The sequence below is a fragment of the Camelus bactrianus genome, chromosome 21, assembly GCF_048773025.1.
Source record: "Camelus bactrianus isolate YW-2024 breed Bactrian camel chromosome 21, ASM4877302v1, whole genome shotgun sequence".
NCBI lineage: Eukaryota > Metazoa > Chordata > Mammalia > Artiodactyla > Camelidae > Camelus > Camelus bactrianus.
Genome location: NC_133559.1, coordinates 30614022 through 30902379, shown reverse-complemented (window position 1 = coordinate 30902379; position 288358 = coordinate 30614022). Strand labels below are relative to the sequence as shown.

Sequence of the window (288358 nt, the reverse complement as noted above, 5' to 3'; positions counted from 1 at the left end):
TTCTTGTTTTGCTTAAAAGTTTATTTGTTATCCAATGCTTCAGGCACTATTTAAAGAAAACAATTTCTGACATACACCAGTGGATAGGTAAAGGATTTTTACACTTGAATATTCCTAGTTGATAACTTTTGAAAGAGTAACTGTTATGAAACATTCATTTTGTTAAAAGAAATTTATTTTACCTCATTTACCAAGTAAAAATGTGTACAACATTTATCACAATGTCAAGGTGATGATAAGATCAAATATATTCCACCTTGGGGAATCCAATGGAAAAGCAAGATATAGGTAAAAAGTTTTTAATTGATGACTGGAAGAGAGTAGGTATGCGGATACTTAGAACATAGAATGTGAGGATTGAGCATAAAATAGTGGATTGATACATGACAAAAATGTGCAGTGTATGTATACAATATATCATTATATACTTAGGATAATTTATTACATATTATTATTGAAATTTGGATAAATGTGTATCTGTATATTAATATACAAATTAAGATAAAATTACAGCAATGTAAACATTAAAAATGTACATTCAAAAACACCAGCTTTGCCTTAAGAAATAAAGAATGCTGTATTCCACTTATGATTGTGACTGCACTTAACTGTCTTTTTAAGCATGAAGAAAATTTATTACAATCAGTTATTTATCATTATAACAGGAAAATACAAATTCTTTATACAGAACATACAGAACAACTGATTTTCAATAGTCAATTAAAAGTAAAATATCTTCTAATAGTGGCATTTATCAGTATATTGTGTCTAATTCAAAGAAAAAATCGAACATAAAGTAATAAAATGAAATAGAGATATGTATGTAATTTCAAATATTTTAGCTAATACTACTATTTTTACAGATATTTGCTTTTTAGTTGTTTTTGAAGAAGGAAAAGAATAGCTTCTATACATATTCAAATAATAGAAATCATACCAAAACAAAAAATACTTAAAATTTTGGAACCAGTTGAGAAACTACAAGTTTTCAAAAACAGGAAATCAGGATTATATAACATTTTAATGTGATCTACTCTTGGAAAACATAGTTAAACAAACCGTATATCTGTACAGGAAATACTCCAGCATAAAGTTGTAATACATTGCGGTGAAGGCTTACATCTGCAGAATTTTTCCCGCAATGCCTCACTGTTACTGTGGCTTACTGCATTGCATCAAGACTGCCTTTCAGTTTGGAAGACCCTCTCAGTACAAACAAGACTCTAACTTCAGATTTCATTTTCCCTTGGTATTAGAATATGGGAATTTAAGAGTCCTGGGAAATACTGTTTTAGCCTTTAAAAGTAAATGTATCACATTCTTTAATTAGGATCTATGTTTGAGTATGTTTTTCAAAATCTTAACATATGACCCAGTTATCTTACAAATTTCTCGAGCTACAAATTTTCAGGAAAATCCAGGTGTGTAATATGATGTCTTTCAAGATACTATTTCACAAAAAGACAAATAATATATCAATATTAAGAACTTCTTAGTCAAAAAACACCTAAAGCAGGGGCAAATGGTCTAATTTATGGTTTCTTTTAAAGAGAATACAAACTCGAATTCAAAAGTGTGCTCTAGTCTCAGCCCTTCCTAGTCAGTATTTACTCATCTGTATGGAATAGTCAGATGTAGACTGTACACTGTAAAGAACGCTAACTAGGAATCAGGGAAGCTTAAATCTAATGTCAAATTACTTGCACACTAATTTTTAACATGAGTGGATTCAAAGACTCAATGTGTGCCTCACTCTTCTTACCAAAAAAACATATCAGATGATGGAATAAGAAAAATCAAGCTCTTTATAACATTAAAGTGATAAAGATAGATAGATATATATATATTAAACATATAATACATACACACTCACAAACACATATATATATATTATACACACACACACACACACACAGACACACACACACACACAGATATATTAGCTATGGAAAACACAGATCGACTCTCTCTACAAACAAAGTGGCAGGCATGTTTTCCTCCTTTTCAAAAGATTCAGGTTGCCAAATTTGGGGTTCTTTTCTTAGAGTGTATCTCACTGTGTGTTTAAGTGTCACCTGGCTCTGTTTCTGTTACTCGAAGGGAACCGAGGCTTGGGGAAATGGCACATGTGCAGACACTCTGTTGTCGGTAATACTCTGTCTTTCTTCTCTGATCCAGCATTCCCCTATTTTCTACCACTGTCCATGACACTGTAGCAGGCTAAGCTGTTCACTTGCAAATTGGGTAAACACTTCACAATTTTTGACACCTACACTTTATTTAGCATATATTTTACTATGTATCACATATATACAACACATACATCAGTGTATATGTAAAAGTGAGATTAATTAGCCCAGCAACTATACTTTATTTGTTCACCAAATATTTTATTGTTTCTAGGGTAAGGGCAAGGTCAGGATACAGCAGTCAACAAGGGAGAAACACGTGGTTCGTGACTTAATGGAACTGACAAATAACGAACACAGAGTTAAGTTACTGACGTTGCCAGACACGACTAAAATTGTGATAAAACAATTGTTTAACACAACTATTCCGCATACTTCTAGTAAATATGAATCCATCTTTAGAGTCCAAATTAATGTGGTTTAACTACTTACAAGTGGGAGGATTTATTTTCTCAATGTCTAGTAAATATAAATAAGAGGTGAAAAATCTCTCCTTGGAAAACGGTAAGTAACTGATTAAAGAAACTGAAGATGATGGAAACAGATGAAGAGATATACCATATTCATGGACTGTAAGAATTAATATTTTTAAATGACCATCATATGCAAGAATACCTGCAGATTTAGTGTAATATCTATCAAATTACCAAGAGCAATATTCAGAACAAATAATTCTTAAATTTATATGGAAACAAAAGTCCCTAAATAGCCAAAACAGTCTTGAGAAAGAAGAAAAAATATGACGGTATCATGCACTCTGATTTCAAACTAAATCACAAAGCTATAGTTAACAAAACAGTATGGCACTGGCACAAACACCAATGCAGAGATCAATAGAACAGTACCCAAAGCCCAGAAATATGTACAGACTTTCGTGGGCAATAAATCTACAACAAAGTAGGCAAGAATATACAATGAGGAAAGAATAGCCTCTTCAATCAATGGTGCTGGGAACTTTGAGAAAACTGGACAGCTACATGCAAAAGAACCAAATTGGATTTTCTCACTCCGTTAAGAAAAATAAATTAAAACTGGATCAAAAACTGAAATGTAAGACCTGAAACCATACAACTTCTAGAAGTAAACATAGGCGGTGAGCTCTTTTAGTTTGTTCTTAGTAATATTTTTGAGATATGTTTACTTAGGCAAGGGAAAAAAATTAAAAAATAAAAATGGGATTGCATCAATGTTTCTGCACTGCAAAGGAAATGATCAGCCAAAAATTCCAGTTTCAGTTTCTTTAAATTGGATTCTTAGAAAAAACTCTGAATGCAGACAGTATTTTAATTCTTACCATTTACCAAGTTACATAATTTGGCAAATTACTTCTCATTGGCAGCCCATTCCTTTCAGCACTTTGAATATGTTATCTCTCTGCCTTGGGTCTCCACCACTGCTGATGAGAAACCACCTGTTCATCTCATTGAGCATCCCTTATGTATGATGAGTCGCTACTCTCTAGTTTCAGTCAAGACTGTTTCTTGACTATTTCATGCAGAAATTTGATATTTGCATATGTGGAGTTCACTGAACTCCTTGGATGTGTAGACTAATACTTTTTAGTAAATTTGAGAATTGTTCAGCCATTAGTTTTTCAAATTATTCTCCTTTCTTTAAAGGCCTGGTATCAGTAAGCACCCACACTCTTGCAGAGGTGCTCTATGTGGCCGTTGAGGCATACCCTCATCTCTGCCTTAGCCTTCCTCTCCTGCCTGTGCAGAGTCTTAAGGTCAACCAGTGGTGAGAGCATAAGCCCTTCTTACATCATTCTAAGCACACGCAGAGCCTGGAGTGAATGCTCAGACCTAAGAATTTGCGTATCTCACAATCTCCCCAGGAAGCTGCTGGAGCTTTCCACACTGTCTGTGGATACCTCATTACCCTGCTTTTCCTTCGAAGCTTCTTGTTTTGCTTAAAAGTTTATTTGTTATCCAATGCTTCAGGCACTATTTAAAGAAAACAATTTCTGACATACACCAGTGGATAGGTAAAGGATTTTTACACTTGAATATTCCTAGTTGATAACTTTTGAAAGAGTAACTGTTATGAAACATTCATTTTGTTAAAAGAAATTTATTTTACCTCATTTACCAAGTAAAAATGTGTACAACATTTATCACAATGTCAAGGTGATGATAAGATCAAATATATTCCACCTTGGGGAATCCAATGGAAAAGCAAGATATAGGTAAAAAGTTTTTAATTGATGACTGGAAGAGAGTAGGTATGCGGATACTTAGAACATAGAATGTGAGGATTGAGCATAAAATAGTGGATTGATACATGACAAAAATGTGCAGTGTATGTATACAATATATCATTATATACTTAGGATAATTTATTACATATTATTATTGAAATTTGGATAAATGTGTATCTGTATATTAATATACAAATTAAGATAAAATTACAGCAATGTAAACATTAAAAATGTACATTCAAAAACACCAGCTTTGCCTTAAGAAATAAAGAATGCTGTATTCCACTTATGATTGTGACTGCACTTAACTGTCTTTTTAAGCATGAAGAAAATTTATTACAATCAGTTATTTATCATTATAACAGGAAAATACAAATTCTTTATACAGAACATACAGAACAACTGATTTTCAATAGTCAATTAAAAGTAAAATATCTTCTAATAGTGGCATTTATCAGTATATTGTGTCTAATTCAAAGAAAAAATCGAACATAAAGTAATAAAATGAAATAGAGATATGTATGTAATTTCAAATATTTTAGCTAATACTACTATTTTTACAGATATTTGCTTTTTAGTTGTTTTTGAAGAAGGAAAAGAATAGCTTCTATACATATTCAAATAATAGAAATCATACCAAAACAAAAAATACTTAAAATTTTGGAACCAGTTGAGAAACTACAAGTTTTCAAAAACAGGAAATCAGGATTATATAACATTTTAATGTGATCTACTCTTGGAAAACATAGTTAAACAAACCGTATATCTGTACAGGAAATACTCCAGCATAAAGTTGTAATACATTGCGGTGAAGGCTTACATCTGCAGAATTTTTCCCGCAATGCCTCACTGTTACTGTGGCTTACTGCATTGCATCAAGACTGCCTTTCAGTTTGGAAGACCCTCTCAGTACAAACAAGACTCTAACTTCAGATTTCATTTTCCCTTGGTATTAGAATATGGGAATTTAAGAGTCCTGGGAAATACTGTTTTAGCCTTTAAAAGTAAATGTATCACATTCTTTAATTAGGATCTATGTTTGAGTATGTTTTTCAAAATCTTAACATATGACCCAGTTATCTTACAAATTTCTCGAGCTACAAATTTTCAGGAAAATCCAGGTGTGTAATATGATGTCTTTCAAGATACTATTTCACAAAAAGACAAATAATATATCAATATTAAGAACTTCTTAGTCAAAAAACACCTAAAGCAGGGGCAAATGGTCTAATTTATGGTTTCTTTTAAAGAGAATACAAACTCGAATTCAAAAGTGTGCTCTAGTCTCAGCCCTTCCTAGTCAGTATTTACTCATCTGTATGGAATAGTCAGATGTAGACTGTACACTGTAAAGAACGCTAACTAGGAATCAGGGAAGCTTAAATCTAATGTCAAATTACTTGCACACTAATTTTTAACATGAGTGGATTCAAAGACTCAATGTGTGCCTCACTCTTCTTACCAAAAAAACATATCAGATGATGGAATAAGAAAAATCAAGCTCTTTATAACATTAAAGTGATAAAGATAGATAGATATATATATATTAAACATATAATACATACACACTCACAAACACATATATATATATTATACACACACACACACACACACAGACACACACACACACACAGATATATTAGCTATGGAAAACACAGATCGACTCTCTCTACAAACAAAGTGGCAGGCATGTTTTCCTCCTTTTCAAAAGATTCAGGTTGCCAAATTTGGGGTTCTTTTCTTAGAGTGTATCTCACTGTGTGTTTAAGTGTCACCTGGCTCTGTTTCTGTTACTCGAAGGGAACCGAGGCTTGGGGAAATGGCACATGTGCAGACACTCTGTTGTCGGTAATACTCTGTCTTTCTTCTCTGATCCAGCATTCCCCTATTTTCTACCACTGTCCATGACACTGTAGCAGGCTAAGCTGTTCACTTGCAAATTGGGTAAACACTTCACAATTTTTGACACCTACACTTTATTTAGCATATATTTTACTATGTATCACATATATACAACACATACATCAGTGTATATGTAAAAGTGAGATTAATTAGCCCAGCAACTATACTTTATTTGTTCACCAAATATTTTATTGTTTCTAGGGTAAGGGCAAGGTCAGGATACAGCAGTCAACAAGGGAGAAACACGTGGTTCGTGACTTAATGGAACTGACAAATAACGAACACAGAGTTAAGTTACTGACGTTGCCAGACACGACTAAAATTGTGATAAAACAATTGTTTAACACAACTATTCCGCATACTTCTAGTAAATATGAATCCATCTTTAGAGTCCAAATTAATGTGGTTTAACTACTTACAAGTGGGAGGATTTATTTTCTCAATGTCTAGTAAATATAAATAAGAGGTGAAAAATCTCTCCTTGGAAAACGGTAAGTAACTGATTAAAGAAACTGAAGATGATGGAAACAGATGAAGAGATATACCATATTCATGGACTGTAAGAATTAATATTTTTAAATGACCATCATATGCAAGAATACCTGCAGATTTAGTGTAATATCTATCAAATTACCAAGAGCAATATTCAGAACAAATAATTCTTAAATTTATATGGAAACAAAAGTCCCTAAATAGCCAAAACAGTCTTGAGAAAGAAGAAAAAATATGACGGTATCATGCACTCTGATTTCAAACTAAATCACAAAGCTATAGTTAACAAAACAGTATGGCACTGGCACAAACACCAATGCAGAGATCAATAGAACAGTACCCAAAGCCCAGAAATATGTACAGACTTTCGTGGGCAATAAATCTACAACAAAGTAGGCAAGAATATACAATGAGGAAAGAATAGCCTCTTCAATCAATGGTGCTGGGAACTTTGAGAAAACTGGACAGCTACATGCAAAAGAACCAAATTGGATTTTCTCACTCCGTTAAGAAAAATAAATTAAAACTGGATCAAAAACTGAAATGTAAGACCTGAAACCATACAACTTCTAGAAGTAAACATAGGCGGTGAGCTCTTTTAGTTTGTTCTTAGTAATATTTTTGAGATATGTTTACTTAGGCAAGGGAAAAAAATTAAAAAATAAAAATGGGATTGCATCAATGTTTCTGCACTGCAAAGGAAATGATCAGCCAAAAATTCCAGTTTCAGTTTCTTTAAATTGGATTCTTAGAAAAAACTCTGAATGCAGACAGTATTTTAATTCTTACCATTTACCAAGTTACATAATTTGGCAAATTACTTCTCATTGGCAGCCCATTCCTTTCAGCACTTTGAATATGTTATCTCTCTGCCTTGGGTCTCCACCACTGCTGATGAGAAACCACCTGTTCATCTCATTGAGCATCCCTTATGTATGATGAGTCGCTACTCTCTAGTTTCAGTCAAGACTGTTTCTTGACTATTTCATGCAGAAATTTGATATTTGCATATGTGGAGTTCACTGAACTCCTTGGATGTGTAGACTAATACTTTTTAGTAAATTTGAGAATTGTTCAGCCATTAGTTTTTCAAATTATTCTCCTTTCTTTAAAGGCCTGGTATCAGTAAGCACCCACACTCTTGCAGAGGTGCTCTATGTGGCCGTTGAGGCATACCCTCATCTCTGCCTTAGCCTTCCTCTCCTGCCTGTGCAGAGTCTTAAGGTCAACCAGTGGTGAGAGCATAAGCCCTTCTTACATCATTCTAAGCACACGCAGAGCCTGGAGTGAATGCTCAGACCTAAGAATTTGCGTATCTCACAATCTCCCCAGGAAGCTGCTGGAGCTTTCCACACTGTCTGTGGATACCTCATTACCCTGCTTTTCCTTCGAAGCTTCTTGTTTTGCTTAAAAGTTTATTTGTTATCCAATGCTTCAGGCACTATTTAAAGAAAACAATTTCTGACATACACCAGTGGATAGGTAAAGGATTTTTACACTTGAATATTCCTAGTTGATAACTTTTGAAAGAGTAACTGTTATGAAACATTCATTTTGTTAAAAGAAATTTATTTTACCTCATTTACCAAGTAAAAATGTGTACAACATTTATCACAATGTCAAGGTGATGATAAGATCAAATATATTCCACCTTGGGGAATCCAATGGAAAAGCAAGATATAGGTAAAAAGTTTTTAATTGATGACTGGAAGAGAGTAGGTATGCGGATACTTAGAATATAGAATGTGAGGATTGAGCATAAAATAGTGGATTGATACATGACAAAAATGTGCAGTGTATGTATACAATATATCATTATATACTTAGGATAATTTATTACATATTATTATTGAAATTTGGATAAATGTGTATCTGTATATTAATATACAAATTAAGATAAAATTACAGCAATGTAAACATTAAAAATGTACATTCAAAAACACCAGCTTTGCCTTAAGAAATAAAGAATGCTGTATTCCACTTATGATTGTGACTGCACTTAACTGTCTTTTTAAGCATGAAGAAAATTTATTACAATCAGTTATTTATCATTATAACAGGAAAATGCAAATTCTTTATACAGAACATACAGAACAACTGATTTTCAATAGTCAATTAAAAGTAAAATATCTTCTAATAGTGGCATTTATCACTATATTGTGTCTAATTCAAAGAAAAAATCGAACATAAAGTAATAAAATGAAATAGAGATATGTATGTAATTTCAAATATTTTAGCTAATACTACTATTTTTACAGATATTTGCTTTTTAGTTGTTTTTGAAGAAGGAAAAGAATAGCTTCTATACATATTCAAATAATAGAAATCATACCAAAACAAAAAATACTTAAAATTTTGGAACCAGTTGAGAAACTACAAGTTTTCAAAAACAGGAAATCAGGATTATATAACATTTTAATGTGATCTACTCTTGGAAAACATAGTTAAACAAACCGTATATCTGTACAGGAAATACTCCAGCATAAAGTTGTAATACATTGTGGTGAAGGCTTACATCTGCAAATTTTTCTCCTGCAATGCCCCACTGTTACTGTGGCTTACTGCATTGCATTAAGACTGCCTTTCTGTTTGGAAGACCCTCTCAGTACAAACAAGACTCTAAGTTCAGAATTTATTTTCCCTTGTTATTAGAATATGGGAATTTAAGAGTCCTGGGAAATACTGTTTTAGCCATTAAAAGTAAATGTATCACATTCTTTAATTAGGATCTATGTTTGAGTATGTTTTTCAAAATCTTAACATAAGACCCAGTTATCTTACAAATTTCTCGAACTACAGATTTTCAGGAAAATCCAGGTGTGTATTATGATGTCTTTCAAGATATTATTTCACAAAAAGACAAATAATATATCAATATTAAGAACTTCTTAGTCAAAAAACACTTACAGCAGGGGCAAATGGTCTAATTTATGGTTTCTTTTAAAGAGAATACAAACTCGAATTCAAAAGTGTGCTCTAATCTCAGCCCTTCCTAGTCAGTATTTTACTCATTTGTATGGAATAGTCAGATGTAGACTGTACACTGTAAAGAACGCTAACTAGGAATCAGGGAAGCTTAAATCTAATGTCAAAATAATTGCACACTAATTTTTAACTTGAGTGGATTCAAAGACTCAATGTGTGCCTCACTCTTCTTACCTAAAAAAAAATCAGATGATGGAATAAGAAAACTGAAGCTCTTTAAAACTTTAAAGTGATAAAGATAGATAGATATATATATGTATAATACATATAATAAATACACACTCACAAACACATATATATATATTATACACACACACACACACACACACACAGATATATTAGCTATGGAAAACGCAGATCGACTCTCTCTACAAACAAAGTGGCAGGCATATTTACCTCATTTTCAAACGAATCAGGTTCCCCAAATTTGGGGTTCTTTTCTTAGAGTGTATCTCACTGTGTGTTTAAGTGTCACCTGGCTCTGTTCCTGTTACTCGAAGGGAACCGAGGTCTGGGGAAATGGCACATGTGCAGACACTCTGTTGTCGGTAATACTCTGTCTTTCTTCTCTGATCCAGCATTCCCCTATTTTCTACCAGTGTCCATGACACTGTAGCAGGCTAAGTTGTTCACTTGCAAATTGGGAAACACTTCACAATTTTTGACACCTACACTTTATTTAGCATATATTTTACTTTGTATCACATATATACAACACATACATCAGTGTATATGTAAAAGTGAGATTAATTAGCCCAGCAACTATACTTTATTTGTTCACAAAATATTTATTGTTTCTAGGGTAAGAGGAAGTTCAGGATACAGCAGTCAACAAGGGAGAAACACGTGGTTTGGGACTTAATGGAACTGACAAATAACGAACACAGAGTTAAGTACCTGACGTTGCCAGACACGACTTAAATTGTGTTAAAACAATTGTCTAACACAACTATTCCGCATATTTCTAGTAAATTTGAATCCATCTTTAGAGTCCAAATTAATGTGGTTTAACTACTTAAAGTGGGAGGATTTATTTTCTCAATGTCTAGTAAATATAAATAAGAGGTGAAAAATCTCTCCTTGGAAAACGGTAAGTAACTGATTAAAGAAACTGAAGATGATGGAAACAGATGAAGAGATATACCATATTCATGGACTGTAAGAATTAATATTTTTAAATGACCATCATATGCAAGAATACCTACAGATTTAGTGTAATATCTATCAAATTACCAAGAGCAATATTCAGAACAAATAATTCTAAACTTTATATGGAAACAAAAGACCCTCAATAGACAAAACATTCTTGAGAAATAAGAAAAAATATGACGGTATCATGCACTCTTATTTCAAACTAAATCACAAAGCTATAGTTAACAAAACATTATGGCACTGGCACAAACACCAATGCAGAGATCAATAGAACAGTACCCAAAGCCCAGAAAAGGTACAGACTTTCGTGGGCAATAAATCTACAACAAAGTAGGCAAGAATATACAATGAGGAAAGAATAGCCTCTTCAATCAATGGTGCTGGGAACTTTGAGAAAACTGGACAGCTACATGCAAAAGAACCAAATTGGATTTTCTCACTCCGTTAAGAAAAATAAATTAAAAATGGATCAAAAACTGAAATGTAAGACCTGAAACCATACAACTTCTAGAAGTAAATATAGGCTGTGAGCTCTTTTAGTTTGTTCTTAGTAATATTTTTGAGATATGTTTACTTAGGCAAGGGAAACAAATTGAAAATTAAAAAATGGGACTGCATCAATGTTTCTGCACTGCAAAGGAAATGTTCAGCCAAAAATTCCAGTTTCAGTTTCTTTAAAGTGGATTCTTAGAAAGAACACTGAATGCAGACAGTGTTTTGATTCTTACTATATACCAAGTTACATAATTTGGCAAATTACTTCTCGTTGGCAGCCCATTCCTTTCAGCACTTTGAATATGTTATCTCTCTGCCTTGGGTCTCCACCACTGCTGATGAGAAACCACCTGTTCATCTTATTGAGCATCCCTTATGTATGATGAGTCGCTACTCTCTAGTTTCAGTCAAGACTCTTTCTTGACTATTTCATTCAGAAATTTGAGATTTGCATATGTGGAGTTCACTGAAATCCTTGGATGTGTAGACTAATACTTTTTAGTAAATTTGAGAATTGTTCAGCCATTAGTTTTTCAAATTATTCTCCTTTATTTAAAGGCCTGGAATCAGTAAGCACCCACAGTCTTGCAGAGTTGCTCTATGTGGCCGTTGAGGCATACCCTCATCTCTGCCTTAGCCTTCCTCTCCTACCTGTGCAGAGTCTTAAAGTCAACCAGTGGTGAGAGCATAAGCCCTCCTTACATCATTCTAAGCACACGCGGAGCCTGGGGAGAATGCTAAGACCTAAGAATTTGCGTATCCCACAAGCTCCACAGGAAGCTGCTGGAGCTTTTCACACTGTCTGTGGATACCTCATTACCCTGCTTTTCCTCCGAAGCTTCTTGTTTTGCTTAAAAGTTTATTTGTTATCCAATGCTTAAGGGACCATTAAAAGAAAACAATTTCTGACATACACCAGTGGATAGGTAAAGGGATTTTTACACTTGAATATCCAAAGTTGATAACTTTTGAAAGAGTAACTGTTATGAAACCTTCATTTTGTTAAAAGAAATTTATTTTACCTCATTTACCAATAAAAATGTGTACAAAATTTATCACAATGTCAAGGTGATGATAAGATCAAATATATTCCACCTTGGGGAATCCAATGGAAAAGCAAGTTATAGGTAAAAAGTTTTTAATTTATGACTGGAAGAGAGTAGGTATGCGGATACTTAGAACATAGAATGTGAGGATTGAGCATAAAATAGTGGATTGACACATGACAAAATTGTGCAGTGTATGTATACAATATACCATTATATATTTTGGATAATTTATTACATATTATTATTGAAATTTGGATAAAAGTGTATCTGTATATGAATATAAAAATTAAGAAAAAATTACAGCAATGTAAACATTAAAAATGTACATTCAAAAACACCAGCTTTGCCTTAAGAAATAAAGAATGCTGTATTCCACTTATGATTGTGACTGCACTTAACTGTCCTTTTAAGCATGAAGAAAATTTATTACAATCAGATATTTATCATTATAACAGGAAAAAACAAATTCTTTATACAGAACATACAGAACAACTGATATTCAATAGTCAGTTAAAAGTAAATTATCTTCTAATAATGGCATTTATCAGTATTTTGTGTCTAATTCAAAGAAAAAATCGAACATTAAGTAATAACATGAAATAGAGATATGTATGTAATTTCAAATATTTTAGCTAATAATACTATTTTTAGAGGTATTTGCTTTTTCGTTGTTTTTGAAGAAGGAAAAGAGTAGCTTCTATACATATTCAACTAATAGAAATCATACCAAAACCAAAAATACTTAAAATTTTGGAACCAGTTGAGAAACTACAAGTTTTCAAAAACATGAAATCAGGATTATATAACATTTTAATGTGATCTACTCTTGGAAAACATAGTTAAACAAACCGTATATCTGTACAGGAAATACTCCAGCATAAAGTTGTAATACATTGCGGTGAAGGCTTACATCTGCAGAATTTTTCCCGCAATGCCTCACTGTTACTGTGGCTTACTGCATTGCATCAAGACTGCCTTTCAGTTTGGAAGACCCTCTCAGTACAAACAAGTCTCTAACTTCAGATTTCATTTTCCCTTGGTATTAGAATATGGGAATTTAAGAGTCCTGGGAAATACTGTTTTAGCCTTTAAAAGTAAATGTATCACATTCTTTAATTAGGATCTATGTTTGAGTATGTTTTTCAAAATCTTAACATATGACCCAGTTATCTTAAAAATTTCTCGAGCTACAAATTTTCAGGAAAATCCAGGTGTGTAATATGATGTCTTTCAAGATACTATTTCACAAAAAGACAAATAATATATCAATATTAAGAACTTCTTAGTCAAAAAACACCTAAAGCAGGGGCAAATGGTCTAATTTATGGTTTCTTTTAAAGAGAATACAAACTCGAATTCAAAAGTGTGCTCTAGTCTCAGCCCTTCCTAGTCAGTATTTACTCATCTGTATGGAATAGTCAGATGTAGACTGTACACTGTAAAGAACGCTAACTAGGAATCAGGGAAGCTTAAATCTAATGTCAAATTACTTGCACACTAATTTTTAACATGAGTGGATTCAAAGACTCAATGTGTGCCTCACTCTTCTTACCAAAAAAACATATCAGATGATGGAATAAGAAAAATCAAGCTCTTTATAACATTAAAGTGATAAAGATAGATAGATATATATATATTAAACATATAATACATACACACTCACAAACACATATATATATATTATACACACACACACACACACACAGACACACACACACACACAGATATATTAGCTATGGAAAACACAGATCGACTCTCTCTACAAACAAAGTGGCAGGCATGTTTTCCTCCTTTTCAAAAGATTCAGGTTGCCAAATTTGGGGTTCTTTTCTTAGAGTGTATCTCACTGTGTGTTTAAGTGTCACCTGGCTCTGTTTCTGTTACTCGAAGGGAACCGAGGCTTGGGGAAATGGCACATGTGCAGACACTCTGTTGTCGGTAATACTCTGTCTTTCTTCTCTGATCCAGCATTCCCCTATTTTCTACCACTGTCCATGACACTGTAGCAGGCTAAGCTGTTCACTTGCAAATTGGGTAAACACTTCACAATTTTTGACACCTACACTTTATTTAGCATATATTTTACTATGTATCACATATATACAACACATACATCAGTGTATATGTAAAAGTGAGATTAATTAGCCCAGCAACTATACTTTATTTGTTCACCAAATATTTTATTGTTTCTAGGGTAAGGGCAAGGTCAGGATACAGCAGTCAACAAGGGAGAAACACGTGGTTCGTGACTTAATGGAACTGACAAATAACGAACACAGAGTTAAGTTACTGACGTTGCCAGACACGACTAAAATTGTGATAAAACAATTGTTTAACACAACTATTCCGCATACTCCTAGTAAATATGAATCCATCTTTAGAGTCCAAATTAATGTGGTTTAACTACTTACAAGTGGGAGGATTTATTTTCTCAATGTCTAGTAAATATAAATAAGAGGTGAAAAATCTCTCCTTGGAAAACGGTAAGTAACTGATTAAAGAAACTGAAGATGATGGAAACAGATGAAGAGATATACCATATTCATGGACTGTAAGAATTAATATTTTTAAATGACCATCATATGCAAGAATACCTGCAGATTTAGTGTAATATCTATCAAATTACCAAGAGCAATATTCAGAACAAATAATTCTTAAATTTATATGGAAACAAAAGTCCCTAAATAGCCAAAACAGTCTTGAGAAAGAAGAAAAAATATGACGGTATCATGCACTCTGATTTCAAACTAAATCACAAAGCTATAGTTAACAAAACAGTATGGCACTGGCACAAACACCAATGCAGAGATCAATAGAACAGTACCCAAAGCCCAGAAATATGTACAGACTTTCGTGGGCAATAAATCTACAACAAAGTAGGCAAGAATATACAATGAGGAAAGAATAGCCTCTTCAATCAATGGTGCTGGGAACTTTGAGAAAACTGGACAGCTACATGCAAAAGAACCAAATTGGATTTTCTCACTCCGTTAAGAAAAATAAATTAAAACTGGATCAAAAACTGAAATGTAAGACCTGAAACCATACAACTTCTAGAAGTAAACATAGGCGGTGAGCTCTTTTAGTTTGTTCTTAGTAATATTTTTGAGATATGTTTACTTAGGCAAGGGAAAAAATTAAAAAATAAAAATGGGATTGCATCAATGTTTCTGCACTGCAAAGGAAATGATCAGCCAAAAATTCCAGTTTCAGTTTCTTTAAATTGGATTCTTAGAAAAAACTCTGAATGCAGACAGTATTTTAATTTTTACCATTTACCAAGTTACATAATTTGGCAAATTACTTCTCATTGGCAGCCCATTCCTTTCAGCACTTTGAATATGTTATTTCTCTGCCTTGGGTCTCCACCACTGCTGATGAGAAACCACCTGTTCATCTCATTGAGCATCCCTTATGTATGATGAGTCGCTACTCTCTAGTTTCAGTCAAGACTGTTTCTTGACTATTTCATGCAGAAATTTGATATTTGCATATGTGGAGTTCACTGAACTCCTTGGATGTGTAGACTAATACTTTTTAGTAAATTTGAGAATTGTTCAGCCATTAGTTTTTCAAATTATTCTCCTTTCTTTAAAGGCCTGGTATCAGTAAGCACCCACACTCTTGCAGAGGTGCTCTATGTGGCCGTTGAGGCATACCCTCATCTCTGCCTTAGCCTTCCTCTCCTGCCTGTGCAGAGTCTTAAGGTCAACCAGTGGTGAGAGCATAAGCCCTTCTTACATCATTCTAAGCACACGCAGAGCCTGGAGTGAATGCTCAGACCTAAGAATTTGCGTATCTCACAATCTCCCAAGGAAGCCGCTGGAGCTTTCCACACTGTCTGTGGATACCTCATTACCCTGCTTTTCCTTCGAAGCTTCTTGTTTTGCTTAAAAGTTTATTTGTTATCCAATGCTTCAGGCACTATTTAAAGAAAACAATTTCTGACATACACCAGTGGATAGGTAAAGGATTTTTACACTTGAATATTCCTAGTTGATAACTTTTGAAAGAGTAACTGTTATGAAACATTCATTTTGTTAAAAGAAATTTATTTTACCTCATTTACCAAGTAAAAATGTGTACAACATTTATCACAAAGTCAAGGTGATGATAAGATCAAATATATTCCACCTTGGGGAATCCAATGGAAAAGCAAGATATAGGTAAAAAGTTTTTAATTGATGACTGGAAGAGAGTAGGTATGCGGATACTTAGAACATAGAATGTGAGGATTGAGCATAAAATAGTGGATTGATACATGACAAAAATGTGCAGTGTATGTATACAATATATCATTATATACTTAGGATAATTTATTACATATTATTATTGAAATTTGGATAAATGTGTATCTGTATATTAATATACAAATTAAGATAAAATTACAGCAATGTAAACATTAAAAATGTACATTCAAAAACACCAGCTTTGCCTTAAGAAATAAAGAATGCTGTATTCCACTTATGATTGTGACTGCACTTAACTGTCCTTTTGAGCATGAAGAAAATTTATTACAATCAGATATTTATCATTATAACAGGAAAAAACAAATTCTTTATACAGAACATACAGAACAACTGATTTTCAATAGTCAATTAAAAGTAAAATATCTTCTAATAATGGCATTTATCAGTATTTTGTGTCTAATTCAAAGAAAAAATCGAACATTAAGTAATAACATGAAATAGAGATATGTATGTAATTTCAAATATTTTAGCTAATAATACTATTTTTACAGGTATTTGCTTTTTAGTTGTTTTTGAAGAAGGAAAAGAATAGCTTCTATACATATTGAAATAATAGAAATCATACCAAAACAAAAAATACTTAAAATTTTGGAACCAGTTGAGAAACTACAAGTTTTCAAAAACATGAAATCACGATTATATAACATTTTAATGTGATCTACTCCTGGAAAACATAGTTAAACAAACCGTATATCTGTACAGGAAATACTCCAGCATAAAGTTGTAATACATTGTGGTGAAGGCTTACATCTGCAGATTTTTCTCCTGCAATGCCCCACTGTTACTGTGGCTTACTGCATTGCATCAAGACTGCCTTTCTGTTTGGAAGACCCTCTCAGTACAAACAAGACTATAACTTCAGATTTTATTTTCCCTTGGTATTAGAATATGGGAATTTAAGAGTCCTGGGAAATACTGTTTTAGCCTTTAAAAGTAAATGTATCACATTCTTTAATTAGGATCTATGTTTGAGTATGTTTTTCAAAATCTTAACATATGACCCAGTTATCTAACAAATTTCTCGAGCTACAAATTTTCAGGAAAATCCAGGTGTGTAATATGATGTCTTTAAAGATACTATTTCACAAAAAGACAAATAATATATCAATATTAAGAACTTCTTAGTCAAAAAACACTTACAGCAGGGGCAAATGGTCTAATTTATGGTTTCTTTTAAAGAGAATACAAACTCGAATTCAAAAGTGTGCTCTAGTCTCAGCCCATCCTAATCAGTATTTTACTCATCTGTATGGAATAGTCAGATGTAGACTGTACACTGTAAAGAACGCTAACTAGGAATCAGGGAAGCTTAAATCTAATGTCAAATTACTTGCACACTAACATTTAAGTTGAGTGGATTCAAAGACTCAATGTGTGCCTCACTCTTCTTACCAAAAAAACAAATCAGATGATGGAATAAGAAAACTCAAGCTCTTTAAAACTTTAAAGTGATAAAGATAGATAGATATATATATATTATACATATAATACATACACACTCACAAACACATATATATATAATATACACACACACACACACACACACACACAGATATATTAGCTATGGAAAACACAGATCGACTCTCTCTACAAACAAAGTGGCAGGCATGTTTACCTCCTTTTCAAAAGATTCAGGTTCCACAAATTTGGGGTTCTTTCCTTAGAGTGTATCTCACTGTGTGTTTAAGTGTCACATGGCTCTGTTCCTGTTACTCGAAGGGAACCGAGGCTTGGGGAAATGGCACATGTGCAGACACTCTGTTGTCGGTAATACTCTGTCTTTCTTCTCTGATCCAGCATTCCCCTATTTTCTACCAGTGTCCATGACACTGTAGCAGGCTAAGCTGTTCACTTGCAAATTGGGTAAACACTTCACAATTTTTGACACCTACACTTTATTTAGCATATATTTTACTATGTATCACATATATACAACACATACAAAAGTGTATATGTAAAAGTGAGATTAATTAGCCCAGCAACTATACTTTATTTGTTCACCAAATATTTTATTGTTTCAAGGGTAAGGGCAAGGTCAGGATACAGCAGTCAACAAGGGAGAAACACGTGGTTCGTGACTTAATGGAACTGACAAATAACGAACACAGAGTTAAGTACCTGACGTTGCCAGACACGACTTAAATTGTGTTAAAACAATTGTTTAACACAACTATTCCGCATATTTCTAGTAAATTTGAATCCATCTTTAGAGTCCAAATTAATGTGGTTTAACTACTTACAAGTGGGAGGATTTATTTTCTCAATGTCTAGTAAATATAAATAAGAGGTGAAAAATCTCTCCTTGGAAAACGGTAAGTAACAGATTAAAGAAACTGAAGATGATGGAAACAGATGAAGAGATATACCATATTCATGAACTGTAAGAATTAATATTTTTAAATGACAATCATATGCAAGAATACCTACAGATTTAGTGTAATATCTTTCAAATTACCAAGAGCAATATTCAGAGCAAATAATTCTAAAATTTATATGGAAACAAAAGACCCTCAATAGCCAAAACAGTCTTGAGAATGAAGAAAAATATGACGGTATCATGCACTCTGATTTCAAACTAAATCACAAAGCTATAGTTAACAAAACAGTATGGCACTGGCACAAACACCAATGCAGAGATCAATAGAACAGTACCCAAAGCCCAGAAATAGGTACAGACTTTCGTGGGCAATAAATCTACAACAAAGTAGGCAAGAATATACAATGAGGAAAGAATAGCCTCTTCAATCAATGGTGCTGGGAACTTTGAGAAAACTGGACAGCTACATGCAAAAGAACCAAATTGGATTTTCTCACTCCGTTAAGAAAAATAAATTAAAAATGGATCAAAAACTGAAATGTAAGACCTGAAACCATACAACTTCTAGAAGTAAACATAGGCGGTGAGCTCTTTTAGATTGTTCTTAGTAATATTTTTGAGATATGTTTACTTAGGCAAGGGAAAAAAAATAAAAATTAAAAAATGGGACTGCATCAATGTTTCTGCACTGCAAAGGAAATGTTCAGCCGAAAATTCCAGTTTCAGTTTCTTTAAAGTGGATTCCTAGAAAGAACTCTGAATGCAGACAGTATTTTGATTCTTACCATTTACCAAGTTACATAATTTGGCAAATTACTTCTCGTTGGCAGCCCATTCCTTTCAGCACTTTGAATATGTTATCTCTCTGCCTTGGGTCTCCACCACTGCTGATGAGAAACCACCTGTTCATCTTATTGAGCATCCCTTATGTATGATGAGTCGCTACTCTCTAGTTTCAGTCAAGACTGTTTCTTGACTATTTCATGCAGAACTTTGAGATTTGCATATGTGGAGTTCACTGAACTTCTTCGATGTGTAGACTAATAGTTTTTAGTAAATTTGAGAATTGTTCAGCCATTAGTTTTTCAAATTATTCTCCTTCCTTGAAAGGCCTGGTATCAGTAAGCACACACAGACTTGCAGAGGTGCTCTATGTGGCCATTGAGGCATACCCTCATCTCTGCCTTAGCCTTCCTCTCCTACCTGTGCTGAGTCTTAAGGTCAACCAGCGGTGAGAGCATAAGCCCTTCTTACATCATTCTAAGCAAAAGCAGAGCCTGGGGAGAATGCTAAGACCTAAGAATTTGCGTATCCCACAAGCTCCCCAGGAAGCTGCTGGAGCTTTTCACACTGTCTGTGGATACCTCATTACCCTGCTTTTCCTTCGAAGCTTCTTGTTTTGCTTAAAAGTTTATTTGTTATCCAATGCTTCAGGCACCATTAAAAGAAAACAATTTCTGACATACACCAGTGGATAGGTAAAGGGATTTTTACACATGAATATTCCTAGTTGATAACTTTTGAAAGAGTAACTGTTATGAAACCTTCATTTTGTTAAAAGAAATTTATTTTACCTCGTTTACCAAGTAAAAATGTGTACAACTTTTATCACAATGTCAAGGTGATGATAAGATCAAATATATTCCACCTTGGGGAATCCAATGGAAAAGCAAGATATAGGTAAAAAGTTTTTAATTGATGACTGGAAGAGAGTAGGTATGCGGATAATTAGAACATAGAATGTGAGGATTGAGCATAAAATAGTGGATTGATACATGACAAAAATGTGCAGTGTATGTATACAATATATCATTATATAGTTAGGATAATTTATTACATATTATTATTGAAATTTGGATAAATGTGTATCTGTATATTAATATACAAATTAAGATAAAATTACAGCAATGTAAACATTAAAAATGTACATTCAAAAACACCAGCTTTGCCTTAAGAAATAAAGAATGCTGTATTCCACTTATGATTGTGACTGCATTTAACTGTCCTTTTAAGCATGAAGAAAATATATTACAATCAGTTATTTATCATTATAACAGGAAAAAACAAATTCTTTATACAGAACATACAGAACAACTGATTTTCAATAGTCAATTAAAAGTAAAATATCTTCTAATAATGGCATTTATCAGTATTTTGTGTCTAATTCAAAGAAAAAATCGAACATTAAGTAATAACATGAAATAGAGATATGTATGTAATTTCAGATATTTTAGCTAATAATACTATTTTTTCAGGTATTTGCTTTTTAGTTGTTTTTGAATTAGGAAAGAATAGCTTCTATACATATTCAACTAATAGAAATCATACCAAAACCAAAAATACTTAAAATTTTGGAACCAGTTGAGAAACTACAAGTTTTCAAAAACAGGAAATCAGGATTATATAACATTTTAATGTGATCTACTCTTGGAAAACATAGTTAAACAAACCGTATATCTGTACAGGAAATACTCCAGCATAAAGTTGTAATACATTGTGGTGAAGGCTTACATCTGCAGATTTTTCTCCTGCAATGCCCCACTGTTACTGTGGCTTACTGCATTGCATCAAGACTGCCTTTCTGTTTGGAAGACCCTCTCAGTACAAACAAGACTCTAAGTTCAGATTTTATTTTCCCTTGGTATTAGAATATGGGAATTTAAGAGTCCTGGGAAATACAGTTTTAGCCATTAAAAGTAAATGTATCACATTCTTTAATTAGGATCTATGTTTGAGTATGTTTTTCAAAATCTTAACATAAGACCCAGTTATCTTACAAATTTCTCAAGCTACAAATTTTCAGGAAAATCCAGGTGTGTATTATGATGTCTTTCAAGATACTATTTCACAAAAATGACAAATAATATATCAATATTAAGAACTTCTTAGTCAAAAAACACTTACAGCAGGGGCAAATGGTCTAATTTATGGTTTCTTTTAAAGAGAATACAAACTCGAATTCAAAAGTGTGCTCTAGTCTCAGCCTTTGCTAGTCAGTATTTTACTCATCTGTATGGAATAGTCAGATGTAGACTGTACACTGTAAAGAACGCTAACTAGGAATCAGGGAAGCTTAAATCTAATGTCAAATTAATTGCACACTAATTTTTAACTTGAGTGGATTCAAAGACTCAATGTGTGCCTCACTCTTCTTACCAAAAAAACAAATCAGATGATGGAATAAGAAAACTCAAGCTCTTTAAAACTTTAAAGTGATAAAGATAGATAGATAGATATATATTATACATATAATAAATACACACTCACAAACACATATATATATATTATACACACACACACACACACACACACAGGTATATTAGCTATGGAAAACACAGATCGACTCTCTCTACAAACAAAGTGGCAGGCATGTTTACCTCCTTTTCAAAAGATTCAGGTTCCCCAAATTTGGGGTTCTTTTCTTAGAGTGTATCTCACTGTGTGTTTAAGTGTCACCTGGCTCTGTTCCTGTTACTCGAAGGGAACCGAGGTCTGGGGAAATGGCACATGTGCAGACACTCTGTTGTCGGTAATACTCTGTGTATTTTCTCTGATTCACCATTCCCCTATTTTCTATCTGTGTTCATGACACTGTAGCAGGCTAAGTTGTTCACTTGCAAATTGGGTAAACACTTCACAATTTTTGACACCTACACTTTATTTAGCATATATTTTACTATGTATCACATATATACAACACATACATCAGTGTATATGTAAAAGTGAGATTAATTAGCCCAGCAACTATACTTTATTTCTTCACCAAATATTTATTGTTTCTAGGTTAAGGGCAAGGTCAGGATACAGCAGTCAACAAGAGAGAAACACGTGGTTTGGGACTTAATGGAACTGACAAATAACGAACACAGAGTTAAATACCTGACGTTGCCAGACACGACTTAAATTGTGTTAAAACAATTGTTTAACACAACTATTCCGCATATTTCTAGTAAATTTGAATCCATCTTTAGAGTCCAAATTAATGTGGTTTAACTACTTACAAGTGGGAGGATTTATTTTCTCAATGTCTAGTAAATATAAATAAGAGGTGAAAAATCTCTCCTTGGAAAACGGTAAATAACTGATTAAAGAAACCTAAGATGATGGAAACACATGAAGATTTATACCATATTCATGGACTGTAAGAATTAATATTTTTAAATGACCATCATATGCAAGAATACCTACAGATTTAGTGTAATATCTATCAAATTACCAAGAGCAATATTCAGAACAAATAATTCTAAAATTTATATGGAAACAAAAGACCCTCAATAGCCAAAACAGTCTTGAGAATGAAGAAAAATATGACGGTATCATGCACTCTGATTTCAAACTAAATCACAAAGCTATAGTTAACAAAACAGTATGGCACTGGCACAAACACCAATGCAGAGATCAATAGAACAGTACCCAAAGCCCAGAAATAGGTACAGACTTTCGTGGGCAATAAATCTACAACAAAGTAGGCAAGAATATACAATGAGGAAAGAATAGCCTCTTCAATCAATGGTGCTGGGAACTTTGAGAAAACTGGACAGCTACATGCAAAAGAACCAAATTGGATTTTCTCACTCCGTTAAGAAAAATAAATTAAAAATGGATCAAAAACTGAAATGTAAGACCTGAAACCATACAACTTCTAGAAGTAAACATACGCGGTGAGCTCTTTTAGTTTGTTCTTAGTAATATTTTTGAGATATGTTTACTTAGGCAAGGGAAACAAATTGAAAATTAAAAAATGGGACTGCATCAATGTTTCTGCACTGCAAAGGAAATGATCAGCCAAAAATTCCAGTTTCAGTTTCTTTAAAGTGGATTCTTAGAAAGAACTCTGAATGCAGACAGTGTTTTGATTCTTACCATTTACCAAGTTACATAATTTGGCAAATTACTTCTCGTTGGCAGCCCATTCCTTTCAGCACTTTGAATATGTTATCTCTCTGCCTTGGGTCTCCACCACTGCTGATGAGAAACCACCTGTTCATCTTATTGAGCATCCCTTATGTATGATGAGTCGCTACTCTCTAGTTTCAGTCAAGACTGTTTCTTGACTATTTCATGCAGAAATTTGATATTTGCATATGTGGAGTTCACTGAACTTCTTGGATGTGTAGACTAATAATTTTTAGTAAATTTGAGAATTGTTCAGCCATTAGTTTTGCAAATTATTCTCCTTTCTTTAAAGGCCTGGAATCAGTAAGCACCCACAGTCTTGCAGAGGTGCTCTATGTGGCCGTTGAGGCATACCCTCATCTCTGCCTTAGCCTTCCTCTCCTGCCTGTGCAGAGTCTTAAAGTCAACCAGTGGTGAGAGCATAAGCCCTTCTTACATCATTCTAAGCACACGCAGATCCTGGGGAGAATGCTCAGACCTAAGAATTTGCGTATCCCACAAGCTCCCCAGGAAGCTGCTGGAGCTTTTCACACTGTCTGTGGATACCTCATTACCCTGCTTTTCCTTCGAAGCTTCTTGTTTTGCTTAAAAGTTTATTTGTTATCCAATGCTTCAGGCACCATTTAAAGGAAACAAATTCTGACATACACCAGTGGATAGGTAAAGGGGTTTTTACACTTGAATTTTCCTAGTTGATAACTTTTGAAAGAGTAACTCTTATGAAACCTTCATTTTGTTAAAAGAAATTTATTTTACCTCGTTTACCAAGTAAAAATGTGTACAACATTTATCACAATGTCAAGGTGATGATAAGATCAAATATATTCCACCTTGGGGAATCCAAAGGAAAAGCAAGAGATAGGTAAAAAGTTTTTAATTGATGACTGGAAGAGAGTAGGTATGCGGATACTTAGAACATAGAATGTGAGGACTGAGCATAAAATAGTGGATTGATACATGACAAAAATGTGCAGTGTATGTATACAATATATCATTATATATTTAGGATAATTTATTACATAGTATTATTGAAATTTGGATAAATGTGTATCTGTATATTAATATAAAAATTAAGATAAAATTACAGCAATGTAAACATTAAAAATGTACATTCAAAAACACCAGCTTTGCCTTAAGAAATAAAGAATGCTGTATTCCACTTATGATTGTGACTGCACTTAACTGTCTTTTTAAGCATGAAGAAAATTTATTACAATCAGTTATTTATCATTATAACAGGAAAAATCAAATTCTTTTTACAGAACATACAGAACAACTGATTTTCAATAGTCAATTAAAAGTAAAATATCTCAAATAGTGGCATTTATCAGTATATTGTGTCTAATTCAAAGAAAAAATCGAACATAAAGTAATAACATGAAATAGAGATATGTATGTAATTTCAAATATTTTAGCTAATACTACTATTTTTACAGGTATTTGCTTTTTAGTTGTTTTTGAAGAAGGAAAAGAGTAGCTTCTATACATATTCAACTAATAGAAATCATACCAAAACCAAAAATACTTAAAATTTTGGAACCAGTTGAGAAACTACAAGTTTTCAAAAACAGGAAATCAGGATTATATAACATTTTAATGTGATCTACTCTTGGAAAACATAGTTAAACAAACCGTATATCTGTACAGGAAATACTCCAGCATAAAGTTGTAATACATTGTGGTGAAGTCTTACATCTGCAGATTTTTCTCCTGCAATGCCCCACTGTTACTGTGGCTTACTGCATTGCATCAAGACTGCCTTTCTGTTTGGAAGACCCTCTCAGTACAAACGAGACTCTAAGTTCAGAATTTATTTTCCCTTGTTATTAGAATATGGGAATTTAAGAGTCCTGGGAAATACAGTTTTAGCCATTAAAAGTAAATGTATCACATTCTTTAATTAGGATCTATGTTTGAGTATGTTTTTCAAAATCTTAACATAAGACCCAGTTATCTTACAAATTTCTCGAACTACAAATTTTCAGGAAAATCCAGGTGTGTAATATGATGTCTTTCAAGATACTATTTCACAAAAAGACAAATAATATATCAATATTAAGAACTTCTTAGTCAAAAAACACTTACAGCCGGTGCAAATGGTCTAATTTATGGTTTCTTTAAAAGAGAATACAAACTCGAATTCAAAAGTGTGCTCTAGTCTCAGCCCATCCTAATCAGTATTTTACTCATCTGTATGGAATAGTCAGATGTAGACTGTACACTGTAAAGAACGCTAACTAGGAATCAGGGAAGCTTAAATCTAATGTCAAATTACTTGCACACTAACATTTAACTTGAGTGGATTCAAAGACTCAATGTGTGCCTCACTCTTCTTACCAAAAAAACAAATCAGATGATGGAATAAGAAAACTCAAGCTCTTTAAAACTTTAAAGTGATAAAGATAGATATATATATATATATTATACATATAATACATACACACTCACAAACACATATATATATAATATACACACACACACACACACACACACACACACAGATATATTAGCTATGGAAAACACAGATCGACTCTCTCTACAAATAAAGTGGCAGGCATGTTTACCTCCTTTTCAAAAGATTCAGGTTCCACAAATTTGGGGTTCATTCCTTAGAGTGTATCTCACTGTGTGTTTAAGTGTCACATGGCTCTGTTCCTGTTACTTGAAGGGAACCGAGGCTTGGGGAAATGGCACATGTGCTGACACTCTGTTGTCGGTAATACTCTGTCTTTCTTCTCTGATCCAGCATTCCCCTATTTTCTACCAGTGTCCATGACACTGTAGCAGGCTAAGCTGTTCACTTGCAAATTGGGTAAACACTTCACAATTTTTGACACCTACACTTTATTTAGCATATATTTTACTATGTATCACATATATACAACACATACATCAGTGTATATGTAAAAGTGAGATTAATTAGCCCAGCAACTATACTTTATTTGTTCACCAAATATTTTATTGTTTCTAGGGTAAGGGCAAGGTCAGGATACAGCAGTCAACAAGGGAGAAACACGTGGTTCGTGACTTAATGGAACTGACAAATAACGAACACAGAGTTAAGTACCTGACGTTGCCAGACACGACTTAAATTGTGTTAAAACAATTGTTTAACACAACTATTCCGCATATTTCTAGTAAATTTGAATCCATCTTTAGAGTCCAAATTAATGTGGTTTAACTACTTACAAGTGGGAGGATTTATTTTCTCAATGTCTAGTAAATATAAATAAGAGGTGAAAAATCTCTCCTTGGAAAACGGTAAGTAACAGATTAAAGAAACTGAAGATGATGGAAACAGATGAAGAGATATACCATATTCATGAACTGTAAGAATTAATATTTTTAAATAACCATCATATGCAAGAATACCTACAGATTTAGTGTAATATCTTTCAAATTACCAAGAGCAATATTCAGAACAAATAATTCTAAAATTTATATGGAAACAAAAGACCCTCAATAGCCAAAACAGTCTTGAGAATGAAGAAAAATATGACGGTATCATGCACTCTGATTTCAAACTAAATCACAAAGCTATAGTTAACAAAACAGTATGGCACTGGCACAAACACCAATGCAGAGATCAATAGAACAGTACCCAAAGCCCAGAAATAGGTACAGACTTTCGTGGGCAATAAATCTACAACAAAGTAGGCAAGAATATACAATGAGGAAAGAATAGCCTCTTCAATCAATGGTGCTGGGAACTTTGAGAAAACTGGACAGCTACATGCAAAAGAACCAAATTGGATTTTCTCACTCCGTTAAGATAAATAAATTAAAAATGGATCAAAAACTGAAATGTAAGACCTGAAACCATACAACTTCTAGAAGTAAACATAGGCGGTGAGCTCTTTTAGATTGTTCTTAGTAATATTTTTGAGATATGTTTACTTAGGCAAGGGAAACAAAATAAAAATTAAAAAATGGGACTGCATCAATGTTTCTGCACTGCAAAGGAAATGTTCAGCCGAAAATTCCAGTTTCAGTTTCTTTAAAGTGGATTCTTAGAAAGAACTCTGAATGCAGACAGTATTTTGATTCTTACCATTTACCAAGTTACATAATTTGGCAAATTACTTCTCATTGGCAGCCCATTCCTTTCAGCACTTTGAATATGTTATCTCTCTGCCTTGGGTCTCCACCACTGCTGATGAGAAACCACCTGTTCATCTTATTGAGCATCCCTTATGTATGATGAGTCGCTACTCTCTAGTTTCAGTCAAGACTGTTTCTTGACTATTTCATGCAGAACTTTGATATTTGCATATGTGGAGTTCACTGAAATTCTTGGATCTGTAGACTAATAGTTTTTAGTAAATTTGAGAATTGTTCAGCCATTAGTTTTTCAAATTATTCTCCTTCCTTGAAAGGCCTGGTATCAGTAAGCATACACAGACTTGCAGAGGTGCTCTATGTGGCAATTGAGGCATACCATCATCTCTGCCTTAGCCTTCCTCTCCTACCTGTGCAGAGTCTTAAGGTCAACCAGCGGTGAGAGCATAAGCCCTTCTTACATCATTCTAAGCAAAAGCAGAGCCTGGGGAGAATGCTCAGACCTAAGAATTTGCGTATCCCACAAGCTCCCCAGGAAGCTGCTGGAGCTTTTCACACTGTCTGTGGATACCTCATTACCCTGCTTTTCCTTCGAAGCTTCTTGTTTTGCTTAAAAGTTTATTTGTTATCCAATGCTTCAGGCACCATTAAAAGAAAACAATTTCTGACATACACCAGTGGATAGGTAAAGGGATTTTTACACATGAATATTCCTAGTTGATAACTTTTGAAAGAGTAACTGTTATGAAACCTTCATTTTGTTAAAAGAAATTTATTTTACCTCGTTTACCAAGTAAAAATGTGTACAACATTTATCACAATGTCAAGGTGATGATAAGATCAAATATATTCCACCTTGGGGAATCCAATGGAAAAGCAAGATATAGGTAAAAAGTTTTTAATTGATGACTGGAAGAGAGTAGGTATGCGGATACTTAGAACATAGAATGTGAGGATTGAGCATAAAATAGTGGATTGATACATGACAAAAATGTGCAGTGTATGTATACAATATATCATTATATAGTTAGGATAATTTATTACATATTATTATTGAAATTTGGATAAATGTGTATCTGTATATTAATATACAAATTAAGATAAAATTACAGCAATGTAAACATTAAAAATGTACATTCAAAAACACCAGCTTTGCCTTAAGAAATAAAGAATGCTGTATTCCACTTATGATTGTGACTGCATTTAACTGTCCTTTTAAGCATGAAGAAAATATATTACAATCAGTTATTTATCATTATAACAGGAAAAAACAAATTCTTTATGCAGAACATACAGAACAACTGATTTTCAATAGTCAATTAAAAGTAAAATATCTTCTAATAATGGCATTTATCAGTATTTTGTGTCTAATTCAAAGAAAAAATCGAACATTAAGTAATAACATGAAATAGAGATATGTATGTAATTTCAGATATTTTAGCTAATAATACTATTTTTTCAGGTATTTGCTTTTTAGTTGTTTTTGAATTAGGAAAGAATAGCTTCTATACATATTCAACTAATAGAAATCATACCAAAACCAAAAATACTTAAAATTTTGGAACCAGTTGAGAAACTACAAGTTTTCAAAAACAGGAAATCAGGATTATATAACATTTTAATGTGATCTACTCTTGGAAAACATAGTTAAACAAACCGTATATCTGTACAGGAAATACTCCAGCATAAAGTTGTAATACATTGTGGTGAAGGCTTACATCTGCAGATTTTTCTCCTGCAATGCCCCACTGTTACTGTGGCTTACTGCATTGCATCAAGACTGCCTTTCTGTTTGGAAGACCCTCTCAGTACAAACAAGACTCTAAGTTCAGATTTTATATTCCCTTGGTATTAGAATATGGGAATTTAAGAGTCCTGGGAAATACAGTTTTAGCCATTAAAAGTAAATGTATCACATTCTTTAATTAGGATCTATGTTTGAGTATGTTTTTCAAAATCTTACCATAAGACCCAGTTATATTACAAATTTCTCAAGCTACAAATTTTCAGGAAAATCCAGGTGTGTATTATGATGTCTTTCAAGATACTATTTCACAAAAATGACAAATAAAATATCAATATTAAGAACTTCTTAGTCAAAAAACACTTACAGCAGGGGCAAATGGTCTAATTTATGGTTTCTTTTAAAGAGAATACAAACTCGAATTCAAAAGTGTGCTCTAGTCTCAGCCTTTCCTAGTCAGTATTTTACTCATCTGTATGGAATAGTCAGATGTAGACTGTACACTGTAAAGAACGCTAACTAGGAATCAGGGAAGCTTAAATCTAATGTCAAATTAATTGCACACTAATTTTTAACTTGAGTGGATTCAAAGACTCAATGTGTGCCTCACTCTTCTTACCAAAAAAACATATCAGATGATGGAATAAGAAAACTCAAGCTCTTTAAAACTTTAAAGTGATAAAGATAGATAGATAGATATATATTATACATATAATAAATACACACTCACAAACACATATATATATATTATACACACACACACACACACACACACAGGTATATTAGCTATGGAAAACACAGATCGACTCTCTCTACAAACAAAGTGGCAGGCATGTTTTCCTCCTTTTCAAAAGATTCAGGTTGCCAAATTTGGGGTTCTTTTCTTAGAGTGTATCTCACTGTGTGTTTAAGTGTCACCTGGCTCTGTTCCTGTTACCTGAAGGGAACCGAGGCTTGGGGAAATGGCACATGTGCAGAAAATCTGTTGTCGGTAATTCTCTGTCTTTTTTCTCTGATCCAGCATTCCCCTATTTTCTACCACTGTCCATGACACTGTAGCAGGCTAAGCTTTTCACTTGCAAATTGGGTAAACGCTTCACAATTTTTGACACCTACACTTTATTTAGCATATATTTTACTATGTATCACATATATACAACACATACATCAGTGTATATGTAAAAGTGAGATTAATTAGCCCAGCAACTATACTTTATTTGTTCACCAAATATTTTATTGTTTCTAGGGTAAGGGCAAGGTCAGGATACAGCAGTCAACAAGGGAGAAACACGTGGTTCGTGACTTAATGGAACTGACAAATAACGAACACAGAGTTAAGTACCTGACGTTGCCAGACACGACTTAAATTGTGATAAAACAATTGTTTAACACAACTATTCCGCATACTTCTAGTAAATATGAATCCATCTTTAGAGTCCAAATTAATGTGGTTTAACTACTTACAAGTGGGAGGATTTATTTTCTCAATGTCTAGTAAATATAAATAAGAGGTGAAAAATCTCTCCTTGGAAAACGGTAAGTAACTGATTAAAGAAACTGAAGATGATGGAAACAGATGAAGAGATATACCATATTCATGGACTGTAAGAATTAATATTTTTAAATGACCATCATATGCAAGAATACCTGCAGATTTAGTGTAATATCTATCAAATTACCAAGAGCAATATTCAGAACAAATAATTCTTAAATTTATATGGAAACAAAAGTCCCTCAATAGCCAAAGCAGTCTTGAGAAAGAAGAAAAAATATGACGGTATCATGCACTCTGATTTCAAACTAAATCACAAAGCTATAGTTAACAAAACAGTATGGCACTGGCACAAACACCAATGCAGAGATCAATAGAACAGTACCCAAAGCCCAGAAATAGGTACAGACTTTCGTGGGCAATAAATCTACAACAAAGTAGGCAAGAATATACAATGAGGAAAGAATAGCCTCTTCAATCAATGGTGCTGGGAACTTTGAGAAAACTGGACAGCTACATGCAAAAGAACCAAATTGGATTTTCTCACTCCGTTAAGAAAAATAAATTAAAAATGGATCAAAAACTGAAATGTAAGACCTGAAACCATACAACTTCTAGAAGTAAACATAGGCGGTGAGCTCTTTTAGTTTGTTCTTAGTAATATTTTTGAGATATGTTTACTTAGGCAAGGGAAACAAATTAAAAAATAAAAATGGGATTGCATCAATGTTTCTGCACTGCAAAGGAAATGATCAGCCAAAAATTCCAGTTTCAGTTTCTTTAAATTGGATTCTTAGAAAAAAGCTGAATGCAGACAGTATTTTAATTCTTACCATTTACCAAGTTACATAATTTGGCAAATTACTTCTCGTTGGCAGCCCATTGCTTTCAGCACTTTAAATATGTTATCTCTCTGCCTTGGGTCTCCACCACTGCTATTGAGAAACCACCTGTTCATCTTATTGAGCATTCATTTTGTATGATGAGTCGCTACTCTCTAGTTTCAGTCAAGACTGTTTCTTGACTATTTCATGCAGAAATTTGAGATTTGCATATGTGGAGTTCACTGAACTCCTTGGATGTGTAGACTAATACTTTTTAGTAAATTTGAGAATTGTTCAGCCATTAGTTTTTCAAATTATTCTCCTTTCTTTAAAGACCTGGAATCAGTAAGCACCCACACTCTTGCAGAGTTGCTCTATGTGGCCGTTGAGGCATACCCTCATCTCTGCCTTAGCCTTCCTCCCCTGCCTGTGCAGAGTCTTAAGGTCAACCAGTGGTGAGAGCATAAGCCCTTCTTACATCATTCTAAGCACACGCAGAGCCTGGAGTGAATGCTCAGACCTAAGAATTTGCGTATCCCACAATCTCCACAGGAAGATGCTGGAGCTTTCCACACTGTCTGTGGATACCTCATTACCCTGCTTTTCCTTCGAAGCTCCTTGTTTTGCTTAAAAGTTTATTTGTTATCCAATGCTTCAGGCACTATTTAAAGAAAACAATTTCTGACATACACCAGTGGATAGGTAAAGGATTTTTACACTTGAATATTCCTAGTTGATAACTTTTGTAAGAGTAACTGTTATGAAACCTTCATTTTGTTAAAAGAAATTTATTTTACCTCGTTTACCAAGTAAAAATGTGTACAACATTTATCACAATGTCAAGGTGATGATAAGATCAAATATATTCCACCTTGGGGAATCCAATGGAAAAGCAAGATATAGGTAAAAAGTTTTTAATTGATGACTGGAAGAGAGTAGGTATGCGGATACTTAGAACATAAATTGTGAGGATTGAGCATAAAATAGTGGATTGATACATGACAAAAATGTGCAGTGTATGTATACAATATATCATTATATAGTTAGGATAATTTATTACATATTATTATTGAAATTTGGATAAATGTGTATCTGTATATTAATATACAAATTAAGATAAAATTACAGCAATGTAAACATTAAAAATGTACATTCAAAAACACCAGCTTTGCCTTAAAAATAAAGAATGCTGTATTCCACTTATGATTGTTACTGCACTTAACTGTCATTTTGAGCATGAAGAAAATTTATTACAATCAGATATTTATCATTATAACAGGAAAAAACAAATTCTTTATACAGAACATACAGAACAACTGATTTTCAATAGTCAATTAAAAGTAAAATATCTTCTAATAATGGCATTTATCAGTATTTTGTGTCTAATTCAAAGAAAAAATCGAACATTAAGTAATAACATGAAATAGAGATATGTATGTAATTTCAAATATTTTAGCTAATAATACTATTTTTACAGGTAATTGCTTTTTAGTTGTTTTTGAAGAAGGAAAAGAATAGATTCTATACATATTCAACTAATAGAAATCATACCAAAACAAAAAATACTTAAAATTTTGGAACCAGTTGAGACACTACAAGTTTTCAAAAACAGGAAATCAAGATTATATAACATTTTAATGTGATCTACTCTTGGAAAACATAGTTAAACAAACCGTATATCTGTACAGGAAATACTCCAGCATAAAGTTGTAATACATTCTGGTGAAGGCTTACATCTGCAGATTTTTCTCCTGCAATGCCCCACTGTTACTGTGGCTTACTGCATTGCATCAAGACTGTCTTTCTGTTTGGAAGACCCTCTCAGTACAAACAAGACTCTAAGTTCAGATTTTATTTTCCCTTGGTATTAGAATATGGGAATTTAAGAGTCCTGGGAAATACTGTTTTAGACTTTAAAAGTAAATGTATCACATACTTTAATTAGGATCTATGTTTGAGTATGTTTTTCAAAATCATAACTTATGACCCAGTTATCTTACAAATTTCTCGAGCTACAAATTTTCAGGAAAGTCCAGGTGTGTAATATGATGTCTTTCAAGATACTATTTCACAAAAAGACAAATAATATATCAATATTAAGAACTTCTTAGTCAAAAAACACTTACAGCCGGTGCAAATGGTCTAATTTATGGTTTCTTTTAAAGAGAATACAAACTCGAATTCAAAGTGTGCTATAGTCTCAGCCCTTCCTAGTCAGTATTTTACTCATCTGTATGGAATAGACAGATGTAGACTGTACACTGTAAAGAACGCTAACTAGGAATCAGGGAAGCTTAAATCTAATGTCAAATTACTTGCACACTAATTTTTAACTTGAGTGGATTCAAAGACTCAATGTGTGCCTCACTCTTCTTACCAAAAAACAAATAAGATGATGGAATAAGAAAACTCAAGCTCTTTATAACTTTAAAGTGATAAAGATAGATATATATATATATATATAATACATATAATACGTACACACTCACAAACACATATATATATATTATACACACACACACACACACACACACACACACAGATATATTAGCTATGGAAAACACAGATCGACTCTCTCTACAAACAAATTGGTAGGCATGTTTTCCTCCTTTTCAAAAGATTCAGGTTGCCAAATTTGGGGTTCTTTTCTTAGAGTGTATCTCACTGTGTGTTTAAGTGTCACCTGGCTCTGTTCCTGTTACCTGAAGGGAACCGAGGCTTGGGGAAATGGCACATGTGCAGACACTCTGTTGTCGGTAATACTCTGACTTTATTCTCTGATCCAGCATTCCCCTATTTTCTACCAGTGTCCATGACACTGTAGCAGGCTAAGCTTTTCACTTGCAAATTGGGTAAACACTTCACAATTTTTGACACCTACACTTTATTTAGCATATATTTTACTATGTATCACATATATACAACACATACATCAGTGTATATGTAAAAGTGAGATTAATTAGCCCAGCAACTATACTTTATTTGTTCACCAAATATTTTATTGATTCTAGGGTAAGGGCAAGGTCAGGATACAGCAGTCAACAAGGGAGAAACACGTGGTTCGTGACTTAATGGAACTGACAAATAACGAACACAGAGTTAAGTTCCTGACGTTGCCAGACACGACTTAAATTGTGATAAAACAATTGTTTAACACAACTATTCCGCATACTTCTAGTAAATATGAATCCATCTTTAGAGTCCAAATTAATGTGGTTTAACTACTTACAAGTGGGAGGATTTATTTTCTCAATGTCTAGTAAATATAAATAAGAGGTGAAAAATCTCTCCTTGGAAAACGGTAAGTAACTGATTAAAGAAACTGAAGATGATGGAAACAGATGAAGAGATATACCATATTCATGGACTGTAAGAATTAATATTTTTAAATGACCATCATATGCAAGAATACCTGCAGATTTAGTGTAATATCTATCAAATTACCAAGAGCAATATTCAGAACAAATAATTCTTAAATTTATATGGAAACAAAAGTCCCTCAATAGCCAAAGCAGTCTTGAGAAAGAAGAAAAAATATGACGGTATCATGCACTCTGATTTCAAACTAAATCACAAAGCTATAGTTAACAAAACAGTATGGCACTGGCACAAACACCAATGCAGAGATCAATAGAACAGTACCCAAAGCCCAGAAATAGGTACAGACTTTCGTGGGCAATAAATCTACAACAAAGTAGGCAAGAATATACAATGAGGAAAGAATAGCCTCTTCAATCAATGGTGCTGGGAACTTTGAGAAAACTGGACAGCTACATGCAAAAGAACCAAATTGGATTTTCTCACTCCGTTAAGAAAAATAAATTAAAAATGGATCAAAAACTGAAATGTAAGACCTGAAACCATACAACTTCTAGAAGTAAACATAGGCGGTGAGCTCTTTTAGTTTGTTCTTAGTAATATTTTTGAGATATGTTTACTTAGGCAAGGGAAACAAATTAAAAAATAAAAATGGGATTGCATCAATGTTTCTGCACTGCAAAGGAAATGATCAGCCAAAAATTCCAGTTTCAGTTTCTTTAAATTGGATTCTTAGAAAAAACTCTGAATGCAGACAGTATTTTAATTCTTACCATTTACCAAGTTACATAATTTGGCAAATTACTTCTCGTTGGCAGCCCATTGCTTTCAGCACTTTGAATATGTTATCTCTCTGCCTTGGGTCTCCACCACTGCTATTGAGAAACCACCTGTTCATCTTATTGAGCATTCATTTTGTATGATGAGTCGCTACTCTCTAGTTTCAGTCAAGACTGTTTCTTGTCTATTTCATGCAGAAATTTGAGATTTGCATATGTGGAGTTCACTGAACTCCTTGGATGTGTAGACTAATACTTTTTAGTAAATTTGAGAATTGTTCAGCCACTAGTTTTTCAAATTATTCTCCTTTCTTGAAAGGCCTGGAATCAGTAAGCACCCACAGTCTTGCAGAGGTGCTCTATGTGGCCGTTGAGGCATACCCTCATCTCTGCCTTAGCCTTCCTCTCCTACCTGTGCAGACCCTTAAGTTCAACCAGTGGTGAGAGCATAAGCCCTTCTTACATCATTCTAAGCACACACAGAGCCTGGAGTGAATGCTCAGACCTAAGAATTTGCGTATCCCGCAAGCTCCCCAGGAAGCTGCTGGAGCTTTTCACACTGTCTGTGGATACCTCATTACCCTGCTTTTCCTTCGAAGCTTCTTGTTTTGCTTAAAAGTTTATTTGTTATCCAAAGCTTCAGGCACCATTTAAAGAAAACAATTTCTGACATACACCAGTGGATAGGTAAAGGGATTTTTACACTTGAATATCCCTAGTTGATAACTTTTGAAAGAGTATCTGTTATGAAACCTTCATTTTGTTAAAAGAAATTTATTTTACCTCGTTTACCAAGTAAAAATGTGTACAACATTTATCACAATGTCAAGGTGATGATAAGATCAAATATATTCCATCTTGGGGAATCCAATGGAAAAGCAAGATACAGGTAAACCTTTTTAATTGATGACTGGAAGAGAGTAGGTATGCGGATACTTAGAACATAGAATGTGAGGATTGAGCACAAAATAGTGGATTGATACATGAGAAAAATGTGCAGTGTAGGTATACAATATATCATTATATAGTTAGGATAATTTATTACATATTATTATTGAAATTTGGATAAATGTGTATCTGTATATTAATATACAAATTAAGATAAAATTACAGCAATGTAAACATTAAAAATGTACATTCAAAAACACCAGCTTTGCCTTAAGAAATAAACAATGCTATATTCCACTTATGATTGTGACTGCACTTAACTGTCCTTTTAAGCATGAAGAAAATTTATTACAATCAGTTATTTATCATTATAACAGGAAAAAAAAATTCTTTATACAGAACATACAGAACAACTGATTTTCAATAGTCAATTAAAAGTAAAATATCTTCTAATAATGGCATTTAGTATTTTGGGTCTAATTCAAAGAAAAAATTGAACATTAAGTAATAACATGAAATAGAGATATGTATGTAATTTCAAATATTTTAGCTAATAATACCATTTTTACAGGTATTTGCTTTTTAGTTGTTTTTGAAGAAGGAAAATAATAGCTTCTATACATATTCAACTAATAGAAATCATACCAAAACAAAAATTACTTAAAATTTTGGAACCAGTTGAGAAACTACAAGCTTTCAAAAACAGGAAATCAATATTATATAACATTTTAATGTGATCTACTCTAAGAAAACATAGCTAAACAAACCGTATATCTGTACAGGAAATACTCCAACATAAAGGTGTAATACATTGTGGTGAAGGCTTACATCTGCAGATTTTTCTCCTGCAATGCCCCACTGTTACTGTGGCTTACTGCATTGCATCAAGATTGTCTTTCTGTTTGGAAGACCCTCTCAGTACAAACAAGACTCTAAGTTCAGATTTTATTTTCCCTTGGTATTAGAATATGGGAATTTAAGAGTCCTGGGAAATACTGTTTTAGCCTTTAAAAGTAAATGTATCTCATTCTTTAATTAGGATCTATGTTTGAGTATGTTTTTCAAAATCATAACATATGACCCAGTTATCTTACAAATTTCTCAAGCTACAAATTTTCAAGAAAATCCAGGTGTGTAATAAGATGTCTTTCAAGATACTATTTCACAAAATGACAAATAATATATCAATATTAAGAACTTCTTAGTCAAAAAACACTTACAGCAGGGGCAAATGGACTAATTTATGGTTTCTTTTAAATAGAATACAAACTCGAATTCAAAAGTGTGCTCTAGTCTCAGCCCTACCTAGTCAGTATTTTACTCATCTGTATGGAATAGTCAGATGTAGACTGTACACTGTAAAGAACGCTAACTAGGAATCAGGGAAGCTTAAATCTAATGTCAAATTAGTTGCACACTAATTTTTAACTTGAGTGGATTCAAAGAGTCAATGTGTGCCTCACTCTTCTTACCAAAAAAAAAAATCAGATGATGGAATAAGAAAGCTCAAGCTCTTTAAAACTTTAAAGTGATAAAGATAGATAGATAGATATACATTATACATATAATACATACACACTCACAAACACATATATATATATTATACACACACACACACACACACACACACTCACACAGATATATTAGCTATGGAAAACACAGATCGACTCTCTCTACAAACAAAGTGGCAGGCATATTTACCTCCTTTTAAAAAGATTCAGGTTCCTCAAATTTGGGGTTCATTTCTTAGAGTGTATCTCACTGTGTGTTCCTGTTACTCGAAGGGAACCGAGGATTGGGGAAATGGCACATGTGCAGAAACTCTGTTGTCGGTAATACTCTGTCTTTCTTCTCTGATCCAGCATTCACCTATTTTCTACCAGTGTCCATGACACTGTAGCAGGCTAAGCTGTTCACTTGCAAATTGGTTAAACACTTCACAATTTTTGACACCTACACTTTATTTAGCATATATTTTACTATGTATCACATATATACAACACATACATCAGTGTATATGTAAAAGAGAGATTAATTAGCCCAGCAACTATACTTTATTTTTTCACCAAATATTTATTGTTTCTAGGGTAAGGGTAAGGTCAGGATACAGCAGTCAACAAGGGAGAAACACGTGGTTCGTGACTTAATGGAACTGACAAATAACGAACACAGAGTTAAGTACCTGACGTTGCCAGACACGACTTAAATTTTGTTAAAACTATTGTTTAACACAACTATTCCGCATATTTCTAGTAAATATGAATCCATCTTTAGAGTCCAAATTAATGTGGTTTAACTACTTACAAGTGGGAGGATTTATTTTCTCAATGTCTAGTAAATATAAATAAGAGGTGAAAAATCTCTCCTTGGAAAACGGTAAGTAACTGATTAAAGAAACTGAAGATGATGGAAACAGATGAAGAGATATACCATATTCATGGACTGTAAGAATTAATATTTTTAAATGACCATCTTATGCAAGAATACCTACAGATTTAGTGTAATATCTATCAAATTACCAAGAGCAATATTCAGAACAAATAATTCTAAAATTTATATGGAAAAAAAAGTCCCTCAATAGCCAAAGCAGTCTTGAGAAAGAAGAAAAAATATGACGGTATCATGCACTCTGATTTCAAACTAAATCACAAAGCTATAGTTAACAAAACAGTATGGCACTGGCACAAACACCAATGCAGAGATCAATAGAACAGTACCCAAAGCCCAGAAATAGGTACAGACTTTCGTGGGCAATAAATCTACAACAAAGTAGGCAAGAATATACAATGAGGAAAGAATAGCCTCTTCAATCAATGGTGCTGGGAACTTTGAGAAAACTGGACAGCTACATGCAAAAGAACCAAATTGGATTTTCTCACTCCGTTAAGAAAAATAAATTAAAAATGGATCAAAAACTGAAATGTAAGACCTGAAACCATACAACTTCTAGAAGTAAACATAGGCGGTGAGCTCTTTTAGTTTGTTCTTAGTAATATTTTTGAGATATGTTTACTTAGGCAAGGGAAACAAATTAAAAAATAAAAATGGGATTGCATCAATGTTTCTGCACTGCAAAGGAAATGATCAGCCAAAAATTCCAGTTTCAGTTTCTTTAAATTGGATTCTTAGAAAAAACTCTGAATGCAGACAGTATTTTAATTCTTACCATTTACCAAGTTACATAATTTGGCAAATTACTTCTCGTTGGCAGCCCATTGCTTTCAGCACTTTGAATATGTTATCTCTCTGCCTTGGGTCTCCACCACTGCTATTGAGAAACCACCTGTTCATCTTATTGAGCATTCATTTTGTATGATGAGTCGCTACTCTCTAGTTTCAGTCAAGACTGTTTCTTGTCTATTTCATGCAGAAATTTGAGATTTGCATATGTGGAGTTCACTGAACTCCTTGGATGTGTAGACTAATACTTTTTAGTAAATTTGAGAATTGTTCAGCCATTAGTTTTTCAAATTATTCTCCTTTCTTTAAAGACCTGGAATCAGTAAGCACCCACACTCTTGCAGAGTTGCTCTATGTGGCCGTTGAGGCATACCCTCATCTCTGCCTTAGCCTTCCTCCCCTGCCTGTGCAGAGTCTTAAGCTCAACCAGTGGTGAGAGCATAAGCCCTTCTTACATCATTCTAAGCACACGCAGAGCCTGGAGTGAATGCTCAGACCTAAGAATTTGCGTATCCCACAATCTCCACAGGAAGCTGCTGGAGCTTTCCACACTGTCTGTGGATACCTCATTACCCTGCTTTTCCTTCGAAGCTCCTTGTTTTGCTTAAAAGTTTATTTGTTATCCAATGCTTCAGGCACTATTTAAAGAAAACAATTTCTGACATACACCAGTGGATAGGTAAAGGATTTTTACACTTGAATATTCCTAGTTGATAACTTTTGTAAGAGTAACTGTTATGAAACCTTCATTTTGTTAAAAGAAATTTATTTTACCTCATTTACCAAGTAAAAATGTGTACAACATTTATCACAATGTCAAGGTGATGATAAGATCAAATATATTCCACCTTGGGGAATCCAATGGAAAAGCAAGATATAGGTAAAAAGTTTTTAATTGATGACTGGAAGAGAGTAGGTATGCGGATACTTAGAACATAAATTGTAAGGATTGAGCTTAAAATAGTGGATTGATACATGACAAAAATGTGCAGTGTATGTATACAATATATCATTATATAGTTATGATAATTTATTACATATTATTATTGAAATTTGGATAAATGTGTATCTGTATATTAATATACAAATTAAGATAAAATTACAGCAATGTAAACATTAAAAATGTACATTCAAAATCACCAGCTTTGCCTTAAAAATAAAGAATGCTGTATTCCACTTATGATTGTTACTGCACTTAACTGTCATTTTGAGCATGAAGAAAATTTATTACAATCAGATATTTATCATTATAACAGGAAAAAACAAATTCTTTATACAGAACATACAGAACAACTGATTTTCAATAGTCAATTAAAAGTAAAATATCTTCTAATAATGGCATTTATCAGTATTTTGTGTCTAATTCAAAGAAAAAATCGAACATTAAGTAATAACATGAAATAGAGATATGTATGTAATTTCAAATATTTTAGCTAATAATACTATTTTTACAGGTAATTGCTTTTTAGTTGTTTTTGAAGAAGGAAAAGAATAGATTCTATACATATTCAACTAATAGAAATCATACCAAAACAAAAAATACTTAAAATTTTGGAACCAGTTGAGACACTACAAGTTTTCAAAAACAGGAAATCAAGATTATATAACATTTTAATGTGATCTACTCTTGGAAAACATAGTTAAACAAACCGTATATCTGTACAGGAAATACTCCAGCATAAAGTTGTAATACATTCTGGTGAAGGCTTACATCTGCAGATTTTTCTCCTGCAATGCCCCACTGTTACTGTGGCTTACTGCATTGCATCAAGACTGTCTTTCTGTTTGGAAGACCCTCTCAGTACAAACAAGACTCTAAGTTCAGATTTTATTTTCCCTTGGTATTAGAATATGGGAATTTAAGAGTCCTGGGAAATACTGTTTTAGACTTTAAAAGTAAATGTATCACATACTTTAATTAGGATCTATGTTTGAGTATGTTTTTCAAAATCATAACTTATGACCCAGTTATCTTACAAATTTCTCGAGCTACAAATTTTCAGGAAAGTCCAGGTGTGTAATATGATGTCTTTCAAGATACTATTTCACAAAAAGACAAATAATATATCAATATTAAGAACTTCTTAGTCAAAAAACACTTACAGCCGGTGCAAATGGTCTAATTTATGGTTTCTTTTAAAGAGAATACAAACTCGAATTCAAAGTGTGCTATAGTCTCAGCCCTTCCTAGTCAGTATTTTACTCATCTGTATGGAATAGACAGATGTAGACTGTACACTGTAAAGAACGCTAACTAGGAATCAGGGAAGCTTAAATCTAATGTCAAATTACTTGCACACTAATTTTTAACTTGAGTGGATTCAAAGACTCAATGTGTGCCTCACTCTTCTTACCAAAAAACAAATAAGATGATGGAATAAGAAAACTCAAGCTCTTTATAACTTTAAAGTGATAAAGATAGATATATATATATATATATAATACATATAATACGTACACACTCACAAACACATATATATATATTATACACACACACACACACACACACACACACACAGATATATTAGCTATGGAAAACACAGATCGACTCTCTCTACAAACAAATTGGTAGGCATGTTTTCCTCCTTTTCAAAAGATTCAGGTTGCCAAATTTGGGGTTCTTTTCTTAGAGTGTATCTCACTGTGTGTTTAAGTGTCACCTGGCTCTGTTCCTGTTACCTGAAGGGAACCGAGGCTTGGGGAAATGGCACATGTGCAGACACTCTGTTGTCGGTAATACTCTGACTTTATTCTCTGATCCAGCATTCCCCTATTTTCTACCAGTGTCCATGACACTGTAGCAGGCTAAGCTTTTCACTTGCAAATTGGGTAAACACTTCACAATTTTTGACACCTACACTTTATTTAGCATATATTTTACTATGTATCACATATATACAACACATACATCAGTGTATATGTAAAAGTGAGATTAATTAGCCCAGCAACTATACTTTATTTGTTCACCAAATATTTTATTGATTCTAGGGTAAGGGCAAGGTCAGGATACAGCAGTCAACAAGGGAGAAACACGTGGTTCGTGACTTAATGGAACTGACAAATAATGAACACAGAGTTAAGTTCCTGACGTTGCCAGACACGACTTAAATTGTGATAAAACAATTGTTTAACACAACTATTCCGCATACTTCTAGTAAATATGAATCCATCTTTAGAGTCCAAATTAATGTGGTTTAACTACTTACAAGTGGGAGGATTTATTTTCTCAATGTCTAGTAAATATAAATAAGAGGTGAAAAATCTCTCCTTGGAAAACGGTAAGTAACTGATTAAAGAAACTGAAGATGATGGAAACAGATGAAGAGATATACCATATTCATGGACTGTAAGAATTAATATTTTTAAATGACCATCATATGCAAGAATACCTGCAGATTTAGTGTAATATCTATCAAATTACCAAGAGCAATATTCAGAACAAATAATTCTTAAATTTATATGGAAACAAAAGTCCCTCAATAGCCAAAGCAGTCTTGAGAAAGAAGAAAAAATATGACGGTATCATGCACTCTGATTTCAAACTAAATCACAAAGCTATAGTTAACAAAACAGTATGGCACTGGCACAAACACCAATGCAGAGATCAATAGAACAGTACCCAAAGCCCAGAAATAGGTACAGACTTTCGTGGGCAATAAATCTACAACAAAGTAGGCAAGAATATACAATGAGGAAAGAATAGCCTCTTCAATCAATGGTGCTGGGAACTTTGAGAAAACTGGACAGCTACATGCAAAAGAACCAAATTGGATTTTCTCACTCCGTTAAGAAAAATAAATTAAAAATGGATCAAAAACTGAAATGTAAGACCTGAAACCATACAACTTCTAGAAGTAAACATAGGCGGTGAGCTCTTTTAGTTTGTTCTTAGTAATATTTTTGAGATATGTTTACTTAGGCAAGGGAAACAAATTAAAAAATAAAAATGGGATTGCATCAATGTTTCTGCACTGCAAAGGAAATGATCAGCCAAAAATTCCAGTTTCAGTTTCTTTAAATTGGATTCTTAGAAAAAACTCTGAATGCAGACAGTATTTTAATTCTTACCATTTACCAAGTTACATAATTTGGCAAATTACTTCTCGTTGGCAGCCCATTGCTTTCAGCACTTTGAATATGTTATCTCTCTGCCTTGGGTCTCCACCACTGCTATTGAGAAACCACCTGTTCATCTTATTGAGCATTCATTTTGTATGATGAGTCGCTACTCTCTAGTTTCAGTCAAGACTGTTTCTTGTCTATTTCATGCAGAAATTTGAGATTTGCATATGTGGAGTTCACTGAACTCCTTGGATGTGTAGACTAATACTTTTTAGTAAATTTGAGAATTGTTCAGCCACTAGTTTTTCAAATTATTCTCCTTTCTTGAAAGGCCTGGAATCAGTAAGCACCCACAGTCTTGCAGAGGTGCTCTATGTGGCCGTTGAGGCATACCCTCATCTCTGCCTTAGCCTTCCTCTCCTACCTGTGCAGACCCTTAAGTTCAACCAGTGGTGAGAGCATAAGCCCTTCTTACATCATTCTAAGCACACACAGAGCCTGGAGTGAATGCTCAGACCTAAGAATTTGCGTATCCCGCAAGCTCCCCAGGAAGCTGCTGGAGCTTTTCACACTGTCTGTGGATACCTCATTACCCTGCTTTTCCTTCGAAGCTTCTTGTTTTGCTTAAAAGTTTATTTGTTATCCAAAGCTTCAGGCACCATTTAAAGAAAACAATTTCTGACATACACCAGTGGATAGGTAAAGGGATTTTTACACTTGAATATCCCTAGTTGATAACTTTTGAAAGAGTATCTGTTATGAAACCTTCATTTTGTTAAAAGAAATTTATTTTACCTCGTTTACCAAGTAAAAATGTGTACAACATTTATCACAATGTCAAGGTGATGATAAGATCAAATATATTCCATCTTGGGGAATCCAGTGGAAAAGCAAGATACAGGTAAACCTTTTTAATTGATGACTGGAAGAGAGTAGGTATGCGGATACTTAGAACATAGAATGTGAGGATTGAGCACAAAATAGTGGATTGATACATGACAAAAATGTGCAGTGTAGGTATACAATATATCATTATATAGTTAGGATAATTTATTACATATTATTATTGAAATTTGGATAAATGTGTATCTGTATATTAATATACAAATTAAGATAAAATTACAGCAATGTAAACATTAAAAATGTACATTCAAAATCACCAGCTTTGCCTTAAGAAATAAACAATGCTATATTCCACTTATGATTGTGACTGCACTTAACTGTCCTTTTAAGCATGAAGAAAATTTATTACAATCAGTTATTTATCATTATAACAGGAAAAAAAAATTCTTTATACAGAACATACAGAACAACTGATTTTCAATAGTCAATTAAAAGTAAAATATCTTCTAATAATGGCATTTAGTATTTTGGGTCTAATTCAAAGAAAAAATCGAACATTAAGTAATAACATGAAATAGAGATATGTATGTAATTTCAAATATTTTAGCTAATAATACCATTTTTACAGGTATTTGCTTTTTAGTTGTTTTTGAAGAAGGAAAATAATAGCTTCTATACATATTCAACTAATAGAAATCATACCAAAACAAAAATTACTTAAAATTTTGGAACCAGTTGAGAAACTACAAGCTTTCAAAAACAGGAAATCAATATTATATAACATTTTAATGTGATCTACTCTAAGAAAACATAGCTAAACAAACCGTATATCTGTACAGGAAATACTCCAACATAAAGGTGTAATACATTGTGGTGAAGGCTTACATCTGCAGATTTTTCTCCTGCAATGCCCCACTGTTACTGTGGCTTACTGCATTGCATCAAGATTGTCTTTCTGTTTGGAAGACCCTCTCAGTACAAACAAGACTCTAAGTTCAGATTTTATTTTCCCTTGGTATTAGAATATGGGAATTTAAGAGTCCTGGGAAATACTGTTTTAGCCTTTAAAAGTAAATGTATCTCATTCTTTAATTAGGATCTATGTTTGAGTATGTTTTTCAAAATCATAACATATGACCCAGTTATCTTACAAATTTCTCAAGCTACAAATTTTCAAGAAAATCCAGGTGTGTAATAAGATGTCTTTCAAGATACTATTTCACAAAATGACAAATAATATATCAATATTAAGAACTTCTTAGTCAAAAAACACTTACAGCAGGGGCAAATGGACTAATTTATGGTTTCTTTTAAATAGAATACAAACTCGAATTCAAAAGTGTGCTCTAGTCTCAGCCCTACCTAGTCAGTATTTTACTCATCTGTATGGAATAGTCAGATGTAGACTGTACACTGTAAAGAACGCTAACTAGGAATCAGGGAAGCTTAAATCTAATGTCAAATTAGTTGCACACTAATTTTTAACTTGAGTGGATTCAAAGAGTCAATGTGTGCCTCACTCTTCTTACCAAAAAAAAAAATCAGATGATGGAATAAGAAAGCTCAAGCTCTTTAAAACTTTAAAGTGATAAAGATAGATAGATAGATATATATTATACATATAATACATACACACTCACAAACACATATATATATATTATACACACACACACACACACACACACACTCACACAGATATATTAGCTATGGAAAACACAGATCGACTCTCTCTACAAACAAAGTGGCAGGCATATTTACCTCCTTTTAAAAAGATTCAGGTTCCTCAAATTTGGGGTTCATTTCTTAGAGTGTATCTCACTGTGTGTTCCTGTTACTCGAAGGGAACCGAGGATTGGGGAAATGGCACATGTGCAGAAACTCTGTTGTCGGTAATACTCTGTCTTTATTCTCTGATCCAGCATTCATCTATTTTCTACCAGTGTCCATGACACTGTAGCAGGCTAAGCTGTTCACTTGCAAATTGGTTAAACACTTCACAATTTTTGACACCTACACTTTATTTAGCATATATTTTACTATGTATCACATATATACAACACATACATCAGTGTATATGTAAAAGTGAGATTAATTAGCCCAGCAACTATACTTTATTTGTTCACCAAATATTTATTGTTTCTAGGGTAAGGGTAAGGTCAGGATACAGCAGTCAACAAGGGAGAAACACGTGGTTCGTGACTTAATGGAACTGACAAATAACGAACACAGAGTTAAGTACCTGACGTTGCCAGACACGACTTAAATTTTGTTAAAACTATTGTTTAACACAACTATTCCGCATATTTCTAGTAAATTTGAATCCATCTTTAGAGTCCAAATTAATGTGGTTTAACTACTTACAAGTGGGAGGATTTATTTTCTCAATGTCTAGTAAATATAAATAAGAGGTGAAAAATCTCTCCTTGGAAAACGGTAAGTAACTGATTAAAGAAACTGAAGATGATGGAAACAGATGAAGAGATATACCATATTCATGGACTGTAAGAATTAATATTTTTAAATGACCATCTTATGCAAGAATACCTACAGATTTAGTGTAATATCTATCAAATTACCAAGAGCAATATTCAGAACAAATAATTCTAAAATTTATATGGAAAAAAAAGTCCCTCAATAGCCAAAGCAGTCTTGAGAAAGAAGAAAAAATATGACGGTATCATGCACTCTGATTTCAAACTAAATCACAAAGCTAGAGTTAACAAAACAGTATGGCACTGGCACAAACACCAATGCAGAGATCAATAGAACAGTACCCAAAGCCCAGAAATAGGTACAGACTTTCGTGGGCAATAAATCTACAACAAAGTAGGCAAGAATATACAATGAGGAAAGAATAGCCTCTTCAATCAATGGTGCTGGGAACTTTGAGAAAACTGGACAGCTACATGCAAAAGAACCAAATTGGATTTTCTCACTCCGTTAAGAAAAATAAATTAAAAATGGATCAAAAACTGAAATGTAAGACCTGAAACCATACAACTTCTAGAAGTAAACATAGGTGGTGAGCTCTTTTAGTTTGTTCTTAGTAATATTTTTGAGATATGTTTACTTAGGCAAGGGAAACAAATTAAAAAATAAAAATGGGACTGCATCAATGTTTCTGCACTGCAAAGGAAATGATCAGCCAAAAATTCCAGTTTCAGTTTCTTTAAAGTGGATTCTTAGAAAGAACTCTGAATGCAGACAGTATTTTGATTCTTACCATTTACCAAGTTACATAATTTGGCAAATTACTTCTCCTTGGCAGGCCATTCCTTTCAGCACTCTGAATATGTTATCTCTCTGCTTGGGTCTCCACCACTGCTGATGAGAAACCACCTGTTCATCTTAATGAGCATCCCTTATGTATGATGAGTCGCTAATCTCTAGTTTCAGTCAAGACTGTTTCTTGACTATTTCATGCAGAAATTTGAGTTTGGCATATGTGGAGTTCACTGAACTTCTGGGATGTGTAGACTAATAATTTTTAGTAAATTTGAGAATTGTTCAGCCATTAGTTTTTCAAATTATTCTCCTTTCTTGAAAGGCCTGGAATCAGTAAGCACCCACAGTCTTGCAGATGCGCTCTATGTGGCCGTTGAGGCATACCCTCATCTCTGCCTTAGCCTTCCTCTCCTAGCTGTGCAGAGTCTTAAGGTCAACCAGTGGTGAGAGCATAAGCCCTTCTTACATCATTCTAAGCACACGCAGAGCCTGGAGTGAATGCTCAGACCTAAGAATTTGCGTATACCACAAGCTCCCCAGGAAGCTGCTGGAGCTTTTCACACTGTCTGTGGTACCTCATTACCCTGCTTTTCCTTTGAAGCTTCTTGTTTTGCTTAAAAGTTTATTTGTTATCCAATGCTTCAGGCACCATTTAAAGAAAACAATTTCTGACATACACCAGTGGATAGGTAAAGGGGTTTTTACACTTGAATTTTCCTAGTTGATAACTTTTGAAAGAGTAACTCTTATGAAACCTTCATTTTGTTAAAAGAAATTTATTTTACCTCGTTTACCAAGTAAAAATGTGTACAACATTTATCACAATGTCAAGGTGATGATAAGATCAAATATATTCCACCTTGGGGAATCCAATGGAAAAGCAAGATATAGGTAAAAAGTTTTTAATTGATGACTGGAAGAGAGTAGGTATGCGGATACTTAGAACATAGAATGTGAGGATTGAGCATAAAATAGTGGATTGATACGTGACAAAAATGTGCAGTGTATGTATACAATATATCATTATATAGTTAGGATAATTTATTACATATTATTATTGAAATTTGGATAAATGTGTATCTGTATATTTATATACAAATTAAGATAAAATTACAGCAATGTAAACATTAAAAATGTACATTCAAAAACACCAGCTTTGCCTTAAGAAATAAAGAATGCTGTATTCCACTTACGATTGTGACTGCACTTAACTGTCCTTTTAAGCATGAAGAAAATTTATTACAATCAGTTATTTATCATTATAACAAGAACAAACAAATTCTTTATACAGAACATACAGAACAACTGATTTTCAATAGTCAATTAAAAGTAAAATATCTTCTAATAATGGCATTTATCAGTATTTTGTGTCTAATTCAAAGAAAAAATCGAACATTAAGTAATAACATGAAATAGAGATATGTATGTAATTTCAAATATTTTAGCTAATAATACTATTTTTACAGGTATTTGCTTTTAAGTTGTTTTTGAAGAAGGAAAAGTATAGCTTCTATACATATTCAACTAATAGAAATCATACCAAAACAAAAAATACTTAAAATTTTGGAACCAGTTGAGAAACTACAATTTTTCAAAAACAGGAAATCAAGATTATATAACATTTTAATGTGATCTACTCTTGGAAAACATAGTTAAACAAACCGTATATCTCTACAGGAAATACTCCAGCATAAAGTTGTAATACATTCTGGTGAAGGCTTACATCTGCAGATTTTTCTCCTGCAATGCCCCACTGTTACTGTGGCTTACTGCATTGCATCAAGACTGCCTTTCTGTTTGGAAGACCCTCTCAGTACAAACAAGACTCTAAGTTCAGACTTTATTTTCCCTTGGTATTAGAATATGGGAATTTAAGAGTCCTGGGAAATACTGTTTTAGCCTTTAAAAGTAAATGTATCACATTCTTTAATTAGGATCTATGTTTGAGTATGTTTTTCAAAATCTTAACATACGACCCAGTTATCTTACAAATTTCTCGAGCTACAAATTTTCAGGAAAATCCAGGTGTGTAATATGATGTCTTTCAAGATACTATTTCACAAAAAGACAAATAATATATCAATATTAAGAACTTCTTAGTCAAAAAACACTTACAGCAGGGGCAAATGGTCTAATTTATGGTTTCTTTTAAAGAGAATACAAACTCGAATTCAAAAGAGTGCTCTAGTCTCAGCCCTTCCTTATCAGTATTTTACTCATCTGTATGGAATAGACACATGTAGACTGTACACTGTAAAGAACGCTAACTAGGAATCAGGGAGGCTTAAATATAATGTCAAATTAGTTGCACACTAATTTTTAACTTGAGTGGATTCAAAGACTCAAAGTGTGCCTCACTCTTCTTACCAAAAAAACAAATCAGATGATGGAATAAGAAAACTCAAGCTCTTTATAACTTTAAAGTGATAAAGATAGATAGATAGATAGATATTATACATATAATACATACACACTCACAAACATATATATACATATTATACACACACACACACACACACACACACACACACACACACACACAGATATATTAGCTATGGAAAACACAGATCGACTCTCTCTACAAACAAAGTGGCAGGCATGTTTACCTCGTTTTCAAAAGATTCAGGTTTCCCAAATTTGGGGTTCTAAGAATGTATCTCACTGTGCGTTTAAATGTCACCTGGCTCTGTTCCTGTTTCTCGAAGGGAACCGAGGCTTGGGGAAATGGCACATGTGCAGACACTCTGTTGTCGGTAATACTCTGTCTTTCTTCTCTGATCCAGCATTCCCCTATTTTCTACCATTGTCCATGACACTGTAGCAGGCTAAGCTGTTCACTTGCAAATTGGGTGAACACTTCACAATTTTTGACACCTACACTTTATTTAGCATATATTTTACTATGTATCACATATATACAACACATACATCAGTGTATATGTAAAAGTGAGGTTAATTAGCCCAGCAACTATACTTTATTTGTTCACCAAATATTTTATTGTTGCTAGGGTAAGGGCAAGGTCAGGATACAGCAGTCAACAAGGGAGAAACACGTGGTTCGTGACTTAATGGAACTGACAAATAACGAACACAGAGTTAAGTACCTGACGTTGCCAGACACGACTTAAATTTTGTTAAAACTATTGTTTAACACAACTATTCCGCATATTTCTAGTAAATTTGAATCCATCTTTAGAGTCCAAATTAATGTGGTTTAACTACTTACAAGTGGGAGGATTTATTTTCTCAATGTCTAGTAAATATAAATAAGAGGTGAAAAATCTCTCCTTGGAAAACGGTAAGTAACTGATTAAAGAAACTGAAGATGATGGAAACAGATGAAGAGATATACCATATTCATGGACTGTAAGAATTAATATTTTTAAATGACCATCATATGCAAGAATACCTACAGATTTAGTGTAATATCTATCAAATTACCAAGAGCAATATTCAGAACAAATAATTCTAAAATTTATATGGAAACAAAAGACCCTCAATAGCCAAAACAGTCTTGAGAAAGAAGAAAAAATATGACGGTATCATGCACTCTGATTTCAAACTAAATCACAAAGCTATAGTTAACAAAACAGTATGGCACTGGCACAAACACCAATGCAGAGATCAATAGAACAGTACCCAAAGCCCAGTAATTGGTACAGACTTTCGTGGGCAATAAATCTTCAACAAATAGGCAAGAATATACAATGAGGAAAGAATAGCCTTTTCAATCAATGGTGCTGGGAACTTTGAGAAAACTGGACAGCTACATGCAAAAGAACCAAATTGGATTTTCTCACTGCGTTAAGAAAGATAAATTAAAAAACAGAAACAAAAAGAAACAAACAATAACAAAGCATAAATACAGGACAGAAATAGACTCACAGACAGAGAATACAGACTTGTGATTACCGGGGGCTGGAGGGTGGGAAGGGATAACCTGGGATTTCAAAATTGAAAATAGATAAACAAGTTTACACTGTATAGCACAGTGAAATATACACAATATGTTATGATATCTCACAGAGAAAATAATGTGACAATGAGTGTCTATATGTCCATGAATGACTGAAAAATTTTGCTGAACACTGGAATTTGACACATTGTAAAATGATTATAAATCAATAAAATATGTTTAAAAAATAATGTAAATGCAGTAAGCAGTATTTAAAAAAAAGGATCAAAAAATAAATATAAGACCTGTAACCATAAATCTTTTAGAAGTAAACATAGGCAGTGTGCTCTTTTACATTGATCTTAGTAATATTTTTGATATATGTTTACTTAGGCATGGGAAACAAAACTAAAAATTAAAAATGGGACAGCATCAATGTTTCTGCACTGCAAAGGAAATGATCAGCCACAATTTCCAGTTCGTTTCCTTAAAGTGGATTTTTAGAAAGAATTCTGAATGCACACAATATTTTGATTCTTAACATTTACCAAGTTACATTATTTGGCAAATTATTTCTCGTTGGCAGCCCATTCCTTTCAGCACTTTGAATATGTTATCTCTCTGCCTTTAGTCTCCACCACGGCTGATGAGAAACCATATGTTCATCTTATTGAGCATCCCTTATATATGATGAGTCACTTCTCTCTAGTTTCTATCAAGACTGTTTTTTGACTATTTCATGCAGAAATTTGAGTTTTGCCTGTGTGGAGTTCACTGAACTTCTTGGATGTGTAGACTAATAATTTTTACTAATTTTGAGAATTGTTCAGCTGTTAGTTTTTCAAATAATTCTTCTTTCCTTTAAGGCATGGAATCAGTAAGCCCCCACAAACATTGCTGAGGTGCTCTATGTGCCCATTGAGGCCTACCCTCATCGCTGCCTTAGCCTTCCTCTCCTACCTGTGCAGAGTCTTAATGTCAGCCAGTGGTGAGAGCATAAGCCCTTCTTACGTCATTCTTAGCATACGCAGAACCAGGGTTGAATGCACAGACCTATGCATTTGCATATCCCACTAGCTCCCCAGGAATCTGCTGGAGCTTTTCACACTGTCTGTGGAAATCTCATTACCCTGCTTTTCTTTGAAGTTTGTTGCTTTGCTTAAGAGTTTATTTTTTATCCAATGCTTCAGGCACCATTCAAAGGAAACAATTTCTGACTTACCCCGTGGATAACTAAAGGGCTTTTCACACTGGAACATTCCTAGTTGATAACTTTTGAAAGAGTGTTGTTATAAAACCTTCATTTTGTTAGTAGAAATTTATTTAACCTAATTAACCAAGTAAAAATATATACTACATTTATCACAATATCAAGGTGATGATAAGGTCATATATATTCCCCCTTGGGGAATCCAATGGAAAAGCAAGTGATAGGTTAAAAGTTTTTAATTGTTGACTGGAAGAGACTAGGTATGCGGATTGTTAAAACATTGAATGTGAGGATTGAGCATAAAATAGTGGATTGATACATGACAGAAAGACGCAATGTATATATACATTATATCATTATGTAAATTACGATAATTTATTACATATTTTTAAGTTTAGGGTTAGGGTTAGTGTTAGGGGTTAAGTTTAGCGTTAGGGTTAGAATTAGGGTTAGGGTTAGATTTAGACTCAGGTTTAGGCTTAGGGTTAGGGTTAGGTTTAGTTTTAGGGTTAGGGTTAGTGTCTAACCCTGAGTCTAACCGTAATCCTAAACCTAACCCTGAGTCTAACACTAACCCTGTGTCTAACTCTAACCCTAACCTTGAGTCTAATCCTGAGTCTAACCCTAACCCTGGTCTAACCCTGAGTCTAACCCTAACCCTGAGTCTAACCGTAACCCTGAGTCTAACCCTAACCCTGAGTCTAACCCTAACCCTAACCCTAACCCTCTCCACATGCTCATATCTCAGACCTAAATGTGTTTCAAATCGGTCTTGCATGTAGCTTTTTGGGAACACAGAATGTCATGGTGAGGGGAACTATGTAACTTACATTTCTATTTGGAAGCACTCTCTCTAACAGGTTTTTCTGCGTATACTGCCTTGTTACGAGACTGTGTCAAAAAACAATGCTGAGAAATGAGACTAAATGGTCCTAGGTTTAAGTATGCCCTTTATGCAGGATGAAAGAATGGCTCTCCACATGCTCACATCTCAGAACTGAATGTGTGTCTAATCCGTCATGCATGTAGTCTGTGGGAACACATAATTTCACGGTGAGAGGAACTATGTAATTAACATGTCTATGCGGAAGCACTCACTATAAGAGGCTTTTCCTGTGCAATCTGCCTTTATTTCAAAACTGGCTCTAGGAACCATGCTGAGAAATCAAAGTGTTGCTAGATGTAAATATGCCCTTTCGGGTAGATGAAAGTACGGCTCTCCAGATGCTTACATCTCAGAACAGAAAGTGTGTTGAATCCGTCATGCATGTAGCGTGTTGGGAACATAGAATGTCATGGTGATGGGAACTATGTAACTTACATGTCTATTGGGAAGGACTCACTCCACCAGGCTTTTCCTGTGCAAACTGCCTTTATTTTGAAACTTGCTCTAGGAACCATGCTGATAAATCAGAATAAGTGTTCCTAGGTTTCAATATACCCTTTCGGGCAGATGAAACAACGGTGCTCAACATGCTTATCTCAGGAATTAACGATTGTCCAATCTGACATGCATGTAGCATGTTGGGAACACAGAATGCCATTCTGAGGGGAAGTATGTAACTTAAATGTCTATGGGGAAGCATTCACTCCAACAGGCTTTTCCTGCGCAAACTGCCTTTATTTCGTAACTGGCTCTAGGAACCATGCTTAGAAATCACAAGTATGTGTTCCTAGGTATCACTGTGCCCTTTCGGGTAGATGAAAGAACGGTTCTCCAAGTGCTCACATCTCATACCTGAATGTGTGTCAAAACAGTCATGCATGTAGCGTTTTGGAGACACAGAATGTCATGGTGCGGGGAACTATGTAACTTACATGTCTATGGGGAAGCACTCGTTCCAACTGGCTTTTCCTTTGCAATTGGCCCTTATTTTGTAACTGGCTATAGGAACCTTGCTGAGAAATCTGAATATGTGTTCCTAGGAGTAAATATGCCTTCTAGGGTAGATGAAAGAATGGTTCTCCACATGCTCCCATTTCAGAATTGATTGAGTGTCAAATCCGTCATGCACATAGCATGTTGGGAACACAGAATTTTATGGTGATAGGAACTATTTAACTTACAAGTTTCTGGGGAAGGACTCGCTGCAACAGGCTTTTGCTGTGCAAACTGCCCTTATTCCCAAACTGGCTCTAGGAACCATGCTGAAAAATCAGAGTAAGTTTTCCTAGGTGTAAATATGCCCTATCTGGTATATGAAAGAACGGCTCTCCACATGCTGACATCTCAGACTTGAATGTGTGTCGAATCTGTCATCCATGTAGCGTGTTGGGAACACAGAATGTCATGGTGAGGGAAACTATGTAACTTACATGTCTACAGGGAAGCACTCTCTCCAACGGGTTTTTCTGTGCAAACTGCCTTGATTATGAAACTGGGTCAAGGAAAAATGCTGAGAAATGAGAGTAAATGTTCCTAGGTTTAAGTATGCCCTTTATGCAGGATGAAAGAATGGCTCTCCATATGCTCACATCTCCGACCTGAATGTGTGTCGAATCCGTCATGCATGTAGTGTGTGGGAACACATAATTTCACGGTGAGAGGAACTATGTAACTAACATGTCTATGCAGAAGCACTCACTATAAGAGGCTTTTACTGTGCAAACTGCCTTTATTTTGAAACTGGCTCTAGGAACCATGCTGAGAAATCCAAGTAAGTGTTCCTAGGTGTAAATATGCCCTTTAGGCTGGATGAAAGAACAGCTCTCCTCATGCTCACACCTCAGATCTGAATGTGTGTCTAATCCATCATGCATGTAGCGTTTTGGGAGCACAGAATTTCATGGTGATAGGAAGTATTTAACTTACATGTCTATGGGTATGCACTCACTCCAACAGGCTTTTCCTGGGCAAACTGCCTTACTTTCAAAACTAGCTCTTTTAACCATGCTGAGAAACCAGAGTAAGTGTTCCTTGGTGTAAATATGCCTTTTATGCTGGATGAAATTATGGCTCTCCATATGGTCACACTTCAGATCTGAATGTGTGTAGAATCCATCATGCATATAGTGTGTTGGGAACACGGAATTTCATGGTGAGGGGAACTATGTAACTTACATGTCTATGGGGAAGCATTCTCTCAAACAGGTTTTTCCAGTGAAACCTGCCTTTATTTTGAAACTGGCTTTGGAATCATGCTAAGAAAACAGAGTAAGTGTTCCTAGGTGTAACTATGCCCTTTAGGCTGGATGAAAGAATGGCTCTCCGCATTCTCACTCCTCAGATCTGAATGTGTGTCAAATCCGACATGCATGTAGCATGTTGGGAACACAGAATTTCAAGGTGAGGGTTAGTATGTAACTTACATGTCTATGGGAAAGCACTGGCTCCAACATGGTTTTCCAACATAAACTGCCTTTTTTCGAAACTGACTGTAGGAAACATGCTGAGAAATCAGTGTTTGTAGGTGTAATTATGCCCTTTATGTTGGGTGGAAGAACAGCTCTCCACATGCTCTCATGTCAGATGTGAATGTATGTCAAATCCGTCATACATGAAACATGTTGGGAATACAAAATTTCATGGTGAGGGGAACTATGTAACTTACATGTTTACAGGGAAGCACTCGCTCCAAAAGGCTTTTCCTGTGCAAACTACCTTTATGTCAAAAATGGCTCTAGTAACCGTTCTGAGAAATCAGGCTAAGTGTTCCTAGGTGTAAATATGCCCTTTATGCTGGATGAAAGAACGGCTTCCCGTGTGATGACATTTCAGATCTGAATGTGGGTTGAATCCATCATGCATGTGATTGTTGGGAACACAGAATGTCATGATGAGGTGAACTATGTATCTTACAGGTCTATTGGGAAGCACACGCTCCAACATGGTTTTCCAGCATAAACAGCCTTTATTTGGAAACTGACTCTCGGAAACATGCTGAAGAATCAGTGTAAGTGTTCCTAGCTGTAAATATGCCCTTTATGCTGGATAAAAGAACGGTTGTCCACATGCTAACTCTCAAATATGAAAGTGAGTCAAATCCGCCATGCATCTAGCATGTTGGGAACACAAATTTCATGGTGAGGGGACTATGTAACTTACATGTCTATAAGGAAGCACTCGCTCCAAGAGGCTTTTCCTGCACAAACTGCCTTTATTTCAAAACTGGCTTTTGGAATCCAGCTGAGATATCAGAGTATGTGTTCCTAGGTTTAAAAATACCCTATCTGCTGTATGAAAGAACGGCTCTCCACATGCTCACATCTCAGATCTGAATGTGTGTCAAATCTGTCGTGCATGTAGCATGTTGGGAACACAGACTTTCATGGTTAGGTGAACTATGTCACTTACATGTCTATGGGGAAGCACTCTCTCCAACAGGCCTTTCCTGTGCAAACTGCCTTTATTTCGAAAACGGCTCTAGGAACCATGCTGAGAAATCACAGAAAGTGTTCCTAGGTCTACATATGCCCTTTATGCTGGATGAAAGGCGGCTCTACACATGCTCACATCTCAGATCTGAATGTTTGTCGAATCTGTCATGCATGTAGCGTGTTGGGAACACAGAAGTTCGTGGTGACGGTAATATGTAAGTTACCAATCTATGGGGAAGCAATCGCTCCAACAGTCTTTTCCTCAGGAAATTGCATTTTGAAACTGGCTCTTGGAATCATGCCAAGAAATCACAGTAAGTGTTCCTAGGTGTAAATATGCCCTTCATGCTGGATGGAAGAACAGCTGTCCACATGCTCACATCTCAGATATGAATGTGTCTAATCCGCCATGCATGTAGCATGTTCAGATCACAGAATTTCATGGTGAGGGGAACTATGTAACTTGCATGTCTATGAGGAAGCAATCACTCCAACAGCGTTTTCCAGTGTAAACTGCCTATGTTTTGAAACTGGCTTTTGGAACCACACTGAGAAATCAGATTAAGTGTTCCTTGGTGTAACTATGCCCTTTATTCTAGATGAAAGAAAAGCTCTCCACATGCTCACATCTCAGATCTGAATGTGTGTCAACAGTCATGCATGTAGCGTGTTGGGAACACAAAATTTTATGATGAGGGAAACTATTTTACTTACATGTCTATTGGGTAGCAATCGCTCCAACACACTGTTCCTGATGAAACAGCCTTTATTTTGAAACTGGCTCTAGGAAACAAGCTGAGAAATCAGAATAAGTGTTCCTAGGTGTAAATTTGCCCTATATGCTGCCTGAAAGAACGTCTCTCCTCATGTCACATCTCAGATCTGAATGTGTGTCTAATCCATCATGCATGTAGCATTTTAGAAACACAGACTTTCATGGTGAGGTGAAGTATGTTAATTAAATGTCTATTGGGAAGCACTCACTCCAACAGGCTTTTCCTGCGAAAAATGCCTTTATTGCAAAAGTGGCTATAGGAACCGTGCAGAGAACTCAGGGTAAGTGTTCTTAGGTGTAAATATGCCCTCTATGCTGGATGAAAGAATGGCTGTCCTCATGCTCATATCTCAGATCTGAATGTGTGTCAAATTAGTCTTGCATGTAGCGTGTTTGGAACACAGAATATCATACTGAGGGGAACTATATAACTTTCATGTCTATGGGGATGCACTCGCTCCAAAATGTTTTTCCTGTGCAAGCTGCCTTTATTTCAAAACTGCCTCTAGGAAACATGCTGAGAAATCTGAGTAAGTTTTCCTAGGTGTAAATATGCCCTTTATGCTGGATGAAAGAACAGCTCCCCACATGCTCACATCTCAGATCTGTATGTGAGTCAAATCTGTCATGCATGTAACATGTTTGGATCACAGAATTTCATGGTGAGGGGAACTATGTAACTTGCATGTCTATGGGGAAGCAATCGCTCCAACACTCTTTTCCTGACCAAACTGCCTTTATTTTGAAACTTTCTCTAGGAAACATGCTGATAAATCAGAGTAAGTGTTCCTAGGTGTAAATATGCCCTTTATGCTGGATGAAAGAATGGCTCTCCACATGCTCACACCTCAGATCATAATGTGTGTTGAATCCGTCTTGCATGTAGCCTGTTGTGAACACACAATTTCATGTTGACGGGAACTATATAACTTACAACCTATGGTGATTCATTCGCTCAAACATGCTTTTCCTGAGCAAACTGCCTTTAGTTCGAAACTGGTTCTAGTAACCGTGCTGAGAAATCAGAGTAAGTGTTCCTAGTCGTGAATATGCCCTTTATGCTGTTTGTAAGAACTGCTCTCCACATGCACACATCTCAGATATGAATGTGTGTTGAATCCGACATGCACGTATCTTGTTGGGAACACTGAATTTCATGGTGAGGGGAACTGTGTAACTTACATGTCTATGGGGAAGCACTCACTCCTTCAGTCTTTTCCTGCACAACCTATCTTAATTTCAAAGCTGACTCTAGGAACCATGCTAGGAAATCAGGGTAGTGTTCTTAGGTGTAAATATACCCTTTATGCTATATGAAAGAACGGCTCTCCACATGCTAACATCTCATATCTGAATGTGTGTCGACCATCATGCATGTAGCGTGTTGGGAACACAGAATTTCATGATGAGGGGTAGTATGTAGATTCCAGGTCTATTGGGAAGCACACGCTCCAACATGGCTTTCCAGTGTAAACTGCCTTTATTTCGAAACTGGCTCTAGGAACCACACTGAGAAATCAGAGTAAGTGTTCCTAGCAGTAATATGCCCTTTATGCTGGATGAAAGAACCGCTCTCCACATGCTCACAACTCAGATATGAATTGAGTCAAATCCGTCATGCATGTAGCATGTTGGGAATGCAGAATTTCATAGTGAGTGGAAGTATGTAACTTACATATCTATAGGGAAGCACTCTCTCCAAGAGGCTTTTCCTTTGCAAGCTGCCTTTATTTCAAAACTGGCACTTTGACTCATGCTGAGATATCAGTGTACATATTCCTAGGTTTAAATATGCCCTTTATGCTGGATGAAAGTATGGCTCTCCACATGCTCACATCTGAGATCTGAATGTTGGGGAAGCTGACCTTCAGCTAGCTTGCTGGGTACACAGAGTTTTAGTTTAGGGGAAATATGCTGCTTTAATATCTAGGGAAGCCCTTGATCAACACTTTTTTCCTGCACAATCTGAATTTATTTGAAACCCTCCTCTAGGAAACATGCTGAGAAACCAGAGTTAGTGTTTCTAGATGTACCTAGACCCTTTATGCTGGTTGAATGAACAGATCTCCACATGCTCGCTTTATGGTCTGAACGTGTGTGGAAGCCATCCTTCAGCTAGCTTGTTGGGAACATTAGTTTCTGCCTTAGGAGAACTATGCTACTTTCATACCTATGGAGAGGCAATCACTCAAACTGGGTTTTTAAGCACAAACTGCCTTTTCTTGGAAACTGGCTCTAGGAAACATGCTGAGAAATCAGAGAATGTGTTTCTAGCTGTACCCAGGCCCTTTACGCTGGATGAATGAACTACTCTCCACATGCTCACTTCTGAGATCTGAGTGTGTGTGGAAGCCGTCCTTCAGCTTGCTTGCTGGGAACACAGTTTCTTACTTAGGGGAAATACGCTTCTTACATATCGATGGGTAGGCATTCACTCCAACTCAGTTTTCTGGTATAAACTGCCTTCACTTTAAAACCAGCTCTAGGAAACTTGCTTACAAGTCAGAGTAGTGTTTCTAGATGTACCGAGGCCCTTTATGCTGGATGAAAGAATGCCTCTCCACATGCTCACTTCTGAGATCTGAATATGTGTCGAAGCCATCCTTCAGCTAGCTTGTTGGAATCACAGAGTTTCTGGCTTAGGAGTACTATGCTACTTAAATATCTATGTGGAGGCACTAGCTCTAACTCGGTTTTCCAGTGCAAACTGCGTTTACTTGAAAACCGGCTCTAGGAAATATGCTGAAAATTCAGAGTCAGTGTTTCTAGATGTATCCCTGCCCTTTATGCTGGATGAATTGTGGCCTATACACATGCTCACTTCTGAGATCTGAATGTGTGTGGAAGCCGTTGTTCAGCTAGATTGTTGGGAACATAGAATTTCTGGCTTAGGGGAAATATGCTACTTACATACATATGGGGAGGCACAAGCTGCAACTCAGTTTTCCAGCGGAAACTGCCTTTACTTGGAAACCGGCTCTTGAAATCATGCTGACAAATCACAGTGTTTCTAGATGTACTCATGCCGTTTATGCTGGATCATGAACGCCTCTCCACATGCTCACTTCTGATTTATCAATATGTGTGGAAACCGTCCTTCAACTAACTTCCTGGGAACACAGAATTTCTGGATTAGGGGATCTACCTTACTTGCTTCGCTATGGGGAGGCATTGGCTGTAACACTTTTTCCCAGGAAAAAATTGCCTAAACTTGGAAACCGTATCTAGGAAACATGCTGAGAAATAAGAGTCAGTGTTTCTGGATGTACCCCAGCTCATTTTGCTGGATGAATGTATGCCTCTCCACATGCTCAGTTCTGAGATGTGAACTTGTGTGGAAGCCATTCTTCAGGTAGCTTGTTTGGATCACAGAGTTTCTGGCTTAGGGGAACTACACTACATACATGTCTCTGGGGAGGCCCTCACTCCAATTCGATTTTCTGGCTCAAACTGCCTTTAATTGGAATGTGGCTAAGAAAACATGCTTAGAATTCCGAGTCAGTGTTTCTACATGTACCGAGGCCCTTTATGCTGAATGAATGAACACCTCTCCACATGCTCACTTCTGAGATCTCAATGTGTGTGAAAGCCATCCTTCAGCTAACTTGTTGGGAACACAGAGTTTCTGGCTTAGGAGAACTACGCTACTTACATATCTATGGAGAGGCCCTCACTCAAACTCGGTTTTCCAGTGCAAACTGCCTTTACTTGGACACTGGCTCTAGGGAACATGCTGAGAAATCAGAGTCAGTGTTTCTACATGTACCCAGGTCCTTTATGGTGGATGAATGAACGACTCTCCACATGCTAACTTCTTAGATCATAATGTGTCTGGAAGCCATCCTTCAGTTACCTTGTTGGGAACACATAGTTTCTGGCTTAGAGGAACAACTGTACTAACTTATCTATGGGTAGACACAGGCTGCAACCCAGTATTCCAGGGCAAACTGCCTTTACATGGAAACTGGCTCTAGGAAACATGCTTACGAATCAGAGTCAGTGTTCACAGATGTACCCATGCCCTTTATTCTGGATGAATGAACGCCAATTCACATGCTCACTTCTGAGATCTGAATGTGTGTGGAAGCCATCCTTCAGCTAGCTTGTTGGGAACACAGAGTTTCTGACTTAGGGGACCTACGCTACTTACATCACTATGGGGAGGCAGTGGCTGTAACACTGTTTTCCAGGAAAAAATTTCCTAAACTTGGAAACTGGCTCTAGGAAACATGCTGAGAAATAAAAGTCAGTGTTTCAGGTTCTCCCCCTGCTCATTTTGCTGGATGAATGTACGCCTGTCCACATGCTCACTTCTGAGATGCGAACATGTGTGGAAGTCATTCTTCAGGTAGCTTGTTGGGAACGCTGAGTTTCTGGCTTAGGGAAACTACACTACATACATATCTTTGGGGAGGCCCTCACTCCAACTCGGTTTTCTAGAGCAAACTGTGTTTAATTTGAAACCTGCTCAAGAAAACATGCTGAGAAATCATGGTAAGTGTTTCTACATGTACCCTTGTCCTTTGTGCTAGATGAATGAACGCTTCTCCACTTGTTCCATTCAGGAATCCAAATGTGTGTGGAAGCCGCCCTTCTCCTACCTTGTTAGGAACACAGAGTTTCTAGGTTAAGGACACTGGGCTACCTATACATATAAGGGGAACTACTCACTCCACCTAGGTTTTCCAGCACAAAGTGCTTTTACCTTGAGAGCGGGTCTAGAAAACTTGCTTAGAAATTAGGGTAAGTATTCCTAGATGTACTCTAGCTTTTTGTGTTAAATCAATGAATGCTTCCGCACATGTTCTATTCTGGGATCCAAATGTGTGTGGAAATGGTCCTTCACTTACCTTGTTGGGGACAAAGAATTTCTAGGTTAGGGGCACTACCTACCTATATATATAAGTGAAGGCACTCACTCCAAGTCAGTTTTTTAGTGCAAACTTCCGTTACCTTGAAACCGGCTGTAGGAAACATGCTGAGAAATCAAGGTAAGTGTTTCAAGATGTAAACTTGCCCTTTGTGCTAGATGAATGAAAGCTTTTGCACATATTCCATTCTTGGATCTGAACGTGTGTGGAAGCCGACCTTCCACTACCTTGTTGGGAATACAGAGTTTCTGGGTTAGCGGCGCTGGCCTATTTATATATATATGGGGAGGCCCTCGTTCCAACTTGGTTTTCTGAAGCATTCTGCCTTTACCTTGAAACTGGCTCTAGGAAACCTGCTGAGAAATCAGGGTAAGTGTTGCTAGATGTACATTACCCTTTGTGTTAGATGATTGAACGCTTCTTCACATTATCCATTCTGGGATCCAAATATGTTTGGAAGCAGTCCTTCACCTACCTTGTTAACACAGAGTTTCTGGAATGGGGCACTGGCCAACCTGTATATATAAGGGAAGACTCTCGATCCAAGTCGATTTACCAGCACAAACTGCCTTTACATTGAAACCGGTTCAAGGAAACATTCTGAGAAAACAGGGTATGTATTTCAAGATATATCTTTCCCCTTTGAGCTAGATTAGAGAATGCTTCTCATCATATTCCATTCTGGGATCTGAATGTGTGTGTAAGCCAACCTTCACATACCTTGTTGTGAACACAAGAGTTACTGGGTTAGAGTCACTGGCCTACCTATATATATTAGGGGAGACCCTTGCTGCAAGTCATTTATTAGTGCAAACTGCCTTTACCTTGGAACCGACTATAGGAAACATGCTGAGAAATCAGGGTAATTGTTTCTATATGTACACTTCCTCTTTGTGTTAGATAAATGAACTTTTCTCCACATTTTCCATTATAAGATCCGAATATGTGTGCAAGCCGTCCTCACCTACTTTGTTCGGATCACAGAGTTTGTTTGTTAGGAGCACTGGCCTACCTATGTAAAAGGGGAGGCACTCACTCCAACTCAGTTTTCCAGAGAAAACTGCTTTACCCTGAAACCAGCTCTAGGAAACATGCTTAGAAATCAGGCTAAGTGTTTCTAAATGTACCATTGTTCATTGTTCTAGATGAATGAATGATTCTCCAAATGTTCCATTCTGAGTCTGAATGTGTGTATAAGCCACCCTTCAACTGCCTTGTTGGGAACACAGAGTTTCTGGGTTAGGGTCAGTGCCCTCCCTATATATAAAAGGAAAGGCACTCACTCCAAATCGCTTTTCCAGCACAGACTGGCTTTACCTTGCAACTGGTTGCAGGAAACATGCTGAGAAATCAGGGTAAGTGTTTCTAGATGTACCTTTGCCCTTTGTGCTAGATGAATGAACAGTTTTCCACATGTTCCATTGTGAGATCAGAATGTTTGTTGAATCCGCCCTACACCTACCTTGCTGGGAACACAGAGTTTTGGGGTAGAGGCACTAGCCTACTTATATATATAAGGGAAGGCACTCGCTCAAACTCGGTTTTCCAGTGCAAACTGCCTTTACCTTGAAGCAGACTCTAGGAAACATGCTTAGAAATCAGGCTAAGTGTTTCTAGATGTACACTTGCCATTTATACTAAATGAATGAACGCTTCTCCAATGTTCAATTCTGGGACTGACAGATTGTGGAAGTTGTCCTTCTCCTACTTTGTTGGTAGAACAGTGTTTCTGGCTTAGTGGCACTGGCCTACCTATATATATATAATTGGGAGGCACTCTCTCCAACTCGGTTTTTTAGCACAAACTGCCTTTATGTTGAAACTGATGCAAGGACACATGCTGAGAAATCTCGGCAAGTGTTTCTGAAGTACCATTGCCCTTTATGCTACATAAATGAATTCTTCTACACATGGTCCATTCTGGATCCGAATGGGCGTGACAGCCGTCTTTCACCTACCTTGTTGGAAACACATAGTTCCTGGGTTAGTGGCACATGCCTACTTATATATATAAGGGGAGGTGCTTGCTCCAAATTGGTTTTCGAGATAAAACTCCCTTTATCTTGAAACCGACTATATGAAACATGCTGAGAATTCAGGGTGTTTCTAGATGTACCCTTGCCCTTTTTCCTAGATGAAAGAATGCTTCTCCACATGTTCCATTCTGACATCCGAATATGTGTAGAAGCCATCCTTCAAATACCTTGCTGGGAATACAGAATTTCTGATTAGGGGCACTGTCCTACTTATATATATAAGATGAGGCACTCACTCCAACTCGGTTTTCTAGCACAAACAGCCTTTACCTTGAAACCAGCTATAGGAAACATGCTGTGAAAACAGGGTAAGTGTTTCTAGGTATAACCTTGCCCTTGGAGCTAGATGAAAGAACGCTTATCCACGTGTTCCATTCTGACATTCGAATGTGTATGCAAGCCCCCCTCACGTACCTTGTTCGGAACACAGTTTCTGTGTTAAGGGCACTGGGCTACCTATATATATAAGGGGAGGCACTCACTCCAACTCAATTTTCCAGTGCAAACAGCCTCTACCTTGAAACTGGCTCGATGAAACATGCTGAGAAATCAGGGAAATTATTTCCACGTGTACCCTTGCCCACTCTGCTAGATGAAAGAATGCTTCTGCAGATGTTCCATTCTGTGATCCTAATGTGTGTGGAAACCGTCATTCCCCTACCTTGTTCCGAACACAGAGATTCTGGTTTACGGGAACTGGCCTACCTATATACATTAGGGGTTGCACTCACTCCAACATGTTTTCTTAGCACAAACTGCCTTTACCTTGAAACCAGCAGTAGGAAACATGCTGAGAAATGAGGGTAATTCTTTCTAGATGTATCCCTGCCCTTTGTGCTAGAAGAATGAAAGCTTTTTCACATGTTGAATTCTGGGATTTGAATGTCTGTAGCAGCCGTTCTTCAACTACATTGTTGTGAACACAGAGTTTCTGGGTTAGGGGCACTTGCCTAACTGTATGTAAGTTCAGTCACTGGCCACAACTTGGTTTTCCAGGGCAAACTGCCTTTACCTTAAACCCGCTCTAAGAAACATGCTGAGAAATCAGAATAAGTGTTTCTAGATGCACCCTTGTCCATTATACTAGATGAATGAATGCTTCTCCAAAGGTTCCATTCTGGAATCTGAATGTGTAAGCAAGCAGTCCTTTCCCTTCTTTGTTGGGAACACAGATTATGGATTACGGGAATTTGCCTAACTATACATATAATGGGAGGCACTCTCTCCAAATTGGTTTTCCAGAGCAAATATCCTTTACCTTGAAACCGGCTCTAGGTAACATGCTGAGATTTGAGGGTTTGTGTTCCTAGATGTACCCTTTCTCTTTGTGCTAAATGAATGAACGCTTCTGCACATGTTCAATTCTGGGATCCAAATGTGTATAGCCACCCTTCACGTACAATATTAGGAACATGGAGTTTCTTGGTTAGGGGCCCTGGCCTACCTATATATATATTAGGGGAGGCTCTCACTACAGCTCGGTTTTCCAAAGCGTTTTGTCTTTACCTTGAAACAGGCTCTAGGAAACATGCTGAGAAATTAGCGTAAGTGTTGATAGATGTTCATTGCCCTTTGTGCTAGGTGAATGAAAGCTTCTCCATATTTTCCATTCTGGGATCCAAATGCGTGTGGAAGCCCTCTTTCACCTACCTTGCTGGGAACAGAGTTTGTGTGTTAGGGGCACTGGCCTACCTATATATATTAGGGGACCCACTTTCTCCAACTCAGTTTTTCAGTGCAAATTGCCTTTACCTTTAAACCGGCTCTAGGAAACATGCTGAGATATCAGGGTACGTGTTTCTAGATGTACCCTTGTCCTTTGTGCTGAATGACTAATCACTTCTGTACATGTTCCATTCTGGGATCCAAAAGTGTGTGGAGACTGTCCTTTACCTTCCTTCTAGTGAACACAAGAGTGTCTGGGTTCGGGTCACTGGCCTACCTTTAGATGCAAGGAGAGGCACTAGCTCGAACTCCGTTTTCAAGCACAAACTGCTTTTACCTTGAAGCCGGCTGTAGGAAACATGCTGAGAATTCAGAGTATTTCTACATGTACACTTGCCCATTCTGCTAGATGAATGAACGCTTCTGCCCATGTCCCATTCTGGGATCCGAAAGTGTGCGGAAACTGTCATTCACCTTCCCTCTTCTGAACACAGTTTCTGTTTTAGGGGCACTGGTCTACCTATATACATTAAGGGGCAATCCCTCCAACACAGTGTTTTAGTGCAAACTGCCTTTACCTTGAAACCGGCTTGAAGAAACATGCTGAGAAATCAGGGGGATTGTTTCTAGATTTACCCATTGTGCTAGATGAATGAAAGCTTTTGCACATGTTCCATTCTGGTATCCGAATGTGTCTGGAATCTGTCCTTCACATACCTTGTTGGGAACACAGAGTTTCTGGGTTAGAGTTACAGGCCTACCTATATATATTAGAGGAGGTACTGTTCCCAAATCGGTTTTCCAGTGAAAACTTCCTTTAACTTGAAGCCGTCTCTAGGAAACATGCTGAGAAATCAGGGTAAGTGTTTCTGGATGTATCCTTGCCCATTGTGCTAAATGAATGAACCCTTCTCCATAAGTTCCATTCTGGGATTCAAATGTGTGTAGAACCTGTCCTATACTTCTGTTGCTGGTAACACAGAGTTTCTGGGTTAGGGTCACTGGCCTACCTGTATATATACAGGGAGGCACTCGCTACAACTCAGTTTTCCAGCAAAAACTGCCTTTATGTTGAAACCAACACTAGGAAACATGCTGAGAAATCAGGGTAAGTGTTTATAGATTTACCATTGCCCTTTCTTCTAGATAATTGATCACTTCTGCACATGTTCCATTCTGGGATCTGAATGTGTGTGGAAGCCGTTCTTCACCTATGTTGTTTGTAGCAGAGAGTTTTTCGGTTAGTGGCACTGGCCTACATATATATGTAAGGGGAGGCAATTGCTCCAACTCGGTTTTCCAGTGCAAAAGCTTTACCTTGAAACCTACTCTAGGAAATATGTTGAGAAATCAGGGTTAGTATTTCTAGAAGTACCCTTGCCCTTTGTGCTAGCTCAATGAACGCTTCTCCACCTGTCACATTCTGGGATCTGAATGTGTGTGTAAGCCACCCTTCACCTACCTTGTTGGGAAAAAAGGGTTTCTGGGTTAAGGGTAATGGTCTACCTGTAGTAAAAGTGGAGTAAATTGCTCCAACTCGGTTTTCCAGCACAAACTGCGTTTACCTTGAAACCGTCTCTAGAAAACATGCTGAAAAATCAGGGTAAGTGTTTCTAGAAGTATTCTTGCACTTTCTGCTTGATGAATGAACACTTCTGCACATCTTTCATTCTGGGATCAGACTGTGTTTGGAAGCAGTCCTTCACCTACTTTATTCTGAATGCAGTGTTTTTCGGTTAGTTGCAGTGGCCTACATATTTATAGAAGGGGGGGCATTCGCTCCAACTTGGTTTTCCAGAGCAAACTGCCTTTACCTTGAAACCCCCTGTAGGAAACATGCTGAGAAGTCACAGTAATTGTTTCTAGATGTACATTTGCCCTTTGTGCTAGCTGAATGAAAGCTTCTCCACATGTTCCATTCTGGGATCCAAATTTGTGTGTGTAAGCCACCCTTCACCTACCTTGTTTGGAACACAGCTTCTGGTTTAGAGGCACTGGCCTACCTCTATATGTAAAAAGGGGAGTCACTCCCTCCAACTTAGTTTTCCAGCACAAACTGCATTTACTTTGAAATCATCTCTAGGAAACATGTTGAGAATTTAGGGTAACTGTTTCTAAATATGTCCATACCCTTTGTGCTGCAAGAATGAACGTTTCTCCACTTGTTCCATTCTGGGATCTGAATGTGTGTAGAAGCAGTCCTTCACCTACATTTTTGGGAAAATAGAGATTCTGGGTTAGTGGAACTAGCCAAACTTTATATATAAGGGAAGCACACACTCCAACTCGGTTTTCCAGCACAAACTGCCTTTACCTTGAAACCAGCTTAAGGAGCATGATAAGAAATCAGGGTAAGTGTTTCTAGATGTAATCTTGCCTTTTGTGCTAGATGAATGAACGCTTCTCTACATGATTCATTCTGGTATCCAAATGTGTGTCGAATCCGTCCTTCACATACCTTGTTCGGAGCACAGAGTTTCTCGGTTACTGGCACTGGCCTACCTGTATATAAAAGGGGAGTCACTCACTCCAGATAGGTTTTACAGACCAAACTGGCTTTACCTTGAAACCGGCTGCAGGAAACATGCTGAGAAATGAGGGTAATTGCTTCTAGATGTACCCTTGTCTTTTGTGCTACATGAATGAACGCTTCTTCACATGTTACATTCTGAGATCTGACTGTGTGGAAGCCTTCATTCAACTACATTTTTATGAACACAAAGTTTCTCGGTTAGTGGCACTGGCCTACCTGTATATATAAGGGAGGCCCTCTCTCCAAAACTGTTATCCAAAGCAAACAGCCTTTACCTTGAAACCAGCTGGAGGAAACATGCAGAGAAATCAGGGTATGTGTTTCTAGATGTAACCTTGCCCTTTGTGCTAGATGAATGAACGCTTCTCAACATGTGGCATTTTGGCATCCCAATGTGTGTGGAAGCCGTCATGTAACTACCATGTTGGGAAAACAGAGTTTCTGGGTTAGGGGGCTGTCCTACTGTATATATAATGGGAGGCACGTGCTTCAACTGTTTTCCAGAGCAATATTCCTTTACCTTGAAACACCTTGAGGAAACATGCTGAGAATTCAGGGTAAGTGTTTGTAGATGTATCCTTCCCATTTGTGCTAGATGAATGAATGTTTCTCCAATTGTTCCATTCTGGGATCCGATTGTCTGTGGAAGCCATCCTTCACCTACCTTGTTGGTAACACAGAGTTTCTGAGTTAGGGGCACTGGCCTACCTGTATACATAAGGGGAGTCACTTGTTAAAACTCGGTTTTCCAGCACAAACTGTGATTACTTGGAAACCATTTCCAGGAAGACGCTGAGAAATCATCACATGTGTTTCCAGGTATATACTTGCCCATTGTGCTAAATGAATGAACGCTTCTCCACATGTTCCATTCTGGTATCCTAATGTGTGTGGAAGCTGTCCTTCAACTACCTTGCTGGGAACAGAGAGTTTCTGGGTTAGGGGCACTGGCCTAACTATAAATATAAGCAGATGCACTCTCTCCAATTAGCTTTTCCAGGGCAAAAAGCCTTTACCTTGAAACCAGCACTAGAAAACATGCTGAGAAAACAAAGTAATTGTTTCTTGATGTACCCTTGCCGTTTCTGCTTGATGAATCAACGCTTATGCACATGTTCCATTCTTGTATCTGAATGTGTATGGAAGATGTCATTCATCTACCTTGTTGGTAACACCTAGTTTCTGGGTTAGTGGCACTGGCCTACATATATATATAAGGGGAGGCACTCGCTCCAAATCAGTATTTCAGCACAAACGTCCTTTCCCTTGAATCCAGCTCTTTGAAATTTGCTGAGAATTCGTGTTGTTTATACTTGTACCCTTCACTTTCAGTCTAGCTGAATGAAGGCTTCCCCACATGTTCCATTTTTTGATCTGAACGTGTGTGCAAGCTGTTATTCACCTACCATGTTGGGAACACAGATTTTTTGTGTTATGTTGACAGGCCTTCCTAAATACATAATGAGAGGCACTCTTTCCAACTCGGTTTTCCAGCTCAAACCTCCTTTACCTTCAAACCATCTCTACAGAGCTTGATTTTTATTTCAGGGTAATTGTTTCTAGATGTACCATGGCTATTCTGGCTAGCTGAATGAACGCTTCTCCACATGTTCCAATCTGGGATCCGAACGTGTTGGAAGCTGTCCTTCAACTACCTTGTTGGTAGATTTTCTGTGTTAGGTTGACAGGCTTACCTATATATACAAGGGGAGCAATCACTCCAACTCGATTTCCCAGCACAAACTGCCTTAATTTGAAACTTTCTCTAGGAAACATGCTGAGAAATCAGAGTATGTGTTTCTAGATGTAACTTTGCCATTAATGGTAGCTAAATGAACGCTTCCTGACATGTTCCAGTTTGGGATCCGAATGTGTGTGGAAGCTGTCCTTCTCCTACTTTGTTGGGAACAGTTTCTGTGGTAGGTTCACAGGCCTAACTATAAAGATAAGGGGAGGCACTCACTCGAACTCAGTTTTCCAGAGCAAACTGCCTTTACATTGAAACCAGCTCTAGGAAGCCTGCTGAGAAATCAGGGTATATCTTTCTAGATGTACCCTTGCCCTTCAAGCTAGCTGAATGAACTCTTCTCCACATGTTCCATTCTGGGGATCCAAATGTGTATGGAAGCCTCCCTTCACATCACTTGTTGGGAACACAGTTTCCAGGTTAGGGTGAGCGGCCTACCTATATACATAAGGGAAGGCACTCAGTCAAACTCAGTTTTCCAGCACAAACTTTCTTTACCTTGAAACCTTCTCTAGGAAACATGCTAGGATATCAGGGTAAGTGTTTCTAGATGTACCCTTACCTTTCAGGCTAACTGAAAGCTTCTCCACATGTTCCATTCTGGGATCGGAATGTGTGTGGAAGCCATCCTTCACCTAGCTTGTTGGGAACCCATAGTTTCTGTGTTAGGTTGACTGGCCTACCCATATACATAAAGGGAGGCACTTGCTCCTACTAGGTTTTCCAGTGCAAACTGCCTTTAACTTGAAACTGGCTGTAGGAAAATTGCTGAGAAACCATGGTAAGTGTTTCTAGGGAGTATCTTTATCTAGCCTAATTCACATAAATATTTCCTTTCTGAAATCCATAAGACCAGCACTATTTACTGTAGAGGAATTCAGTAACATTATCTCATGTATCATCTTTCTGTGAAACTGTAAATACATAATTCCTTGATATACCTCCCATTAATACCTTATTCTCTTAAAGATTTAAAAAACTTACTTCCTATAAACCTGTCAAGTTTTCTCTTGATATTTATGGCAAAAGAAGAAGAGTGACTGTGTTACTTAATTCCTAAGGCCTAACAGATTGCATGCAATGGCTATTTATAAATGTCACTGGACTGTCACCTTATTCTTTGAATACCCTAGGTAACTTAGCTTTTGAATACCCTAAGGTTCTTACAAGAAAAATCACCAGTGGGCAATATGTTTACCTAGAAGCTAATTTGTGACTATCTGCTTTACCTTCCACTTCTAGATTCACTCTCAAGTAGCTGGCATAAAATTAGAGTAATTAGGCAACTTAGGACCATAAAGAAGTGGAATAAAAATAGTGGTCAGGAAAAACAGTGTATAAATAAATCAAGCACCACTCTGTATCTGCAACTAGTATTCCATGAGACAAAATCTTTCCAGTGTTAGTATGTCCCTACTCTTCTTACTTACTTACAGAGTGATGAGAATTCAAATTCTGGAAATTGGAAATTGGATTATTTTCCATCGTATCTTTGGCACAGAGAATCCAGCACATACAGGCACTCAGTGAAGTAGAAAAATAAATTCAAAGTGATTTTCTAGCCACACAAACATATACCACACAAGTGAGCTATAGTCACTTTTGTGAAGGACACATCAAGTTTATTGAAGTAAACTTGGAGGTAAACTTAGAGGTAACTTAGACTACTTAAAAGAAAAGAAAAGAAAAGAAAAGAAAAGAAAAGAAAAGAAAAGAAAAGAAAAGAAAAGAAAAGAAAAGAAAAGAAAAAGAAAAGAAACCTTTGAATTTAACGATTGGGTAAAGTGGCTTGATTTATGTCCAAAACTCTAAGGATCCCAAAATACATATTTCTCAACTCTCATCTGTGGACCTATGATTTTATGGAAAACCATAGGTTCTCTCCTTCTTGTGCCACTCTTTACTTCCAACCTTAGAACTTTGCTTTGCATTCAGTAGTATCTTTTATCTCAATATTTATTGACAGGCAAACTATTCTCAGCCAATTCGAATAGTTCTGTAAACAAAATATTTTTGTGCAGGGCTGCTGATCCGATTGGCTCCTGCATAAAACTGCCCAGCCAAAAGAACTGGAAATGTAGTGTCTTGGTGGTTGCAGGGAGCCTCACCATCCCTCTAACCAATCAACCTCCTCTCCTTCTGTTGTGAATTCTCTCCCACACTGACCAGCACAGCCACCTCAGCTGAATTCTGTAACTTATTTGCTCAGTTGCCTCCCACAGACTTGGACTTTTTTCCATATTTCTTTGTTCAAAATCTTAAGAAAGATGTCCAGTTTCTAGTTCCACATGCAAAGAGACTGGAAGTCACTACTTCATTCTAACAATAAGTAAAAAGTTTAATGGATTGAGAAATCAGCAACTCTCCTAGGATCCATAAGAAAAGAGAGGACACATGACAAGCTTCTACTTCCAAGTTTGGAGAGACATACAGGTAAATATAGGGAGACATGGGTCACTAGAGCAGAGACTCACCAGCAGAAACTGCCACAGGAATCAGTGCTGGAGCAAGAAAACCAGGGCTGTAATGGATAGATATTAACCCAGCTATATCAGTGATCACTTTGAACATCAATATTCTAAGTGCATCAGTTCAGGGTGGGGGACATAGCTCAGTGATTCAGCACATGTTAACATGCATGATGTCCTGGGTTCAATTCCCAGTCCCTCCATTTGAAAAAAAAAATTCAAATAATGACTGAAAATATAAATCCATCACTAGGGGCAGTATTGTTTTGTTTTTTAATTTACAAACAACATTCTTCTCAGTCATCTCAGGAGTAAATAAAAGAAGTGTCTTAATGGGGACCCATCCGTATCTTTCACAAATTTCCCCGGCATTTTGTTTTAGATAAGACCAGAGACTGTCCCAAAGACAGTCTTTCTTATCTACTTAGCACCAAGTTACAATAAGTTTTGTGATCTCTTTTGTTTTCTAAAAATGCATCATTAATTTCATATTTTAAAGAAGACACAGAGCCCTAGTGGTTATGAATATAATTAAGTATATTTTCAAAGACTCAAATTTCAAGAACTGAGTCCAAGGTAAATTCATTCTTCTGGATCATTGTTGAATATTTCCACTATGTAATTTTCCCAACTCTGTTGTTATGCCTTAAAGAAATAAATGTATATCTGGTGGATTAGCCAGTGCATTTGGATTATTTTATTTTCTTGTTAAAAAGAATCATAATATCTGGATCACATTGTGGACAAGAGGTTCGAGTTTAGCTTCATGAATATGTTTTATGTGCATTTCTTTCTTTACACTTCTAGCAATACTTGAGTCTTCTTAAAGTTTTACAAACTTGAAAACTTTCTATAATGTATAATCCACTGATTAAAGGGATTAATTATAAAAAGCAATCATGAATTTCACAGTCATTGTTTCTAATTTAAAAATACGTTCATTGTGCAATTCTCAACATCTGTAAAGTTAAAATAGAAATTTCTCTTTCCTTCTCTCCAATTTTACATGCCAGAGATAACCATGGTTAACATTTTGACATGTATCTTTTCAGATTTTATTTTCCTATTCACATAGAAATATGCGTGTACATATATTTTAATTTAGTTTAATCTTTACTTTGAAAAATTTCAAAGTTGTGGTAATTAGAATATTATAATGAGCCAATATATACCTTTCACCCAAATTGAACTCTTTCAATTTTTCCTCAGTCTTGCTTCATCCACACTCCCACCCAATGTCTTCCATCCCTCACTGGGTTATTTGTTAAAAAAAAAAAAAGCATAATATTTTATTAGTCAATACTTTAGTATTTATTTATCTCTAAAACATGACATTTAAACACCATTACCATACCTAACATTTTCTAAATAAATAACTTCAATAAAATGAAGTAGTGTTCAAGTATTCCTAAATATCTGAAAAAATATGTAAACTATATACATATATATAACAGAACTATACTAGACATAATGCTAGTTTATTGCAGAAAAATTTAAACTAACAAAACAGGTAGCCCCTTTGTATATGTAACACTTACGAAAATAAGTTGGCTTTATATAACTCCTTTGTAGATAAATGATTAAAAAATTGTTTTATCATTTGCTTCTTAAAAATAGAGTATTAATTGCATAAAATATTTCTTTCAAATTCATACTTTTTTCCCAATACTATCTTGACTTGTTTACATAAGTCAACCCATAGTCTGATTTATTTTAAACACTCAGTATGTGCTTCTGTCTGTTACTTTATTAGAGAGCAAGAATTCTTTATTATTTTTAATAAAATATACTAGCAGGAAACTATACTGGGATTCTTCCATTCACAGAGTCAAGCAATGATACCTGTTTTGTTAGATCAAGTATCTAAGACTCTCAACTTCCAAAAGATTACATGGACAAAGTTTAAAACGTCATAAATGATCAACTAACAAAGTTAAAAGTAAATGGTAGATGAAAGAACATTACTGGGATCCATTGGGATCTGTGAGCTTATGTTTTACACTCCTTTTAATTTATGAAATTCTATCTGAGGTCAGGCTTTAAAGCTCACTTCTTCCATAAATGACTACTAATATCACCTATATTTTCATGTGTGTATTTTCCAATCCTATATCATTAGTGAAATGCCTTTTAATGACTTTTCCCATTTTTTGAATTGAATTGTCTTTGTTTCTTTATTTTACTGTGGAGTTTTGTTATGGACTTAAGAGATGAATCCTTGGTCAGATGTGTGGTTAGCAAATATTTTCTCCCTTGCTCTAGCTTCTCTTTTTATCCTCTCAACAGTCTCTTTCATATAGCAAACATTTTTCATTCTGCTGAAGTCCAATATGCTGATTTTTTTTCCCTTTATTGGTCATGCTTCTGGTGTCAAGTCTAAGAAGTCACCACTCAGCATCAGCTCCCCATGGTTTCTCCTATGCTATCATCTAAAAGTTTTATAGTTTATGTTTTACATGAAGGTGTATGATTCATTTTGAGTTAATTTTTGCATCAGGTGTTAAGACTTAGGTCAAGGTTCATTTTTTTCTATGCATATCCTATTGTCCCACTACCATTGGTTGAAAAGACTTTTCAAAAATTGTTTTTTGTATATTTGTCAAAAATCAGTTGCCTGTCCTTGGGTAGGGGCTATTTCTGGGTTTTCTATTCTATTCCATTGACTAATGGGTCTATTGACCAATATAAATTTTATGTAATGGGTCTAAATGTTTCTTACTATACAATCTAGTCGTCTGTCTACTGTAGTCTCCTGTTCATTGCTGTCCTCAACCAGAGACTCTTATCATTATGTTCCTGGTGTAAGTTTTTTGCTTTGGGGGTGGCTTTGGTCTATAAAAAAGACATAGAGAATCTTGAATATTATTCTATTTAATGGTATTTTGTGAATTTCCTTGTGAAGAATTTAGTCTCTTTATTAAGCTTTCTTAGAGAGAAAGCTCTCAGCCTCACCATTCAGTATGTTAGCTGTGGGCTTTTCATATGTAGCATATATTATGTTGAGGTAGTTATTTTATTCTTGTTTGTTAAGGGCTTACATCATTAAAAGGTGTTAAATTATGTCAAATCCTCTTTCTGCATAAATTGAGATGATCATGGGTTCCCTTCACCTTTATTCTGCTACTGTGGCATATTAAATTGATTAATATTTGTATGTTGAACCATTCTTGCATTCTAGGAATATATTCCACTTGGTCACAGTGTATAATACTCAAAAATGTGCTGTTAAATTCTGTCTGCTGACATTTTCTTGAGAATTTTCATCAGGGATACTGATCTGCAATTTTTATAGTGTCCTTGTCAGGATTTGGTATCAGTGTAATGCTGACACCATAAAATGAGTCTGGGAATGTTCCCTCCTCTTCAATTTCTTGGAAGAGTTTGGGGGAGAGTTAGTGTTAATTCTTCTGTAAATGTTTGGTAGACTTCACAAGTGAAGTCTTCTGGTCCTGAGCTTTTATTTGTTGAAAGATTTTTGATGACTGATTCAATCTCCAAACTAGTTTTGGATATTTAGATTTTCTATTTCTTTCTGGTTCAGTCTTGGTAGCTTTTGTGATTCTAGGAATTTGTCCATTTTATCTCAGATATCCAATTTGTTGGTGTACAAGTTTTCATAATGCTCTTATAACACTTTTTATTTCTGTAAATTTTATTGTAATATCCCTTCTTTCATTTATGATTTTAGTTATTTGAGTCTGTCTCTTTTTTCCATAGTCAACCTAGCGAAAAGTTTGTCAATTTTGTTTATGTTTTCAATAAAGCATCTCTTGGTTTTATTGATTTTTCTCTGTAGCTTTTCTGTTCTCATTTTGAATATCTCTGCTTGAATCTTTATTATTAACTTCCTGCCACTAGTTTTGAATTTAGTTTGTTCTTTTTTAGTTCTTTAAGGTGTAAATTGTTGATTTGGGAATCTCTCTTTTTTTAATATAAGCATTTGCAGGTATAAATTTCTTTCTTAGTACTACTTTTACAGGATCCCTAAGTTTTATATGCTAGGTTTTCATTTTCATTTGACTCAGTTTTCCTAAATTTTCTTATGATACCTTCTCTGACCCATGGGTTGTTTAAGGGTGTTAATTCCTCACATTAGTGGATCTTCCCAGTTTTTTTTCTGCTATTGATATCTAGTTTCATTCCATTTTGATTTAAAAGATTATTTATATGATTTCAATCTTTTTAAATTTATTGAGACATTTTTGTGTCCTGACATAGTGTAACCTGGAGAATATTCCTTATGTACTAGAGAAAAATTCGTTTTGCTGTTGTGAAGTGGAGTTTTCTATATATATCTCTTAGGTTCAACTGATCTATAATGTTGATCAAGCCCCCTATTTCTTTATTGACCTTCTGTCTTGTTGTTCTACCTATTATCGAAAGTGTGTTATTGATGTCTCCTACTATTATTGTAGAGCTGTCTACTTCTCCCTTCAAGTTTTTCAATGTTTGCTTCATAAATTTAGGAGATTCGATGTTTGTTACATATATCATAAACTATATTTGTATAACAATTCAATTGAAAAATAGGCAGGAGACCTGAATAGACATTTTGCCAAATAAGACATACAGATGGCCAACAAGCACATGAAAAGATGCTCAACATCACTAATAATCAGAGAAATGCAAATCAAACCCAAAATGAGGCATCACCTCACACACCTGTCAGAATGGTCATCTAAAAGAACACAAATAACAAATGTTGGCAGGGATATGGAGAAAAGGAATCCCTCATATGCTGTTGGTGAGAATGTAAATTGGTGTAGCCACTGTAGAAAACAGTATGGATGTTCCTCAAAAAGCTAAAAAGGGAACTACCATATGTTCCTTGGTATACACACACACACACACACACACACACACACACACACACGTACATACAATGGAATACTAATCAGCCATAAAAAATGAAAATTTGCCATTTACAACAACATGGATGGAATTGCAGGGTATTTTTATTATGCTTGGTGAAATAAGTCAGACAGAGAAAGACAAATACTGCATGATATCAATTATACATGGAATCTAAAAAATACAACAAATTATAAACTAGTGAATATAACAAAAAAGAAACAGACTTATAGAGAACAAACTAGTGGTTACCGGGTTACATTGTTTGTCTTTGTGTTGCTTTGTTAAGTGACTGTGCTAGTTTGTCATCATTCACGATCATCAGGGATCATCATTCAGGATCATCAGGGTGTGCTTAAATAACACATTACTCATAACAATTGAATTATCTTACTTTTTGGAACTCTTAAGAGTTTCTTCATTTCTAACATATGAGAGTTTTCTCTTGCACAGTGAAAAAAAGTGACAATGAATATATGTATGCTCATGTATAACTGAAAAATTATGTTCTACACTGGAACTTGACACAACACTGTAAAATGACACAACACTGTAAAATGACTATGAGAAAGGCGATCTCAGTGAGAATCAAGTAGGACATTAAAAAAAAGAGAGAGAGGGAGAGAAAATCCATCCAGACGTAAAACAAAGAAGAAGGAGGAGGAAGAGGAAGAGGACCTGAGCATAGAAATGGAAGCAAACAGATGATGACAAAGAGGACAGCACCTGAGGGGTTCCCAATACTTGGCTCTTGTTATTCCTGACCTGGAGTTGACTCCTTAGTTTGCTGAGCTTCAAGGTATTATTCTTGTGTGATATCCCAAGATGTCGCCAATGAAATCCCCTTTTTCTTAAGCAGCTCAGGCTGAGTTTCTAGTTTGCAACCAAGAGAGTCTTATCTAAGAAAGAAAGAACCCTCAGAAGAGCCAAGACAACACACTTAGAAAAAGGGGACATGCCTACAAGGTGAAAAATAAAACAAATTCCTCATAAAGTAAAAACACCTTTGGCCAGAAACTATATAAATATGTTCAATGTTTGTAAACTCGTGTGTCTCCTCCTTTTTTAAAGGTGTTACATAAAATGCTGGAGGGTAAGAGCCATGTTTTCTTTTATGTTCTGCAAATCATCACAGCTATAGTAGAGCTGAATGCTAAATTTAAAAAAATTAGTAGTAAAAGCATGACTGTACAAAAACATAAATCACAAAGTTGCATCCTTGGAAAACCACTCCCTCTGGGAACAGTTTATTCATGCACTCGTGTAAGTAAAATGTCATCTTTCTAGTAATACTTTACCACTACTCTATTTCCTGGTTGTGATTTGCATTGTAAGGTATTATAAACTCATCCTGCTCATAGCTAAGAATTTTATATATTGCACAAGTACTCTGAAAAGCACTATACCATGGAAGGGAAAAAAACAGCTATGGAAACTAGGGATTACATCGTATATAAACACCTTTTCTGTTGCCACCTGTGATGGATGGATGGATGGAAAGGGTGAGTGGGTGGATGGATGGATGGATGGATGGAAGGATGGGTGGGTGGATGGAAGGGTGAGTGGAGGATGGGTGGGTGGATGGATGGTTCTAAAGACAGATAGACATTAAAAAAGTTTTGGGAAAAATGCAGCAAAATGTTAATGCTGGTCATAGGTGGCTTTTTCATTAAAAATTCTAAGAATTCTAGGCTGAATACATTTCACATTAAATTAAATAACAAGAAAACTAAACCAAGTTATGTTTTAATGTGGAGGTGGTATTAGCAGCCCTCGCCTACGACATGAGGCATGAGCAGCATTTGTCCAACTCACACTGGGAGACGCTGGGAATTTTCAGTCATGCTGCATCTTGCTACAGCTGCATCCTTTCCCTTTCCTCTACCTTCTTTTCCTCTCAAAAACCATCACAACTGAGTCAGCCTCCCGGCCCAGTTGGCATCATTCTGGGACCAACAGTGGCACCAAAGAACATTTGGTGGAAGGACCAAGAATCACAAAATTTGAGAGCTGGAAGGGGCCTCAGAAACCATCTCATCCAAGACAGTTACTCTCCGTCATCAGCTGGAAGAGCAAGAAGTGAGCGACGGAACATCCCGCTTTACCATAATCATCCATTATGAGCCTCTCAACCATGAGGTTGTCTGAATCATTTTCAAAGCTGTGTTTTCAGGTGTACTGTTTCCATAAATCTGCTACCCGCTGTGGGAAGCAAGGATGGGGAGGACGTGGTTTAACAGCAACACACAGAAGAGAAGGCTCCTGGCTACTCTCAAGCTGCCTGTGAGCTCTGCAGGGGGTAGGCTCCATGTGCTGGTGGTCCTGGGCTGCTGTGGGGTCAACACAGTGTGCAGAGAGCAGGACGAGCTGGCCGGCGCAGGGCCAGCCTGGCCATGGTTGAAGCAATGTGTTCAGTTCCTGGTGGTGCAGATGGAGCTGAGGCTGCTGTGAACCACGTGGTACCTTGGGATGACCGGGTTGCACTCTCTGGGATCCAGTGGGTTGATGTCACAGTTCTCATAGTCAAAGGTTTCGTTCCGTAAGTACTTTGCCAGCTGAAATGCTATCTTCCGTTCTGCGAGTGTGACTTCTCTTCTGTGTCAGATGTAAACTTCGCTCCCCAAACCAAACACCAGTACCTGGGAAAATGGCCCTGGAACATCTGTTAACATCCAGTACAGGCTCTAGTGGAATAAGAGTCCCTAGGGACAGGGAGTCGAGTGGGTGATGGCGCCAATCCTAAGGGAGCATTTAATACCAACACAGAAAGATCTGGCTGCCCGGCACTGCCCACCAAGCCAGCCTCTGCCCTGTGGTGTGATTTCTGTCTTGTTGTCCTAAATGCCCAAGTTAATCTCGCACCCTTTGGACACTCAAGCCACCTCAGAATTCAGACTCATAAGAGTTATTTAAGCACATCTTCCTCCTTCCCCTCCCTCCCTCCCATCCCTCCTTCATTCTTTTCTCTCTCCCTCCCTCTCTCCTTTGTCATTCATTCACTTAGCTTATAAGGCCACTTCATATGGCCTCAAGGACCGAGTGATGCCTTCTCTCTCCAATCCCAAGTCCATACTGGACACACTGAGTAGGCAACCTCTTCTCCAGCTGGCTGTGCCTGTCTTAGGTTGTCCTCCTCTGAGGATCTTACCCGTCGTTGGCTATCCAGCCATCCATACCGGACACATTGAGTACGCCATCTCTTGTCCAGCCGGCTGTGCCTGTCTTAGGCTGTCCTCCTCTGAGGAACTTACCCGTCATTGGCTAGCCAGCCGTCCATACTGGACACATTGAGTGGGCCATCTGTGGTCCAGCCGGCTGTGCCTGTCTTAGGTTGTCCTCCTCTGAGGATCTTACCCGTCATTGGCTATCCAGCCATCCGTACTGGACACATTGAGTATGCCATCTCTTATCCAGCCAGCTACCTGACATTTCTCACAGCTTGTTTATCAGTTCAGCCCATGGCTTCTTCTCTACAGCCTTCAGGCAGGGCTACAGTTTCCTGATAGCCAGTTGTTCCCTAATATCAACAACCACCCATCATTTATACTTTTCTTGCCTTTTGCCGTTATGCCTCAGGACACCAGCTCAACTCACGTTCCGGAAATTTAACTTGCCTGTCCTCCACTCTGATACCTCAAAGAGACCTCAGCTTTGTCTCAAGACTCAGCTGTCTCTACCATCTGACATCTCTTGATCTAGCCAGGGCTAAAAATCCCAACTGTGACATTTAGAAATGGGATAAAGTTGGGAAGGATGATAAAGCTGGAGAAAGGAATTAACATTTGTTTTTCCCCCACTATGTGCCTGGCTCTGGGCCCGGCCCTGACACATCAGATCTTTCAACTCTACTTCTGAAGAACACCAGGGAGGCTGGAGATGATACTTCCACTATCTGTGACTTTGGGTTAGGAAATAACTCTCTCCATCCAGATCCCAAGTGTTTTCATTCATGAAAACTAATCCACTTCCTTGAATAACTGATTTTCAGTTGCAGGTCTGAGAATTGATGAATATCTGTAATGAAAATTTAACCCATCTACAACAAAATAAGAAAAATAAGGGCAACAAAACGCATTTATCCATAGGCTAAAATAGTCTATGTAAAGGGTTATCCTTTGTTCTGAGACCACAGTGCAACAATATGTTAAGATGGAGTAAAGTGATTCCTTATTGGAAAAGTTGCATACAGCCAAAATTATCCTTCAAAATTTCTTATGAAGGTACACAAATGAAGTCCAAGCCAATCACAGCCTAATTTTCCTACAGCATGGAATAGATTGCTAATCCTATGGTTGAGTGTATCTGATGAAATAATTGGGCTCCCTTTAAGTGTCATGATGTTTTTAAAAACAAACCTCTTAAAGACCTGAATGGCACATAGCTGAGGGACATGGGGCTGTAGACTCAGGGGAACAGAAGATTCGCTGCACACCCAGACCTGCTAGGAGAAGGGAAGATCCACACCTTCCATGCCTTCATCAGTCCAGAGTACATGCTCAGTAAGTGGAACCAAAACAGCTGACAGACTGTCCCACACTCTTTAAGGCGTGTACTTTTGAACGTATATGGTTGAAGAGAAGTCACAAAAGTTAAATGGCTGTATGACACTTTGTCCTTCCATTGTTGTCTTTTAGTTTATGGTGGGGGGGAAAAAACAAACAAACAAACAAACAAAAAAACCTTCCTTTCATGGCATGAGGTTGAGATCAAATAAAACTTTTAGTAAAAAAGGAGTTGGAAAAATAAAACATTGGCAGTCTTGTATCAATCTCCAAACCCTTTTAAAGGATACTTGTTTGTGAAATTCAGATCTCTGAATCTGCAAGTTATAAACTTAATATTAGAATAGTAAGCAGCTGCCATAGGAAACAGAGGGGGGAAAAGTTGCAGCCAATATCCTAAGGTCAAACCTGGATTCCTAAAGAAACGATCCATCTAAAGACTTTTTTTTTCAAAAGTGCTGAATTTAAACACCATTACTTTTAACCTATTTTTCTAACTTTCCATGGTTCCTTCTCATAGCATAGTTGAAAATTTAGCAAAAGAATAGATTTACCATGTCAAAATCTAGTTCTCACCCCACTCAGATAAACCTACTCCACTCCACCTCAAACTCCACATTTAGCCCCTCAGCCAAAACCTCAGAGTCATTCTTGTATGTTCCTTCTCCTTCACCCACTTCCAATCCAACAGAGAATCTTGCCCATTCTCTCCTTAAACCGGATCCAGATCCCAACACCTGCTCACCACCTCCAAACCACCAGGGACTGTGCAGATTATCACAACAGCTTCCTCACTGGCCTTGCTGGTTCAACCCTCATCTACTGTCAGCACAGCAGCCTCAGCACTTCTACTAATGCTTAAGTTAGATCAACATTTATCTGCTCAAAACCTAAAAGTGGCTCCACATCATTCAGAATCCCAAGTTCTTACTCTGGCCAACAAGAGTGACTTGTCCCATGTATCTCACTTACTTCTCTGACCTCATCTCTTGCTGTTACTGTTTCATGAACTTGGGACAGTGTCTGGCAGAAGGCAGCTGTTAGACAACGGGTATCGGGCTCTGTTATCACTAGCATTATTTCCATTACTGCTACTGCTACTCCCAGCACTGTTTTGTCACCCACCACTTGCTCCCCTCCAGCCACACCACCTTTCTTGCTGCCCCCAAACACACAAAGTGGAGTTCTGCCTTTACACTCTGCACTTACTGTTCCCCTTGACAAGAACACCCTTTTTCCCAGATATCATCCAGACCTTTCCAGGCTATCTGCAGGACTTCCTCACTCACCACCTTCAGCTCAAATACTTACTCACTCAGTACGTACTTCTCTGACCACTCTACTTTAAAATTGCAACTGCTTCCTCTAACCATGACACCCCATCCCCTTCCCTTGTTTAATTGTTTTCCTTACAGCAACTACCACCTTCTAGTATAATATATAATATCTATTTTTTTGTTGTTTATACTTTATCCCTATATATTTTAACATAAGTTCCAAGAGGGTAGTGATTATGTACATTTTGTTTACTTCTGTATACTGGCTAGTAGATAATAAATATTTGTTGAACAAATAACATTCAATTATTATATTCAGATCATCAAAAACCACTAAGAATTTACTGAATTTAATATCCATTCATGATATTTTTAAAACTCCTTAGAAAACTACTAATATTAGAGTATTCTCTCAATCAGACAAAGGTAGCTTTAAAAAAATTCTACAGGTAAGGTAACATTTAATAGTGAAATATTACATTCCTTCCCCCAAGGCTAAGAATTTAACAAGGATATCCACTCTCACCATTTCTATTCAATATGGCACTGGAGGTCTGAGCTAATGAAATAAGGCAAAAAGAAAAAAAGGCATTAATATTATGAAAGATGAAGTTAAACTGTTTTATTCAAAGATGATGACTGTCTGTGTAGAAAATCCAAAGGAATCTATAAAATGTTAGGACTAGAGAGTGAATTTAACAGTATCACAGGGTATGAAGTCAACAACCCAAAATTCTTTTTACTTTTAAAGACTAACAAACACTTGAAATATAAAATTTTAAAATATTTATATCCTCAAAAAATTAAACACAGGATTACCATATGATTCAGTAATTCCACCTCTCATATGTAAACAAAAGCAATGGAAATAGAGACTTGAACAGGTATCTGTACACCAACATTCATGGCAGCATTATTCATAATAAACAAAAGATGAAAATAATGTCCATCTATACATGACTGGATAAGCAAAATGTGGTATTATATATAGTAGAGTGTTATTACACAGTCTGAGAAAGGAATGAAATTATGACACATGCTACAAAATGGACAGGTGTTAAAGGAACTGTGCTAAGTGAAATAAAGCAGAAGGACAAATATTGTATGATTCCATGTATATGAGGTGCCTAAAACAATCAAATCATACAGACAGAAAGTAGAATGGTAGTTTCCAGGGCTAAGCAAGGGAATGGAGAGCTATTGGGTCTGAAATGACAGCTATGGCCATAAGTTAGCAACGTTTGCTAGGAACTGGGTTGATGTTAACTCTGCTAGTTCTGATCCATAGAACATAGGCCTTTGTAGATCTATGGTCTATTATAGACTTTGTGTGTTAGGTGCAGCATTTATCACATTTTATGTACCGCATTATATATATGATATTCAGTAGCTTACCATTCTAAATGAAAAGATAAAAGGACTATAGATGAGTAGATACTTAGTGAGTTGTTCCCCGCCCTCTCCCATTCCCACTAAGTTGGTTAGAGATAGCAAATACAGACGATTCTTTAAACCTGTGGATGAGGATAGAAACTCAATCCTTAACCATTACACATTTTCAGGACTGACTTTAAATTTTAGGTTATCATTAGCAATATACCGCTATTCTCAGGTTTCATTTACAGTCTCTTGTTTCGATGACCTTTTCGTACTTCGGTCTTTGCTTAATTTCATTCAGAGGTAGAAAATATCGTAATTTTTAACAACTCCTTGGTAATTCTGCAAATACAAAGGAAGTTTTAAAAAGGCAGATTTAAAAACAAAAGAATTGATTTGATTCCAAAGCTGGTATTAACATATTTTAATGCAGAGGAAAGATAAGGAGCAAGATGAATCTTAAGGTTATAAGAGGCCCATCAAATTGACCTACATGAGCTCACAGAAGTTACACGTTTCCTAAGGCCAAGGAACTGTTTCATGACATTGAAGGGTATATTAGAATTTCTACTTAAGTCATTACATTTTCAAACATTGGAACTGCTCAGATTTGGTTCACTGCACAAACCAATCACTTAGAATGTTAAAGAGCATGACTTTGGTCTCCTGGAGACAGCTCTTCAGTGATTGAGCTCTCGTTTGCACGGCCTGTCTAACTTCCCTGTTAATTTTTTTTTTGTTGTTGTTGTTGTTGTTTTTTTTTTCCCTTTGTCAGCCTACATTGTGAATGCAACTGATAGAACAAACACCAACACCTAACACTGGAAACTCTCTCCTCTGAACTCATTTGAAACACATGCTGAGGTTCTCACTCTGCAAGTTGTATAAAATGTCAGAACGTTTTAGAGTTGGGAGTGATTGTTGGACTCATTATAATCACACAGGGAGCTTAAGAAAATACTAATGCCTCAGCCCCACCTTCAGAAATTCTGAATTAACTTGTCTGGGGAAGGCTGCAGGCCCCTATGTTTTTAAAAAGTTTTCCAAGCAATTTGAATGTCCAGCAAATTGGAGAACCACTGGGCTAGTCCCATTCGATCAGATAAAAACAGAAATTCATATAGCATTTGACATAGCAAAGGGCACAAAACTAGACCTGAGAATAGCTGAGACTAAACACTGACGGCGCCGGCCCTCCCCGCCCTAGAGGCCCGCGCGGCCTCCCTCCGCCGCGGGGACCTGGGGTGGCAGCCGCCGCAATCCCCGTCCTTCCCGCCCCCCGCGCCCCGCCACCGCTGCCGCCACAGCCACCGCCACCGCCGCCGCAGCCCGCACTCACCTTAGGGGCGAAAGCGGCACAGCCGGCCGTCGGCCTCGTTCCCGCCAAGGCGTCTCGGTGCGGTACTCACTGCGCGGGCGGGTTCTTCCCCGGCGGTCGCAGGGGGTTCAGGGGTGGGGGTGCGGGGAACCGCCGACGCAAGAGCAACGAACCGAAGCGCCGCCTAGTGGCATTTTCCACAGGCCGGCGCCACCGCAGCCGCCTTACGTCCTCAAAGCCCCCTGCCGGCCGCAGCTCTTGCTGTCTCGCCGAGCCGACAAGCCTCCGCGGACAGGGGAGGGAGCCGCGGCGCGAGTCGGAGGCCGGGCGGGGGTGTGCGCAGACTCTTTCCTCTGGGGACTGCGCGCATGCGCACCAGCGGGGCGGGACCCGCGGCCCCACCGTGGGGGCGGGACACGCGGGCGCTGCGTGGGGGCCGGCCCCGCCCAGGGCGCTAGTCCGGCTCCGCCAATCGCGAGCGCCGGGTACCTCTTTGCGCGGGCGATTTGAATGGTTCGCGGCCGCCTGAGGTGGCGGCAGGTGGGCACGCCGCTGCCCTTTTGGGAGCTTCTCTGAGATCGGGGGGTTGGGGGAACCCGCCCCTCATCCTGTGGCCAGAGCCCCACACTCCCCAGGCCGCGGGACTGGCAAAAAAAAAAAAAAAAAAAAAAAAAACAGCTGGGAAATTAACACAACACTGACTTCAGGTTAACAGTTAGGTCTTTGGATGGAAAGAAGGGAATGGGATAAAGGAAAGGTGAAAAAGAAACTTCAAGCATTTGTATATGATTTGATTTCTTAAAAGAAAGATTTTTAAATGCTAACATTTTGCCACAATGCTTCAAAGATTTAAAGAAATAAAATGTTCATATGTAATTTCATTACATAAAAACCCAAAATATAGCCATGCATATGCACACAGATATGCATATTTTATATGTAAACATAAACAACATGATTCAATGAATAAAATGATAGAGATTTTCTTTATCATTGAGCTTTATTCTTTTCCTGAACTTACGGTTATTTCAGGTACTTCAGGGCTCCAGAGCTTGCCAGGAGACGCACATGTCCAAGAAGGCCAGTCCCCAGCAGGGAAGCAGGATGGAGCCCCAGGTGCAGGTAGGTCACGGCACGATGGGGGTACTGGGGATGGTCGAAGGCAGGCAGGGAGGCTCGGGGTCAGGCAACGGGGAGGGAAGCATCGGGGTGTATGTGGGGCACAGGTAGGCCAAGGCAGGATGGAGTGAGGGGCGCTGTGTGGGACCCAAGTAGGAAGGGAGGGGAGGGGTGCTTCAGGATCCAGGGTCGGGCTATCCCCTCCCCCCACCTCCTGCCAACTCCCAAAGCAGCAGCTGAGTCCCTCCTGAGCTCCCTGTCGGACAGGCCCAGCTTTGGCATTTGCGTCCTTGCCCCAAGTTGCTACACGTCTCCCCTCATCTGGAGCCCCCTGCCCACTTTTCTTTCCCAACTGTGACCTGTGCTCAAAGGCCCCTTTTTCCGGGACACCAGACCCAATGCGCCGTTCTTGGGACACCAGGGGTATTACCTTGTTCTGCTGCCCGGTCACCTGACCCTCTGTCCCTTTTCTGGTCCCTTCCACACCCACTTGTCAGCTGAGGCCTCTGTCCTGGTTCTCAGCCCTTCTAGGGAAAGCCAGATGGCCAAGGGAACCAGTGTCCCAGAGCCAGCAGCAGAGGGAACCCATCTGACTCCCTGCTCCAGATGCCAAATGAAGAGCTGTGTTATAGAGTGACAAAAACAGGCCCCAGTTGAAGTTCAAAACCTGATCTTCATAGCCCTGTGCTTTGGCTCCAGTGACACCATCTTGCTCAGGACTCCTCTCCACTTCCCCCAACCAGAGGGTCCCGGGTGATTTCTAAGTCTCTGTGAGCCTGGGTCTCTTAACCAGACAAGCAGAGGTTCCTTTTTCCCTTTTACATATGTAGACACGTAATACATTCCCGTGGTTTCAAAATAAAAAAGCACGAGCAGGTATGCAGGGCTCCCCGCCACCCTCTGTCCAGCCCCCACCACGAGTAAACATGTTTAGTCACTTCTAGAATTTATTTAGATTCTTTTTCTCAGTTTGCAAAAAAAGACACAGCCTAAACTACAGAGATGCTTCCTCATCGGTACAGAAAACAAACACTGTTAGGGGTCTGTGCACGTTGATCCATTAGGTAGTCGGATTCTTCCTGGGTGTTAGGAACATTAGCCCCTTATTGATCTTTCCTGGAACTTGTGGTTTGTCCTTTTTCACTTAGTATATCATGCTTTTTTAGAAAAAAATTGTATTTAAACTATTTTTTCTTTTATGGCTTCTGTGTTGTGAGTTAGCTTTAGAAAGCCTTCCTTCTGACAGGTTTACAGGGGAATTCATCACTGTTTCCTCCCAACATTCTATATCTTTGTTTTTCGACATTTAAATCTTATATCCATTCAAAATATATCATGGTGAATGGTGTGAATAAGAATGCAACGTTTTTTAGATCTTTAATTTATTGTTTCTTCCTAGTAATCCATGAATTTTTAAAGAATATAAAATTCAATCCCCTGTAATTTATTTTACGTACAGCAAGAAGTAGGGAGATGGTTTTATTATTGTTTGTTTTTGTCTTTTTCCAAGTGACCAACCACTCAAAACAGCATGTAATGAGAAAGAAAAAAACCTCTTTTCCTTCCCATTTGAAGCCCTCTCTTTTCCCATAGGATGCTCCCGTGTGTATGTCTGGTAGAGCATCTTCTTTAAAACAGGACTGCATTTTTTATCTGTAAGCCTTGTCTATATATTTGTAAAACAATAGTAAGTAGTTTTATCTGTAAGCTTTCAATATGCTACAGTGTCATTTTATTTTATTTAAAGACATATCAAGTTTCCAACATTGAATTAATGGTTCTTACTTCACTTTCATAAACAGATTATTTAAAATTGCTCATGTTCATAAGAAAATATATTTACCTTGAAGTTTCGTTTTTGTCAAAGTCCCAGTCTTTCCCCTCACACAATTCTTTATTCTGAGATCTTGGTCCCTATTTGAAGTAGAACAACTTAGACTCCTTTAACAAGTGCTGATTTTCTCCCACGGGATTTGGATCACTTATTTTTCTCCTTGATCTATTAGGGGATTTTTTGTAAGTAAATTATCCTCACTAGAGTATTTATGTTTCTTCTTATTTCTCCTTGGATTTTGCTCTATGAATGCTGATTTTATGCTATCTGGTGCAAAGATAATTATAACAGAAAAGCATTCTGGCTTTTTTTTTTTATCACACTAAAGTTTTCTTTTTTGGTCTTAATGTATTTTGCCATGAATTCAGCTTTTTCCCATATAAATAGTAAAGTCCCTACGTTTTTTCACTTGTAACTCCCTCGTTGTCTTTGCCATCGTCTACACTGAAACCTTCTGAGCTCTTAGTCTTCAGTGCATCCTACTGTATACAGTGTGGAGTTGGATTTCCTTCTAATCCACCCTGAGAGTCTTTCAATAGGTGCGTTTATTCTGTTTATCTTTGACGTGGCAACTGTTTGACCTTTACTTCACCAAACAGGATATATAAATGGTAAATAGATGAGACACAGGGAAAAAAGCCAGTATCATTAGTCATTACAGAAATTCAAATTAAAACCACTAAGCAAAGAAGATAGCACTACTCTCCTATTGGAAAACTACAATTTTTAAAAATTCAAAGCTGACAATATCAAATGCTGGTGAGAATGCGGAGGAACTGGAACTCTCCTACACTGCTGGTGGGATGGAGGAATGGCACAGCCGCTTTGGAAAATGGTTTGGCGGTTTCTGATACCAACTCATTCTCTGAAGGAAATCCTATTCTTCTGGTTATTTAGAGTCATATTAAACCATTTCTAAGGGTCTTACTAAAGGAAATAATGTGTAGAAAGGACCCCAATTGCTACACAGTAGATGCTATATAAACGGTCACGATCAGCTCCTCCTCCAAGGCAGAGGTGGGACACTTCCTCCTTGCTTTCTGACTGAGCACGAGACACCTTGACGTGTGAATCCAGACCTGCACAGACATCAGCTCCACCTGCTCAGGTGCATAGCTTCTCCCTGCTCCTTACCTGCTTCCTGTCACTCACCCCACCTGGGCTTCAACGTCCCCTCAGATCACTGATGACGATCGCACTCACCTCATAAGAACGCCGTGAGAAATCAAGGTGAGCAGATCTTGGATGCCCCAGCACGTTCCATGGGATAATTGTTTCCATGGGGAACCCTCCCTAGACTGTATTTTTAGCACCTCTTGATTGTTTAATCACGTGTTTGTTTTGGAAGAAGAGAAAAATTTGGCCATGATGGAATTGCTCCCATCTGTCATCAGGTTTGGGATTGGGACACTATCAAGCTTTTCAGAAACATCACAGCCCACCCCACCCTCAGCATCCCCACCTGCGTAACACAGTTTCATCATGGTTTTGCTATTTCATGTTGAGTTCCAATGGTAAGATCATCTCATTAACACTTAACATTTTTTCCCTTAAAAAATGTTACCTGGAAGTCAATCCTATCCTTAAAAAACATCTTTTGGATTGACGTCCAAAAGTGAAACATTTGACCTAAGAATGACAAAACTATCATGAGCGTGGTCTTGTTCCATGCTGGGTCTCATATTCGTGTGGCAGGCTCCCCTCGAGGGGGCAGAACTGGAGGGTCTGCCTCACGGTCATTGTACCTCAAGGACAATGTGCCCAGTTGGGCTTGGTGCCCGTCTTGAGGCTCAGCTCACTGTGACCCTCTAGGACGCCAACCTCTGTGATTTGTTTTGACAGGTCCCTGCATTGAGCTCCCTGAGGATATGAGCCTTTCTTCAGTGACCAGTCGTCCATCCTTGAGAACCGTCCCAAAGCACAGCCACCCTCAGCTGGCGCACGGAGCTACGGGGAGATGTCCCCTCCTGCCAGGAAGAGGTCCATGCTGGTAGGTCCCCACTGCCTGCACACTCCTCCTGGGACCTCTCATCATACCCAGCAGGGCTCAGCCCCAGGGGCCCCATCAGAGAGAGGCAGCTCTCCAGCATCCAGGCCTCTGAGGTGTCCAGTGAACAGTGAGGGTCCTACTCAGACCCCTGCGCTCCTAGGGAAGACCTGCTCATGCCAGCCTCGACCGCCGGGCAGCAGCAGAAGCAGCAGCAGGGCAAGGCCCCAGGACAAGGAGATGCCCACTGAACTTGGGATTGCCCGGGATCCCGAACATGGCCAAGAGTCGTCAATGACCTGCGTGGGGTGTGCCCTGCACTCCGCCAGCCCTCTGTGGGGCCCTCCCTTTGCTGAGCCTGCACACGAGCTCCCTGTGATGCCAGCCCACGGGGCTGACAGGCGCGGCAGGTGTTTGTGGCTCCGGAGACACGATGGCTTCACCAGGAACGAGGGGCCAGAATGATCCCCACTGTGCCGATGGGGGACTGGGGAGACCCTGAGAGGCAGGTGGCTTGTCCAGGGTGACAGCACTGCTGACGAGGGGTCTGAACCCAGCTGCGTCCTCAGAGCTGGTGCCCTGGCTGCATCCAGGCCTCCCCAGAGTTCTGGCGAGGGGGGCTGAGTTGGTGTCACTGTGTGCGGACATGGCATGGGCTGGGAGGTGAGCAGTCGGCAGCCCAGAGAGGCCCTTGGGGAGCTTTGTGTAAGGAGGAAGCTTGGGGAAGGGGACCCCAGGAAGTGACCTCACTTCCCTGGCAGCAGAACCCAACAGAACTTAGAACTGAGGTCACCAGGCACCCACTCTGTCGAGAAGCCCCTACTCAGCTCACTTGGTTGCTGAACTCGGCTCCACTCAGACACGTTCTGCTGCGTCCGAACACCCCGAGGCCACGGCCTCCGGAAGGCCCACGGCGAGGGGCTGGGCCAGCGGTGCTGGCGCTGGGTCAGCTCTCACCCCAGGCGCCTCTGGCCTTTTGGCCACAGGGACCCAAAGGTAACCCAGGGAGGCCCGGGGCAGGCCCGTCCAGGCCGGGCCACCACTCAGACCCCACCTGGGTAGCCCCACATCCCCTTCCTCGCTGCTGGAGGTGGGCAGTCATGTTGGGGTGGGGGGGGCCCTGCCTCAAGCACGAGCATGTCAGAGGCCTGGGGGGCCAGTCACGTCTGCACCCCGGGTCCCAGCTGGCGGGCTGGGCTGTGGCCAGCCCTGCTGCCCAAGTCGAAGCCCATGCCCTCTGGCTGTGTCTCTTCCCTCCCAGGTGGCCGTCTGAGCTGACCAAGGTCCCAGTCCGAACTGGCAGCAGAGGGCCGAGTGGACAGAAGCAGGAGTGGTCCTGGCCAGGCAGGGGTCTGAGACCTCCGGGCCGGGCCGGCTGCCGGTCACTGTCATTGCAGAGCCGGACACCGCAGGAGCAGCTGCATGAGGACACCCACGCCGCCTCCCCGAGTGAGGGGCCGCTGCACGCTTCTCAGGGCCAGCACGAGCTCTGGGTGACTCTGCACACGGATGGGTCCCCGCCACCACGGCGGCCTCCTCCCCAGAAACCGCCCAGGCGTCATGCTAGGGTCCTGCCCGCGGGTGACAGGCAGCTCAGCAGACCCGGCTCTGACCTGGAGCACCTCCCTGGGAGTCAGGTGGAGGACCGGGAGCCCACCGAGGCAGAGCCTGAAGGTGAGAAGGGCGGGGCTGGTGCATGTGCCTAGGTGAGGGAGGGCCGAGGGCTGGGCCACACAGGGAGGCGTCCCCAGAGGCTGCTGCTGGCACCAGAGCAAAGACTGGCCTCAGACCACCTGTCTAGAAGAATTCAGTCACAAAACACATCCTGTGGGCACTTGCTGGGTGGGAGCTGTCCGGAAAGCTCTGGGAAGATGTCTGTCCTTGAAGAGGCCCACGGAAAGGGAGGCACGTGCGTCAAGTTTTCCTCTCTCACAGCATCAGCACCTCCACAAGACTGAAAGCTCTCTCCACTTCCAACAGTCACAGGTCCAGAGCAGGCGGGGGCAGGGGAAGATGCCAGAGACCAAAAGCAGGACCATCAGGATCCAGCAGGAGACCCCGAGCTCCCTCCTGCTGCTCCTGCCGCTCCTGCCGCTCCAGTAGCTGCTGCTGCTCCTGACAATCCCACAGCTCCTGCTGCTCCTGAAGGTCCCGCAGCTCCTGCTGCCATGTCCATGACGTGCTAAGTTTTTAGTGTTCTGGAACCATGCATTGGAATGTGAACAGAAGCAAGAAAATGGATACTCAGCACTACTGGGAACAATACTTTGTCATGCAAGAATCTCTCGCATTCCTACTTTGGAGAGAAGGCTTTGACAAGTTCATTAATTTGAATTTTTCTTACATAAGCACATCCACAGCTCAATTCTGCTGCCCTTAGAAATGTTGTCCATCTCTAAATCGGGCAGGAATATAAGCCACAACCCTTCACTTTATCCAAACGTGGTTACCTTTTGTTTGGAAGAGAAAGGAAAAAGGAGTGAAGCAGTATCACCCCGGAGCATGAAGGATGTTTGTCCCCCGAGAGGCTGGGGCGGGTCCCAGGTTGAGCTGGGTGTCCGTGCTGACTGCTTGATCTGTGAGGGGCTCCTAAGCCTTCGATACTTTTCTTTTCTGCAGGTTTGTAATCCCTGAGGCTCTCTAAAGCACAGGAGGCCTGGAGATTCCCCTGCCTGGTCTTTAGTGGTCCTGTATCAGGACATAATTCCGTGACAATTAAAGTGGCTTTCTAAGGCCAGTGCAGAGTGGTATACAGAGGCAGTGTCATCAATGTGAATATGAATACATATTAATGTATATGTAACTATATGAACAATGTATCTACATGAACATATATATATGTATTTATGAAGTCTATTTATACTGAGTATTGAAACAGGTTTCTCTTTAAAGAAGGACTGCTTTAGGATGAAGAGAGAATACAACCTGGAAAATTAGAAATCGTAGAACATCTGCCTTAGGAAGAAATGGTAAGAAGAAAGGAAGCAGGATTGAGAGAGAAAAATGCTTCTTGTTGAAATCTGTACACTGACATAAAAAAAAATATACAGCAATAGAGCACCTGAACTGTGAGTTTAAAGGCAATACAAACCATTCCACTAAATTTATACTTATTTGCCTTCTCCTTGAGCAGACTTGTACATGTATACAAGTATTTTACTCCCCAGTTTTTTGTTACGCAAGAAATAACTATGATTGGAAACAGGGAAGATGCTCAGAAGCGTTTCTCTTTGAAATCTACTAGGAAAATAGAGCTATTTAACATGTGTGGTATTTATCACATACGCTTTTCTACCAACAGTATGTATCCGCATATGGGAAATACTTGAAGAGAAAAACTCAAGAATGTCTCAGCTCCTTCCTCAGCAGAACCATGAGAGTCTCTCATCACCATCAATTGTCCTGCTCAAAGCAGAGAGTGTGGCATCATTGTGGGAGTAATGTGAGACCCTAACATTTTAGCAGACAGGTCAGCTACATAAGGCCTGCCATGAAGAAGCCGAAGAACCTGTAGGAAATTTACAGGGAGGGGTCGGAAAAAAAACACAAAGAGCAATTCTCTGAATCTGCTAATGCAGCTTTGAGGGGGAAAGGAAGCTTGAGGAAGGAATTAAGTGAGGGACTGTCATGGGAAATGGCAGGGAAGCTGAAATGAATGAGTTAATGAATTTAACATGGAGTTAACATTTTTAAAAAATTCTGTAATCCACGCTATATTGTTTTTTTACCTCTAGGTAAATTTAGTCTGAAAGCATCCCAAGACCTTTTGGGGATGGCATTTCTGCCAATATTTGCCTGCTCAGGCAGCATCACAAATAAAAAACAATGGTTTAATGTTACAGTGGGAGGCTAAGCATTCAAATAGGTGAGAAGGGATTAGCTGCCTTCTGGTTTTAAAGAGAGCTCTTAGAGCTTAATCCCCATGAGCTATTTGCTCCAGTGTTTTTAATGGCCCTTAATAGCTCAAGCCTGCTCTGAACACATATGCATGTATTTATATTTGTATTGATACATATTGCATGTATCAATTTCTATTCCCTAGCTGAAATTTGTGCTGTGAATTACCGTAGTAAGCTTTTGTCTAAAATGTAATCATCTAATTATGTGTTCTGGGAGATGGCATGGCTAGACTCATAGAGCACCAATTCGCGAGCATTTAATTTTTGTTTTTAATAAGAGACTCGGTGATTATGAGAAAAGGGATCTTTCTCCCGTTGGACAGGGAACGCAGTACTCAGACTTAAGTGATACTTTCAGGATTGGAATTTTCCTGGCCAGCTCCTCTGGGCATCTCATTAAGTGTTTCTAGTACTGCCGAGTAGTTTTGCCCTCTGACATGACCTTTAAAGGAATCCTGTTAGTAAATCAGAGGCTAAGAAGTCAAGCAACATGAACCTAATGTAACTACGCAACATCAAATAGTGCTATCAAGATGCAGTCTTTCCTTTTTTTTAAGGATAATACAAACCCCTGTGAAATCTCTTTTTCAGGTTCACTAAATTAGTAGTATTGTGAGCCAGCACTGATTCATCGCAATAATTTGGTGGAATCAAAGGAACTGGTGGAAGGCTCTGTGAGTAGCCAGGAGCCATAAAAAAGGATAAAATGGAGCCTGGATGGGAGCAGGTAGCCGCCTCCCATGTGCACAGGCTTTAAGAGGTTTGAACCATAGCATCACTAGTGTTTTCAACAGCTGAGTGTTACATGTCTCTTTTGATAATGAAGGCTCCATTAAAACTCCTTTTTGGCCCTCTGAGAGATGAATAAAAAACTCTTTAAACGTGGTGCATCTAATACTAAATGTCACATTTTACCGGTTGGCATGCATTTATCACTTCATTTCCCAGTACAGTAAACAACTCGTAACTCACCGGTTCCTTTGATTGGCAGCAGCCTTGGGCATTTCTTAACACTCACGTACTGTACTGCGTGGAGTCAAACTTCTGTAGTAATTGGCTTCAACAACAATAATCATAATAGAAATAATCATTCCAGAGTTAATCTCAAGGAGCCAAAAGAAGTAAGTCAAATATGGGGACAATAAATTATGGGGATTTCTCATTTAAGTAAGTAACAGGTTTAATAGCTTTCTCTAAGTACTGAGATCATTCAATTGAACATCTGCTTTCCAGCTGTGTATATTGATATATTACCAGGTTTTTTTCCCCTCTACCCTAAATGTATCCATAAGTTTTTAGGAGTTTCGCTACCTGACTTTTTGACAAAGCCTTGATTGTGAAAGATGTAAAAATGTCAAAAATTCCATCGGCTATATTATGCCCAGGGTATTATTTTTCAATTGACACCAAAGACAGATGTCCATGGACAATTAAACCATTCTCCAATCACACCTTGTTCCAGCTGGGATCAGAGAATTAAAAGGAAATAAGCCCTCATAATTTACTTATTGCCAGAGTTCCTATAGTTTCCTTACTGTTAACAGTCTTATTAAATAATTCTATCAATATGAAAGGTACATTGTACGTTGCACGAACTTCTCAAGTTGGCTTTTTTGTATTAAACTTAGTATTTCATCTTTTATAATAATTCATATACTGAGCAACTACTTTCAGAAAAATCCTGTTAGTTGGAGATTAGGATATCTTAAACTTGCTAAACCCCAAGTCAAGCCTTCGAGAGTTTAGCTGTAAAGCACCACACTGAAACAATCTGTACTAAAAACTGTGAGACTTGCCATTCAAAATAGATGTAACCCAACATCTTGTCTAATAGGGCAACATGGTCCATGTTCTCCCCTTCCAACGACAACAACAAAATCCCAAATAAGATGTTATCTTCTTCCAGTCAGCCTTTATCATTACTGTCACTATAGCAACTAAATAGCTCAGAGTTACAAACTAAACAAGGGACCAAATAACTCGAGCTTATGAGCCTCTGTGCTATCACTGTTCATAAGATCCTAATTCAGAAATGCTCAAGTCACGCTCACAAAGGAAAACCCATTATTCCCTCTTTCCCTGACCAAAAGTATGATTAATAAAAGAGCTTCACCATGTTCTAGGCTTTATGGATTAAACAGCTTAAGACGTGGGATGATGTAACCTGAGGGGACCATGTATTCATCCCAGTCCTCGGACACACTTCACGATGGCAGTCTGCTGGCTGGCAAAGTAATGTGCCAGGGAAAATGAGATATTGATTGGTTTAATTTTATTAAATGACACTAAAGAAACAAGGGTTGCTTTTCTTTTTTTTTTCTTTTTTTTTTTTTTTTTTTTTTGCTTTCCAACATATGTAATTAGGAGAATACTGTATATAAAAACATAAAGTAGGACAGATTTGGACTTTCCAAATGAGTTCTATCAATAATAGACCCCGAGCTACTGCAGCTTTTCAGATTCTTAAAAGAACAGTGTAATCTGTGAGATGTTTTCAAAATTCTCTATTATTTTTCAGAGCCATACATGTCCGGGTATCTAAACGCTTAAGAGGCATATCTGAGGAGAAAGGTTAACAATAATAATTATGATGTTAATAAGATTTGTATTAGTTAATAGTTTTTGCATACCTTATTACATGCCACTTGCCACATATTGTCTTTTTTTAATTGAACTATAGTTGGTTTACAACGTTGTGTTAGTCTCTGGCGTACAGTGTAGTGATTCAGTTATACATGTATATATATTCTTTTTCATATTCTAAGGCTACTACAAGATATTAAATATAGTTCCCTGTCCATGTACTATGTTTTTGAATTCACGGTATTTGTATGCCCGGCTTACAGAAAAGCATGTTGAGTCACAGAGAGAATAAATAACTTCCCAAGTTAAAGGAGAGGCAGAGCTAGGATTTGAACCTAGGCGACCCGGCTCCAAAGCCTACTCTCAACCACTGAGTGCTGCTCAAATTGTTTTCATGTTATGCCTCAAAGGCGCAACAGTGTGGCTAAAAATACGAAGTAATGTATATTTCTTGTTTTCCTTTCATTGCTATTTATTGAATGTGTTATCTTTTCTATTATAATTGCTTCTTCTTCATGTCAAATTTATATCTAATTTCAGCTCTGTGACTTTTACACCATTTTTGGCAAGATTATTGGTTACCTTCCATAAACTTGCATTTTTTAAATGGCAGCCATTGAACGCTTGTAGCTTTCAATGTCTATGCACTCAAATACCTAACATACCCAATCTAATATTACATTTTAGCTCTTTAAAGACAGCCCACCACCCCCTCTTTCCTGCCTCTCAGGTAAGAAACCTGCTGATGGAGAGATGACAGGCTGCATTCTCTCAATGTGCCCTGTTCAGAGGGTTTGTCCAAAACATAACAGAGCCACTAAATTTTTTGGTGATGAGCGCAAATCAGAAATGAAAGTATTGATTTCTGAGAGTAAATCTTAGCATGAGTGGAAGAGAGACAAACAGGCCGACAGAATCTCCACCCCAGCTTTTACATTGTATGACAATAAGAGAAGAAAATCAGAGTCAGGGATCTGATGCAGGGGGCTTCTCCGACAGGCAGATAACAAGGCTTTCTCTGTGGTTGACAGGGGACAAGTGGTACCAGGGCCTGCAGTCCCTATGACAGCAAGAGGCTCCCAGTGTAGTGGGGAAATCAGGGTAATAAATATGAGGGTTCTAGTGACATGTTGTAGGTATGTTACCATTAAAATTATACAGCGAGATAATGTATGAAGTCAGTTTGCTTCTCTGAAATATTCTAGATACACCCCTAGACACTCCACAGTCAACATTTTATTTTCTCCCTTCACAATCAACTAAGATGCATTTCATAAATAATAAAATCAATCAGATAATCCTTTGGTTTTTTACCTGAAAGGGTTAACTTTCTCCTTGTTAAAAAGTTCTGGAAACATGCTAAGCTATTCTACCCAAGGTACCAGTCATTCTAAGATCTAGAAGGGTTATCATCGGGAGAGAGGACCAACCACATCCAGGGTCAACATCGGAAGCTTAGAGGCAGGTGGGTGATGAGAAGTTACAGTACATTAAGTCCAGAAGGTTTCACAACTTAAATAAGAAGTGAAGTATGAAGAGTTCATGTAATGACAACACACTGTGGCAAGTTCTCTGTTAAAAATATGAGTCCAGGGGACATAGAGAACTGGTATTCCAGCAGGATGGAGGAAAGACAGCCAAGAAAGAAGGCAAAGCAGGATCAGGATGGCTTCTTGGTGGATATGACAACTGAGTTAAGTTTTGAATAATGAGGAGGAATTTTCCAGCCAAGGGACTGGGTGAGAGAGGTGATATTCTGCCCCAAGAGTCTGGCATAGCCCTTTCAAGGATCTTTAAATAGTTAAGCATGGCTAACTGCTAAAACTTCACAGGTCAGAAAAGTTGAATCTGCAGACTTTGGCAGATGCCAGGTCATGAGCAGACCTGGCCATGCTTTGCAGTTTAAATTTTATCCTGCAGGCACTGGGGAGCCACAGAGGGGTTTTAAGAGTCAAGTCACAGCTCTTTAGATTTTTCAGAGATTTGAATTTTTAATTCATCCTTCAGCAAGTGAACTCTAGGAAGGATCAGAGGCCGGACCAGCCTGAGACCCCAAGGACCAGTCACAATAACTCAGGTGAGCAATGATGCAGTGGACAGAAGACAGAAGCTGTGAGGTTCAGGAGGAAGAGATGCGGTGGAGCATGATGAAGAGTCCATAGTGATGGGACTTGCTCCCCTCTGGGTTGGGAGAGAAGGGGAAAAGCAACAGATTGGAGAGTGCAGTGGGGGGAAGCCCATTAGTCTAGGACACGAGGGTTTTCCAGATCCTGTTACTGAGCTCCTAGGCTGTAGTTGAAGGTGTCCACAAGTGGAGACAGCTCGCTGTGGGCAAACTAACGAATGCGTAGTGATGATGGACAGTGTATTCTAGGAAACTCATTGGAGGTTAACCAGGAGGAGTTTTAGCTTCTCAGAGAAAAGGACAAAGATGAAGATGGCATTTTCTCTCACTCCTTCTCTTGCCTTTTAAGTCAGAAGGAAGAAATCAGAGACTGAGTCTATAGTCAGTGTTCACTAGAGATGTACACCCTAAGAATAACCCTGGTCTTGTCATTCTGCCAAAATGTCGATTACAATTTTAAGTAACTTTTCTTTCTAGCTAGATTTTTCAGAGTAAGGATTGTGTCTTATATCATAGTAGTTCAGAAAGCGAGCAAAAAAAAAAATGTGTGTGAGGTAATCTTTAAAGATAATCTTCTCTAAGGCTGGTAAACTCCCTCAGCCTAAAGCAATGTGAATACAGCATTTCTAAGCTGTAATTATTCACAGAATATGATTTACTGAGCACATAAAATGTGCTAGGCATGGTTCTAGGGGTGGAGGATAGAGCAGTGAACAAAAAAAGCAGAATCTCTGTCTTTATGGAGTTTACATCTCAGGAAAAGAATAGATAAGAAGCAAGTACAGTGCATAGCATGTCAGATGATGGTAAGTGCTGAAGGAAAACATGAAGTGGGGAAAGGGGACAGAGGATCAGAAGGTGGCTGCAACTTTGGATAAAGGGGCCACGTCTGGTCTCCTTGAATAGGTGATATTTGAATAGGGAGCCAAAAGAGGCTGTGAGCAAGCCATGCAGGTACCTGGCAGTAGGCCTTCCAGACAGAGAGAGAAACATGGGCAAAGGTTTTGAGTCAAGGATTTGCCCAGGGAGCTTGATGGCCAGTGGGGGCAGAAGGTGTGTGAGCAGAGAGAATGAGAGGAGGAAAAGCAGGCTTCGGGAGCAGGGCGATGGGAGCAGCTAGGATGCTGAGGTCCAGCATGGCTTTTATTCTCAGTGAGGTGGGATCCGTCACAGGTGTTTAGCAGAGGAACTACATGGTCTGACATGTTTTCACAGCATCACTCTGGCTGCTGTGTCTTTGCGAATAGGGCTATGAGAGAGAGTGCAGGGGCCAGAGTACGGAGACAGTTGGGAAGCAGAGGTTTTTGCAATAATCTAGAAATGTGGGCAGCTCTGAACATGGACCAAGATTTTGACAGTGTAGGAAGGAGGTTAGAAGTGGTCAGTTTCTGGATAGACGATTAATGTTTCCCTGCTAAGGGACAGAAGCCCGATTCAAAGAAGAGCATGTGGTGACCGTGTTTGAAACCGCCTTAGTCCTCAGACCAGAATTTACAAGATCTGAGGGTGACAAGCTGGAGAGCCAGGAGATGTGATGTGTAGTCTGAAAGCCAGCAGGCTGGAGACCCGAGAAGAGCGATATTTCAGTCTGAGTCCAAAGGGTAGAAAAAAAGACCAATGCTCAGAGACAAGCAGTCAAACAGGCGTTTCCTCTCAGTCAGCTTTTTTGTTCTATTCGAGTCTCTGATTGGATACATCTCATTCACATTGGAGAGGGAAATCTGCTTTAATTGGCCTGCCTAGTCCAAATGTTACTTTCATCCAGAAACACTCCACAGACACACCCAGAGTGATGTTTGGCCAGATGTCTGAGCACCCCCATGGCCCAGTCAGGTTTACACACAAAATTAACCATCACAGATCCACCCCTTGTCAACTTGGCACCTATGTGCGTCTCCTTAAACTATACTTAATCTCCAAATAAGGACAACAACAAGGTCATAATTTTACCCAACATGAAACCAATATCCTGTGTGTTAACCGAAAACACTCGAACTCTTTTGCCAGAAGCGAAGGTAAAGTCCTTGAGTGATGTTTGCTCCCCTCCCTGACATTCCGTAAATAATTAGCTGTACTTAAACCCTGTGATATAATGTCAGTGCATCTTCCTTTACATGATCATGGAATACAGAGAGAAGAAAGCAAAGATATTTATTTTGTATGCACACGCACAGATTCACAACAAAATAAGGAGGAAATACTCAAAACAGTTACAGTCCTCATTTCTGTAACTGGCCATGTGGTCATAGCTGATATTAATAACTACCTTCTTCCAGTATTCATTCCGTATTCCCTTTGCCTTCAGCAAGCACTTCAACTGGTTGTGATTTTTAACTGGTGGGATGACTCAAACCTTCATTCTGGAAGAGTCTGGACCGTTCATAGTCCTGCCTGGATTGGGTTGCTAGGGCTTTCCATTACCTAATCACAGGGCATGGTAATCCTAGAGACACTGTAAGTGATCTCCTATGTTCCAGACACCCTCTTGCTTACTCCCGCTGTAGATGAGTCGTCCAATTTCCCTTTGGTGTTTAGAATTAATCTCTATAGTCAGCACAGTAAACCCCTTCTTTGCCTGTTAATCCAAAGGCATTAGGATCCCAAAGTGGCTAGGCTGCAGTCTTAATTTCCAGTTCAATGGAATCATCTCTGTGTCTCCTGATGGAAGTTCTTCCTTTGGAGTCAAGATCTCTAGGCCCACAGAACATTGTCAGGGAACAGGAGGCAGAAGTGTCGCCAGCAGGTTACTAAGGGTAGTAGCGAGTGGTGCCACTCTCATTTCCACACGTGACTCCTGGACCTGTGAAGCCTGGCTGTGGGAGAGGCAGGACTTTGTATCAGACACTGATTTAGAGCATACACGGCTTTCTAGAAAGAATCTTGCTCCAAACTTTCAAGGTATCGCCACTTAGCTGGCACTGTAACTGGGATTTTAAAAGGCTATTCAACTGTTCTGTTAAGCCAGCTGCTTTGGGATGGTGGGGGATACGGTAAGACCAGTGAATTCCATAAGCACGGGCCCACTGCCACCCTTCTTTGCTTTATTCAGATCTTCAGCTGATTGAACGATGTTCATCCATATAAGGGAGGGAAATCTGCTTTATTCGCTCCACCAATATAAACACTGATTTCATCTCAAAATACTCTCACAGACACACCCAGGGTCACGTTCAGCCAAATAACTGGGCAAACTTTATTCCAGCCTAGCTTTAAGAATGGATGTCCATGGCAAAGGGAACTAGACCAAACAGAAAAAGCTTCCTAATGAATGGAAGAAGGTATTTGTAAACAAGACATCTGATAGGGGGTTAATATCTGAAATGTACAAAGAACTCATACAACTCAACATCAAAAAACCCCAAACTGTCCAACTTAAAAAAAAGTGGGAAAAGAACATGAATAGACATTTTTTTCCAAAGAGGACATACAGATGACCAACAGGTACATGAAAAGATGCTCAATATCACTAATCACCAGGTAATGCAAATCAACAGCACAGTGAGATACCATCTCACACCTTGTCAGATGACTATCATCAAAAAGACAAGAAATAACAAGTGTTGGAGAGGATGTGGAGAAAACGAAACCCTTTGTGCTTTGCTGGTGGGAATGTAAATTGGTGCAGCCATCCATTATGGGAAACAATATAGGGATTCCTCAAATATTTAAAATAGAATATCAGATTTAAAATAGAACTACTATATGATCAAACAATTCCACTCTTGGGTATTTATCCATAGAAAGTGAAAAAAATAACTCAAAACCCTATAAGCACCTCTATGTTCATTGTAGCACTGTTTACAATAGCAAAGACATGGAAACAATCTAAGTGTCCATCAGTAGATAAATAGATAAAGAAAATGTGATCTATCAATCTATCTATCTATCTATCTAGACAGATAGATAGATAGATAGATAGATAGATAGATAGATAGATAGATAGATAATGGAATATTATTCAGCCATAAAAAAGAATGAAATCTTCTCATTTGCAACATCATGGATGGATCTTGAAGGCATTACACTAAGTGAAATAAGTCAGACAGAGAAAGACAAAAACTATATGATTTCACTTACATGAGGAATCTTAAAAAAACAACCATAGCAAAAACAACAAGTGAGCTTATAGATACAGAGAACAGATTGGTGGTTACCAGAGGCAGGGGGTAGGGAGTGGGTGAAATGGGTGAAGAGAGTCAAAGGTACAAATTTCCAGTTATGAAAAAAATAAGCCATGGGGATGTAATGTACATCATGGTGACTCTAGTTAATAATACTATATTGTATAGTTGAAAGATGCTAAGAGCATAGAGCTGAAAATTTTTCATCACAAGGAAAAAAATGATAATATGTATGGTGACAGATGTGAACCAGACTTATGGTAGTGATCATTTCACAACATATACAAATATCAAATCATTACATTATACAGATGAAACCAATTGGATGTGCATTTAAACAGGCTTGTTAAACCACCTTTAGTAAAGGTAGAGTTTATTCCAGAACAAACTCGATTCTGGAATTTGGGTCCAAGCATTGCCCTAAGCTCACAGTATGGAGTAGATTAATAAATTGGAGAGAGGATCTCAACATTTTAGTGCATCCTGTTCTGTCACCATAACCCCAGGGCAGGACAGAATGAAGGAAGTAGGAAGTCAGAAAGAACTTACTTACACAAGCTTGCTCCTTGGGAGGCAACAGCAACGAACTGAGCAGCACATTACCTAGTAGAGAGGCTGTCTCTTTCCATACTGGATAGTGAGTGCAATATTCAAAATGCAGCTAAAATTTTTGATTTTTAGCACAGAAAGGATATTTGATTCTGAACTCACATAATGGTTCTGGAAAATACAGTACTATAACCTCTAGATGCTGACCTTGATGTTACATTTACTGCTTTATTGGCACCAACCTCCATTTGATAATCTACCAACAGATGGTCAGGGTATCTTGGTATGCGTTCTAGTCCCTTGTCTATTTCTGCATCATTTGACAGGATACTTCTGAGGCAGCAAAATTTAGCTGACGATGTTATGGTTCATTGTTTCCAGCAATGGTTTTGGCTTTATCTAGAATTCTTTGATTCAAACTGACATATGACACTAATCTTATTCAACCTGATTGTCAAACAATAAGGATGTGACAACTCTGTAAACTTTCAAGAGCTATTGTTGTCTTCCATAGTGTGCATTTCAAGGGTGCTGTCATGCCATGGCTAGTAAACAAGAATATTTAGAGAGCTGATTTTAAAATGTTATGAAGGTTAGCGATCTTTTGAATTAGAGGCATAAAACTGAACAGTATTTTAATACTAGAGCACTGGATTCCTGGCAAATATTAAAGTGTTATCAAATGTATCATTCATTTATAGATAAATGGTGGCACACAGATATTTGTCACAATTTTTAATGGTAGTAAATTATCATTCTAGTACTTGGAATAGTTCCACTGTAACACACAAGAATAATGGAGAAATTCAAAGCCAAAAATTGTTTGGGTTTTATATACTGTAATGAAACATTTGGCAGAATTTGGTATATATATATGATTCCAGAGCCCTTGTAAAGAAATATCGCAAAAATAATTTGGCAATATGGATTACAGTGGGTGAAACTTCACATTTGTCCTAAGAATTCAATTTTTTTACCTGATGAAGTATAAGAATTATGGACTAAATTTTAAGTACCAAGATGATTATTACAACATTTTATATAAAAACAGAAGCAGAAAGTAGGTTTAATTACCAAATATTTGAATAAATTATGGCATATTAAAATGAATTTTAATGCAATGAATATCATAAACCAGTTACATAGTGTTTCCAAAATATTGAAAAATAAGAGTACATATAATTTCTATATGTATATGTATAAAATGTATATGTATATGTATAAAGTGTCAACAATTTATCTTTTTAAAAGGAATTGATGTGTTCAGTCAGCAGAGAACAATGTGTCTTTGATGGTGGGATTACCAGAGCTTTTTATTTCTCCTTTTTTGTTGAAGTTTTGCCAGTTTGTACAATGACGCATACAATGCAATTAGAAAAAAATCCATAATAGTTTAAAAAATAAAGCATGAAAATATTTTAGTCATTAATTCTGTGCCATTAATAGAGTCTGCTACAGTGTGCATTTCCAGGGTGCTATCATGTTGTGGGTAGTAAACAGGAAAGTTTTGAGAGTTGACATAAAAATGTTGTGAAGGTTAGTGATCTTTTGAATTGAGTGCCTACAACTGAGCAGTATTTTAATACTAGGGAATTATAGATATTTTGATAATCTAAGATTTTCAATCTTATTGATAGATGAATACACGCACCTAGAAAGATCTCCTGAGTTTTACTTGCTTAAGAACAAGTCTTATTATGAAATCTAGCAAACCATAAAGATGCCTCCTCTTATGTACTTTTTAGGAATTTAATAATTAAGTGAGGAACTATTTCTCTCTTTGGAAGTTCCCATGGGAGTTAAGCAATTCTCCTAGGGATCTAATCAGACTGCTGTCTCAGTACCATCTGAGTTTGAATGACACTTGCACCAGAGTCACAAAATAGAAAATAAACAAACACACAACTTTGAGTCAATAAAAACCAAGCAGAGGAAATGATTATTCCCAGTGAAGTATCAGATATGCTAACAAAGGCAGACATGATGACAGCTTCTGTGAAGGTTTACCTTTTCGAAGTCATCTACTAAACTGAAGACATTTGAATGACATTCTCCTCACATCTATCTCAATAAGAATTTTGCTCTGTGTAATGTACTAACACATACTGAGAAATGTTTATTGACATGGTGTGTTTCTTTATTTAACAAGTCAGGCAATCATTTTACTTCAGTCTTTTTGTGTAAAGTGTGGGACTACTTCATTTTCATCACTTAAGAGTTTACTAAGATTTCACTGTCTCCGAGGGTGTTGTTTTAACTTCATTATTGCTTGATCAGGTTTCCACTTCAGTGAATTCTTCATTGAAACCCAACAGCCTAAATAACAGTAGGAAGGAACAAAGCTCTGATGCTGGCTGAGTCTTCAGTCTTTGTTTCTTATGAGATGTATTAAAAGGACTAGGCAGATAACGAGTCAGAGTTTCAACTCCATTCCTTTTTTGTTAGGTGCATTTGATACTGAAGCTTAGGAAACAAATCGATAAAGAAAATACAAAATAGTGTTAAAAGCTTTAAAAAGTAAAATAGGAAAATTGTGCTGCATTTGTAAGTTTTACCAAAAACAATTCTTCCAATTAAGGATCTGACACCATTCAAACTAAGCTTTATTTAAAACTATAGTGTGCCACAATAAATTTGAGGTTACACTGGTTCATTTGTTAACAGTTTCAATGCCATTGACACCATCAAGCAGACTAGTGACATCAGAATGATTTACTTAATAAAAAGATTTTTGCTTTCTGATACAATATTTTTGTGATGTATTTATGAAGTAATTTCTTTCTGAATTACACAATCACAGCAATCTGCAGCCTAAATCAATCCCATTTAATGACAACAAAACCAATCGATTAAATGACATTAAAAGGTTTTTATCAGTTGAAGTAGGTCAGGCCTAGAGACATGATCTAGCTCCTGGGGGATCAGAAGTCTGTTCAATTATTTTCAATTTTAATATGTTTACACTATTCTGTGTAATTAATAAAAACATGCATTCTATAAAAGGGATTTCTAACTCCCGTCCCATTTATCAGAATATGGTTGCAGAATTAGGGAAAGAAGTTTGTTGCAGGATAGTCTTGTGTCAGAATCCTATGACGGCCCACTAGTCTCACATGTTCCATAAATCTCTCTGATGATGTCTTCCCCTTTATAACATTAACATGACCACAAACACCACCAGTTATTAAGAACACAATTATGTCTATGTGAGATAATAGGAAATGTGTATTAGCCTCCATTTCCAGCTCCTAGCACAGAGATCCTAAACCCTTGTAATTTCCTGGGTGATAGGAGTGCCTTTTGTTCTAATGAGACAACTCAGAGGTGGGGGTGGTCTCTGGATGGCTTCTGAATGAGAGCTAGTCACCAGAAAGACCAAGTCATGGTTAGAAGCTTGGAATTTTCAGCGCTGCCCTCCATTCTCTTGAGAAGAGAGAAAGGCTGGAAGTAGAGTTAGTGGTGGATCATGCCTATTGATGAATCCTCCATTAAAGTCCCATGGATTTCGGAGAGCATCCAGATTGGAGATCACAACTACACACAGAGAGGCGATGTTCCCCACAGGAACAGAAGCTCCTGCACTCAGGCCCCTCCCAGACCTTGCCCTACGTATCTTTTCATCTGGCTGTTCATCTGTATCCTTTATTATATCTAATAAACTGGCAAATGTAAGTATTTCCCTGAGTTCTGTGAGCTGCTATAGTAAATAATCAAGCTTGAGGAAGGGGTCATGATAACCTCCAATTTTTAGCCAAATTGGATCCAATGTGTTGCATGCAACATGCTACCTCCAGTACAGCATCTTATCCCTTAAAGTAGGACATGCGTTACGGGCAACCCAAGGACCTAGTACTTGAGACAGATATCTCTAGTGTGTGTGCTGGGGAGTAGTTTCCTGGGGCCGAGCCCTTAACTTGTGGGATCTCCAAGTATATAATCTGTGTCAGAACCCAGTTAAATCGTAGGACACACAGCTGGGGTTGCACAATTGCTTGTTGTGGAAAAAAAACACACACACACATATGTGGTGGCAGGACTGCCACGGGTGGGGTAGTATTATGAGAGTCAAGGAGAGAAACACAGGTGGAAGGACAAATAGAAAACTGAGCTTCCCCCAAATAGTCTGGGACTGCACTAAACTCTTTTCAGAGAACTGGAAGTCTATAACGGTCCTTATTAGGAAAGGACCAAACACGGGCATGGGTAGCAGATACCCGAAAGCAATTCACTCTGAAATACCAGTGCGGAAGTTGTGCAGGGGTGGAGGTGGGGTGAGGATGATGTCACCTTCTTGGGGGTGTGTGTCTGGGCTCCTGAGGCAGGTGTGAGATGAAGACTTGAGTGCAGGGAGCATGTTTGGGAGGTAATCCCAGGAAGCATGAGCCAGAGGTTGGGGACAGACAATAAGTGTGTAACTACTGGGGGCAACTGGAGCTCAGTTCACCTGAGGACCCTTTGAGGATTCATGTAGAAACCCCCAGAACTGTCCCTCACTGTCAATATTTTCCAAGATTCTCATGAGTCTTTTTTTGATGGTTGCATCTGAGTGTACTAAATCTCTGCTGTGTACAGGCTGCCCTGCCCTTGGGCTCAGCCAGGTCCCATGGTGCTGGATGAGGCTCCCAGGGGGAAGAGTGGAGAAGTGCAGGAGCTCATGGTCAGAGGCTGTCAGGGCGTAGGGGAACCCTTCACCTTGGTTCAGTCTGAACTCAAAGGCAAGCTGAGGGGGCATGGAACAAATTAGCAGGAGAAACTCATGGCATAAATTATCCGAGGTATGTTTTTAAAGGAAAAGGTATGGGGAATGAAGTAATCACATGGTAGAATATTTTTACTTCATTTACCTTCAATTTCCAAAAAAAAAAAAAAATTAAGATAGTAGGAAAACTAGCTTCTAAGTCAGAAAGATCTAGGTACAAATTCTAACTACTTCTAATTGTAGCTGTGCAATCCTGGTAACCATATTTGACATCTCCATAATTATTTCTTTTTTTCTAAATTGAAGTACAGGATACCACTTATATGTGGGGCGGGGGGGGGGGGGGAAACACAAACAAACCTGTTTACACCAGAAACAGACTCACAAGCAGAAAACAAATTTATGGTCACCAGGGGGAAAAGCGAGTGGGAAGGGATAAATTGGGAGTTTGAGATTTGCAGATATCAAATAAACTACTATATATAAAATAAACAACAAGGTCCACCATTATTTCTTTTTTTAATTTTGTTTTTTTTTTAATTGAAAAGTAATTGATTTACAATGTTAACTTCAGGTGTACAACAAAGCAATTCAGTTACACATATACATATTTTCAGATTCTTTTCACTTCTAAAATTTTGTTTTTTCATGCTTTCTTAATAAATATAGTAAGACAATGTAAAACTTCTCTGCAGTTTTTCATCCCCTGCTATGAACTGAATTGCATCTCCCTAAACATCATACACTGAAGCCCTAACCGCCACCGCCACCGCCACCACCACCACCCCTCGCACCATTGTGACTATATTTGGAGACTGGGTCTGTAAAGAGGCAACGAAGGTTAAATAAGGTCATAAGGGTAATGTCCCGACCCAAGAAGAGCAAGAGACAGCTGAGCTGTCCCTCTCTTTGCCATATGAGAACACAGCAAGAGGGGGGACATCTACAAACCAAGAGTCCTCACTAGAAACCAAATTGGCTGAAAAACCTCGATCTTGGACTCCTAGCACGTAGAGCAGTGAGAAAGTCAATGTCTGTTGTGTGAGCCACTCCGGGTGCGGTATTTCATTGTGGCAGCCAGAGCAGACTAAGATCTCCCTTTTCCAAATCTACACACATGGCGTATACAGTGTGGCAGCGTCTTAGTCTACTCAGGCTGCTATGGGGCAGCACCACAGCCTGGGCAGCATGAAACAACAGAAACTGATTTCTCACAGCTCTGGATGCCGGGACTCCAACCAGCACGGCCATTTCCAGAGAGGGCTCTCGTCCTGGCTCACAGGCACCTCGTGGCTGTGTCCTCTCACGGTGCAAGGGGCTCTGGACCTCTGCAGTCTCTTTCCTAGGGGCACTAATTCCATTCGTGTGAGCTCCACCCTCGTGATTCAGTACCCCCCCAAAGTCCCATCTCCTGATACCATCACCTTAGGGTATTAAGATTGTAACATGTGAACTGAGTGGGGCACAAACATTCAGACCATAGCAGGAGGTTTTGACGTAAGTGGGGAAGATGATTTTTACTGTAGTTTAGTTTTATTTGTTTATATGAGAGATGTCTAGGCTACTTCAGAATTGTATTATCACTGCCACCTTCTACTAAATTGTAGGTTCTGCTCAATTGGTCTTTTCACTTGCTGCGGGGTTTTTTTTTTGTTTGTTTGTTTGTTTTTGTTTTTTTTTTTGTTTGTTTGTTTTTTGTTTGCTTGCTTTTCTTGGAGCACCTTTAGCTTAATTACCTTTTAAATCCAACTTTATGCTGCAAATATTTATCCCAGCTCACACACTCCTAAATAGTTCAGATTCCTACCTCTATGATGACACGCGGTTTTATTTAATCTAAGATGCTTTAAAACCATAAGAATCTACTTTAACTTTTGTAGTGTATAAATACTATGCTGTAGATTTGACATATACAGAGTTCCTCATTTCTAAATTTTATTCCTGTATCTATTTTCTCTTACAATAGCCTCTAAACTAACTACTAATTAATTACACAAACATGTATTAAGTAACTGTTAGGTCCTAGGTCCTCTCATAGGTAGCGGGGACACAGAGGATAACCCTCACCTCTCCCCTCTCCCTCCCCACTAAGAGCTAACCGTCTAGTGGAACACGCAAACGGACTGTTACAGTTCAGGGTAAAAAATAAATGGTAGGAATCTAAATACGTTGCTTTTTTAAGTGAAACACATCTGGGCAGAAATAAACCGCTTCAGGACAGAGTCTGCAAAGTGTTTCACTAGCCTTATTTTCTCATATTGAACACTGGAAACTTGATACTAAAGAGGGAGTCAGCCCTGGTTATAGAAGTTAGAAGGCTTTTGTTTGCTTGTGTGAGTATTTATCTTTTGTCTCAGGGCTCTGTAAAGGTGACACGATGATTTGTTGACAATGAATCAGCACATGCTCTGCAATGACAACCCTTTTACAACCTCCTGTGTGTATGAAATACACACCCACAGACAGCAAACTGGAAAGGATGTGTAGGAGATTCTCATATCAGTGGGTTCTTCTCTCTCAACAGGAACAGATAATAACTCTTAACCAGTGCAGCTACAGGGATAAAAGATTCCCCCCTTCCCCATGTGTCCCACATGGCTCCCTCCCTACGCCGTCTGCCTTGACATGTGCACACCAGCGCTTGGAAAAGACTCCAGGGGCCTGATGCACAGATAAGCTTCGGATGCTCACCCCCTGCTCCTATATGGATGCTATTCAATTCAAAGTGTAAATTTTAGACACACACTACTGTATATGAAATAGATAAACAACAAGGACCTACTGTATAGCACAGGGAATAACAGATAATGGAAAAAAGCTGAAAAGGAAAAATATATATGTAAAAATATACACACATATATATATAACTGAATCACTTTGCTATACACCTGAAATTAACATTGTAAATTAACTATGCTTCAATAAAAAAAATTTAAAAAGAAAAAAATGTAGGAAAAAATTGTAAATAGGGCTAAGTTCCAAAAGTGGAGTTAAGAAAAGTTCAGCGTGACCTTATTTTTCCTTGATCACTATAACAACGCATTTTTAAAGTTCTGTTGAACTATATTTTACATACCATACAACACACCCATTGAAAGTGTACAATGCAGTGAGTTTTAATACATTTGTGGAGTAGCCATCATCACAATCCACTTCTTGAACACTTTCATCGCCCCAAAGCATTTCCTCATGCCCATTTTCAAGCAGTCCCATCTACCATTCCCTCACTCTCGGCCCCCATCAATCACTGATCTGTTTTCTTTTTCACAGATTTGACTTTTCCAGAGCTTTATATAGATAGACTCATACAAAGTATAGTAATTTGTGTCTGTCAATGCTGTTGTTGTCTTTTTATTTTGAAATAACTATAGATTCACAGAAAGGTGCAAAAATAGTACAGGGAGGTCCCATTTACCTGCACCCTGTCTTCTTCAGGAGTATCCTGTGACTATAGCACAAAGCCAAAATGAGAAATTAACAGCAACTCAGTGTGTGCATAGTTCTAGGCCATCTCACAACGTGTTAGAGAATGTACGTAGATTTGTATTACATGTGTGGATTTTGTCATTTTGAGAATGTTAGACAAATGAAATCACAATATGTAACTTTTCATACCTTAATTATGTACAGTTTATTGACTATTAATTATGCCTTAAGAAGATGTTAAAATGGGGTTGGGCAAAGCACTTACGTACTCAAATGAGAAGGACGTTGCTTTACACTTTTGAGGAAGTAGTGATTATCTGGATGTAAAATCCCTTTTGCCTCGGCTCTCCATAGAGCAAGGCTGACACAGATTCTGTTTGTAAAAGTATAATGCATAAGCAGAATAATAAAAATTATTCAGGAATGACAGAAGTAACTACTTGTAGAAGTTGTAACAATAACCCCGCAAGCCGGTTTAGGGGGAAAGCACCCCGTTTATTGAACCGTTTCAGCAATCTTTCAGCAGCTCATTAGATGTGCCCAGCAACATTTCAGCAACCCACAGGAAGTGCCCAGTCCATGGGAGGAGTGCCAGGTGGAGAAAGGTGATGGAGCGCAGGATTCCTCCCCTGGCCTTCCCTCTTGCCAGAGGGCTGGGGGGCGGTTGTGGTAAAGACACAGCCTCAGGTCATCCCATTACCTTTCGCTGGAGAGTGAGTTATTCTGATTTATCCAGTGTTCTTGGTATATCTCTGTATAAATATTTAGCGATTGCTCCAGGCATTACATTATACACACATAACTTACCACCACTTACTAGTGTCATCTTTTTCACCAGTTTGAATAAAGTCTAGAAACTTTCCTTTTCTTTTAGTTCCCTTACTCTTCCCATTTATAATACCATTGTCTTCAACTATTAGCTCCAAATACACTGAGAACCACATCAAATAATGGTAAATTTTCTGAGTTGTAGACTTCAGCATCTGGTCTGGGATCCATGAAGCAGAAAAAAACCCAAACCCAAACCAAAAAAAAAAAAAAAAAGAAAGAAATCCGGGGAACTTACCACGCAGTCTTTTTTTGGGTCCTGAAGTGTCTAATCAGTCTTCCTTCTTACTTTTTCACAACAACTTTCAGAGTGTATCTGTGTGTGTGTGTGTGTGTGTATGTATGTTTTATATATCTCAGATAAATATATATTTTTTATATATCTCATATATATATGTTTTACGTATCTCATGTATGTTATATATATTTTATATACGATAATATATATAATATACATTTACATATTTATAGGAAATGTATATTTATATCTCCGGGTTTTTATCTGTTGTAAGTGTGAGGAATAGAAAGAAACCCTTCGTTCCAACTTGTCGCTGCCCTCTCTCACTACGTTTTAGTTGTTTTATGTGTCTGTTTTATCTGTATTGCTAAATTACTATAGAATCATAGGATTTTCAGGCAGCGGGCATAAAGTTTATAAATTTATTTAAAAAATACAGCACAGTTTTAGAACATTGGGTTCAATGCTGCCCCGGTTGCTGGTGCCCAGATGGTGGTCAGTGTGCTGTGTGACTGCTCCAGGTCCTCCCCTCACTCTGACACCCCCTCATTACTGGGCTTAGCCACTGCTCACGCATGTGCTTAGCATACAGCCTTTAAATACTGTGACCCAATGCTCCATCTCTGCAGAAATCTATACTCCGGTCGAATCGACTCTTCAAATTGTTGTTTGTGATTATGTGAGTTTATAATCTTTTTTCTCTCTGTTTTGATAATTCCCCAAGAGACAGTTTTTCTTGAAATCTCGCTGTATAAATTCACCTTATTGTTTCCTTCCTCAGCTGCTGTCCTTGAAGTTTCCTCACACTCGGAGCCAGCTCCACCTGTCGGTCCCTCAGCCTCGCCTTCCCTTTCCGCTCATCGACCCCCTTTCCACATCTGTCTTCTGCTACGAACACCACTGGACCAGTTCCAATTTGAGCTACATTCACTCCGCACGCCCCCTACCTCCCACTCTAACCCCCTTTCTCCTAACATCCCCCACCCTCCCCGTCACATACTTCACTCACCCCAGGAAAGGAAAACGGTTCAAAAGTTTTCATTTTGGAAAGGTGAAACTTTCCTGTTGCTGGATTTGATTTCCACCTGCCCCCACTTGAAGAACTCAGCAGGAGGAGTGACGTCTTGGTATTCCAACACAGATCCCTAGAGGGGCCGTGCACAGGGACACAGATAAACCTGGAGGATGTAGTCTATCAGACTCTGTATTTCTAGCACATGTTTCTTTCTTCCAGGACATTCTCCTCCTTTCAAGACTTAAGTAAGCAAGCTTCCAAATTTAACAATTATTGATATTAAGTATACTAAAAATACATTCTGACTTTTAAAAGTACAATTTGAGCCTAATTCATTTATAAGTTCTAGACAAAACAACTAGAAATGGGGTTAATTATTGAACTGTTCAGGTTAATAAAGGAAATCTTTTCTAAAAATAATAGCACACGTCAGAGATGAGCAAATACAGTCACTTACTCTAGGAAGGGATTTCAAGGCATCAGCTACTGACCTGTGCCCCTTCAGTAGGGATACATTAATATTGACTGTCTCATGTGGACCAGTGCTCAGTTTATTAGAAAATTCAAATTAAAGTTTTCATTCCTTAACAACACGTTCATACTGTATAGCACAGGGAACCATACTCAATACCTTGTAGTAACTTATGGTGAAAAAGAATATGAAAATGAATATATGTATATTCATGTATGACTGAAGCATTATGCTGTACACCAGAAACTGACACAATGTGGTAAATGGATTATACTTTAATTAAAAAAAAAAAGTTTTCATTCCTTATTATATAATCAGAAAATAATAAACTCTAGCCACAGTTATTACTCTAGAACATGCAGAAGTATTTAAAAGTTTATATTTGGAATCTCATCAAACATAAGGCCTATTATTACATGTAATCAACTTTGCTGAAGTAAATACTTATCCCTTACAAACAACTATTGAACACAACCTGTGATGAATAGATTCACCTCTGAGGTGGTTATTCATCCTGGCCTACATTAGTATCGCAGTAAGTTTCCACTGTGCATTTCAGTTAAAGAGAATCTTTTAAAAGCCTCTCACACCATAACACCGTTTCAGACAACTTTGGCTTCAGCTCTTCATTTTATATTTATTTTTTGTGTATGAGGCCACGTTCTTCAGTGATAGAATGATACTCTTTTTATGTGAGGTGCGCCCTTCCATCTGCTGCTGCAGGCAATTACACAGCAGCTCTCCTGGGGCCCCTTGACCCCTTGTTAGAATGTACCCACTCTTCCCACCCATCGGTCGCCAAGTGTTCACTACCTGTGGAGTCTTGATGACACAGCTCAGTTCTGCATGTCAAATAGTCACTTTAGTCCTATTAAATTCTCATTGTGTGACATTCTGGACCACTGATGAAAGCTGGAAAAAGCATTACTTCCATTATGGGGTTTAATAGTATGGCTTTTTGACACAAAGCAAAAATAAGTATTCCAAAGTTGTGTTGCATGGTTGTTTTCTCTCTTAAAAAATAATCTTCTGACAGTGCAGCGTTTTCCTGTCTCAAACGCCATAATAAATAGGAATTTGACCACAGTGGTTAATATAGCAGCTCCATGGACTGAGATACTGAGGTTTCATTACTGACTTCGCACCAGGAATTAGACCTGCCAGGACATTTCACTGATTAAAACTTGATTAATTGCCTGTTAACGTGTCAGATTTTACTCACCTTGGCAAGGGCACTAACCATGAAGAACAGATGAAAGGAATGCTAAAGGAAATGCCAGTGGTAGCCCAGCAGATCCTTACCCAGTTCCCATCCTGTGGGTTAAACGATTTAGCAGAATTTTTATCAGATGTTTCTTAGAGTGAATAATGCCACAGACACAATCAAAGGGAAAAAACTAACCTTTTATATTTGAATTCAAAACACGCAATTTTAATCTTTTTGTGTGTGTTGTAATATCAAGTAATGTAATGGCCCAGATTGTGAGAGAGGACGATGTCTTGACATAGGAAATAGACTTAGCCAATAAGTTATTTCAAGTCAGACTATTACTCAGGATGTGTTCAATGGTTAAACAGCAGCTAGGAACGGTGGGTGAGCAGCTACACACCGCAGGTTCTCATTGCTAGAAGGGCACGGCCATTTGTGTGTGAATAAGTGAGCTAGTGAGACTCTTTGGGCCTTCAGCACAGCGATGTCAGGTTCACAGTGACCCAGAGCATAAGGTCTAAATTAAAGGCAAAATTTCACACCTTCTTTTTCAAATCAAGTCTCACACTTCTTTTCTCAACTTTATTCCTCCCTCCTGCCCTCACGCTGTTTTAGGGAGACATTCACACAGACATACCCAGTGCTATCGTTTTGTCCATGGTCTTCAAGGAACATGCCTTTTTTCCTGGTAAGCTGCGTCATACTGGCACTACTCTTCCTTACGGTACAATATCTGCTTTTTTGATCTCGGCTTCATCAAGAGTCACAGGGGCCCTTTCTGAGTCTGCAGTGCCGTTCTGGGCTGATTGCAACAGGAGGACCTTCTCTGCGAACAGAACTGTTCTTTTTGAATTTTATCATTGTAGAAACAGCATAAATCTACACAGATCGGTTATAATATTCAATAATTATGGTCAATTAATCCATAGATATATTTAATATAATATATATAATATAATCTATAATATATCTAATAATGATAGCTATGGCCATAAGTTAGCAACGTTTGCTAGGAACTGGGTTGATGTTAACTCTGCTAGTTCTAATCCATAGATCATAGTCCTTTGCAGATCTATGGTCTATTGTAGACTTTGTGTGTTAGGTGCAGCATTTATCACATTTTATGTACCGCATCATATATATGATATTCAGTAGCTTACCCTTCTAAATGAAAAGATAAAAGGACTATAGATGAGTAGATTCTTAGTGAGTTGTTCCCCGCCCTCTCCCATTCCCACTAATTTGGTTAGAGATAGCCAATACAGACGATTCTTTAAACATGTGGATAAGGATAGAAACTCAATCCTTAACCATTACACAGTTTCAGGACTGGCTTTAAATTAAATTTTAGGCTATCATTAGCAGTGTACCGCTATTCTCAGGTTTCTTTTATAGTCTCTTGTTTCGATGACCTTTTCGTACTTCGGTCTTTGCTTAATTTCATGCAGAGGTAGAAAATATGGTAATTTTTAACAACCCCTTGGTAATTCTGCAAATACAAAGGAAGTTTTAAAAAGGCAGATTTAAAAAGAAAAGAATTGATTTGATTCCAAAGCTGGTATTAACATATTTTAATGCAGAGGAAAGATAAGGAGCAAGATGAATCTTAAGGTTATAAGAGGCCCATCAAATTGACCTACATGAGCTCACAGAAGTTACACGTTTCCTAAGGCCAAGGAACTGTTTCATGACCTTGAAGGGTATATTACTATTTCTATTTCAGTCATTACATTTTCAAACATTGGAACTGCTCAGACTTGGTTCACTGCACAAACCAATCACTTACAATGTTAAAGAGCATGACTTTGGCCTCCTGGAGACAGCTCTTCTGTGATTGAGCTCTCCTTTGCATGGCCTGTCTACCTTCCCTGTGAATTTTTTTTTCTTGTTGTTTTTCTTTTTTTCCCCTTGTCAGCCTACATTGTGAATGCAACTGATAGAACAAACACCAACACCTAACACTGGAAACTCTCTCCTATGAACTCATTTGAAACACATGCTGAGGTTCTCAATCGGCAAGTTTTATAAAATGTCAGAACGTCTTATTAGAGTTGGGAGTGATTGTTGGACTCATTATAATCACACAGGGAGCTTAAGAAAATACTAATGCCTCAGCCCCACCTTCAGAAATTCTGAATTAACTTGTCTGGGGAAGGCTGCAGGCCCCTATGTTTTTAAAAAGTTTTCCAAGCAATTTGAATGTCCAGCCAATTGGAGAACCAGTGGGCTAGTCCCATTGGATCAGATAAAAACAGAAATTCATATAGGATTGGACATAGCAAAGGGCACAAAACTAGACATCAGAATAGCTGAGACTAAACACTGACGGCGCCGGCCCTCCCCGCCCCGCAGAAGCCCGCGCGGCCTCCCTCCGCCGCGGGGACCCGGGGTGGCAGCCGCCGCAACCCCCGTCCTTCCCGCGCCCCGCGCCCTGCCGCCGCCGCCGCCGCCTACGCCGCCGCCGCCGCCGCCGCCGCAGCCCGCACTCACCTCAGGGGCGCAACCGGCACAGCCGGCCGTCGGCCTCGTTCCCGCCGAAGCGTCTCGGTGCGGTACTCACTGCGCGGGCCGGTTCTTCCCCGGCGGTCGCAGGGGGTTCAGGGATGGGGGGGCGGGGAACGGCCGTCACACGAGCAACGAACCGAAGCGCCGCCTGGTGGCGTTTTCCACAGGCCGGCGCCACCGCAGCCGCCTTGGGTCCGCACAGCCCCCTGCCGGCCGCAGCTCTTGCTGTCTCGCCGAGCCGACAAGCCTCCGCGGACAGGGGAGGGAGCCGCGGCGCGAGTCGGAGGCCGGGCGGGGGTGTGCGCAGACTCTTTCCTCTGGGGAATGCGCGCATGCGCACCAGCGGGGCGGGACCCGCGGCCCCTGCGTGGGGGCGGGACCCGCGGCCGCTGCGAGGGGGCCGGCCCCGCCCAGGGGCGCTGGTCCGGCTCAGCCAATCGCGAGCGCCGGGTACCTCTTGGCGCGGGCGATTTGAATGGTTCGCGGCCGCCCGAGGTGGCGGCAGGTGGGCACGCCGCTGCCCTTTTGGGAGCTTCTCTGAGATCGGGAGGGGAACCCGCCCCTCGTCCTTTCGCCGGAGCCCCACCCTCCCCAGGCCGCGGGACTGGCGAAAAAAAAAACAGCTGGGAAAGTAAAACAACACTGACTTCAGGATAACGGTTACCTCTTTGGATGCAAAGAAGGGAATGGGATAAAGGAAAGGTGAAAAAGAAACTTCAAGCATTTGTATACGATCTGATTTCTGAAAAGAAAGATTTTTAAATGCTAACGTTTTGCCACAATGCGTCAATGTTTTAAAGAAATAAAATGTTAATATGTAATTTTATTACATAAAACCCCAAAATATAGCCATGCATATGCAAACAGATATGCATATTTTATATGTAAACATAAACAACATGATTCAATGAATAAAATGATAGAGATTTTCTTTATCATTGAGCTTTATTCTTTTCCTGAACTTACGGTTATTTCAGGTACTTCAGGGCTCCAGAGCTTGCCAGGAGACGCACATGTCCAAGAAGGCCAGTCCCCAGCAGGGAAGCAGGATGGAGCCCCAGGTGCAGGTAGGTCACGGCACGATGGGGGTACTGGGGATGGTCGAAGGCAGGCAGGGAGGCTCGGGCTCAGGCAACGGGGAGGGAAGCATCGGGGTGTATGTGGGGCACAGGTAGGCCAAGGCAGGATGGAGTGAGGGGCGCTGTGTGGGACCCAAGTAGGAAGGGAGGGGAGGGGTGCTTCAGGAGCCAGGGTCGGGCTATCCCCTCCCCCCACCTCCTGCCACCTCCCAAAGCAGCAGCTGAGTCCCTCCTGAGCTCCCTGTCGGACAGGCCCAGCTTTGGCATCTGCGTCCTTGCCCCAAGTTGCTACAGGGCTCCCCTCATCTGGAGCCCCCGGCCCACTTTTCTTTCCCACCACAGACTGAATGCATCTTTGGACATGTGGCTGGCTCTGGGATGAAATGTTTCCAGGGCACTTCATTGGCACTCTTAACTCGTGTCATAACACACTGAATTGGTTTATAAGTACGTTTATAAATAGCTCATTCACAAGAATATCAAACTTCCTCACTCTTGGTCAACATTGACAGATTGTAATTTATCTTAGCATGTTATACATACTCCAGTTAAGTATTTTTCCCCCTTTGTCTGTGATCGTCTACAGAGAAAACTGGCCTGCTAGTAGCTGAGAGTCCATCTCTGCCTTTGCTCTTTCATTTTTCCTGAACTTCCCGTGTGGGATAATTTCTCATATTGCTTTCCCTGATCCTAACTTACTTATTATAATTAAGCGGGGTGTAGGAATAGGAATATAGTATAGTTATGAATGTACAATAACATATATTCCATTATTCTAAATTGATTTAAATTTACTTAAAAATTACAGTTGAAGATAGAGTGCCTCATTTGGAAGGGAAGGGGGTCTACAGAATATTTGCTTTTATAACGGGGGTATTGGGTCCGAAATGATAGCTATGGCCATAAGTTAGCAACGTTTGCTACGAACTGGGTTGATGTTAACTCTGCTAGTTCTGATCCATAGATCACAGTCCTTTGTAGATCTATGGTCTATTGTAGACTTTGTGTGTTAGGTGCAGCATTTATCACATTTTATGTACCGCATTATATATATGACATTCAGTAGCTTACCCTTCTAAATGAAAAGATAAAAGGACTATAGATGAGTAGATTCTTAGTGAGCTGTTCCCCGCCCTCTCCCATTCCCACTAATTTGGTTAGAGATAGCCAATACAGAAGATTCTTTAAACATGTGGATGAGGATAGAAACTCAATCCTTAACCATTACACAGTTTCAGGACTGACTTTAAATTAAATTTTAGGCTATCATTAGCAGTGTACCGCTATTCTCAGGTTTCTTTTATAGTCTCTTGTTTCGATGACCTTTTCGTACTTCGGTCTTTGCTTAATTTCATTCAGAGGTAGAAAATACGGTAATTTTTAACAACTCCTTGGTAATTCTGCAAATACAAAGGAACTTTTAAAAAGGCAGATTTAAAAACAAAAGAATTGATTTGATTCCAAAGCTGGTATTAACATATTTTAATGCAGAGGAAAGATAAGGAGCAAGATGAATCTTAAGGTTATAAGAGGCCCATCAAATTGACCTACATGAGCTCACAGAAGTTACACGTTTCCTAAGGCCAAGGAACTGTTTCATGACCTTGAAGGGTATATTAGTATTTCTATGTAAGTCATTACATTTTCAAACATTGGAACTGCTCAGACTTGGTACACTACACAAACCAATCACTTAGAATGTTAAAGAGCATGACTTTGGTCTCCTGGAGACAGCTGTTCTGTGATTGAGCTCCCGTTTGCACGGCCTGTCTACCTTCCCTGTTAATTTTTTTTTCTTGTTTTTTTTCCCCCCTTGTCAGCCTACATCGTGAATGCAACTGACAGAACAAACACCAACACCTAACACTGGAAACTCTCTCCTCTGAACTCATTTGAAACACATGCTGAGGTTCTCAATCGGCAAGTTTTATAAAATGTCAGAACGTTTTATTAGAGTTGGGAGTGATTGTTGGACTCATTATAATCACACAGGGAGCTTAAGAAAATACTAATGCCTCAGCCCCACCTTCAGAAATTCTGAATTAACTTGTCCGGGGAAGGCTGCAGGCCCCTATGTTTTTAAAAAGTTTTCCAAGCAATCTGAATGTCCAGCCAATTGGAGAACCACTGGGCTAGTCCCATGCGATCAGATAAAAACAGAAATTCATATAGGATTGGACATAGCAAAGGGCACAAAACTAGACATCAGAATAGCTGAGACTAAACACTGACGGCGCCGGCCCTCCCCGCCCCGCAGAGGCCCGCGCGGCCTCCCTCCGCCGCGGGGACCCGGGGTGGCAGCCGCCGCAACCCCCGTCCTTCCCGCGCCCCGCGCCCTGCCGCCGCCGCCGCCGCCGCCGCCGCCGCCGCCGCAGCCCGCACTCACCTCAGGGGCGCAACCGGCACAGCCGGCCGTCGGCCTCGTTCCCGCCGAAGCGTCTCGGTGCGGTACTCACTGCGCGGGCCGGTTCTTCCCCGGCGGTCGCAGGGGGTTCAGGGATGGGGGGGCGGGGAACGGCCGTCACACGAGCAACGAACCGAAGCGCCGCCTGGTGGCGTTTTCCACAGGCCGGCGCCACCGCAGCCGCCTTGGGTCCGCACAGCCCCCTGCCGGCCGCAGCTCTTGCTGTCTCGCCGAGCCGACAAGCCTCCGCGGACAGGGGAGGGAGCCGCGGCGCGAGTCGGAGGCCGGGCGGGGGTGTGCGCAGACTCTTTCCTCTGGGGAATGCGCGCATGCGCACCAGCGGGGCGGGACCCGCGGCCCCTGCGTGGGGGCGGGACCCGCGGCCGCTGCGAGGGGGCCGGCCCCGCCCAGGGGCGCTGGTCCGGCTCAGCCAATCGCGAGCGCCGGGTACCTCTTGGCGCGGGCGATTTGAATGGTTCGCAGCCGCCCGAGGTGGCGGCAGGTGGGCACGCCGCTGCCCTTTTGGGAGCTTCTCTGAGATCGGGAGGGGAACCCGCCCCTCGTCCTTTCGCCGGAGCCCCACCCTCCCCAGGCCGCGGGACTGGCGAAAAAAAAAACAGCTGGGAAAGTAAAACAACACTGACTTCAGGATAACGGTTACCTCTTTGGATGCAAAGAAGGGAATGGGATAAAGGAAAGGTGAAAAAGAAACTTCAAGCATTTGTATACGATCTGATTTCTGAAAAGAAAGATTTTTAAATGCTAACGTTTTGCCACAATGCGTCAATGTTTTAAAGAAATAAAATGTTAATATGTAATTTTATTACATAAAAACCCAAAATATAGCCATGCATATGCACACAGATATGCATATTTTATATGTAAACATAAACAACATGATTCAATGAATAAAATGATAGAGATTTTCTTTATCATTGAGCTTTATTCTTTTCCTGAACTTAAGGTTATTTCAGGTACTTCAGGGCTCCAGAGCTTGCCAGGAGACGCACATGTCCAAGAAGGCCAGTCCCCAGCAGGGAAGCAGGATGGAGCCCCAGGTGCAGGTAGGTCACGGCACGATGGGGGTACTGGGGATGGTCGAAGGCAGGCAGGGAGGCTCGGGCTCAGGCAACGGGGAGGGAAGCATCGGGGTGTATGTGGGGCACAGGTAGGCCAAGGCAGGATGCAGTGAGGGGCGCTGTGTGGGACCCAAGTAGGAAGGGAGGGGAGGGGTGCTTCAGGAGCCAGGGTCGGGCTATCCCCTCCCCCCACCTCCTGCCACCTCCCAAAGCAGCAGCTGAGTCCCTCCTGAGCTCCCTGTCGGACAGGCCCAGCTTTGGCATCTGCGTCCTTGCCCCAAGTTGCTACACGGCTCCCCTCATCTGGAGCCCCCGGCCCACTTTCCTTTCCCACCACAGACTGAATGCATCTTTGGACATGTGGCTGGCTCTGGGATGAAATGTTTCCAGGGCACTTCATTGGCACTCTTAACTCGTGTCATAACACACTGAATTGGTTTATAAGTACGTTTATAAATAGCTCATTCACAAGAATATCAAACTTCCTCACTCTTGGTCAACATTGACAGATTGTCATTTATCTTAGCATGTTATACATACTCCAGTTAAGTATTTTTCCCCCTTTGTCTGTGATCGTCTACAGAGAAAACTGGCCTGCTAGTAGCTGAGAGTCCATCTCTGCCTTTGCTCTTTCATTTTTCCTGAACTTCCCGTGTGGGATAATTTCTCATATTGCTTTCCCTGATCCTAACTTACTTATTATAATTAAGCGGGGTGTAGGAATAGGAATATAGTATAGTTATGAATGTACAATAACATATATTCCATTATTCTAAATTGATTTAAATTTACTTAAAAATTACAGTTGAAGATAGAGTGCCTCCTTTGGAAGGGAAGGGGGTCTACAGAATATTTGCTTTTATAAAGGGGGTATTGGGCCTGAAATGATAGCTATGGCCATAAGTTAGCAACGTTTGCTAGGAACTGGGTTGATGTTAACTCTGCTAGTTCTGCTCCATAGATCATAGTCCTTTGTAGATCTATGGTCTATTGTAGACTTTGTGTGTTAGGTGCAGCATTTATCACATTTTATGTACCGCATTATATATATGACATTCAGTAGCTTACCCTTCTAAATGAAAAGATAAAAGGACTATAGATGAGTAGATTCTTAGTGAGCTGTTCCCCGCCCTCTCCCATTCCCACTAATTTGGTTAGAGATAGCCAATACAGAAGATTCTTTAAACATGTGGATGAGGATAGAAACTCAATCCTTAACCATTACACAGTTTCAGGACTGACTTTAAATTAAATTTTAGGCTATCATTAGCAGTGTACCGCTATTCTCAGGTTTCTTTTATAGTCTCTTGTTTCGATGACCTTTTCGTACTTCGGTCTTTGCTTAATTTCATTCAGAGGTAGAAAATACGGTAATTTTTAACAACTCCTTGGTAATTCTGCAAATACAAAGGAACTTTTAAAAAGGCAGATTTAAAAACAAAAGAATTGATTTGATTCCAAAGCTGGTATTAACATATTTTAATGCAGAGGAAAGATAAGGAGCAAGATGAATCTTAAGGTTATAAGAGGCCCATCAAATTGACCTACATGAGCTCACAGAAGTTACACGTTTCCTAAGGCCAAGGAACTGTTTCATGACCTTGAAGGGTATATTAGTATTTCTATGTAAGTCATTACATTTTCAAACATTGGAACTGCTCAGACTTGGTACACTACACAAACCAATCACTTAGAATGTTAAAGAGCATGACTTTGGTCTCCTGGAGACAGCTGTTCTGTGATTGAGCTCCCGTTTGCACGGCCTGTCTACCTTCCCTGTTAATTTTTTTTTCTTGTTTTTTTTCCCCCCTTGTCAGCCTACATCGTGAATGCAACTGACAGAACAAACACCAACACCTAACACTGGAAACTCTCTCCTCTGAACTCATTTGAAACACATGCTGAGGTTCTCAATCGGCAAGTTTTATAAAATGTCAGAACGTTTTATTAGAGTTGGGAGTGATTGTTGGACTCATTATAATCACACAGGGAGCTTAAGAAAATACTAATGCCTCAGCCCCACCTTCAGAAATTCTGAATTAACTTGTCCGGGGAAGGCTGCAGGCCCCTATGTTTTTAAAAAGTTTTCCAAGCAATCTGAATGTCCAGCCAATTGGAGAACCACTGGGCTAGTCCCATGCGATCAGATAAAAACAGAAATTCATATAGGATTGGACATAGCAAAGGGCACAAAACTAGACATCAGAATAGCTGAGACTAAACACTGACGGCGCCGGCCCTCCCCGCCCCGCAGAGGCCCGCGCGGCCTCCCTCCGCCGCGGGGACCCGGGGTGGCAGCCGCCGCAACCCCCGTCCTTCCCGCGCCCCGCGCCCTGCCGCCGCCGCCGCCGCCGCCGCCGCCGCCGCCGCAGCCCGCACTCACCTCAGGGGCGCAACCGGCACAGCCGGCCGTCGGCCTCGTTCCCGCCGAAGCGTCTCGGTGCGGTACTCACTGCGCGGGCCGGTTCTTCCCCGGCGGTCGCAGGGGGTTCAGGGATGGGGGGGCGGGGAACGGCCGTCACACGAGCAACGAACCGAAGCGCCGCCTGGTGGCGTTTTCCACAGGCCGGCGCCACCGCAGCCGCCTTGGGTCCGCACAGCCCCCTGCCGGCCGCAGCTCTTGCTGTCTCGCCGAGCCGACAAGCCTCCGCGGACAGGGGAGGGAGCCGCGGCGCGAGTCGGAGGCCGGGCGGGGGTGTGCGCAGACTCTTTCCTCTGGGGAATGCGCGCATGCGCACCAGCGGGGCGGGACCCGCGGCCCCTGCGTGGGGGCGGGACCCGCGGCCGCTGCGAGGGGGCCGGCCCCGCCCAGGGGCGCTGGTCCGGCTCAGCCAATCGCGAGCGCCGGGTACCTCTTGGCGCGGGCGATTTGAATGGTTCGCAGCCGCCCGAGGTGGCGGCAGGTGGGCACGCCGCTGCCCTTTTGGGAGCTTCTCTGAGATCGGGAGGGGAACCCGCCCCTCGTCCTTTCGCCGGAGCCCCACCCTCCCCAGGCCGCGGGACTGGCGAAAAAAAAAACAGCTGGGAAAGTAAAACAACACTGACTTCAGGATAACGGTTACCTCTTTGGATGCAAAGAAGGGAATGGGATAAAGGAAAGGTGAAAAAGAAACTTCAAGCATTTGTATACGATCTGATTTCTGAAAAGAAAGATTTTTAAATGCTAACGTTTTGCCACAATGCGTCAATGTTTTAAAGAAATAAAATGTTAATATGTAATTTTATTACATAAAAACCCAAAATATAGCCATGCATATGCACACAGATATGCATATTTTATATGTAAACATAAACAACATGATTCAATGAATAAAATGATAGAGATTTTCTTTATCATTGAGCTTTATTCTTTTCCTGAACTTAAGGTTATTTCAGGTACTTCAGGGCTCCAGAGCTTGCCAGGAGACGCACATGTCCAAGAAGGCCAGTCCCCAGCAGGGAAGCAGGATGGAGCCCCAGGTGCAGGTAGGTCACGGCACGATGGGGGTACTGGGGATGGTCGAAGGCAGGCAGGGAGGCTCGGGCTCAGGCAACGGGGAGGGAAGCATCGGGGTGTATGTGGGGCACAGGTAGGCCAAGGCAGGATGCAGTGAGGGGCGCTGTGTGGGACCCAAGTAGGAAGGGAGGGGAGGGGTGCTTCAGGAGCCAGGGTCGGGCTATCCCCTCCCCCCACCTCCTGCCACCTCCCAAAGCAGCAGCTGAGTCCCTCCTGAGCTCCCTGTCGGACAGGCCCAGCTTTGGCATCTGCGTCCTTGCCCCAAGTTGCTACACGGCTCCCCTCATCTGGAGCCCCCGGCCCACTTTCCTTTCCCACCACAGACTGAATGCATCTTTGGACATGTGGCTGGCTCTGGGATGAAATGTTTCCAGGGCACTTCATTGGCACTCTTAACTCGTGTCATAACACACTGAATTGGTTTATAAGTACGTTTATAAATAGCTCATTCACAAGAATATCAAACTTCCTCACTCTTGGTCAACATTGACAGATTGTCATTTATCTTAGCATGTTATACATACTCCAGTTAAGTATTTTTCCCCCTTTGTCTGTGATCGTCTACAGAGAAAACTGGCCTGCTAGTAGCTGAGAGTCCATCTCTGCCTTTGCTCTTTCATTTTTCCTGAACTTCCCGTGTGGGATAATTTCTCATATTGCTTTCCCTGATCCTAACTTACTTATTATAATTAAGCGGGGTGTAGGAATAGGAATATAGTATAGTTATGAATGTACAATAACATATATTCCATTATTCTAAATTGATTTAAATTTACTTAAAAATTACAGTTGAAGATAGAGTGCCTCCTTTGGAAGGGAAGGGGGTCTACAGAATATTTGCTTTTATAAAGGGGGTATTGGGCCTGAAATGATAGCTATGGCCATAAGTTAGCAACGTTTGCTAGGAACTGGGTTGATGTTAACTCTGCTAGTTCTGCTCCATAGATCATAGTCCTTTGTAGATCTATGGTCTATTGTAGACTTTGTGTGTTAGGTGCAGCATTTATCACATTTTATGTACCGCATTATATATATGACATTCAGTAGCTTACCCTTCTAAATGAAAAGATAAAAGGACTATAGATGAGTAGATTCTTAGTGAGCTGTTCCCCGCCCTCTCCCATTCCCACTAATTTGGTTAGAGATAGCCAATACAGAAGATTCTTTAAACATGTGGATGAGGATAGAAACTCAATCCTTAACCATTACACAGTTTCAGGACTGACTTTAAATTAAATTTTAGGCTATCATTAGCAGTGTACCGCTATTCTCAGGTTTCTTTTATAGTCTCTTGTTTCGATGACCTTTTCGTACTTCGGTCTTTGCTTAATTTCATTCAGAGGTAGAAAATACGGTAATTTTTAACAACTCCTTGGTAATTCTGCAAATACAAAGGAACTTTTAAAAAGGCAGATTTAAAAACAAAAGAATTGATTTGATTCCAAAGCTGGTATTAACATATTTTAATGCAGAGGAAAGATAAGGAGCAAGATGAATCTTAAGGTTATAAGAGGCCCATCAAATTGACCTACATGAGCTCACAGAAGTTACACGTTTCCTAAGGCCAAGGAACTGTTTCATGACCTTGAAGGGTATATTAGTATTTCTATGTAAGTCATTACATTTTCAAACATTGGAACTGCTCAGATTTGGTTCACTGCACAAACCAATCACTTAGAATGTTAAAGAGCATGACTTTGGTCTCCTGGAGACAGCTCTTCTGTGATTGAGCTCTCCTTTGCACGGCCTGTCTACCTTCCCTTTGAATTTTTTTTTCTTCTTGTTGTTTTTTTTTTTTTTCCCCTTGTCAGCCTACATTGTGAATGCAACTGATAGAACAAACACCAACACCTAACACTGGAAACTCTCTCCTCTGAACTCATTTGAAACACATGCTGAGGTTCTCAATCGGCAAGTTTTATAAAATGTCAGAAAGTTTTATTAGAGTTGGGAGTGATTGTTGGACTCATTATAATCACACAGGGAGCTTAAGAAAATACTAATGCCTCAGCCCCACCTTCAGAAATTCTGAATTAACTTGTCCGGGGAAGGCTGCAGGCCCCTATGTTTTTAAAAAGTTTTCCAAGCAATCTGAATGTCCAGCCAATTGGAGAACCACTGGGCTAGTCCCATGCGATCAGATAAAAACAGAAATTCATATAGGATTGGACATAGCAAAGGGCACAAAACTAGACATCAGAATAGCTGAGACTAAACACTGACGGCGCCGGCCCTCCCCGCCCCGCAGAGGCCCGCGCGGCCTCCCTCCGCCGCGGGGACCCGGGGTGGCAGCCGCCGCAACCCCCGTCCTTCCCGCGCCCCGCGCCCTGCCGCCGCCGCCGCCGCCGCCGCCGCCGCCGCCGCCGCAGCCCGCACTCACCTCAGGGGCGCAACCGGCACAGCCTGCCGTCGGCCTCGTTCCCGCCGAAGCGTCTCGGTGCGGTACTCACTGCGCGGGCCGGTTCTTCCCCGGCGGTCGCAGGGGGTTCAGGGATGGGGGGGCGGGGAACGGCCGTCACACGAGCAACGAACCGAAGCGCCGCCTGGTGGCATTTTCCACAGGCCGGCGCCACCGCAGCTGACCCCCGGGCCTTTGCACTGTCCGCAGCTTCAACACTCACCGGCCCCTGCTAGACCCGGGGGATCGTGGGGCCGTGCCCCGGCCCACAGGGCTCAGGGGGAGGGTGTCAGCCACGCCTTCGCCCCCTCGGTGCACCTGGGAACCCTCAGCCTAGGGGTCAGAGACCGTTTCTCCCAGGCTTGCTGCTTTCAGTGACCAGCTGCAGGACCAGCGACAAACTGCCCACCTTTCAGTTCTGAGAACAGGCCCAGTGGCACTGGTCCAGCCCTGCAAGGTGCCCAGAAGCAGGCAGGCATCTCAGTGCCCGCAGTCTCATGCACCGAGGGGTCCCGGCCTCTGAGGCGTGGACGGGGTATCACCGACCGGGCAGCTGGAAGGGGTGTGGGCCCAGAGAGGAGGCTGTTCTAGGGGGTGAGCAGCCCTGCACGCCCTCTGACCAGGTGTGGAACTGCAGGTGGCTTTGGAAGTGTCCCAAGATGCCTCCTCCCTTGGGGGCCGAGGGTCTCACCTCACAACCACGGGAAACGCCTGGGCTTGGCCGGTGTCCCTCTTAGGGGAGACCCGTCATCTCACCAAGTCACTCACACTGAGATCTCTCTCTCATTTCTTCCACTTGGACGTTTGCAAGTGTGGTGTTTGTAACCTCTTGGGAAACGAGGTTTGCTTTTATTTTTCTTGCAGCAGGAATCTGCCTCTGTGCTAATTACAGACTCCCCTGCACGTGGACTGAATCAGTTTCTATTCCCAAGAAAATTGAGACCTCTGAAGTGATGGCCACGCCAGGGCCTTTGAGCCTACGATCTTTAGTCCTGTTACAGCAGCAGAGACTGGGAGAGATGCAAAGTGCTTGCTCCTCGAACTTAGAGGCCAAACATGGTGCTGGATGGCCAGGAACCTCCAGACACCTCGACTCCCTTCCTCTGCTAGGGCCGAGTTCCAGAAACCACTCACTGCTCCTGATTGGCCAGCTCACACCCTGAGACCCCTGGCCTGCCAGGGGGGCGGATGGAAAGTGCTCCCTCCCTTGTAAAAGTTTCCTAAAAGCAAAGCATGCTGGAAGTGCCTTGAGAAACCCAGACTAGAAAAACTAGGGCGAGAGTGGGGTTTTCCAGCCAGAAAGGGGGGGCAGCGCCACCAGCATCACAGATTCCTGGCACCCTGGCTGGGGACACGAGCTGGAGGGCTGCTGGGGTTCGCGGCGGGGCTGGGGCAGGCGTGTCCCCACCCCAGTGACCACGCCCTGACAGCCCACACAAACAGAACGCTGGCAGGGCCGCTCCCATGGGCGCCTGTCCTGCCCACCCAACACCCACGCTCGGGCCTCCCATCAACAGCACTCCTAACTGAGCAAACACACCGAGCCATGGCCGGCCGGGGACATGAGGGTGCCCGGGGCTGACTCAGCAGCCAGCCGGCCAGCCAGCCACGGAGCAGCCACAGGCTTCTGGCCATCACTGACCTCCAAGGGCAGAAGCAGCCCCGATGCCCCTGACCTGCAAACTGTCTTCCCCGAGGCCGCCTGACCTCCCCGCTGCCAGGTGAAAACTGCCCTCAGCTCACTGCGTGTCATCAGACGCCCTCTGCCCTCCCGGGGTGCCGTCCTGCCCCTCTGGTCTCAAGGACACAGCCTAGCAGAAGTGTGTGCGCGCGTGCACACACACACACACATGCATACACATGCACACAGGCTCCCTGCTTACCTTCCTTCCAACCAGCCTGGCAGCCCGTTCAGCCCACAACTGCTCACCCCTCTCTTCCAGGAAGGAAAGCCTTCCAGCCCAGAACACAGCATCCCCGGGGCGGGGGCGTGTCCCCCTCCCTCCCAGGGACCTGGCCTCCCTCTCTAGTCTGGGCAGAAGGAGGAAGATCCGCTAAGTGACGGACTTTGGTTCCACCAAAAAAAGCCAGGGCAACGTAAACAGGAGGGTGGGGCTCCCTGCAATCAGGTGGAGTGCAATCTGAACCCTGGAGGCAGAGGAGGAGGTGGGGCAAGGGCTTCCCTCCAGCTTGTCCCTCCCCGAGCGGAGAGGCTGATGGGAGGAGCCAGAGCCAGCCCATCGCTTGACCGACGCAGTTCTAGCCTCACTTGGTTCTTCAGCATGTGAGCCAGGGCATGCTCTGCCCCAGCACCTGCTGGGGCTGTGGTCTGTGCAGCTGAGGGGGCTCCAGCCAGCGGCTGACCAGGTGCTCTGAGTCTTTAAATGCACAGAACACACCGAGCAAACAGCAGAGCCCCCTCTGATGCCAGAAGATGCCGGAACTTCACAGACATCGGCACCCATCAGGGACATGGGGCACAGCCAGCAGGTCAGCATGGCCCGCCCCCCGCCCCTGGAACGGCCATCCTGGCACGCGGCACATTTGCACCACGGAGAAAGCGTCTTTTGCTGTGGGACACACTGCAATTCTTGGGCAGGGTCCACTCTGCCTGGTGTTGGGTGGAGGAGACTGAGCAGCCCGCCTCCCCTCCAGGGAACTGGCCCACTTCACAAATAACAGTGCCACTGCGAGTAAAGGAGGGTCGGACTGACCACATCCATTTTCCTCCGAAGAGCTCACGTTGGAAGAAACGAGATGGGGGAGGGGCTAGCTCAGCGGTGGAGCGTGTGCTTAGCGTGCACGAGGTCCTGGGTTCAATCCCCAGCACCTCCGTTAAAAAAAGACCCCTAATTACTTCTGCCTCCCAAAAAACAAAAAGAAAAAGAAACGAGATTAGAAACGGAACTCTGAACGATCGGGTTTGAGGACTGGGGTGCCAGAGCGGGTGGGGTCCCCCGCCTCCTGAAAGACGGAGTCCTCAAAGCTGACCCTTCCATCCCAAGGCTGACAGCCATGCGGAAAACACCTGCTAAGGTGCCCATGATGAGGAAGGGACGAAATCGCGGCAGTCTGATCTCTTCTCTCCACTTCCAGCTGTGTCAGAGGGAGCCTGTCCGCCTCGCGGCTCGTCTCCCGCCGCCTGGGGCTCGGGGCGTGCTTTCCTCCTGCAGCGGGGGCGTCACACACGCACTGGGATGGCCGCCAGGAGTCTGTGGCAGGGTTGCCAGCGGGCCTCAGGTCTCGGTGGTGCCACTGCAGACGGCCTCTGGGCGCTCACGCTGGGAACGCTGCCCTGTCCCCGGGTCCCAGCGGCGGGGCCCGACCATGCAGCCCACGCGGGCAGGCGATGACAGCTGAGCTCCCCTGCAACGGCGGGGTCTGTGCGGCCGACGGGGGGCTCTGGGCACCATGCTCCGAAGGGCCTCCGGCCTCCCAATGCTGCACGGGGGGATTCTGTGCCCGGGCCTCCGCAGCTAACCCAGAGCAGACCTGGAGGTTCTCCCGCGTGACCCTGCGGACGGGAGGCCTGCGGCACGTGGCGAGCGATCCCCGGTGCGGGGCCTGAAAGCACAGAGAAGGCACCCAGAAAGCACAACCTTATGAGGACTATGGGACAAGAGGCGGAAACTTCACAACGTGGGAGGGAAGACCAGCAGCAGTGGGGGACAGCATGGGGTCAACACGCGCACAGAGCGTCCCGCGGCAGCAGTCACAACAGCCAGACGCACGAACAACCCCCACGCCCAGGCGCTGCTGCATGCACGGACTCGCTGCGGGCCTGACTCTGACCTCACAGGCCAGCCTGGGCAGCACCACCCACACGTCCGCAGCAGTGCGCCCACGGCCGAGAAGGTGCCGGTAGCTTCACTATGCAAGAGTTTTTTCCTTGCTGGATCAATCAGTCTTTTGTGGAACTGGATAACTTAACAATGGGCTAATTTACAGAGGTGGGGAGGGAGGCACAAGGTGGCGGCAGGGGACGTCTGCACACACCTGGTGGGGGGGCCTCACCTTTGCAGGCATTGTCCAGGTCCTCCTTTCCAAACACGAGGCCATAGCCCTGGATGGTGCCCGTGTGGAACTGCAGGTGGAAGACGACGTCGCGGGTGGCCAAGCGGTATCTCTTGTGGTAGCACTTCACCTGGAAACAAGGGCACGCTGTGGACACTGGACCACGGATGACACTGGACCATGGACGAGACTTGACCATGGATAACACCAGACCATGGACAACACCGGGACAACGGACAACAGCCAGATCACAGACAGCACTAGGACCACGGATGACACTGGACCACAGACACTGGACCATGGGTGACACTAGACCACGGGTGACACTCAAGGGGCGCACAGGCAGAGCACTGCAGGAGGTCCCAGGGAGCACCCCACCCCCGAGTCGGGCTGCTGGCGTCACCGCCCCAGGTGTGTGTCCCTCTGAAGTATGCCGAGCTGTCCCAGCAGGGCAGGAAGCCCGCAGCCCTGCGAACTCGGGTGCACTGCACCTCTAACTCTGAGAGACATCCACAGAATGAAATTCCGTGGCCTCTTTTTCCTAGTTTGACCTGAACTCTCCGTGCTTCACCTAAAGCCTCCCTGTCCTCGGGGAAGAAGATGCTGGTCAGGACCTCCTGTAACGTGCTCGATGCTTCTCTGCAGGTTGTAATTCACACAAAGACGGAGACGCGGGGTGGAGGGGAGGGGAGAGAGGCCTGGCTCTTAAATTCCAGTGCCAGGCTGTCCAGGCGTCCTGAGTGGTCATTTGAGACCAGCCTCCAGAAGCACCAGGGATGTGATTTGACCTTGGGCTGTTTGTGGCGGCCCAGGGTCCTGGGGTGCAGCTCAGGCCTCCAGGGTGACCACAATGACGCACAGGGTGGAGGCACCCCTCTAGGCACCTGGTACCACCAGGGGAGGGCAGGCAGGGGAGGGGCCCTGAGCATCACTTCCCACCCCAACCTGGGCAGCGCTGGCCACGGGGAGGGCTGGAAGGCCACAGAGGGGCGGCGTGCTGCAGAGAGGGGACCCCTCTTCCCTCCCACAGCAGGGCAGGGTCCTCTCCAGGGCCCCCAGGGGTCTGCGGCCAGAATCAGCCTGGATTCTGCTCTCAGATGCACAGAATGGAGGGGGCACTCCCTTCACCCCACGTGCCCAGCAGAAGGGGCACCTGGAGGCTTCAGGGCCCTGCCCAGCCATCTGGAACCAGCCAACAAGAATTCTGCAGAAACGTGAAAACTTCAACTTGCTTGCCAACAGCAGATGGCTCGCCGGCCACACGTCCTCCGGCCCCTCAGCAGGGTCGGATCAGAGGCTGACTTCTCAGCTTCCTTCCAGAATGTGCTGCCTGCCCCTCACTGCACCGGGGCCCACGTCCTGCACTGACCGCTCGGCCGAGGCCCCCACCCCAGTGCCGCAGGTGAGACCCCACAGGACGCTGGTCCCCCACGAGCCTGTGTCCACGGGCTGACGCGACCCACCTGCCCTCTCCCCGTGGTGCCTTGGAAGTTAGGGCAAGAGAGGGGATGAGCTGGACAAAAGGAAAGAGAGGTTCAGAGATGCTCCAGTCTGGGTGCTCAAGTCTTTATAAACACTGAGGTGCGGCCCAGTTGCCCAAAACACGGCCTCCAGGCACTGATCTCCCCTAAGCAGGAGGCCCCAGGCCAGGCCAGCCCGCAGATGGCACCCTGGACCGCCAGCAGCGGGCCAGTGCCCATGGGCAGGTGGAGCCCGGGGGACCTGGGGCCGGGCACCTCCCTGGGCCCAGCGAGACTTGGGTGTCTGAAGACGCCTAGTTTTTCCAGGGACAAGAAGGGCTCAGGGGGAGGGAGGGGGAGCCTCCCAAGAACAGCCGCCTCCTGAGACCTGAGCCCCCCCCGAAGCCCTCCCACTGTTTCATGGTGGATGGACCTCCCTCCCCGCTGCTTAGGGTGGACCCCCCACCTGTCCCACTCCTGGGCACCTCAGGAATGACCCTGGCTGTCTCCCGAAGGCACAGAAGACCACGGGTGTCTCCCTCATTCGGGGTCTGGGCGGCTCTGACCGGAGAGGGGATGGACCCATCCTACAGGAGCCCTGCCTGGGGGCCTCCGCAGAGCCGGACTGATCACCATCCATGACGGCCAACCTCGGTGGCGTTGGTGACAAGAGACCAGAATCATCTGTCTACGTGCCATGGGAGAACTGCTGAAGATATCAAGTGTTGGTGATGTTGCATAAAGATTCGAGCCACCAAGGTCTGCAATTTACCCCTCATCCATCTACGTTAGCAGTTTTATTTACCTAGGTCTCCCCAGCGAGTCTCTAGGACATGGCAATCCTTGGCCTTCAGATTTTAGACTATCTGCATTTGAAAGGACACTCACAAGAGCCAGTGCTCAACTTTGCACGAGGGGAAAACAGTGAAACAGTGGGAAAACAGAGGGAAAAACTGAAACAGTGAGTGGGGCACCAAAGGCCATCGGCTGTCACAGGCCATCCTCCAAAGCCCACAGCGGAGACACACGGTGTGGGTGGGGTTGGCCTGCGGCTCGGGGAACACCCTTACTTCCTCTGGCAACACGACTTTCTCTGTTTTAAAATCACGGCCTTGCGAATTTGTGACAAGGATCAAATCAACACCGTGTAGGAACACAGTATGTGAATCCAAACATTTGCTGTATCTGCTGTGTTTTATGCACTTGTTACCAACGGCCCTGAGAGAAACATTCTCCAACAATCTGGAGCCTAAAGACTGACACATTTTAATTTTTTTAATTTAAAAAATTAAAAAAAATTTAAATGACTGATATACTACCAGACCTGCTTAATCCTGAGGTGGCACTGGTGTGTTTTTATTTCACACTTTCCACCTACAGGAGTAAAAGCACCTTGGACCAAGGGGTATTTTCCCCACGTGCAAAACTGAGACCCAGCTCTTGGAATTGTCGTTTCAAATGCAAATATTCTAAAATCTGAAGGCCAAGGGTTGATGCGTTCTAGAAATTCCAAACCAGAAGACGCGTTCCCCGGAGCAACTGCCTCAGGGTCAGAGGTCGGCCCTCTGGGGTCCCAGTCCCTGCCCCTCCCCTGGCCAGCCTGGTCAGTGGAGGCCCCTCTTCAGTTCCATCCTCCCTCAGTCATCAAAGCTGCCATGTGCCCCCTCCAGGAAGAGGGTCACCTGTTTCCACCCACTTTGCTGGTGGCCCCGGTGGCCATCTAGACGGCCCCAAGGAATGTGTGTCCTCAAAGACGCAGCCACAGCCACAAACCCTAAGGTTTCACAAGCCTGTCGGCTGCCCTGGTGAGTCAGAGTGCCTGCGTTAGCCAGGGCCAGCGTGCTTTCACTCAGATGGAGGCCACAGTGATGTCAGAGGGTGGCAGGGCCCCGCGGCCCAGCGGGGGTGAAAGATGCCTGACAGCGCATACTCGCAGGGAGATACACAGACAGACACACGACCGCCTCCGACAACAGCCCCCGCGGGAGCAAGTCTGGGGACCCCGGGCGCATCCTCTGCCCGGATGTCACCCAAGTGCCCTGAGTAGGAAGCAGGAGCTACGCAGGCTGGTCACTGGGGCCGGGTCGGGGCCGCCACCACGGCGGCGGTATTCAGCGGCCACGGAGCACCAGCAGAGACAGCAAGACAAGGCACGCGGCTGAGAAAGTGTTTACCAGCCCTCAGGGCCTGGACAGTGGCCAGGCTCCCAGCGGCCTCGCCCACGCGGATTCCTCAGCGAGGTTACATACCGACAAGCCGGCAGCCCCCAACGGCAGCGAGTCTGCTGAGCGCCTGAGGGGGTGGCCTCGAAAATCTGGCCCTCGGGCGAGCACAGTGCAAAGACGGGGAGGTGGAGTGGGGGTGTGCAGAGGGAGGGAGGGACAGCCCTCCCGCCAGCCCCCCAGGGGAAGGGAGGAAGGACGGAGCCCTCCACCTTCCCACACAGGGTTCCCAACCAGCCAGAGCGGACACGGCCTTACCCCTCGGAACTCGACCCCCGAGACCCGTGTTAACCGGTCTCAACACAGAATCCCAGGGGCGGGAAGTGGGGGGCCCTGTAAGCAGAGGAGATGAGCCCACAGACCCCATGAGGATGCAGGGAGGAGACGGCACCTGTGACAAGGATGCATTCACCAAACTCCAGGAGGGAAAAATCCGAGGATGATGTCGCCTCAGAACAGTGGCCGGGGCCGCCAGCTGGCCCGGGGAGCCCCTCCTGCCATCCAGAGCCCAGCACACACCAGACAGACAGCCTGGCCGAGCCCTCAGCCCCTGCGGTGGGAACTCAGACACGCATTCCCTGCAGCTAGGAGTCCGTCCAAGTCCCGGCCTCTGCCAGGTTCTCGCTGAGAGATGAAAACGCCTGTGTATTTGAACCTTTACACAGTGAAGGCCCTGAAGCGTCCCCTCCCCCGACGCAGCTTCCTCCACTTGAGGGCCATCTGCTGGGTCCACAGAGGAGGACGCCAGGTGCTAACTGGCCAGAATGCAGGACCAGGCAAACCAAAGTTCACCTGAGCTGGGAGAGGCTGGGAGGAGACGTGCAGGAGGGCAGCTCAGGCTGCCCCCAGGACACTCTGCCACCACGAGGGACATTCCGGGCACCTGCCCTTCCCGTGCGGTTTCTTGGGCTGTCTTCAGGTGGAGCCAACAGCCCTGGGGTTTCGAGCAAGGAGCCAATGGACTGCGCTCTGAGTGTGGCTGCGCTGACACCCAGGGCCCGTCCCCGAGTGCCTCTTCCTCCCCAGGCCGGGATCACCACTCCCGCCCCAGGAGAGGCCGAGGGCTTACCTGTTCCAGGTGGGCTTGAGCACAGTGGGGACTCACCACCTGGAGGGAGAAGAAACACGGTCAGCAGGTGCGTCCTCTCTCTCCAGGGAAAACGAGGCATCACGGCCAGGTGAGGCTCCCATGCCCGCATCCACCCCGACCACAGGCACGGCCCCAGAGCCCCAGCATCGCAGGACACAAAGACCCGACTTAGCGAGTGCAAGCTTTTGCTCACTTCTTTTGTAAATTCGGGGTGCTTTTCGGAGACTGCATGAAACCAGGGCGCCTGCCCCCAAGAGAAGTGCCCACGGCTCGTAAACACAGACCCTCATCTCTAATGGGGGGGACATGGGGGACTCCCAGCTGGTGCCAGCCCTCCTCACCCAGCAGTGGGGGGAGCGGGGCCAGGAGAAGGAGGCGGGGCTCCACCTGGGGGTCTTCCAGCCGCCCCCCGCCCCCCCCACAAACACACCCAGGGCTTCCATTCATGAAGCGAACGCCTTTCCTAGAACGATTTCCACAAGCGGAACTGAAAACAGAGTCGAACGGGAGGCAAGCTCAGCGCAGACACTTCACCCTAGGCTGGAGCTCCGAGCATGAGCCGGTGGGAGGGGGTCCCTTTGGCGCCACCACCACCGGCCCCTGCAGACGTGAGTGCACGGAGGAAGACACACGGGCCAGCGTGATGAGGACACCACTGCAGTCAGGTCATGAGAGACACGGCTGCCGGCAGCCGGGATGACAGACCTAATGGAGATAAAGACCCCGGAGCAGGTGGGACCCCTGCTCCACCCCCTCCTGGCCATGGGGCCTCGGGCTCTGATCACCCTGGGCCTCGACTTCATGGTCCGAGAGCCGCAGGGAGAAGGAGCCTGTGGTCTCAGAACAGGGCAGCCTCCCTAGGCAGGCAGGGCGGTTGGCAGGGGAGGGGACCAGCTCGTGCGGCTCCGGAAGGCCCAGATCCTGGCACTGCAAGCCGGACCAGCTCCCGTGAGCTGCCTCCTGGCTCTGTTCCCCCAGGACTCCTTGCATCCCCATCCTCAGAGACTTTTCTGAAAGTGTGCACAGCAGGAGAAACTGCAGGGATCTGACGAACTGTCCTTGTGGGCTGGAGTGTGCAGCCGGTGACCTTGGCTCCTGCCACGACAACTATTTATAGTTCCTATGCCAAGGAACTTCTTTTACCAAGTTCCTCAAGGAATGTGACACACAGTCATTCATTTGTCTGGGGCGTGTCATTACTCCCCCAGGACTCTGACTCACGCTCTTGCCTGGGGCAGGGCCCTCTCCCTGGGACCCCATCCCCTCCCCTACACCCAGCAGCCCCCTCCCCGCACACTCCACAGCCCCTCCCACTGCCCAGAGTGGCTGACCCAACAGTTGGCTTTGCTCGACACTGAGAATTCCCGGGAAGCAGGAACAATCTGGAAAAGCAGGGTGTTACAGGATGGTGCTGGCAGTCAGACCAGGAGCCCCATGGTTACTGGAGCAGGATGACTAATTCCATCCTTTGTCCAGTTTTCATTTGGTACAGGCTTGTGTCCTGGTGCCTCACTAAACACTTGACACAGGTGAGGAACGTGCAAGGAATCAGAGCTCCCATCTTTGAAAAAATCACTATCTGAATTCCACACAGTGGAATATTATTCAGCAATAAAAAAGGAATGTGCTATCAGGCCATGAAAAGACCTGGACGACCCTCAACTGCTGATTCACTAAATGGAAGAAGCCAACCTGAAAAGGCAAGGTACTGAATGAGTCCAACTTTGTGGCGTCTGGGAGAGGCACAACCGTGGAGATGGTAAAGGAGATCAGAGGTTGCCAGGGACCTGCCCCGAGGCTGCAGGGGTGCAGGCCCGGCCTGGGGAGTCCTCCAGAACACGAGGCAGGGTGCTGTGCTCTGGGCACCCCCGGGCCCCCTGCTCCCCAGCCAGCACAGTGAGTCTGGGCTGTGGTCACATCACTGAGAGCTGTGCCAGCTGCACCAGTCTTGTCACTTTTGCGGAGTGCCTTCTCCTGTCGGGCACACGTTACTACACAAACGGACAAGCCCTCAGGGAGCAGGCAGTCCTCCCACACGCTGTATGGACTGTCCCCTCCGTCAGTCCGTGAGCTGGGCGTGGGGCGGGGTGAGCGGGGTCCCCAGCTCAGAGGAGCAAAACTCCCCAGGGTTCCTGCCAGAAAGGGGCCAGAGGACCGACTCCGACCCTCCTGTCTGTCTTTCAGACGCACTGCTGTGCAAGGCAGACAGCAAACGTCTGAGGAAAGGCCTCGGGGCAGAATGCCTGCAAATGACCATGCACAGGACATACTGACTCGGAGACAAGGGCATCTGGGGGGAAGCCACCGGCCAGGAGGAGAAAACTAACGTTTGCATCAGCACTGCAGACACCTGACTGAGTAAAGGCCACAGACCACTGGACACACGGACACCCATTCCTTCCACATGGCACAAAGAACCCCAGGATGGGAACTACCTGCACGTGACGTGTCCTCCCTTCCGGGAAGGAAGAGGGGGTGGCTGACCACAGCCTGGCAGCACCCGGAGCTGGACCACCGTGCTTGGCACTACGGGCGTGAGCAGAGTGCAGTCGGCGCCCTGGCTGCACCTCCTGGAGCCTCGGGCAGCCCCCAGCCCCCAGCTCTGCATCCTGACCACAGAGACAGAAGCACCGGGCTCCCGGGACCCAGGGCTGGAGCCACACAGCTGCAGGCTCCCCACCTGCCCCTCTGACCTCCAGGCCCTGCCTGCCTCCCAGTCGGAAGCAGTGCTCTCTCAGGATGGAGGCCCCGAGTAACCATGTGGTGGCTGTCCAGGGTTCAGGTCGGGTCAGGAGCGGCGGCGCGAGCTCACGGCTTTCCCTCCCGGTCCCCGGTGCGACCTGTGACCACACACCTCGCAGTGCCACCTGGGCTCCTGCTGTTTTCATGGGACAGACAGAAACACCGAGGCGCTAGGGCGTTTCCAGGCGGCCTGGGCACCCTCCGCGTGAAAGAGTCTCTTCAGCCTCTGCAGGGCCGCCCCCACTCACTGATAGGGCTGAAAACCAAGGGGGCAGCCAGCACACATTCAGGACCGGGGAGGGTGGGGGTCCCAACGCGGCTCTGTTCCTCAATCCCATCCTGTGTGTGCGGCCCACACAACCAAGCGCCAGACCAGTGTGCTCGGGGGCACCAGGCACCCCCTCGGGGTCTGGGCAGACGCCTCCCCTGAGCAGCCACTTCCTCGCCCAAGTGGCGGGATGAGGACAGCTTCCTCCAGCAGCCGCAAGGCCCGGGATGCGCGGAAAGCAACGAGCCGATGGGGATGCGCAGAAGGGACTCAGATGCGGAGATGCGCGGACGGGGATGCACCTGCGGGGATGCGCGGAGGGAGACGAGCGGACGGGGATACAGGGATTGGGGATGCATCTGCACGAATGCGCAGACCGGGATGTACAGAAAGACAGGAGCGGAAGGGATGCACTTGCAGGGACGCGCGGAGAGAGATGCGCGGGAGACGCGCGGAAGATGCGCAGACGGAGATGCAGGGATTGAGATGCACATGCAGCGAGCGATGCACGGACAGGGATGAACCTGCATGAATGCACGGAAGGAGATTCGTGGAGAGAGATGAGCGGAAGGGATACACCTGCTGGATGTGCGGAGGGAGATGCGTGGAAGGAGACGGGCAGACAGGGATGCAGGGATTGAGATGCACCTGCACGAACGCTCGGACCAGGATGTGCAATTCGGTATGTGTGGACGGGGATGCCCTTGGCCCAGTCCCAACAGGTCCAGGCACACCTGCAGGCCCTTCTGGCTGCCGCACAACCTGGGAAGCTGCTGAGCGTCCCGTCTGGGCCACGTAGGTTGGTCTTACAGGGAGGAGGCGCGACGCTGGGTCCAAACTCCACATTCCTCCCCTGATAGGAACGGAAGCCTCGGTAAGGGTGTCAGGGAGGCGACGTTGAGGGATGGGGTAGGAGGCAGAGCCAGTGCCCACTAGTGACTAAGGAAGCCACAGAGGGGGCCCCAGAGGCCTGCACTTCATGGCCCTATCACAGGTACACGTGGGGCGAGTCGCCGTTACCAAGGACGACCACAAACAAACAGGGCTGCGCCCAGCCGCACCCGCCTGCAGGGCGCCTGCTGCCTGCCCTTATCAGCAGCCTGCCCCAGAGCCGCAGCGTGGGCCAGTGGGCAGGACAGAGGGGGCCTTGCAGGCGGGAGCAACCGTGCCCCAGGGAATGGGAGTGAGTGTACCTGTGTGACTGTGCGTGTGACAGTGAGCGCACACCCCACAAAGGCGCAGCCTGCACCTGGCTTCCGAGGGAGCTGCAGTGCTGCAGATGCCCCGGGGCCAATGCGGGGCTCCTTCTCCAGGAGGAGTGTGGCCGTCTCTAACAGCCCCCCAGGGCGCCTCCGGTCACCCCGCCAGGACAGACGAGACACAGGGCCGGGAGGGGGACGCAAAGAACCCCACTCAGGGCAGAGGCGCACACCCTTCCCCGCGAGCCCGCCCGCTTCCAGGGTGAAGAAGCAGGGTCCGAGCAGGCGGGGTCCACAGAGGTGCAGAAGGGCTTCCGGGCGCCGGGCATGCTCCATCTCTCCACCTGGGATCTGATCACACAGGTGCGTCCAGCATCAAAACACATTGGGCTGGACACTTAGGACATGGGACTTTTCTGAATGTGGGCTTCAATTTTAAATAAAGTTGATTTTCAAATATATGCTTAGTTTCCAATGCCACAGAGTCGGCTGGATAGAACAGAAAAGGCTGAGGACCTTAAATTCTGGAGCGCCCCTGCCCGATTGACTCGGGGAGCCCTTGCTCTGTGAACTCAGCCTTCCTCGGCTGTGAAATGCGGATCCCACCGCCTGGGGGATGCGGGGCCGTGAACCAAGAGATACCAGGAGCGGCTTTGATAAAGCGGGTGGGGGGCACCCAGGTCCCTACAAGAGGGGGACAGTGAAGGAAGACCATCCCGTTGAGCTGGGGGACACTCCCTGCAGAGCACAGATGGCGTGTTCTTGCAGCAGGGCTGGCTCTGGAATCACCCGCAGCGGGGAGCGAGCTGGCATTTGCCTGGGTGGGTCCGGGAGGTGAGGACACCTGAAAGGTGGTGTCCCATGGCGGGGACAGGACCCCCGCTGCTCCCCGGAATTCCTTGTGCTTCTGGGGAAGGACCTGTCTGGATGTCAGGTCTGGCAGGTAACGTGGAAAACAACTTGCCCGGTGGTCTTAGCGAATGAAGGAGCACGTTTTGCTTCAATTTACTCATACTCAGAATAAAAGTTAAGTTCCTGGCCGAGGAGAACGCACATGGGGACAATGGAGGGGACCCCAGCACCGAGCCAAGACTGCCCTGAGGACCCCCAACAGCAGGGCAGGAGCAGGGTACCCATGCACCTATCCCGCCTGAAGCATCTGTCCCTGGCCAGTCTGTGCCCCACAGGACCGCTGCAGGTGTCCTCCTGGGGGGGGGGTGTCCCGCCCATCACACAGGCACCAGACCCTCCCCTCACCCTCCCACACCAAGCCCCCTCCCCCTAACACTGCAGGCTGACAGCTGCATGGCCAGGGCGTCCTTGCAGCCAGGGACCCAGGGCCCAGGACAGGGATCAGGATACCATCCCTCAGGGTTGAACACCTCGACCGGACTGGCCCAGATAACAGTGTCTCTGTGCACAAGGTGGGCAGAGCCAGGACACACGGGACCATGAGCTGCACTGAAACTTCAGGACAAATAAAGGGGGGACGTTTCCTTTTTCTTAAAAGAAGAGCTTAAAAATGATATGGTGCCACCCCCACGACTTTTTCACACCCTCCTTGTTGCAAACAGAAAGGAATAAAAGACGCAAACAGAAACAACAGTTGCTTAAGGATGGAAATGGTGCAGTCCACAAAGGGGGATACCGAGGGGATTTCCCCCAAAATAACTAAAAGAACACAATTTATATGTCTAAAAATGGGACAATGAGCAGCCTGGCCTTTTCCAACTGTCCTCTAATCCAGGGAAGGTCTGAGGAGAAAAGGAAAAAGTGACAAATTTTAATAGCTTGCAACTTACCACCAAATCTTAAAAGAGGTCCAATTTAAAAAAAAAAAAAAAAGAAAAAAGTAGGGTTCCTTCTGGATATACGCCCAGGAGCGGGATTCCTGGGTCATATGGTAAGTCTGTTCCTAATCTTTTGAGGAATCTCCATACTGTTTTCCACAGTGGCTGCACCAAACTGCATTCCCACCAGCAGTGGAGGAGGGTTCCCCTTTCTCCACAGCCTCTCCAGCATTTGTCATTTGTGGATTTTTGAATGATGGCCATTCTGGCTGGTGTGAGGTGATACCTCATTGTAGCTTTGATTTGCATTTCTCTGATAATTAGTGATACTGAGCATTGTTTCATGTGCCTATTGATCATTTGTATTTCTTCCTTGGAGAATTGCTTGTTTAGGTCTTCTGCCCATTTTTGGATTGGGTTGTTTGGTTGTTTCTTATTAAGTCGTATGAGCTGCTTATATATTCTCGAGATCAAGCCTTTGAAGGAACCCTACTTCAAAAAGACACCTGCACCCCAGTGTTCACAGCAGCACTATTTGCAATACCAAAGACATGGAAACAGCCTAAATGTCCACCGACAGATGACTGGGTAAAGAAGAGGTGGTATATTTATACAATGGAATACTACTCAGCCATAAAAACTGACAACATCACGCCATTTGCAGCAACATGGATGTCCCTGGAGAATGTCATTCTAAGTGAAGTAAGCCAGAAAGAGAAAGAAAAATATCATATGAGATTGCTCATATGTGGAATCTTAACAAAAAACAAAACAGAAATACAAAACAGAAACAGACTCATAGGCATAGAATCAAACTTGTGGTTGCCAAGGGGGCGGGGGGTGGGAAGGGACAGACTGGGATTTCAAAATGTAGAATAGATAAATAAGGTTATACTGTATAGCACAGGGAAATACATACAAGATCTTGTGGTGGCTCACAGAGAAAAAAACTGTGACAATGAATACATGTATGTTCATGTATAACTGAAAAATTGTGCTCTACACTGGAATTTGATATAACATTGTAAAATGATTGTAAATCAATAAAAAAGTTAAAATAAATAAATAAAACAAAGTAAAACAAATCTTAAAAGAGGGGGACTTTTTGATAGCTCAGTGGTAGAGCGTGTGGTAGACCGTGTGCTTAGCAGGCATGAGGTCCTGGATTCTGTGTCCAGTTCCTCCATTAAAAAAAAAATCTTAGAAGAAAATGTTGCAGATTTAGCATTAGGCCACATAAGGCCAGCTAGCTCAGTCTGAATGTCCACGTACCCACGTCCCATAAACCCGCCTGGGTTCACCTGATGCCGCGAAACTTCCACCCACGTCTGCTAAATCCTGCTCATGGGGGTCACTCTCCACCCAGAATCCCAACCCGAGAGCCTAAGAACTGCCTGTAGCCCCGGCCCCTCTGATCGGGGCCCATTCCATTTGCCAGGCCTTCCTTCAAAGGCCCAGCAGTTCCCTCCTGCTGCCCCTTCCCCAGAACCCGGCCCTCCCCTCTCCTGGGCAGCTCCCAGCTCCCCCACAGGCCTCTCCCACAAAATGCTTTTCCCAAGTAAAGGAGGAAATCTCTAAGGACAAAAAGGTTTCAGATTAAGACTCCAGAACCAGGATATCTGCCTCCCACCCTGCGAGAGGCCAGGTGAGTTTCCTCTGAAGATGCCCTGAGCAGGGCCGGGGGAGGCCGGCCGCCCAGAGCCCCGTGCACAGCCCCGGGCAGAAACCACGGCACACCTGCTCTGGGAAGTTCCAGGGGGGCTCGAGGGGTGCGCGGAGCAGAGACACAGAAGAAGAAGAAATGCCCTGAGACACACCGACGGGACCCCGAGGGGACAGAGGGGCCCCTAGGAGCTATTTCTGTGCCTGACGGAAAACGGAGGTGGGCACATCCTGAATCCCTGCTCAAAATAAACAGCTTCGCTGGAGAGAAAAGAAAGCGCAGGGCGAGACTGGAGTTTAACTCTGCAAATTAAAATGTGGAGGTGGGGACTCCAATGCGTGGCTGACTACTGTCATCCTGCTGCTCAAAATGGAGCTGAAAGAAGGAGAAACCGGGGCTTTTTCAGCTGAAACCCAGCCTGTACAAGCAGCCTCACAGAAGTACCGCCGGCAGCTTGGTTGGAAATCTTCCTCTCCTCCAACTACAAGTAACTTCAAACGGGAGGCATGAGGGAGCCCACAGACCCCATGAAACCCCCGCGTGTCCATCCACGGTCCTGACATCGGTGGGGGGGCCCCCCAACGTGGCGGGGGTGCCCACAGACACATGCGGTGGGGAGGGGGTCTGACACGAGGCACTGGGTGTCCAGAGCTGTGTGGACGGGTCCAAAGCCAGTGCCCTGAGCATGAGGCCTGCAGAGCAGAGGTCCCACAGCCCACGAGCCTGTCCTCCCCACGGGGGACAGGGGACACTGACATTGGCACAGGGTTCTGTCACCCCTCCCAGCTTGAATGTAACGCTTGGGAGACAACAGAGGGAAAGGGCAGCAGAGGGGGGACCTCGGAGACCACGACCCGGCTGGAACCCCCTCTCCCGGACGGGACGTGTCATGACCTCACCACCCCCAAACCACCAGGGACTGCAGGCCCGACTCCAGAACAGACGGCCCAGGGGGGAGGAGGGGCCGTGAGGACCGATCTGCGGATAGTGGAAGACACAAAACCCTGCCAGACCCGGGGACAGGCAGGGAATCGCTGCCATCCTCTTAGCTGTAGGGGGACACACCAGAGTCACGAGCTACCACGGGGCCATCAGAACCCAGACCCAGTCCCGGGGGTCCTTCCCCGGGGGTCCCCTGGCTCGAGGGGCAGCTTCCAACAGCCACACGTGGACACGCCCGTTTACTACTTTTGTTCCCCCAAAAAGAGCACGGCTGCAGGGAGAGAAACAACCACTTGAGACAGGGTTCCATGCACAGGGAGCCCAGTCTCTGACAGGCAGCAGGGCAGATAATCACGGCCGAGGGCGTCATCCTGTTTTTGTTTACACAGCAGTGGCAGGTGCCCCGCCCACAGCACATTTCAGGGCTGCAGGGGCCTGTCTCGGCCCGGCTCCTGCCTCACCGCCTGACCCACCAGGACACACGTTTGACATGTCACCAGAGGGACATCTGCTTTGAATCGAGGGGCCTCGCGGTCCTGCTGCCCTTACTCTGTCCCCAAAGCCTGGCCACGTGGGTCAGGTGGGACAGCCCTCCCGATGCCCCGCAGGCAGGCACCCCTCTGCTCCCCGCCTCCGGCCTCAGCGAGCCAGCTCACCTGTGTCTGACCATCTCCCGGGAAACTGGGTCCCCTGTGCCCAAGGCAGGTCCCAGAGAAAACTGGAATCACTTTGTTTAAAATATCTCTCAAAACACTGCTGTTACCATCCATCCTGTCCCCCCAGGTCCTCGGGATGGGGTGGTGGCGGGGACAGGGCCCTGGTCCTTGGTCTCCCTATAAAGGACCACAAGGTGCCTGGCCAAAGATGATGGTGCTGGAAGGAACCTTCCAGAACGTACACATTTAAATGACTGCAGCTCTCCAAGGCTCACCTGGAGACACCATGTGTCTAGCATCCAACTGTGTTATGACTGCAAAAAAAGCTGACGGAACTAAAACCCCGCTGGGACTGACCGAGGGCCTGAGTCAGGCCCAGGAGCAGACTGCTGTGACAAAGGGTCCCAGGACCCACGGTCGAGGGGTTTATCAAACATCTGGAGCATGGAGCCGCCTCCAGTGAACGCGGAGAAACGCGTGTTCCCAGAATTTCAGACGCTGTTTTGAGCAACGTAAGCAGCCCCCAGGCCCAGGTGCCCCTCCCCTCAGGGATGGCCTCTCCAGTAAGAATGTGTGACACACGTGGCTCCAGGAGTGGGAAGGATGTGGCCCAAAAGTCGGTTCCCAGGGCGCCTCCCATGTGTAAATAGCAGAGTGCGTCTGGACGCGCGGTGGCCCAGGCTGTCCCACTGCCTCCTGCTCCCCAGGTAAGGAGGCTGCCGGGCGGCAGGTGAGTGCAGGTCTACCTTGGGTCTGCGTGGACCCTGCCTCGTGGGCCACCCACTCCACAATGTGGAAGAAAAAGTGACGATTTGGGGAAAACAGGGCAGGTTTTTATATTCTATGATTTACTTAAAATGAATGTATTTCAAAAGATTAGAATTCCCTTCTGGGCGCTTCTGGGGGCAGGCTGGTGAATCCTACATAAACATCACTTAGACGTGGGCTGCACTGGGGAGCGAATCAGTCATGGGGGGCGAGACTTTCAATGACGCGACCACATCCATGCCGGCCTCCACGTCGGCCTCTGTCCCCTCCCATGAAACGGCGGACACGGTGCCGCCAGCCTGCCTGGTGCCCAGCAAGGCCCCCGAGACGGGCACGGAGAATGGGGACCCGCGGCCACCGACAGCAGAGCCAGCCGGCCCCCGGGGGACCTGTCCTGCTGGCTGCCTCCGAGCCCAAGGCAGACCCAAGGCCCAGACCGACACCCCGGCTCGGGCCCAGATGACTCATGGTTTTAAAAACACAAATTTCTGCACAAAGGAAGCCGCTGTGTTTACAGAAAACTAGCACTTCCCTGGTGCGGCTGCACGAGGCGTGCTGACCGCCCGAGCAGCCCCCGCTCGCGGGCCATGGCCTCTGCTGGTAGGAATTCACGTGGTGGGGGCAGCCCCCAAACTCTGGGCCTTGGGGTAACAGCTTCGGGGTTGCAATGTGCAGAGTGACTTTTTTCTAATTAAAAAGCCAAAAAAGGGGTAGGGTATACTTCAAGTGGTAGAGCACGCGCTCAGCATGCGTGAGGCCCTGGGTTCGAGCCCCAGCCCCTCTTCCAGGAATAAACAGACAAACCTAATTACCTTTCCTCACCAAAAATAAACAAATAAAAATGTGGAACACAATTAAATAAAAAAAAATCAAAAAAGATGGGTGGGGACGGCCTACCAGGAAAGCAGTCTTACAGGAAAAGGGACGGGAGCTTAATGGCTCTTCCAACCCCAGTGACAACTTGCGAAAATGAAACACAGGACAGGGAAGCAGCCGGGATGTCCTTCCGTGGCTGATGGATAAATAAACCGCGGTCCCTCCGGACAGGGGGACATTACTCAGCAGTAAAGAGAAGTAAATGGTCAAGCCACGAGAAGACAGGGAGGGACCTTCGATGCACGTGGCTAAGTGAAAAATGCCAGTCCGAAAAGGCTGCCGGCGGCATGGTTCCCACCATACGGAAAACCGTGGAGACAGCAAAGGGGCTGCCAGGGGTCGGGGGAGGACGGAGGAACAGGCGGTGCTCCGAGGACGTGCGGTGCAGGGAAGCTGCTCTCTGTGGGACCCTAACGGGGAGTACATGTCATCGGACGTTTGTCCAGATCCGCGGGGCGAACGACACAGTGAGCCGCCGTGCGCACCGCGGACTCCGTCAGCCATAAGGCAGCAGTGCTGGAGCATCGCTGAACAGGTGGCACCGTGCCTGCGCGCACGCCGGTGGGAAGAGGGCTCCGGGCGAGTCCCTGAATTCGTACTCTCCCCTCGATTTTGCTGCGACCCCAAAACTGCCCTAAAACAGAACTATTCATTAAAAAAAAATGGCCAAATGTGAAAACGCATGCACACGTGGATCAACGGAACCTCTACCCAGACTGACCTCCCTGCTTGGTCCTGGATGGCGGCAGCCCACGTGGCCCTGGCAGCCAGCTTGGGGCCTGGCCCACAGCAAATCTGGGAACGTTGCTGACCTGGGCAGTTTAGACATTAACTGGCTCCTCCCTTAACGGGCAGAGTGGGAGGAGGGGAGGGCGGGGTGAACACTCCTGAGACGCAGAGGCTGGGCCCCGGGCCTCCTTGGAGGCTGGGCAAGGACAGGACAACCTCCCAGAGAGGCCGTGGTGCTCACAGACAGACTGTCACGGATGACCCTCAGGGACGTGGCTGATGGCTCTCACTTCTGAGACGTGTTAGTGGCCAGTTGCTGGCTCCAAGTTGGGCTGCACGATCTCCTCACCCCAAAGCCACCTGCTGGGTCACAGGCACCACCGTGCTTCACGAGGCTGTCAGGCTGCCCGTGGACGTGGGGCTGGGGTGACGCGCACACAGACCCTCACAGGCGCCCTGCTCGCGGGACCAGGGGTCTTAGAGAAAACTCCCTCATTCCTTTTTACTCACTCAGGTCATTTGTTCCCAGGAGAAGGAATGCCACAGCCGACATCCTGCGGGAGGTAAAGGCAGACCCCTCTCCCACCATAAGACCAGTTCATTCCTGCACCGGATGCCTCTGAAGGCTCAGTGCGGGCAGAGGGGGGCGCTTTGCCCGGATCGGAGCTGGCTAGTGGGCTTGGGGCCTCGAGGGACGGGAGGGCTGGGAAGGAGGATGGGGCTCAGCGCCCCAGCTCCCCCGTGCAGGGCTGTCTCAGGCTCCAGCAGCGAGGCCGTCGGACGTCCACACTCACATTCCCAGCAGCTCAGGCCCAGCCCAGCTGACCGGGAGCTGCTGGGAGCCGGGGAGACATGCTCTTCTGCCTGTGTCTCCGGGGAGAGCCGGGGTTTCAGGGAAGACATCACAGACGTGAGGTGAGCAGGGCCACGGGGAGGGGCGGGCAGGCGCCTGGGTCCTCGGGGCATCCTTCTGGGCAGCGCAGGGAAGTCCAGGCCCGAGCCTGCAGGTGGAGGTTCCAGGGAGACTGGCAGCAAGCCGGAGCTCCCAACGGTTGGGGGCTTCCACCAGGCACACACACAGACTCACGTCAGCTCCGTGGCCGATGCGTGAGGGACGCAAAGCACCAAAATGACCCAGAACAGCAGAAACCTGAACTCAGAAACCCAGCACCCCTGAACGCCAGCATCTGGAAGTCGTGTGACAGTGGGTGGGTCATGTCACTGCGGGATTTCATCCAGTGACTGACCAGGCCAGAGACACAGCAGCCCCAGAAGGGAAGCCACTGACCTTATTACACGGAGAAGAGCCGTCTGAAGACAAAGGTCAACCAGCAGACATATAAGTTAATGTTTACAGGTTGTAAGTTAAATGTTCATTGCAGCACCATTTACAATAACCAAGACATGGAAACAACCTAAATGTCCATCAACAGATGACTGGATAAGAAACTGTAGTATATTTATACAATGGAATACTACTCAGCCATAAAAAAGACAACATAATGCCATTTGCAGCAACATGGATGACCCTGGAGATTGTCATTCTAAGTGATGTAAGCCAGAAAGAGAAAGAAAAATACCACATGAGATCACTCATATGTAGGATCTAAAAAAATTACACAAATGAACTTATTTATAAATCAGAAACAGACTCAGACACAGAAAACAAACTTGTGGTTACCAAAGGGGAAAGGGTGGGGAGGGATAAATTGGGAGTTCGGAATTAGCAGACACACACTACTGTATATAAAAGAGATAAACAACATGGTCCTACTGTACAGCACGGGGAACTGTATTCAATACCTCGCAATAGCCTATAATGGAAAAGAATCTGAAAAAGAACAGATACACATGTACTGAACACTGTACACCAGAAACCAGCACAACACTGGTCATCCACCATCCTTCAATTAAAAACCAAACAGACCCGTGCGTGAAGCCAGTGGGTACCTGTGGACACCCAGGCGAGGCGTGGTGGCTGGTGCTGGGGAGGTCGCCGGCTCTGGGCCTCGTCCGTCCCTTGGCACAGAGATGCCATCTGGAAGACGGCCTGTCCGACCAAGTCACTGCAGCTCCTGCATCAGCCATCAGCGTGACGTGGGTCCCTGGGGCCATGGCAAAGGCAGAGTGGGTGGCGGTCTGCGGCAGGGTGCTATGCTCCTTCTCAGGGCAGAGACTTCTCCTTCTGTGTGAAGCGGAAGTGGGCGGCAGCCCCCAGCTGGGACACCATGTGAAGCCACAGGGAGGACGGAGGAGGGAGAGGCCCCCGCGGGAGCCAGGGGGGCTGGGCAGAGCACGGGACGCCCCTCCTGTCCTGAAACCAAGCGGGCAGCACTCGTGGTCGGTCCTGGGCTGTGTCTCCGACCAGGCGCCCATCACAGCAGGTCCCGAAAGGGGCCCGGACGGCGTGCTGTGCAGCCCAGATGGACAGAGGGGCCCGGGGGCATCCTCTGAGCCAGTGGCACGTGCTCCCAGCTCTGGGGCCGACAGTAGCAGGAACCTCTGGGGGTCTGTGTGGCCTCTGAGACTGAACCCAGGATGCCTCTCAGAGCAGGGGCCGGGCAGGGACGGGCCTGGGCGACGGGCGGCCCAGCAAGGACCCTCCTCTGTCACAGCTTGGGGGCACCGCCAGCAGCCCCGCCCTCCCGTCCGCTCTCTATCGTCCACCTTCCTGAATCGGCTTGGTTTCTCCCACTTCCTTCTTCCTCTCGCCAGGAGTGAACAGCGGCCAGGAAAAAGCCAAATCACGATGCCCCAAGAGCACACGTGGCCGTGAAGGCGCACGGCCCCCCAGCGAGCAAGACCCCCGGAGTTCCAGCCTCCCCGGCGGGCACCCACTAGTGACTCCTCGTCCTTAAAGCTTCAGGGATTACAGTCACTGCCACTAACAGCTAACAGCAAGCCGCTTCAGGGGAACTGCAGAAGGATCATGCACCCATTTGATGCACGAAGAAACTGAGGCTCGGGGAAGTGGACGCGCCCCAGCAGACGAGTGCCCTGCTGGGATGCAGCCCAGGTCTCTGCCTCCTGGTGCCCTTGGACTGGACCGTGCAGCCTCACCTCGGCACACACGAGGCCCGATACCCAGAAGACAGTGGCCTGATGCGAGCTCCTGGCCCCACTTCCCAACCTCTTTTCTGCAGGAGGACCCTATCCTCCCACATCCCCCAGGGGCCATCCAGGCCCTCTGGGAGCCTCTGACGGTGGCCCTGGTGGCATCGGCATGACGCCAACACTGGCGGGTTCCCATGCTCCGCGGAGTGAGCCCTCCCCTCTGGTCCTCCCCAGGGCCGCAGAGGAGGGCAGAGGGACCCACAGCCACTCCACCCCCGAGTCAGTAAGTGGATGGACCAGATGTTAGACCGAAGCCCATGTTCCTGACCAAAGCGTCCCCAGAGAAACCCGGCACACACAGTCAGGTGCACACCCGCAGTGAGCGGGGACCAGCCGTCGGAGAGCACGTCTCAGATCCTGGGAGACTGAGCGGCCCCCTGACCGCCCGTCCTCCAGGGGCAGCTTAGAATTTAACGGCCCTCTTCTGCCCAGCAGCAACGGCGCTGCGGTTCTGGAATCAGAAGGGCCTTTGTCGCTGCTTGGTGCTCTCTCCTGCCATTCAAAGCCGCGTTATCGAAAAAATGGACACGGATACGCTTCCCCCGACCGTGATCTAATACGAAGAAAAGCTCACCTAGCCAAGCACGCTGCCAGTTACGGGGCTCGCGATGCCAGGATACGGGATAGGAGAGCCTCCTGGAGTTTCCTTTGAACCAAAGAATTCAATCCCCTGGGGTGTTGGTCCTGGGCTGCCTTTTAGGAGCCGGTGCCGTGTGCAGCTGCAGGTCCGGAGCGGCCGGCTGGCCAGAGTGTCACAGGTGGGGGCCCGCACAGGCACACCCGAGCACGCGCACACACACACATGCATGCATACACATGCACAAACACATCCACACCCGAGCATGCACACACGTGCACAAACACATCCACACACGCACATGCATGCACACACATGCAGAATGACGCGTCTTGCAGCGCCCCTGGGGGTGGCTCTCCCCTCAGCCTCCCCACCCGGGTGAGGAGCCACGAGCTACACAGGACAGAGACCCTCGGGGGCTGGGGACTCAGCTAAATCCTCACAAGGGGTGGGGAACCCTCTCCGAAATTCAGAATCCTCCCCAAGGGGGCGTCCTCCCTCCCGCCAGGGCACACCCCTAGACACCAGCAGTGAGGCGTAAAGCACGCAGCGGGGACGGAGAACAGTGCACTTGCGGGCGAAGCAGACCCCAAAGAGAGCCGGGTCAGAAATCAGTCAGGCCAGGGGTGGGTGTGAGCGCGAGCACCCGGCCTCCAACAGAAGGGGAAGCTTCTCCAGAGCAAGACCGGAAACGCCTGCAGTGGGGCCTGGTCTCAGACGGGCTACAGCACACATCCCATGACACCTCGGGAGAGGTGGGGGGCCAGCGTGGGGGCTGGGCCACGGGTCCCACGGAGCCCAGCTCACCTCCCCGACTCCCGCGTGGGCCCCAAACGCTCCAAAATGGAAAGTTACACAGGAAAAGTCATTTAACCACTTTCTTGGAAAAAAGCAGGGCTGGACCCACCTCTGGTTTCTCCAACTCTGCGTGTGCATGTCTGTGGGTGTGCGTGCACACGTGCTGGTGTGTGGGTGCGTGTGCACGGGTGTGCATGTGTGGGGGTGTATGCACGGGTGTGCATGTGTGGAGGGGTGTGCACAGGTGTCCATCTATGTGGGTGCGTGTGCACGGGTGTGGGGGCGTGTGCACGGGTGTGCATGTCTGTGGGTGTGCGTGCTCACGTGCTGGTGTGTGGGTGCGTGTGCACGGGTGTGCATGTGTGTGGGTGTGCATGCACAGGTGTGCATGTGTGTGGGTGCGTGTGCACGGGTGTGCATATGGGGGTGTGCACGGGTGTGCGTGTGTGTGTGTGGGGTGTGCACTACGGGGACCCCCGTGAGTGCATCTTCCTGCCTGTGCACGTGGCGGGGAGTGTGGAGGGGCCAGGACCCTGGTCCTCACACGGAGAACACACGCATGTGAAGCCAGCCTGCAGCACACGTACGCCCCTTCCGCTTGGAGCCCCAGGACCAGCTGGAAATTCTCAGGAGTGAGAAAATCCCCACACTCCCCAAAACCCCATCTCCCTGGACCTCCACCCAAGGCACAGCCTGCAGGACCCCTGAGGGGTCCGCAAAGGTGGGGCTGGCCAGTCAGCAGGGGCGATCCATGGGTAACATCGTACGTGGACCCCCTGGCCGGTGCAGACACCGTGACCCAGGCACATTCCACCTCCAGGAACCTTCATTCCCGCTAACTGAAGTCCCAACTCAACCAAGCAACTGAACCCCTCCGGAGAAGACACAAACGCAGGGCACCCAGCCCGATCCAGGGCCCCAGACCTCCGTGACGGCCCGAAACCCCAGCCCAATTCTGAACTACCCTCAAAAGAGGCCAGAAAATCCCCAGGCCGGGCGCGTGCCCTCGACCTCGTCCCCATGCCCGCCCTGCCCCAAAAAACGGCAGAAAAAAGGGATCATTTGTTGTGGAGAAAAAGCTGTCACACGGCCAGGACACAATGGCCGAAGTCTTACCTGAAACCAAATTCTTCGGAGTTATTTTTCTGTAATTCGAAAACACGGATTTCAGCGCGATTGGGCGTATTCTTGGGCTGAAAACGATGCACCCGTATCAGAAAGCCTCGAGCAGCCGTGCCCGTGGCCGCGGCCCAAAGCGCCCCCCGCGACGCCATCCAACGCGGCCAGGCGGTCCCAGTAGCCCCTCGGGAGCCGGGCGGGGCTTACCTTGGCTTCACATGTCCTGTGGCAGGCGTACTTGCAGGCTGCAAGAGAGACAGATGGGGTGCTGAGCGGTTCCCGGCCCTTCCTGCGTCTCCGAACTCCCCATCCTTGGAAAAGTCCTGCCCGAGGGAGGTTCTCTGCTTAGGGTACCGAGGCCAACAGAGGGAGGGGCGGACGGACGTGGTGCCCACGAGCCCAGCCGCCCACGGCAGGTGGGGACCTCAAGGGGCGGTTACGGACACGCCAGCCTTTCCAGGGCTCCGGGTGGCCGAATCAGGTCCCTGGAGGAGAAGGGCGGTGAATCTGGGCAGCAGGAAGCAGCAGCGTTGGCCTGCACATGATGGCATGTCCCCAAAGAAACAGGACAGGTGCCTTGGCATCAGGGAGAAACTGGAACGCCGTCAGCGCCGTGGGGCTGCGTTTCTTCAGGCGGCGCGGAGGGCAGCCTGACCCGGGGTCCTTGGAGCGGGCGCCGTGGCCACGCCCCCTTCATTGCGGCCGGCGCCGTGGCCACGCCCTCTTCCGGGGGCGTGCCCCGCCCCCGCCCCCGCTCCCGCCCCGCCTTGTTCCAGTGGCTTCCAGAAGGGACCTACGCCGAGGGGAAGCGGAGCGGTGCGCGCTGTGTGTTCTCCAGGCCTTTTAGCAAACATGGAGTGGCTCTTGGGACCCCATACACGCGGAGTTACAAGAAAAGGGTTGTTGGAGGCTTCGAGGGCATAGGTACTGTTCGAAAAGGCAGGCTGCGCGAACGGCACCACGAAGCGGCGGCAGCGGTACCCAGCGCGCTGCTGGCATCGCTGTGAACGAACAAGGGCCCGGTTCCCGCCGCGCGGAGCGGAAGCGCTTCCTGACTCCGGTCGGCGGAGTGGTCGGAGAAAGAGGGAAGCTGGAGAGGGCTCCGGTGAGGCGGCAGCCTGCTCTGGGCCAGAGGCGGGCGGCGTGAGAGCCGAGGGGAAGGAGCCAGCCCCGCGGAAGCCCCGCAGAAGCCCCGCGGAAACCCACCCCTGTGAATTCATGGCCCGATGGGTGTAAAGAAAGGAAAGACTTGCGAGGGGCGGCCGAAGTGCCCTGTTTCCGGAGGTGCAGTTCCCGAGGAAGCCTGAGTCAGCGTTCGTCGCCAGGAGCTGGCCTTCCCGGACGGACGACGGGACAGAGCACCGTGAGAACCAGGGCCCGGTATGGTTCCGTCCCCGGGGGGCTCAGAGCTGGGAGAGCGGGGCGGAGGGGCTGAGGAGCAGCCGGGCAGGATCATGAAAGATCTGCTTTGCTCTTTGCCAAAGTTATGAGGGGTGACAAACTTTCTGAAAAGGGCCAGATAGTAAATATTTCAGACCTGGCAGGGAACATACATCTCTGTCAAATATTCCTTTTTTATTTTTTTACGGTTCTTTCTTTAATTGAAGTAGAGTTGATTTACAGTGTTGTGTTAATTTCTAGTGTATAGCATAGTGATTCGGATATATATATTCTTTTCCATTATGGTTTATTATAAGATTTTGAATATAGTACCCTTGCTCTGCAGTGGACCTTGCTGCTTATCTATTTTATATATAGTAGTTTGTATCTGCAAATCCCCAACTGCTAATTTATTTCTCCCTTTCCCCTTTGGTAACCATGTTTGTTTTCTATGTCTGTGAGCCTGTTTGTGTTTTATAAATAAGTTCACTTGTCATATTTTAGATTCCATATATAAGTGATAGCATATATTTTTCTTTGACTTACTTCACTTAGTCTAGATAATCTCTGGGCCCATCTATGTTGCTGCAGATGGCATTATTTCCTTCTTTTTTATGGCTGAGTAGTATTCCAGTATTATTATTATTATTATAGCTCTTTAAACACATTAAACCTATTTGTCACTTGCAGGCTGGATTTGGTCCACAGGTCAGCTTGCTGACCGCTGTAGAGAGTGGGAGGCATTGTAGACATTTAAGCAGGAAAGGACGTTATCAGATTTGTGCACTGGAAAGCGTACTCTGGTGGCAAGCAGTGTGGCAGAGATTTGGTGGGGCTGAGGTGTAGGGAGAGTTAGGTCAGAAGGGATGTGTGGAAGACTCTAATCATGATGGTCCAGGGAGAAATAATGAGGGCCAGGACCAGGGTGGTGGCAGTGATGCCAGTGACTTCTTCATAGCTGCGCTGGATCACACATGCAGGAGTGAACGGGCATGTCATAGTGCTACCTTTCTCTCTTCCTCCTTCCCAACTCCAGGAGACATCTTCTTGTCCACCTAGGGTGTGAGTGACAAGCAGAGGAAGGATACCTTAGCTTAAGTCCTGCTGTGTCTAGGCACAGCTTCACCCTGGGGCACAGCTTCACCCTGGGAGACAGAGCCCATCCCTTTCCTGTGGACCCCACATGCCAGGTTCTCCCTCCAGCTGGTGGCAGCCTTAGGAGAGCAGCTCCCATCCCTCCTGCCCCTCCTCAGGCTTCACACTGGGCTATGCCTAGTCTCCTCTTCTTTGAGACCAGAGTCTCATTTTTCTCTTGAAAATAAGCATTTCCCCAGAATATCTCACTGTATGTGCCGCCTCCACTTTATTCTAATTGCCCTCAGTGCCAGGCAGCTCAAGCCTGACGCTTTTCACCCCGCTTCTTCTGTTTACTTCCAAGAAGAGTTTCCTGTTTCAGGTGTAAAAGATAGGACTAGGGCAGAGGGACCCCGGGCAGGGTGGAATCACGTCTTACCCTTTCACTCGGTGCCGATGACAATGGCCCTCCTTGTGGGAACTGGGCTGCCTCCCAGCAGACAATTTGTGTATGTGGTCTTTGCATGTTTTTTGTCACTAGATTTCTGAAGCTCCTCACTGACGTGGGTCCCTTTTATCCCAGGCCCCATCTCGCCTCCCCTTATCTGCTAGTCCTCCTTTCTCTGTGAGTGCCTCTTTCATCTCTTCAGGGTTAGCTTTCTCCCCCCAGGACACGAACACGTTGTTTCCAGATTTTCTCGCTGTTCCCAGGGTAGAACTCTTGCCCTTTTTACTTGTGTTTCCTTGTCAAATAATTTCTTGCAGTTTCTTGAATTACATTTTGAATGGTGAGTTGCTCGTTCTGGTCGGATTTGTTTTCAAATACTTCAAATATCTGTGACAACAGGTTATGTTTTCGCTTTCCCCTTTTCTGCTATTTTACTTGATAAAACTTTGCCGTTGACTTTGGAGCTACAAGCGGCTCCCCTTCAGCGGTGCTTGGTAGGGGTGCAGGCCTCATTGTATTGACTCTGGTCCTTGTTTATGTAACTTAGTTTTGAGCATAAGTACCCTCACTGATAGATCACTGAGCAATGTTTCCACAGAGGATGTCTTCTTTTGCACAGCTGCTTTAGTCAGCGGCTCTGATCTCTGGGCTTTTCTTTATTATTATAAAACTCATGAAGCAGAGCTGTTACATTTAGCGCAAGTGCCCTCTGTTGTAGCTGAAGACATTCCCCTGTTCTGGATTCTTTGGAGGTCACCTATCTCCCCTGTTCCAGAATCAGCCTTGGGACAGAACACATTTTCTTGGTTGCTTCCTGATGGAGACTGGATTTAAGGGATAGAATCAGAGGAGCTGTGGCTTGTGCAGGCTGAGAATCCAGAAGCGGGTTCTCTTTCTCCATCCATGTGAAGCTGGGTCAGGCAGGAGGAGGCTGCAAGCGGCCTGCCTCTCCCCTCCCAACCTTTGGAGCTGACGCTGGGCTGGATCACGGTGGGCTGTGGGCCGGGAAGTACAGCTCTGGCTTTCCCTGAACCTTTCTCGTCCTGCTGAAAGATTGGGTTTGGGGCCTACTGATTAGGGACTGTGGTTTTGCTGGTGATTTTTCTTTTCCAGGAAAGACCTCCAAGCTAAGGAGAAAGTGTGAACACTAGCTTTGCTTGGATATGGTACTTTTCAGTGAAAATCACAGCATTTCATCTTAGTATTTGCACCCTTTGCTCCCTCAGCCCCAGAGCGGCACCTGCCTAAATTTCAGGTGTTCCCTAGGACAGCCGAGCCCCTGGGCACCCAGTGTGGGAATCAGACACAGCCTGTGGGCTGCTTAGAAGACAGGGAAAAGGTATCCTGGGGCTTTGTAGCTTCAGAACTCTCTGCAGGGCTGCAGGGGTTTAAATTGAAAATCCAGTCCCTTACGGGACAATATGCATTTCAAGCAGAAAGGGGATTTCAGAGATCATCAAATCTAATTTCTGTTTCATAGATGTGGAAATAGAAACCCAGAGGGATTAAGTTGTTTGAGGTCATATGTTGGATGACCCCCAGAGCAGGACTTGAAACCTAGGTCTCCTAACTCCCAACCTAGTGTTTTTCTCATGGAGGCATTCATATAGCATGTTTATATTTTGGTTTTTTAAATTATTATTTTTTTTATTGAAGCATAGTTGCTGTATAGTATTATATAAGTTATAGGTGTACACTATAGTTATTAACAGTTTTTAAAGGTTATATGCCATTTATAGTTATTTTAAAATATTGGCCTCTATTCCCATGGTGTGCCATATATCCTTGTAGCTTATTTTATATCTAATAGTTTGTACCTCTTAGTCCCCTACCCCTGTATTGCCCTTCCGCCTTTCCTCTCCCCATCGGTTACCACTAGTTTGTTCTTTGTATCTCTGAATCTGTGTTTTTGTTATATTCACTAGTTTGTTGTATTTTTTAGATTGCATATGTAAGTGATACCGTGTAGTATTTGTCTCATATACTGATGTTTAGATTGGCCCCTCTTTTTGTTCATGGAATAATTCATTTGTCTCTGAACTTTTTTGGGGGACTATCCCCTATATCCTATTGCTGTTCCAGACATCAGCTGTGACAGCTTTGTGAGGTCACTTGTCATTAGCTGTATTTAGCGGTGTTTCTGGTTTTATAGGTAAACTGAAGCACTAGAACCATAGTCTTTCCAAATTAGAACTTTTTACAATGGGAAAATGTAATTTAAAAAAGGTTTACGTTTTAGTTCTAGTTCTGTTAGAAACTGCCCAATTTCAGATGCATTTCCAGGGGGCTTTCTTTCCCTGTTTACTGAGAAACGTAAACTGTGCTGGGGGCACGATGGTCCTTGAGCTGTAGCTGTCAGGGTCTTCGCTGTCTACCCTCTGAATGACATGCTGTCTCTTGGGCTGCACGGAATGATCGAGGTGAGGTTGCCAGTGGGCGACCTGCTGGTCTGAAGCTGTTCCCTCCCACCTTCCTACTTTCAAGGGCTGTCCCAGATCACAAGAGCGTGTCAGCCATCTGCTGGTCTAATCTGCTTCTATTCTGAGTTTAGGGAAACAAACAGAAGGCAGAAGGCATAGGACCTGCAACGGAAGGCAATATTTTGGGTGGTGTCATAGGGGGTTGGGTTTACTATGAGTTAAAAGGTGACATGCAGGGCTAGCTGATCACTCACCATCATGCAGTCTTGGCCTAAAGGCCTTTTCCTTGCCCGGCACTGGATATGAAGGCATTTGACCATGGAGCATCTGGGACTTGGGTTTGCTAGGGTTGGCTCCTGGCATGTGGAGGTGCATGAGAAGCTAGCTGAAAGCCTAATGAATGGATTTCAGGAATTTCCAGGAATACATGTTCAATATGCCACTTTGGTTGAAGAATGAATAAATATAGCTTGTGGGAATGAATGAAGCCATTAGCAGAGCGTTTCTCCACTGGCAGAGAATTTGCAGCGTATGTGTGCTTGGAGCCTTTGGGAAATAACAGAAACAAGGAGCGCTTTGTTAAGCACCCAGAACGTGCTGGGATACTTTCTGTGTATCACACTAGCCTCTGCATCACCACTCTGGATGCAGCACATAGATTGTTTCATTTCCAGGTTGTTGTTGTTTTTAACTTGACATAGTCCTTTGACTTGATTTTAGACCTCAGTTTCATGGCCAAAGCGTACATCCTGGAGGAATAGTTATCTTTTCTTTCCCTAAAACAAGGACAACAACAGTATACTGGCTGCATCTTGTATTTATAAAGCGACATTTCCACATCTGCCCTGTGCATTTGTGTTAGTCAGGTGGTTGTAAAGAAGGGAAAGAAAAAAATGAAAGAAACGGGAGTGATTTAAGGAAAGAATAACTTCCTTTTTATTAGGTTGAACATGATACCAGGTATCATATTTGTATAAATACTATGGAAAATATTTAACCTATTCATACAGGTTAAGTAACTACCTGATAAGCTTTGTAGGGAAAGTCTGTTTAAATGCTCTCGTTAAACCGCGCCAGGCAATTTTTCAGATTATCAAATACATAACCATTAGAAAGCTGAGGGACAGAAAGAATTTCTGGTGGACAAATACACTTGTTCATTGTAGAAATTGTTGCTACTTTATATGTCAGAGAGTGCAAAGCAAGTCAAAAAGTCAAAATAACAAGGTTTAGATGGAAGCCTTAATGAGACAATTTAGTCTTCAGTGAAGGCAAAGGTAAATTCCTTAGCTGTTGGCTAGAGGGAATCGAAGGGCAGGATATTTTAGGTTGGTCTCTGTCTATAAATAATACATGAAATGATTAGACAGCAAAGGCTGAGGGGCCTGGAGGATGCAAGCAGAACTTCTGGGAGACTGGCCAAACTGTGTATTAGGATAAAATTTAGCAGTGTTACATTTGTAGATTTCATCTTTGAGTGGCGTGATCTTATAGTTTATCCCCCAACCAGGAAACTTTGAGAGTGGAAGTGGACAGTTTTAATAACTATGGCAGGACAGTGTGTGCAACCCAGGACCAGCATGGGACACCCAGCACGTGTGGCCACCTTTCCTTTGAACCTTCCTTTATAGTGAATGATTTAAACACAGAGAATTAAATAGGCCATTATCTTTTTTTGGAGGGGCTAGGAGATCTTATGTACAATTTAAAGGGCTTGTACTGTTTCTGTTGTATCGAAGAAAAAATGTTTGTAAAACCATCAGACCATAAAATGTATAACTTAATGTTATATTATGTTATACATATTATAAAATGTTAAAACCTTACTTGCATTTACCAAGAAGTGAAAGACTGAATACAACCTCATCCCCCACAGACAACCATTATTGCCTTTTTATCTACCAGTGTGGATTTTTCTTTATTAGGTAATCTATCGTCTATCTACATACCTACCTGTCTGTCTATCTACCTTCCTATCTATATTTTAACATGAAAGGGATCCTGCTCTACAAGTTGTTTAACAGCCTGATTTTTAGTCACTTTAATATTGTTAACTTGTTAATATTATTTATAGTATGGCTATCTTTCATTTCAGTAAATGTTATTCTCAGTAGCTGTATAGTTTTTCATTAATTCAAAAAGTATTGGAATTTATTTAACCAGTCCCCTATTTATGTACATTTGTTTCCAATGTAGTATAAACAATACTATGTTAAATATTTGGGGCGTATATACATTTTTTATACTTATTTGATTATTTCCTTAGAATTTATTCCTAGAAGTGAAATTGCTGGATTAGAGAGCATACACACACACACACACACACACACACACACACACACACACACACACACACACACACAATAATATACATATATACCCATAATATATATACATATATGTAAATATTATATATTATATTTCTATGTATTTTTCCGAGCATTAGTAATTAATTTTCCATTTAGTATGATTTTATAAATTTACCCATCCACCCTAAGAGAGTAAGAATTCCTGTTTAATCATATCAGGGCTAACAGTGGATATTAATAATTAAAATTTTTTTGCCAATCTGAAAGATACAAAAGAGCATTTTGATTCAATACCCATTTCTGTGATTATTAGTGAAGTGAAACATCTTTGAAACTGTTTATTGGACATCAGCATTTCTTATGTCAATTGCTTGTATCAGTCCTTTAGGCATGTCCAATTTTCACAGGCCTCAAAGAAAAGAATGCAAATCACAGCCCTCTAAGTCAGTTCTTCTCCCCATGTCCTGCTTATTAGCATCATCACCTGCTCAGAGTTGGCCTTCATGTCTCTCAACTTCTCCATCCACTTGGACACCCAGTTATGGTCTATTTAACTTCTGAAATGTTTCTCAGATAGGTTCCTCTTCTCCATTTCTTCAATCACTGATCTAGTCCAGCATCCTTTCTTACTTTACTTTTGTCAGCTCTGAACTGGTAACCAAAGGCCACGGATTCTAATGCATCCGGAGGCAGAGCCCTGAGGCCAGGGGTCAAGTTTCCCCAGGTCCCATAAGAGTCATCATGATTGGACTGGCTGGGCTGTTACTCATCTTTGTATCCCTGGTGCCTGACACATATTAAGTACTTGACAAACAAAGGATGAAATTGCTTTTCTCATCTCTGGTTTTTCTCATCTTCTAGATTGTTATCAGAATTCTCTCTTCAAAACACAAACATGATTGCCATTCTCTCCTCTTAAGAATTGTTGCTTGTGCCCCATTTACTGTAGCTGGATTTCTCAATCACAGTACTGTTTACATTTGGCCCAGATAATTCTTTAATGTAGGGGGATGTCCTGTGCCCTGTAGGGTGTTTAGCAGCATCCTTGGCCTCTACCTACAGATGTCAGTGGTACTCCTCGCCCGCTTTGGTGTAACAACCAAAAATGGCTCCAGACATTGACAAATGTTCCCTGGGAGACGGGAGTGCTGTGCCAGATCACCCCTGGTTGAGAACCACGGGCCTGTGGGAAGAAGCCAGCACTGAGCATGTGTGTCATTGTGCTCTGCTACCTTTCCAGCCTTATGTACTGCCTCTCCTGAGCTTCCTGGCACATGCCGATCCTTTAGCCCCTGTGCAGCTTCTCACATGCTGGATTGTCAGCCCTTCAGCGGTGAGCGAGCCCAACTGCCACGACAGACAGGCAAATGTGTGTTGGATCAGATGTAACAGAAGTTTAATTTTGCTATGGCACTGTAGGGTTGAACATGTTGGGGAAGCAGCCTTCCATCTGTCAGTCCTTCAGAACCTAGAAGGGCTGAGGCTCTGCCATCCTTGATACACAGCTTCCAAGACAGCCCTGGGGATCATCTCCATCCTACCTGACAAAAGAAGAAAAGAACACTGGGGAGTCCATGAAAGAGATGCTTATGGCCAGGATTGAAAATGGTACACATGCCCTCCACTCCCATTCAGTTGGCTTGAACTCAGTCACATGGCCACCCTTAAATGCAAGGGAGGCTGGGACATGTAGTCTAGCAGATCGTGGATTTTCAGATCTGCCAACACTTTCTGCCACACTCAGCTTATCAGTTGAGCAAAACCTTGATGGCCCAGCTCAACTCATAATTATGAATTGTGATCTCTCCATGATCTCTTTTATACACTTCGCTTATACTAGTGTACATTATAGTATGATTGGCATGGCGTAAAAATCATTTTTTCTCATTGACAACTAGGATATTTCCTGGTACATGGTGGGTATATATCTGTTGAAAAAAAGCAAATGGATAATATTGATTTATATAGTATTTCATGGGAATGCCTCCACCACTCACTGAGGTTTTGTGTTTGTTTTCTGATCTCTGTTCCAGGAATCTGAAATACTACTACAGTTGTCTCACTAATAAAAAGGTGAGACAAGCTGATTTGCAATTTCTGGCAGAAAACTCAGCATCACTTAAGGCCTAGGAAAAGTGGAATGAAAGTCTGTCTTTCCTGCATGCCTCTTCTCCTGGTCTCCCCAAACCCCTTGTGCTGTCTACAGACCACTTTTCCACTGGCTCCCCGATACTGTCCCCAGCCCCCTTCCATCCAGTTCCTGGGGCTCAATGACTTAATCCTCCTACCAGAGATTTGCATTTAAAAAGGAGTGATTGTTAATCCTGAGGAATCATTGACTGATGAGTTAGTTATATTGGGAAAGAACTTGGGATCCTGATTCTGAAAGGCTACCTTTTTTTAAATCTACATTTGTAATTTGACTTTTTCCTAGGAAACACAAGCAATAGTTAAAGGGAGAAGAATGCCTACCATGTATAATTCTAGAAAGATTTTTTACAAATGGGAATTTTGTACCTTTGAAGTAAACAAGTCTTCTTTTGAACACTGGCTATATAATTGCCAAGGTAAACGGGAGTCAAGCCCTTTGTGCCTATGATGCCTACTGTTCTTACTAACTAAAATGGGGTAGGAATGATAGCATTTCTGCAATAAATTTTCAGGGGATTTGAGCACCCATTTAAGGCGTAACCAGGCCAGAATTTCCTTTTTGAGGCCAAGCAGAATCTGGTCCAAAAACATGAGCACAACAGGAATGTTTCTGGTCATTTTTCTCAAATCCAACAGACGGTTCCCACCAAATTTTCTGACAAACTTAGTCTGTATACTGCATCTGCAAGACAAGGGAGCATTTATGTCAAATGTACCCCCCAACCCCAAGTTACTTGGACAGTTGCAACCCTCACTTTCTTCTCTGCTCGGATTGACATCTGAGAAGGGAGACCACAATTGCATACCATTTTATAGATCCATGTGATTAAAACCAGTTCTCCCTATAGGTCACATCGTGTATGAGAGGCACGGTTTTTGTCAAGAGACCAGCTACCAGCAGAAAGGGTTTTGATGCTATTGCTAGTAAGAAATTAGTAACTAGATCCTAGGTCTGTTTTAAGCCAGCTTTATAATTATACTGCTTCAGCGGTAAACCAGACCTTTGAGCCAAGGGTAATTTAGAAATTCTAGATCTGTATTCTTCTCCCCTCTTTCTTTAATGTTCATCTTTGCTGTCTCTCCATCTTCTGCCTTCAAACATATAATTTTCCTCCATTCCTTCCTCACCCCTGGCTCCTTGTTTCTGTGACCCTCTGTCACAAAAGGACAGATGCGTTCTGTTCCCCCTCATCCTGGGAGATCACGGGCAACAGTCAAGGCTGTGTATGAACACATCTAATTCTGAAACGTTTGCCACTTTTTGAGGGTGTCACCAGCTCAGGCTCCTAGTTTGCCTCTAGGATTGGAGGTTAAACTGGGGCCTTATCCTGTGTGCCCATGAAGTAACCTGTCTTCAAAGACTAGGACTACGCTGGAGATGACTTTCTCCATCTCTTGAGCTCTTTCTGGTTCTGTAAACTTTTTGTACTCAGAGCTCTTTTGATATAGAAAGATTTATTAAATACTAAAAGTGAAAACCAGGGCTTCCCTGGGGAAAATTTTGTATCTCACTTCTGTTTTCCATCGTATTCTTTCTCCCAATTTACTCCCTAAACCCTCCTCTCTCTCTCTCTCTCTCTCTTTTTTTTTTTTTTTTTGATTGCTTTTCTACTCTTTTAAGCTTCATTTTGGGATGGTTAAAAAAAAACAAACAAAACAACACCTCTCGTAAGTACACCCTGAAAGCCTAAGTTTTCACTTCAGCTGCAAATCATCCAAACCACATGCATCTCAGCTGAACGCTCCTCCAGCTGGCCTCGTTCTGCCAAAGACCCTTTTTCATACCTGACTGAATTTCTTTAGAGTATGGCTAGAATTATTATCTTTAAGAGATCACTGTCACCAAATTCCAGATCGTTCTTTTGCACGGCAAGAGAGGTTCCTTTGTAACTAAACTTGATAGCATTTTTTCCTCCAGAATTGCCTTCTTCCTTCTTTGTTTCTTCCTTTACTCTTTCTCAGTCCACCTTTGCACTCCTCCCAGGTAGCCTGATCAGCACTTAGTCTGTCTTTCCATCTCTGTGGGTCTCTGTCTCGCTTGTCCTAATCCTCAGCCGCCTGTGGTACAGAGGGGAAGCCAAAGTTTCCTTTGGAGACAGCTGTTTCCCATTTCAGGAGTCTCAGCTTTGTGGCTTTGTTGATTGTCTTCTCACCTCTAGGTTCGGTCTGACTCGTGGCTAAAACATAACTAACCATTTCGCTAAGACCTCCAGGGCCAGTGCCTGAGCTGTCAGCTGCAGGCCCTCTGTGAGAGCATCCTGCCATGCAGATGCCACCGAAGCCCCATAAGCCACACACCACCCCCCGACCCGGGGGGAAATTAAGGCAATTTCACTAAGGCCCACTGGTGAGGAAAATTGGTTGATCGAGTTATTTCTAAATGGCTTTTCAAATCTTCTCATTTTTCTGGGGAAGGGAGTTAGATTGTCAGGGCCTGGTCCCTTGCCCCCAGATAAAGCCAAATCCACAGGAATCCTGTGAGTGGAGAGGCTTGGAGGCTATACCTTGGAAAAAAACCACAAGGCCCAGCTCAGCAAGGCTGTCCCTTGGTGCTGAATGCAACCAATTCTTGCCTGTTTTAAGTGAAAACATCCTGGGATGGGGAAGTGTATTTTGAGAGTGGAATGCTTTGTATGTAGCTCCTTGTACTTGGGGGACAGCATGGTGTGTTAATAAATGAGAGTGCTCCTTAAAAGTCTGCTCCTTTCAGCTCCCAGGCTGTGTCTGCTCAGGGAGCCCAGTGATAAAGATCATTAATTTTTTTTTCTGTAAGTAACTGAATCAAAGGGAAGCTTCCTTATCTGCATTGTCTGGATGCCAAATTAGGTTGCATACTTATTAACTCTTTGATAGTCTCAGCTGCCAGAGAGCCTTTTGCATATATGCACATATATATTTATATGCACTTGCATATATACACATATTTACATATGCACACAAATATATAGGGAAGTTATAAATATACAACCTTTCCCTTTTATATGTATAAAAATGAAATCTCCTTGTATATGTCCATCTGCCTGCATATTTTACCTGGCTCCATCATATCTGTACAATGGTGGACGTGTCATGTAATGTCTCTACATCCAATTTGTCCATCTGTGAAATAAAGTAGTTGAGGTTTTTGTTTTTAAGCTGGTGTTTTTGGTAGGGCAGTGCTTCCACTGTAATCCAGCACAGTTCTGGGCATGTGGTGACGCTCAGGGCAAAATGACATGCTGGTGTGTAACAGGAAATACCCACTTCCTAACGTGTTGAGTCCTAGCATTCCATTATTCTGATATTTTTAGGGAGTTCTGTCGGGTCCTGGCAGCGAGAGGAGGGAAATGATCATCAGATCCTCATGCATACATATTCTAAGAGTCGAGATAGAATACTGCGGATTGCAACTCACCTGGCTTTACAAACAAGACCCAGTCAGGTGAACTTCCTCTCTTCCTGGAGACCTAGGTTGGCCTGCTAGGTTAAAGGCAGTGGACAGACTTCAACTGGCTTGACAGTGAGACTTTCAACTCAGTCTTGGGCAACATGCTTATCAATAAACCTCAGTGGCAGGCCCCTTCGCCTCAAACCCAGGTTGCTGTGTTCACTGACCCCTGTGCACCATCAGCGTCTTCAGACACATGGCTGTTAGCTCACACGTCTTCAGTGTCACTCTCCGCTTTAAAATCCAAGAGTGGCCTCTCAATTGCCTTTCTGACAATTTTCAGGGCCCTCAGCTTAGCATTCAGGCTTCACTGGGTTTTTGGTCATCTTTTCCTTCCAGCTTTATCTCTAGGACAGACCCATCTCTCCAGTGAAAATTCTTCTAATTGTTTCACTCCTCCCTGTGACACTCCCGCTCCACCCTACATTAGTTCTGTGCTAGGGTTGTTGTGTGGCAAAGCTGGAACACGTCTCATGCAAAGCCAGTGTCTCCTCTGCCCCATCCTGACCTCCCCTTTGAAGCCCAGATCGGGACCTGCCCCCTCCATTGAGGTGTCCCTGGTGGGCTTGCAGCAAGGGAACCTTCCTTCCTTGGATTTGTCCACCTTGGATTTGTCAAGGCATTTGTAGTCTGCATGACACCGTTTGCCCTTGTTCCTCCAAACCTGGTCCCTTCAGAGCCCTTCTGGAGGAGCCTGGCAGAACCTGGAGGGTGTTGGAGGGAACCAGGGTGGGGATAAGAGGCTGGAGCCCGAGATGTCTGGGAGGGCTTTGAAGAAGTAGAGCTGCTTCACTTGAAGGAGAAAAAACAGAAGCTAATTTCACAGAAGTCTAAATATGTGATTAAGTATCCAGTCTGCATGTCCACTAACAGTGAGCGTAGGAAGACAGACGTGGTGTGCGAGGGGAGGCCGTGAAACTCCCTCAGCGGCAGTGTCTTTAACATTGGCTCTGATGGTGTTGGTCAGACCAGAGACAGAAACTGGAAAATGTGCCTCTCTCTCGTGGTCCATTGTAGCCCAGAGACTTAAAGCTTTTTAAATGTCAGGCGGATATTTGACTTGATAAAGTGAAAATTAAAAAACAAAAACATACTGGTATTTAGAAGTCATTTTCATAATCCCATGAAAATTTTCCTATGTTTCTCTTAAGCTGGGAAATGGAAGTAGCCTTCAAATTTGCATAGTTAACAGATCTTGTGTGAGTGTATAGTTGTTTATGGAATTAGTTATAAAAATGGAGAAGTAGAAGGACTTGACAAAGTTAAGATCTTTTATTATTAGAAATCACCTTTTTTGACTTGGGTTTTCTCTAACTTGACCATCAGGCAAGTAACAGTCTTTGTAACCAGAGGGTAAGTTGGGCTGCGGGTGTCATTTCAAAGTGATTCCCCCTTCCTTTCCCTCTGCTTGTCTCTAGTCAAGGGTCATTGACCTAAATCTTTCATCTCTGGCAGGGGTCCTTCTAACCCATCGGACTGGATTCTTGGGTAAAGTTTTTCTCCATCTCAGTTATTTGCTTCCTTTTTATAGGGATCTCTCCTCTGAGATCAAAGACAATCTATAGCAATTTATGAGAAACAAAGGAAGTGGGAGAGGATGCTAAGCTATTTTAAGTGGGGGTGGGGTCTGAAACAGTGAACCTGTCAGAATATCTGGCCTCTGCTGTGTCTCAGAGCTGGGACGAGGTGCAGCTTCTAGGTGTGGGGGGAGGGACATGCGAGCTTGCTCTGTGGAACTGGTCTTCACACCATCTGATCAGCGTCCCCAATGCTGACTGCATCCCCGGGTCACCTGAGTTCCTCTTGAATGAAGCAGATGACTGGGCCTTACTTAAATGAGTTAACAGGTCCCCAGCAAGTCCAGTGCCTTACAGGTGTCCTGACACCATGGACCCAAACAGTACGGACAGCCATTGGCCCAGGTCCCTGATACTCAGTGGGTTTCTTTGTTCCTCTTCCCGCCAAATGCACTTGCATTTTTCAAAGGGCTCCAAGACAAGAACCTGGTTAATCCCGACTCCAGTACATTCACTGGAGAAGAATAAAGGGGAAATTTACAAAAATGAGAAAGCTTCAGAATAAGACTACATAAATTATTTTGGAGACGGTTTTTCCTTCTTGTACAATTTTCAGAGGGATTTTGTAACACACGTGCACACACAGTCAGGGAGATGAGTAAACAGGAAAGAAAAGATTGACTTTTACTATTTGCTGGTTTAAACTTAAATTTTTTTTCTTTATATTTTCAGTTCTCCTTTTTTCCCCTTAGAAGATATCAAGCTGTTTTCAGGAAGAATAGGTGTTTGGTTTTGGGGGACGATGAAAAGCATGACATCACCATGCTATTTTGATAGAGTGAGAGAAATATGCCAGTTTTAGGGCAGCTTCATTTGGTTCTGTGTACAGAGGAGCTGAATTGTGTCTTTTTTGAATTTGGCTTCACTTGGGGCTGCAGCTCTTCATGGGAAGGATAACATTTATTCAGAGCTAATTTGTAAACTTCATTTTCAGTTTAAGGTCTGGAATCTAAACTGCTGTTCTGTCCTTACAGGCCGCAGCCCAGAGGCTCTGTGAGCATTTCAAAGAGGGTCAGATTTTCAGGATTCTGCCATTGGGCCCCAGTCTCCCCCAGCCCCCACTTGTCTGCTTGATTTTGGGTCAACTGTAGGCTATCAGTTTGGAAAGCAAATCCTTAACCTGGACTTTTTGTTGCTGATAAAGGCTCTGTGGATGGCAAAGTGGCAACTTATTTATTTAGAATTTGTAGTGGAATCTTTTTCTGCACGTACCTCATTGTCAGCAACCCCTGTTCTGCCCCCTTCCACGCCCCTGAGGTTTTGAAATGTTTCCCCTGAACATTAATATGTTTATAACGTTTCTCAAATGGAAGTCCTCACTCCTCATAAACATTCAGCTTTTTGAAAGGACTCACCCTCCCCACCTCTCCATTCCTGGAGACCAAAGCACACTTTCTGTGTGTTGTGGAAAAGGCTGCCAATTACAGCTGTAATGCTGTTTTCTAAACAAATTCAGATATCATTGTTTTATTGTTAAAAGAAGGATTTCACTCCAAGGTCTCTAGCCTACATATGGGTCTCTGATAGATGGTGCTTTTTTGGCAGGCTGGAGATAAGCCCAGGTCAAGGAAACAGCTTTCACTTGTCTCTGTAAGTCTCTCTCAGCCTGGCCGTATCATTTCATTATTTCCTTTCCTGTTATCTTCAAACACTCCCTCAAAGCAGAGCTTGACAAGAACAGGAAGGTTGGCAAAGGTCTGGTGAGGAGGTGGTTTTCCTTCATGTTTGAAAATGGTTGCTTTCCTCCCCTGACCCCCACCCCGACCTCTCTTCATTACCCACTCTCTCTCTACAAAGCTGATAAAAAAAATTCAGAACTCCTTTCCCTCTTTAAAGTAGGTCCTCTAAGAGGTTTCTGATCAGCTCACTGTCAGCCTGTTTCCTCTGATCAGCTTAAATAGGTCCACTTGAAGTTCACAACTGCCAGAGCCAGCATGCAGATTGAAAGCAAGGGGAACATTTGAGAAGCACTTATGAATGTGTCCACCCAGGATTACCTGGGATGCTGAAATCCCTGGGACAGTGCTAGGTCCACAAACCCTTTCTTGATTAAATTAGTATTTCCCACTAACAGGAGGAGGAATTCCCTTTCCACAAGCTGATTTCTTTTCTGACCCCCTCTTCCACCACTAAAATGTAAACTCTATTCCTGGGTCCTTAGCAGGAGACTGTTTGTGACTGAGGGTCCCTATAAGCAAGCCCGTACTGAACATCTTGGTACAAATGAACTTTTTAACCTCTCATTGATGGCTTTCTGTCTAATTTTATACAGGAACAAAAAGCCCAAACAAAAGTAAGGCATGTTATCTCACTCAGGTCGACACAGACGTGTGGGGGCAGGAAGTTCATTTCTGCACTGTGGCCCCCAGGTTCTTTTCTGAGATTTTCCTGCTCTGTCTTCAGAAAAGGGCGGCTTTGTTAATCATTAGCCCCTGACAAGAATGTGTCCATTTCAGCAAAATTAATAAGAGATAGCATTTTTCTTCCTTCTAAATGGCCCATGTCGGTAATTAACATCGCTTTTCATTACTCAACTTGAAAGCTGCCTTCTCTGGCTCCCCTGACCTTGCCCTGGCTTTGTTAAACTGTGGCCTCCAGCCTGTGAGAGACCTAAATGCAGAAGAAGCACCCAGGACCCTCACTGAGGTGCCTTGAAAGAATCATTTGACAAGTATTTATTGAGTGCCTACTGCATGGAGCTACCAAGTTGAATCAGACAGAGACCCTTGTGGAAAGGAAATGGGCGAGAGGTAAAGTGGGGTTGTTTAAAGTCACCTTAATGCTACAGAAACTGATGGCTGCCATGAACAGAAGCAGATCCAATGAAGGCAGAACAGGATGGAGAGATGGCTGGGGTAGGAGTTTTATGGTGGAGGTGACCTTCGAGGGGGACATGCAGATGTTGGAGTTCATTGCATCAAAAAGGGATGTAAAGGTTCAAATGATCTTTCCTTGCACTTTTTGTGTTTTTTTTTTAGAGAAAAGGAGAGAGTACTTTCATAGAGAATATATAATTTTTTTCCTCTTTGGTGGGTTTTTTCCCAGTATATTTAGCCAATGAGCTGTTGACATTTTAGTAATGACACTACTGTCTAGTTTACCCAGCTCCCCAGACAGTGTGTAAAATGTTTTCCTGTCCATTTTTCCCATCAGGTGTGTGCCCCAGGAGGATTCTTGGTCTCAGAGATGGAAATGTCACTTGGGGTGAGTTAAGATACATTTTATGTCATTCACATCTTTAGCGGTGAACTCCATGCTTTAAAGAGCCACCAAGAAAAACCCAAATAAGAGGAGGTAGGTTGAAAAAATTATGGTACATCATGGGATGAGATCTCATTGCAACCAAGATGGTGAGGATTTTTAACTGTTTATGACAAAGCAAAAGTGGCATGTTCTCATTTTTGTGAAGAATATGACTATGTACATTGAGCAGTACAGGCTAGAAGACTCATCATTAAAATATTAATAGTGGTTATTGATGGGTGCTGGAAAAATGCATGATTTAAATTGTTCTTCCCTATGATTTTCAGTGTTTCCCAAAATATCTACAGTGTCTACATACATTAGTTTTGTAGTCAGCTGAAATGCTATTAAAGAATAAAGATGCTGAGGGGGGTAAAAAGGACTTTATTAAGGTGGGAGTTTAAATATGGATTATGAAAATGACAAGGAGGATATTCTCCCTTCTCATGCCATTTCTAATGTCATCAGTTGTGAAAAAGGAAAAAGCACTCTCACCTAGCTTCAGAACCAAAAGCAAGAGTCTGTTTTAAGTAACAATGAATGATGTTCAATAAATCCGATGGAAGAGTTCTCTTTCAGCTACTTGGGTTGAAATTTTGCCAATTGACTCTTCTAGAAATTTTTCTAGTCAAAGAATCATTTCTGTCTCTGTTTCTGGTAGACTCTAGGTTCTAAATTATTCAAGGGTCAAAAATCTGTTGCAAAAGTTGTCCTGATCACTTTTGGCTGGGGAGGGGTAGGGGGATGGAGGCATAGGGATGGGGGAAGAAGGGTGTAAGTCCTATGTTATTGTTCTCTTGTTCAAGCTTAATCATATAAAAATCTAAAGGTCAGTTGTTCTTCTGGTAATTTCCTTCACAGAGGCACAATGAGCCTCTTTATTTTTACCCATTACTTTGCAATTTTCTTTTACTCAAATTACATGCATCAGATAAGCTTATTTATTTCACAATTGGTAATAAGTGTTCAGCGTATCTAAACTAGGGTGCAGTCGTCTGCAGGTCCAGGAGCAGAGGAAACAGCTTTGGCTTTTATTCAAATCCCGTCCCTGGTCATTTGCAATAGAAAAGCTTAGTTGGAGGGTGTGGGGTGTGGATGGTGGGAGTGGATGGTGGGGGTGGAGACAGGGAAGGAAAGGCAGAGAAATGGAAAAAAATGTAAACCTGTAGTTTAGGTTAAAATCCCAGCTTCTTTTGGCATTTTGTGTCATCTGAGCCTCACAGTTTGAAGATCTGCTAAATTAGAGCAACAACCCGTGGGGGCCCCTCCTCCAGAATGGAATTGTCTTTTGACATCTGAGTCACTCAAAATTGTGGGGCCAAAACATATAAGCAGAACAGAGAAGCTGTTTGCCTTGAGCACGCAACTTTAAAACTGTTTTGGGTCTTTGACAGAAGGTTCCTCCTCACTTTTTTCTTCCTTTCAAACACTCAAGAATAACAAACAAACAAACAAAAAAACTCCAGAAAAAACTGCCTACATGATGGAAGGACTCAGGACCTGTCTCTCATTTGTGCCTTGATGACAATTTAGCTACTGGCTGAAAAGGCAGAAGTAACCTTGGGGAAAGAGGCAGAGCTGAGTGACCTTGTCCTTGGAGGTCTCAGCATTTCAAAAGAAAGGTCGCCTTCAAATCTGTTTTATACCAACTGGTGTCCTCGATGACTTAGAAATATTTTCTCCTCTTCTTTCTGTGCCTTGCTTCTTAGGATATCAAGCAGCTTATAGCCAATACAAGTTAAAAACATAAAGAAAGCAAACTCTGCCTCAGTAGGTGGGGAGAGAAGAATCAGAATATTGAAGTCGCTGTGGTTGACCGAGCAAGTTAACACTAAACTTTCTGGCAACAAATGCAGAGAAAAAGTGGGTTGGGGGAAGAAACATGGCAGTTGCTTATTTTTGATTCTTTGTGAGGAAAAATCATATGACCACAGGGAAAACACAGGATTTCAGTAGTGAAAAAATTTCCCCCATGTGACTTTGTGTAGAAGACACTAGAAATGTGGTTGAAGATATATTCAAGAAGGTTTTCTAAACATTTTCCTTTTCTTTTAAACTTTCTGACCTATGTATCCATTTGTCTTGGTTATTAAACTTATTCATTAATATTTCTTCCTGGAGCTTTTCATGTGGAGATGAACAGTACTGCTACCTTAATTAAACAAGGAGCCATGAGACTGAGGTGGCTCCTGTGCCAGGAGCCTAAGTGAGCAAAGTGAGACCTAAGCCTTTCATGCCAGAATTAAGAATGGGAAGCCCGAGAATAGCCAATCACAAACAGCCAATAGGCTTTCCAAATGAGGCGAACGTTTCCGCTACTGTAGCCAAACAAATAAATTGCTTGGCTTGCTTCCGCATCTTCTGAGTAAAAGGGCCCCACTCCCTCTGATTGGTGGAGCGTTTCTAACCCTTGCTGGGTTGGCAGCCCGATTAGAATTGATTTTTGTTTAAATAAACTCTTGACAATTTTAATATGCCTCAGTTTATCTTTCAACAGTACAAAAATCCATGATTTGTACACCTACAGTAGACAGGATTGCATGTGCCCCACACAGTGAGCATTTAACAAGTACTTGCTGAATGAATAAATGAAAAATTAGTAGTCCAATGTGCTATCAATAAATAATTAGAGAATGTCATGAAAATATTTTAATTACGGTAGTAAAAGAAATCTAGAAATAAACCTAATTTGAAGAAATTCATAACACTTTATTGAAGGACAAATGAAGACCTGAATAAGCAGACACATACCAGGTTTGCAGTAGACTCAAAATTGTGAAGGTGTCAGTTCCTTGCCATATAATCCATTAATTCAATGCAATCCTAAGAAAAATTGCAAGGGGGATATTTAATTAACTTCACAAGCTGATCTGCAAGTTTATGTAGACTAGGAAATGCACAGATCAAAAAAACTTCATTGAAAAAGAGTTAACAGTGATAGGAGATTTATCCTGTTTTATGTCAAAACATACTTTAAAATGACAGTAATTAGAACAGTGTGTTCTTAACACAAGAATAGAGAAATGAATCCGTGGAACAAAGAGTCTATAAATACATCCATGTATGTTTACATAGGAATTTAGTATTTACAACAAAGAAAACACTTCAAATTATGGGTAACTGAGGACCTACTTGATAAATAATGTCAGGATAATGAGAAGAAAAGAAAATTTCAGTCTCACTGTAAATATAAATACATGCTTCATATGGATTCAAGAACTAAAATCTAGAGAAAAATCTGTGAAGTATTAGAAGAATAGCAAAACTGGTTTTTTTTTGTAATTTTTAGGTGGGTAATACCTCTTTTAAGGAAGATATAAAACCCAGAAACCATATAGGATAAAGTTTTTTTTTAAGCTACATTAAACATTTTAAGCTTTAATACAGTGAAATATATAAAATGTGAGCAACAGTCTAGGGTAAAATATTTGCAAGCTAACTAGTAGGTAAAGATTAAAATTCACAATATATAAAGAGCTCATACAAATAAATAAGAGAAAGAAAAAAGTAGAAAGACAGGCAAAAATATAAACAGTCTAAATAAAGTGAACAATTTACATGTGAAAAGGTGCTTAAGCAGTAAATAAAGTACAAAGATCAAAGTAATGATGATAGATCATGTTTTACCCATTAGATTGGAAATTAAAAAAAAAATTGTATTGTTTTCAATGTTGAAGGAGCATAAAATGCAGTAGTCTTTTGGAGGTCAATTTGGAAGTATATATCAACAGTGAAAATGTCGATATACTTTGAACCATCACTTCCACTTCTACGTTTCTTTCCAAGGGGATTCTTCCCTCATGTGTACAGAGAAGCATCAATCAATGCAGTATTATTTGTAATGGCAAAAAATTAGAAGCCATTTAAACATAGAAGGTAACATGGTTAGGGAAATAAACTATGCTCCTTTCTGATACAGCCACTATTACATAATAGTGTGCAGCAGTAAAGAGAATAAGGTAGAAGACTAGTAGAAGAAGAGCAGACTTACAGTGCTCACAAGGGCAGATTTATAAGGTATATTTCTGTGTGGAAAACTACAGACAGAACAATGCATACAGTTTAATCCTGTGTTCAAGCAGACCTCAGAGATGTTGTGGATTTGGTTCCAGACCACTGCAATAAGGCAAATATCACAATAAAGTGAGTCACACGGATTTTTGGTTTCCCAGTGCTGTAAAAGTTATGTTTACACTAAACTGTAGTCTGTTAAGTGTGCCATAGCGTTATGTCTAAAAAAGCAATGTATATACCTTAATTACAAAATGCTTTATTGCAAAAAAAAAAAAAAAATGCTAACCATCATCTGAGCTCTCAGTGAGTCCTAGTAGTTACATCAAAGATCACTGATCACAGATCACCAGACACATGTAATAACAGTGAAAAAATTTGAAAAATGTGCAACAGAGGCAGGAAGTGAGTAAGTGCTGTTGGAAACATGAGGCCAATAGACTTGCTTGATACAAAGTTGCCCCAAACCTTCAATTAGTAAAAATCACAGTATCTGTGAAACGCAGTAAAGCAAAGTGCAATAAAGTGAGGTATGCCTGTAATTCTGACTGTAGGAACATTTAAAAGAATATATTAATTCTTAGTTAAGTAATTAAACATTGTTTTAGGAAGGTAACATATCATTAGCCAGTGCATTTTTCATGAAGAAGATTCTTTATCCCAACTTAGGCAATGTAAAGGGCCTCAGGAATTCCCAGTCATCAGGGTAAATGGAGTCCTTCTTGGCCCTCTTTTATGGAAGGATTTCCTTCCTTTAAATATCACAATCTCTGGTCCCCCCCCCCACTCCAAGGCCTTTTTCCTTCCTAATAAGGGTGAGGAAGTCTCCCCTCTGGTGCAAGGAAGGGATCAGGGCACTGTGGATAGCTGTAAATCCTCTGCCTGTAACTCCCGCTCTAGCTGGTGGATTTTCTTCCTTACTACCCAAACCGATATTTTAAAACCTTACATTCTTTCCTCTTCTGTGCTCCCCTCAGGATGATGTAATTGTACAAAGTGGTCAACAGGGAAAAGGATTGGGGCAGTTCACACCAGGACAGTTAGTCCCTGCGTGATTGGAAGCGGGCTCGTTGGGTTTCGTTCTAACAAAGTCACAAGTTGTTACATTAGGTGGTCTGGTGCATAAATCAATGTCTGACAAACCTCCCCCTCCTTACAATGTGTAATGCTCAAAAAATGAGACACATTTGTTGGCCTCTTGGGTATCCCTGTTTGAATGACCCTCCTTTTTTTCTCCTGACCTCTACTCTCCACACTAGGTCAAAATCCAGAGGCTTTTTTATTTTTCCCCCTTTGGGAAATTCATTTGGGTTCCATTCATTCCATGGAAATCCTGCTTCTGCATTCTAAGCAGAAGAAAGAGGGTAGTGTTGAAAAAATGGCCCTTGGGCAAGACAGCACAGAAACCAATGCCCATGCCTTCTGCCAGCCCAAGGAGTGTTTCCCTTACAGTTTATATGTAGGTGTTAAAAACCAGAAGGATCTGATCTGAGTTCCAGTAAAGTCATGCTTGATCTATATCCCTGTGAAAATGCTTTTCCGACACCCCTTCAAATAAAATTTTGAGTTAACACTTGCTGGAGTGTGTGTGTGTAATAGGGAAATTTTGTTTGCACACATTGAAATATCTGTCATAGTTTGAGACAGTTTGTGTACAGACACATTATGATGCCAACTGCACATCACAGTGAAAACTTCGTTGTGTCAGAATGAAGACCTGTGCATCGAATAGCTCTGGCTCTTCTGTCTGATCCAGATTATTCCTCCCTTTTAGGACTCAAGTACTCTTGCATTCTGTACCATCTGGGTGAGTCAGTTAAGTACCTGTGACACCTCCCACTGCAGGGTGACATGTGACCTGTCAGGCCAGACAGAACCCTTTTTCAGAGACTGATCTGGATGCTGAGAGGGTGTAGTCTCATAGATAAAATTTCAGAATTGCTGGTGGCCAGCTTTCTGGCCACGTGGGTAGAATCTGCCTGAGAATGACATCAACACAGAAGAAAGCAGAGCCAACAGATAAATGGATGGAGGGAAGGAAGGATGGATGGACAGGTAGATGATGAATGTATCATCGGTGGACAAATGGATGGATGGATGGATATAGAATGCCACAGCTGCTCTCCAGGTATCCAGGGGTTGTCCATGATTCAGTGACTGAACCAGAGGATCTAATGAGGGAGACCTGTCATCTACAAAATTCTGCCCGACAAGTTGGCTCCTTACTGGAGGGAGACAAACTGATTTCAACAGACTTCTCCAGGACCAGGAAAATCAAGTGGCATAGGTCTAGAGTTCAGGACGTTCTGAACAGCACCAAGCCAGCACTGTCTCAGCTGTCCCTGAAGCCTGACATACATCTCAGGCTTGACAGCACTGCAGTTCTTACGCCCATCTGGCTGCTGAGACTGCTGTCTAGTGGCCTCAGCTCCCGATGTATTCTTCGAGTCAGGTCCCATCACTCAGGATGATCTATGTGTATTATCCTTGCAACATCAGAGTCTAAGTCAGGAGATGATTTTTTTTAAATGTTTTATAAGCTCACTAATAGTTTGTAGACATTGCAAGGTATGAATTGGGGAGAGAGAGACCAGAGATGAACAGCTAGGGATGCAGGAAAATAGGAAGTCATTTGAATGTGGGTGGTCATTGATGACACACCAGCGAACACTTCTGCCTTGTGAGAGAAGGAAAGTCAGCTGAGTGAGGGAGCGGGGTGGGGTCAGGTTGAAAGAGCACTGGAGAGAGATCCCGGAGGACCCACGTATTCCCACTAATGAGCTGTGTGACCTCTGGCTTGGCCCCTGTTTCAGTTCCATTCTAAGTCCTTCAATGGGCCAGATCCTGTTTCATTAGGCTCTGGAGGATACAGTGTGAGTCAGGCATTGCCCCTTTTCCTCATGCCCAGCAGGGTGGAGAGGCTGGGACTTCAAAGATGAGTATACAACTCAGCCTACTTCAAGGACAGCAGGACTGAGATGCACACTCTGTTTGGGGAATAGGTTAAGTGCTATTGAATGTCCACAATGGCAGGTGGACCTTGAAGGGTTTGTCTAGCTTCTTGTGAATTTGCAGCCTTTGCTTTTCTCTACTTGAAGCAAATGTTATTTTCGTCTGCCTCCAGATACTGTTGAGGTAGAAGGCTCACCAGGCAGAAGGCCATGGGTGGGGGTCTGTGGGATATGGTGTGTGTCTGTCTGCTTTCAGGCCAATGGAGCCTGGGAGATACATGCAGGGAGCTGTCACGGGGCAGAGAGTGTTAAGCTGGAGCTTTTGGCTGGAGCTGGTGTCAGTCAATGAAAGAAACCTCAGTGAGAGCGCAGGAATCCTCCCTCCACTTAATGTATTTGAAATGTTTTACAACTTCCTTCATCTTCTCCTCTTTCAGCTTCCCTCTTACCTCCTTATCTGTTCTTCCCAGGACTTAAAAAGAGAGACAGACAAATCTCGAAGGTATCGGTTGTCTTCCCCTTTCCTCCCCAGGCTGGTTGGGAGCACATTCCTTAGCATACTCGCTCCGTCACTCCATCGGAGTCTCTGCATCTACTTCTAGCTTTCTCTTTCTTCCTCTTTCCTTCTCTCTTGATTGTCTGTTTTCTCTTTCTCTCCACCATTAGCCTTTGACTCTACTTCCATTCCCCCTTCCCCATAAGCCACAAGATCTGAAAGCCCAGACTGTTTTATCTGAAATTCGCAGACAGCAAGCTAAGTTGATGCAAGAGAAATGAAATGTCTTCATGTCAATTCCGTTTCTTTGGCTGTATCTTCTTAAACACACATTGTACAGAATAAGAAAATGTTTGATTCTAAGTTTGCTTTGATTTTAAACCATAGGCAGAGTGTGTAATTTTTTTTTTCTGAGGAGTCCCTGTCAGCATCACCCAAATTTCAACCCATCCAAATGCTTTCCTTAAGCAAGAATGCTAAGGTTTCCTCCTTAAAGTCACCATTTTTTCAAAGGAGGGAGAGGATGCTCCTTTAATGGAACAGATAGATGGGATAGATTCTTTCGGTTCTGTTTTTCTAGGTTATAACTTCATAGTTTTGTTTGAGAATGAAAAAGAAAAATACAAAACCACAGTGGCACTGTGGTTCCTTTACTCACCAAAAGCTATTATGACTGGGTGTCTGTCCATTCAGGCAGTCAGCTGGGCGGGGTGGATGGGTTCATCCATCCATTCATTGGCTGTTTGGACAGTAATTTATTTAGTGACTACAAAAGCCAGGCTCTGGGACTCAAAGAGGTCCCCAATCACATGGAGTGTCTCCTTGCTGATGGGACAAATAATCAAATTTTTCAAAAGAATAAATAGGACGATTCTAGAAGTGATGTGCCATGAAGACAATTAAAGAAATAGATGTCACCCTGAGTGCAGAATTTAGAGGGAGGGGCAGGAGGCCTCTTTGTGGAGGAAAAAGCACATACTGAGAACCTCTGACGAGAAGGAGGACCGCTATTCTACGCTTATCTGGGTGAGGGATGGATAGTGGGGAAAACAGGGCATCATTGAAAAAAATGTTCTGAAAGGAGTTGAGATGAATTTGACTTAAATTTTTCTGCTTTAGCAAATGTCCTTCTTCTTCTCCATCCTTTTCCTCTCCTCCTCCTCCCTCTTATGAGGGGGCGACACAAGCTAAGAGTCAGCCTCACCCTCAACCCCAAAAGGCCAATTTCTGTTTTGCCACATGTGGCCAGAAAGTCCATTTCTGTTCATAGATCAGTTATATTTCTCTCTTTTGGATTCTTCCTGGAGGCCTGGCAGCATCACATTTCATACCCCGAGGAAGAGACTGCAGGGGGTTTATAAGTCCATGGGGACAGGTTTTCCCCTCAAGGTCAGGTAGGTGTGATTTTCAAGATTACAGAATGGAAAGAACCCACGTCATCTGTCCTGTTGACATTTTTGAGAAGTTTTTACATTTGTCTTTCGCTGGCCTGAAAATATGTTGAGTGAAAAAGGCTTTTTGGTAGTGTTTCAACTAAGATCACAGAACTACATGTGGCTTCAAGAGGTTTATTTTGGGTCTTGAGCTGGCCAGTGATTAGCCTGTGTCTGAACGACTTAATCTAAGAGGCACTTAAGTCATGGAGAGATAAAGATAAAAGCAAATTATAGAGTGTGGAGGTAAGGGGAAAGCTGAAAGAGAAGTGGCATTTCACCCTTCAGAGATGGTGGATAGATTGTGATCAAGCTGTAGAGTCTGTCTACCTGATAAATGGCTTGGAGTTCATTTTATTACTTAACTAGGTCGGTATGCTGGAGTCCTCAGTGGTCAGGTGGATGGGACTACATCAGGACAAACTAGCCTTAAGGGCAAAAATAATTTATTAGAGAGTTTCAACATACTGGTGAAAGTTTCAGTGAAACAGGGAGCTCTGATTCTAAATTTGTAGGCACCTAATCATATCTGAAGCCAAAATTGACTGCTTTAAGAAGATGTTTGATAATGTTTTAAAGTGTAAAGATAATGTTTTACCTTCAGCAATTGATAGATGCAGTAAGAACATCAAGGACATTGATGATTTGAATAGCACAATTACATTCACCCACTGAGACAAATACATACACATATGTGTACACACGTCTGTATGTGTTCAGATGTGTATGTGTATGAATAGCACGTAGCCACTGGAAATCAGTTTTTTAAGAACCAGTTAAAAAATTTATTACTTAATGGTCATAAATCAAGCTTACACATTTCAAAGTCCCTAGCCGCAATCCCTCTAAAATTGAAATTAACAGCAAAAAGATAAACTTAAAAAGGAACCGCATCTATTTGGAAGTTAACAACAAAAAAAGGCCTGTGGTTCAAAGAAAATATCATTATGGAAACAAAATAGTTGAAGTTGAATGATAATGAACATAGGAAGACTATGAAAACTTGGTAGACATGGCTAAAGTAGATCTTAGAGTGACATTTGTAGCTTTAAATGCTTATATTGGGAAAGAAGAAAGACTGGCAAGAAATTAGCTGTGTGTCCATCTTTAGAAGCTAGAAAAGAAGAAATAACTGAATAAACCCAAAAACAGTAGAAGGAAAGTAAAGAAATGAGTAGGAATAAATAAAATAAAAAACAAACCCACAAAATTATCAAAGGCAAATCTGCTCAAACTTTTGACAGATCCAAAAAAGAGAGAAATCACAAACAATATCAGGATGAATAAAGGTCATAAATACTGATGAGCAGAGATTAAGTTTTAAAGGAGTATTATGATCAAGTTCATGTCAAATATTTAAAAACATCTGTGAAGTTGAAGAATTCCTAGAAAAGTTTAAATTATTAAAACTGATTTAAGAAGTAATAAACACTTGGAAGATCCTATAATTGTAAAGAATTTGAGTCAGTAGTTAAAAATCTTTCCACTAAACACCAGTCCCAGATGTTTTCACAATTTGTTTCTAGTATATATTCAAGGTACAGACAGTTCGAAGTTCACACAAGCTCTTTTGAAGAAGTGGTAAGAGTGCGTGCCTGGTGTGCACCAGGTCTTCCTTGGGTCTAATCCCCCAAATCTCCATTTTAAAGAATGTGAAAAATACAAAAGAATGGGAAAAGAGAGAACACTTCTCACCCATGAAGCTAATATAGTCTTGATTCCAGACATGGACAAGGACATTTTGTGGGAAGGAAAGCCTCAGACCAGTCTGATCCATGAATCTAAAGGCAAGAATCTGAAATAAAGTATTTGCTAACTAGAGCCAGCAATGACCAAATAGCATTTATTTCTGGAGTGATTGATTTAATATTATAAAATGTGTTATGTAAATCAGCATTTAAAGGAGGAAAACCTTGTGATCACAGAAGATTCAGATAAACATTTGATGAAATTCATCAACCATTCATGATAAAACCTTAGCAAGCTAGGTTTAGTGGAAAATTTATGGAAAGCAGTGCCTTTAACATTAGGAATGAAACAGGAGTGGCTACTCTTAGCACTGCTAATTAACATTGCTCTGGAGTGCAAGCAAGTGCAGTAAAACAAGTGGAAAAACAAAATATGACTATTTGCAGACAATGTGATTTTCCATATAGAAAAAGCAAAAGAATCTACAAATAATGAGAAATCACAGACACACACACACACACACACACACACACACACACACACACACACACACACTGTTGTATCTAGTCACAGTCTCCATAGGGAATAGGTAGCATCCTCAAGGTAGAGTTTGATGACTAGAAAGATGCAGGCCGGGTGAAGGGACGCCAACAAAGGTGGTCAAACCCCCAGGGTAAGTAACACCAGAAGACCCTCAGATCTTCGGTGGGTGAACGTGGGAAGTGGCTAACAGAGTCTGGGGGGGGAGCTGCAGCTTTAAGCAACTACTGAAAGTGGGAGGTGAGTGTTTCAGTAGAAGAGCACAGCCCTGCTGACCAGTTGCCTGAAGAGAGGGGGCAGGAGGACAACGCCTAGTCTTACTCTCTTCCTGTGATCTTCTGGCCATTGCTTATTTCCATCCCTCTTGGGAGTCAGGATGCAGGGACTTCCTGATGTAGCATCTACAGAGTTCATCTCCTGGGCACAGGGCATGATGGGAATGGTGAAGGGCACATTCGAGGGCAAAGGGAGAATGCCCATCACACATTTAACAAATGCCCTGCAGGTCCTTTAATGTAGACACATACAGTTGTATTCAACCACAATAAAGGAAACTAAGTAAATGGAGAAAGAACCATATTCATGGTAGGAAGACTTATCACAAACATGTCAGTTCTCTACCACTGATTATTAAATTCTCAATTGACGCAAATTCTGTCAATTCTCGATCTCTGATTAGAGACTGAAAGCCATTGAATAAAAATTCCAACAGGATATTTTTTGTGGGACTTGACTAGCAGATTCTAAAATTTAAATAGAAGGGTAAATTGATGAAAATAACCAAGGCAGTCTTAAGAAGATCCAGGCAGAACATATAACTCTATAAGATAACAAGTCTTTTTATAAAGCTTTAGCAGTTAAGACACAATCAGCACAATGAGACCAGAGGAATAGAATAGAGAACCCAGAAATATGCCTGTAAAACAGAAATCTCATAAATAGCAGAGCTCACAATTGCAGGTCCACATGGAAATGATGGGTTATTGGACAAGTGGTGCTGGGGTCTGTTATGTATATGGGAAAATCATAAAAGCTATCTCATAGTCCAGATTCAAATGACAATCCTGAAGCCAGAGGGCAAGGTGGATTAAAATCCAAAATGTGAAAGGCAAAACTTTAACATACTTAGAAGAAAACATAGAAGAATATCTTTACGACTTTGGGACTAGAGCAGGATTTCTTAATCAAGTACAAAAGGCAGGAACCATAAAGGAAAAGTGGATAAATTAAACCACAGTACAATTAAGACCCTCTGGCCTTCAAAAAGCACCAGTGAGAGAGTGAAAAAGCAAGTCACAATCTGGGATATTTCAATACATGCCTGGCAAAGGATTAGTATTCTGAAGATACATACAAATGCTTACAAATTAATAGGGAAACGATGAATATCCCACTTAAAACAGAGACAGAAACTATGAAGAGGAAGACACAGAAGAGGAATGAGGAACTATTGAACACGTGAAAAGTGCTTGGCCTCACTAGTTATCAGGACAGTCGGCAATGAGATGTCACTGTACACCCTCCACTGGCCCCAATTAAAGTGTCTCACGATAGCAAGTGTTGTTTGGAACAAAAGGAGCTTTCAAACACTGCTGTTCCTGAGTGAGTTGATGAAACCAATTTAGGAAACAATTTATTAGGAGTTAGGTCTAACACATGTATATCCTACAAGCTAATCACTCAACCACTTTTAACGTTCAAAAATGATCATTTCATGTGGGCAGATCTAAGCGATATCCTAGGGGATCTCTCGCACTGATTGGGAGGCACGTGGAGGATTATTCACAGCTGTATTGCTTGTGGCAGCTCTGAAGAGAAAATGCCCTAAATCTCTGTGTCCACTGACAGCATGATGGATATGCATATTGGGGTGCATTATGCAATGGAAGACTAGATCAGTGGAAATGATGAACCTGTAGTCAACACAGATCAGGTAAAAACACAGTGTATGCAAAAGCCAAATAGAACAAAACAAACAAAATACTAATTTGCGGAAGAACTTACACACAATTCAAAGCCAGGCGAAACTCAACAGTATGTTATTCAGGGATACCCTCACATCTGGGAAAATTTATAAAGGAAATCAAGGAGTGGCTTATATAAGATGCAGCAGCTAACCTCTTGGAAGGAAGGAGGGGCAGGTGGAGGCATCATAGGAGGGCTTCAGGGTAGTCAGCTGTGTTTGTTTCTTAAGCAGGGTGATAGGTGTGTGGGCATTTGGTTCATTTATTTTCAAATTACAGTTCTTTAAAATGTTAACTTGTATGTATTTTGTTGTATGTAGTATATGTACAAAACAAAAAGTTTAAAAAGATTACAAGAAGAAAAAAATGCATCTGATCCAATTTCCTTTTCATACTGTAGCTCTTGAAATGACTGTCCCTTCTAAGTCTTATTTGCTTTGTGTTATGTCTCCTAGTATTTCATTATTCTTCACATGATTTGCAAAGCACTAATCTTCCCCAGAGCCTAGAACTGATCTGTAACATAATAGGTACTCAATAAGTGCCTTTTATTGTTGATTGAAGGAACAAGCTAGCCAAATGAGAAAAAGCTCAATTTCCCTAATAATTGAAAACAGTGCAGGTCAAAATGATGTGTCATTTTTACCTAGCAAATTGATAAAATTTGAAAAAAGGATCAACTTTTGGAACAGAAATCACATACTGTTGGTGGGAATATAAAATATAAGTATTGGATAATTTGGTAATAAGTTTGGAAAATCCTTTAAAAAACGTGTTCTTTGATATAGTAAGCTTACCTATAAGAACTTACGATCATGAAACCGTCATAGATGTGTGTACAGCTTCCATTTAGCACAGTACTTTTAATTACATAAAAGGCATATGCTTAGCAATCATAGTTTGTTTAAATAATGGTCCATCAATACATTTAATGGAATATTATATAGCTATTAATATGGTACACAGCAGGTGATATAAAATGTTCTTAATATATTAGTATATATCAGCTTAAAGTCCTATGTAGAAAATATTTCCATGTTTTAAATATATGCATATTTATCTATAGATAAAGAACAGAAAGGATATATGTAGTCCTGGCCCTTAATTGGTGCTAAATAAAGAACTGAGTAACAAAGGAGTAAAGGAATGAGTGACATACATCAGAATTCTAACATTGGTTACCTCTGTGGGCTGAGATCAGAGATGACACCAATTTTCTCCTTTTTGCATATATATATCCTAAGATTTTATATTACGTTCATGTATTCCTGTTGCAATAAGAAAAGTTGCAAATAATTAGAATTAAAATGAAAGACTAGTAGTCTCTGTACGTAACCATCTTGTTTTGTATCACAGCGAGCACAGCATTCTCACAAATGAATGTATTGAGTGTCTCTGAAGTTGAGGTTCACATTCATATTGGCTTTTCCCCAACCTTCTTAACTACCTGTTTATTCAATATCCTGCAGGTTTGAAATCTTTAAAAGAAATAATTACATGTTCATACCCAGATCCTGAAAGTGCCTTCTTTAAGGTTACTATTTCGCCAAAATTTAGCTGGCTCCATGTGTGCTTGCTCTGTGGGGCTGCCAACCCACATCATCAGAGAGGATTGGGAGGCAGTTACCACCCAAAGATCCAGCTCTGGATTTTCACTCAGAGGCTGAAAATGGCCCCTAAGTCTGAGAGTTTCAATGCAGGACCTCCATCCCCCTGCTGTGGGTCTCAATTAGCAATTGGGTGCTGCCTAATACTGCTTAGAAAATGTTGAAAGGTCTAAACTTTCTTAAACTCCCTCGCTTGGATGCCCTTAAGTCAACCTGGGTAGATCTTTCCAGATCTGATTTCTATTCATGTGGCTATTGTTTTCAAATACATTCATGGCAAGGCTTGAAGAAGTGTTTGATTCTTATTGAGAATCATCTTACTAGAAACATTTCTGTGCTATGGAACACACAGGAAACATAGGAAATCATTCAGGATCTCAAGGTCTGTCCTTTTCTGTGATGTTGTATGCACACCCTTGGGTGCTGCCTTCCTTCTGGAGTTTTTGTGGGCTTGAGGCAGGGCCAAACGTTTCCACACTACCGACAGTTTTCATGCGCATTAGTTCTGTTATAATTTGAATCTTCCAGCAATTTACTTAGGAAGAGAAGGAAAAGACAGGGGCTCTGTGGTGCTCAAGATTACGGGTTGCCTTGAGTGATAGGAATTCTCAAACCTGAAAGGGCGTTATCATTGAGTGGTTTGCTAAATTATGCTGAAGTTTGGAGAACTATCAAAAGCTCCCATCTTGAAAGGGTTGCACCTGTACTAAAAATACATCAGAAAACTTGACTCTCCTTTGATGCTTTTAGTATATCCTTTCTGGGTTTTAGAAGAAATCTCTAACTTAAAAGCCAAACTTAAGTAAACCCTTGGAGTCCAGTGACAAATTTTAATTGGTACCCCACAAACCCCTTTTGGAAAACCTATGAATTTTCAGTTACTTGTGTAGGCATGGAATTCTTTTGGACATTAAGGAAAAAACCCTGCTACAGACAGCCTGGGGTGAAGCACTAGCTGAGAAACACAACTGTCTTACAGGAAGTACTAAAAACATGAGCTCCAAACAGCATCAACACCAGTGGCTGCATCCACTGTGATGGCTTGCTATGGTGCGCATCTGGAAGACACGCTGGGAGTCTCACAGGATCCTGGTGATCCGTGCTAATCACTTCCAGGAGGAAACTGCATGGATGTGGAGAGGGGAGAACTTTCCAGTGGGTTTTATTTAAAGAAGGTAACATTTAACAGATTAGCTGAGCCTAGGAAAACATGTTGAAGTACAGTTCCTACAGTGTGGTCTCATATCTGCAAATCTTTGGGGATTATAATTAAAGCCAGTTCATCAGACTATGGGTTGGGCCTGCTGGAGGATGTGGGATGAGGAAGGCTGGCAAAGTGGAAATCCACAGGCAATTAACATTAGACACCAAAAGAAGTGGTGCTTCAGAATTAACAGGTACCTATGTCTACTCACAGGATTCCTGCTAAGCAAGCAGTGATACATTGAATAGTCTATTTTCCTTTTCTAAATCTGAGGCCATGTTTTGTTTCTTGTGGCCCCTGATGGCACATCTGAAAGGTAGGAGTCCAGGTTTTGCCTGTAGGCAGATATTTGCAGCCAGATCTGGCTTTGCTTTGCCATATTGTTAACCCCCCTTTTCCCTGCCACATTTGTTTTCTTTTTATTAAATTTCCCATCTGGATCCTCACATCCACATTTCTAATGTCAACAACTGCTTTTATCACAGATAATAACTTCCTTTTACAAAAAGGCTGTTTATCATCCAATATGTATTTCAAATTATGTTTTATGAACAAACACTGAAATATAGTATTTGGCAGTATGCACAGTGGAGTATATTTATAGTAGTCTAAATCTAATTTTTGCAAGAGCCAAGAGCCATGTTGGTTGCTGTTCTCTTATTTCTTGAGAGTGTTGTTGCTTCTCACCAGACTTAATTAAGTTCACATTGGGATGTTTATGAAGTAAATTATGCAGTATGGCCAAACATGCTGTGAAAAGTTATCAAAACACCCAGCCAATTCCTTAACACTCCAGAGTTTTCTCAACCACGATCATGAAATGTTCCCAAATTGGTTATTTGTTAATAGATAAGTAGAATAAAATGACAAAAAGAATGGCTGAGGAATAGGATGGAAAGCCCGACTTTTACAGCCTTCATGGCACAGGACTAAGCAAGGGCCAAGATGTCTCTTGTTGTGCCTGATTTATTGCCCTCATCACAGCATAGGCACACATTGGGAAGGGTGCTAAGTTCAGGTTCTAGGCTCTGCTGCTGACCTGCTCTGGGCTTTGCCAATGTCTGGTCCTTGTGGACCACTGGGAGGAAAATAGAGGACAGTTAGGAAGCTATTGGCCAAAATGAGATTAAAATGACTTTCTTGTTCCTATTGCTAAAGGTGTTGAGTGTTTATTTACTATATAGTGTATTTAATCTAGTGAATAATCCTTCATAGCCATGTGTTGCTGCCTGTAGCCCACACTGAAAACTGAGTGAGTGACAGATAATTAGATTGAAAACTTAAGCGTTGAGTTTCTGATGTTTCCAGTTTTGAGAAGTGGCCTGACAAGATGATGATGATCGTGCAGGAAAAAGTACACAAGCCATTTCAGTATGGAAACAGAGTTGGCAGAACAGATTACATATTTTAATCTTAGATTTATGTAATAATGTTTCAAGTGCAGACTTCTGTTTTCATTGCTTTCTTGATGACTCCAGGTATATTTTTAAGAAAGAGACAATGGAAATTCCTGATAGATTGGATATAGGGCGTGAGAAAGAGGAGTCAAGGGTGAGTCCAAGGAGACTTCAGTTTTAGACTAGAGTAGCCAGAAGGATGGAATTGCTGTCCACTAATATGGGAAATGTTGTGGCTGAGCAAGCTTGGTGGGGGAAGCCAGCTCAGTTGTGGACGTGTGAGTTTGAGACATGTATTATATAATCAAGTGAAAAAGATGAGTAGACTACTGGATGTCCAGTTCTGGAGTTCAGGATAGAGGACAGGACTGGAGATAACTCATTTGGGCATCATCGGCATGTGGATGGTATTTCTGGCCATGAACTTGGATGAGATCTCCAGGGAGCATGTAGAGACAGAGACAAAAAGAGGACCGATTACTGAGCCTGGGGACTCTCCAGTACTTAGAAGTCTGGAGGGGCAAAGCACCATAATAACTGGTCATGACGAGATGTGGGTGTGTCCGTGGAAATCAGCGGCTGTTTATGTGAAGAAGGAAGTCAAGGTGATGGGAGGGTAGAAGTTCAGTGGAATGGAAGGGTGGGGCACAGGAAGGATTATTACCCTTGTATTGGACATGCTAAGAGAAGGCAGGAGGTATGGTAGAGAGGGCACCAATGAGCCAGGAACTGATATTGCTGGAAAAAGTGGGGAATAATGAGGGACAATGATGTGATTTAAAGTAGAAGGGAGGGAGAAGGATCTGGAAGTGGAAGGAGATTGAGGAGGGACCCTCTATCATCTCCAGGTCTGGTGTGTGATAGACGGGAGAGCTTTCTAGTCACTGGGATGTGGGGTGAAGGGTGAGGTTTCTTGAGAGGCAGGTAGAAAGGGCCTGGATACAAATATAAAGTACTTAGCCCACTGTCTGCAACAAGGTGAGCTCTCCATAAATGCTCAGTTTTAATTGTTTTGTCAGGAATTGATGAATTATTGAGGAAAAGTATATATCAGAAAAGGATCAATAATAGTAATACTTCTAACTTCTAATCCATACATTCAGTCAATGTTATCAAAACCTGTGTTAACTCGAAGGATTAGATAAAACTGTTTTCTGATGTAAATGTCTTCCTAAAAGCTGGGAGCTATAAAACTCAGGCAATATTGGACTTTCCAGTAATGCTTACATACTGAGTTGCAAAAATAACATTAGAACATTTTAAAAATTCACATTTCCCATGAGGATAAGGGTAAATGGTTTTATTTTTACATTCCCCCTTGAGTGAACATAGTTTACTTTCTATAGACTTACAACTTCACAAGGTTTTTGAGGACTACAAAGGGAATGGAGACACGGCACAATGATAATTCTTGGCTTCTTAACAGCATCTTCCTTTTGTATAGCAAACTGTGTCTTGCCATAACTAATGTTATGAGTAGAATATCTCTCAAGAAATGTTTTCACTCTGAGTTCCTGAGCTCAGAATCTGATCTGGCATATTTTACTACTGGAGTAAACCCTTAACCTCAAAATATTAAGTAAGAGTGAGGTCTTTTGGATTTAAAAAGTGGATTGAAAGATACTCTGGAAAGGATTAAACCTGCCTCTATTCAGTGAAATTTATTAGACATTTTCAGAACTCTGAGACACTGAGGTATTCTCTTTCCCCAGTTATGATTTCCAGTTGCACAGGATCATCCTAGCTAGTGTTTCACAGAAGAGGTCATCTGACAGTTATGCAGCTCAGGGATGCAGAGGGCAACATCCTAGTTCCAGGAATAGCATCTTCCTCTGGTGGAAGGGCACCTGACACTTCATCTTACATAAATTCTCTGCAGCACTGTGTAACACTTCCTCCTTCTTCAACCTTTCTTCTCTCTTGGCTTTTGTGACCATGGTCTCTCAGTTCTACTCTGATTTCTTAATTTTCCATCATAGTTTCCTTCATTGGGCTTATTCATCTTTTGTGTCTCTGAAATTACTTAATTAACCCCATTTAGTTATTACTGTGGGCTGAATTGTGCCCCCCACCAATTTCATACTTTGAAGTTCTAACCCCCAGTGCTTTGAAATGTGATTGTATTTGGAGATGGGGTCTTTAAGGAGGATAGCTAAGTTGAAATGAGGTCATTAGGGTGGGCTTAATCCATTATGACTGGTGTCCTTATAAGAAAAGGAGATTAGGACACAGACAGATACAAAGGGTAGAGCTGAACCACTGGCCATCTTCATTCCTCCTTGGATGTTTTTCACAGACATCACCCCAACTCCCAATCTCTTGCCCTTCTAACTCAGCCTCACTGTCTGCTTTCCTGGGGACCGACCCATCAACACAATGCTTTAATCAGCTCACTGTAGTCTGTTTACCCATAGATGAAGCAGTAGGATGATAAGTGGCTAGCAGAGTCATGCTAACACATGGAAATGTTTTTGCCCATTTAAAAAGTTGATTCACAAAGTAGTACCAGATTTTCTCATTACAAGTTTTTATTTATTTTTTATTCAGGGGCTTTTACAGTTAAAATATTCTGGAAGTTGAACAGGAAAACTAAATTGAATATAAATCTAAGTTAATTGCAGATGCAAAATTTTTGTTTGAAATGTAAGCACTCCTCCACTTCCTTTACCCAGAGTTGGGTTAGTGTTCTGTGAACTGCACACAGACTTTTCTTGCTTATTATGGAATTTGCTTTTTATATTTTTGAAGCAGCTAAATTCAGAGGAAACAAAACCAAACTGGTCTCACATTTAGATTAAGTACCTTCTGTGGCTGAGCTACTTCCTCTTGGATGTTCGATTGTCACCCAGACTTAAAGATGATAGTGAATAAACTCTCTGCCTTCCACTTTGACCCTCTCTTGCCTTTCTGATTTCCTACTACGGTTTGTGACACCATGGATATAATCTTCAGTGGATTCAGATATTGGCATTACAAGTGGCTATCATTTTTTCCTATATTCAAAGTCCTTGACAGCAGCTCCCAGAAGACGTCATGTGGCTCCTTACAGTGCTCGAGACAAGAGCAGGAGAGGATAGCCCTTCTGTTTCTTCACTCACTTACTAGGTGAACTCTATTTCCCAAATAACTTTTATACAAAGAACGTAATCTTTTATTTCAGATCCTTTCATTGGCTTCTCATCACCCATTTTTTTCCTTCAAATCTTCAAGCTGTGGTGTTTTAGGATGTTCAGGCTGCTGTAACAAAATTCCACAAACTGGGTGGCTTATAAATACCAGGTATTTATTTCTCACAGCCTGGCATCTGGACATCCAAGATCAGGGTGCCAGCATGGTGGGGTGAAGATCCTCTTCTGGGCTGCAGACCCCTCGTTGTGTCCTCACACGGTGGAAGGGGCAAGGGGGCTCTCTGGAGTCTCTTCTATAAGGGCACCAATCCCATTCATGAGGGCTCCACCCTCATGTCCTAATCACCTCCCAAAGGCCCCACCTCTGAAAACCATCACACTGGGCATTAGGATTTCAACATGTGAATTTGGGGGGACACAGACGTTCAGACTATAGCACATGGACTTTGAGATTTATTGCATCTTTAGCTGTCATTCCCCTTCTTTTCTCCTTATTAGCAAGTTTTCTCAGGCCTTCTGTTCCTCCCAGGCCAACATCTTCAACATCCCTTCCCCATCTTCTCTGATACTAAAGATTACCAGACTGCTTGCCAGCTGTCCTTGATTTACCAGTATCTCTTGATCTTCAGATTCCTTCTTAAGACCTATTTCCTCCTAAAGGCCTATTCTAACTGCCTTCAAATGATTTCTCTTTGTTTGGTCATTGCCATAACACCTTCTTATCCGTGACCTTGTTTGTGCAAGTGTAATAAGATACGTACCTGGCGGGAGCATAATGCCTGCGTGTGAGAGAAGCAACTGGCAAGTTCACCGCTTTCTGCTGTTCCATAAAACTTCAGTCAGATTACCCTGCCTTTGTTACCATCCCAGGTGTGTGTGAATAAATGAGAATATGCCCCCAAATCACCATCTTCCATTTGCAGATTGAGGGAATAATTTGGCTTTTTTGTGAGTATTGAATAGTTATTTGCTGTCAGAATTAAGGAGTTTATTTAAGTTAACAAATAATTATACTACAAGTAGTCAGAGTGCTGAGTCCAAAACTTGCTAATTCTTCTCTTGCCCTGAAGGGTTAGCCGCCCTTTGTCCTGTAGCTAGAACAGATCTATGAGAATATCTATAAGGGAACCTCATTCATACCAGGCTGTTTGTAGGTACCTGCTCCTTTATCTTCCTGCTAACCCAGACCTCTAGCAGCCTTTATTGTCTTCTTGTTCCTGTTTCCTGATGCTGTCTGCCACAGACAGAATATTTGCACTGCCTCCCCAAAAATTAGTGCTAAAATTTAACCCCCAATGTGATGGTACTTGAAGGTGGAGCCTAGAGAAGGTGATTAGGTCATGAAGGCAAAGTTGTCAGGAATGGGATTAGTGTCCTTATGAAAGGGGCCCCAGAAGACTCCCTCCCCACTTCTGCCTTGATATGAGGACACAGCAAGAAGATGGCCATCTATGAACCAGGAGGAAGACTCTTACCAGACACTGAACCTGCCAGCACCTTGATCTTGGACTTCCCAGCCTCTGGAACTGTGAGAAATAAATTTATGTTGATTATAAGCCAGTCAGTCTGTGATAGTTTTGTTATAGCAGCCCAAACAGACTAATACATTGTAGAAATTCAATAAATGTTTATTTCTAAATTATTTGGATTTTGTTCAGTGTAACATTCTCTTATTCTTCACATCAGAGCTGTCTGAAAGTCAGCTGGAAGTTTCACAGAAATTTATTCACAGTGTTTGCTCACAGCTGTGCCATCTGCACCTTGGGTAGAGAAGGCAAAAGTCTTCATTGTTCTGTCAGCTGCCATTGGATGAAATGATAAGTCACTGTTGAGACTGTCAGGTGATGCTGTTTCTAGGTCTGGCTTCTGGGTGACTGCAGTGCACACACTTCCTTTCCTGGTTTGTCCTTTCAATAAGGAGGTCGCAATCGGAGTGCTTTTATTCCATGCTAAACTGTTCTCTTTGCCTTTTGGCTATTGTAATAATCGGTGCATTGGGTGAGGATTAGATTGGATTTGTGTGTTGTGGCCTATTTCAGAGCAGGAGAGGAAATGTTAGAGTCTTCTCAAGAATCACCACTCTGTGAGCCACTTAAAACTCTAGTAGACAAAGTGCCAGAGAACATTCCATGGAGGGCTGTTTCAGTTGGTGACCTTACCGTCTAGGTTCTAAGGTGGATCTGTATTACCCAGCCTTTAGGCTGCAGACCTCTTTTAACTCTCAATCCCCAAATCCTAATGCCACTAAATAGTCTTTTGTTTTAATAAGTATGTAGAAGCTGTCCCAAAACTTTTAGATTTCATGGACTAGTAAATTTCCACACACAAAAAATATTTTGAACACTAGCTTATAATGGTTCCTTTTTTTTTTTTTTTTGACCAGGTTAGAGTAGTCAAAAAAAAAGATCATCAAACTTACATTTTTTTCTAGAAATACCTATTGTAGCAGATACCGTGTCTTCCTTCCTCACTGGAAGAACTCCAGTTTTGTTTGGGAGTCTCCCGCTCTCCCATGTGAGTCATTGTTAAATATTGACCGGTCTAGGGTTCTGAGTCCATGCCCTTGAGAGTGATTGGTTTAAGGACAGGCACATGATCTTATTCTGGATAACAATGTACATGAAGAGGGGTCTTGAAGGCTGTGCTATCATTTTCCACTTGCGTCTCTCCATCCAGAACCATTCTCTGTTTTTCATGGCCTTTCTGGCCCCTAAGGATTGCCCCACAAAGGCTTCCCTGCCTGCCAGCTTCCCACCAAGTTTGGCTAATGGGGGCACTGCTAGGAGCTAAGAGTATTTACCATTCTCCCTCCTGACCCCTGTCCTCCTGGCAGTGATCCTGCCAGCAGCTTAATTCCTCTGAGGCACAGGGCCTGTCTGACAACCTCTTCCTTTGCAACAGCTCTCTTGATTTCATTTCCTCTTGTCCCTTAAGGACCAGAAGTAGTAATAGCTTCCTGCTGTTACTAATCCTTGGCACTTCACCATCTTTCATTGGTCTGTCCCCTTAACACTTCTGCTCAAGGTCTTTAAATGGTCCCTCTGTCAAATTCACTTCAATTAAATTCTGTGAGAGTACCAGCTCTTCCCTATCCAAACCTTGACTGCTATAGGGGGCTCTTGGGAATGGTTCTTAAAAAGAGACATAGAGGAGGACCTAGACTTCTGGTACTGGAAGTGGTTGTGTCAACAGGTGACCCCAGGACCTTTGTGGCTGCCACCTGGAATAGTGAGGGGGCCTAGGCTGAGGGAAGCCAACATGACATGGATGGCAGAGAGGGAGACCCAGGGAGCTGTGTCCTTGAGGCTGCTGTGATCTTTGAGTGGACCAGTTCTGGAGATGCTGGGAAGCATGCTATTGAGTTAAGACGTGTCCTTATTGGTTATGCTGCTTTGAGTTTTGGTCTTGTGTTCTGTGAGGCTGAAAATTTTCTTAAGTTTAATAAAGAAAATAAGTAGGGTGCAATAACAAAATCATGGGGTGGATATGGGGAGATCTACTTAATGATCACTCAAATCTGGGTGACAGCTGTGTTTCCTCAGGGGCACCCACTCCACCGTGGACAGTCAATGTGTCAATTAGAGTGAAAAGAGGTACGTTTTAAATGATTTGAACAATGAAAAGAGATGATGAACAATGTGCATTAAGATCCTGCTCTCTGCCTCACCTGCTCTTGGTCCCTCTTGTGGTCCTGCTCACGGCCGTGGCTTCTCCTGCCCTGGGCCTCCAGGCCAGCTTGCTCTGTGCTCTGTGATACATGACCTCAGACTGGGGCTTCCCTCTGTTGTTCTACCTGCTTTTGCCCCCCTAGGATTCTCTAGAGTGGAACTTCCCACCATCTGTGAACCTCCATTGCTGCCATTTTCATCTTGTTAAAGCCATTCTTTCTGAAAAATATCATAATTTAAAAAAAAAAAACAAAAAAACAATCTTCTCCAGTCTGTTTTCAGAACATTTAATTTCAAAAGCTCTTGCCTGTGGAGTTATTCTTCCTCAGTTGTAAATGCTATCACAGCTGATATAATGGGTTAAATTCCCCCTTTTTCCAGGCCTCCATCTTTTGGCCCCCTGCTTCTTTTTACTTGTTTGACTCTTTGCCTTCTCAAATCTGACTCCTTCCAACCTTTCCCTTCCAACTCTCACAAAGGAAGTAGGAAGGGGAAACAAGGAAATAGATGTCAAAATGATTATTTGCCAATGAAAGCAGGAGAGACTCAAGAGAGAAGGTCTTTGAGGCCTAGTGTTTCCATGATCCTATTAACCTAATGCTAGCTTGAAAGCAGGACTTGTCATTTCTTCTTGGGTGAGCTGTTTGCATGAGTGATGCTGGATTTGGAGGCCATGGATGAAAATTATTCTGTGAAAATTACACAGTAATCCCCTGATTTACCCAACCTAGTGGGTAAGTCAGGGAAAATGGCCAGTTCATCTGCTGAAAATAAATTCTTTCCTTTGGAAGATAGTAAAAGGCATAGGAAGACACTGAATAAATGCTTTCTGATGGTGTGGGTGCAGGCCAGGAGCCACTGAGGTCTGGAGGCCTTTCTAGCTGAACGGTTGGAGAGCTCTTAAGCGAGAACAGATGTGCTGAGAATTCACAGAGTCAGATATTTTCACTGTAAGGGGAAGACATTAAAAGGGTAGGGCTCTAAAATGAAAACTGGCTCCTTGCAACGTATAAGGCTAAATGAGGTCCCTAGTCAAAAAGACCCTGGGCTCTGTTTTGGGTCCCTCCCTTTTCCCCAGATTTGGGAAATTGGGAAATTTACTCTGCCTTTCTAAGCTTTCAGTATCTTTATAACACTGAAATAATCAGTCCTGTTCTGCTCATCTTTCTGGGGAGACAGGGTCATGTGATACAGAATGATAGTGTGCGGTGATGTGTACCACTCCACACATATGGTACCACTGAAGTTTTACTCTCACATGTGACCTGATTGGTCGGTCACCAGGGATTGTGAATGCTACCAGTCAGTGCCTCCTGTAGGGGTGGGCTGGAGCTGGCACGTCCCTCCCCCTTGGGAGCTTAAGTTGGCTAGAAGAAATCATGTAACCAAAGCTATGCACCCTGCGCTGTGCATGGCAGTGGAGGGTGAGGAGCGTGAAGACAGCTCAGCCAGGCCGTTTATAGAGATGCCTGCTTTTACTGTCAGACTTGAGAGGACATTAATTTAATAATAATTTGATCATATCTGGCATTTTAAAATCAAATAATGCTTGTTTAAGAAAATTTTAAGTAGGTACATTTTTGATTCCAAGTCTGTTGGCCTCTCCTTTTAAGTATTTCTTAAATCTGTCCACTTCTGTCCATCACCACCACTGCTCATGCCAGGCCTGCATCACCCCCCATCTTGATCATCATGTCACCCCTGGCCTTGTCTCTTTCACTCTGGTCTTTTTCCACTGCCTCCTTAGGCCCCCAACCCCGAGCAAAGCTGCTATCCATGCCCACCCAGAATCTTCTCTAGGACTCTAATCTGATTATGTCACTTCCCTGTTAACCTGCTCCAGAATCTCCCTGTCACCTTCGGGATAAAGTCAGAATTCTTTACAGAGCATACAGAGCCCCAGCTTACCTCTCCAGCCCCGCTGCTCACTACTGCCCCATCCACACTCAGGCCAGCCAGCACGCTCTCAGCACCCAGCCCTCCCATGCCTGGCTGGCTTCTTTCCTGCTCTGCTCTTCTTCCCCTGCTGAGTTCAGACTTTGTGCCTCCCCACAGCTGGGTTAGGCTGCTCCTTGTGCTCCTGGAACATGCATGCCCAATGTTCCCCCTTCACACTCAGCTGACAGGCTCGCTTCTCACTTCTCTGAAAAATGGGAATGCTCTCTACTTCCTACCAGACCTCTCATCCAGCATTCCTTTCTCCTCTTCCTTTCCTCCAGGTGCAGTTCTCAAACTGTCCCTTCCCCATTCAAGGTGAACCCCTCTGCTTATGCTCTGGACACTCCCCTGCACCTTGTCAAGGACCGCTGCCTTGAACCTCCCCTCTATCTTCAACCTTGTCAAGCCCTCCCTTTCTTCTGGATGACTCCCATCAGCCGGCAAACATTCTTCATGCTCTCCTTGGGCCTTTCAAGGATCTCCAGCTGCCCTTCCATATCTGTTTCATTCTTCAGGAGGTGTCTTCCTGCCTGAGCTCTTCTGCACACCAGTCAGGCATCCCCGTCTGCTGTTTGACTGCTATAGCCCTGCCCGAGGGAGGCAGTGACCTTCTCTTTGCACACCCAGGGCTGAGTTTCTGTCCTCATTGGGCTCCTCCCTCTGCAACTCTCACCACCTTGCCAGGGCTGCCTCCTGATTCCTCGCCATCTACCAAGCCCTCTCTGCCCTGTTCCTGTGCCCTTGTCTTTCCTGCCACTCTCAGTGGGTGGTCTCAGCTTGACCCACAGCTTTAAATAACATTTATTTGCTGGTGGTTCCTGAATTTACAGCATCATCCCAGACCACTTTTCTGCACTGCAGACTCTTGCATTCAGCTGCCTACTCCACATTCCCATGTTGCTGTTTCACAAGCATCTCAAATTTAATGTGTCCTGGAATGAACTCTTCATTCTTGCCACTTCAGTCTATGGCTTCCTGTCTTCCCCATCTCAGTAAACCGCATCTTCACCTGCCCAGTTGCTCCATCCAGAAACCTGGACAACCTACTCATCTCTTCTTTTTTCCTACCCTGAGTCAGTTTGTCATATGTTCCCATTTAGCCCATCTCCAAAGCTTATCTTGAGCCTGGCCACTTAGCCCCAGCCCTTATTCTCTCCCCATAGTCCAGGCTACACTTGGCTCTGGGAGTGGTCCCCTACTTCCACTTGGGGAAAGCAGCTCTTATCTATGCCTACAGAGCATCCAGGGAAACTGTGATGTCTGCCTGAAACCTTCAGTGGTTCCCCATCATACAGCTCACACAGCCCTGCATGGTCTGCTCTGGCCATTCTTCAAACCCTCCTCTTGCCCGGTCCTCACCCTTTTGCATCACACCCAGCCCATGGCCGGGTCCCCTCACGTCTACTTCCTTGGTTCACTGGTGTATACTCAGTCTCCGGGAGCTGCCGGCGACACAGATACTGTGTGAACAAATATTTGCTTTGATTGCTAAAATTATTGCTGTGTGCTAGATCCTGGAGTAACCAAGATGAGCCAGACAGAATGCTCTTAGTCTAGTGAGTGACACAAATGTGTACACATAGAATATTGTTTGATATGATAGGTGTGATCATGAGGAGAAGGCAACCCTGGGGCTAGAAGAAGCTTAGAAAAGGTTTTCAGGGAAAGAAATATTTGAAGTGAGTTGATGAACCTCTACGGAAATCTAAAACAGTATATGAAAACAATAACTCAGGAAGTAGGATAATGGAAAAATATGTAGAAATATTAATATTTGGTGGCTTCTGGCTTTTAGCTTGGTGAAAATTTTTTTTTCTATTTTAGTATTTCCAAATACTCCATTATGAATTTTTTATCTCCATTATGAATTTTTTATTTTTTTAATTCTAAAAAAAGTTAAAAAAAACTTGGTGGGAAATAGTTCTTTGACACACACATGTACACACACATAGTGATATCTTAACACAAGACAGGCAGGGATGTCTTGCAATGAGTTTTCTCATCTGTTTCTGGAAATCAGCTACAGTTCCTGAAAGTAAAACTTCTTGAAATAAATTTTCCCCACACAGGAAAAAAAAAGTAGAAGAAAGAAAAAGTGAGAAAAAGGATGAAATCCTTTTCCTCAGTTTACGAGTTGAGCAGGTAGCTGGTAAGGACAAGGAGGAGGACAGAAAATAGGATTTTCTTGTCATGTTCCACTTGTAAAAGTCAGTGGATATTTTTACAGGTACTAGCTAGTCCTTCCTGAAAATCCTCTATGGGGACAGGCTGTGAAGCAGCAATAGGAAAGATAAATGCTATTCTGGAGAGTAATTTTAGTGCAGGGTGGAGAATGTGAAGAGAAAAAAATTAAAGATCAAGTGGAAAATCCATACACAAGCCAACCCACACCACAGAAGCGTCGAGCACCATGTTACCTAATTAGTCCCTGCACCAGGCAGGGGCCTCTCTCTGCAAATGCCCCTCCCCTCAATGGCGGGCTGCCTGGCAGGGAGCGTGTTTGTACCGCATGCCTTATGGGTGGCTATCATTTTGCAGGGAGCAGAAGGCTTGGAAAGACCACCAAGCTGTGACCTTTTCCCCTTATTCAACAATGCAAATATATTTTTCCGTAATGGGTATTTAGATGTTTCTGAGCGGAGCATTCAGAATGCAGGTGTGCGTGTGTCTGTGTGTGTTGCAGGTGGGGTCTGCTTTCAACCTCTGATCTCTTTTCACCTCAGCTCCTCTTTCTGTCCGGGCATAGACTCACATAGACTCACTAAGACTTGGGTCTCCTCCTCCTGTTTTACTTCTGTGCTGAAATGATCCCCCTTTAGTGCCCTTCTGAAGTTTAGTTTTCCATGCTCCTTGTGGCAAGCTTTCGTGTCTCCAGTTGCCCTGACTTGCAGTCTCCAGTAACCACCTAGCTGTGGGAAGCAAGAAGGGAAATGACGCTGTGATGAGATGAACTGGTTTGTGAGCGGGCTTCAGTTTTCTCCCCTCCCCTTTGCTCACACGGCAATGTCTTTATCCATAGGAGTTTCAGAGTCAGAGAATGTGAAATGACAGAGACTGTCCTGAAGATTTGCTGAGAGCTCTATACTTGGACCTCCTTAGTAACCTCAAGAAATCTGAGGAAATGTGACTTCCCTCCTGGGACAGCTCACTGGATGATACAGACCTGTTCTAGACAAGGGCGGCCAGTGGCTGGAAGCAAGAGTCACACTCCACACCCAGCATTGAGCTATTTTTCTTCTGGTCAAAGGACTTTCACTCCCACCCAGGCAATCAGTATTTTCTAATGGTTGGCTTTTAAGACATCAAGGCAGTAGGATCCATGGGCGTAATTTCACATTTAATTTAAAACAATAGACAATCCCAAGGGACTTTGCATAAAGGAGGTGGCCCCTGGTCTGGTCTTAAGATACCTGCTGTATTATATCCCAAAGGCCCTTTTGGTGGAGGTTGTCCAGGCAGTAACTGGGAATGTTTGCTCTCCTTGCCTTCAACCCCTGGTCTAAGGATATGTCCGTTCCTCTATTTAATTTAATTATTATCCTTTGAGAGATTTAGTCAGGTCTGGTTAGGTTTAGAATTAAGTTGGAACCTGGCTTGGAGGGGTTTTATTGATTTATTTATTTTTCACTTTGGCTATAATTAAAAATGGTACAAGGGGGTCAAGGAAATTCAGACAAGATCTCTATTTTGTCCTCTTGTTGCCGAGAACCTGACTTGATAAAGCAGTGATTTGAGATGATGACTGTTGAAATCATGAGTTCAGGGGAGCTTCCTTACAAAAAGCCGGCCTGAGCCTCAAGATGGCCAGAACCCACACCTGCCCAACTGACCTGGGGTGATCAAGGTCTTCCTTTGCCTAGGACTGTCTCAGTTTTAAAACTGAATGTCTTTAATCTTGGGAAACCCCTCAGTCTTGAGAAAATCAAAGTGGTTGGTCACTTACTTGGAATTAAAGTTTGAATGAATCAAAGCAATGAGATAACTGGGAAATACACTTGATACCTGGTTTTAGTTTCCTTTGTGTGTAGGATGGACCCTGCTCACACTTGTTTCACTAAAGGGCATGGGGTGGAGATGGAGAAGAAGTAGAGAAAAGAGGTGGACATGGACTATTTTGTGCACTCAAGGCAGCTCATTTTTAATAGTGGCCAAATTTAGATTACCAAGGGGGACATGTGATAGCCACATAGATTGAACCTAAGCTAAAGAAAGCAATTTCTGCTCAAAAATAATGGGATGGAGAATGAATCTTTGTGTAGAGAATCTTCCTGAATTCTTAGGCAGACATAGATACATTTTCCCTGTGTGCACCCTGCTCCCCATCAGCAAACCTAAAAATTTTCAATTTATGTGTGCACACAGACCCCTGGTGAGGAGAGACTGTGTCTTTTCATATTGGCATTCCTGGCACCAAGCACTGTGACTTGTACATAGTGGGTGCTTAATAAATTGAAAAATAAAGTAATAAATGCACACCCGGGGGTCAGAGGGTTGTTAAAGGAAAATGAGGTGTTCTCATCTTCACCTTCAGATCCTTGGTGGAGCAGGGTATGAACATTGGATTTGTGAGTTTTACTTTCTCTTTACTTTTTTCCCTTTTAGATTCCATTAAAAGGGGTAATGCAATTGTTTATCATTTTTTTTTTTGATGAGTTAGAAAAAAATATTTTCACAAGTATCTGTCTTGCTCAGGGTGTCCATCAGGAGAACCCACCAGCCCTCAGCACCCTCACAAGTTGGCTGTCTGGTCTCCATATCCTTCATGTGAAGGGACATAGTCCCACCTTCCCCAGGTGTGCTTGATAACTGTTCACCTGGCTGCCATCACTGTCCAGCTGCTCCATGAGGACACTATCCCTGATATATATGCCTCTGGGACCCCAGTAAGCCCAAGGGAGAAGGTGTATGGAAGGCTTCCATGTCCTACTGGGGAGTTGAGGTAAGCCCTTTAGAATCCTTCCTTCCTTTCTCCCTCCCTCCCTTCCTTCATTTTCTTCCTTTCCTTCCTTTCCTTCTACTGAGAAGACAGCCATCTATGAACCAGAAAAAGGGCCCTCACCAGACACTGAGTCTACTGGCACTTTGATCTCGGACTTGCCAACTTCCAGAACTGTGAGAAAGAAGTGTTTGTTGTTTAATTCACCTAGCGTGTGGTACTTTGTTGTAGCAGCCCGAACTAAGATGAGGGTCTTGCATGTATCAAGGGCTCAGGAAGTGTTTGCTGGATGAATGTGTATGACATAGGGGGTGTGGTCCCTGGAGAAGGTTCACTCTGGCCTCAGCCCTCAGGATAGAGGCCGGCCTTGTGAAGGCTAGTGGTGAAGGCAGTGTCACCCTCTGAAGCATCACATATTGAAGCCAGGTCTTAACAATTTCTTGAATCTCCTCTCCTTTCCATTCCCACTGTGACTGCCTTTGTTTACCCTTTTAATATTTTCCCTGGACTCCAGCCAGGACAGTCTAACAGTGCTGTCCTCAAACTTCCAACTCTCCTGCTGTGGTACAGCTTTACTCCTCAGCACTCTCTCCTTGCAGGGTAAATCCTTCCAAAAGGTTGATCACCTCTTTATCAAAATAAGCGATGTGGTGAGCTCATTTTTCTGGTTTTCCTGATATTCCCAATATCTGAATCTTTGTGTTGTACTCGCCTTATCAAGCTGAATACAGTTGACACTCACTGAGTCACTGAATGGATAGAGCAACCCAGCAGTGTATGAATGGTTGCCTGAAAAAACAAAAGAAAGATCCATTATTAACTGCTTTAGGATAGAAGTTGAAAACTGGAGGCTTGAGGGCTGGATCATATCTGCAGACATGTTTTATAAAAAGTATTTTGAATAGGGTGCCAGTTTAAGAAATTGGGAGATTTTACATTAAACAATCTGGATTTGTGGCTTCTCTTGGCATCGCTGCACTGGGCTTGTTCCTAAAGATCAGAGTCAGTTGCCCGCCCCTGCCGCAGCCGCCTCTTCTTGGTGGTCCCCCTTGGGACTGATCTTTATGTTACCTGCTCAGTGTGTTCAGCCTCAGAAGCATGACCGACCAATGCTCTGCTCTGATGTGTTCATGCTCGAGGCCACCACGTGTGGGATGTGTCAGAGGCCATCACCGCCCCAAGGCTGCATCCCATCCCCTGCTGCCTACGTGCCTCCTTGTCCCTGCAGGACAACATTCGAAAACCTGGTTTCCAATTTGAACTCAGCCTTATTTAGAGAATTCATCTCCCTCTTCTGGGTGTCAAAGTCCTCATTTATAAAAATGAGTGGTCCAGGCAGATGAGCTGTGAGGTCCTTGATTGCCTGAGATTCCTGTGAGTTTATTCTGAAGTGTTTGAGTGTGCAGTGTCTTCCTGATGCAAGACCCAGGACTAGCGGGGAAGGGACCCTAGTGGGAGTCTTGTCTGACTTAGGGATAATGGCCTGTCATCCACTGTCAAACCTCAGCAGCCAGTCAATGATTTTGTGGTCAAGGGCATTTCTGAAACACTGGATGTGCTCCCCCAGCTTATGGCTCTGTGTAAGCTGTAAAGTGCACACTCAATACTTGATGTTTGTCATGAAGATTAAAGAACTCTCAAGTGCAAGTGACAAGGTTGATATATGAGGATAGGTGTAACACTGTGCTTTTTTGTCTTCAGAAGCATTTTTCTCAGTTGTGGCTTTAACCTGACATCCAGACAACAAAGCTCCCTGGTTACATTTCATGAGAAATTTAATTACCCCCTTATTGAGTATTTTTGCTGCAGCCTTGGATTAACCTTTAACAAATGAAGCTTTAGTTGCCACGCAGCCTCAAGAACGTTCTCCCTGTGATGAATATGTCTAAGTCTGCGTGTACTTGAGGATGCTGGGGGCTGGGAGGTCACCCGGGTTGGAATGGCCCCCAAGAAGCCAGCTCTATCAAATCAACAATGCCAAGACACCAGGAATGACTTCCAGGGCTCAGAAACCCCAACTGCCCTCTGTCGCTAAACTACAAAATATAGAAGATACCCGTTTCTCCAGAAATATAAATATTAAGACTTAATAAACAGCAGAATCATTCCCCTTTTCTTTAAAATGGTCATCTATTTACAAATTGGACAATGGCTTACTGTGAGTCATAGCAGTTGAGGTAGGGGGCGATGCTGTGACTGAGCAGCTGGTGTTGTCATGGAAACTAATCTACATTGTATGGACAGGGAAAAATGGATCCAAAATATCCCTATTTCTTAAGAATATCCCACCACTGTTACAAAGCAGTGCTTATTTACTGTTTAGCAAAGGCTAGTCCAGATGTACAAGCTTGAAGAGAATTCGAAAGAATGTGAAAGAAAACCTGTGGAAAGAATAGGATCTTTACAAATTGCTGTTCCAATGCTTTAAAAAATTTTTTTGTTTTAAATTGAAGTACAGTTGATTTACAATGTTGTGTTAGTTTCTCGTGTGCAGCATAGTGATTCAGTTATACATACATATTTTTTCATTATAGGTTATTACAAGATATTGAATATAGTTTCCTGTGCTATATAGTAGGACCTTGTTGTTTATCTCTTTTATATATAGTAGTTTGTATCTGCTAATCCCAAACTCCTAGTTTATCCCTCCCTTTCCCTTTTCCCTTTGGTAACCATAAGTTTGTTTTCTATGTCTGTGAGTCTGTTTCTGTTTTGTAAACAAGTTCATTTGTATCATTTATTTAGAGTCCACATATAAGTGATATATTTGTCTTTCTCTGTCTGACTTACTTCGCTTAGTATGATCATCTCTAGGTCCAACCATGTTGCTGCCAGTGGCATTATTTCATTCTTTTTTATGGCCGAGTAGTATTCCATTGTGTGTGTGTGTGTGTGTGTGTGTGTGTGTGTGTGTGTGTGTGTGTGTGTGTGTACACATATAACTACATCGTCTTTATTCATTCATCTGTCAGTGGACATTTAGGTTGCTTCCACGTCTTGGCTGTTGTAAATAGTGCTGCTGTGAACATTGGGGTGTTTGTATCTTTTCAAATTAGAGTTTTCTTCAGATATGTGCCCAGGAGTGGGATTGCTGGATCTTGTGGTGAGTCTATTTTTAGTTTTTAAAGGAATTGCCATACTGTCTTCCATAGTGGCTGCACCAAACTATGTTCCCACCAGCAGTGTAGGAGGGCTCCCTTTTCTCTACATCCCCTCCAGCATTTATTGTTTGACTGCTCTATTGCTCTTTTTCCTGATTTTGTTAGATGATATTACAACAGATCCTCCTGCATGATTTTGCCATGCTGCCCAGGCAGACCAACAGGAATTTTGATTGCCTGTCTTTTTATTGTGATGGTTTTAAAGCTCTTTTGAGGAAATGAGTGTGTAATGCAAATTTGTATTTTTTTTTTTTGTGGTTATATTGGATAAACACAAGGTTTGAGTTACTTTTAGTAACTCTGTTTTTTAGAGTTTTATGACTTTTTTTCTCATTTTTCAGGTAAGCTAAGCCTAGAAATTTATGATTGACACAAAATGAAAGTAAATACGTAATACATGCTTCAATGTATTTGCATGATACATGATGTATTTTTATTACATAAAAAGTTTTTTAGTATATATACATGTACATAGTATATATTTTATATATGTATATATCCTTAACAGTTACTTGTATTAACAAAAGCATTTATTCCTTAGTATATACTATATGTGCTAAAAGCTCTTTTTGTACTCCTATATCTGTTTGAGATCAAGATCTCTGGCTTCCAGATATATTTTTAATTGAGACCAGCTGGGCCCCTGTACATTTTGAGGAAATTATTTTTGACCCTGGTGTGTGCTCCTCTAGACTCTGCACCCAGATGCCTTTTTTCTGCTTCCCCAGGGAGGTGACTGGTAAGGGGCCGGCACCAAGGTCCCAAGGCCTCAGGAGGACACGTTAGGTTTCAAACCAAAACTGTCCAGTAGCCTGTCCTCATGGCTGAGCATACACCAGGGATAGATGGCCTGGCCCCTTGAGGGGTGTGCACTAGTGTGTCTGTCCCTGTCATGTAAGTGAGGTGACTTCTGCTGAGGCTGGACAGGCCCTGGACTAGGGTATCCCCTTTAGCTTCCAGATTCAGCATCCCCATCACCAACTCAGGACAGTTTGTTGATGTGTTTCTGCAGGAGATGTGGAGATTCTTATGGCATGGCCCACATCCTGTGTTTTTTCTCTGTCAAGCATGGGCACGTCCCATTGCAGGAGGAAGAGGAGGGAGTGGGGATGCTTGGGATTAACTGTTTTAGAGGAAAAGGAAAATCTGATCCGTGAAGACACATACTGTGGAAGCACCTTGGTTTCTTCGGTGCTTTGTGTTCTGTGGAAGGATGGAAGTGAAATGGGCACTGATCTGGGACCTAAGTGTTCCCTTGCCCAGGACTTTGTGATGATCCCCATGGTGTCTGTGACAGCATCAGTGTCCAGTTAGGGACCACAGAAGGGCAACGTCTCCCAACTACTGACTCCATGTAGTGAAGTGAGGGGGTTATGGGCGCATGGAAGCTCTCAGTCCCCTCTTCTCCCACTGCGGGGGCATGGGGATACTGCCCATGGCCTCCCCAGGGACCACGATCTGCCCAGCTCTGCTCTTGCTGTTCCAGGTCATGTGCACTAAATCAGAATTCCTTCTCTTCTTTCCTTTTCTACTGGGCTTAAAAAAAAATCTCTCATTCCCTTGTTTAAGGACCTGAAAGGGCTGCTGTCATGAATGAAAGGGAGAGAGACTTTCACTGTCTCCCACATACAAGGGAACATGTCCTGAAGGTGACTTATCTTTGCATCTTTGGGACATTTTCACAGGACTGTGGGAGTCGAAGCCCAGACAAGTAGTCTAAGGTTATTCAACAAAGTGGTCCTGTCCTCACTGTGACTCCAACGTTTAGCACTTACTTTCCTCGGGGATCAACGCGGTGCTGCCTCTTTACAGTGAATTGTTGCCACACAGAGCACTGCAGGGCCTCAGCATCCCATCCACGGCCTCAGGTGAGGTGCCTGGGGGCCGCAGTGTGCAATGCCACCGTGGGTGGGTGTGCGAAGGGGTCACTGCAGGACCCTCATCCCAGCCAGGTCTTCCCAGGCTCATTCCCTGTTGCCCTGCTGTTTGTTAAACAGCCTGGTAAAGAAAGCACCTGGGGAGAAGCAGTCATCTTATGGAGCGGAAGGCATTCACGAGTTGCCATAGTGATTCGATCTGAGTGGTTGGCTTGAGGCGGCTGCAGGAAAAATGATAAAGCCAAACGGGAGGTCCAGGCGGACATGAAACAGTGATGAACAGCTGATACTTCTTTGTGTCAGGCTCTCTCATCGTTGGCATGGACACTCCACTTGACTTTGCTTAGCAGTTTAAGGCTTGGGAGTCCAGGGACTTGGCTTCAGAAGACGTGTGAAAAATACCCACTGCTCAAGGGGAGGTTCAGACTCGCATGGTTGATGGTGCAGCTTTATTTCAGTTTTCTTCCACATGGGAAGGACAACACATGTGAATGGCAGTGCTTTACCGTTTATCCATGAATGATGCACGATAATAATGCAGTCTGGCTGAAGCAATGGAAATGTTAAAATAAAGAAAAAAATTTTCAGTAATTACATATCTCTATATACACAAGTACATAGAGATACCTATCTATGAATACATAGATTTCAGATAGATAAATCTATCTGTCCAAAAGCAGCTGCGTTTTTTATGGATTAGCTGTTTAAGCGGTCAAGGGCAGTTAAGCTTAATTAACGTGAACTTAGCCTTACATTAATAAACTCCCATGGGGGCTATGAATTGAGAGGGTGAAAGAAAGTAGTCTATATAATAGCTAATCCGAAGGCTAGTGCTTTCTTGCTGCATTATTTTCTAGATTTTGCATACTGACAATGAAGTGTTGCTTTGACGTCCTTTTAAGTTGAGATTTAAACATCTTTTGTTTGGTAAAACTCAAAAAGGAATTAATACACCTTTTATGGGACATGTGAGTTTTTTTTTTTAAACTATTATAGCATTTTTCTTGTGCCTCTAACCCAGAATGCAAACGTCTTCTTATTGGATTTGTAACAGTTTGACTGAGTCACATATAGATTTTGAGTTAATTCAGCTAAGATGGAGGAAAGTCTCATAAAAGTGCAGGGAAAGTCCAGGCTCCCTGGCCCCTAAGGCTGTTTTTAGTAATAAGTGAAGAAGTTAGAGATCTGGAGCTGGTGGCTTTGGCTTCTGACTTAATATTTGACAGAATTAAGAAGCTCCTTTAGGTACCTAATTTCCTGCCAGAAAGAAGGCTTAATGCTCAAAAACGTAAGGACTTAAGTGTATCAATTGAAATTCAGTTGTGGGAAAATAAGAAGTTTTGAGCATTATCTTCATAATCACATGCCTGTCAAGATGAAAAATTTTTTGCAACACTTTCCCGGGGTAAAGTGAACAAATCTAAGTATAAAGCCCAATGACATCAATAGCCACGTGACTGCCACACAGGTAAAAATTTAGAACCTTTCCTTCACCACGGAAAGTTCCCTTTCTCACTCGTATCACGACCCCAATTTAACCACTCTTTTGAGTTCTTTCCCCATAGGTAGGTTTGGTCTGTTTTTCAGCATTAGGTAAAAGGACTTGTACACTATGCTTTCTTGCATAGAAATGTGTCTGGTTCCTTTCACTAGATGTAAATAGTCTTAAATTTATATATAGTTGAATTCATTGTTTTTCTACATATACATTTCTATGAGTTTTAACACATAATAGATTCCTGTAACCACCACCATGGTCAGGATGCAGCCCCCAAATTTCCCGTTAGAATCCAAATGCTCCTCCCCACAACGGATCCTGGCAACCAGTGATCTGTTCTCCATCCCTAGCGTTCTACCTTTCCCAGAATGTCATATAAATCATACATATGCAACCTTTGATGCTGGCTTCTTTCATTTAGCATAATGTGTTTGAGGTTCTTCCATGTGCAGTAATAGCTTGTTCCTTTGTATCATATTCATTCTGCTGTTGATGGTCATTGGTGCACTTACCATTTTTTGTTTGTGAATAAAGCTGCTATGAACATTTCTGTACACTTTTTTTGTGGACATATAGACTAACTTCTCTTTGTCAGATGAGTGAGACTGCTTAATTTAAGTGTAAGTTCAGTTTTGTTAGCAACTGCTAACCAGTTTTCCAAACACGGGATGCCATTTTACAAGCAGTGTACCAAAGTTCCCACTTGCCTTTGTCCTCACCAACACTTGGCATCACCAGTCTTTTAGATTTTGTCCTTTTGGGAGGATCTCTTAATATCTCACTGTGGTTTAATTTATTTCCCTTGATAACTAGTGATGTTGAGTATTTTTCATTCTTCTATTTTTATGATTATCTTTTTACAGTTGATCTGTAGTAATTCTTTATGTATTTTTAATACAGATCCTTTGTTAAGTATATGTACTATGATTGTTTGCTACTAGTCGATAGATTGCCTTTTCACTCTCTTAATGGTGTTTCTGATGAATAAAAGTTTTGCCTTTTGATGAAGTCTATTATCATATTTTTTCCACTTTATAATTAGTGCTTTTTGCATCTTAGCTAAGAAATCTTTGCCACAGTTCCCAAATACATCATTCTAGGGTTTCCTCCAAAAAGCTTTATTGTTTTAGCCATCGCATTTAAGTATTAGATCCATGTCCATTGAGAATTAATTTTGGGGGAGTGTGTACAGTGTGGAGTTGCTCCCATACTATATGGAAAAGAGTTTTCTTTCCCCTGCTGAATTTCATTGGTGTCTTTGTTGAAAATCAGATGGTCATATTGTCTGGGTGTATTTTTGGACTTTCTATTCTGTCCCCATTGGCCTTCTTGTCTATTCTTATGCCAGTACTACTTGCTCTTAATTACTATAGCTTTAGAGTATGTTTCAAAACATGGTAGTGTAAATTCTTCTCCTTTTTCATCTTCTTACTCCTTTTCATCCTCCTCCTCCTCTTCCTCCTTCTTCAACATTGTTTTGGCTTTTTAGATCTTTTGCTTTTTGTGTAAATTTTGTAATCAGCCTGTTTATTGAAAAAGCAGCTCCATGGAAAATGCAAACTCAAAGGCAAAAATCAAGGGGTTTTGATGGAGATGGCGTTGAATCTATAGATCAACTTGGGCAGACTTGACATCTTAATAATAAGAGTCTTTCTAATCATAAATGTAGTAATTCTCTCCATTTATGCATGTCTTTGGAAAATTCTCTCAGCCATGTTTGTAGTTTTTAGGGTGGGGGATTTGCACATCTTTTATTAATTTTATTCCTAGGCATTTGATGATTTTATAAATGATATTTTTTTATTGTGATACTATATATTAATACAAAATATACCATTCTAACCATTTTTGAATGTACAGTTCAGTGGCATTAAGTACATCCACATTGTTGTGCAACCATCACTGCTCTCCAGCTCCAGAACTTTTGTATCATCCTACATTGCAACTCTGTATCCATTAAATAATAGCTCTCCATTCCCTTACTTAGCCCTGGAAACTACCATTCTACTTTCTGTCTGTATGATTTGACTGTTTTAGGCACCTCATATACATGGAATCATACAATATTTGTCCTTCTGCTTTATTTCACTTAGCACAGTGCCTTTAACACCTGTCCATGTTGTAGCATGTGTCATAATTTCATTCCTTTCTCAGACTGTATAATAACACTCTACTATATATAATACCACATTTTGCTTATCCAGTCATGTATAGATGGACATTATTTTCATCTTTTGTTTATTAAGAATAATGCTGCCATGAAGATTGGTGTACAGATACCTGTTCAAGTCTCTATTTCCAATGCTTTTGTTTACATATGAGAGGTGGAATTACTGAATCATATGGTAATCCTGTGTTTAATTTTTTGAGGATATAAATATTTTAAAAATTTATATTTCAAGTGTTAGTCTTTAAAAGTAAAATGAATTTTGGGGTGTTGACTTTATACCCTGTGATACTGTTAAATTCACTCACTAGTCCTAACATTTTATAGATTCCTTTGGATTTTCTACACAGACAGTCATCATCTTTGAATAAAACAGTTTAACTTCATCTTTGATAATATTAATGCCTTTTTTTCTTTTTGCCTTATTTCATTAGCTCAGACCTCCAGTGCCATATTGAATAGAAATGGTGAGAGTGGATATCCTTGTTAAATTCTTAGCCTTGGGGGAAGGAATGTAATATTTCACTATTAAATGTTACCTTACCTGTAGAATTTTTTTAAAGCTACCTTTGTCTGACTGAGAGAATACTCTAATATTTTTAGTTTTCTAAGGAGTTTTAAAAATATCATGAATGGATATTAAATTCAGTAAATTCTTAGTGGTTTTTGATGATCTGAATATAATAATTGAATGTTATTAGTTCCAACAAATATTTATTATGTACTAGCCAGTATACAGAAGTAAACGAAATGTACAAAATCACTACCCTCTTGGAACTTATGTTAAAATATATAGAGACAAAGTATAAACAAAAAAATAGATATTATATATTAAACTAGAAGGTGGTAGTTGCTGTAAGGAAAACAAACAAGGAAAGGGGATGGGGTGTCATGTTTAGAGGAAGCAGTTGCAATTTTAAAATAGAGTGGTCAGAGAAGGACGTACTGAGTGAGTATTTGAGCTGAAGGTGGTGAGTGAGGAAGTCCTGCAGATAGCCTGGAAAGGTCTGGATGATATCTGGGAAAAAGGGTGTTCTTGTCAAAGGGAACAGTAAGTGCAGAGTGTAAAGGCAGAACTCCACTTTGTGTGTTTGGGGGCAGCAAGAAAGGTGGTGTGGCTGGAGGGGAGCAAGTGGTGGGTGACAAAACAGTGCTGGGAGTGGCAGTAGCAGTTAGTGATAACAGAGCCTGATACCCATTGTCTAACAGCTGCCTTCTGCCAGACACTGTCCCAAGTTCATGAAACAGTAACAGCAAGAGATGAGGTCAGAGAAGTAAGTGAGATACATGGGACAAGTCACTCTTGTTGGCCAGAGTAAGAACTTGGGATTCTGAATGATGTGGAGCCACTTTTAGGTTTTGAGCAGATAAATGTTGATCTAACTTAAGCATTAGTAGAAGTGCTGAGGCTGCTGTGCTGACAGTTGAACCAGCAAGGTTCAGTGAGGAAGCTGTTGTGATAATCTGCACAGTCCCTGGTGGTTTGGAAGTGGTGAGCAGGTGTTGGGATCTGGATCCGGTTTAAGGAGAGAATGGGCAAGATTCTCTGTTGGATTGGAAGTGGGTGAAGGAGAAGGAACATACAAGAATGACTGAGGTTTTGGCTGAGGGGCTAAATGTGGAGTTTGAGGTGGAGTGGAGTAGGTTTATCTGAGTGGGGTGAGAACTAGATTTTGACATGGTAAATCTATTCTTTTGCTAAATTTTCAACTGTGCTATGAGAAGGAACCATGGAAAGTTAGAAAAATAGGTTAAAAGTAATGGTGTTTAAATTCAGCACTTTTGAAAAAAGAAAGTCTTTAGATGGATCGTTTATTTAGGAATCAAGGTTTGACCTTAGGATATTGGCTGCAACTCCCCCCCCCCCCGTTTCCTATGGCAGCTGCTTACTATTCTAATATTAAGTTTATAACTTGCAGATTCAGAGATCTGAATTTCACAAACAAGTATCCTTTAAAAGGGTTTGGAGATTGATACAAGACTGCCAATGTTTTATTTTTCCAACTCCTTTTTTACTAAAAGTTTTATTTGATCTCAACCTCATGTCATGAAAGGAAGGTTTTTTTTGTTTGTTTATTTTGTTTCCCCCCCCCAACCAAAAACTAAAAGACAACAATGGAAGGACAAAGTGTCATACAGCCATTTAACTTTTGTGACTTCTCTTCAACCATATACGTTCAAAAGTACACACCTTAAAGAGTGTGGGACAGTCTGTCAGCTGTTTTGGTTCCACTTACTGAGCATGTACTCTGGACTGATGAAGGCATGGAAGGTGTGGATCTTCCCTTCTCCTAGCAGGTCTGGGTGTACAGTGAAACTTCTGTTCCCCTGAGTCTACAGTCCCATGTCCCTCAGCTATGTGCCATTCAGGTCTTTAAGAGGTTTGTTTTTAAAAACATCATGACACTTAAAGGGAGCCCAATTATTTCATCAGATACACTCAACCATAGGATTAGCAATCTATTCCATGCTGTAGGAAAATTAGGCTGTGATTGGCTTGGACTTCATTTGTGTACCTTCATAAGAAATTTTGAAGGATAATTTTGGCTGTATGCAATTTTTCCAATAAGGAATCACTTTACTCCATCTTAACATATTGTTCCACTGTGGACTCAGAACAAAGGATAACCCTTTACATAGACTATTTTAGCCTATGGATAAATGCGTTTTGTTGCCCTTATTTTTCTTATTTTGTTGTAGATGGGTCAAATTTTCATTACAGATATTCATCAATTCTCAGACCTGCAACTGAAAATCAGTAATTCAAGGAAGTGGATTAGTTTTCATGAATGAAAACACTTGGGATCTGGATGGAGAGAGTTATTTCCTAACCCAAAGTCACAGATAGTGGAAGTATCATCTCCAGCCTCCCTGGTGTTCTTCAGAAGTAGAGTTGAAAGATCTGATGTGTCAGGGCCGGGCCCAGAGCCAGGCACATAGTGGGGGAAAAACAAATGTTAATTCTTTCTCCAGCTTTATCATCCTTCCCACCTTTATCCCATTTCTAAATGTCACAGTTGGGATTTTTAGCCCTGGCTAGATCAAGAGATGTCAGATGGTAGAGACAGCTGAGTCTTGAGACAAAGCTGAGGTCTCTTTGAGGAATCAGAGTGGAGGACAGTCAAGTTCAATTTCTGGAAGGTGAGTTGAGCTGGTGTCCTGAGGCATAAAGGCAAAAAGGCAAAAGGCAAGAAAAGTATAAGTGATGGGTGGTTGTTGATATTAGGGAACAACTGGCTATCAGGAAACTGTAGGCCCTGCCTGAAGGCTGTAGAGAGGAAGCCATGGGCTGAACTGATAAACAAGCTGTGAGAAATGTCAGGTAGCTGGCTGGATAACAGATGCCTACTTAATGTGTCCAGTATTAATGGCTGGATAGCCAATGACGGGTAAGATCCTCAGAGGAGGACAACCTAAGACAGGCACAGCCGGCTGGACCACAGATGGCCTACTCAGTGTGTCCAGTATGGACGGCTGGCTAGCCAACGACGGGTAAGATCCTCAGAGGAGGACAACCTAAGACAGGCACAGCCGGCTGGACCACAGATGGCCTACTCAGTGTGTCGAGCATGGACGGCTGGCTAGCCAATGACGGGTAAGATCCTCAGAGGAGGACAACCTAAGACAGGCATAGCTGACTGGACCACAGATGGCGTACTCAGTGTGTCCAGTATAGATGGCTGGATAGCCAATGACGGGTAAGATCCTCAGAGGAGGACAACCTAAGACAGGCATAGCTGACTGGACCACAGATGGCGTACTCAGTGTGTCCAGTATAGATGGCTGGATAGCCAATGACGGGTAAGATCCTCAGAGGAGGACAACCTAAGACAGGCACAGCTGCCTGGACAAGAGATGGTGTACTCAATGTGTCCAGTATGGACGGCTGGCTAGCCAACGACGGGTAAGATCCTCAGAGGAGGACAACCTAAGACAGGCACAGCCTGCTGGACCACAGATGGCCTACTCAGTGTGTCGAGCATGGACGGCTGGCTAGCCAATGACGGGTAAGATCCTCAGAGGAGGACAACCTAAGACAGGCACAGCTGCCTGGACAAGAGATGGTGTACTCAATGTGTCCAGTATGGATGGCTGGATAGCCAATGACGGGTAAAATCCTCAGAGGAGGACAACCTAAGACAGGCACAGCCGGCTGGACCACAGATGGCCTACTCAGTGTGTCGAGCATGGACGGCTGGCTAGCCAATGACGGGTAAGATCCTCAGAGGAGGACAACCTAAGACAGGCACAGCCGGCTGGACCACAGATGGCCTACTCAGTGTGTCGAGCATGGACAGCTGGGTAGCCAACGACGGGTAAGATCCTCAGAGGAGGACAACCTAAGACAGGCACAGCCGGCTGGACCACAGATGGCCTACTCAGTGTGTCCAGCATGGACGGCTGGCTAGCCAGTGACGGGTAAGATCCTCAGAGGAGGACAACCTAAGACAGGCACGGCCGGCTGGAGAAGAGATGGCGTACTCAATGTGTCCAGTATGGACGGCTGGATAGCCAATGACGGGTAAGATCCTCAGAGGAGGACAACGTAAGACAGGCACAGCCAGCTGGACAAGAGATGGCATACTCAATGTGTCCAGTATGGACGGCTGGATAGCCAACGACGGGTAAGTTCCTCAGAGGAGGACAACGTAAGACAGGCACAGCCAGCTGGAGAAGAGGTGGCCTACTCAGTGTGTCCAGTATGGACTTGGAATTGGAGAGAGAAGGCATCACTTGGTCGTTGAGGCCATATGAAGTGGCCTTATAAGCGAAGTGAATGAATGACAAAGGAGAGAGGGAGGGAGAGAGAAAAGAAGGAAGGAGGGATGGGAGGGAGTTAGGGGAAGGAGGAAGATGTGCTTAAATAACTCTTATGAGTTTGAATTCTGAGGTGGCTTGAGTGTTCAAAGGGGGCGACATTAACTTGGGCATTTAGGACAAGAAGACAGAAATCACACCACAGGGCAGAGGCTGGCTTGGTGGGCAGTGCCGGGCAGCCAGGCCTTTCTATGTTGTTATTAAATGCTCCCTTAGGATTGGCACCATCACCCACTCGACTCCCTGTCCCTAGATACTCTGATTCCACTAGAGCCTGTCCTGGATGTTAACAGATGTTCCAGGGCCATTTTCCCAGGTGATGGTGTTTGATTTGGGGAGTGAAGTTTACGTCTGGCACAGAAGAGAAGTCACACTCGCAGAACGGAAGATAGCATTTCAGCTGGCAAAGCACTTATGGAACGGAACCTTTGAGTACGGGAACTGTGACATCAACCCACTGGATCCCAGAGAGTGCAACCCGGTCATCCCCAGGTACCACGTGGCTCACAGCAGCCTCAGCTCCATCTGCACCACCAGGAACTGAACACATTGCTTCAACCATGGCCAGGCTGGCCCTGCACCGGCCAGCTCGTCCTGCTCTCCACACTGTGTTGACCCCACAGCAGCCCAGGACCGCCAGCACATGAAGCCGACCCCCTGCAGAGCTCACAGGCAGCCTGAGAGTAGCCAGGATCCTTCTCTTCTGTGTGTTGCTGTTAAACCACGTCCTCCCGATCCTTGCTTCCCACAGCGGGTAGCAGATTTATGGAAACAGTACACCTGAAAACACAAACAGCTTTGAAAATGATTCAGACAACCTCATGGTTGAGAGGCTCATGATGGCTGATTATGGTAAAGTGGGATGTTCCGTCGCTCACTTCTTGCTCTTCCAGTGGATGACGGAGAGTAACTGTCTTGGATGAGATGGTTTCTGAGGCCCCTTCCAGCTCTCAAATTTTGTGATTCTTGGTCCTTCCACCAAATGTTCTTTGGTGCCACTGTTGGTCCCAGAATGATGCCAACTGGGCCGGGAGGCTGACTCAGTTGTGATGGTTTTTGAGAGGAAAAGAAGGTAGAGGAAAGGGAAAGGATGCATCTGCAGCAAGATGCAGCATGACTGAAAATTCCCAGTGTCTCCCAGTGTGAGTTGGACAAATGCTGCTCATGCCTCATGTCGTAGGCGAGGGCTGCTAATACCACCTCCACATTAAAACATAACTCGGTTTAGTTTACTTGTTATTTAATTTAATGTGAAATGTATTCAGCCTAGAATTCTTAGAATTTTTTGTGAAAAAGTCACCTATGACCAGCATTAACATTTTGCTGCATTTTTCCCAATCCTTTTTTAATGTCTGTCTTTAGAACCATCCATCCACCCACCCATCCTCCACTCACCCTTCCATCCATCCACCCATACATCCATCCACCCACTCACCCTTCCATCCATCCATCCACCCATCCTTCCATCCATCCATCCACCCACCCACTCACCCTTTCCATCCATCCATCCATCGCAGATGGCAACAGAAAAGGTGTTTATATACGATTAATCCCTAGTTTCCATAGCTGTTTTTTTCCCTTCCATGGTATAGTGCTTTTCAGAGTACTTGTGCAATATATAAAATTCTTAGCTATGAGCAGGATGAGTTTATAATACCTTACAATGCAAATCACAACCAGGAAATAAAGTAGTGGTAAAGTATTACTAGAAAGATGACATTTTACTTACACGAGTGCATGAATAAACTGTTCCCAGAGGGGAGTGGGTTTCCAAGGATGCAACTTTGTGATTTATGTTTTTGTACAGTCATGCTTTTACTACTAATTTTATTAAATTTAGCATTTAGCTCTACTATAGCTGTGATGATTTGCAGAACATAAAAGAAAACATGGCTCTTACCCTCCAGCATTTTATGTAACACCTTTAAAAGGAGGAGACACACGAGTTTACAAACATTGAACATATTTATATAGTTTCTGGCCAAAGGTGTTTTTACTTTATGAGGAATTTGTTTTATTTTTCACCTTGTAGGCATGTCCCCTTTTTCTAAGTGTGTTGTCTTGGCTCTTCTGAGGGTTTTTTCTTTCTTAGATAAGACTCTCTTGGTTGCAAACTAGAAACTCAGCCTGAGCTGCTTAAGAAAAAGGGGATTTCATTGGCGACATCTTGGGATATCACACAAGAATAATACCTTGAAGCTCGGCAAACTAAGGAGTCAGCTCCAGGTCAGGACTAACGAGAGCCAAGTATTGGGAACCCCTCAGGTGCTGTCCTCTTTGTCATCATCTGTTTGCTTCCATTTCTATGCTCAGGTCCTCTTCCTCTTCCTCCTCCTTCTTCTTTGTTTTACGTCTGGATGGATTTTCTCTCCCTCTCTTTTTTTTGATGTCCTACTTGATTCTCACTGAGATCGCCTTTCTCATAGTCATTTTACAGTGTTGTGTCAAGTTCCAGTGTAGAACATAATTTTTCAGTTATACATGAGCATACATATATTCATTGTCACTTTTTTTCACTGTGCAAGAGAAAACTCTCATACGTTAGAAATGAAGAAACTCTTAAGAGTTCCAAAAAGTAAGATAATTCAATTGTTATGAGTAATGTGTTATTTAAGCACACCCTGATGATCCTGAATGATGATCCCTGATGATCGTGAATGATGACAAACTAGCACAGTCACTTAACAAAGCAACACAAAGACAAACAATGTAACCTGGTAACCACTAGTTTGTTCTCTATAAGTCTGTTTCTTTTTTGTTATATTCACTAGTTTATAATTTGTTGTATTTTTTAGATTCCACGTATTGTTGATATCATGCAGTATTTGTCTTTCTCTGTCTGACTTATTTCACCAAGCATAATACCCTGCAATTCCATCCATGTTGTTGTAAATGGCAAATTTTCATTTTTTATGGCTGGTTAGTATTCCATTGTATATGTGTGTGTGTGTGTGTGTGTGTGTGTACCAAGGAACATATGGTAGTTCCATTTTAACTTTTTGAGGAACATCCATACTGTTTTCTACAGTGGCTACACCAATTTACATTCTCACCAACAGCATATGAGGGATTCCTTTTCTCCATATCCCTGCCAACATTTGTTATTTGTGTTCTTTTAGATGACCATTCTGACAGGTGTGAGGTGATGCCTCATTTTGGGTTTGATTTGCATTTCTCTGATTATTAGTGATGTTGAGCATCTTTTCATGTGCTTGTTGGCCATCTGTATGTCTTATATGGCAAAATGTCTATTCAGGTCTCCTGCCTATTTTTCAATTGAATTGTTATACAAATATAGTTTATAATGATATATGTAACAAACATCGAATCTCCTAAATTTATGAAGCAAACATTGAAAAACTTGAAGGGAGAAGTAGACAGCTCTACAATAATAGTAGGAGACATCAATAACACACTTTCGATAATAGGTAGAACAACAAGACAGAAGGTCAATAAAGAAATAGGGGGCTTGATCAACATTATAGATCAGTTGAACCTAAGAGATATATATAGAAAACTCCACTTCACAACAGCAAAACACATTTTTCTCTAGTACGTATGGAATATTCTCCAGGTTACACTATGTCAGGACACAAAAATGTCTCAATAAATTTAAAAAGATTGAAATCATATAAATAATCTTTTAAGTCAAAATGGAATGAAACGATATCAATAGCAGAAGAAAAACTGGGAAGATACACTAATGTGAGGAATTAACACCCTTAAACAACCCATGGGTCAGAGAAAGTATTGTAAGAAAATTTAGGAAAACTGAGTCAAATGAAAATGAAAACCTAGCATATAAAACTTAGGGATTCTGTAAAAGTAGTACTAAGAAGGAAATTTATACCTGCAAATGCTTATATTAAAAAAAGAAAGATTCCCAAATCAATAATTTACACCTTAAAGAACTAAAAAAGAACAAACTAAATTCAAAACTAGTGGCAGGAAGTTAATAATAAAGATTCAAGCAGAAATATTCAAAATGAGAACAGAAAAGCTACAGAGAAAAATCAATAAAACCAAGAGTTGCTTTATTGAAAACATAAACAAAATTGACAAACTTTTTGCTAGGTTGACTATGGAAAAAAGAGACAGACTCAAATAACTAAAGTCATAAATGAAAGAAGGGATATTACAATAAAATTTACAGAAATAAAAAGTGTTATAAGAGCATTATGAAAACTCGTACACCAACAAATTGGATATCTGAGATAAAATGGACAAATTCCTAGAATCACAAAAGCTACCAAGACTGAACCATAAAGAAATAGAAAATCTAAACATCCAAAATTAGTTTGGAGATTGAATCAGTCATCAAAAATCTTTCGACAAATAAAAGCTCAGGACCAGAAGACTTCACTTGTGAAGTCTACCAAACATTTACAGAAGAATTAACACTAATTCTCCCCCAAACTCTTCCAAGAAATTGAAGAGGAGGGAACATTCCCAGACTCATTTTATGGTGTCAGCATTACACTGATACCAAATCCTGACAAGGACACTATAAAAATTGCAGATCAGTATCCCTGATGAAAATTCTCAAGAAAATGTCAGCAGACAGAATTTAACAGCACATTTTTAAGTATTATAATACACTGTGACCAAGTGGAATATATTCCTAGAATGCAAGAATGGTTCAACATACAAATATTAATCAATTTAATATGCCACAGTAGCAGAATAAAGGTGAAGGGAACCCATGATCATCTCAATTTATGCAGAAAGAGGATTTGACATAATTTAACAACTTTTAATGATGTAAGCCCTTAACAAACAAGAATAAAAGATAACTACCTCAACATAATATATGCTACATATGAAAAGCCCGCAGCTAACATACTGAATGGTGAGGCTGAGAGCTTTCTCTCTAAGAAAGCTTAATAAAGGGACTAAATTCTTCACAAGGAAATTCACAAAATACCATTAAATAGAATAATATTCAAGATTCTCTATGTCTTTTTTATAGACCAAAAAAAGCCACCCCCCAAAGCAAAAAACTTACACCAGGAACATAAGGATAAGAGTCTCTGGTTGAGGACAGCAATGAACAGGAGACTACAGTAGACAGACGACTAGATTGTATAGTAAGAAATATTTAGACCCATTACATAAAATTTATACTGGTCAATAGACACATTAGTTAATGGAATAGAATAGAAAACCCAGAAATAGCCCCTACCCAAGGACAGGCAACTGATTTTTGACAAATATACAAAAAGCAATTTTTGAAAAGTCTTTTCAACCAATGGTAGTGGGACAATTGGATATGCATAGAAAAAAAATGAACCTTAACCTAAGTCTTACACCTGATGCAAAAATTAACTCAAAATGAATCATACACCTTCATGTAAAACATAAACTATAAAACTTTTAGATGATAGCATAGGAGAAACCATGCGGAGCTGATGCTGAGTGGTGACTTCTTAGACTTGACACCAGAAGCATGACTTATAAAGGGAAAAAAAATCAGCATATTGGACTTCATCAGAATGAAAAATGTTTGCTATATGAAAGAGACTGTTGAGAGGATAAAAAGAGAAGCTAGAGCAAGGGAGAAAATATTTGCTAACCACACATCTGACCAAGGATTCATCTCTTAAGTCCATAACAAAACTCCACAGTAAAATAAAGAAACAAAGACAATTCAATTCAAAAAATGGGCAAAAGTCATTAAAAGGCATTTCACTAATGATATAGGATTGGAAAATACACACATGAAAAGATAGGTGATATTAGTAGTCATTTATGGAAGAAGTGAGCTTTAAGCCTAACCTCAGATAGAATTTCATAAATTAATAGGAGTGTAAAACATAAGCTCAGAGATCCCAATGGATCCCAGTAATGTTCTTTCATCTACCATTTACTTTTAACTTTGTTAGTTGATCATTTATGACGTTTTAAACTTTGTCCATGTAATCTTTTGGAAGTTGAGAGTCTTAGACACTTGATCTAACAAAACAGGTATCATTCCTTGACTCTGTGAATGGAAGAATCCTAGTATAGTTTCCTGCTAGTATATTTTATTAAAAATAATAAAGAATTCTTGCTCTCTTAATAAAGTAACAGACAGAAGCACATACTGGGTGTTTAAAATAAATCAGACTATGGGTTGACTTATGTAAACAAGTCAAGATAGTATTGGGAAAAAAGTATGAATTTGAAAGAAATATTTTATGCAATTAATATTCTATTTTTAAGAAGCAAATGATAAAAAAACAATTTTTTAATCATTTATCTACAAAGGAGTTATATAAAGCCAACTTATTTTCATAAGTGTTACATATACAAAGGGGCTACCTGTTTTGTTAGTTTAAATTTTTCTGCAATAAACTAGCATTATGTCTAGTATAGTTCTGTTATATATATGTATATAGTTTATATATTTTTTCAGATATTTAGGAATACTTGAACACTACTTCATTTTATTGAAGTTATTTATTTAGAAAATTTTAGGTATGGTAATGGTGTTTAAATGTCATGTTTTAGAGATAAATAAATACTAAAGTATTGACTAATAAAATATTATGCCTTTTTTTTTTTTTTTAACAAATAACCCAGTGAGGGATGGAAGACATTGGGTGGGAGTGTGGATGAAGCAAGACTGAGGAAAAATTGAAAGAGTTCAATTTGGGTGAAAGGTATATATTGGCTCATTATAATATTCTAATTTCCACAACTTCGAAATTTTTCACAGTAAAGATTAAACTAAATTAAAATATATGTACACGCATGTTTTTATGTGAATAGGAAAATAAAATCTGAAAAGATACATGTCAAAATGTTAACCATGGTTATCTCTGGCATGTAAAATTGGAGAGAAGGAAAGAGAAATTTCTATTTTAACTTTACAGATGTTGAGAATTGCACAATGAACGTATTTTTAAATTAGAAACAATGACTGTGAAATTCATGATTGCTTTTTATAATTAATCCCTTTAATCAGTGGATTATACATTATAGAAAGTTTTCAAGTTTGTAAAACTTTAAGAAGACTCAAGTATTGCTAGAAGTGTAAAGAAAGAAATGCACATAAAACATATTCATGAAGCTAAACTCGAACCTCTTGTCCACAATGTGATCCAGATATTATGATTCTTTTTAAAAAGAAAATAAAATAATCCAAATGCACTGGCTAATCCACCAGATATACATTTATTTCTTTAAGGCATAACAACAGAGTTGGGAAAATTACATAGTGGAAATATTCAACAATGATCCAGAAGAATGAATTTACCTTGGGCTCAGTTCTTGAAATTTGAGTCTTTGAAAATATACTTAATTATATTCATAACCCAACAAGGTAGGTGAAGGACGACTTCCATACACTTTCAGTTCCCAGAATGTACCATGTGGTGAAGCATTCATTCATCTAGCACAAAGGACAAGGGTACATGCAGAAACACTTACCATGATTTCTCAGCATGTTTTCTTGAGCAGGTTTCAAATTAAACACAGTTTGCTCTAGAAAACCGAGTTGGAGTGAGGGCCTCCCCAAAGATATGTATGTAGTGTAGTTTCCCTAAGCCAGAAACTCAGTGTTCCCAACAAGCTACCTGAAGAACGACTTCCACACATGTTCGCACCTCAGAAGTGAGCATGTGGACAGGCGTACATTCATCCAGCAAAATGAGCAGGGGGAAAACCTGAAACACTGACTCTTATTTCTCAGCATGTTTCCTAGATACGGTTTCCAAGTTTAGGCAATTTTTTCCTGGAAAACAGTGTTACAGCCAATGCCTCCCCAAAACGAAGCAAGTAAGGTAGATCCCCTAATCCAGAAATTCTGTGTTCCCAGGAAGTTAGTTGAAGGACGGTTTCCACACATATTGATAAATCAGAAGTGAGCATGTGGAGAGGCGTTCATGATCCAGCATAAACGGCATGAGTACATCTAGAAACACTGTGATTTGTCAGCATGATTTCAAGAGCCGGTTTCCAAGTAAAGGCAGTTTCCGCTGGAAAACTGAGTTGCAGCTTGTGCCTCCCCATATGTATGTAAGTAGCATATTTCCCCTAAGCCAGAAATTCTATGTTCCCAACAATCTAGCTGAACAACGGCTTCCACACACATTCAGATCTCAGAAGTGAGCATGTGTATAGGCCATAATTCATCCAGCATAAAGGGCAGGGATACATCTAGAAACACTGACTCTGAATTTTCAGCATATTTCGTAGAGCCGGTTTTCAAGTAAACGCAGTTTGCACTGGAAAACCGAGTTAGAGCTAGTGCCTCCACATAGATATTTAAGTAGCATAGTACTCCTAAGCCAGAAACTGTGATTCCAACAAGCTAGCTGAGGGATGGCTTCGACACATATTCAGATCTCAGAAGTGAGCATGTGGAGAGGCATTCTTTCATCCAGCATAAAGGGCCTTGGTACATCTAGAAACACTACTCTGACTTGTAAGCAAGTTTCCTAGAGCTGGTTTTAAAGTGAAGGCAGTTTATACCAGAAAACTGAGTTGGAGTGAATGCCTACCCATCGATATGTAAGAAGCGTATTTCCCCTAAGAAACTGTTCCCAGCAAGCAAGCTGAAGGACGGCTTCCACACACACTCAGATCTCAGATGTGAGCATGTGGAGAGTAGTTCATTCATCCAGCGTAAAGGGCCTGGGTACAGCTAGAAACACATTCTCTGATTTCTCAGCATGTTTCCTAGAGCCAGTTTCCAAGTAAAGGCAGTTTGTGCTTAAAAACCCAGTTTGAGTGAGTGCCTCTCCATAGGTATGAAAGTAGCATAGTTCTCCTAAGCCAGAAACTAATGTTCCCAACAAGCTAGCTGAAGGATGGCTTCCACACACGTTCAGATCTCAGATGTGAGCATGTGGAGATCTGTTCATTCAACCAGCATAAAGGGTCTAGGTACATCTAGAAACACTAACTCTGGTTTCTCAGCATGTTTCCTAGAGGAGGGTTTCAAATAAATTCAGATTGTGCAGGAAAAAAGTGTTGATCAAGGGCTTCCCTGGATATTAAAGCAGCATATTTCCCCTAAACTAAAACTCTGTGTACCCAGCAAGCTAGCTGAAGGTCAGCTTCCCCAACATTCAGATCTCAGATGTGAGCATGTGGAGAGCCATACTTTCATCCAGCATAAAGGGCATATTTAAACCTAGGAATATGTACACTGATATCTCAGCATGAGTCAAAGTGCCAGTTTTGAAATAAAGGCAGCTTGCAAAGGAAAAGCCTCTTGGAGAGAGTGCTTCCCTATAGATATGTAAGTTACATACTTCCACTCACTATGAAATTCTGCATTCCCAACATGCTACATGCATGACAGATTTGACTCAATTCATATCTGAGTTGTGAGCATGTGGAGAGCGGTTCTTTCATCCAGCATAAAGGGCATATTACTGCTAGGAACACTTACTCTGATTTCTCAGTGTGGTTCCTAGAGCCAGTTTTGAAATAAAGGCAGTTTACACTGGAAAGCCATGTTGGAGCGTGTGCTTCCCAATAGACCTGGAATCTACATACTACCCCTCATCATGAAATTCTGTGTTCCCAACACGCTACATGCATGACGGTCAACACACATTCAGATATGAGATGTTAACATGTGGAGAGCCGTTCTTTCATATAGCATAAAGGGTATATTTACACCTAAGAACACTACCCTGATTTCCTAGCATGGTTCCTAGAGTCAGTTTTGAAATTAAGATAGGTTGTGCAGGAAAAGACTGAAGGAGTGAGTGCTTCCCCATAGACATGTAAGTTACACAGTTCCCCTCACCATGAAATTCAGTGTTCCCAACAAGATACATGCATGACGGATTCAACACACATTCATATCTGAGATGTGTGCATGTGGAGAGCAGTTCTTACAAACAGCATAAAGGGCACATTCACAACTAGGAACACTTACTCTGATTTCTCAGCACGGTTACTAGAACCAGTTTCAAACTAAAGGCAGTTTGCTCAGGAAAAGCGTGTTTGAGCGAATGAATCACCATAGATTGTAAGTTATATAGTTCCCCTCAACATGAAATTGTGTGTTCACAACAGGCTACATGCAAGACGGATTCGACACACATTATGATCTGAGGTGTGAGCATGTGGAGAGCCGCCTTTCATCCAGCATAAAGGGCATATTTAGACCTAGGAACACTTTCCGTGATTTCTCAGCATGGTTCCTAGAGCCGTTTTCGAAATAAAGGCAGTTTGCACAGTAAAGGCCTGTTGGAGTGAGTGCTTCCCCATAGACATGTAAGTGACATAGTTCGCCTAACCATGAAAGTCTGTGTTCCCAACATGCTACATGCATGACAGATTCGACACACATTCAGATCTGAGATGTGAGCATGTGGAGAGCCGTTCTTTCATACAGCAGATAGGGCATTTTTAAACCTAGGAACACGTACTCTGATATCTCAGCTGGATTCCAAAAGCCAGTTTTGAAATAAAGGCAGTTTGTGCAGGAAAAGCCTCTTGGAGCGAGTGATTCCTTATAGACATGTAAGTTACATAGTTCCCGTCACCATGACATTCTGTGTTCCCAACACGCTACATGCATGACGGATTCAACACACTTTCTGTTCTGAGATGTAAGCATCTGGAGAGCCGTACTTTCATCTACCCGAAAGGGCATATTTACATCTAGCAACACTTTGATTTCTCAACATGGTTCCTAGAGCCAGTTTCGAAATAAAGGCAGATTGCACAGGAAAAGCCTCTTATAGTGAGTGCTTCTGCATAGACATGTTAATTACATAGTTCCTCTCACCGTGAAATTATGTGTTCCCACACACTACATGCATGACGGATTCGACACACATTCAGTTCTGAGATGTGAGCATGTGGAGAGCCATTCTTTCATCCTGCATAAAGGGCATACTTAAACCTAGGAACATTTAGTCTCATTTCTCAGCATTGTTTTTTGACACAGTCTCGAAACAAGGCAGTACATGCAGAAAAACCTGTTAGAGAGAGTGCTTCCAAATAGAAATGTAAGTTACATAGTTCCCCTCACCATGACATTCTGTGTTCCCAAAAAGCTACATGCACGACCGATTTGAAGCACATTTAGGTCTGAGATATGAGCATGTGGAGAGGGTTAGGGTTAGGGTTAGACTCAGGGTTAGGGTTAGACTCAGGGTTAGGGTTAGGGTTAGACTCAGGGTTAGGGTTAGACTCAGGGTTAGGGTTAGGGTTAGACCAGGGTTAGGGTTAGACTTAGGGTTAGACTCAGGGTTAGGGTTAGAGTCAGGTTTAGACTCAGGGTTAGACTCAGGGAAATAGGGTTAGAATCAGGGTTAGGGTTAGGGTTAGACTCAGGGTTAGGGTTAGTGTTAGACCCAGGGTTAGGGTTAGACTCAGGGTTAGAATCAGGTATACACTCAAGGCTAGGGTTAGGGTTAGGGTTAGACAAAGTGTTGGACTCAGGGTTAGGGTTAGGGTTAGACTCAGGGTTAGGGTTAGATTCAGGGTTAGACTCAGGGTTAGACCAGGGTTTGGGTTAGACTCAGGGTAAGACTCAGGATTAGGGTTAGAGTCAGGGTTAGAGTCAGGGTTAGACTCAGGGATAGACTCAGGGTTAGCATTAGGGTTAGGGTTAGACTCAGTGTTATGGTTAGAGTTAGACTCAGGGTTATGTTTAGTGTTAGACTCAGGGTTAGGGTTAGACTCAGGGTTAGACTCAGGTTATGTTTAGGGTTAGGGTTATACTCAGTGTTAGATACTAACCCTAAATATAACCCTAACCCTAACCCTAAACCTGCATTTAACACTAAACGTAACCCTAATCCTGAGTCTAACCATAACCCTAACTCTTACCCTAACTCTAACCCTAACTCCTAACACTAACCCTAACCTTAATAATATGTAATAAATTATCCTAATATATGTAATGATATAATGTATATATACATTGCATTTTTCTGTCAAGTATCAATCCAATATTTTATGCTCAATCCTCACATTTTATGTTCTAACTATCTGCATGCCTACTCTCTTCCAGTCAGCAATTAAAAACTCTTTACATACCTCTTGTTTTTGCATTGGATTCCCCAAGGGGGAATATATTTGATCTTATCATAACCTTGACATTCTGATAAATGTAGTATATATTTTTACTTGGTTAATGAGGTAAAATAACTTTCTATTAACAAAATGAAGGTTTCATAACAATTACTATTTCAGAAGATATCAACTAGAATTGTTCCAGTGTGAAAAGCCTTTTACCTATCCACGGGTCTATGTCAGAAATTGTTTTCTTTAAATGGTGCCTGAAGCATTGGATAACAAATAAACTTTTAAGCAAAGCAACAAGCTTCAAAGGAAAATCAGGGTAATGAGATGTTCACAGACAGTGTGAAAATCTCCAGCAGATTCCTGCGGAGCTAGTGGGATATGCAAATGCATAGTTATGTGCATTCACCCCTGGCTCTGTGTGTGCTAAGAGTGATGTAAGAAGGGCTTATGCCCTCACCATTGGCTGACCTTAAGACTCTGCACAGGTAGGAGAGGAAGGCTAAGGCATAGAAGAGGGTATGCCTCAACAGCCACATAGAGCCCCTAAGCAAATAGTGTGGGTGCTTACTGATTCCAGGCCTTTAAGGAAAGTAGAATTATTTGAAAAACTAATGGCTGAACACTTCTCAAATTTACTAAAAATTATTAGTGTACACATCCAAGAAGTTCAGTGAACTCCACATAAGCAAAACTCAGATTTATGTATGAAATACTCAAGAAACAGTCTTGACGGAAACTAGAGAGAAGCGACTCATCATATATAAGGGATGCTCAATAAGATGAACAGGTGGTTTCTCATCAGCAATGGTGGAGACCAAAGGCAGAGAGATAACACATTCAAAGTGCTGAAAGCAAAGTTCTGCCAACGAAAAAAATTTGCCAAATTAAATAACTTGGTAAATGGTAAGAATCAAAATATTGTCTGCATTCAGAGTTCGTTCTAAGAATCCACTTTAAAGAAACTGGAACTGGAAATTGTGGCTGATTATTTCCTTTGCAGTGCAGGAACATTGATGCAGTCCCATTTTTTTATTTTTACTTTTGTTTCCCTTGCCTAATTAAACATATCTGAAAAATATTACTAAGATCAATGTAAAAGAGGGCACCGCCTATGTTTACTTCTAGAAGTTGTATGGTATCAGGTCTTACATTTAAGTTTTTGAAACATTTTAATTTATTTTTCTTAATGGAGTGAGAAAATCCAATTTGGTTCTTTTGCATGTAGCTGTCCAGTATTCTCAAAGTTCAAAGCACCATTTATTGAAGAGGCTATACTTTCCCCATTTTATATTCTTGCGTCCTTTGTTGAAGATTTATTTCCCATGTAAGTGTGAACTTATTTGTGGGCTCTGTGTTCTGTTCCATTGATCTCTGCATCTCTTTTTGTGCAAGTGCCATACTGTTTTGATAACTATAGCTTTGCGATTTAGTTTGAAATCAGGGTGCATGATACCCTCAGCTTTCTTCTTCTTTCTCAAGATTGTTTTGGCTATTGAGGGACTTTTGTTTCCATATAAATTTTAGAATTATTTGTTCTGAATATTGCTCTTGGTAATTTCATAGATATTACATTAAATCTGTAGGTTGTCTTGCATATTATGGTCATTTAAAAATATTAATCCTTCCAGTCCATGAATATGGTATATCTTTTCATCTGTTTCCATCATCTTCAGTTTCTTTCATCAGTAACATACCGTTTTCCAGGTAGAGATCTTTCACATCCTTATGTACGTTTATTAGGCTTTGAGAAAATAAATCCTCCCACTTATAAATAGTTAAACAACATTAATTTGGACTCTAATGATGGATTCAAATTTACTAGAAATATGCAGAGTAATTGTATTAAAAAAGTTGTTTTACACAATTTAAGTCGTGTCTAGCAATGTCAGGTAGTTAACTCTGTGTTATTTGCCAGTTCCATGAAGTCACGAACCACGTGTGTCTCCCTTGCTGACTGCTGTATCCTGAGCTTGCCCTTATCCTAGAAACAAGAAATATTTGGTGAACAAAGTATAATTGCTGGGCTAATTAATCTCTCTTTTACATATACATTTATGTATGTGTTGTATATATGTGATACATAGTAAAATATATGCTAAATAAAGTGTAGGTGTCAAAAATTGTAAAGTGTTTACCCAATTGGCAAGTCATCAATTTTGCCTGCTACAGTCTCATTGACGCTGGTGGAAAATAGGGGCTTGTTGGATCAGAGATGAAGGATAGAGTATTACCGACAACAGAGTGTCTGCACATGTGCCAGTTCCCCAAGCCTCAGTTCCCTTCGAGTAACAGGAATACAGCCAGGTGACACTTAAACACACAGTGAGATACATTCTTAGAAAGGAACCCAAATCTTAGGGAACCTGAATCTTTTGAAATGGAGGTAAACATGCCTGCCCTTTTGTTTGTAGTGATACAGTATCTGTGTCTTCCTTAGCTGATATATGTGTGTGTGTGTTTGTGTGTATTTATATATAATATATATGTGTGTGTTTATATACATTATATATGTAATATATATATCTATCTTTATCATTTTAAAGTTTCAAAGAGCTGAAGCTGTCTTATTCCATCATCTGAATTTTTTTATTGGTAGGAATATTGAGGCTCAATTTGGGTCTTTGATTTCAACTCACGATTAAGAACTAGTATGCAATTAGTAGACATTAAAGTTAAGATTTCCTGATTCCTAGTAAGGCTTGTTTACAGTGTACCATGTACATCTGACTATTCCATACAGATGAGTATATTACTTGAATAGTTAGAGATGAGGCTAGAACACCCTATTGAATTTAGTGTTTGTAGTCTCATTAAAAGAAAACATTAAATAGAACAGTTCCCCTGCTGTAAGATTTTTGACCCATAAGTTCTTAATATATTTATATTATTTGTCTTTATGTGAAATATTATCTTGAAAGACATCATATTACACACCTGCATTTGCCTGAAAATTGGTAGCTTGATAAATTGATAAGATAACTGTGTCATATGTAAAAATTTTGAAAAACCAACTCAAACATAGATCCTAATAAAAGAATGTTATACATTTCCTTTTAAAGGCTAAATAGTATTTCTCAGGACTCATAAATTATCATATTCTTTTACCATGGGAAAATAAAATCTGGAGTTAGAGACTTGTTTGTACTTAGAGTGTCTTCCAAACAGGAAGGCTGTCATGATGTAATGCAGTAAGCCACAGTAACAGTGGGGCATTGCAGGTGAAAAATCTGCAGCTGTAAGCCTTCACCACAATGTATTACAACTGAATGCTGGAATATTTCCTGTAGAGAAACAAGTTTGGGTTAACTATGTTTCCCAAGAGTACATCACATCAAGATGTTATAAAATCGTGATTTCCTGTATTTGAATATTTATAGTTTCTCAACTGGTTCCAATATTTTAAGGTTTTATTTTTTGTATGATTTCTATTAGTTTATGATGTATAAAAGCATTTATTTTCCTTCTTCAAAATCAACTAAAAAGCAAACACCTATAAAAATACTATTACAAGTTAAAACAGTTGAAATTGCATACATAACTTTATGTCAAGTTATTACTAAATGACCGATTTTTACCTTGAAGTAGACACATAAAACTGACATATGCCATTATTAGAATATATTTTACTTTTAATTGACCATTGAAAATCAGTTGTTCTGTTTGTTATGTAGCATGAATATGTTTTTTCCTGTTTTAATGATAAATGACTGATTGTAATAAATTTTCTTCATACTTAAAAGGACAGTTAAGTCCAGTCAAACTCATAAGTAGAATACTGTCTACTTTATTTATAAAGGCAAAGCTGGTGTTTTACCTTGTTAGGTTATAATATTTCTATTGCTGTAATATTATCTTAATGTGTATAATAAGATATAGATACACATATATTTTAATTTTGATAATAATATGTAATAAATTACCGTAATATATGTAATGATACAAAGTATATATATATATATATTGCATCTTTCAGTCATGCATCAATCAACTATTGTATGCTCAATCCTCACATTCTGTGTTCTAACTATCCACATACCTACTCTCTTCCAGTCATCAATTAAAATTTTTACCTATCACTTGCTTTTCCATTGGATTCCAGAATGGGGAATATATTTGACCTTCTCATCACCTTGATATTGTGATAAATGTAGTATACATTTTTACTTGGTTAATGAGGTAAAATAACTTTCTATTAACAAAATGAAAGTTTCATAACAATTACTCTTTCAAAAGTTATCATCTAGGAATGTTCCACTGTGGAAAGCCCTTTACCTATCCACGGGTGTATGTCAGAAATAGTTTTCTTTAAATGTTGCTTGAAGCATTGGATAACAAAGAAACTTTTAAGCAAAGAAACAAGCTTCAAAACAAAAGCAGGGTATTGAGATGTCCACAGACAGTGTGAAAAACTCCAGCAGATTCCTTGGGTGCTACTGGGATATGCAAATGCATAGGTCTGTGCATTCACCCCTGGCTCTGCGTGTGCTAAGAATGATGTAAGAAGGTCTTATGCTCTCACCACTGGCTGACCTTAAGACTCTGCACAGGTAGGAGAAGAAGGCTAAGGCATAGATTAGGGTATGCCTCAACGGCCACATAGAGCCCCTCAGCAAAGACTGTGGGTGCTTACTGATTCCAGGTCTTTAAGGAAAGAAGAATTTTTTGAAAAACTAATGGCTGAACACTTCTCAAATTTACTAAAAAATATTAGTGTACACATCCAAGAAGTTCAGTGAACTCCACCTAGGCAAAACTCAGATTTCTGCAGGAATGAGTCAAGAAAGAGTCTTGACTGAAACTAGAGAGAACCGACTCATCGTACATAAGGGATGCTCAATAAGATAAACAAGTGATTTCTCATCAGCAGTATTGGATACCAAAGGCAGAGAGATAACATATTCACAGTGCTGAAAGGAATGGGCTGCCAATGAGAAAAAATTTGCCAAATTAAGTAACTTTTTAAATGGTAAGAATGAAAATATTGTCATTATTCAGAGTTCTTTAAAGAATCCAATTTAAAGAAACTGGAACAGGAAATTGTGGCTGATCATTTCCTTTGCAATGCAAAAATTTATAGCATTCTTTTATAAAGATCTATGTTGGAGTTAGTTTTTCAAAATCTTAATATATGACCTAGTTATCTTATCAATTTATCAAGCTACAAATTTTCAGGCCAATGCAGGTGTGTAATATGATGTCTTTGAAGATAATATTTCCCTTACAGACAAATAAAATATCAATATTAAGAACTTCTGAGTCAAAACATACTTATAACAGGGGCAACTGTTCAAATTTATGGTTTCTTTTAAAGAGACTACAAAACATTTCAGCAGTGTGCTCTAGTCTCAGCTTTACCTATTTAAGTATTTTACTCATCTGTATGGAATAGTCAGATGTACACTGTACACTGTAAAGAACGCTAACTAGGTAACAGGGGAGCTTAACTCTAATGTCAAATTAGTTGCACACTAGTTTTTAACTTTGAGTTGAAGTCAAAGAACCAATGTGAGCCTCACTCTTCTTACATATAAAAAAAATTCGATGATGGAATAAAACAACTCGAGCTCTTTAAAACTTTAAAGTGATAAAGATATATATATGTATACTATATATATAATATATTTACACACACACATATATATTTTATATATATACACACACACACACATATCAGCTATGGAAAACACAGATAGTGCCTCTCTACAAACAAAGTGGCAGGCATGTTTACCTCCTTTTAAAAAGATTCATGTTCCCCAAGTTTGGGGTTCCTTTCTTAGAATGTATCCCACTGTGTGTTTAAGTGTCACCTGGCTCTCTTCCTGTTACTCAAAGGGAACTGAGGCTTGGGGAACTGGCACATGTGCAGACACACTGCTGTTGGTAATACTCTGTCCTTGATCTCTGATCCAGCATGCCCCTATTTTCTAACTGCATCCATGAGACTCTTGCAGGCTAAGTTGTTAACTTGCAAATGGGGTAAACATTTCACAATTTTTGACACCTACACTTTATTTAGCATATATTTTACTATGTATCACATATATACAACTCATACATAAACGTATATGTAAAAGTGAGATTAATTAGCCCAGCAATTATACGTTATTTGTTCACCAAACATTTATTGTTTCTAGGATAAGGGCAAGCTCAGGATACAGCAGTCAGCAAGGGAGACACACGTGGTTCATGCCTTCATGGAACTGTCAAATAACGAACAAAGAGTTAAGTACCTGATGTTGACAGACAAGATTTAAATTGTGTTAAAACAATTATTTTAACACAATTACTCTGCACATTTGTAGTAAATTTGAATCCATGTGTAGAGTCCAATTTCATGTGGTTTAATTACTTATAAGTGGGAGTATTTATTTTCTCAAAACCTCATAATTGTAAATAAGGAGGTGAAAGATCTCTACCTGGAAAACGGTATGTTACTGATGAAAGAAACTGAAGATGATGGAAACAGATGAAAAGATATACCATATTCATGGACTGGAAGAATTAATATATTTAAGTGACCATAATATGCAAGACAACCTACAGATTTAAAGTAATATCTATCAAATTACCAAGAGCAATATTCAGAACAAATAATTCTAAAATTTGTATGGAAACAAAAGGCCCTCAATAGCCAAAACAAATTTGACAAAAAGAAGAAAGCTGAGGGTATCATGCACCCTGATTTCAAACTAAATCATAAAGCTATAGTTATTAAAACAGTATGGCACTTGCACAAAAACAGATGCAGAGATCAATGGAATAGAACACAGAGCCCAGAAATAAGTTCACACTTACATGGGCAATAAAACTACAACAAAGGAGGCAAGAATATACAATGGGGAAAGTATAGCCTCTTCAATAAATGGTGCTGGGAACTTTGAGAAAACTGGACAGCTACATGCAAAAGAACCAAATTGGATTTTCTCACTCCATTAAGAAAAATAAATTAAAATGCATCAAAAACTTAAATGTAAGACCTGAAACCATACAACTTCTAGAAATAAGCATAGGCGATGTGCTCTTTTACATTGATCTTAGTAATATTTTTGAGATATATTTACCTAGGCAAAGGAAACAAAGGTAAAAATTAAAAAATGGGACTGCATCAATGTTTCTGCATTGCAAAGGAAATGATCAGCCACAATTTCCAGTTCCAGTTTCTTTAAAATGGATTCTTAGAAACAACTCTCAATCTAGACAAAATTTTGGTTCTTATCATTAAACAAGTTACTTAATTTGGGAAATATTTTCTTGGTGGCAGCCCATTCCTTTCAGCACTTTGAATATGTTATCTCTCCGCCTATGGTCTCCACCACTGCTGATGAGAAACCAACTGTTAATGGTTTTGAGCATCCCTTATATATGATGAGTTGCTTCCCTCTAGTTTCAGTCAAGACTGTTTCTTGACTCTTTCATGCAGAAATCTGAGTTTTGTCTATGTGGAGTTCACTGAACTTCTTGGATGTGTAGACTAATATTTTCAGCAAATTTGAGAAGTGTTCAGCCATTAGTTTTTCAAATAATTCTTCTTTCCTTAAAGACCTGGAATCAGTAAGCACCCACATTCTTTGCTGAGGGGCCCTATGTGGCCGTTGAGGCATACACTCATCTCTGCTTTAGCCTTCCTCTCCTACCTGTGCAGAGTCTTAAGGTCAGACAGTAGTGAGAGCATAAGCCTTTCTTACATCATTCTTAGCACACGCAGAGCCAGGAGTGAATGCACAGACCTATGCATTTGCATATCCCACTAGCTCCCCAGGAATTTGCTGGAGCTTTTCACACTGTCTGTGGACATCTCATTACCCTGATTTTCCTTTGAAGCTTGTTGCTTTGCTTAAAACTTTATTTGTTATCCAATCCTTCAGGCACCATTTAAAGAAAACAATTTCTGACATAGACCCGTGGATAGGTAAAGGGCTTTTCACACTGGAACATTCCTAGTTGATAACTTTTGAAAGAGTAATTGTTATGAAACCTTCATTTCATTAATAGAAAGTTATTTTACCTCATTAACCAAGTAAAAATTTATACTACATTTATGACAATATCAAGGTGATTATAAGATCAAATATATTCCCTCTTGGTGAATCCAATGGACAAGCATGAGATAGGTAAAAATTTTTAATTGATGACTGGAAGAGAGTAGTAATGAGGATAGTTAGAACATAGAATATGAGGACTGAGCATAAAATAGTGCATTGATACATGATAGAAATATGCAATGTATATATACATTATATCATTATATAAATTAGGATAAGTTATTACATATCATTATCGAAATTAGGATAAATGTGTATCTATATATTAATATACACATTAAGATAAAATTACAGCAATATAATCATTAAAAGTGTACATGCAAAAACACCAGTTTTGCCTTAATAAATAAAGAAGACTTTATACTACTTATGATTTTGACTGAACTTAACTGTCCTTTTAAGCATGAAGAAAATTTATTACAATCAGTTATTTATAATTATAACAGGAAAAAACAAATTCTTCCTACACAACATACACAACAACTGATTTTCAATAATCAATTAAAACTAAAATATATTCTGATAATGGCATTGACAGTATTTTGTGTCTTCTTCAAAGTAAAAATCGAAATTTAGTAAGAACGTGAAATACAGATATGTATGTAATTTCAAATATTTTAGCTTATTATTCTATTTTTATAGGTATTTGCTTTTTAGTTGATTTTGAAGTAGGAAAAGAAAAGTTTCTATACATCTTCAACTAATAGAAATCATACCAAAAAAGAAAAAAAAATCCTTAAAATATTGGAAACAGTTGAGATACTACAAATTTTCAAATACAGGAAATCATGATTTTATAACATTTTAATGTGATCTACTATTGGGAAACGTAGTTAACCCAACCTTATTTCTGCACAGGAATTATTCCAGCATACAATTGTAATACATTGTGGTGAAGGCTTACATCTGCAGATTTTTCACCTGCAATGCCCCAATGTTACTGTGGCTTACTGCATTGCATCAAGACTGCCTTTCTGTTCGGAAGACCCTCTAAGTACAAACAACACTCTAAGTTCAGATTTTATTTTCCCTTTTTATTAGATTATGGGAATTTAAGAGTCCTGAGAAAAACTTCTTTAGCCTTTAAAAGGAAATGTATTACATTCTTTTATTAGGCTCTATGTTTGAGTTGGTTTTTCAAAATCTTAAAATGTGACCCAGTTATCTCATCATTTTATTAAGCTACAAATTTTCAGGCAAATGCAGGTGTGTAATATGTATTTCAAGGTAATATTTCCCATAAAGACAAATAATATATCAATATTAAGAACTTCTCAGTCAAAATATACATACAGCAGGGGCAAATGTTCTAATTTATGCTTTCTTTTAAAGAGACAACAAACCCTAATTCATTAGTGTGCTCTAGTCTCAGCTCTTCCTATTCAAGTATTTTACTCATCTGTATGGAATCGTCAGATGTAAACTGTACACTGTAAAGAACGCTAACTAGGTATCAGGGGAGCTTAACTCTAATGTCAAATTAGTAGCACACGAGATTTTAATCTTGAGTTGAAGTCAAAGACCCAATTTGAGCCTCACTCTTCTTACATATAAAAAAAATCAGATGATGGAATCCGACAAATCCAACTCTTTAAAACTTAAAAGTGATAAATACAGATATATATATATATATATATATAATATATCTAATATATATACACATACACATATATATATTATATACACACACACACACACACACACATATATCAGCTATGGAAGACTCAGATAGTGTCTCTCTACAAACAAAGATGCAGGCATGTTAACCTCCTTTTCAAAAGATTCATGTTCCCCAAGTTTGGGGTTCCTTTCTTAGAATGTATCTCACTGTGTGTTTAAGTGTCACCTGGCTCTCTTCCTGTTACTCGAAAGGAACAGAGGCTTGGGGAACTGGCACATGTGCAGACACTCTGTTGTCATTAAAACTCTGTCATTCATCTCTGATCCAGCATGCCCCTATTTTCTACCAGCGTCCATGAGACTAGAGCTGGCTAAGTTTTTAACTTGCAAATGGGGTAAACACTTCACAATTTTTGACACCTACACTTTATTTAGCATATATTTTACTATGTATCACATATATACAACACATACATAAATGTATATGTAAAAGTGAGATTAGTTAGCCCAGAAATGATACGTTATTTGTTCACCAAACATTTATTGTTTCTAGGATAAGGGCAAGCTCAGGATACAGCAGTCAGCAAGGGAGACACACGTGTTTCATGACATCACGGAACTGAGAAATAACAAACACAGATTTAAGTACCTGATGTTGCCAGACACGATTTAAATTGTGTTAAAACAATTTTTTAACACAATTAATCCACACATTTCTAGTAAATTAGAATCCGTCTTTAGAGTCCAAATTAATCTGGTTTAACTATTTATAAGTGGGAGGATTTATTTTCTCAAAGTCTCATAAATGTAAATAAGGAGGTGAAAGATCTCTACTTGGAAAACGGTAAGTTACTGATGAAAGAAACTGAAGATGATGGAAACAGATGAAAAGATATACCATATTCATGGACTGGAAGAATTAATATTTTTAAATGACCATAATATGCAAGGCAACCTTCAGATATAATGTAAAATCTATTAAATTACAAAAAGCAATATTCAGAACAAATAATTCTAATATTTATATGGAAACAAAAGACCGTCAATAGCCAAAACAATCTTGAGAAAGAAGAAGAAAGCTGAGGGTATCATGCACCCTGATTTCAAACTAAATCACAAAGCTATAATTAATCAAACAGTATGGCACTGGCAGAAAAACTGATGCAGAGATCAATGGACTAGAACACAGAGCCCAGAAATAAGTTCACACTTACATGGGCAATAAAACTACAACAAAGGAGGCAAGAATATACAATGGGGAAAGGATAGCATCTTCAATAAATGGTGCTGGGAACTTTGAGAAAACTGTACAGCTACATGCAAAAGAACCAAATTGGATTTTCTCACTCCGTTAAGAAAAATAAATTAAAAATGAATCAAAAACTTAAATGTAAGACCTGAAACCATACAACTTCTAGAAATAAGCATAGGCGATGTGCTCTTTTACATTGATCTTAGTAATATTTTTGAGATATGTTTACTTAGGCAAGGGAAACAAAAGTAAAAAGTAGAAAATGGGACTGCATCAATGTTTCTGCACTGCAAAGGAAATGATCAGCCACAAATTCCAGTTTCAGTTTCTTTAAAGTGGATTCTTAGAAAGAACACTGAATGCAGACAGTATTTTGATTTTTACTCTTTACCGTTACATAATTTGGCAAATTTTTTCTCGTTGGCAGCCCATTCCTTTCAGCACTTTGAATATGTTATCTTTCTTCCTTTGGTCTCCACCACTGCTGATGAGAAACCAACTGTTCATCTTATTGAGCATCCCTTATGTATGATGAGTCGCTTCTCTCTACTTTCAGTCAAGACTGTTTCTGGACTCTTTCATGCAGAAATCTGAGTTTTGCCTATGTGGAGTTCACTGAACTTCTTGCATATGTAGACTGATGTATTTTAGTATATTTGTGAAGTGTTCAGCCATTAGTTTTTCAAATAATTCTACTTTCCTTAAAGGCCTGGAATCAGTAAGCAACCACAGTCTTTGCTGAGGGGCTCTATGTTGCCGTTGAGGCATACCCTCATCTCTGCCTTAGAATTCCTCTCCTACTTGTGCAGATTCTTCAGGGCAGCCAGTGGTAAGAGCATAAGACATTCTTACATCATTCATAGCACATGCAGAGCCAGGGGTGAATGCACAGACCTATGCATTTGCATATCCCACTAGCTCCCCAGGAATCTGCTGGAGCTTTTCACACTGTCTGTGGACACAAGTTATTTTTCAGCAATTAAAATAAAAAAGAAATCAATAACAAATAAAAGATGACCACTGAAAGAAAGAGCTCTTCATTATCCACACTTGAGATGGTCTAAGTAGATGTTTATTAATGTTTTGCTTCAGGGGAATCCTTTATAAGTGACAGTGTAGAATAAAATAAGCAGATAGCAGATGTAAAGAGTTTCAAAGTATATTTTAAAATAAACTAATTTTAAAAATAAATAAATAACTTCATTATAGAACTGATAATATTTTTTACTCCCTAAAGATGCTAATACATTTTACATTATGATTGTACAAAATCTTGATACAGCACTAAATCAATATTCTGTCACCCAAAATGTTATGCTTTACTTAATATTGTATTAAATATTTCCCCAAACTGAACTATGTGGGTAGCAAACAAACGAGATTAAAAATGAAGATACTTAAGTCACTCAAGTAAACTTTACAGTTAAACTTTGAGAGTGGATAAGCTGATTAAAGCACACATTATATTTAAAAAATGATGAGAAAAGGACATTAGAGAGTGTTCATAGTTAAGGGGCTGGCATAAATAGAAACGGACCCCAATATAATCATACGAAAACAGAGTATAATGCATAACACAGGAATGGGATATGCAGAGTTTTGTTGGGGTTCACAGGTGTCCACCCAAAAGAAATAAAAGCATGTATCACAAAGTTTTGTATATGAAAGTTCACACCAGTATTCATATTAGCAATAAAAGTGGCATGTCCACCAATCAGGGAATGGATAAACACAATGGTGTGTCCGTACAACGGAATCCTATTCAGTAATAAAAAGAACAGAGCCCTGTGCATGCTCCTACTTGAATAAAACTCCCGCCCAAAATATATAATTGGAAAAACTCAGCTGTAAAAAGACCATTTACTATATAAATCAATTTATATAAAATATTCAGAAAAGGTAAGTGTATATAAAGAGAAAGCAGACTGGTGGTTGCCTATGTCTGGGGTGGGAACAAAGAGTGAGTGTTAATGATTTCCTTTTGGAGCAATAGAAATGCTCTAAATCTGGATTGTGGTGTTGCTTGGCAACACTCTGAACTTAAAAATCACTGAATTGTACACATAGAATAAGTTGATATTGTAATATGCATGTTATAATCAATAAAGTGGAAATACATTTGGTCAGGACTCAGAGCAAGATTAGTTGTAGTTACAGGATGACCTCAAATTTCAGACATATTTTAAAGCTTAGATGTGACTTCATTTTATTTATTTACTTATCATACCTGTCTACTTATAAAAAGAATAATGTAGCATAAATATACATGATATTTGACATTAATACAATATGAAAGATAAACATCTAATCATAGGGGATGAGGCAAATAAAAATTACTGGAAAATATCTAAGTTTCATTTACAAAGCTTTGCCTTGGATAGTAAAACACTCAGCACGACGTGAGACATCACAAAGTTATATTACCCTCGTTATTTAAGCCAGGCAGGACTTGGATCTGTGAAGTTCACTTACACAAGTGGACGGAAGTGTGGGATCAGGACATCTGAGTAAGAGCAGAGAAGCTAAAATTTGTCAGCATAGAAGGAACAGCTCATTTTCCGCCACCAGGTTTCACTGAGCTCTTATGCTTTATCCCCCAAGCTAAATGCTTTCTGTGTTGTATCTCATTTAATCCCCATAACAATGCTATTAGTTCTATACTATCATCACATTCATTTTACAAATGAAGAAACTAATGCAACACCCATTAATGTAGCTTCAAAATTTGCAGAAACATGGATGTGTGAGAGCTGAGATTTAAACCCAGGCAGACACTCCAGTACTACACACCTACCTATTCAATAGCAATGCTCCGTGCATTTGATTCATCAGGATGTTCTTTCAAATTTGAGGTTAAGACCATCTCCAACATGATTTCTTCTGCCTTACAGAGGCAGATTTCATTGATCACCTCTATATTGTCTTCATGGGTCTCTCATGATTTTCAACATTTTTCTACATTGACCCCCGTCATCCAGAATCCCCACTCTTTACTGCCAGCCTTTTCTCAATTCAGCTTGTGGTCCAGTCCCAAACCACCTCCTGGCCATAGTCCCATCACTGGCATCTGCTTAACTAGTTCGTGGAAAGTAGTTCATGGTATAAACAGGAGTTTGCCTGTCAGGAACAATCCCCAACATACATAATTGGTTTAGATGCATTCTTTTTACATTTTAACCTGGATTCTATGAATCTTAGAAATGAAATTTGACATTGTGAAGAGTTTAACCAACAGTGGTTCTGCCCTTTATATGCTGTTTTCAAATAGTGCCATTATAGGACTTTAAGCCAGCCATGTTAATAGGGCCATTCATCCCAAACCCCAAATCAGCACACGAATCTGCTCTTTTCTGGTGCAGGAGCATTACAAGAGATGTGGGTGGCATTTCTGTTTTGTTTTGTTTTGTTTTTTTTTTCCCTAATTTCATGGGGAATGGCATTTTGAAAGAGAAATAAAATAGGACAGATTAAACATAGTTGATACATAGTTGATTATCTTGGCTCCTCTGAGAAACTCCCCTAAATAAAAAAAGTATAAAAAAAGGAAAATATAAATGCACAAACATACAAGCCAAAAGACAATATAAAATGTGACAACAGTAAATAAGAGGCATCAACAATTTTCTGAGAATGGAAATCAAATGCAGGAATAATGTTATTTGACTTAATAAAGAAGAGGAAATTGAAATCAATGTGGGCAGAAACATGTTGACTCACAGAATCAGAGGAAATTTATGGACTTTGAAGACCCAGGACAAGCAACTATGGAAGTGACTCATTGAAAACAAAGGAACGAGTTCAAAGACATGCAGCGATCGATCTATCCCTTGACTCCCACCCAACACTCAAAAACTCCAGAAATTAAATGGATGCTTCTTGCCCACTGTAGAAGGATAACAGAAGTCTTTTTCTGCAGAGAAATCAAACCTAACAGTGTAGGTACTTGGGGTCACCTGACATAACAGACCAGTGAAATCAAACCAGAAAAAAAGAAAGGGGTGAGGGGGTTGAATGAGTCAGCATCCTGAATGGCAAGTTATTTTCCCAATGTCTTCCCTCATTCAGATAACTCCAGGCAGATGACAGAAACATTTCCCTCTGGGGGGAAAAAAAATGGAAATGCCTCCAAGAAAAAGCAAAACAAGATGCTAAACTTTTGAGAGATTTGCAAAGTACATAAGAGTTTATATGTGGATCATCTCGCAGTGAAGGAAACATGCTTTCACATAAATATCAAGCCAGGAGCTTTTTAGTGATTCCCTCTTAAATACAATGGATAGGTAAACATCATTACTCATTTGAAGGAACCATCCAAGCTGACAGAGATACAAATAAGTAGAAAAGATTCAGGGACACCACAGGAAGCAGAAGAAAGCTTTTAACGATATATCATCGATACTCTCAAAGCAGTACTATTGCAATAACAAAAACAATTCTTATAAATCACAGCATTATAAATTTTTTAAAAAATCCCCTATAAACTAATACCAAAAGCAGAGCCAATAGGAGATAAAGTTTTAATAATTGGAAGAACCGTGAAGAAAGTTTAATGTATAAGTAACAGGAATTTTAATAAATCAAACCAGTAATTTCTAAAGCTTGAAGGACACAAATCTCTAAATGGTAAAGACCCACCAAATGTTTAGCACAATGAATGAAGAAGGTCTCTCACAGAGGTATTATCCTGTGAAATGTAAGAACATTAAAAATTATTTTAAAATGATACCAAAGGCTTCAAGTGTGAGAGATGGATTAGGAATGTCTTGTAAAAAGTACTGCAGTTCAGAATGGCATCCAACTTCTCAAGAACAAGACTGGAAACCACAAAGTAGTAGATTGAATTCCTTTAAAATTCAGAAGGGAGATGATATATCTTGCTAAACCATGACTAAAGCATGAGAACAAAAACATTTCTTTAAATTTCCCCCCAGTGATTTGTCTTTTCTTAGAAAGCTACTCTAGGTTCTGATTCTGAAAAGTGAAATGAACAAGAAGATACATGATCCAGGGAGCACAACACCATACAGGAGATTGCTGCTGAAATAGCCAGTTGAGCCTTTGTGCACTTTAACCAGTAAACACTCAAGTTAGACTGGAGGAGAATCAGTTACTAAGGAGGGAGACCTCCCAGTAAAAGGGACGGAGGGAGGGAGGGAGAGAGGGGATGGGTGTGTGCGTGTGTGTGAGAGAGAGAGAGAGAGAGAGAGAAAGGAAAACTTGGAGATGGAGATTTTCAGAACTGTGCTTGAATATGTAGAGAAATAATTGTTGGATGACAATAATAATCATTAATAATAACAATAATAGTATAAACACTGACTACCAACTTAACCAAGAATTGTAATAGGAATATAATGTGAGAATATAGAGAGAGGAAGTAGTCCATTTGGTGGAGTAAGTGTCAGAGAGCTGAATTAACAACTACCAAAAAGGAAATCAGTAGAAAATGTCCAAAGTTGACAAATCAAGAATTAGCAATGAAGGCATCTATTTAAAGGTATGGAAGTGAGGAGCAGAAGAGCATATTTAAAGGAGTTGAAAGTCATTTTTGGGGAACTGAATTTGGATAACAGGGAGGACTGAGCATTTGTAAGAGTTATTTTAATATATAAATGATAGCTAATGTTACTTTAACATATGTAATTTTATTTCATGTAAATACAAATTAATTATAAGGAATAAGAAATGCAGTATGAGAAATCTCAACTTTGTCGAGTATACTGCGGGCAAAAGATGCATTGGCAATATCGATCAGCTGTTTTTCTGACTATTTTGTAGAAAAACTCCCAAGCCAATGCCAACAATGAGAAATTACCAAAGGGGAAATTAGTTTACCGCTACAAGAATTAATGGTGTTTCATTCTAATAAGCGGGAAAATGTAGGGTGAATGAGAATGAATACCACTATGCTTTCATGATGCAGAATATATTCTCAATAATGAAATGATTTTAAAGTGTAAGGCTTAGAGGGGAGAGGCTGGTGGGGTTAGGCAAAATAGGTGAGGCAGATTAAGAGGAACAAATCTTCAGTTATAAAATAAATAAACCACCGGGATTAAATATACAGCAAAGGAGATATGGTCAAAAATATTTAGTAACTTTATATGGGGACAGACAGTTACTAGACTTATTATAGTGATCATTTCATAATATATGCAAATGTCAAGTCACTACATAGCACACCTGAAACTAACATGACGCTGTACATCAACTCTATTTCAATAAAATAAAATTACATAAGGGTTTTCAGTTAAAAAACAAAGGCAACATGCCATAGATTTATCATGATACCACGAAGGACACAAAGATTCAGTTCAGAGAGGCTGAGGGTCCTATCAAATGTAGCCAAATGGGCAGTACATAAATCAGTAGTTTATCCAGGTTTTGCTACAGATACCAAGTCCACTGACCTTACATCATAAACTCAAATGAAAGAAATGGATTTATTCATGCAATAAATGTTAAAATATTTTTTGAAAGAGAAAATGGTTAAACACAAAGGATGTGGTATTACTTGCTCTGAAATTATTAGATTTTCATCTAATGGTGTAATAGAAACCTGGTGCATAGAGAATCTCAGGCTTTTCTTATGCTGATGCTACAAACTTAGATACAAATACAGACGTTTTATATTATCAACTTTACATTACTTATTATTACTAAGAAGCATCCTTTTATATTTTATTTATGTCATATAGTCACATTAATTAATGTTAAAGATATATAGGAATAATGGTTTTGTGATGGATATAATTGATTTTATGTTTGTTTTGTTGGGGAAAAGTAGTCTTCATACTTTAAAAAAACTGTAGGACAGCTCTTTACCCTCTTCCACATCTCTCTTCTGAAAACCTAAACCATTACAATTCTCGACTAATATGTGTTACACACACACATACACACGCACACACACACGTCTCCCAATATTTCAGTTACAGATTAACGCAAGGAGAAAAGACAAAAACCTCACTGTTTTCCATCCTTTATACTACAACATTCAATGATATGCTCCATATTTTTCTGTGTGCTGGTGTGTCTCAAAAAGCTTAGTTAACATATTTGTTATATAAACCTATTCCTGCCAAATTAAACAATTTTTATAAATATTGGGGATGATACATAATAAATTTATTTAAGGGAGAAACAGGTGATGGTTATACATAACATATAAAACAAAAATTTAACACTGTTATCCTATGGCATATCTGTATCTATAGTATACCTATATATGTTTATATAGAGAGACATTTTGATAAATATATATATATACACACACATATATACTTGATATGTTTGTTCTGTGCATCTTAATTGTGTATATCTTCCTTTTCCTAGGAAAATTTTAATTTTAAGAAACAGTGTCTTAGCATTTGATTCTGAATATTTCAACTGCTTCAGAACAAAATTAAGAATTTAGTTAATAGGCAAACTTAAAAACATTACGATTATTACCTAGAACTATAATAGTATTAGTAAATAGTGATAGTAACACAAAGGTTTTAATTGAGCATTTATTAAATGTCAAGGATTGTCTGAGTTCCTAAGAGGCATCCATGCTTTATCACTTTATGGGATTATTACTATTTTTATCCTCATTTCATAAATAAGGATCACAGTATCACACATAGTAAATTCCAGAGTTGGAATTTGGATCTGATTCACAAAATGCTCCAGTATCTGATCAATATATGAATATACTAAGATGATTTTTGTTCTAAATAATAAAATTAAACACAGCAAATAAAGTTATATTTCTAAGATGTACATTTCTCACCAAATCTAAACTTTCAAAGACACACATTGCCTTCTTGTCAGGATTCATACTGACAATCTTTTCACACTGAAAATTCTGTTTCATACCAGGGACTTAATCATATCAAAATAAACAGAAGAAAATTAATCTTTTATTAAAAGCAGATTCATGCACCTAGCCAACAGATATTTTAATTCAAAGGGGAAATTGTTATTTTATACTATTTGTATTGTCTCTGAAAGCAAACACAAATATTGTTACCATAACAACATCCATGCTTCTGATTTATTTATTATTTACTTTTTAGTAAACACTGTAAAATGAGTGCAGTGGTTGGATTTCTATCTCCAAAGAGTAATAAACAGGAGACAATTAACTGGTAATTATTTCCACCTGCTGAACTCTATTTTGAGGTGATTTGATTAATTAACAGCAGAGATCTGTCATCATTAGTTCCAGAGTCTTTTTTTTTTTCTTTTCCAAAACATCAAAATACTCTTAACATCAGCTTGGAACAGATTCTCCTGTCCATTTGCTGGGTCACTGCTCCTGAACTCATTACCCCCGTAAGTGGAAAATATGGCTACTGTTCATCAATGTGAAAATGTGATTTCCCTTTAAAAAGTTAATAGTAATTTTGAAAAATGGAAAACTATATTCAAAATAAAGAGAAAAATTGCATCCTGGATGATTGTACCGAATGTTTAACTTCAAGGATAGGAATACTTTTATTAAAATCAAATCTATTTTTTAAATTTTTTGGAAAGGAACTTAGTAACTAATGGATGGATTGACTTGTGTCCTGCAAGGATTTTAATCGTGTTTCTTTTATTACAAGGTGGGTACAAGGCTGTCTTTTAGGTCAAATGGATCTGGAATTCTTCCTGATGTAAGATTGTCTAGAAATGAGAAGTTCTGTCTCTTGGCCCTCCTTTCTCTCCTCTCAGATTAATGCATTGCAATACTGTATGAGCATTCTAATCAGCGTGGACCACTGGGGCACTTCCCATTTTTAATCTTCATTATGTATGTTAGGCAATAAAGAAAGGCCAGCATGAGTGTTGAAGCAAAAATGCAAAGGATTATTTTTTCCTTTAAAAATTCAAGAAAGTGCTGGCACAGTAGCCCAACTGTGTTAGAAAATTTCATAAATTTCATAAATCCAAGTTGACAAGTTCAATCTCATAAATGCTGTGTGAATCCAGCTAAAGAAATTCGTTGTACTTTCCATCTCATTTGAAGAAAAAGAATATGATGTCCTGAAAAAGCAGAAAGTATAAAATATTGAGCTTGTACATTTCTGAAAGCTTAATTTCTGCACTTCTGGATTCAGAGCATAAAATTGGCCTTGGTCATTATGAATGCTGTCTAGAGGAGAGGAGACAGACTTCTCCAATTCTTCTTATGGTTTATTTGCTTTGTTTTATCAGAAGTCTTGCTCTGTGTGTCATAAGTAAGCCATTATGACATGTATTTAGGTAGCCTCAGGGAGGTTCAGTTTGGGAGATTGAAAAGTAAACCGTAGTTCAGGCTTGTTTCTAATGCAACCTCAAACAAACATGAGACCATTTTTCAAAGAGATTAAAAATATAAACAAGCCCATTCATACACAGATGACATCCTCCTTAATAATCTCTTTCCTGTGCAAGAGTCTTATTTACCTCATCTCTAGTTTTAGTTTTTATCATGTTAAGCATTTTTAAGTGTACAGTTTAGTGGTGTTAAGTATATTCACATTATTATGAAATGGAGCCCCAGACATTTTCATCGTACACATATAAAGTTACATCCAATAAACCACTCCTCTTCCTCTCCTCCCCTCAGCTTCCAGTAACCACCATTCTACTTTCTGTTTCTGCGAATTTGGCCACTGTAAAAATCTCACATAAATGGAATCAGACACGCTTTGTCTTCTTGTGACTAGTTTATTTCACATAAAATAATGTCTCAAGGGCCATCCATGTTTGTAGCTTGTGACAAGATTTAACTCCTTTTTAAGTCTGAAAAATATTCCATTGTGTGTATACACCACACTTTGCTTATTCATTCATCCATCAGTGGACATTTGGGTTGTATCCACTTCTTAGCATCTGTGACTAGTGCTGCTATGAACATGGGAGTACAAATGTCACTCTGCCATTTTTAATTAAAACATGACGATTTATGCCATCTCCAGGTAATATCATACCTTTATTTTCATTCTTTCCCAAACGAGGAATGGTCAGAATTGAGTAAATATTTAGATTTAATGTGATTATCCCTCAATAAAGGAGGTTATAGCATTGTTATCCATATTTGTAACATGCATACATAAACATTTAAAGTCACAGCTTAAAGAGAAGGGGACAAGTGATAAGCTTAGATGTTCCTAGATTGCACAGGTCTATGGTTGGAAACCTTACCTGAAGCTCCCAAACAATTCCTGAATCAAAAATAAATACTCATTCATTTATTTCAGTCACTGAATTACTAAGACCGATTTGTGCCTCTCTGAAATTTTAGTTCCTCCTCTCTCCCTTCAATCTCTTGTCTCAGTTACCATCCTAACTCCAAAATAAAGTATTGTTAATTTTTTTCAGTCATGTCATTCAAGATTTAAATGATGTTGTCTTCATCATTTCAATGATGTCATATTTAAGAATATTTTAGAATTTCAATTTATTATATGGGAAGAAATAGAAGGAGATATGAAAGAGGAAAAAGAGATGGAAAGTAGAAAAGGAAGAACATAGGTAATTTATAAGCAATGTGGCTTTTAGTGTTTAAAAATATGGGATTTGCAGTCTGACCACCTGAGTTTGAATCCAGGTGCTGCTAGTTTAGAGATGCCTGAGTTTGGGAAAATTACTTATTTAAGTTTGTGGCTCAGTTTCCCCAAAAAGAAGTAAAAAAAAAAAAAGCTTTTGAGCTTTTTATGAAAATTATATGGATTATTTCCATGCAATTTTCTTAGCACAGAGTCTGGTATGTAATAAACTCTCAGTACATAGCTCTTAGCTCTTAAATAGTAATAATCTATGGTCCTTATGACTAACCTGGTCAGGTTTAAATCTAAACCAAACCCAATTCAAAACTTTGCTTATTCCATGAGAAAACAAACCATCTAATGTAATACACTTTGTTCCTCTGGAATTTGGACTCAGGATGAAGTTATTTTAATTTAGGGAGTCACATTCTAAACTCATAACTTAGTTTAAATTCAGTTCTCAAGGAGCCTTGATGACACATCTAGAAAAAATGGAATTCTTTGGCAGAGAAACCATTTCACATACAGAAATGTCTGCTTTGTGATACTGTTGGCCTCACCATTGATCGTGTGATAGAAGAATCCAGATGTGCAACAAGCCCTATGTCCAACGTGGTCTTGCTAGTGCGTACACTGATGGAGCAAGTCCTGGTGATGTTACTGATAACCAGAGCAGAAGAATGATGCAATGCTGCTGATGGGTCATATGATATGTTCACAGCGTAAAAATGACCACAGAACATGTGTGCTTCACAATTGTGTTCTATGGACATTTGATAATATTTTAACAAGGTCTGAGTGAAGAATTTGAGCAGCAGTCATCCATATCTACCAGGTGCACCTACATCTGAGATTAAAAATTGAATCTTAACAGGGAAATATTTTCAGTGGGAAAATGCCAGTGGGGCTTTTGGAGCAGGTTAAACGGGAGACATCACTGGATCTGCCTAACTAAGTTCCAAAAGTCCTAATGAAGGACATTTGATGTCCTACCTCAAAGTCCAGCCTTGCCACTTACAGAGTGTGCGAGCTTGGGAAAGTTCCTGAAATTCTCCATGTCTCAGTTTTTGCATTTGTAGAAAGGAGATGGTATCAATAATCCTCTTTTAGGGATATTGTGAGAATTTAATGAGTCCATCTACATAAACTACTTAGAATAATGCCTGGTGTATAATAAACCCTTAGTTGATCACCAGAGCAGATACGGAAACCTACAAAGTGTATAGACATTAGGAAGGCAGGAAAAATAAGGCCTATCCTCTAGTGTGTACCAACTGCTTGGCATCCTATAAGATAGGATTTTGTCTAACTCCCCGTTTCCGAGTCCCTTCCCGCCAAATCAGTGCTATATAATGACTTCCATGGGCCCCTTTCATAAAAAATATTTAAAAGTATACTTTATAATTCTGTTGGTATAAAGACAAATATATTAATATATATTAAATTTTTTTGACCTGAAAGTTCAAAGTTTTTTTTTTTCATTTTAAAAGAAATTATAACATGTTCATTGGCCCTAGAAATACCTTGGGCCATAGGCACTGCACCTAATGGAGAAGTCAGTCCTACACCAAAGACCATTATTTCCAGCTAATTGTTGAAAGTCAGAAAGTTTAAGAAACTGAATGCAGATTCACATAGTTAATATACAGCAGAGCAGGGATTTAAACTCAAATTTAAAACCAAAGTTCATGTTCCTCTTGCTTTCTCCCAGAGCGCTTCTCAAGGTGGAATTACACCAGGAATGGTCCAAGTTTTCCTTTGGTTCTGTCCCTCCTCCCTCACCCAGGGCCACCTTATCCCTGTTCATGTTCTTTCACTGGCATCCCCCTTCCTCTTCTTTCTTTCTGATTTCTTCCTCTAACAACTCCCAAGAATTTTCTCTTTTTTTTTTTGTAGTATCAAAATATTCATTCCCTTCAAGTTATTAATCATATTAGAAACAATCTAAGGGACTAACTTTCACAAAGATATTAATGACTGATGATGGCACGTGTTCCCCATGTTCCCCCATTTGAACAAAAGAATCCTGAAGTTGAAGGTCTTTTATGTAAAAGCTTGCCATACTCGTCATTAATCCATACTTCATCATTTCCATAATCCTCACATTTACACCTCAACCCAGACACCTCAGCTCTCACACTGCAGACTCCATAAGAGTGGCTTTGATTGCTGCTTTTCTTAGTGCTGAGGAATAGAGATGTTTAAAAAATAAATAAATAAAACATTGGGGGTGGCAGGAAAATATTGTTTCTTACAGACTAAAATGCAAAGACTTGAAGTCTTTAGGGAAATGATAATGAAAAAGGATGCCTGCTCTTCCTGTATGTATGGCCTGTACTACAATAGTCATAGAATTGACCCTGGTCCAAGCCCACCACAGTGAACCCTACACGGTGCTCATTTGCTCCCTATTCATCTGTGTTCTCATCTTCTTCCAATTCATCTTGGGAGCCTGTGGAACCTGACTCCTGCAGTCTCTCAGTCAGCTTGATGAATGGCTTTCCAAATATTTCCATAACACTCCCTCTACATCAGTTTTCAGATCAGCAAGCTCTGCAGATGGTTTGTTTTGATCAATCGTATCAATGTAAAAGTGCATTTGATAAAGGAAAGTGTGAATTTAAAGTTCCTGAAAATTGTCATACTATTCATTGGTGGTATTCATTGACAAAATGCAAATGTCAGAAAAATTAATTCTTTCTGTTTGTCTCTACAGGGTTTATCTATCCAAATTTCTGGAAGGAACTTCAGCCCTCAGTCATTTCACTCAACCAGTATTGATTGAGCTATGCTTGCTACGTGTCTTTGATGTGTTGACAAGCAAACCAAAGATATATGCCATATTTGCCATCAAAGGAGCTTTGAGTCTGACTGAGGAAATAACAATAGCAAATAAAATCGTTTGTATTAAACATGCTACTGATTCAACAACCTGCATATACTCAGAGAAAGCTTCATGAAGGAGGAAGGGTCAGAGAAGAGGCAGATGAAAAGACATATTAAAATGGATAGAAAAGACTACGGGGAGAGAATTACAAATCCGAGTTGGGAAGTGGGAATCAGACCAAAGATGCAAAAATGAGACTAGGCATATAAATAATATACGTATAATGATGCAAGTAACAACAATGATGGTCGAGACTTTTAGGAATGCCCACCTTGTGCTAAACAGTCTACAAGGCATTTTGCATATGTTATAGATCAGCCAGATAGGTTTTATTGTCCATCTATTTTCCATAATAAAATAGCTATTTTTTTCTTAAATGTAAATAATAAAGTTCATTGTAAAAGAAATTTGCCTATGTAAAAATATATAATATGTATGCACATACACAAATATACAGTATTATTATAATGTATTATGTTATATTAATAGTCATATAAAATCATCTAAAGTCTCACCCTTGAGATAATTACTTAGCATTTTCACAGTCACTTTTTTTTTTCATGCATCTCTTATATGTATTTATATACAACATACAAAATATTCTACCAGATACTCTGGCAGTATATGTGTGTGTGTGTCTTTTGCGTAAAGCACTTCCTTCGGAGGGAAGCTTTTCCAAAGCTAGTCCATCAGTTTTTGGTTGTTCAGTCATTGCTTTTGTCATTATTTGGGGGACATTAGTGCTGGACCTCTGAGTCTTTCTCTTGCTCATGTCACCTGCAGTCTTCTTTTCAAAGCAAACCTTCTTTCTCTTTAATAGAAGAGTATTCTTATTTATGCCAAATACGATGTGCTTTTATGTTTACCTTAGTTTATATTTGTTCACATTTCTTTTGCCCTAATTTTACTTATTTTCTTTTGCTCATTTTTGTTGATTCAAACAAGTTACTCTTCAATCTAATTTTTCCCTCCTAAATGTAGACACTCTATTGCCTTTCAAATGACCAGTATGTACATTACCTTTAAAACTCTTGACCATGCCTGAGCAAACATATCATGTACTGTTATATGAAAAACATACTCAGTGTTTTCCCTACCAATTAACTACATTTCCTCACTAATCTTGTATTTAACTCAAGAGGATGTAACCTTTAGAATTATTTGACCACTGTGTTAACATCGGGACTTTTAGAATATTATACTCATCTATATTCATTAAAATTTGTTCTCATCACTTAGTGAGCGGGGATCCAGTTATAAATCTTTAAATATCTTATATAAACAAATGAAAAAGGACTCATGAAACCATGAAGGAGGAGATAAAAGAACCAAAAAGAAGTGGTTATCATCAAATGTGTAAGTTTATTTTTAAAAATAGAAGAAAATAAAAAAATTCAGGGGACTGTAGCATTAAACAGTAATTCATTCAATGTATTAAGATCTGAATAACACAGATAAAACAAGCAAGTATTATTTGTAACATTAAAAATGTGGCTATAGATATACAAATATGTCTTTATCAAGTTGAACCATTTAACTGTGTTACTTAATTATTTCACCAACTTAAAGTGCAAATAAGTAAAGATAATCTCATAATTCTGGTTAGAATCCTAGTCCTAACCATACAAACTATCCAATAATTCATAATCTCATGTTGTGGCTTTGTTCCACAACCCGGCCTTGAGTTCATCTCATCATCCACATTTTTTTAAGAACTCTAAAAACTTACTCAGGCCTGTCTCCAATTTCCAGGGGGTGTGATAAATGGAAAGTCTGATGAGTTCACTCTTGGTTTCCCCTCTGTTCTTACCTTTCCAGTTTTTCTGTTGAGAAATCACCATGTCTTGCATGAAGGGCATCTTCAGAAGGGGGATTTATTGATTCTAGTCCTGAACAGGCTAAGATGAGAATCTCCTCCCATCACGTGCGTGCGTCTTTCACTCCACACTGACGTGCTCGGTCACTGTTTTGAAAACACACCCACCATTTCAAAGTGGTCAAACTGAAAATAATTCTGCTATGAACTGGTGCAGACACCAGCACACACATCCTCACTGTCCAAAAGTACCTGTTATTGTAATCCTTCCCCCGACTGTCCCTTCTCAGAGTCCTCCAACCCCAGACTTTCTACAGTCAAACATTTTCAGTTCCTATCACAAATTCAGACAGCATTCCCTAAACATTTTCAGTTCCTATCACAAATTCAGACAGCATTCTCTGAGCTAACTTTCTCCACTTTTTTTTAATTCTTCCCTATGAAAAAGCCTCAGAAAGTATCATTCCACTTCATAAGAAAGATTCGAATACTGAACCTCAAAAGGAAAATGACCAGAGACATCATCTTTTGCCTCCCAAGAGGCTAACTGAACATCATGCAAATCCACCTGTGTCCTCCTCAGGGATCAGCTTTGCTGCCAAAGGTCTTTCTTCATTAGACCATTAAGTGTCTCCAGTAGAATGTCTACCCATCTTACATTTGTGTAATCTTAAAGAGCCACTTAATTGTTCCAGAAAGAGGAAAAAGAATTCTAGCTAGACACATTCTGAACTCTTTTTTTAAAAACTTTTTTTATTGAGTTATAGTCATTTTACAATGTTGTGTCAAATTCCAGTGTAGACCACAATTTTTCAGTTATACATGAACATACATATATTCATTGTCAGATTTTTTTTCACTGTGAGCTACCACAAGATCTTGTATATATTTCTCTGTGCTGTACAGTATAACCTTGTTTATCTGTTCTACATATCTTGTCAGTATCTACAAATTTTAAACTCCCAGTCTACTCCCAGTCTATCCCTTCCCACCCCCACCCTTGGCAACCATAAGTTTGTATTCCATGTCTATGAGTCTGTTTCTGTTTTTTTGTATTTATGTTTTTATGGGGTTTTTTTGTTGTTTTTTTTTTTTGGTTTTTTTTAGATTCCACATATGAGTGATCTCATATGGTATTTTTCTTTCTCTTGCTGGCTTACTTCACTTAGAATGACATTCTCCAGGAACATCCATGTTGCTGCAGATGGCGTTATGTTATCATTTTTATGGCTGAATAGTATTCCGTTGTATAAATATACCACATCTTCTTTATCCAGTCATCTGTTGATGGACATTTAGGCTATTTCCATGTCTTGGCTATTGTAAATTGTGCTGCTATGAGCATTGGGGTGCAGATGTCTTTTTGAAGTAGGGTTCCTTCTGGATATATGCCCAGGAGCGGAATTACTGGGTCATATGGTAACATTTGAATTCTTAACTAAAGCATTTGCTATCTTCTCAAGCTGTCACATTTTAAATTCTACCCCGCCAGGTTAGCTGCTTAGGACGAGCTGTCTTCAGAATTCTTACAAGGATCCACATTTATGAAAGCATGCCATAAACCATTTGTAAGCAGCAGTAGCAGATAGGAACAGTTATTAGACTGATTTTAAGGATGCAGTCCACAAAAACCAGAAATGAATTATAATCCCTAATATGTGGGATTTAGTTATCTAATTTTAATTGGTGATATTTGATAATATAGATTTTTTTATCAAAGAAAAAAATATAAATATTTCTTTCTCCAAGTCATTTCTGAATAAGTGGCTGAATGAAGTCAAACAACATAATTAATTTTGGGATACATTCCCAGAGTAATTTGGGGTTATATTTTGTTGCTTAGAAGTGAACTTGTTTCTAGAAGCCCTTTAGATAATAGGGTTTGAAAATAACTAAGAAATCAAATATGAGACTTATCTATGCATGTCTTTCATGGCCGTTAGGAAAAATAAGCTCTTGGGATTTTATCTGGGGGCCACTCACCTCCAGTTCTTAGAGGAAGATAACTAGATATTCAGGGAATTAATGAATACTCAAATGGTACCTACAATCAGACAGAACATTCTTTAGAGATATATGAAATAAATACAAAATATTTAGCCCCATGACCTCCAGGTTCATCAGTTCCTGGAAATAAGGTCCTTTAGCATGAGTCTGCTTTTTCTATTTTTTCTGAATGTTATAAGGTGCTTTCAAGAAGAGCATGGATTTCTAGGTAGACAATTCTGGATTCAAAAGCTGTGAAAGCCACTTAATATCTCTAAGCCTCTGTTTTCTCTTTTGAAACATAGGGATTATAATCTTATTTGCTGTGTGATTGTGAAGGTTAAATTAAACTGATTGTGTACTAGTATTCAACATACTCCCTGTCACAAAGCTGATGTTTGAAAAATTATTTCCTCAACATTCTTTCTTGCCATTAATTATCTGATTTCAAAAATCCAAGAGCCTAATGAGCAGTCTCATATTTTTCACCTTAAATGTAAACAGATTCCCCTGAAAGGATTAAAAAAATTTGGTTTGCTTGGCTATTGTCTTAGCCAAGAATTAGTCATGAGAAGGAAGATAAACCAATTTCAAAATAGTTTAAGACAAAAACAGGAGCTTATTGAAAGTTCACAGAGCTTTTGCAAGGACAGAAAATGTGGTCAAGCCTGAGAAGGGCTGTTCACAGCAGCTGGCCTGTCATTGGCCATGGAAGTATTGTTATTTATTCTCACCATCTTCAGACCAGCGTGCTAAGCTCCCTTATGGCCTGACCTGGCTGCCCCAGTTAGTTTCATTTCCCAATGACCCAAACCACGTGGACAGGCTGATCCAGAGACCGCAGCTAACTTAACAGGTTGCTTCTGGTCCAAATTGTCAACCTGTTCAGACTCTGGATTAAAAGTCCATGTCTGTTCCACATTCCCTGGGCAAACTGGGCAGATGGGGAGAAGAGAGGAGAATTAGGTAGGACAGGGTCAAAGACTTATGTCTCCAAGACTGTGAGTCAGACAAGTTCTCTATGAAGGGGATTTGGGACAAGAAGAAAATGTTGACCATTTCACATACATTAACCTTCTATGAGGGTGAGACGTACACAAAAGGGCTGCTAACACAACCACTGACTTATTGTTCCAGGAGAAATAACACAGTTACCACTTCACATGACAAATCACTAAGTTTGTGATCTCAGGGTGTGGTGCCCACAAGATGATGAGAGATCCTCGGAGGTGGTTGTCAAGGCCGCATCTTAGTCATACGTCATCTTACTCTCACTGATTCTTTTTATCCAAGTCATGTAAAAGTTCCAAGACAATTTAATTCTTCCTTTCTTCCTTTGATAATTAGTAAATGCAAAACATAAAAGTTATGGTTGGTAAAATTATTCACCTGAGCCCAGTTATCTATCTGGAGAATAACTAACAAAATAGAAATTCACTCTTATAATACTAAACCACCTTTCTCCCCCTAAAAAATAATTTAAAATATCCTATGTCTATTTATATTTAAATCAGGGTATATTAAAATGCATGTTTTGACGTGGGATAACCAGGACACCCTGGACTGCACACATCAGACATTTCTGATGTCATTCCAAGTATATTAACTCAAAATCTAACAAAATACTTTTTTTTCCTCTTGTACCTCAGTGAAGAGCTGATCTATTAAAAAAAAAAAGGTGCAGCATCTGCTTGAGCTATAAAACAAATGAAAAATTAATTAGGTATTTGAAGGTGTCCCTTTGAGACAATGGAGTTTCGTTGAGTCTTAAATCCTCTTACAGCTTAAACTGTGTGTTCTGTCTTGAAAGGATCTTTCCTTGTTTCCTGATCATTGTGTTTTCAGATCATTTTCTTCTTCTTGGCTGGACTGGGAGTTTTGGTTGAAGGAGTTGCAATGTCCTTCATTAAGTTACAAATGCTTCCTCAGCATCCAGAAAGCCAGCTAAGAACATATTCACGTCTTCAATAACTTTTTTTTGTTCTTATGTCTTGCAAACTGCTAAAACAGTTTGTGAAAATATTTTTTAAACATATCCAGTAACACTTTGGTCAGCATCTCTTTTGTACCTAACTTTACTTTTTAAACTTTCTCTTGCTTTTCTGTTAGTTCTTTTAATTCTAATGCATCACACTTCAAGATACTTCCTAAAGCATGAGCAGTTTTCAAAATACACATACTAAATATTTTTAAGCACCAGAGAATATGCTAGGTGCCAGAATTACACAAATTAAAAATGAATGCAAACAGCACAATTTATGCCTTCTAGAAAGTTTGCACTAGAAAATTTAATATGAAAGCATAGTGTGTTGAACAAGTTTGATAGAAGTTTGTTATGATGTGTGGAGGATTTTTATCTCCAAGGTCATTGAACTCTTTGGTGGGATTTAGGGATGATTTCTAAAAGGAACAGACTCCTGGTGTGTGTTTGGGAGGTGAGGAGAAGTTAACTTAACCAGACTGGATGCGATATAAAAGAACACGGATAAATAACTGTGTTGTGAATGACAAGATGCATTTGGAACATCAAATTATTTTAAATATTTGGAGCATAAGAGTTGCTGTCATACAGTGATTTCACACACACATACACATGCAGACACACACACACACACACACACACACACACACACACACACACACTAAGCAAGAGCAATGGAGAAAAAAAGCATCTAAATATTATAGTGACAGAATTTGTCAAAATATATTTAAAAGCTGGGAGAAGAAGAATTTAGTTTCCCTGACAAACGCCTACTAAGAAAGGACTCTTTCCATTCAGGAATTGGAAGCTGTGGTCCTCAAACATTATGACCCTTTTTTTTCTTGCCACAATTATCCCCACAATGGAACTTACCTCAGGGGCAGCCTCCAAAACATCACTGGACTGTCCAAGGTCTGCAGTGGTCAAACCGAGAACCACACAAGCCTTCATCCTGGGCAAATAATAAGAGAAATGGCATGCAGTGGAGTAGCCGTCTACAGTTTTCAGGTCATAATTCAAAACAAACAAACAAAAACACGCTCTGATTTAATTGCATTCCTTGAGCCCATGTTCTGTGGCTGGGCCTCATGGAAGGGTATCTGGTCAAATCACTCAAAAGCTATCACAGAATTCACTTTTGTTTCCTGCTCTTTGTACACCGAGTAACCCCCAAATGGTAATCTTCAAGTTACTTCTGAAACCCCTTTGTCCCTATATTTTATCAGAAAGGGAGTAATGAAAAGACGTACATAAGTTGGCAGCTATTTCTTTTCAACAGGCTGGGCATGTGAGACTGAGAGATCTTAACGTTTTCAGCACCCATTCCTGAATGAAAGTCCTTAGCCCTCATGTCTCATACTTCTTGCCAGGCCCAGAATGTTTTTAAGATCTAGGTATGTACATTTGATATTTGAAAAACATTCTCTCATGAAATCATATGATCTCATAATAGAAAGTGTAGGAATTATAAAAAAGTACATAGAAGCAAACATAAATTAGGCATCTACATACAACCCCACGGTGTTTAACTACTCTGGTCCTTTGCGACTAGTTTTGCTGATATTTTATCTATGTTTTAGTTTGCTCAAACTGTTGTAACAAGGTGCAAGCATACCCTGGAGGCACTGTGGGTTCGGTTCCAGAGAGGTAGAGCAAAGCAAATGTCCCAATAAAGTAAGTGACATGAATTCTTTGTTTCCTAATGCAAATAAAAGTTATATTTACACTCTACTGCAGTCTATTAGGTGTGCAATAGTATTATGTCTGAAAAATGTACATACCTTGAATAAAAATATGTATCACTAAAACATGCAAGCCATCATCTGAGCTTTTAGTAAGCTGTTATCCTTTTGCTGGTAGAGGGTCTTACCTTGATTGGTACTGATGGCTGCTGACTGATCAGGGTGGTGGCTGTGGAAGGTTGGGGTGGCTGTGGCAATTTTTAAAATAGAGCAGCAATGAGGTTTGTCACATCAATTGACTCCTCCTTTCACTTAGACACTACCTTAGAGCTGTTAATGGCCAAATGTCTATATGGTTATGTCACAGGGACTAGGGAGGCCCTAGGAGAGGGAGAGAGAGACAGGAAAACAGCCGGTGGGTGGAGGAGTCAGAACACACACAACGTTTGTTGATGAAGTCGAGCATCTTTATGTGGGGACAGTTCATGGCACCTGGAAACAATTAAAATAGTAACATCAAAGATCACTGATCACAGATCACTACAACACATAGAATAATAAAACATTGAAATATTGTGGGAATTACAAAAATGTGACACAGAAACATGAATTGAGAGAGTGCTATTGGGAAAATTATGTCAACAGACTTGCTCAATGCAGCGTTGACATAAACCTCCAATTTGTACAAAATGCAGTATCTTCAAAGAATAATAAAAAGAAGCACAAAAAATGAAGCATGTGTGTACTACAAATAGGTGGTTTGAACAACAGAATTGTGTTGTATCATAGTTCTAATGCCTGAAAAGTCCAAGATCAAAATGTTGGCAGAATTGGTTCCTTCTGATGACTATGAGGAAAAAACATCTTTTTCTGGCCTCCTTCCTTGGCTGGTAGATGGAGACATCTTCTCCCAGTGTCTTTAAATCATCTTTCTTCTGTGCTATCTCTGTGTCCAAATTTCCCATTTCTATAAGGACACCAGTCATTTTAGATCAGAGCCTGCCCTAATGCTCTCACTTTAGCTTCATTACCTCTATTTAGACAGTATCTTCAAATAAGGCTGCATCCTGAAATAATGAAGGTTAGGACTTCAACATACAAATTTGAAGAGGACACAGTTCAACACATAACAACCTAATTGAGGTCAAAAGGCAGTTTAAAATTTTATTGAGCCTTATAATGAGAGTTTTTCTTTTTTCATATTATTAACAGATCTCCAAAATAAGAAATTTTAAAATATGTTCAAGATAGTTTGTGATGAATTAAATGAAAGAAACATTATAAAACAACTTTATAAATATATTTATGTATACACATGCTTTTTAAAGTTGTATGAATGTGTACATGTGGAGAAATATGGTGGAACAGGTAGCTCGGGTAGAACAGGGTATAGGCATTTGTGTGACTCTAGTGCCTGATGATTTAGAGGGCAGGTCCCATCAAGCAGGCAGGAGGAATTGTATTTTTCTGGTTTGTTTATTTCTCACATCCAATAAGAAATCCAAGGGGCATGGAAGGGGACAAAATGAGTTAAAGGATCTTCCTGGTACCTTTTCTGAGATTGTCTGTGTTGTTTTGTTTGGGAAAGTTGAAGGATGACCAATGGATTGAGAACAAAATCCATCTTCAATACTCATGAACCATTTCCTTGACACAGTGTTTTTAACCAAAGTTTAATTTATAGGCATTTTATCAGTTTTTTTTCCCCATTTTAATGAGTATACTGTTCAGCTTTCTTTAGGTAATGCTGAAGTGGCAAACAACCCCAAATTTTAGTGACTACAGTGTAATGGTTTATACACCACATCTGTTACATATTCTTCATTTTCCTGTGATGTAAATCCATATTTTCTTCATTCAGAGAGCTAAGCTAAAGAAGCAGTCTTATCTGAACATGCCATTCTTGTAGAAGATGGGAGAGAGAGAGAGAGAACACAAGAGAACCTTGTGATCTTAAAGGTCCTATAGTTCTGCTCAATCACTGGTCACTTCCACTGACCAAAATTTATGGCCAAGGCTGATGTCAAATGGTGTAGAAATATAATCAACTTACAGGGAGATACTGAAATCCCCATGATCTTGGGTGAGGATATATCAATTAAACTCTCACAGAAATGGCAGAAAGTAATTAGAAATGATAATTATAATGCCATCTACTGCAGCCCACCTTTTTTTAATCACAAAGATTCCTTTCCTTCTGGACATAAGATATAACCCTAAAGATAAATTATCTATTCCTGCCCCTAAGACACACTCAGTATAGAGTAGTAAATAAAAGGCAGAATAAACACAGCTAACATTCCTATTTAGAAAGCTGGATAGTGGGAGGCATACTGCATCCCGTGGTCTAAAGCAATTCAGAAAACCTGTGCAGATATTTGAAGGATTTCCAATCCTAAAAGTGGGGGGGTGTCCCTTAGATCAGTTCCATTCACCTCCCTAGAAGTGGCAGCTTACATTCTTCAGTTGAAGAGACAAGAGAAATGGCAGAACCGCAAAACTGCTGTGTGCGTACATGGTCACTTTGTTCCCATTACATTGGCCAAAGCAAGTCACATGGACAAGCCTGGCATTAATGGGATGAAAAGTGTGCTCCTTCACAGGAATTTTTGCCAGTCACATGGCAGTAGTTTGGATGCAAGATCCTCTGGGAGGGAGTCGGGGAGGGGAGGAAAGAAAATACTTGGAAACAATCATGGAATCTTTGCCAATGGATATTTTATTACAGTGTCGATTACAACTTGGTCTCATTCAATGAGTCAAAAATATGAAATGGTTAATTTATAAACATCAGAGTGGAATGATCATCTATGGGGTAGGGAAATAGAGAAAAGCCTTATTGCTGAGCAGTTAATGCCAAACTTTGACATCTTTCCTCGCGTAGATCAAAAATCCTAGTGAAAAGTTTACAGTAGTGGAAGGAATGCCCATTAAAAGGTAAGCTAGGTCTACTTTCACTTTTACTGTTGATGCCAGTTCACTGTTGCAAGTCTGACAGTGCTGAGAGAGAATTCATGCAACTAGATTTCATATGGCTTAAACAGTAGCTAACAATAAAAGGATTTTAAAGAAAAAGCGAAGAGGTGTTTCCAAACGTTGCCAGTCCACCTGTCTTTTGTGAGGGCCACTCCTGTGCTCCTGTAATAAGAAGTCATTTTATTAGTTGTGTCCCCAGAAGACTGCAGTTATTTCTTCCTGTTCCAATTTTGTTTCCAAAATCTAAGAAGGAAATCCAGAAGGTTTCTGTTGTCCATGTCTTCAAAACCTATGGCCTTACACTCCATTTTATTTTATTGTTATTCTGAAAGAGACAGCGGGGTCAATAAAGAACTAGAGAAAACTGAATTTGGTGGAAGACTCTGTACCAAGGACACAAAGTTGTGCTGACTCAGAGGATACTAGTTTTAAAACTACAGAGAATGCTGTTGGTCAGCAATAAAACTCAGAGGAATTTAGGGTCAGAAGGAAAGAAACAGAAAAGAAACTCTTATCTGATAGTATAAAACATAATCCCTAAAACGATAGCATTGGTATAAGCCAATGATAAAATCTGTCATGTTCTGAATGGGAAGAAATAGCCTTTACCTCGGTATCTGCTAACCCTTCCACTGATGTCTGTCTCTGCAGTAAAAGTTATAAAATACAGGCCCACCTCCCCATATGTCTGCCTGCTTCTTTAACGTGAATTGTTCTGAAATTTTATGCTGGGGACTTTTGAAAAAAGCCGTGACAGAGCGAAATGATGCCTCACTTACTAAGGTGAATCTAACAGTTAATTAGAAAAATGGAAAAAATGGATACATCCCTAGATTCATTTAGTGTGAAGCTTACCTGGGAAGAATGGATACAGCCAAAAAAATCTTTGCTGCTACAAATGTCCCAAGTTACATCTGCACTGTGCTATCCACATTTAAAAAATTTTAAAAGTTGAGATGTCATTCCCATACCTTAAAATTTACCCACTTACTGTGTACAACTTTCAGTATATTTACAGAGTTGTGCAAACATTACAATCTAATTTTTAAATATTTTTATCACTTCTAAAAAGAAACTCTGTACCCATTAGCAGGCAGACCCCCACCCCCAGCCATAGTCAATCATGAATCTATTTTTGGTGTCTATATATTTACATACTTTGGATATCTCACATACATCGAATAATACAATGTGCATCCTTCTGTGCTGGCATCTTTCACTTAGCATTATGTTTTCAAGGTCCATCTATGTTGTAGCAGGTATCAATACCTTGTCCCTTTTTATTGCCCAATAACCGTCCTTGGAATGAATATGCCACATTTGTTTACCTTTTCCTCAGTTGATGGGCATTTGAATATTGTTTCTACTTTTTGGCTATTGTAAATATTTCTGCCCTCCATTTTTGTGAGGACATGTTTTTATTGCTCCTGTATAAATGTCTAACAGAGGAACTGCTGGGTCATACAGAAACTCTATATTTTGTCTTCTAAGGAACTAACAAATTGTTTTCCGAGTGGCTGCAGCATTCCTGCTATCCACATTTTGCATCAACGTATTAAACTCTTTGTTTTTATAATTCTAACTTATAGCAGGTGTGCTGGGATAGTAATGACCTACCTACAGATAAGGGTCAAAATGTGGTCGACGATGTAATAAAGTGAAGGTCAAATTAAATTAGCCCTGAAATCCCATAAGCCTCTTTTGAAAGTGTCAGTAAATAGTCTTCACAATTTCCATCATAACAGTAAGCTGTGTAATTATATGCTGATGTCCAAAGAGATCCTGGCTCTCATTAATACTTACAAACCCCCTGGGATCCAGGGAGGGAGGCTACACAATTTTAATTACAGCCGAACAAAGTAGATGAGTTGGTGTGGTCCAGAATCTATCGCTGGAAAAGAAGAAAAGGGATTCCCAGAGCATCAACAGACCTGTGCAGGGAAGGGAGTTGCTCTGAGTAGCTGAAAGTCCTTTCCTTAACACAATTAAAAGGAAAAACACTTTTCTTTTAAGAATGTGATAGTATAATCAGAAGGGAATCTCTTACCACAGGGTTTACTTATCATAAAACACTAGTTGCTCATTTCACTTTTAAAGATGGATCTAAAATTTTGGGGTTTTGATTTATTTAGCTGAACATGTAAAAGGAATACCTCAACCGGAAATTAATTGGCATTATTAAATAAATGCAATAAGCAGTAGAAATACTAGTCTTTTGAATATCACAACTGTCTTCACAAATCAAATAACGTTAGGAGTTGTCCCAGTTAGTTGCATAAAGTTTTTGCCCAGAAGCTCTTTAGTAGCTGAAAGAGTAAGACAAGGCAGGGCTGGAATTCGGAGGTGACACACTACCCAGTGAATTTTCAACAGCTCGTCCTGAAGCTACAAACTCTTGACCCTCCCACTCTGCCCTGTAAGGACTGTATACATTCTATTCATCACATGAAGTTGTTGAAACTGATCCCAATGATTTGTATCAAATTTTATAAAACCTTTTTTGATCCCCTACTCTTAATTTAATGTTTTTGCTCTCTATTATTTGACTGATCTGTATTTTTATCTTATCCCCCTCCACCATTTATCATCCCATCCCGTTGGATATCTTCCTCAGACTTACACAAAGTTAATGGGAAATGTACTCACCACTGCTTTCTGTGTGGCACCCCTGAAATGAAATGGCTATGCTTAGCACAGCTAACCTGACGGCGGGTGTCTCACTGACGTCTTCACACTGCAAGTCTTTACTAGAGCTCTTTCTACTCTTCTACTTTCCTCCATAGGTCATATTCCTTAAGGTATGAATTTCACCCTGCCCATCCTCAAAACAACGGGTAAACACCAGAATTGTTCTTCATAATTAGCCATTAAAATGGCTTTTTAGTTTTAGTCTCCTGGCAGTTAACACTTTCTCTCATATTTTAACAGAAATTGGAGTACATGCTTTCCCTATCAGATGGCTAGAGCTGGTGTTTTATGAAGAAAGTATCCCTTTACATTCATTTTACCCTAGCGGTTATAGTAGAAACTCAAAAGTTTTGTATACATGACTGAATTACAATCCCGTTTATTTTATCTATAACCACACCACAATCCAGAGATAACTGGAGGTAATGATTCAGTAATGAATGCTGTTTCAAAATGGAATATAATTACCACTGGCTCCTGCTTTAACCATCTGCAACCTACCTAGTGGACAATGTTCTGTACTCTGTGTCCAAGTCTGCCAATATCGTTTTAGGTGTCTTAACCAAAGAGCTGTGCAGAACTGTAGAACTTGGGTTTGTGGTCAGCAGAGGTCTATTATACCCCAGTTCTGCCACTAATTTATAAAGAAAACTGAGGCATCTACCATAATAATGATATGCCCCAGTTTTGGGGTTTTCAAATGGACAGGATAATTAATGACTGCCCTGCCAATAGTGCAAGATAATTATGAGCCTTCCATGCACTATCTGGCCCAAGTGTGAGTGTGTGTTCTTGATCGCCAAGGATACCAAAGCATTTCGGTTCTTAGGGTGGGATTCCACACCAGGCTTCTTGGTCTTCTTTGCCTGTGAAATTGATGAGAGGATAAAACCAAATCTCTTTAAGTTGACATTATTTAAAGAATATTTTTGAGAGTTTAATGTGAAATATATGTAGAAGAGAATATGTTAATCGTATGTGTATTTTTGAATATATTAAAATGCATAAATTGACCTGCCTAACACCCAGCTTGAAAAATAGATAATTATGAAGGACTCAGAAGCATTCTGTGTGACCTCCTTGGAATTTCTGTTAGTAATTTTCTTATTTTTATTTATAGTGCTACCATTCATGTATGCATCATTTGCTTTAGTGATTTATTTCATTTGATGAACTATTAACATTTGTATTATTCTGTGACTTGCTTCTTTTGAACAATAGGTACTTTGAGTTTACACATGTTGACGTGTACAACTACAGTGCGTTCACAACTGTCACCTTGAATATACCACATATATTCATTTTTTCTGTCATTCATGAGCAATTGGATCTTTCCAGGTTTAATTATGCAAACATTTCAGTCTCTTAGTATATGTTATCAAATGCACACATACAAGGGTTTCTTTAGGGTATGTATATCATACTCCATCTAGCCTAAGATGCCATCAGTAGTAAGATATAGACCGTTGCTTGGCACAACTAAGAAAGAAAAAGTTTCAATTAAACTGTATTATAATTTTTTATTGACTTTAACGGTACATTTTTAGTTTCAGAACTATTAAACTTAAAAAGTATGCTTTAAAATCCATGAAATAGAATACCTTGGAATGGAATTTGCTGGACCGCAGAGAATGTGTACTTTCACATTTGCTAGGAAGCAATCCTGTGGTCTGCAGAAGCAGTTGTAGGAATTTACAGATCCGTCCACAGAGTACCAGGGTCCTAGCCGCTTTACATCTTCTAGCTTCCACTTTGTTTTTGTCCATCGCCTCTTTTGCCAGGACAGTAATGCGTTTTAATATGTATTTTAAACTTGACAGGTGTTTTCATGCTTCACTGAGAAGTATCTAATCTTTAATATTGCTAGAAAGAGAAGCCTCAATGGTAATCTTCCTTGGGAATCATATCATTTTGAGCATCTGATGAAATCCTGTTTAATTTACTTTCACTCCTCAGGCTTTCTCTATTTTTACCACATGGCCAAATCTTTGTAATTTTATGATAAGGCCCAAACTTCATTTCCTCTATGCTTCCATTCCAGGTGCTCCCTGGAAGGGTCAGGCACTAACTCCTCTAGTTTCAGGAAACCTCTTTACCTCATCGAATGGCACTGATTTGTTTACATATTTGTTGTGTCCATAGAATGCAGCTTTTGTCTGTGTGATTACCATTTTAGTATGTACTATCTACCCTCATATTAGCACATATGAGTTTAAAATGCGAAGCTATATTTCCTTCTCCAGGAAGGCTAGTGGTCACGACTGTAACAGCTACCTGACTGTCCTGTTTATTTTCTGGCTCCAAGGCTTGCTTAGATTGTAACGTCTCTTCTCCAGGCACTTCCAGGTTCAAGAAACTGCAGCCGTGGCATTTACCTGCTGCAGGAATGCACAAACCGATAATTATGTATGTTGGTGATAAAAGAGTAGATATCACTGTATGTGAAAAAGAAACACTCATCTCCATCATGCAATAAATTATAGATTTTGCCTTCTTGAATATTACTCAAATCTGTACCATCCCTGCCATTGTGTTAGTTTAAAACCCCATGGATTTCTCTTCAGTGACTGCAACAGCTCTAAACCAGAGGTAGATTTTCTTAAAATTTTCACTTCTATGGGTCCTCCTAAGGCCCTGGGAAGGACCATTGTAGATACATTTATGTAAAATCTGCAAAAATAGCTATGTGAACCATAACCTGTGTAAAGTATTGTCTTTTTCTCCTTCAATTCCTCCACCACACTTCTGAATGACTTGGTTGGAGGCACTGATGGACATTTTGGGAAGCTAGCCAGAAGGAGGTTAATGCCAAACACCAGTATCAGTGATGATAACATGAAACACAAAACAGAACACGATGGCAGAGCCATCAAGGACAAATATTGAGTAACAATAATCTAAGTAGTATTTAACTTCATACACTGCACAGGAAAACTTACAACACTAGGAAATCTTAGAACTCACATATGAAAAAAAAATTGACCAAGATTTCACTAAATTTTAAATCAAACCTAAAATATTTATATGGCATTACCAGTAATGAGTTACTAAGCTTAAAGTAACTTTTCTGGATTATCAATTTAAAAAGAAAACAAGTCAAATTTCTATCATGCTAGAGGAAAGACTAAAGCATCTTTCTCCTTTCTCTATAGAAAAATGTCATGTGAAGAGTCACTCAGAGAATTTAGTCAGATTGAAACAAAAAGGTATTACAGTGGATATCAGTGAATTAATTCATATAAATAGTATGCTATTTTTAATAAATTGTATGATGTTTGCATATAGTATGTAAACTTTAAAAAATTGTAATATGTTGCAACTGTGATTTCTTTTCATAGTGGAAATAAACGTTTACTTATGGACTTGATTTTGCATTTATTTTCTTAAAAAGTCCCTTCCTGTAAACTGACTATAACTGAAAAAAAAGTCCCTCCCCATCACTTATATAAGCTTCAGGCTCCACACAACTTGGAGGTAATCTTGGTAATCTTGGTATCCTTGTGTTTCTGATTTCTCTTCCCATGTTTCCAGTGTTTTCACAGCATTCTCCATGTGTTCTGCTGACAACCTGTGTAAGGTCCAATCTCTCCTGTATGTGATGAGATGGTAGGAAAGTTAGGAAATATTTTTGGAATGAAGGAATGGATTACTTAATCAGTCAAACTATACATCATTTTTCAAACATTGACTTTTTACCTTCCCCTATTACATTGGTTGCCTGCTAAGGGTTTTTGCAAAAAAAAGAAAAAAAAATTTAATATACCTTACCTGTAGTAGATGCTTAATAAGTATTGGATGAATTAATAAATCAGTTAATGGATTAATAAATCCATAAATCATTGACAAATCTATAGTCATAGCTCCATGTCCTGGTTGCTTCATTTATAATTTCCCCTCTCATATTATAATTTTTCAGCCTAGGATATCTGCAGAAATTTTTCCTCACTGTTACTGTTTTTACTCGTAATAAAGTTTAAAATGTTACTTGGCACTGCTAAACAACTTACTCCTGATCAACTAAATAACCAAATAAAACAAAAGGCAAAATTAAGAGGAAGCCCTCTCCACCTTGTATTTTTTCCCCTGTAGCAAAAGGACAGTGGAGTCATCTTTCCTTCCCTTTACTAAAGACAATTTCTTTCACTTGCAAGAAGTCATACAATTATTTAAGAGCCAAACATTATCTATTTTCCTGGGTAAAGAAAGGTAAAAACTCAGTTCAAAACTGTTGCTCAGATTGTTCCTTGATACAGAGAATAAGATAAAAGACAGCCAGTAATGATGAAACCACGGACCCCTGGTGTATAAAGGTTCTGATGCCAGTAGGTGGATTTCACAGCTATTGTATATTGGGAGGGAGAATGAAAAGAACTTGAATTCTGTTTTTAGAAAATTTTGTTTCTCAGGAAGTTTTTCTTCAAAGAAGTCACTCATAGGTACAGTGTGAGACCTAAAGGTAAAGAAGAAAAAGAATAATAGTAATAATAAAAATGATGAACTCTATCCTCACATCTGTTTCTCTTCCTAAGCAATCTAAGAAAAGGTCAAGTCTACAGGTCGAATAAATAGAATAAAACTTCTCTTGAGACAAGCTCATTTCAGAATATTTTCTTGGGTATATTCTTGTGGTTAAACCCAGGCATGTATCTCTCTTACAGACATTTTTATTGTAAAATGTTTTAGCAATTATTGCCCTGAATAAATTGGCTTATAAGATCTCACTCCAGTGAATTATAACTCCAGGACATGTTAATATACAACGTGAACACATTATAGTGAATGTTGATGTAACAAAAAGAGGGAAAGTGCTGAGAGCCTGGGAAAGAACAGCTCAAAATGGAAACTCTGCTGGCTTCACCTCCTAAACACATCCTGGAGTATTCTGAAGACTAGAGTGGAGTCCACTTCTTCCTCTTGGATATGTGGATTAGAACCTTCTGGGAGTCCTTCCCCTCCCTCTTGTTCCCTGCTCCTTCCTTCTCATACATCAGCCCTTTACTTGCTTCCAGAAATCCAGAGAGTAATTTTAGAAAGGTCTTTGCCATTTTTATAACTTACAAATGTTAAGCTTCAAGATGAGGCTGAATATTTCACTTTCAAAAGTGCTTTTGATCTTAGACAATGAGCAGCCAGCTTTCATAGAAAGACATGAAATTAGGAACTTCCAAGATTAGTACTCATCTCTAATCAGTCTATGTGGAGGGAAAGGCTTCTTATCTTTAAGGGTTTTGCAACTGATATGATATATGTAAAGACAAGCTAATTAAACTCTAGGGGCATGCAAACAGTTATTATTACCACTAACCTGTTTAATTCTTACAAAAAATGGTATGAGAAACCATGATCATTATTGCCACTTTACCTATGAAAAAGAAATCACCAGATCACTCTTACTAAGGTACTGCATTAAAAAACTAGGATAGAATTCAAAATCTCGTTCTAATAAGTTAACCCATACAAAAACACTGGTTGAGAACAAATTCAAAGAAAAGAGATATTTCCCTTGATAAAGACATTGATATATTAAAAGAGCACCTCATGTATTTTCTGTTTAAGGGATGATGGTTCCAACTTCACTACCACTGTACTGTTCATTGTTGCTTTGCTTTGTTTTCTTATGGTAATGCATATATATTTTACTTCACCCCTAGTTGAGACTATTTCTTTAAAGAGCGATGCTGCTGATTTTTTTTCCCTCTGGGAGTAATGCCCTTTCATTTTGTCATCTTGTCTTCCTTTAATAATCAGTGGGGAGTTGATAAAACAGTGAAACACATTCTCACTTTTTTTCCCCTTATTCAGTGTTTGTAATGCACACTTGACAAATGCCTGCCTTTGGATTAGTTTAAAAAAATAAAAGAAAAGGGGAAACTTGAGTGCACTGTTCATCTTTTAGCTTGCCATTTCACAAGGGAGGCTATCATACTGGTGTTGGTTTCCTTGAAAGAGTCTTCCTGCTGCAAGATTGTTGTCCCAGTATGTTTCATACAGTGACCCAAAAGGCCCATGGGAATTTGGGAAGGTACACCAAGGAACAGTTCAAGTGTTTGAAAGACAATTTTGTCTTTCTTAGATTCTATTTTGCCCACAAGATATTCACAAACTACTTTGTCATCAAATATAACCCTGCCCAGCAATATTATCCCCAAACTCATTTTCAGACAGAGGTAACTCTGATGAACCCAACCATGGAACAAGAATGGCCCCATAGCACAGTCTTGTAAACTGAAAGGAAGTATATAGTAAATGGAGAAAACAAAATAAAAACCAAAGTACAGGAAAAGTTTGACTCCCTGATTCTGCACATACTTGTGAGAGTGGTGGTGGTGAAGGCTGACTGAGAAGCTAAATGAATTTGAGTCACTTAAATTTATGGAGACAAGAAAAAAAGAAGTATATTTTGAGAGTAAGACATTCTCAAATCTTTCATCTGTCCTTGTGTACTGACCTAGTATTGGTGATAAAAGTAGTACAACTAATTATTCTCATAAAACAGTTTCTGATTTATGGAGATAGTTCATACTCATTTGTGCATAGGTATTCAAAATAGACACTAACACACATGTGCCTAAGGTTTTCCTATGCTTATACATAGAAAGAAACTTCCCAGGAAGAATTAAATTAATTAATGCACATTATGCTTGATTTATTCTATGTTATACCGTAATACAATTCTATATCAAAGAGTGGGCATCATATTTTTCACTCAAATAAAATAGCAAAAGGAAAGAAAATATATCAAATATTTGTTACCAAATAATCAAAACCTTACTGCATTTTTTCTCAAATTTTACTTGCTACAATTCCATGATTCTGGGGAAAAAAGTACAAAATAGTGGATGGTAGTGCAAAGTAGGTTTTCTACTTTTTTTGAGTCATGAGTCAGAATAAGAAATTTCCAAGGAAAGAACATCTCAGTTGTTTTGTTACTCTATCCCATACATACTCTTTGTCTCAAGTGAGATGGTAGGTCAATCAAAAAAAGAAAAGAAAAATGGTGCTTCTATAGAGGACTTTTATTCACGTGAGGGACTGAAGAAGAAATAAAGATATTGAGAAAGCCAGCTTTCAAAGATTTGTAACCAATTCGATCTTTCAAAATATTTCACTCAATATTATACTATGATTTTAAATATTTCCCAGGCTGTCTCATAAGCAGCAGCAACAACAACAACAACAGGGAACTGATCTCAATAGGCAAATGTTCCTTGTCTGAAGTGGAAAGTTGTGAAAAAAATGGATGGAATAGTTGAGATCATTTTTCTTTTAAATGAATGCCTACTATATGCCAAGCATTACTACTGAACGAAACATGCAATGGTACTGACAGTATAAGGTTTCCCTTCTAGTTCTTCATTCTGAAACTATCTTTTTTCTGCTTTATAATTTTCATTCTTTTCCTGATGCTTTAAGAGCATAGGTATCAAGAAAACTTAATTCAGAAAAGCCCTTGAGTTGAGTTAGCAGATCATGAATAGATTATCTAGATTGCTGGGAAAGTAGGCTTGACATTAGAGTAAACAATGTTAGCTGCATCTAAAAAGAAACCCCACAATCTCAATGATATAACACAAAACTGCATTTTTTGCTCACATGGTAATTGGATGTGAGTTGGTGGTTCTCTTCATCTTGTAGCTCTACAGTCTGAACGTGTGGCTTCTAAGATTGTCTCAGAAGGACAAAAGAGGACTGTAGGATCACACTTAATGTTTTTAATGGCCAACACTGAAAGTGCCTGGCATTACCTCCATACGTATCCCTTTGGCTAAAATGTGTGACCTGGTGCCCATCTAACTGCGAAGGAGGATCGGAAACATACAGATTTTTGATGAATAGTAAAATTAAATTCTGTCACGGTGTATATATTTTGTTCCTCGCCTCTTCTGCCCAAAGTTCCATCCATCCACTGCCTCCAGCTCAAGGTCATGTCTCTCTGGGTGAAACACAGTCTTCTCCTGATTTGCATGTGGTTCTTTTTGGTGCAATGAATTACTGGCTAAAAAAACTGATAGGTTATCCACACATTTCTTATACACACACAGACATTGAGGGGTGGAGTAGGAACAGGATAACTACAATGACATCACAAAATTAGATCTAGGAAGAAAAACAGGCACATAAAAGTCATTGCATCATGGTTATGTAAAAAACATATAGGGCAGAAACATATAGAATGGTTTTCATCCAGCCCAGTGGGGTAAGCTTTATTATGGTTTGATTCTTTCAGTGATAACCTCTTTGAACGTGCTCCCAGGTACCTTCCTTCATGTGACATAGTGTTGTTTCTATTGCAGATGCCTTTTTGCTCAAGAAAGATATTTCTCCCTAACCAGTTATATGACATATATTGAATGACCAAGCTTCATAGTTAGTGTAAATAAAGATGGCTTCCAAAACGTAGGGTGCCTCTTCCATTCTTAAAAGCCCCTTACTTAATAATGGGCAGGGAGAATTATTCTGCTTTCAAGGATTTGAGGAATCACCTGATTGTCTTCTGAATAAAGGATTCCAGAACCATCCCATTCATAACGTATTCACCTCTGAACAAGTTCTCTACCGGACACTCTCCAACACAGGATGCAACTTCATTTTTTTTGAGTTTTATTCCCATGGTCTATCCACCAATGCCTACATCTTTCCTCAGTGTGGTCCAAGGCAATGGAGAACTTGAACAGAAGAGTTGCAACAACTGCCAAGAATGTCACAGAGATTTTGGACGGAGAGAAGTGCAGTCACACTCTACTGGAGATGAGGCATCTGAAGGCAGTGCCAAGACCGTCATCGTGTATTGGTGAAATTACTCTTGGAAGGGTGCTTAGAAAATTTTGTTGGAGGCTGACATACTGTCTTTCAATTCAGTAAGACCAATAAAGCAATTTTTTTAAGTTTTGAATTAGACCATTGTTTCATTGGTGTAACATCAGATGTAGTTGGTGGATTAAAATTAGGGTATGTGAAAAAAATACGTATCTTTAAACACTAGAAGCCTATTAAGGCAGTTAAGATTCTATCCCTGTGAATGGTGAGAAAACTGAAGTGAATTAAAGGAAGACAAATTGGCACCTTCAACCTAGCCTCACTCAGGGAGAGAGCATGGCTTGCATGATTTAAATTTTTATTTATTTTCTCTCTGTCTCTCTTTGCCAAGCATATATAGTTGACTTCATGTAAGTTAAATGCACATAGAGTGGAACTTCATCCAGATTAGGCTGCCCTGGAATGATTGGTTACTTAGAGACAATTTTGAAACATACCATATTCCTGTGGATGCAAATACCATCTTATACCTTACGTCATCTTGCAGTTGCCTTCTGCACCACTGCAAAATTTCAGGAAATACGTTATATAAGGAATCAAGAAAAATTTATATAACATTATATATATATATAAATATATATATATTTAATGCATACACGTATACTGCTCACTATGTTTAACCATAAGCACAACTGAATTGGAAAATGAGGATATAATTGCTCCATGGAAGAAAAGTGCTATATAAATCAGAGGCTATAAACGCACTACATATAAAAAGTCCTAGTGCAATTTTAAAATTTAATAACTTTGGATGAACCTATGGCAGAAGCAAATGGCAAGTATCATGTGAAAGCATATTTCATAGACTCTAATGCGAATATTTAATACCCTTTTATTCGGTGCTTACTGGGCTCTCAGAAAGTAACCCATTATTGGCCCATCTCTTTTCATAAAAGCAATGGTCAGTGTGAAATTTACCTTCATGCAGCTTTGTAGGGTTGTGTTTTTCCTGCTCTTTGATGATGCCAATCTCTGCCAGTGCCTTCCTCCAGCCTAGTGCTGCTTTTGCTACTCTGGAATACTTGACAATTGTGGGCAATTTTATTTTCAGATCAATTTCCATGTTGATCAGTTTCTTGCCAGCTCATGCACCTGTTCCCATGGAAATGTATCCATCTGAACTTTGGTATAATTTCACTTTGCTCATCAGACTATACTATTAGTATATGTTGAGTGTCCACTACTAGAAACCATACTGATAACAAAATTATCCCATTCTGAATTTTCATGACGTTATTCTTTTTCTTGAAATTTACTTATTTACTTGTATTTAATTTTTTTCATTTTTCAGTTTTATTAGACAGAACTGGTACAATTTGACTGCACATATATAATACATTGTATGTAAATACATATATACGATTTATGGCACATATTTTTAAAATTTACATATATGTACTATTCATTATTTCTAAGAAGAGTTTAGAGCTTTAGCTTTTCAAACTTACATAGTTATCAAGGGAATATCAAAGGAATATTTTTCCTGAAATTTAAGTAGAAATGGATATCTTCTTAATCAATACTCATAGCTTTCTGGTAATTCATCTAGAGCTCTGTTTTGCTTTGTTTTGTGCATTTTAGCTCATTTCACACTAATCAGTCTAATTCCTGTGGCCAGAATGAATGCTGATTGTATACTTTTGTAATCTCACGTATGAAGGGTAAAGATTAAAAATGTATTAGTAACAGAAAAGAAAAGAAAGATTTGTCTTTTGTCTTTCCATATGAACAATAGGAACTTTAATAAAAAGCCTACTTTACAGAGATGTGGGTAGCAATAAGAGAGCAAACAAAAGTTGGTGAGGAACCAAGGGATTAGCAACAGAGGGAAGTAATCACTACCCCAAAGCTGAAGAGACAATGGAAGGAAATAGAATTACCAGAATCTGGTGAGAATAGGCCATTTGGAAGATGGAGCTGTAATCATGTGAGAAGGTAGGCTCCTGCCAAAGATGTAACTTTGATGTAAGAAAGGAACAAGGAATAAATACTCTTCCTCTGTCTTTCTTTGCCCTCCTATGTCATACTGATGCTTTTCATTGAAACCAGCCAGAAAGGATATCTGAGGAATGCAATCTACAGGGTTCATTGCTTACCTGGCAACAACAGGGACTCCAAGGGTTATCTCTTCATCAGGGGAGTCCTCACATCCACTGTTATTTAGGACCTTTCGCTCCTAGTTGGCCATTATCTGGTGCTCACAAAACCTGAACAACACTACACTTTCTCAGACTGATCCAGGGTTAAAATAAGGCTCATAAAAGTAGACCATTTGTTAGCCCTGTTCAAATAAGAACATTTAACGTGCTTTGCATAAATGAAGCTTAGTCTGGTGATACTCTACTCACCCTATTCCTTTTCAAACATTTACTACTGAAGTGCCCGTTTCAGCCTCTCCCTTGGTAGAGGGTATACTTCTTCCTGGGTAACATCTCCAAGGCCATCAGTAATAGCCATGGGATGTTCTCATAGGGCCTCTAATCTCTCAAGGATTTTAAGTTCCTTGGATCATTAAAGGTTAGTTCCCATGGCCAGTCAATGATCAGTCACGACACTTCTTGACAATGACTAGCTATGCCACCCCAAGCAAGTATCTCCCACCCCCAGGGTGAGCCAATGGTCTCTGATCTTTTGACTCACATTCAGAAAGCCACAGTAGGTGCTGCACCAGACCTCATTGTACCAGTGATCAAGCAAACAAAAGTAAATGACCCAACAATGCACACACAAGATCCTCTGCAACAGCTTTTACTGGAGGTGCTACTCAGAGACAAGCAGTCACCAACATTGTGGTTCCCCACTGAAGTTCTGGGAGGCAGCTTACAGGGCTTTAGCAGGGCCAGGCATTAAACTCGAGCTAAGGGTCCTGACTTGGGTTATTGTACACTTCAGCTCCTTGTTGAGGGGAAACACCTGCTCTTCCACTGAAGTGAACAGAACGTGTCAGAGCTTGGGTCTGTACCTCTGTCTTACTCCAATCTTGTCTGATAGAGCACCGGCCCTTCTCTGGCATAACCAGAGGTAAATTACAGCTGTACAATATGGCATAATGAGTTGGCAAAAGCTACCACCTCATACTTTATCAAAATGAACTAAAGTCAGGTGTAGCCAGTTTCTAAAAAAGCTTTTGAGGAAGTCACTTTCTATACAGTCAATTCTTGGGAAAAGTAACCCTTAACTCTTGTTTCTCTATGCTCTTCTTATTTTTTTGGATGTTTATCTTAAAAATGTTTAGATTAACTTTTTTAAAAAGTTTATAATATTTATATTTAAACAAGTCTTATTACTTTATCAATGTTTCATTATAAATGTACAAAGCAATTACATTTATAATGTTATAAAAGATTAAATATTTTGTAATACTACTGTAAATATAAGCTTATAATAATCACATGAGACTATTTATGTACCTTCCACAGATTCATGACTTAAGGATGAATTTTAACTAGTGGCTAAAACCTCTCACAGCAATTAACTGGAAAAATAACTTAGGTCAGCAAAGTTAATATTCTATTGTCATTTACTTCTGGATCATTATTTTCTGTCCATCAGTAATGGTGTAGCTGAATTGCAACACTGTGTATGTTTTACAGTTGTATTCAATACTTTTATAAATTTACCATCATTCAAAAGGCTAAACATTTCTTAAGAAATTACCCTTTGAAATAGGATTATACACGTAGCTTGAGTGTATGAATGTAATCGTAGTTGTTACCCATTTCAGGATACCTCATACATGGCAGTTGGTAGGGATTGTGGAAGTGCCTGTACTTTTTCTTCATATAATTGGATGTGGTTATGTCCATTTATTTCAGGATGACTTTTCCATCCAAAAACTTTAAGTTAAACATTGTATAGTTTTAGGATTTATGTAAAGTGAACACCCATATCTCTGTTTTCATTCTTTCATTCAATAAATATTTATTGAGTTGGTGTGTTTCAATTTGTGTGGACCACAGAGGTTTTCTGTAACACACAACTTTCAGTCAAACTGGACAAGTTTCAGGCAACCTGGAATGAGCTGGTCACCCTATGCACCTATTATGTGCCAGCTAGAAGAAAAGTCCTATTCTTGAAGGGCCATGTGCTAGTGGAAGGAGACAATAGTATATTGGATTATGATAGGTGCTAATTAATAATATAATAGTTATGGAAATTTGTTTCCAATTTGAGTTTGGGTGACCAGAAAGATTCATTGAGAAGGAGAAATTAAAGTCAAGTCATTAAGGAAGTGAAATAACATCCTATCTGGGGAAAGAGATAAGAGATCAAAGGCACAGTAAGCCTGTGTATCTGAGGTGAAGGTATGAATTATGAGTTCTAAGAGCAGCAAAGAAGGTAATCTGGCATTACTCAAGTGACTGAGGAGATAAGGTCAGAGATGAGGTCACCCAGAGATGAGGTCAGAAAAGTGATGAAGCCAAAAAAGTATTTGAACAAATGGATCACTGTAAGGACTCAGGCTTTGGAGACTTATGAGCAGAGATATTGTATATTTTCACTTGCATTTAAAAAGTATTGCCCTGTATAATATGGAAAAGGGGCACAAAAATGTTAGGAGACTCCTGCAATAAAGCAAAGAAATAATGACCTGAACCAGAGAGGTAAATGTAGAGGTGATGGAGATTATTAGTCAGATCTTGGACATATCCTAAAGGTAGAGTGGACAGCACCTCCTAATGAACTGCACTTGATCTATGGAGAAAATAGAAGATTGAAACAGGACTCTAATATTTTGACCTAAGCAACTGAAAGAATTGAGTTGCTTGTTTCTGAGTTGGGGAAAACTGATTGGAATTACAGCTACAGGGAGTGAGGGAGATCAGAAGTTCAATTTTGGGCATACTGTATTTGCAATTTCTACTAGACTTCCAAGTGGATATGTTGACTAGGCAGGTGGCTATGCAAGTTTGGAGTTGAGGGGAAAGAGATGAGCTTATTAGTGTTTAAGGCCTTGAGGTCAAGGGAGCACAGACATAAAAGAAAAGAGACACAAGGACTGAACCCTGGAGCAATCCAAGTTTTATAGATCTAGGGGAAAAAAATAGAAAAATAGGAGGAAATCTAGGAGCACATATGGTCCTGGAAGTTAAGGAAGCATTTTAAGGAGGAAAGAGTGGTCAGTTTTATTGCATGCTGCTTATAAGTGGGACAAGGGAAGAACTAAAGATGGCTTCATAATGGGCAGGTCAGCTCAGAGATGAGGAGGTCATTGGGGAATTTGAAAAGAGAAGTTTCAGTGGAAAAGCCTGACTGAAGTGAGTTCAAAAGAGAATAGGGGAGAATATTGAAGAGCGTGAGTATGCATAAAACTCTTAGGGGATTTTGCTGAAAAAGGAAAGAGACAATGGAGTCAGAAGCTTGATTAAGAAGTATGATGAAGACAGAAGAGTTTTTAAGATGGGAGAAACAATAGCATATATATATATATGTTTCTTAGGAAGATCAAGAGAAAAGTTGTGGAAGAAGCAAAGAAAAGGGAAAGCCCTAAACAAAATCTTTAAGTAAGACAGAAAGCATAAGAGTCAGGGCAGTATGCTAGTCACTGTTCTTGGAAGCAAATTGCAGAATCTACTCTAGGTTAAGACAAGAGGGATTTACAAGAGATATAAGGACACTCACAGAATCTCTAGGCAGTCTAGTAGAAACAACGCCCAAATTATAACCAAAGACTTCCCTCATTAGATACTCCAATGCCTCTGCTCCAACCACTGTGCTGGGACTTGGATGTGATGTCTGGAAACTTGGCCACTGTCACCTCCAAACTGCCTCTGCCACCACCCTTGCCAGAAGGGAATCTGCAGAGCCTGCTTCACTGTTTGAAGAACAATCTGATTGGGTAAGTTTATGTCACATACAGGTTCAAATAGCTGGAGAAAACGTGAGAGACATGCATTTGTCTTCTGATTTGGAGAGAAGTAAACTACTATGTGGAAAATTCCCCAAATATAGGAAAGATGCTCAAAAATATCAAGTGGTCAAAAAGACATGGCAAATGTCTGTTCTAGTGTGATTCTCATATTTCAAAGCTTAACCATTCCTTGAATTTTTGACTAGGACCAAAAGAGTTTAAAACACATTCATATAAAACATGTACATTCATAAAAATGGATTGGCCAGGATTAGAGATCTTCATTTCACTTTAAGTCGTTAATCTGTCCCTCCTTCCCCTCACTTTACATGTATGTACGTATATATACACATAGACTTTTTTATATCTATGTCTGTATATGCAAATACAGACATGTATGCACACACATACTTACATATTTCCTTATCTTCATCAGGCATGAAATAGAATCCACACTCATGCATGGATGAATGACAAAGACCTTAGTAAAGTTTGGTGGGAAGCCCCATACAAAAGACTGGCATGACCCCCAAGCAGGGCCACTACTCTCCTGCCAGCACCATCGGTTCCCTGGCCCAGCGGCTTTTTCTCACTTTTTGCCTCTGAAACAGCTTACTTCTAGGAAAGTGGAACTTACCCCTAAGATTCTATTGGCTCCCTGAGCTCACTCCTGATTGGCCCATTTTCCTCACTTTTGATTGGTCCATTTCCCTCCCTCCTGATTGGTCCAATTCTACAAAGCTTGTTCCTAATTAGTCAAGTTTTGTTATACCTTATTTGCATATGATGTTGCAAAGTGTAAACTGGCAGCCTATAAAAGCCTGTGTAAACCTACAGACGGGGTCCAGAGCTTAGAGGGTTAACTCCTCTGGGCCCACTGGCACAATAAACCTGAGTTCTCCAACCCTCCGAGTGCTGCTTGGTCTCTCGCCCAGATCCAGGTTGCTGTCACAACTGAGCTGTAACACACTTTTCTACAACAAAGTTTTATCTTGTCATTCTACATTAACAGACTTTTAGGCAATTTTGGTTCAACGTGTACTATGTAAAACATATTTTCAGATTCAATGTTTGTTCTTGTTTGGTTATCTTATCTCTGAATGATGATTCTTATTCCGGAACAATTGGAAGAATCTGTAGTCATGGAAGATGGCTTACAAAAAATTATATATATATATATATATATATATAAAAGATTTTTTAAGCCTACATTGCAACCTAAGCAATACTAAATAGCTCATTATTTTACTCAGTATTCACTCAACATGAAATTCCTTATTTCAACTTTGTTTCTATTTAAAATCTCCACACCGGCAACTGAATTAATATATTTGCATAACTGAATGTCTCTCTTTGGGATAATAAAACCTTATGTTTTATGTATTCAAACTTTTAAGGAGCCATCTCTTACTTTTTCCCTCCTAACCTAAAATAAAACTAATTAGAATACAAGTGTACTTTTTGGTGGAATATTTAACATGATGTGAGCAGAGGATTTAACAGATTCTCAAATAAAATTTTGAAGAGTCAATACAGTATATCATTCTGGATTCTGACTTCATTGTTAATGACTTTTCTTTTGTGGATAAATTCGCCAAAGAGTTTCAATTAACGCAAACATTTCTGCACAGAAGCTTTTGGACATTGCATGATCAAAGGAGTCATGTTAGCTTTGTAAACCCCTTCCATGCACACATTCTGGCATTAAACTCAAGCAAGGTTTAGCTACTCTTATAACCAGTCTCCAGTAAGGTAATCTCTGTGCCCAAAGACAAACCAAAACCCACTGTCCCCCCTCTTCTTGGGGTCCTTACAGTCTACATAGTAGCTATGATTACACCCTGAGCAGGATTAGTGAATTACTCTGGGAAAAAGCCTAGAATAGCAAAGACAACTTCTTACTCCCAAAATTCATTAAGGGAGATAAATCTCCCCAGAACAGTCTCCCAAGTGAGAATTGGTCTAGGATGAATAAATGAATGATAAAATATGGAATTTAGAAAATGAGAAGGTTTCTAGTGTCAGTTGGCAGAGAAGGGAAATTAGGAAAGATTAGGAGGGCCAGTAATCACTCAGAACTCTGAAGATTATAGAATCTACAAAATTGTGGAGATACATTTGCCAGATTTTTTTTTTCTGTATCAAAGTGATAGAAAGTTTCCTACCATCCCCATTTTTTTCTAATTCCAGCTTACACACACACACATACACACACACATACAACATACTTCATAGATTTATCCATTGACATATTATCTATAATTATAAATGTATTCCAAGAGATTTAAAGGACCCGAGCATCCAACAGTAAAGGTTGACTACTATTTGGTGTAAGTAGTAAATGATTCTTATCAGATTTCTTTTGTTTGTTCATTTTTACCATATTTATTTCTAATGAAGTTCAGAAAACTGTTAGGGACTTTGTAGGGCCTTAGGAATGCCAAATAAAAAAAAGCTAAGGGCTTTAGGTTCAGAATTTTCATGTATGAATTATGAATCCACCAGTTCTTATTTAGGCAAAAACTTAATCTCATGTGTCTGAAATTCCTCATCTGAAAAATTAGGAATAATGATATCTTACCTAAAGAGTGGGCAGAAGATAAAATTAGGTCATGTATGTAAGCAAGGTAACTGGAATGTAATAGAGGCCAAAAAAAAGTTAAATAATCTTTCATTCAGTCTGTTCTCCAGATGTGAAAATTGTGGGTATGAGACACATAAAGAAAATATTTAATCACAGTGTGAAAATTTCTAGTATGTTATGGAAGAAGAAAGAATGCACAAAAGTAAGAATGACCATTTTCCCTGGTGAGAACTTTCGACATACAACAAAAGTTCATCTGAAGCTTCTAAATGAAAGATAACCACCTCACTTCTATATTTTTAGCTTCCTTTCAGAGAAAGTTTAGACAGAGTTTGGTGTAGTCAAAGAATAAGACAGGAGAGAGAGTTGTAAGTATAATAGAAATGCTAGGAAATTTAACACATCACTGACATCAATGGACAAATCTTCCAGACAGAAAATCAATAAAGCAATAGAGATCCTAAATGACACAATAGAACAGTAGACTTAATATTTTCAGGATATTACAATCCAAAAAACAAACAAACAAAAAACAGAATACACATTCTTTTCAAGTGCATGTGGAACATTCTCTAGGACTGACCACATACTAGGGCACAAAACAAGCTCAAAAAATTTAAGAGGATAGAAATTATTTCAAGCATCTTTTCTGACCACAACAGCATAAATGCTTAAATCAACCCTAGAAAGATAAACGAGAAAAAAATAATTACATGGAAACTAAACAACATTCTACGAAAAACCAGTGAGTCAACAATGAAATTAGAGAGGAAACTAAAAAGTATCTTGAGACAAATGACAATGAAAACACAATCACACAAAGTCTATAGGATGCAGCAAAAGCAGTGCTGAGAGAAAAGTTCATAGTGATGCAGGCCTTCCTCAGAAAACAAGAGTAATCTCAAATAAACAACCTAATCTACCACTAAAATAATTAGAAAAAGAACAAGCAAAACCTAAAGTCAGTAGAAGGAAGGAAATAATAAAGATCAGAGAGGAAATAAATAAAATAGAGATTAATAAAAAAAAGTAGGAAAAAAAATCACTAACACCAAGAGCTGGTTCTTTGAAAGGGTAAACAAAATCAACAAAGCTCTGGTAAGGTGCACCAAGAGAAAAAAAGGATTCAAATAAAAATAAGAAATGGAAGAGGAGAATTAGCAACCAATAACACAGAAATACAAAAAAAAGTAATAATAATACTATGAAAAATCATTTGCCAACAAACTGGACAACCAAGAAGAAATTGACATATTTCTAGAAACATACAGCCCACCAAAACTGAATAAAGAAGAAATAGATTATTTGAACAGACTGGTCACTAGAAGTGAAATAGAATTTTTAATTATAAAAAAACCTCCCTGCAAACAAAACTCCAGAACCAGATGGCTTCAATGAATTCTACCAAACATGCAAAAAAGAACTTATATTGATCCTTCTCAAACTCTTACAAAATTGAAGAGGAGGGAATATTCCTAATTTTTTTAATAGACCCAGAGAACACCTGCACACTGTCAGATGAGTCTACCACCTGAAATCCATTAAGCTCAGATCCATTCACCCTTAAACTCTACTTGATCACTGCCCGTTCAGAAGTGTTCTGCTCTTCTTTTCCATCACTTCCAATCTCCATAGAAACAGAGATCAGGAATGTCTTCCTATGCATACTCTGAAGAAAAGGTGCTGGGGAAATCACACGAGCCAGCATGCATCAATGCACCACACAGACCCACAGTGAGCTCCTGTTTGATTCATGGAAGGGCATTGTCTATGTAACACAAAGAAAGACCCTGAGTTACTCGGCAATGATGGCAGGTTAACACAGCCCGCTCTTCTGAGAGGCTATAGATAAGCCCTGGGCCAGCAATCACCCAGAAATGAGGATTCTGAAAAGGTGCCTATACCTGGTGAGCGCAGTTCTTTTGAGTAAAATGACCAGTAATTATGCTTGGGGTATGGTTCCAGGAATGGCCACAAATTTCACCACAGTGAACTATTCCTGGAGGACAGAACAGAAGCATCACAGAACATTTAATGGCAACAAAAGGCTGGTTTACCAACGGAAGCTCTTCTCAGATCCTCTTCAGAACTGTGATACAAATAGTCACTTTTCTCTTTGCAGATGTGCTTCTCCATTTGGAATTCAAAACTGATGCCACCACGTGGGTTCTCGTAAGAGGGATTTGAAGATAGTCTCTTGTATTGTAAAAGATCCACCAGAACTGAAGCAATGCCATACAATCCGTCTCTTGGAATTTTGGGGAAGCCTGATGCATTTGCCTAAAAAAGTCATTGAAGTCTGACATTGACAGATAAGGATCACAATAATGAAATTAAAGTCACAAGATGCTAGAAATAACTAGATTTATAAAATTAGATTTCTTGGCATCCACTCTTCAAGTTTCCAGATGAGATAAATAAGGAAAATAAAGTTGGAAAATTAACCTTTTATATAGCATTGTCCATTATATTGCAAGATGATACTGAAACGTGTTAATAGCCCTCTAGAACCAGTTTCAGCCTTCAGGCTTAACCATGTACTAACCCTATGGGGCCCTGGGCATGACTTAATTTATAGAGTTCTGTCAGAAAGAGTCTGCTAACAAGAATATGAACTTCATAGGGTTAATGCAATTATTAAATGAGTGAACGCATACAAATACTTTAAAAATTCCAGGCACAATGAAAAAAACATTCAATAAAACATTTGCTATTAATATTAGAAACATAGCTATAGGAAGTCAAACTGACCCTACTCCGCACTGGATCCAGAGATTAACAAAGATGTGCAGAAAAAAGCATGGCTTACTGATTCCCTGACCACCTCTAAATGCTTTTCGGCTCCTCATTTAAATGTTGCTTATACCTACTTGAATCTTTCCAGAGGATGGCATATTCCTTTTCTCTTAA

The 288358-nt window shown here is 40.7% G+C and overlaps 1 protein-coding gene and 1 long non-coding RNA gene across 2 annotated transcripts; one reads left to right on the top strand and one right to left on the bottom strand.

Annotated features, from left to right (window-relative positions):
- Positions 1–98322: 98322 nt before the first annotated feature.
- LOC141574330 (uncharacterized) lies at positions 98323–156973 on the bottom strand. The gene is made up of 6 exons (XM_074349091.1): positions 156889–156973; positions 156484–156620; positions 139015–139053; positions 134264–134393; positions 119779–133813; positions 98323–107863 (listed from the first exon to the last, which is right to left on the bottom strand). The coding sequence occupies exons 1-5, from the start codon at positions 156971–156973 to the stop codon at positions 133431–133433; spliced, it is 774 nt and encodes a 257-aa protein (XP_074205192.1). The 3' UTR covers positions 98323–107863; positions 119779–133430.
- A 102-nt stretch (positions 156974–157075) lies between these two features.
- On the top strand, positions 157076–255604 carry LOC141574402 (uncharacterized). The gene is made up of 3 exons (XR_012501482.1): positions 157076–157656; positions 174216–174266; positions 254897–255604. It is a non-coding gene; the product is annotated as an uncharacterized LOC141574402 (long non-coding RNA).
- The last annotated feature ends 32754 nt before the right edge of the window (positions 255605–288358 follow it).

Bases quoted from the DNA above. Each gene is read 5' to 3' on its own strand.
- LOC141574330 (XM_074349091.1), bottom strand. From the start codon at position 156,973: ATGAAGGGGGCGTGGCCACGGCGCCCGCTCCAAGGACCCCGGGTCAGG. The intron at 134,394-139,014 runs GTAAGCCCTCGG...CCTTGTTTCCAG, and splicing joins CTCAAGCCCACCTGGAACAG to GTGAAGTGCTACCACAAGAG. The intron at 133,814-134,263 runs GTGAGGCCCCCC...CTGTGCTTTCAG, and splicing joins CCTGGACAATGCCTGCAAAG to GCCCCGCACCGGGGATCGCT.